The sequence below is a fragment of the Myxocyprinus asiaticus genome, chromosome 17, assembly GCF_019703515.2.
Source record: "Myxocyprinus asiaticus isolate MX2 ecotype Aquarium Trade chromosome 17, UBuf_Myxa_2, whole genome shotgun sequence".
NCBI lineage: Eukaryota > Metazoa > Chordata > Actinopteri > Cypriniformes > Catostomidae > Myxocyprinus > Myxocyprinus asiaticus.
In genome coordinates this window covers 5,165,515-5,453,872 of record NC_059360.1, presented here as the reverse complement: position 1 = coordinate 5,453,872, position 288,358 = coordinate 5,165,515, and the positions used below count along the sequence as shown (strand labels likewise).

At 39.6% G+C, this 288,358-nt stretch overlaps 4 protein-coding genes across 5 annotated transcripts; all 4 read right to left on the bottom strand.

Moving 5' to 3' along the window:
* Positions 1–47,273: 47,273 nt before the first annotated feature.
* On the bottom strand, positions 47,274–188,524 carry LOC127454894 (collagen alpha-1(XII) chain-like). Its single transcript, XM_051722398.1, has 66 exons — positions 188,414–188,524; positions 187,642–187,745; positions 180,778–180,894; positions 180,547–180,687; positions 179,569–179,622; positions 177,862–178,125; positions 177,268–177,432; positions 177,002–177,175; positions 176,586–176,876; positions 175,117–175,719; positions 173,921–174,199; positions 173,553–173,825; positions 173,168–173,437; positions 151,075–151,344; positions 145,192–145,458; positions 144,892–145,084; positions 143,409–143,533; positions 135,477–135,626; positions 133,897–134,016; positions 133,637–133,801; positions 133,334–133,480; positions 125,953–126,095; positions 124,137–124,266; positions 122,779–122,924; positions 118,569–118,698; positions 118,316–118,452; positions 117,188–117,317; positions 116,868–117,007; positions 115,428–115,560; positions 115,310–115,330; positions 115,069–115,208; positions 108,650–108,779; positions 105,419–105,558; positions 103,903–104,032; positions 100,023–100,165; positions 97,950–98,079; positions 97,718–97,860; positions 97,417–97,546; positions 95,355–95,474; positions 93,464–93,610; positions 93,250–93,366; positions 90,413–90,565; positions 90,252–90,326; positions 87,050–87,189; positions 86,814–86,937; positions 86,414–86,557; positions 82,572–82,736; positions 82,423–82,461; positions 82,189–82,327; positions 76,202–76,344; positions 74,965–75,074; positions 67,333–67,491; positions 66,984–67,061; positions 64,368–64,454; positions 63,847–63,900; positions 62,582–62,677; positions 62,195–62,248; positions 61,010–61,063; positions 60,744–60,797; positions 59,087–59,158; positions 58,847–58,882; positions 58,481–58,547; positions 58,184–58,366; positions 56,565–56,642; positions 53,125–53,295; positions 47,274–48,090 (listed from the first exon to the last, which is right to left on the bottom strand). The coding sequence occupies exons 2-66, from the start codon at positions 187,709–187,711 to the stop codon at positions 47,945–47,947; spliced, it is 9,339 nt and encodes a 3,112-aa protein (XP_051578358.1). The 5' UTR covers positions 187,712–187,745; positions 188,414–188,524; the 3' UTR covers positions 47,274–47,944.
* An 8,108-nt stretch (positions 188,525–196,632) lies between these two features.
* LOC127454893 (cytochrome c oxidase subunit 7A2, mitochondrial) lies at positions 196,633–205,711 on the bottom strand. The gene is made up of 4 exons (XM_051722396.1): positions 205,579–205,711; positions 203,740–203,829; positions 199,523–199,607; positions 196,633–196,837 (listed from the first exon to the last, which is right to left on the bottom strand). The coding sequence occupies exons 1-4, from the start codon at positions 205,594–205,596 to the stop codon at positions 196,779–196,781; spliced, it is 252 nt and encodes an 83-aa protein (XP_051578356.1). The 5' UTR covers positions 205,597–205,711; the 3' UTR covers positions 196,633–196,778.
* A 7,542-nt stretch (positions 205,712–213,253) lies between these two features.
* Positions 213,254–224,724, bottom strand: tmem30aa (transmembrane protein 30Aa). The gene is made up of 7 exons (XM_051722751.1): positions 224,266–224,724; positions 222,163–222,282; positions 219,674–219,781; positions 219,238–219,325; positions 218,960–219,106; positions 218,456–218,668; positions 213,254–214,095 (listed from the first exon to the last, which is right to left on the bottom strand). The coding sequence occupies exons 1-7, from the start codon at positions 224,512–224,514 to the stop codon at positions 213,902–213,904; spliced, it is 1,119 nt and encodes a 372-aa protein (XP_051578711.1). The 5' UTR covers positions 224,515–224,724; the 3' UTR covers positions 213,254–213,901.
* A 13,573-nt stretch (positions 224,725–238,297) lies between these two features.
* Positions 238,298–280,416, bottom strand: LOC127455058 (filamin-A-interacting protein 1-like). 2 transcript variants are annotated; one of them, XM_051722619.1, is made up of 7 exons: positions 280,285–280,416; positions 274,939–275,016; positions 265,394–265,652; positions 262,111–262,287; positions 261,376–261,554; positions 246,600–249,468; positions 238,298–238,808 (listed from the first exon to the last, which is right to left on the bottom strand). In XM_051722619.1, coding segments are annotated over exons 2-7 (3,696 nt in total). In that variant the 5' UTR covers positions 274,941–275,016; positions 280,285–280,416; the 3' UTR covers positions 238,298–238,598. The 2 variants fall into 2 exon arrangements, with proteins under 2 accessions (XP_051578579.1, XP_051578580.1); XM_051722620.1 differs by having other exon boundaries at positions 238,298–238,805.
* Positions 280,417–288,358: the final 7,942 nt, after the last annotated feature.

Below are 288,358 nucleotides of genomic sequence, written 5' to 3'. Positions count from 1 at the left end.
ACTCGGCTACGCGATTCAGTTCGCCAGGCGCCCGCCCAGGTTCAGCGGTATTCACTTCACCTTGGTCAAGGGTGAAAATGCTGTTACCCTGCGTGCGGAGATCGCTACCCTCCTACGGAAGGGCGCGATAGAACCTGTCCCTCCAGCCGAGATGAAGAAAGGGTTTTACAGCCCCTACTTCATCGTACCGAAAAAAGGCGGTGGGTTGCGGCCAATTTTTGACCTGCGAATACTGAACCGGGCTTTACACAGACTCCCGTTCAAGATGCTGACGCAAAGACGCATTCTAGTGAGCGTCCGGCATCAAGATTGGTTTGTGGCTTAGACCTGAAGGATGCATACTTTCACGTCTCGATCCTTCCTCGATCCTTCCTCGCGTTCGAGGGTCAGGCATATCAGTACAAAGTCCTCCCTTTCGGCCTGTCCCTGTCTCCTCACATCTTTACGAAGATTGCAGAGGCTGCCCTTGCCCCGTTAAGGGAGGTTGGCATTTGCATTCTCAACTATCTCGACGACTGGCTAATCTTAGCTCACTCTTGATACGTGTTATGCGCACACAGGGACCTGGTGCTCTCACACCTCAGCCGACTAGGGCTTCTGGTCAACTGGGAAAAGAGCAAGCTCCTCCCGGTTCAGAGCATCTCTTTTCTTGGTTTGGAGTTGGACTCAGTCTCCCTGACGGTGCGCCTTACGAACGAGCGCGCCCAGTCGGTGCTGGCCTGTTTGAATGCGTTCAAACAGAAAACAGCGGTTCCACTGAAACTTTTTCAGAGGCTCCTAGGGCATATGGCATCCTCGGCGGTGGCCACCCTGCTCGGGTTGATGCATATGAGGCCGCTTCAGCACTGGTTCCAGACTCGAGTTCCGAGATGGGCATGGTGCCACGGGACACACAACGTGGCCATTACGTCGGTCTGTCACCGTCTTTTCAGCCCTTGGACCGACCTCTCATTTCTACGAGCAGGTGTTCCCCTAGAACTGGTCTCCAGGTGCGTCGTGGTCACGACAGACGCCTCCAAAACAGGCTGGGGTGCTGTTTGCAACGGGCACGCAGCCACCGGCCTCTGGACGGGTCCGCGGCTGCGTTGGCACATCAACTGCCTCGAGTTACTGGCAATTCTGCTCACCCTGCGGAGGTTCTGGCCGTTGATCCAGGGCAAGCACATGCTAGTTCGGATGGACAGCACGGCAGCGGTAGCATATGTCAACCGCCAAGGCGGTCTGCGCTCCCGCTGTATGTCACAACTCGCCCGCCGTCTCCTCCTCCGGAGTCAGCAGCACCTCAAGTCGCTGCGAGCCACTCACATCCCGGGCAACCTTAACACTACAGCGGACGTGCTGTCACAGCAGGTTTCCCTCAGGGGAGAGTGGAGACTCCACCCTCAGGTGATCCAGCTGATCTGGAATCGATTCATTCGGGCACAGGTGGACCTGTTCGCCTCCCAAGAATCCTCCCACTGCCCGCTCTGGTACGCCCTCACTGAGGCTCCCCTCGGCATAGATGCGCTGGCACACAGCTGGCCCCCTGGCATTCGTAAATATGCGTTTCCCCCAGTGAGCCTACTTGCACAGACCCTGTGCAAGGTCAGGGAGGACGAGGAGCAGGTCATCCTGGTAGCACCCTACTGGCCCACCCAGACATGGTTCTCGGACCTCAAGCTCCTTGCGACAGCCCCCCCCCTGGCAAATTACCCTGAGAAAGGACCTTCTTTCTCAGGGACGGGGCACCCTCTGGCACCTACGCCCAGACCTCTGGAATCTCCATGTCTGGTCCCTGGATGGGACACGGAAGACCTAAGTGGCCTACCACCCGCGGTGGTAGACACAATCACTCAGGCTAGGGCCCCCTCTACGAGGCGCCTGTATGCCTTTAAGTGGCGTCTATTCGCTAAGTGGTGTTCTTCTCGACACGAAGACCCCCAGAGATGCGCAGTCGGATTAGTGCTTTCCTTCCTGCAGGAGAGGTTGAAGGGGAGGCTGTCCCCTTCCACCTTGAAGGTGTACATTGCTGCCATAGCAGCACACCACGACGCAGTTGACGATAAGTCCTTAGGGAAGCACGACCTGATCATCAGGTTCCTAAGAGGCACCAGGAGGCTGAATCCCTCCAGACCGCCCCTCGTTCCCTCATGGGATCTCTCCGTAGTTCTTCAGGGTCTACAGAGAGCCCCCTTTGAGCCTTTGCAGTCAGCCGAGCTTAAGGCACTCTCCCTGAAGACTGCCCTCCTGACTGCGCTCACTTCCATCAAGAGGGTAGGTGACCTGCAAGCGTTCTCTGTCAGCGAAACGTGCCTGGAGTTCGGTCCGGGCTATTCTCACATGATCCTGAGACCCCGACCGGGCTATGTGCCCAAGGTTCCCACCACTCCTTTTAGGGACCAGGTGGTGAACCTGCAAGTGCTGCCCCAGGAGGAGGCAGACCCAGACCTGTCATTTCTGTGTCCGGTGCACGCTTTACGCATCTATTTGGATCACACGCAGAGCTTTAGAGTCTCTGAGCAGCTCTTTGTCTGCTTTGGTGCACAGCGGAAAGGAACCTCTCCAAGCAGAGGATCGCCCACTGGCTTGTTGACGCCATAACTATGGCATATCTCGGCCAAAACATGCCGCCCCTGGTAGGGCTATGAGCCCATTCTACCCGTGGTGTAGCGGCTTCTTGGGCCCTGGCCAGAGGTGCCTCTCTAACAGACATTTGCAGAGCAGCGGGCTAGGCAACACCCAACACCTTTGCAAGGTTCTACAACCTCCGGGTAGAACCAGTTTCGTCCCAGGTAGTGGCACGCAACACAAGCGGATAAGCCCGGGATAGCCGGCCGGGTGTACCGCTTGCACATAGTGCCTTCCACCTCCATTTGAGCTGAAGACGTGCGCCATTAATTCCCAGTAGTGTTCACAAAATGTATTCCCTGGTTGACTTCCTCCAAGCCCTGTGGCAGTCGAGTTTTCGGAGAGACTCGCTGCCGGCCCAGTACACGCGCTAACTAAGAGCCCGGTTCTGGGGTAGGTGCTCCGCATGTGGCGGTTCCCTGTAAGGCTAACCTCATGCGATCTATATCTTCCGCTAATTCATTTCCCTGCTGGCAAACTGCGTCTTCCTTGGGCAGAGCCCCTCTGCCCCAGTCTCCATGTTGTAGTAACTCCTCCACCATTGGGCAGGATCTACCTTGAAGGCTCTTTACATGGTTGGAAAGACCATGTGATGTATTCTTCCACTTAAATATCCCCCCCTCTCATGGGGCGAGGTGTGGTCTCCGCGGTGTCCTCCCCTTGGGAGGAACACCCCCCGACTAGACCTGGTGGCCCAGTCAGATAATCCCCCTTCTTTTTTAGGGAGTGGAAAAAGAGAAGGGGAAAAGAGGCCATGACTGGGTTAAGCCTGTCTCTACCTTTGGGTAGTCGACTTGTCCCCAGAAAGGGCCATTCGACACTCATAACTCTGTTGGGGGAGGTTACGTGTCGACCTGGCGTGCTGGCTATGAGGCACACAGCAAGTCTGCCCACCGCACACCGCCAGTTCACGTAACACCGTTCAGCCTTGTGGCGTTTTGTATAGGGACCCCTAGTGTCACTACATCGACACCAATGTCGAGTGAGTGACAGATAGGGAATGTCATGGTTACTGGTGTAACCTCCGTTTCCTGATGGAGGGAACAAGACGTTGGTCCCTCCTGCCACAATGCTGAACTACCCGCTGAAATGGCCGGACCTTATATCGGCTCCTCAGCATAAAACCTGAATGAGTGGTTGCATACCAGCTCCTTTTATACCCGTATGTTCGGGGGAGTGGCATGCAAATACCACTCGCCAATTTTCATTGGCCTTTTATCAAAGACCAGAGGTGTCTCGGGCTCCCAAGAGTGACCCCTAGTGTCACTACATCGACACCAACGTCTCATTCCCTCCATCAGGAAACGGAGGTTACACCAGTAACCATGACGTTTTTAGCCATCTCAAGTCACTCTGTGAGAATTATTTCAAATTGGGTGACTTGTTTTAATAGTAATGCTGTGCTGTAAGTAACAATGTGCTATTTCTCACATTTTGTTTATGTTTCATGAAGTAATACTCAAAAAAGATTGCCCCCAAGTAAGATACTGACATTTTTTTTGCCACATTTTCATTTATTGCCTCAGGAAACAAACAGAATATGGGAAACGGCATGTCGTTACTTACAGCTGATGACTAAAACCAACCCAAAAACAAAGTAACAATGTGCAGAAATGTTGAAATAATCCTCACTGAGTGACATGAGCTTGGCTCTCACCTGCTCACCTGCACAGACACCCTGTGTGCACTGTCGCTTATGGTTGCCAAAGTCCCCTGATGGTTACGGGAGGAATGTGTCACAACACACAGTGCATCGCACCCTGCTGTTTATGGGGCTCCGTAGTCACAGACCCATAAAGCCACAGAGTGCCTACAATGACCCCTGTCCACCATCAAAAGTGCCTACAATGGGCACGCGAGCGTCGGAACTGGACCTTGGAGCAGTGAAAGAAGGTTGCCTGGTCCTATGAGTCCCATTTTATTTTACATCACATGTATGGGCGTGTATGTGTGCCATTTACATTGGGATATGATGGCACCAGGATGCACTGTGGGAAGACGACAAGCCGGTGGAGGGAGTGTGATGCTCTGGGCAATGTTCTGCTGGGAAACCCTGGGTCTGGCCATTCATGTGGACATCAGTTTGCCACCTACCTTAACATCGTCGCAAACCAGGTACACCCCTTCATGGCAATGGTATTCCCTGATGGCAGTGGCCTCTTTCAGCAGGATAATGCGACATTGTTCGGGAATGGTTTGAGGAACATGATTAAGAGTTCAAGGTGTTGCCCTGGCTTCCAAATTCCCCATATCTCAATTCGATTGAGCATCTATGGGATGTGCTGGACCAACAAGTCCGATCCATGGCTTCACCTCGCAAATGACAGGACTTGAAGGTTCTGCTGCTAATGTCTTGTTGCCAGAGACCACAGGACACATTCAGGGGTCTTGTAGAGGCTATGCTTCTGTGGGCTGGCGCCGTTTTGGCGGCATGCGGATGACTAACATCATATTAGGCAGGCAGATTGTCATAAAGTTTTAGCTCATCCATGTGTGTTCCATTTATAGTTCCATTTATGTTATTCCATAGTTTTGATGACTTTACTATTATTCTAAAATGTGAAGGAAAAAAAAGCGTTTGAGTAAGTGTTTCAAAACTTTTGACCAGTAGTGTATATATACAGGTGCATCTCAATAAATTAGAATGTCGTGGAAAAGTTCATTTATTTCAGTAATTCAACTCAAATTGTGAAACTCGTGTATTAAATAAATTCAATGCACACAGACTGAAGTAGTTTAAGTCTTTGGTTCTTTTAATTGTGATGATTTTGGCTCACATTTAACAAAAACCCACCAATTCACTATCTCAAAAAATTAGAATATGGTGACATGCCAATCAGCTAATCAACTCAAAACACCTGCAAAGGTTTCCTGAGCCTTCAAAATGGTCTCTCAGTTTGGTTCACTAGGGTACACAATCATGGGGAAGACTGCTGATCTGACAGTTGTCCAGAAGACAATCATTGACACCCTTCACAAGGAGGGTAAGCCACAAACATTCATTGCCAAAGAAGCTGGCTGTTCACAGAGTGCTGTATCCAAGCATGTTAACAGAAAGTTGAGTGGAAGGAAAAAGTGTGGAAGAAAAAGATGCACAACCAACCGAGAGAACCGCAGCCTTACGATTGTCAAGCAAAATCGATTCAAGAATTTGGGTGAACTTCACAAGGAATGGACTGAGGCTGGGGTCAAGGCATCAAGAGCCACCACACACAGACGTGTCAAGGAATTTGGCTACAGTTGTCGTATTCCTCTTGTTAAGCCACTCCTGAACCACAGACAACGTCAGAGGCATCTTACCTGGGCTAAGGAGAAGAAGAACTGGACTGTTGCCCAGTGTTCCAAAGTCCTCTTTTCAGATGAGAGCAAGTTTTGTATTTCATTTGGAAACCAAGGTCCTAGAGTCTGGAGGAAGGGTGGAGAAGCTCATAGCCCAAGTTGCTTGAAGTCCAGTGTTAAGTTTCCACAGTCTGTGATGATTTGGGGTGCAGTGTCATCTGCTGGTGTTGGTCCATTGTGTTTTTTGAAAACCAAAGTCACTGCACCCGTTTACCAAGAACTTTTGGAGCACTTCATGCTTCCTTCTGCTGACCAGCTTTTTAAAGATGCTGATTTCATTTTCCAGCAGGATTTGGCACCTGCCCACACTGCCAAAAGCACCAAAAGTTGGTTAAATGACCATGGTGTTGGTGTGCTTGACTGGCCAGCAAACTCACCAGACCTGAACCCCATAGAGAATCTATGGGGTATTGTCAAGAGGAAAATGAGAAACAAGAGACCAAAAAATGCAGATGAGCTGAAGGCCACTGTCAAAGAAACCTGGGCTTCCATACCACCTCAGCAGTGCCACAAACTGATCACCTCCGTGCCACACCGAATTGAGGCAGTAATTAAAGCAAAAGGAGCCCCTACCAAGTATTGAGTACATATACAGTAAATGAACATACTTTCCAGAAGGCCAACAATTCACTAAAAATGTTTTTTTTTTATTGGTTTTATGATGTATTATAATTTTTTGAGATAGTGAATTGGTGGGTTTTTGTTAAATGTGAGCCAAAATCATCACAATTAAAAGAACCAAAGACTTAAACTACTTCAGTCTGTGTGCATTGAATTTATTTAATACACGAGTTTCACAATTTGAGTTGAATTACTGAAATAAATTAACTTTTCCATGACATTCTAATTTATTGAGATGCACCTGTATATATATATAAGACTGCCAGAGAACTTTAATACAACTTTTCTCTATACCAAAATATTTACAGGTTTCTCAAATGAGTATCAACATCCTAGAATTTAAAAATCAAGACATACAATCCAAGGAGTTTGATTATGTGATATTTAGTATAAGTGGTGGTGAAAAGCTTCTTGCTCATATGCAACATGGGTATTTTCACAGTATAAATGGATGGAGAATTGCCACTAAGATCTGTCAGCAGGGCATGGGTGAAAATCTGCCTGGACCGCATCAACCAAAGGAAGATTCCAGATTAGCACTCTTGCCAATGATATAAGTCAGACCACATGTGCTGGACAGGAGCGAAAGGAAGCTTGTGAGGGAGAGGGACAACAATAAGACAGACAGCTACTGCATTCATTGCTAGTAAGATTATAAAAAGGCTACATAACTCATCAACTTTTCACACATTTGGTGGCTGTACTGTGACATTCTCGCTCTGTGAATGCAATCAATATTCACCCAATCAAGTGTTAAATGCTAAGAAATGAAGATCATCTCACTGATATTGTGTAGGTAAGAGATTTTCCTGTGTGTTTGGAAAATGAATCAGTAATGACATTAATGTAATAACTGGAATGTTCTGGTTACGGATGCACGAGTCAATAAAACCACACCATCAGAAAATATGCCTTGGTTGTGGTTGGAGTGGATTAAAGAAGTTTTAGTTATAGCATTGGCAGATCTCATGGTAATCGTGGGAATATCTTCTTGAGGGTGGCCTTGTCTCTCTCAGTTTTTTCTTTTATTTTCTGAAGTCAATCAAGTCATTTTTATTGTATAACGCTCTTCACAACACACATTGTTTCAAAGCAGCTTTACAGAAAATCATGCATTAACAAAAAATGAAACTGAAATATCTATAATGTCTTAGAATGACCATTGTGTAGTTTGAATTAAATATGATTGTAAATTGTGTATAAAACTTAAATAATTACATGATAATTGTATTTAGAACCCCTGTGAGCAAGCTGAAGGCGACTGTGGCAAGGAACACGAAACTCCATAAGACGTTGGTTAATGGAGAAAAATAACCTTGGGAGAAACCAGGCTCAATGTGGGGGCCAGTTCCCCTCTGGCTAAACATGAATATAATGCCAATATTAGTTATTTGTGTGCAGTGCAAGTCATGGTTTAACATTTCCATTGCACAGGGGCCTGGGTAGCTCAGCGAGTAAAGACGCTGACTACCACCCCTGGAGTTTGTGAGTTCGAATCCAGGGCGTGCTGAGTGACTCCAGCCAGGTCTCCTAAGCAACCAAATTGGCCTGGTTGCTAGGGAGGGTAAAGTCACATGGGGTAACCTCCTTGTGGTCGCTATAATGTGGTTCGCTCTCGGTGGGGCGCACGGTGAGTTGTGCGTGGATGCCGTGGTGGATGGTGTGAAGCCTCCACATGCACTATGTCTCCGCGGTAACGCGCTCAACAAGCCACGTGATAAGATGTGCGAGTTGATGGTCTCAGATGTGGAGGCAACTGAGAGTCCTCCGCCACCCGGATTGAGGCAAGTCACCACGAGGACTTAGGATTGGTAAGTAGGCATTCCAAATTGGGGAGAAAAAGGGGAGTAAAAAACAACAAAGGGTATTGCACAACAACATGGCCCTTATCGTAGGGCCTCACATTACATTGTTCATCATTTGGCAAAGATACAGCACTACGGCCACCCATGTCGGAGGGCTCATGTTTAAAAGTTATTTATGTTTCAACAAAGGTATTGCACAACAGTGTCGCCCTTACCGTAGGGCCCTCACATTATGTTGTTATCCTTTGGCAAAGATATTGCATACACAACGCCACCCTTAACTTAGGGTTCAAACACATATGTTGTTTTCTTTTAGCAGAGCATATTGCACAACAACGTTACCTTCATCATAGGGCTTTGCTATGTTGTTCATCTTCTTACAAAGATATTGCATAATTAATGTTCATATGCAAGCATGGCAATCTTCCAGCAAGGATATCACTCAAACCAAGCCCCCTTTATCATAAGGGTCATCAGTAAACGCAAGCACAGCTTATCCTATTGCAAAGGTATTGCACAAACCATGCCAGGGATATTGTATAATTCATGCACAGTGTCAAATTCTAGGTTTTTCACATCTCTTTTATCTTTTCTAGATTTGAAACTCCGGACCCGAAACCTGGTTCCTGCCCGGAACACCTTTCTTTTTGGGGGTGCTATTTTGGTTCTCCTTTTGGGGTAGGCTCCTTGCCCTTGCCTCCTACCACTGGCAGGATCTGATGGTTCGAGTAGCTGTATCTTTGGACTGCCAGATGGGGCTTATTCCAAAAAGATACATTACATTCCTGTTTCATATTATTCATCAGATAAATGTCATGTCAACTTTACTTAAGTCTGTGAGTCTTTCTGATAGAAATGTAAGCATAGCATAGTTCTAGCAGGAAGACTCGCAGCTGTACATTATCATGCCATTATCTAGGTAGCTCCTAGCCAATCATGTATCAGCCATGGCTTTATATATCTGCTTACAATCTGTCACATTGCTGTTTCAGTGTGCCAACACGGCATCCTCCACCTCCCCACCACCACCAGATGAGTCCTGTCCTGCATGGGGGTAGGCACCTCGCCCCTGCCTCCTGTCTCTGGCAGGACCTGACGGTTCAAGTAGCAATTTCATCGGACAACCAGACGGGGCTTATTCCAAAAACAGACAATACATTCCTGTTTCATATTATTCATCAACTAATATGTCATGTCAACTTTACTTAAGTCTGCAAATCTTTTCGATAGAACTGGTTGCTATTCAGAACCGACTCCTCTTTTTAAAAATTACAGTAAACAAATGATTTCCATAACTTTATTTTCATGAACAGTTTTCAAACATGAATTGTTCCACCAGTGCAGACACAACACCCTGCCAACATACTCAGACAGTGTTTCCTGCATTGCCATTCAGTGGCACTGCAAGATTGCTATTGAATCAGCAGCACAAAACAAGTGACAAGTGTACGATTCCCAAACAAGTTACACTTACAGTATGAGTCAGTTGTTTTGAATTTGCAGCGTGAAACATATAGCATGACCAATGTAACCCAATTCCCGGACTAATGACTCTTATGAGTCAGTTCTTTTTAATCTACACCGCAAAATATACAACCGGTTCACTTAAGTGAATTAAAAAAACTTACACATAAAGATACACATTATAAGTTTTATTGCAATGAATGGTATTTCATAAAAATCAATAATACTTAATAAAATGTCTTAATATAATATAAAAAAAATGTCTGTGAAAACACCATTTTAATCTGTTCTGTTAAAATATAAAAGGATCTCATGGTCTCCAGTAAGAACTGCATCTTTTACACATGACTAGTAATGACAGCTTGGGCTGTTTCTAACAAGTTATTGGAGAAACAAGGATGTGTGTATGAGAGAGAGAGAGAGAGAGAGAGAGAGAGAGAGAGAGACTGTGATTACCTGTGTCTGTCAGTGATGAATAGTAATGCTGCAGCTGTTTAACTCTATTCCTAAAATGTAGTGTGGTAGTAATCTGCTCTGATCATGGAGTGATGCTGCCATACGTGCTTTCGGAAATATCCTAAGAGTATTTCACTCCCATTTAAGTCTTTTGTTGGAGGAGAGCAAACACATTCTTGAAATCTTATTTTGACACCAACACAGGAAACATTTGCTCCTCCACCATGTTAAAAGATTATGTCTTCTCCCAACTAATTTCTTTATTTTATTTTTTTCCGATTTCTCCAGTTAACATTTTTTATTGATTTAAAAATACACAACAGAGAAAAACACAACACATACACATCGAATCAACATTTAACATTTAAACCCCACTAATATCCCTCCTCAATCACCAACCCCACTCTGACCCCCAACGAACACCCCTGTGGTCACATATAATAATACACACACGCACACACACACACACACACACACACACACACACACACACACACACACAAAGAAAATATAATAAACATGCATATTAAACTAAAATTCTCTCTCCCAATCCCCTCCCTGAGAGTCCCCGAAAAATGCTAAATAATTACCCCATTTCCTAACAAACAAGTCCCCAAACCCCAGCCTCCTACTTGCCACCTCCTCGAAAGCTGCCACCCTCCCCATCTCTGCACACCACTCCGGAAATGATGGCTCTCCATCCGACTTCCAACCCCTTAAAATAATTTGTCTGCCAATCATGTTACTGGTCAGAACCCAATTTTTTATATGTTTATCCCCCAAATTTATGACCGCCCAAAATACAGAGGCTGGGGCAAAGGAAAATTTGAATGCCCAAAATGTCACACATACAACTCTGAACCTTCAACCAAAATTCTTGGATTTTAACACCCCCCCAAAAGACATGGGTTGTGTCTCCACCTTCTGATTGGCATCCCCAGCAGGTGGGTGTATAGGCTTGGTCTTAAAGACACAATCTAGAGGGGGTCCCATAGAATCTATGTAAAATCTTGAATTGCATAAGGTGAACCCTTGCATCTCTAGATGCAGACTTGACATTTTTTAGAATCCTATCCCACACTCCCTCCTCTAATACCAGATTTAAATCTTTCTCTCATAATCTCTTGAGAGAAGTTGAAGCTCCGTCCCCCAGACTCAGAATTAGCAGGAAGTAATACACTGATGCCTCATTACCTTTACCAAAAGTGGTAATCACCTCTCCCAGAGTATCTGCCACTTTAGGGGGGTGTGTGCTACTCTCAAAAACAACACAGAGCAGGTGGCACAGCTGTGAATACCTATAGAACTGAGATCTGGGAATCCCAAAATGTTGAACCAAATTTACAAAAGATCTCAACACTCTACTCTCATACAGGTCACCGAGTGTAGTAAGCCCCTCACAATCCACTCTGACCAGCAGAAAGGGGACTTATTAATACATAATTTAGGGTTCGGCCATATGCTTGAGGCAACATTTAAATAAATGTCTGGACACTTTTGTGTATACCGAGTGCAAATGCGAGATAATGGGTGTAACTTAACTTCTCCAATTAGTTTGATAGGAAGGCTTTGCAATGGCAAAATAGGGGCAAGAACTTCCTGTTCAGTACAAAACCAGGGAGGGCTCTTTCAGGTGGAAGTGACCAATGAGCCAAATGTCTGAGACCGAATGCATAATAATAAAAACAAAATCTTGGGTAGGCCTAGCCCACCTTTGTCAATCGGCCTGTGTAACTTATTAAAATGCAATCTAGGACACTTACCATTCCAAATGAAGGACTTCGCTATGTTATCAAATTGCTTGAAATAAGAGAGGGGGACATCTACAGGGAGAGCTTGTAATAGGTAGTTACATTTTGGAATACAATTCATTTTAATAATATTAACCTTCCCAATCATAGATAAATGTAATGAAGCCCACCTGCCCACATCGCTCGAAAACCTTTTTATTAAGGGGTCAAAATTAACTCAAACTAAATCAGACAAATTTGCTAGGAATAAAATGCCCAAATACTTAATGCCCTGTTTGGGCCACTGGAAGGTGCCCGGCAGGAAGCCATTACTGGGCAGTACACTGACAGAGCCAAAGCTTCGGATTTAGACCAATTAACTTTGTATCCTGAGAACTTAGAAAAGGAATTAATAATTCTATGGAGGCGTGTCACGTGACACCATGCGAGGAGCGGACGTGTGAACGGTGAGCTCTGTGCACTTTGCTAGCTTTTAATTATTTTTGTATCATAAACCAGTGAGATTTTCACAACTATATGATTTCTTTTTCTCCATTTGTGGCAACACCTCTAAACTAACCAGGGTGTGATCTGAGACTAAAATGTTTCCAATTGAGAAATCAACAACAGATGAAATGAGGGACTTTATACTATATATATATATATATATAAAAAATCTATTCTAGAATAAATCTTATGGACTGATGAAAAAAATTTATAGTCCCTACAAGATTCGTTCCAAAGTCTCCAAATATCTGTAAGACCAAGATTTTTACACATCTTGTGAAGAATCAATGTTGCTCTAGGGGGCTTACACACTTTTGCTTCACTATGATCAAGGACTGAGTCCATCAAAAGTCTCCTCCCAATATTATATCATGAGGGGTGCCAGCAGCTTGCAACATCCCTTAAAGATATAAAAAAGCCCTGATCATCAACGTTAGGTGTGTAAATATTAGCCAAAATCAACCTTTGCCCCTGAATTTCAACTAAGGGCTCAGAGGAAGTCAACCAGGGAACATAGTTTGTGAACACTACTGGGAATTAATGGTGCACATCTTCAGCTCAGAGGAGATGAAAGGCGCTATGTGCAAACGATACACCCGGCCGGCTATCCCAGTCTTATCCGCTTGTATTGCGTGCCACTACCCGGGACGAAACTGGTTCCAACCAGAGGTTGTAGAACCTTGCAAGGTGTTGGGTGTTGCCCAGCCCGCTGCTCTGTAAATGTCTGTTAGAGAGGCACCCCTGGCCAGGGCCCAGGAAGCTGCTACACCCCTGGTAGAATGGGCTCGTAGCCCTACCGGGGGCGGCACGTCCTGGGCGTGATATGCCATAGCTATGGCGTCAATAAGCCAGTGGGCGATCCTCTGCTTGGAGACAGCGCTTCCTTTCCGCTGTGCACCAAAGCAGACAAAGAGCTGCTCAGAGATTCTAAAGCTCTGCGTGCGATCCAAATAGATGCGTAAAGCATCTATCATACAGTGATGACGGGGCTGGGTCTGCCTCCTCCTGGGGCAGCACTTGCAAGTTCACCACCTGGTCCCTAAAGGGGTGGTGGGAACCTTGGGCACATAGCCCGGTCAGGGTCTCAGGATCATGTGAGAGTAACCTGGACCGAACTCCAGGCACGTTTTGCTGACAGAGGACGCTTGCAGTTCACCTACCCTCTTGATGGAAGTGAGCGCAGTCAGGAGGGCAGTCTTCAAGGAGAGTGCCTTCAGCTCAGCTGACTGCAAAGGCTCAAAGGGGGCTCGTTGTAGACCCTGAAGAACTACAGAGAGGCCCCATAAGGGGTCTGGAGGGGTTCAGCCTCCTGGCGCCTCTCAGGAACCTGATGATCAGGTCGTGCTTCCCTAAGGACTTACCATCCACTGTGTCATGGTGTGCTGCTATAGCAGCAATGTACACCTTCAAGGTGGAAGGGAACAGCTGCCTTTCCAACATCTCCTGCAGGAAGAAAAGCACCAATCTGACTGCGCATCTCTGGGGGTACAGATGCCACTTAAAGGCATACAGACGCCTTGTAGAGGGGGCCCTAGCCTGAGTGATCATGTCTACCACCGCAAGTGGTAGACCGCTTAGGTCTTCTGCGTCCCATCTAGGGGCCAGACATGGAGATTCCAGAGGTCTGGTCGCGGGTGCCAGATGGTGCCCCGTCCCTGAGAAAGAAGGTCCTTCCTCAGGGGAATTTGCCAGGGAGAGGCTGTCCCTGGAGCGTGAGGTCCGAGAACCATGTCTGGGTGGGCCAGTAGGGTGCTACCAGGATGACCTGCTCCTCATCCTCCCTGACCTTGCGCACAGTCTGTGCAAGTAGGCTCACTGGGGGAAATGCATATTTGTGCAGGCCAGGGGGCCAGCTGTGTGCCAGCGCATCTATGCCGAGATATGCCTCGGTCAGGGCGTACCAGAGCGGGCAGTGGGAGGATTCTTGGGAGGCCAGATCAGCTGGACCACCTGAAGGTGGAGTCTCCACTCTCCCCTGAGGGTAACCTGCCGTGACAGTACGTCCGCTGCAGTGTTAAGGTCGCCCAGGATGTGAGTGGCTCGCAGTGACTTGAGATGCTGCTGACTCCAGAGGAGGAGACGGCGGGTGAATTGTGACATACAACGAGAGCGCAGCCGCCTTGGCAGTTGACATATGCTACCGTTGCCATGTTGTCTGTCCGAACTAACATGTGCTTCCACTAGATCAACGGCCGGAACCTCCGCAGGGTGAGCAGAAATGCCAGCAACTCGAGGCAGTTGATGTGCCAACTCAGCTGCGGGCCCGCCCATAAGCCGGCGGCTGCGTGCCCGTTGCAAACAGTGCCCCAGCCCGTTTTGGAGGCGTCTGTCGTGACCACGACGTGCCTGGAGACCTGCTCTAGGGGAACACCTGCCCGTAGAAACGTGAGGTCGGTCCAAGGGCTAAAGAGGTGGTGACACACCGGCGTGATGACCACGCAATGTGTCCCGCAGCGCCATGCCCATCTCGGGACTCAAGTCTGAAGCCAGTGCTGAAGCAGTCTCATATGCATCAACCCGAGCGGGGTGGCCACCACTGAGGATGCCATATGCCCCAGGAGCCTCTGAAAAAATTTCAGTGGAAACGCTGCTTTCTGTTTGAACGCCTTCAAACAGGTCAGCACCGACTGTGCACGCTCGTGAGGTGCGCCATCAATGAGACTGAGTCCAACTCCAAACCGAGAAAGAGATGCTCTGAACTGGGAGGAGCTTGCTCTTTTCCCAGTTGACCCGAAGCCCTAGTTGGCTGAGGTGTGAGAGCACCAGGTCCCTGTGTGCACACAACACATCCCAAGAGCGAGCTAAGATTAGCCAACCATTGGGATAATTGAGGATGCGAAAGCCCACTTCCCTTAGCGGGGCAAGGGCTGCCTCTGCGACCTTCATGAAGACACGAGGGAACAAGGACTGACCGAAAGGGAAGACCTTGTACTGATACGCCCAACCCTCGAATGCAAACCGCAGGAAGGGTGTGTGTCAAGGTAGAATGGAGACGTGGAAGTACGCGTCCTTCAGTTCTACCGCCACGAACCAACCTTGATGCCGGACGCTCACTAGAGATCGTCTTTGCGTCAGCATCTAGGACGGGAGTCTGTGTAAAGCCCGGTTCAGTACTCGCAGGTCCAAGATTGGCCGCAACCCACAGCCTTTTTTCGGTACAGTGAAGTAGGGGCTGTAAAACCCCTTCTTCATCTAGGCTGGAGGGACAATCTTGTCAGATGTACCGGCAGATGAGGCCTTGCGGCAGGGCGGAGCTCGAGGTGCCACACCATGTCATGGCCGTGCTGATTCTAGGGACATCGAAGCACTTACCTGGCTCCTTGTGACCAACCCCGGAACAGCCTAGGATGGGGGAGGAAGAGGCCTGTCCTCGTAACCCGTGGAGACTGTCACATCGGGGGTGGATTTGTGCCATAGCTGGGCAATCAGGGGCGGGGAGACCGCCGCTGGAGCGCCAAACCTGCCAAATAGAGTGGTGGACGGTGGTCGTGATGACGGCCGTGCACACTGGATACGTGACCCAGGGAACAAGGAAACCGCTCTTGCTGAACTCTTGAGTACTGCAGCCACTTGGGCATGCAGCGCAATTAAATGCAAAGGAAACAAAAGATTCTCCTCCTGGCCTTGACTGGGGGATGGAGTGGTCTGCTTACCAGCTCCAGAGCAGCGGGTTTCGTCGTCCCTGGGTCGCCCATCTCAGGGGCGCTTCGAAGCCTTTTGAGGGTTCTTGGCGGCCGCGAGACGGGTGGCATCTGCTTCCTGCGGTGGGCTCCACGCCGGGGCTGGGCCACAGGGGTGGGCTACGGCGTAGCCGGTGCAGTCACCGCAGGGGGACGCCCTTAGCGACGAGCAGACAGGGTGCGGGACCTTGAGCCGTGCTGGGGCAGGATGTGCCGCATAACCTCCATCTGCTGCTTCACCGCTGAGAACTGCTGGGCAAAGTCCTCGGTGTCACCAGACTGGCCAACTTGGGAAATGGGGGCAGCAAGGAACCGTGCCTTGTTGGCCTCTCCCATCTCGACCAGGTTGAGCCAAAGGTGGTGCTCCTTGACCACCAAGGTGGACATCGCCCGCCCAAGAGACCGTGCCGTGACCTTCGTCACCCGGAGAGCGAGGTCGGTCGCCGAGCACAGCTCCTGCATCAATCCTGGGACAGAACTACCCTTGTGCAGTTCCTTTAGTGCCTTGGCAGACTTGCAGGAGAGCCATGGTGTGCAGGGCTTGTCCAGCGGCACCGTAGGCCTTGGCCGTCAGGAACAACGCAAACCTACAGGCCTTGGACGGGAGCTTTGGGTGCCCGCACCAGGTGGCAGCGCTCTGCGGGCATAGGTATACTGTGAGCATCTTTATCCACCGGGAGGGCCGAATAGCCCTTGGCCACCCCACCATCGAGGGTAGTGAGGGCGGGGAAGCTGAAAGATTGGGACCGGGCAGTAAAAAGTGCCTCCCACGACCTTGTCAGCTCTTCATGCACTTCAGGGAAGAAAGGAACGGAGGCGGGGCATGGCTTTGCGTGAGCAGTGCCCAGACATGAAAGACAGTGATCGTGACCGTCAGAAGGCGAGAGATAACGAGCACAACCAGGAATAACACACAAAGGAAAGGCATCTTTAAAAAGACGCGTCTTTAAGAAGACGTTCCGTGTGTGCCGCTCTTTTAGAAATATTTACTCTTTTATAGAAATACACTCTTTTAGAGAAATATACACTTTTATTTCTGCCGAAGCGCCCAGGGGCATTCTCTGCAGTGCACCAATGCAGAGGAGGGAGAAGCCGCTGAAATGCACCGCCAGATCCAGCAGAGGTGAATGAACAGTCGTGGGAATTCAGCTCAGTGAGCATGACCGTTTGGCTCCGAAGAGAAAATCTGAATGAGTGGTTGCATACCAGCTCCTTTTATGGGGTGCCCCAACCCATTCACATTCCACGTGGAGAGAGACAATCCACTCATATTAACATTTGACATTTTGACATATTATAAAATATGTATTGTGTGCCAAAAATAATATTATAAAGACCACATTCTAACATTAGTGCAACAATCAAACCCCAAACTTCCCCCAGGAAAAAAAAAACATGCGCATTAACCCAGTGCTTGACAGCGCCAACTAGCGTCCATCAAACAGTCCATGCACGCCTATAAGAGTCCTTGCGACAACTTTGCCGCCGGATTGCTCAAGTCCAGTGTTTCTATACAAATTCTGTGAGACAGAATTACACAACAGAAAATAATCTATTAAACTCCAGCCAATATGAGGCATAAGCACAAAGAACATGTAGATTCATCCACATAACCGTCCCAAGTGTGTTCCTCCACAAAACAAACTCCAGACACTAGCGGAACCAGCATAAAAAAAAATAAAATACAAAATACAAAATAAACAATATAAGTTTGTTCAGTTTTCTCGGGCAGTCAAACGAATGTTCAGTGAGCTGGCCCATTCGGCCATTATATGAGTGGAACAGATGCCCTAATCATTCTAATGATTTGCCAGAAATATTCCACAAAACAAACTCCATCCAATAGGAGCACAAAGATACATCCACAAACTGTCCTCAAGGAGTGTTATTCCACAAAACAAAATCAGCCGCTAGGCGGAACCAACACAAAAACAAAAAAAAAACAAAGAAGGTGCCCAGTTTCCTCGGACAATCAAGTGAATGTTCAGTGAGTTAGGTCCACTCGGCTGTATCGAGAGCATCACACAATAACTTACTCATTCCATTGACTTTATAAAAGACATCGCTTGCTCTGGGCATGTAAATATTTTGCGGCCATCCTTAGTATCTATTTTCAATTTGGCCAGGAACATCAGTGCAAAAGTGACCTTCCATTAGTTTCTTGCATTCCTTGAATTGATCACGTTTCTCTCTTGTCGAATTCGCAAAGTCTGGGAACATAAAATGCTGTGGTTCTTTCAAGAAAACCTTCCTTTACTCCTTGTCTTGTGTAACACAAGATCTTTATCAGATGATCTCAGAAATGTGGCCAGAATTGATCGGGGCCTGTCTCCCTCAGCGGATCTCCGAGCCGGAACTCTGTGAGCTCATTCAATTTCCAGCTTATGGCCTGTTATGTCGAGCAGACTTGGGAAGAGCTTGTCTAGGAATTTCACCATATCTCGGCCTTCTTCGTTCTCAGGAATTCCAACAATTCAGACGTTGTTTCACCGGTTACGATTCTCAAGGTCTCCCAACTTTTCCCAAACACGTTCCAAGTCCACCTTGGTCGCTAGAGGATTAGCAGCTAATTCCCTCTCCGATGACTCCAGATAATCAATCCATTTCTTGACGTCCCCCACTCTTGTAACCAACTCAGAGAATTTCATCTCCATGGCAGTGATCGATCGATGTATTGCAGCAAGATCCTCCAAGTCAGTAATGACCTTCGCCAGCATTGCCAACATGCTCGACAGCTGATGCAGAATCTCTCCCACCGCACTGTCCAGCTTGAGCACGTGAGTGTTTTTTAATGTCTCTAAAGCCTGAAGATTTTGAATTCTTTGACATATTGTCTTCATAGAACAGTTATGGAACAGGGTGTATCGAATCTCACCGGTTATGACACAAAAAGTATAAAAAATTAGCAAAGTGCGCAGAGCTTGCCGTTCACACGTCTTTCTTAACTTATCAGGTAGGTGCCTGAGTGTGTTTGATTTCTCCATCCTTCATGACTCTCAGCTGTTATCGCAGTAATGCTGAAGTTATTAGCTTAACTCTATTTCTCAGCTATTGTGTAGTAGTAATCCGAGTGATCATGGAGTGAGAGACAAATCCAGATGACTTCAAAGGATCTTGAGCACTGACTGACAATGTATTTTGTCAACGTCAGCTCAGCTCGCACAATTCAAATTTATTTGTATAGCACTTTTTACAAAAAATATTGTTCCAAAGCTGTTTCATAGAAAGTATTACCTTACAGTGCCCAGTGACAATGCCAAGCTTAAATTAGGGTGTCAACTTCAAGTTTGATCTTTTGAAAATGTGATATTATCAAACCGGTTTCAAGGTGAAATGTTTCAGATACAAACTTATACCACAAAACATCACAGAATTAAAAAACAAAACAAAATATTGATAATACTTTTTTACTTCATTATATATTAATCATACTTTTCTTCAGTAAAAAAAACAACAAAAAAACAAAACAATAAAACTGCTAATATTAATTGTGAACATTGTCTTAAGATTCGGAAGAAGAAAATTAAGTCATATGTTGGTTATGCTATTATTTAGCACATTTTAAAGTATGCGTATCCCCTGATATATGTTGACAGATTGACGGGAAGAAAAGGGGTTAATCCACAATGTAAAACATACACATTTATTCCACTTATACATGTTATACATGCAACCTTAAAGCTAAACTTTTCTCAGTTTCATTACACACACACACACACACACACACACACACACACACACACACGCACACACACTCTCACACACACTCTCTCTCTCTTACACACACACACTCTCTCTCTCTCTCTCTCTCTCTCTCTCTCACACACACACACACACACACACACACATATAATATTTTTTTAAATAAAAGAGGAAGTCAGAAACTCTTTTGGCATCAAATAAAACACTTTTTTTGTACCTTAATAGGGCAATGTATCCTGGGATATACAACTCATAAAATCCTAAATACATTAAATATATAAAAGAATTCCTTTGGATATGTTTTACTTAAGTCCAAATGATATAAAAACCGACATAAAATGATTTTTTTGCTAATCATTTTCCACTCTTGCCTGTTTAAGGTTGAGTTAAGAATAAACTGTATAATATGGACATGAAAATGTACTGCATAGTAAAAAAAAAAAAAAAAATCGAACTGATTATGGGGTTTTGATAGATTGTACTTTCATGTGCAATACTTGCCATTTTTGTCATGAAAACAACATTTAATCTGTGACACTTCAAATGTATTGGACTGAATTTATTGAACAAAAAAAACTTTCCTTGTTTTTACTTCTGTCTTTGCCTTATGGGATGTAGAATCATCTTTACCACTGTTCCAATCATCTATCAGTTTTATTAATGTACCTAATTTCCACCACAATGTAGATCTTCAGGTAGCATACAGACCAAATAAAATAATATAAATACTGATGATTGAGAAATCTCTATCAGTTATTAAAAAAAAGAGAGGTTGACAGAATATCTCAGACACAATCTCATTTAGCTGAGCCTTATTATTCATGGACTTGGTAACAGATGAGAACAGGCATCCAAAAACTATTTTTTAATCCCTTTACTGATGACACATTTTAGAGAGGATCCCATTTCTCTATTGCACTCCAAAGGAAATATGTGTAAAACACATGAGTGAAGAAGTCACCACTCAAAAATGAGAGAAATCTTCTTTTAATGTCCTGTCATTACTTTATTTATATCTCAAATATTTTTCAGATGGCCTTCACAAATGTTAGGCCCTTGAACATATATACAGGACAAAATGTATATGTAGTATGATGCTAAATAGTGGAAGTGTTTGTAATTTTTATCTTTTGCCTACTTGTGTTCATATTGTAAAGACTGTTATATGTCCTACAGTACTACCAATTAAGATATCAGCATAGGCTTAGGTTAGGGTTAGGCATAATTATCAGGAAACAAATGTGAATAAAACCTACTGATACCTTTATTGGTTTTGATTAAGCCTCCCTGGAAAATTCACTCACGGACCACCACTGATCCAGTTTTAGCACAGAGCACATGAACAAATAAGGGCTAAAAAACCATTTTATAGTGCATATAGATTTACAGTACCATACTCAAATATACTCATAGCTGTAAGTTGGAAAGAAGATTATATTTCCCTTTCATGAGTAAAATTACTTACTTTACCGTATCAAGTGTTTCCATTTCTCTCCTCTTTTCTGATCTTTATTTTCCAGCTGTATGAAATACGTATGACTTTTATAAATTTGGCTAATTCATATGACTGCACTCGTTTGAATTCGTATGACTTTCACTACAGCCAATGACGCTGGACATCGTTTCCACCTAATACGTGACAATTACTTGCTTCTGTCACACACAACAGCTTCCTATCATGTTTACACATTCCACTGATCGGTTAGATTTAGATAAGGGGTAAGGGCATAATAGAAATAAGAATGTCCTTGACACCTTTCGCACAGAACTCACACTTACTTCCGCATTACACATCAGGGCATTTGCACGTGATGAAATTGTAGGAATTCATATGAACGAAATTGTATGAAATCATACGAAATAGCCAACTCGTAAAATATGTACCATATTTTATGAGATCGGGTTGGTCTGTTTGGAGAATATAAAATGCCATCTCATATATAGAGAGATAATTTATACTGTTTGTGCTGTTTCATATTTATTTTAAGAAAGACCAACCTGTTCTCATGAAAATTATGTGACTGTGGCAACATTTTTGAAAAACAAACTCAAGTGCTTTATAACACATTTCACTGCATTTTCCCAGTGAAATGTCCAGCAAGGTACACCAAAAGCAAGTGAAATTGTATCGTAATCAGACAAGGTTTTTAAGGTGAATGATAGATGGAGGTTTTAATGAGTAAAATGTACCTCCATAACCTAAACCTAACCAATAGTGTCCTAAAGGCAAATGAGAGGTACATAAAATAGACATCTTTACTTTAAATCAACACCTAAACCTAACCGATATTGTCCTAAAAGCAAATGTGACATGAAATTCGTGTCGCATTTATGACACTATCGACTCACATATCAGCTTGTGTGCTTTACTAGCCTCAAGCCTCTGTCTTCTGAATCTAAGTCTCTCTCTATCAGGTGAGCTACCACGCAAGCTAACCACATTGGAATGACTGTGTAAATATAAATGTGTCTGTAATACAATCGTTAAAATGTATTGTATAATTTTTCAAATTATGCATTAGAGTAAGTGTCACTGTGTAAGAGAGCGAAAAATAAGTGTTTATAAAGTCATAATTAGCAATTTAACTCATGATTTGAGTAATAGTGATTAAACGCACAGTTGTTGTAGTGCCTCTAGTGTGGAAACTGCGGGGAAATGTAGAAAGCGACACGCAAAACAAAAGTTTGCAGAAATGTACTTATAGTAACGTTCATTCTGTGAGACTAGTTTGGAAAGAACATTCAGTGTGAACAGTATGTATAAACAACACGGAGGAGAATATATAAAGCATTAAAAAAAAAAAAAAATCTATAAAGAAACCACATCCCAAATGCTCTCTAGTTCAGGGAATTGTCTGCAGAGGAAATGCTGTTGAATGCAGGCAATTTCACAAGATTTGAATGTAATTGTTTTTCCACAATTCAGTGCTGTGAAATAGCCCGTGGGCTGAGTTGAAATGGACATGGTCCAAGAAAAAGTAGAGCTGTTGTCAGACAAAAGACCTGGGGCCAGATTCACGAAACGTTTTTAAGAAGAAATTTCTTCTTAACTACCATTTTCTTAATTTCTAACTTAAGAAAAAAATTAAGAATATTTTGTATACCGAAAAAACTTAAGAAGCATTCAAATTCTCAGATTTTTTTTCTTAAAAATCATCGTAAATAATATCTTAAAGTTAGGATAAACTCACCGTTGTCTTAAATTCTAAAAGGTAACATGTTTAATGATTTTACTGGGTTTTTCATGTTGAGTCTCAAATCGCAATGGGCTGTTCACGTAAAAATTTGATTTTAGACCAAAAAAATAAAATGTTTTTGATTGTTTTGTGTTTAATTATATTTTTATTTTCAGCTTTGAAACCACGTTAATGTTATCACCAAAGTCGTTTTGAAGCTTCTTAATGTGGTGACCAATCATGCTTATTTAAAAGGATGTGCTGCATGAAGCGCTCTCTCCACGATCTTTAGAGTTTATAAAAACATAATAATTATAACATTAGAAAGCTGAGACTTTCTTTTTCACCCCACATCCACATCCTTATCGGAGTTGGGCACAGCAGACAGCCTCTGCCACCCTTTCCCATTTACCCGCCTCTTTCCAACATGATATTATTATCAAGCTTCCCAAGGAGAACTTTTTCCTAGCAGTAATTTCCTCAACAAGAATATCTAGCTCTTGTCTACTGATGTTTTTTTCTTTACTTTTCCTCCATATCAAATTAAAAGTTATCAGATGGTTAGCAGCAAGTAAATTCTCCTTTGACGGGTATTATCATTAAACTAACACATCTCACGCACTTTACATTTAAAAAAATAATCACGAGGTGCTTGCTACTTTAAAAAATAGGTTAATAGATACATTTATCATTACAATTTACTAGTGTTGAAGTATTGAATTTGTTGTAGGCTATTAGACAAAGCAACTCGAACAGACAATGTCAAAGCCTGTCTTTTTATTCTTAAGAAAAAATAAAGATGTTCTTAAGGAAATATTTGAGAACTTCGTAATAATTTTTCAAGAACTGCACTTAGGAACGTTCTTACGAACTTCTTATAATTTAGCCTAAGAACTTTCTTAATTTTTTTCTGAAGAACATTTTCGTGAATCCGACCCCAGGTTATTAATCACACACTCCACAGCAAAATCTTTAATCTAACTTGGCTAGCTCAACACCCAATAATGATGTTGCTTGAATGTCATTAATGTATTACATCCAAAGTAAGCTAAAATACTGCTGAAATAGCGGTAGAATCAGATGCATAATCAATACCTCCCACCACCACTTCCCACTTTTCAGAAACGTTTTGGTGTTCTCCCATGATGGTCTCTGGAAGATAAATCAACAACATGTTTGTGGCTTTCAGTTCCCAGCTTGTGTTTGCTGGAAATGTACCAGAGTCAGTTTGGCGACCACAGCACACTTCTAAATAAAAAATCACAATGTTTTAAAACAGAATAACTTGTGGCTCTGTCAGAAGTTTTATTAATATTGTTATTAGTGATTTGCATCAACTGCTACAAAATGTCAGTCAAACAAATCTAAAGATTTCATACCCTGGGATACTAGAAATTTGAGATTTATGAGGTACCTTTAAAGTTCAGAGACATTTGGTCTAAAATTGTTCTCATTTCTTGTCTGCAGAAGTTCAAAATAGATAAATCACAAAGATTTTTGTCATTAATTTTCTCCTTTCTGCCTCTGTCAAAGCTGTTTATGGGAATCGTTGCCAATGTCATGCTTTATATAAAACTTCTGAATGGAAATTAGATGATATTCTATCATAGATTTCCTGCAGTGCTATGTGCTCTCTTGTCTATGAGCCAAAGAGGTAGGAAAGGTCCTTGAAAAAGTATCCAAAAGCAACAAGAGCAGACGAGCTTTCCAGGTGATTCTGTGTTCAGCAGAAACAGCAGCGTTTAGGATCATGGCAACATGAGCAAATATGGTGCTTGGGAGCCAAAGTGTCTGGGGTCACCCATAACTCAAAGAACACTTTTCAAGTGGAAACCGATATATATATTTGTGTGAAAACAGAACAAAGAAAAACATCGCCTGGGCTGACGTTGTTTGCGCAGAAGCTGTCACTATAGATTTATCCTGGCATGATTACCCCTGCTTCCTCAGTACATGTATCACCATGTGCTGTTGTTATTGCGTTCATTACTGTTAATCATTTTAATAATAAACTGCTGTCTAATGGCTTATGATCATCTAAAAATGTTCTAATTACTCATTTATGTTACAAATTCTTCTGTTTTTAAATTTTAGACTTGCATTGAGGGTTTTTTTTCAAGATATTCCTGAGAGTAAATCTGAAACATTATGACTAACAGATTTGCGTCTGTATGTATGTATCTCAGCTGTTCTCGTAATAGCTCAACTGTTTTATATAACAGTGTACATCTTTCAATAAAAAGCTACGTTAAAATGCTACATGCTATTTTTAAGACACATTGTGTATTGCACGTGATTCTGATCAATTTGTCAGCTTATTGGTTTGGTCGGACAGTTCATTTAACTGGTTCAAAAACAATTTACTGATTCACTTGAGCCCCTGTGCAGAGAGTACCTCTGTGGTGAGAGCAAAATCTGTTCAGTCTGTTTAATGATGTCATTATAATCAAGATCTTCATTGTTTTGTGTCATAAAAGTTCCGCTAAATATATATATATATATATATATATATATATATATATATATATATATATATATATTTTTTTTTTTTAATTCATCAGTGATTGATGTCACTTAGAAGTGACACTTGAGTGAGTGAGGTTATGCACTGCTTTGATATAATTATTTGATTCTGCACTTGCATATCATCTTGCATTGCATAGCGATTGGCCAGATTCTCCAATGACAAAGATGACTTGCGTTTCATGGGCTGAAATAGTACGAGAAAAGTAGTATTTCAGTACCAAGGTGTTTATTCTCACTACTCCCAATAATCTATGTTTTTATAACAGTAAATTCTCTTTTCATGCAATCTTAATCTTTTACTTTATGTTTATTAATAAAAAACAATTAAAAATTATTCAAAATTACTTGCTCATTTATTGGTAATAAAATAATATAGGCTTATATCAGACTTAACCTATTCAAATGAATAGTGTTTCTGGTTATTATTTGTAAAATTAAAAAAGTGTCTGTAAATTTGAATTCTATCAAATCCACTTCATCTGCAATAAAGAAAGAAACCATGTGCGATCTGCCGTGACTGATGTAAGTTCAGCACACGACAGGAAGCGCAAAGTGTCCAGCTCGACTGCTTTTCTTTCAACTCCTCCCCCGACAGCAACCGGCAAATATAGCGTATCGGTAAGACAAGGCAATGCTGAAGTCGAACACACCTGTTGATTCAATTACTTAATATTCTATTATGCAGTAGTCATAGTTACATACATATTATGGCATAAAGTATGAATTAATGTTAAGTTGAATTATTTGACATAAACAGATAAAACAGTTTGTTTTAGAAAAAAAAAAAAAAAAAGCCCTCATAAAGGTAGAAAAAAGCCCTCATAAAAGTAGAAAAAAGCCCCTGAAAATCCAGGGGGCAAATGTTGCCTCATAATGTAAAAGTTAATTTCTGACACTGCTGCTACACTGCTACACTATTTTATTTAGTAACCCCAAGATTAAATATTAACAGACCATAAACAGCTATTCTTTTTAATTTGAGGTTTAATAATGGAAATAACATGACAGGAGCCTTCCTCATGAGAGTACAATCTAACTATTTGCTACAGTTCTCAGGCTACGTCCACATTAATCCGGATACACCTGAAAACTGTGTTTTCAAAGCGCTCTCATTCCACACTGCCATTTTCAAGCATTTTCCAAAAGTTTTTCATCCACACTAAAATGTAAACTTCCTGTCGTCTTTGAAAGTGTTCAAAGTAACATTTATCTTTAACAACGCTATCAAAATGAATAGCAGGCGCTACAACAGTCCCCATCTTGTTTCTTTTAGGTTAAATGGATCACATGGCTGCATCACATGACAACAAATAGGTCATAGTTTTCAGTTATCTCTGTTTCCCCTGTCCACATTACAATGCGAAGATGCCGTTTTCACATTTTGGCACTTGGGAGAGCATTTTCGAAAAGCTCAGTTTTTGCTGTCAAAAATGTAGTCCCAGTGAAAAGATGTGTTTTCAAATGAAAACATATTAGTGTGGACGTGGCCTCAGTTTGTGTCATATTAATGAAGTTCTTTATCACAATGCTCAGTTCATGTACAATCCCAATTCCAAAAAAGTTGGGACAGTATGGAAATGCTAATAAAAACAAAAAGGAGTGATTTGAAAATTATATTCACCCTTTGCTATATTGAAAGCACTACAACTAAACATTATATGAAATTTTTCATTGTGAATTTCATTGTTTTTTGAAAATGTATATAATTGCAGCACACTCCAAAAAAGTTGAGACAGGGGCAATTTAAGACTAATAACAATTTGATGCGTTGAAATAACAAGGTGATGTGAAACAGGAGATGTTAAACAGGTGAGGCAATCATGTCATAGTATATAAGGAGCCTCCAAAAACAGCCTAGACCTTCAAGAGCAAGAATCATTCGAGACTTGTCAATTTGCCAACAGATGCTTCAGTAAATAATCCAGCACTTTGAGAACAATGTTCCCCAAAACAAATTGGAAGGATTTTGGACATTTCACCCTCTACAGTGCACAATATAGTTAAAAGATTCAAGGAATATGGTCAAATCTCGGTGCGTGAAGGGCAAGACGAAAACCATTTCTGAATGCGCGTGATCTTTGATCCCTCAGATGACACTGTCTTAAAGTTCCTCATTCATCTGTATTGGTTATCATGAACATGGGCTTGGGATAACTTTAGTAAACCTTTTTTAGTCAACACCACTCACTGCTGCATCCACAGATGCAAGTTAAGACTTTACTATGCAAAGCAGAAACCCTACATCAACACTGTCCAGAAGCACTGCCGACTTCTCTGGGCTCAATCTCATCTTAGATGGATCTCATCTTACACCGTGTTTTTTGTTCTGAAGAGTCCATATTTAAAAAAAGTTTTTGAAAAACAAAGCTGTTGTGTTATCCAGGTCAAATAGGAAAAGAGCTATCCAAGCTGTTATTAGCGTCAGGTCCAAAAGCCAGTGTCTGTATGGGTCAGGGGTGTGTCAGTGCCCATGACATGGGTAACTCGCACATCTGTGAGAACACCATGAATGCAGACAGATATGTAAACATTTTGGAACAACGTATACTGCCATCCAGCACCGTCTTTTCCTGGGACGTCCCTGCATTTTCCAGCAGGACAACTTCAAACCACATACTGCCCGGGTATCAAGTGCATGGCTGTGTAAGCAGAGAGTGTGGGTGCTAGATTGTCCTGCCTGCAGTCCTCACTTGTCTCCAGTTGAATGATAGAATGTGTAGCGCATTATGAAGCACACCATACGACAATGAAGACCCCATACAATTGTGCAGCTAAAGACGTACATAATGGATTATTGGGGGAAATTCCACTTTCTCAACAAACTTGTGTCTTCAGTGCCCAAATGCTTAATAAGTGTTCTTAGAACAAATGGTGATGTTTCACAGTGGTAAACACTCAACTGTCCCAACCATTTTGGAGCATGTTGCAATCATCTGATTTGAAATTACAGTACATTTTCAAAAACAATAAATTCACAAGGTAAAACATCATATAATGTTTAGTTGTAGTGCTTTCAATACGGCAAAGGGTGAATATAATTTACAAATCACTCCTTTTTTTTTATTATTAGCATTTTTCATACTGTCGCAACTTTTTCAGAATTGGGGTTGTATTTATTCTCATTGTTATTCACAAAATTATTTCCTAAGCGACAAATTTAAACATTCAATCTTTTCACATTGTTGAGATACGCCAAATTGTAACCTAAACCTGTATTTTACTAATAAAATAAGTATAATAAATGAATTAAATATTTTTTTCATGGTTTGTAAAATATTCTTAAAATGTAATAGTAAAATAATATTATTTTATCTAAACTAAACATAGAACAACTGGGACTGCAGGTATGATCATATGATTCTGTTACATGCAAACGCATGCAATCCAGGGTGAGGACTTTCATTTGACCTAACTGAAATCTGCAACCAGTAATATTCCAGTCTTAAACCACACACCACTAAATTCATTAATATAATGGATGTGCTGGCAATTTAAAAGTAGTGCAGCAAACATAATCAAAGATCCTATAGAACAGCTAACTCAAGATAAAGACCTTCATTTCAAAAGACATTCTAATACCACACCTCCAAAAAGTCACTATGGTGCCTCATTTTAAACATTTAAAATATCAGTAATCCAATGTTCTTATATGTAAGACTAGAATACATTGCTCTCTAGAAGACAACACTGATGAGTGGAATGGATGTACTCTGACAACATGCAGTGGCGGATCTTGGCATAAGCAATACAGTCAGTCGCCTAGAGCTTCAGCTGGAAATAACTGACTAAACATTATACAATATAGCGTGACATTAGTTAAACTATTTTCACAATAGTGTAGCTTTTCCAGGAGCAAGCTACATTTTCCAACGAGTAATGGTCTAATATGACAAAGCGCTACATTACTTTTTGTCACATTGTATTGACAAATAAACCGAGACAGAACTCAAATACATGCTTACCTAAACTATCTTCTCTCTCTCTATTTCATGGGAAGTCCAAAACATTTAAGTGAATCAGTTCGTTTGGATGGTTCATGTACTGTAAGTGAACCAATTAATAATAAATTATTCACCAATCCACTCATATGTTGTTTTTGGAAGCCCAGTTTATTTATCAATTCTGTAGAACAGGTGTCTTCAACCTTTTTCAGGCCAAGGACCCATTACCCCCTGTTACATATTGTCTAAAATGTAATGTTGTATATTAAGCCTGTCCTACATTATCATGTGAATAGTACCATTTTAATCTACTTATTGGTACTTACTTTGGTATGATGCTTACATCGCAAAGCTATAATAATCATTATTGATTTATAGAGTCATATACTTGTACAGTGTATTTTGAATTTACTTTTTATTTAGCCAAACTTTAACTTCTTAACTTCTTAGCTTTTTTTCCCCCACAATAATTAATTTGGCTGTACTGTGGCAGTACCATGGAACAGTTATCATATCAGAACCAACACATTCCATGTTGGAGATGGTACAACCATGTTTTTTTTTTTTTTCTTTTTTTTGGATATATACCATGATACTGTCACAGTTGTTTCTGGTATTGTACTTTAGATCAAACAATAATTGGCAAACCCCCTGCAGTAGCACAGAGAACGAGTAGCCCTGTTAAAGAAACCTTCGGTAGAATCTGAAGTAGATTTATAGTAGAATTAAATATTACAATTTAAAGTTATATTATTAAAAACATTTTCTTCCTTTAAAGGGATAGTTCAACCAAAAATTGTGAACTACCGTGTTCCAATCAGGCCTAAAGTTAAGATTTATAGTGAATAAGAACTTAAGTTTGGGTCCATTTTGCACCCAAAGTGATCATGTCGCTTCAGAAAATATGAATTAAACCACTCGAGTCATGTGAATTACTTTTATGTTGCCTTTATATCTTTTTTGGAGCTTTACATTTTTGGACCCCATTGACTTGGACGAAACACTTGATACATCCTTCAAAACATCTTTGTTTTCTGCAGAAGAAAGTAAAACGAGTTTGAGATGGTGTAAGGGTGAGTAAATGATGAAAGAATTAAAAAAAAAAAACAATTTGAAAAATCCCTTTAATAGCTTCAATTGTAGTGTTTTGTTTGTCCCAAAGAGAAGATTGAATGTACTTTAAATACATTAAATTATAAATAGCTTGTAGCTTGGGCAGCATTAAAAAAAATTCCCTTTTACCTGCTAGAAGCTAGAACAGGCCTACCACTTTATTAGGTACACCTGTACATCTGCTTATTCATGTGATTATCTAATCAGCCAATCGTGTGGCAGCAGTGCAATGCATAAAATCATGCAGATACAGGACAGGATCTTCAATTAATGTTCACATCAACCATCAGAATGGGGGAAAAAATGTGATCTCAGTGATTTCGACCGTGGCATGATTTTTGGTGCCAGACGAGCTGGTTTGAGTATTTCTGTAATTGGTGATCTCCTGGGATTTTCACGCACAACAGTCTCAGTTTAATCAAAATAGTGACAAAAACAAAAAGCATCCAGTAAGCGGCACTTCTGCAGATGGAAACGCCTTATTGATGAGAGAGATCAACGGAGAATGGCCAGACTGGTTCGAGCCGACATAAAGGCTACGATAGCTCAGATAACTGCTCTGTACAATTGTAGTGAGCAGAATAGCATCTCAGAATGCACAACATGTTGAACCTTGAGGCAGATGGGCTACAACAGCAGAAGACTACGTCGGGTTCCACTTCTGTCAGCCAAGAACAGAAAGCTGAGACTGCAGTGGGCCTATAATCTATGTACCTCAGCAGAAATCGAGATTCATCAGACCAGGCTATGTTCACTTTGGCTGATGATCGCATGAATAAGAAGTGTACAGGTGTTCCTAATAAAGTGGTTGGTGAATGTATACAGTTCATATGTTATTTTTTATGGCTGAGTGAGGGGGGTAGGCTCATTTCTGATCTCACCTAGGGTACCATGTGAGTCAATACCGTCACTGATGACATGGATCGCTGTGTGTGAGTAAAGATTTTGTGTGTATGTGTGTAACACCAATCATATTCCCTTCAGGGCACAAGGCATGTGAACTTTTGTTTGCAAGTGAGACGTTTCAATCAAAAGTTTCAAAGCTGATTTGTCTATACTACTGACCTCCTGTCTTGTGTATACATGTGTTGTATCAGTGCTTATTATTAAGGAGTCCCTCCTTCAATTCAAGCCTGATCATTAATGCCTTTTGACTTTGTGGTGCAACTCGCTACCCCTTGTTTCTATGTTTGGCATACCTAAGGGTCACTACCAAATGACTTTCCCATAAGCTAGAAAGTTTGCTGGTAAAATATCTGTTCTGAAATGCATATCATCTCAGTCACAAGTAAGGCAACCCTCTTCAATGTGAGTAAATCACTTACATACAACTAAAAAAATTATTTCATTAGCCACTGGCTGGTAAATATTCACATTTCACTTGCCAGTGATTGAGCTGTGTAGTGGCAAAAAAATAAGTTTAGAACTGAGATCCTTTCACTACATGTTGTCGCATGACCGCTCAGGAACTATACCTTATGGATTAGCTGCAGTCAGGCTCGAGTTGTTGCGGATGCAGGAAACATTTAGCAGGGGGCACTACGTTTTTATAAGGGGGGCTGACACATGTATAATAAAGATAATGTCCTGGTTACTTTCATAACCTCCGTTCCCTGATGGAGGGAACGAGACGTTGTGTCGATGTAGTGACACTAGGGGTCACTCTTGGGAGCCCCAAACAAAGGCCAATGAGAATTGGCAAGTGGAATTTGCATGCCACTCCCCCGGACATACGGGTATAAATGGAGCTGGTATGCAACCACTCTTTCAGGTTTTGTGCTGAGGAGCCGAGACCAGGTCCCGGCCATTTCAGTGGGTAGTTCAGTGTTGCGGCAAGAGGGACACAACGTCTTGTTCCCTCCATCAGGGGACGGAGGTTACAAAAGTAACCAGGATGTTCCCTATCTGTCACTCACTCGACGTTGTGTCAATGTAGTGACACTAGGGGTCCCTATACAAAATGCCACAACTATCTGAACTGTGTTGCATGAACAGGAGGTGTGTGATGGGCAGACTGCTGTGTGCCTCATAGCCAGCGCACCAGGCCATCACGTAACCTCCCCCAACGCTCTTATGAGTGTTGAACGGTCCATCAGGAACAAGTCGACTGCCCAACTATAGGGACAGGCTAGCCCAGCCAAGGCCTCTTTTCCCTCTCTTTTCTCCCCAAAAAGAGTGGAATTTGTTAACTGACTGGGAGCCATAAGTGTGTGCATTGGGGGTGTCGCTCCCAAGGGGAAGACACTGCGGACCACACCCCGCCCAAAAAGGGGGGGGGGTATTTTGAGTGGAATACATCACATGGTCTTACCGAGTCTTGTCGGAAGTATGTCATGTGGCGAGGTCCCATGGTAGGTCCTACCCGAAGGGGGAGGAGTTTCTACAGAGCATGGCGAACGGGGGCAGAGGGGCCTCTGCCCAAGGAAGACGCAGTTTGCTGACAGGGAAACAATTTTGCGGAAGATATCACATGGGGTTGCCTTCAGGGAACCAGCACATGTGGGTCACCTACTTCAGTACAGGGGTTCATTAGCACACGTGCTGGGCCGGTCAGCGAGTTTCTCTGCAAACTCAGCTGCCAGAGGGCTAAGGAGGAAATTCATCCAGGGATCACAGTCTGTGAACATGACTGGGAGTCAAGAGCGCACGTCTTCACCTCAAGGGAGGGGAAAGGCACTATGCGCAAGCGGTACACCCGGCCAGTTGTCCCGGAACTTACCTGCTCGTGCCTGCCACTACACGGGACAAGAGCAGCTCAACCCGGAGATTGTAGAACCTTGCAAAGGTGTTGGGTGTTGCCCAGCCCGCTGCTCTGCAGATGTCTGCCAAAGAGGCGCCACTGGCCAGGGCCCAGGAGGCCGCTACACTCCTGGTGGAGTGGGCTCGTAACCCCTCAGGGGGTGGCACGTCCTGAGCCTGATATGCCATTGTGATGGCGTCAATGACCCAGTGGGCGATCCTCTGTTTGGAGACAGTGCTTCCTTTCCGCTGTCCACCAAAGCAAACAAAGAGCCGCTTGGAGCTTCTAAGGCTCTGCGTGCGATCCAAATAGATACGTAAGCTCGCACCGGACACAGCAACGCCAAGGATGGGTCTGCCTCCTCCTGGGGCAGTGCTTGCAGGTTCACCACCTGATCCCTAAAAGGAGTCGTGGGAACCTTGGGCACACCTTGGGTCTCAGGATCACGTGAGAGTAATCCGGACCGAACTCCAGGGACGATTGCCTGCAGGTCCCCTACACTTTTGATGGAAGTGAGCGCAGTCAGGAGGGCGGTCTTCAAAGAGAGTTCCTTAAGCTCAGCTGACTCCAAGGGCTAAAAGGGAGCTCCCTGTAGACCCCGAAGGACTACGGAGAGGTCCCATGATGGGACGAGGTGCAGTCTGGAGGGATTCAACCTCCTAGTGCCTCTCAGGAACCTGATGATCAAGTCGTGCTTCCCCAAATACTTACCATCTACTGCATCGTGATGCGCAGAAATAGCGGCTACATACACCTTCAGCAGCCGCCCCTCCAGCCTCTCCTGCAGGAAGGAAAGCACTGATCCGACTGCACATCTCTGGGGGTCTTCACCTCAGGAAGAATACCACTTAGCGAACAGACACCACTTCAAGGCATACAGGCGCTTCGTAGAGGGAGCCCTAGCCTGAGTGATCGTGTCTACCACCGCGGATGGTAGGCCACTTAGGTCTTCCGCGTCCCATCCAGGGGCCGGACATGGAGATTCCAGAGGTCTGGTCGCGGGTGCCAGATGGTGCCCCATCCCTGACAAAGAAGGTCCTTCCTCAGGGGAATTCGCCAGGGGGTGGCTGTTGTGAGGAGCGTGAGATCCGAGAACCACGTCTGGGTGTGTCAGTAGATTTCTACTAGGATGATCTGCTCCTTGTCCTCCCTGACCTTGCACAGGGTCTGTGCATGTAGGCTCACTGGGGGAAACGTGTATTTGCGTAGTCCAGGGGGCCAGCTGTATGCCAGCGCATCTATACCGGGGGTGCCTCGGTCGGGGCGTACCAAAGCGGGCAGTGGGAGGATTCCTGGGAAGCAAACAGGTCTACCTAGACGCGAGGGGACAGGGACAGGCCGAGGGGGAGGACCTTGTACTGGTACACCTGGCCTTCGAAGACAAATAGCAGGAAGGGTCTGTGAAAAGTACACGTCCTTCAGGTCTACCGCCGCCAACCAATCTTGATGCCAGATGCTCACTAGAATGCTTTTTTCATCAGCATCTTAAACATGAGTCTGTGCAAAGCCTGTTTCAGTCCTTGCAGGTCCAGGATTGGTTGCAACCCACTGCCTTTCTTCGGTACGATGAAGTAAGGGCTGTAGAACCCTTTCTTCATCTCAGCTGGAGGGACAGGCTCTATTGCGCCCTTGCGCAGAAGGGTTAGCGATCTCCGCATGTAAAGTAGTGGCATTCTCGCCCTTCACCGAGGTGAAGCGGACGCCGCTGAACCTGGGCGGGTGCCTGGCAAACTGAATCGTGTAGCCGAGTCGGACGGTCCGGGTCAGCCATCGCGACGGGTTGGAAAGTGCGAGCTACGCGCCCAAACTCCGGGCGAAGGGGACCAAGGGAATGATTACGTCGGATGTACCGGTGGGTGGGGCCTCATGGCGGGGCAGAGCTCGAGGTGCCATGTCAAGGGGACTCAAGCCCCGTGGCCGTACTGAGTCCAGGGACATCGAAGCACTTACCTGGCTCCTGCCGCCCACCATAAGATTGGCCGAGGAGGGGGGAGGAGGAATCTCGTCCCCATAGTCCACTGGAACCAATCCTGTGTGGGCATGTTTGTGCCACAGCTGGGTGCACAGGGGCGGGGGGTCCGACTTATCCACCTGGGGGATCACCGAATACCCCCTGGCCGCTCCACCATCGAGGGTAGTGAGAGCAGGGGAGCTGAAAGACTGGGACAGGGCAGTAAAAGGTGCCTCCCACGATCATGTCAGCTCCTCATTCACTTCCGGGAAAAAAGGGACGGGAGCAGGGCGTGGCCGTGGGCGGTGCCCCGTGCCCAGGAACCGATCGCCGAGCCGCAATGGTTCAGGGGAGAGTGGAGGGTTCCACTCTAGCCTGATGCTTGCGGCCGCCCGGGAAAGCATGTCTGTCATTTCTGCGTCGGCGTGAGACTGGGCGACCTTTCCCGAAGGAGGAATCCCAGCCGAAGCCTCTGCGTCAGACTGGACGATCCCACTCTCTGATTCTGCGCTCAATAACTCATCGACTCTGGTGCTCTGAACGAGAAGTCAAACTCGCACTGAGACGAGCCGGTGGTCTCGTGCGAGAGCCCGATCGGGGCAAGCGAGCATGCTGGGGAATGGGAGGTCCATGGGGGGATACCAGGTGGAGGTGGTCCCATTGATGTTCCCAAATCGGCCCCAGTGCTAACCGACGCGGCCTCAAACCCGTAGGTAGAAGGAGAGCCGCTGGAGTGGCATGCTTTCTTACGAAAGCAAGCCGCAACCGCAACGTTGGCATGGTCATGTTCTCGCAATGAGGACATGACTCATCCATGAACGATGTCTCCATGTGGGCAGTGCCCAGACACGTAAGACAGTGATTGTGGCTGTCAGAAGCGGAGCGATATTGACCGCAACCAGGAATAACACACAAACGGAAAGCCATCTTTAAAAAGACACTCCATGTGTGCCGCTCTTTTAGAAAGAAAATATACTCTTTTTAGAATATACTCTTTTAGTTGTTCTGCCGAAGCGCTCAGGGGCGTTCTCTGCACTCCACGGGTGCAGAGGGGGAGAAGCCACTGAAATGCACTGTAGAATCCAGAAGATGAGGTGATGAACTTTGCGGATGAATTCAGCTTCAATGAATAGAACCACTTGGCTCCGAAGAGAAAATCTGAATGAGTGGTTGCATACCAGCTCCTTTTATACCCATATGTCCAGGGGAGTGGCATGCAAATTCCACTCGCCAATTCTCATTAGCCTTTTTTCAAAAAAGCAGAGGTGTTTGGGGCTCCCAAGAGTGACCCCTAGTGTCATTACATCGACACAACATCGAGTGAGTGACAGATAGGGAAGCAATTTCATCAAAAACTTAATTGACCTGTGTTACATTATGTGAATATGTGATGCGTAACATTCAGACATCTTACCATAAAAGGTAATGAAGATGAAACCCTGATCTGACCCATAAAAATTACACTTAAGAGGTTGATCCAGTCATATTAAATGACATTTTTGAATGGAATAAAACAGTTAAATTCATTGGTATCACATGAAAAACATTCTAGGCTACCTGTCAAAAAATGTCACTTTGTAACATCTTGCATCATGCATGTAAATCTCGTAAACAAAATCGCCAAATGGCTTCCAGTATGCTATGGAAGGCTACATCCAAAACGTGAAATGACTTGACTTTTTCTTGATGGAGAGTTTTGCTTCAGAATACATTAATATAATTTACAATAATAATGTAATTGTACAAAACTGGTCCTGCCTTTTCTACAATACAGGCTATATGCTACTATGAACTTCTTAAGCCTCATTCCCACCACCAGTGACATGCAGCCACATAGAGCCATGATCTCATTCTTTTTCGATAAGAGCAGAGCGATTTCTGGCAACACAAGTGACAGTGACCGCTGGTGACAAGATGTGGGCATGGTGAGCAACACGACAGAGTTGAGAAAAGTTTAACTTAATGCAAATGAAGAACGACATTTTTAATGCGTGACTACCGTGGGAGTGAAGTCAGTAGAGCTTCATCCCTCTCCTGGGAGATGCTGAAGCTGAGGTCAGGCAAGACAGAGTTACAAAAACCGAGAGTTCATAGCAAAATTGCTGCAAATTTGCCACTGATTATTTTCACATGCAAATGAGCTTTGTGGCAAATTGTCCATTGTTGCCAAAGTTTTGCCAGATGTTTACCACTACCGGTCGAAGAGCTGCAAACTTCTGGCAAATATTTGCGGTGAATCAAAAGCAAATTTGCATGTGAAAATAATGTGCGGCAAATTTGCAGCATGTTTGCGGCTAGTTTAGATTTTTTTGTAAAGGCTGTGAGTGATTTCACTGTTTTACATGATTTGTCTGTAACCATATCCACATTTAAAATTTTATAAAAAGCGTGAAAATGACATTGTCTGCATTCTGAGAGAGTTTGATTCATGCACTGATAGATCCCCTGCTAGCACATGTCACCCAGACGTCTATTTGATGAATGTGTTTACATCTGGAAGACGTATTTTTAATGTTGTTTTCTCATCTGCAATACGTCTATAAAATGTATGTCAATAAGTATGTCTCATGTCCATAAGATTTTCATTGCGCATTTTAATAAAACCCAGCTGCTGCTTTAAGATGTGAGCTGTCACAACTGTCATGCTGTTCCAGACTCTCCGCCAACCCAAACTCAGCGTGCATTTCTCTTTATATATTATTTCTGAGAGCAGTAACTTCATATACCGTTTGTGATTTAACACTTGAAACCATGACTAGTTCTCTGCTGTTAAAGGGGTCACCCTTATTTTTAATATCCTGCTGTTTAACTTGGACAAATTCATATCTACACCAAGAAATTGCCCTTCAACCACCGTATAACACCGTTCACCGGCAGTGATTGAGCCTTTACCACCGCAGTGGTAAATATTGCCACCGCAACAGCCCTACTGATATATCGGCGCCAATAGTTACTTTTTGGAACCATCCATGATCAACTATTGATGAATGAGGATCTACTGTTGAACTGCTCATACAGTTTTTATTAGCCTAGCCTATATGACAGTGTTTACTTTATTGTGTTTCTATTGTAATACAATGTAGATGACTGTATGAGTGCATGTTTTGTTTCATTTATGTGTTTGTGTGAGCTGGGAGCACAGACTTTTTAAAATAAGAGTTCTGTATAAATAAGTATTTCAGGCTTGTTCATTGTTTAAAGTCATGCACTATGAACCAAATCTTTTTCTGGTAATTATTGGGATTTTGGTTCCACAATAAACTGCATCTGGTATTGCATAATTTTTGACTCTTCCCTTACAAAAATCAAGAGTTCTGGCAAACCTGCTGCAAATCTGCCTCTCATTATTTTCACATGCAGATGACACTACCGGTGAAGAGCTGAAAGGAGGGTTCGCTTACAAAAAATCTAAACTTGCCACAAATTTGCTGCTCATTATTTTCACATGCAAATTAGCTTTTGATTCACCGCAAATGTTTGCCAGAAGTTTGCAGCTCTTCGCCGGTAGTGGTGAACCTCTACCTTTGGCAACAATGGACAATTTGCCGCAAGTTTGCTGCAAAGCTCATTTGCATGTAAAATTATCAGTGGCAAATTTGTGGCAAGGTTGTGGCAAATTTGCCATGAATTCTTTATTTTCATAAGGGTTGTTGCCGCTATGTCTGTGCCTGATACAGTTGGAAAATACATTTTAAAAAATTCAATAAATAGATTTTAAATATGCAGTTCTGTATTCTGGACTTCCTAACCAATAGACCTCAGCCTGTTACGTTGGGCGATCACATGTCCTCTACCCTCATCACATATACTGGACACTGAACTGTATCTCCTCAAGACCATCCCCTTTCACTCATTCTGACATGTACTCAGATGTCCTTCTGAAAGGCCAGCTGTACCAGCTGGGACTTTCGAGTGAGGAGCATGACATACTTGGTCTGCAAAAATTTTCTTCAATATTGAAAACTAATTTTCACAGCTTGCAGATGATGTACCAAATGTTACGCCATGTTTTAGTGCCACTCAGTGTGGTCTCCAGGGTCTTAAAAGCAGTCTTTGCACAGTCAACTTTTCCTCTGCTCTATGGTCCAGCTGTGTTTGTATGAACTGCTTTGCAACAATGAACTTTGGCTCAACAATGGTCAGATTGGTTAAGTCCATTATGGACTTTATGGCCTTTGTGTCATCCTTTGACTCAAGAGCATGCAGCACCTTTAACAGCACTGTGTTCTGATCACTGAAACACATGTTCATCTCTCCTAACACAGACTCCACATTTTTCAAACCGACTATACCCTCAACAATATAGCACACCGGCATCCTGTTGTCTGCTCTTTTCTGTATAAGAGTTGAGGTCCTCAGTGCATCTGTGGCAACGTCTAATAACTTTTTCAACATTTTCTTCCTCACAGCACAGTTTCCATACACATTCTGCTGCACCTGATACAAGTTTCAAAAGCAATGGATCTCTCGTGCCATCCACTTTAATTGTGAACCAAGATTCCCCTCTGACAATTGTGTTGGTGATAATGCTGCTCATAGTTCCAATCACCTTGTTTTGTAAAAGGTGATTGTAAAATGTTTTTGGTATTGTCTGAACAATTTTGGCCAACTCGGGAAACTTTTTGTGTAATCCAACAATGACATAAAAGGTCCATAACCTCCCTTTGTCAGAGAGCTAGACAAAGGGACCCAAAAGCAGAGGAACAGTTCAGAGGATTTATTTACAATAAATAATGTTAACTGTGCTGGCAAAGACTGGAGATCCTGGCACCAGCTGCAGTAGAGGGAAGGAGTCTTGTGAATGAGTGTTCGCCGCAATCACACAATGGGCAGATCTGTGAAGAGTGTGTTCGTAGATGAGTATGTGCATTGTGGAAGTCAGGAGTAGAGCCGTAAGAATCCTCCGTAGAAGCATAGTGAGGTGCAGAGAATAACACCTAGCAGATTTGAAGGTAATCACATTCCCGACACACAGGCAGAGACAAGGAATCCTCCGTTGAAGATTTGTGAGAGCAAAGAACAAGTGTACAGCAAGCTGGAAGGTAACCACACTCCCGATACGTGGGCAGAGACAGGCAACCAAACAGATACACGAGACAGGACCAACTAGGCAGAGAGAGAGGTAAGTTACTTCACAACAAACAATTATCTACTCTAGCCATGATACTGAGAACACGAATGGTTTAAGTAGGGAGTGAATTAGAGGAGAACCAGGTGTTGCTAGCATGCTAATTAGTGGCATGATCAGCGTTCCCCTGGGAACAATCAATGTTCCCATGGAAACACTGATCATGCGTGCCGGCTTCGCCTGCGAAATGTGAGGGAGAGAAAATAACAAAACACACAGAATAAATCGACAAACTCACCGGAGCCGTGACACCCTTAGACATGTCATTGAATGCCTCAAGTTTTTCACTTTCATATGCAACTGACTGAATGCAAGAAATTCAATAAGATCAGTAACAGTTGAAATGTAATACCTATTTCTTTTAATTGGTCTGCATTCACAAGCATGGATATTTATTCATCCATTTCACTGCATGTCTCCCATTCTTTCCAAATAGCATAACAAAGTGACATGTAGGACCGGATAACCAAATCCAGGATCCGCTTATGCAAAAAGAGCGGAAAGTCTGAAGACCAGATGTCCCTGGCAAACAACTGCTATCATTCTTCATACTTCAGACTATGAGGCAAATTCCTGTTATTCCTACTGGTTGTACAATAAAATGGAATCGTAATCACACAGCTTCAAATCAAAGAACAATATGGATCTGTTTCAAAACCTACTTAGCTGCATTGCTGTGTACTGTCTACATAGGCATCCTAACTGAAATAGAATGTCAAAAGAGACCAATTTGGAATGCTTTACATAGGTAGCAATTCTGTGCATACAAATAGCACTCAAAGCAAATGGGAGACTTGACTCACAATTTATTTAAATGGAGTTTGGTGTTAGCATGTTGTTAAGCTAACAACGCTATCCTCTATGTTTAGAAATGTACAGCACATATGAAAATACTTACTTCCCATTATACGTGAAGGGCTGTTCTGGTGATGTCCCCTTGTTCTTTTCTGGTGACATATCCAATCCACCTCCATCATCTTCTGGTGATGATGTTGTCCATGCACTCTTGATTGCATCGAGTAAGGAGGATCTTTGTATGACACGTTGACAGCCTGGATAGGTCTCTTTTTTGTCATTCTCCAGCATTCTAAGAAATGGCTCATATTTAAATAACTTCATTAATTTTTCCATATTGAATGAAATACAAGTATATTTATAATAAACATTTCTTCCAAAAAGTAAAATTTTATGTTTTATGATTAGCAAATCTTGGATGGATTTGTTTTTTTTTTAACCTAGCTTGTTGCAATGCAAAATGGGCTTGCATTCTCCTCAAAGTCTACACATAATGCAGCATAGATTTTGGACAAAGGAGGTATCTTAGATGGCAGCACAATCATCCAGCCTTCATATCAGGAGTGTGCCTATGATGAGACTTGCTAAGTTTTAAAACAGATATCACCAAAACAGCATTCTTTCACTTTCTTTTTTGCAAATGTAGTTTCTCACTAGCTGGAGATCAAGCAACATGATCTCATTGTGATCAAGTTGACATGTTGCTATGGAATATTACAGTATACTGACATCAATCCCATTCTGGGGAGTATCTGACAAGCCCCATCTTCCATCAGACATCTTCCATTTTTGCATCAATTCATCAATATGTTTACACTTCTGTGGCACGACTGCGTTGCATCAGCAGCATCAGAGACCTGGGTTCTCGTCCTGCGTTAAAACCAGGATGTAATTGTGTTTACATAATTAATGACAGATGCAGTTCAGAGGTTCCATTTTCCCGTTAAGATTACACTTTTACACACTGTATTACATCAATTGCAACTAAAAGCAACTCACTATACAACTCGCTTTTATGTTCAACAATACTTCCAGATTTGGCCACTGGGGGCAGTGGTTTGAATTTCGTTAAGCACAGATCGATTTCAGCTGAAGAACTTTTGACCTTCTGTTGCACTTGTCCTGAATTCGGTGCATCAAAATCGATTAAGGTGGAATCAAAAATTTAAAGTAACACTAAATGAAGTTTTCTCCTATATAATACCTAACATGATCACACAGTAAATCAGAGTGCTGTGTGTGAAAATATTGGTTTTACAGTATGAGCTCGGAAAATTATTGGGACCGTTACTTCACAATTGACTCACAGCATTTACATCTCTGACTTGTGGTCAAAGCAGTGGCTAATTCTCAGGGCATTCTCTGTCTGCGTAACATGCCTAATAAATAAATAAATAAATAAATATTTATCTCTCTTTCCGTCTCATTTACCTTTTTGCATATTTTTCAATCACTTTGCACTCCAAATTCTGTCCATTTGCAGACTTCGTTCATCTTTAAATGAAAAGGGGCAAAAATTGTATCCAATCAGAATTTATTCCTTGACTCTTACGAGCAAAACGTGAGTCTGAGCTCCACCCCCTAAGGCCTTCAGAATTTAAACTGAATCCCTCAACAGTGCAAATGAATATGCATCTAATGTCAGACTGCCAGATACATCAGCCAATCAGATAGTTTTATTTGTACTTGGTGGGTGTAGTCTTTTAGATTTTGTCCAACAGTTTGAAATACTATGTGGAAAGCAAATCTGTCACTGAATTTACATTTATGTCTTCATTTGCCTGAATCTGTAAAGATTTGGGGACCTTTGTAGGCATATTGGGAATATATTTTTGAGACATTTAATGCTGTATGTAAACCCATGCGTTAACTAATGAAAGAGAAATGATTTGAGTGTTTCAATAAAGCTATTACATGTAAAAATGTAGTACAGTGTTTGTCTTGTTATTGCTATATATATTTTTTATATGTATCAATATATAGCCATACATGGTTCATGCATATATTGCAGAATACTGAGAAATATAAGCACTAGATTCCCATATATGAAAATGTATTATTTAATATATCACATTATATTTTCCAATATATTCACATAGATTTTTGTTTCGTAAGGGTAGTTTACACTTCAGTGTCGTGTCAAGTTTTTGTTGGTGGCTTTTATTGATACTATTAATTGGCTGCGACGAAATTTATGAGCTCCACCTCTTAAGGCCTTCAGAATTTCTACTGAATCCCTCAACAGTGCAAATGAATATGCATCTAATATCAGATTGCCAGATTCATCAATCAATCAGATTGTTTTATTTGTACTTGGTGGGTGTAGTAATTTAGATACATTTGCCAAAGTCTTCAAACGGATCTTGAGTGACGCAATCACACATTAAGTGATGTAAATAATTAGAAAGCGTAGAGCGTGAGCAAGCCGACAAAGTCGGCTGTCATCTATGGTCTCTACTGACACTGAGAAAGAGATCCTTATAGATTTAAAGACCCGATATGCTCTGCATGGCTGTGTGATTGTTGAATTTATTAAACAGGAAAGTACCTTTTGCAGTGTTACAGCAACATCAGGAGTTTTCTAATTTGTCGATCGCTTACAATGGGTTCATTGAAGTGTAAACTAGGCTGGCTTGAGCATTCAGTATGGTGATGGGAAGTCCGATTCATTTCCACAAACCTGTACTTTTGGACAGTTCATTTCAATTAACTGGTTCAAAAACAGATTCAGCAGTTCTTTTACGTCATCATGTAATGATGTCTCTAGCACGTGATTCTAACATCCCGGAGTCATGGTTTTCACGCTCAAACATTTAAATAAAGTCATATTTGAATGCGCATTGCTGATTATAACCTTTTATTCAATTAAGTTATAATAATAATGGTGTTTATTGTGATCATTGTTTCATTCTGTGATCCTGCATGTCGAATACGACTGATATTGATTACATCAATATACATACAAAGTTTTGCACCTAAAGCACCCAATACAGATACTGTGCACAAATGCGGATATGTGTCTTAAATTTTATTTAATAAAACTAGTCATAAGAACATTTCCAGTATGTTTTGGTTGTTATTAAAGAAACTTACAGTTCGCTCCATGCTCGTTCATGTCCTCAGTACATGCATGGTCATAGGATCAGCAGCTCACTCATCAGATTCCTTGGTAATCCTCGGAAAACTTTGACAGTTCGTGGACCGGCACTTTCGGTTCTTTTTGAGTCGGACATGTCCGAAAAGCTGACTTTCGATTCTGTCTGCAAGTTTGATTCCTTCATTTTGAATGGGTTCTTTGGTTCAATAACTGGTCTAGTAACTCGTAAGAGCCACCTGCCTGTATTAGTAACTTCACTGAGTAAAAATGCCTACTTAAGTCTCAAGACCATCATTTGCAAATATTTGTAAATAATTCAAAAATAACACAGAAACAAACATCTGTAGGTTTCTAAATGTTTTATTCGGCTATTGACATTACCATCTCAGCACATAGCAAGTCCTCTGTAATCTTCTGCAAACTTTGACAGTCAGTGGGACCAGCTCATTCGGTTCTTTTTGAGTTGGACAGTTCGACGTGCTGCGTAGCCAGTACGCTGATTGTGTGTTTTGCATCATCAACCTGGAACTAAAGTTCGATTCAGTTCAATGTTGTGAACCGGCTTGACTGGTTACTTGCTGACATCACTAATTCAGTGTCATGTCAAATTTGTGTTGGTGGCTTTTGTTGGTACTATTATTTGGCTGCAACAAAATGTATGATGTGCATAGGGTGTCTTTTTCATTGCGAAAAGCATGGGCCGCTACTAGGTTAGGGTTTGTTTTTACTGGAATGTGACGAAAAAATTGTGGGACCACAAATATGCAGTGACATATTGAGGACACATGGCTTTTGAAAAGTTCACAATATGACAAATTGAGAGATTGAAATTTGCTGCAACATGGCAAGTTGAAATATGACAAAACTCCCATGGTGACAGCACAAACCATATGTGTATTTCACAGCTACTTTCTCAAAATGGGTATAAATACTGTTTCTGTAAGTATCCTCAGTATCAGTTTTTAAGGAAAAATTAAAAACATAAAAATAAAAACAGCAACATAAGCTATAGAATTTATATGGCCTGTTAATATGTATAAATGTTGAAATCAGTAGCTGCCATGACAATTAAAGTTTTGTGTTTCTAACATTTTCTGTGTCCTCTATAGTCCGGATGTTTGTAATTGATCTCTCAACATACAAACTGTGAGTTTTTTTTTTTTCTGTAGAATGGAACTACAGTGTGGAACAAGACTCTGGAGCAGGTCCAACACAAATGTATCTGAGTCCAGACCCTAAACTCTCTCTCAAAAATCAGTTTTAAAAATAACACTGCAGCTAAATGTAAGGTGCTTAATGTATTTCTTTCAACAGAGTTTTGGCAATAGAAATAAGTCATTCTCCATTTTTAGGAGAGGACATGGTGCATCTGGGAGGACTGGACAGCTTAAACCTAACAACACCCTTCTAGTCTTTAGAGTCAGTCCATAAGGAAATGAATGCATAAAACCAATGCCTTCAATTGAGGGTCAGAATTATTAGATGTCAGCTTTATATAAGACATCATGTCAGCACAAGAAAAAAATTCATAAGCTTATTCTATGCTGCCTTGTTTATTTTGTTCTACATAAACATGCATTCAAATCTGCATTCATATACTTTACAGTGGATTTCTTGAAGCTACACCCACAAATTCCATTGCTTCAAGTTACTGAGAAGTAAGATTGTATTTTCACATAATTTACATGACTTCATGATGTCACAAAGTCGGTGGTTCAGTGGGTAACACTGTCACCTCACAGCAAGAAGGTCCCTGGTTAGAGTCCAGGCTCACCCAGGGTGTGGAAACCCCCATATTCCAAAAACATGCAGGTTAAGTTAATTGGAAACTCTAAATTGCCTGTAGGTGAGAGTGTGAGTGTGAGTGTGAATGTGTATGTCTATGTCTGTGTGTGTGTTAGCCCTGTGATGAACTGGCCACTTGTCCAGGGTGTTTCCCTGCCTTTGGCCCAAGACAGCTGGAATAGGCTCCAGCACTACCTGTGACCCTACATAGAACAAGTGGCTATAGAAGATAAATGATGTCATAATGAAATTTAAGTCTGCGTGATATCTGAGCACATTCAAATATGATTACTGAAATGACAGATAATGCATTTTCAGTGTGTAAGCAAGTATCGGAAAAAGAGGGTTATATAATCAGACATTTGACCTGTAATCTATTGCTCCCTTTTTTCAGTGATTCAGTCCTCCTCAAAGTTATTTTGAACTAAATATTTCCACAGAAGTGGATGAACAAATCTGATGAAAAAACAGGCATGTTTGTGGGGAGCCAGCCTTTAACCTCCTCTTCTATATCAGATATCAAATAATGACTGCATGTGTTTAATGTGTAAAATCAATCTGAGAGCACAATTAAGGATTTCTGCCAATGATTACCTGCACTTCTAATGTAGTGGAACAAAACCTTATAGGAATACTATTCAAAGTAGTTGAAAACGTTTTTCAGTGAAACATGAAAGGAGAAAGTTTTGAAGAATCTTCACACAGCGTATAAAAGCATCAAAGACTACTCTGTATATTCCATGTTTTGTTTTTGTTTTTTTTAAGTCAAATGATAGGTTTGTGACATGGGGGTAAAATGTGTAAATAATGACAGAATTTAAATTTGTGGCTAAACTATTCCTTTAATAAATGTTATGGCATTTACATGAACATTGCATTGGAAGCCCTTTCCTTTTAATGTTTTCCTTATAAATACAAGATCCACTGCTTTACAGAGGTCATGTGAAGTGTGTTTATTCCCTAGTTATCCCTAGTTACAGCACCATGAACTTTGTTACATAACAGAACATTTATTCTGATCCTAGACAAGAAAATATTTCATGATAAATTACCCAAACCTTGTGATGTTATTCTTAAATTTTCACCAAAGAGAGATCACAAGAGCAATTAAACATTTTCAGTAGTTTTATTGAAAAATGCCTCTTCTGATTCAGAAATAAATAAGAAAACAAGGCTGTGGAATTCACAATGTGCAATTCAGACATGAAAGAAGCTATTCTTTTTCCATAGTCTTGCAACAAATTCCAAATGCATTTGAAACTGATAGCATTGGAAAAACAACTATATTCTGAATGTAAACGTCCTTACTAAATATACAACACAGGCATGCAATTCATCCTTTGGTCTGAGTTTGTATACAACAGATAAATATTCAGTTTAGGATAACAAAACAAAAGTCAGGTTTAACAAGATTTAAAGGAAGTGGAACCATTTGCCATTTTCCATGAGAGAGAAGACATAGCACATAAAATTGCAGTGCAACAAACATGTTTACACTTTAAAACTTTCTAATGTGTGAGGATTCCATTCTTAGTTATTAATAGGTCTTTATTTCCATTGCATATTCTGTGATTGGGATACTGAACTTGAGTTTCTTACAAATACAAAATGCAGTTATGTTACAAGCAAAGACACAATTTGGAACCATTAATAAGCACACAGGTTTCTTAAAAGGAAACTAGGATTGAATATCAGCCTTATTTCCACATTTGCATATGAATGTGGATTGAGGCTAGGTTTTGTAAACTAAAGATACAACTGAACGATTCCTCCACTTCACTTTATGTTTCTATTCTTTCAGCTTCCTGTGTTGATAGCGATCTTTTTCCACGCTGGTTTCTTAAACTTGGTGACTGTGTCTCAATGTCTTCTGATGGCTCGGCTGGTATGGGCACTACGTAGGTTTCAGGTCCAGGTTGGTAGGGGCCTGCTTGGAAATATTATTTGGCCAGCTGAGCATGTGCTTTTTGGTTCCGACATGTCATAACTTCATTTATACATAGTGTCAATGTAATCTTGATTAAATCGTAAAAAAGTAATACAAAAATGTCAATGTTAACCCCATTCTGTAGCTGTCCTCAACTATCGCTAATCTAACATAAGTGTATAAAAAGAATTTATTTGGGGACATTTGAAGGTAACACACTTGCACTAATCTCTCTGAGGTATCACACAATTATATAAATCACAATACAAAATAATAAAGTAAAGTTTGTAACACAGCACTCTGCAAACATACCAAAAACTTTATGGTGCATATACAAATGGCACATGCTATATTTTTGACCTGAGCATTGGCTGCATACAACAATAAAGGTGTTTCAAAAAAATAAAACAGGTTATGTCAGCCGTCAGCAAGAAGCAAGTTATCAGGCACAAGCTTGGTGACTGCTGTTAACCTATTTTAGCCGATCAACATTTACAGGGCACAATTAGTTTAGTTACAGTCATCTAACCCTCATACAAAGCTACCACTGTTGAACAAAAAAAAAAAGGTCATTATGTTAGTAGTTTCACATGCGTTGTCGGCAAACAGAAGTTCTCTCTTGCTGTTCTGCAGTTTAAGTTCTAGATGCAAACAGGCCACAGGTATGTGTCTCCAGTATGATATAGTAGCGCTCAGCTGGTGTTAGTGGCAGTCCAGTCCTTTCTTTGGTTTGATTGATTTTAAGAGTTGGCCAGCAAATATTCAGCAATCATATCCATGGTGGTTATCCTTATTAGCTCATGAGCGTGTGTGCTAATCTCTCTGACAAAGGATGTGTAAGGAATCAGGCAGTCTACATAGCATACTATGCAAAACCTGAAATGGGTTAAAGATTGTGTTAGCTCTTCTCAGTGGCAAAATTATTAACTACTTCCTGTAGCGTAAAAGAAATTATAACATGCAGTTCTTTACCAATTAGCTGTTAAACACTTTTTTTTCCTTTTTTTTTTTTAAATAGCAAACGAGCTAAAGATCTGTTCCAAAACCTAGTGAGCTGCCTGCCAAGACCACATTATAAGACACTATGCTGCATTCTAAGGTACCTTGTTTTGGCCAAATTCTAAGGCAGCATTGTATGGTTGACAAGTTGAGAGAAATATTAAATATAAATACATTTGATAAAAATACTATTCAACCCAATAATTGTGTGTGCTATTTATTTTTATGCTTCTGAGCGTATCATGTTATTAGCTTAGCAGCATGCTAATGACAAACTCTTTTGGAATCGGATGTTTGTCAAGTCTCTGCACTTTGTATGAGGAGAACTATTTATCAGCGGTGGGTAGAGTAGCCAAAAACTGTACTTAAGTAAAAGTACAATTACTTAAAAAATTACTTGAGTAAGAGTAAGAAAGTATCCAATTAAAAGAGTACTCAAGTAGTGAGTAACTCATTACTTTCACAAATGACATAATGGATGTTAACTCCCCTATATTCCATTACATAATAGACATTAAACATGTATTACAGAATTATTATTATTATTAGTGGAAATTCTGTCGTTCACCATCATGTTGTTCCAAACCCATATGACTTTCTTTCTTCCATGCAACACAATAAGGAGATATTAGACAGAATGTTAGCTTTTGTCACCATTTATTTTCAGTGAATGTGTTTTTTTCTCCATATTTTGAAAGTGAATGGTGACCGAGACTGTCAGTCCCTAACATTCTGTCTAACATATTTTGTGTTCCACATAATACAAAAGGTCACATGGGTTTGGAACAACATGAGGGTAGGTAAATGATGATAGAATATTAAATTATGGCTGAGCTATCACTTTAAAGGGATAGTTCACCCAAAAATGTAAATTCTCTCATCATTTACTCATCCTCATGCCATCCCAGATATGTATGACTTCCTTTCTTCTGCAGAACACAAATTAAGATTTTTAGAAGAATATTTCAGCTCTGTAGGCCAAAATTTTTATGCTACAAAAAGCACAAAAAGGCAGCATAAAAGTAATCCATAAGACTCCAGTAATTAAATCCATATCTTCAGAAGTGATATGATAGGTGTGGGTGAGGTCAATATTTGTCATTTTCTGCTAGACATTCTTCTCCCTGCCCAGCAGGGGGCGATATGCAGAGAAGTAATTCAGAAGTAATGAATGTGAATCACCAAAAACACAAGAAGAATGTGAAGGTGATCTATATCTCTGTTTCTCATCCATACCTATCACATCGCTTCTGAAGATACTGATTTAACCATTGGAGTCTTATGGATTACTTTTATGCTGACTTTTTTTTAAATTTTGTTTAGCTTTAAAATGTTGCCATCCATTCACTTGCAATTTATGGAACTACAGAGCTGAGAAATACTCCTAAAAATCTGCATCTGAGTTCAGCAGATGAAAGAAAGTCATACACATCTGGGGTGGCATGAGGGTGAGTAAATAATGAGAATTGTAATTTTTGGGTAAACCATCCATTTAAGGGCTCTTGTCAGATCTGGATGAATTTGTCAATAAGAAGAGAGGTTTGGAAAAATTTCTAGTAATTATTACAGTGAAAATGTGAAAATGTCCCACAAGGACATTATATATAATGCTGAAATATAAACCAAAGCAAGATCATGCTTTATTAATGCCTACTTTCACTATTTCATAGCTTTTAAAGTCCTGCGTGGATTCTTATTTCAGTGTAGTTACAGTTTTCTGTGTCGAAAGAATTTAGATCATTAGTTCTGTACAGCAATACCGCCGCTTTCTAAATGCAGAGTGTGCAGCCTAGTGAGTAGGGCACCAACCCTGGTCGTGTAACACTCACTGTGTCTGAAACCGCCCCCTATCCATTATACAGTACACTATTTCGGGTGTCCGCCATTTTGTAGAAGTGTCTGAATTCTGAGTGAGCCACTCGTTCCCTTCTTTTGTTCACTCATTCTTACACACAATGCACTCTAATTTCGAGTGTACATTTAATGTGCACTCGACGATGGTTAATTGCCCACAATCCACCAAGGGGAAGACGTATGAGCTGGGAGTTTACTGCTTCCTTCACTCTTGCAATATTTTATTTCATGCTGAATGTATTAAATTACTTTTTGACAAATCATTACTTGATTAAAATAACATAACATATAGAGAGGCAAAACATACAGATACATTTTAAAATGTACTCTTTATTTGATAAAATGTGTTTACTCTTATATTAACATACAGTATATATTAAAAATGACAGAATGAAGATTTAATGTATTATTATATTATTTAATAAGAATAACATGTAAGGCTCAAGTATTTTAAAGTTCATATGTGACTTTGTTTCTGCGACAGCCTCAGAGCTCTGACACTCTGTGTATACGTCAGCATCCCAATTCACTCACTCATTTCGTTCACTCACTGCTGAGATATAGTGCACTCACTGCCATTCACTACATAGGACATAGTGAATGAGTGAACAACACAGCCACTCTCTTCACCATACGATCGCCTCATGCCCGTGCACACGCAGAAATGCTGTCTGTTCGTGCTCCAGTTGTCAATCACGCGAACGGCAGAGCAAAAGGCATTTACACTTTACTTGGATGTTTACATGGATTTATACAGTTAATCCACCAAAATTAGCTGCAAAATGTTTTTTACTTTCTTGACCCATGACTTATTAAAAAAATTATTTATTTTAAATTCTTCAATTTGTGTTGGTTTATATGTATTTTTATTTATATTTTTGGGATTTAATTTATTTTTTTCTTTCACCTGTACTTCTTGTCTTTATGACTCAGTGGTTGTATTCGTACATTGTTCAATCTGTGTAATTTTGTACATCTTATTGGACATTTATGTATATTGAACATTCTGTTTTTCAATAAAAAAAATCTTTTCAGATGGTCCCTTACCACACCCTCCACAGTATTAGCATGTTTTAGTACAATGTGTGAACTTTTCAGATGGTCCCTTACCACAGCTACCCTCCACACTATTAGCACATTTTCAGCAAAATGTTTGGACATTTCAGACAACCCCTTACACACTATAGGCAAAATTTCCAACTTATATCAATGTCAAATCAATGATCTGGAACAATTTCGCCTTGACGCCATCTGACTAGCTTAAATACGGGACAAATTGCGTATTTTATGGGACGGGTGGCAACCCTATATAGACCCAAAGTCATTAATTTCAAAGGGAGAGTCTCATAGAGTTCTGAAAATCAGCAGATGCAGAATTCTCCAATCCGTTTTGAGTTTTGGATGCATTGAAATATTTAAACTTGTGCGACTAGACAGTATACGACCGCCTGAGCAAGACTATGAGTGCAGTGACATCAACGGTTTTGTCTTTCACTTCATTCTTAATTCCTGCTAGCTCAGCAGATTAAATGCTTATGAATGAGGAAGTCAGAAATGTTCATTTACATTGCAAATATGTCACAAAAGGCATTTGTAATAAAATGTAAATATTAATAAAAATTTTTTTTTTTTTCCAGGTGCAATACAAGTTAAGCTCAATCAACAGCAATAGTGGCATAATGTTGATAACCCCCCCCCCCCCCCCAAAAAAAAAGGAAAAGAATTGACCCCTCTTTTTCTTAAAAAAATAAATAAAATAAAAAAAAAGCAAAATCAAGTTTACAGTGAGGCACTTGCAAAGGAAGTCAATGGGGCCGATTTTTAGAGGGTTTAAAGGCAGAAATGTAAAGCTTATAATTTTATAAAAAGCACACATTATTCACTTTGATAAAAGCACTCACATATTTGAGCTGTAAAGTTGTTTAAATGGTCATTTTTAATGTCATTTTAAGGTTAACCGCGTTACATTGTCAGTGCAAAGTTGTAAAATTGGATATAACATTACACAGAAAAGGTACCGCTAGGGGTGAAATGTTTCAGTTGTATCTGGAGATCGAAGATAGTGAAAAAGTGTCTTTAAGATTATGTTTTAGAAGGCAACTGCCTTTGTAGACAGCAGGGTGGCTCAATAGGTTTTGGAACAGTGCTTTTAAGACCTTATGCTAAACCTTATGTGCATACCTGGGTATCCTTGTCCATTGTAGGGAATGCCTACACACTGAGAGGAATCACAATATCCAGGAGGTCCAGGTGGTCCTCGGATTCCAGGGGAACCCTGCCGCCCTGGTGGGCCATTGGGCCCAGATGAGCCTGTGGGACCAGGGGGCCCTATTTGGGACTGCCCTGGTGGCCCTAGAAAAAGAAAGCGAAGAAAAAAAAAATCTTGACATCCCTTCAAAGTTTCAGTGTGATATATAGGGGGAAAACTGATCTTAACACAGTAATTTAAATATTTTGACTGCTTAATTAAAAGGAAGAAGGGGAAACTCCTTTGCCCCCTCCCCCCCAAACCCCTTTCTGTCTAGACAGTACAAACCAAACTGGAATGTTGTCCCTCAACTCTCACTCTTGTACACTACGATGTCAGTACATGTGTTGGCAATGAAGCCTCTGCAGAAAGCACTCCCCCAAACTCCAAACAGTGAGTCACCACAAACTTCCTCCTACTGTACAAATACAACCTTAGTCTGATTCATTCACAAAGTGGTCTTGGCATCGTTCATATGAAGGAGACATTCCACTTCTTTCTAGTTTTCAACGATAGCCTGGCTCCTGGGACTGTGGGTTTGCACTAGCACATTGTATAGCAATTAAATATGTTGACTACGTAGGCTAAGCAACATAAAAGCCAAAATGTCCCCTGGAGAAAATGCTGAATTGTGTTTAACAGATTGTTGTTCTAGTTACCATGACACCAATAATTCATTAACCTTTATGTGTTGTGCACTTGGATGACTGAATCAAGGTGCTGTACTCAAAACCCTAAACATGTCTGAACAAATTTCCCCTAATAACTAGATCATTTATTTCTACATGAACTGTGTTATCGACATTCCCTTTGCTCCCATATATGCGTCACGTTCAGTAAGTAACTTCCTCATAGCAACGTAATTTACCACAACGCTTGTGTAAATAACAAACATGGCATCCGAGGAAGACTTCGCTATTTTATTTTCAGAGTTGTTGCTGTGTTTGTTTACTTAACTTTCCATCACGACCTGCAGTGGAATTGCACTACAATAATGGGTTTTTCCTCTTACATAAAACTCTGGGATTCCCCCAGTGTACTTGAGTGTATATACGTGAACAAGGGACAGTAGTCGATGTTCTAAATTGTTGTATATAAATGGATATAGTTTATAGTGTACTAGTGCCCGACCGATATATTGGTCGGCTGATATTAGCCTTTCACCGATATATCAGTATCGGTGTATATTTTACAGATTTCAGAATATATAATGCAGAAAACAATGCTTTAGAATTGGTGTCATAGTGTAGTTTGTCCAGCAGAGCACGCTCTGACTCCATTGTTTACAGAGTTGAGCTGACGGTGGCTCTGCAGACAGGGCGGAGTTGAGTGGTGTCTCAGTAAGTTAACTAGTTTGTGAAATACATACTGGAAACTTAATAAACAATGACCCCATCATTTTCCCTTTTCAATATAACTAATATAACATTAACCTTGTCCCTGACAACCATGTCACTCATGTCTGTTTGCTCTTAGCCAGCTATAGTTTATCAGTGCAGTCAGTAATGTAGCATATTGAAAGGTAAACATCAGAGCATCTTTTTGCAGCTCAGCAGACAACGGTGCGGTGGTGGACTGTGTCTGATGAGTGTTGATTTCATGCTATGTTGTTACCTATTTGGTGAGACACAATGCTGGAAAGTAAAATAAACAATGTCCGTCTTTTACTCTCCGTGACAACGAGCTTATAGCTAACTAGCTAAGCACGTAGGTACTTTCATTGTTGTCAGCTGAGTGGAAGCTAATGAGTAAACATGTATTCACCAAACTGTTTTGTTCAGGATTTACAGTTTGGTACCCCCTTCAACCGAACAATTACAGTCGTTGCATTTATAAAATGTAATATTTAAAAGTCTGGTTTTCCACCGTTGAAAGTTTCCCCTGTGTAACACCGCTGCTTATCTGTTTATCTTGACTGGGCAGTATTAATATAGTCAGCATTTGACTGATACTAAACAGTACTGATGTTTATTTAGCTATTTATTTTATTTGTATTTATTCTTTATTTTAATGGTCAGCATTTGACTGATACTAAACAGTACTGATGTTTATTTAGCTATTTATTTTATTTGTGTTTATTCTTTATTTTAATGGTCAGCATTTGACTGATACTAAACAGTACTGATGTTTATTTAGCTATTTATTTTATTTTTATTTATTCTTTATTTTAATGGTCAGCATTTGACTGAGACTAAACAGTACTGAAGTTTATTTAGCTATTTGTTTTATTTTTATTTATTCTTTATTTAAATGGTCAGCAATTGACTTATACTAAACATACAGTACTGATGTTTATTAAGCTATTTATTGTATTTTTATTTATTTATTTTCTCAGTGTTCATTTCTAGAATTTGTTGACAATGTATTATAATAATAATGTAAAATATTCTTTGATAAAAATATTTAAGAAAGCAGCCTTCTGAGTACCTTTGCATAGTCATATCGGTGCAAAATCAGTGAAAAATCTACATAGAAAAGGTCTGTTTTCATTCCAGCTCAAAAATTAAATACATCGGCAACCATATCTGTAATCGGTGAATTTTCCCTCTCTAAAATCGGTATTGGTCTCAAAAATCCCATATCGGTCGGGCTCTATAGTGTACAGTATGTGTTTTTCCATTTTCTCGCTGTAGTCCCAGAAATGTTGAATTCTTTCTGCTGTGTTGACTTGTTGATATGATGTAGGGCTCCATCCTATGACATTATTTATGCCATCTATTCCCCACACATGGGTACTCTTCAAAAACCTGTAAGAATGCTGTTAATGCATTTAGGGCGCTACAAAGAACCACTGAAGAACCATTATTTGTATAGTTGTTGGATTCTGATTTATCACAGAAAAAGCCCTGCTTACCTTTATATCTTACACATCAATAAATGTTTCAACTAAGTATATAACCCGTCATAGGCCTTTTGAGGCAAAACCTTCAGCTAAATTGTAATACTTTTGAGGTTCTCTTAATCCCAACTGTCACAACTCGGTTTGATGAGAGGTTGGCACTTCTTTGAACCAACTTGTCCAACCAAACTAGAGGAAACAGTCATACCCGATACTTTGGAAAAACTAATGCCAACAGTTGCATAAAAGACCATTCATTTCATGATTATTCATCATTTTGGTGTTTATGTTCATCTATCAAGCTTAAATACTTGAGTGTTCCTCTCAGAATGAGGAACATTGTGATATGGAAATGACTACTTTTTGTTGATAAATAGATGTTAACGATCAGCAGAAATGGTGTTCATTTATCAAGAGATTTGGGATAGGCTACGTCTGAAACTCGATCGGTGTGTGCACACTAACTCTGGATATAATTAGCACTGAAATTAGCCCAGTTAAGCTTAGATGGAGTAAGGTTGCATAATGACATACCAGGTGGTCCAGGTAATCCTCTCTGTCCCCGAGTGCCAATGCCTGGACTTCCTCTCTCACCCTTCTCTCCGGGCAATCCTAAAATACAAAGGGGAATATAAATACTTTAAACTGGCAACCATCTACCTGAGTGGTGGAAATGCTGAACACAAAGTATACAGATGTGGATGGACAGTCCAATACAACTGGTCAGATCTGAGATCAATTCAACAATAACATCTGTGTGTTTTGGTAGGCAAAAATCATTCAAATATCATTTTTTTGCTGTAATATTTTAAAAATTCCAATAGAATTCAAATAAAAAAGTTTGAACTACCAACCCTACTAACACTCACTGAGCACTTTATTAGAAAAACCTGTACACTTACTTATTCGTGCGATTATCTAATCAGCAATCGTGTGGCAGAGATGCAGTGCATAAAATCATGCAGATAAGGGTCAGGAGCTTCAATTAATGTTCACATCAACTATCAGAATGGGGAAAAAAGTGACGGGCTGGTTTGAGTATTTCTGTAACTACTGATCTCCTGGGATTTTCACGCACAACAGTCTCTAGAGTTTACTCAGAATGGTGCCAAAAACAAAAAACATTCAGCGAGCGGCAGTTCTACAGATGGAAGCGCCTTGTTGAAGTCAATGGAGAATGGCCAGACTGGTTTGAGCTGACAGAAAGGCTACAGTAACTCAGATAACCACTCTGTACAATTGCAGTGAGCAGATAGCATCACAGAATGCACATGCCGAACCTTGAGGCGGTTGGGCTACAATAGCATAAGACCACGTTGGGCACTTTATTAGGACCATAGTGTTCCTAATAAAGTTCTCAGTGAGTGTAAAACATGGTATGTTTATATAGCATGTGGTTGTTTTGTTCATATTTGATGTTTTGGGAGAAAATAAAAGTGCCTTTTACCCCACAGGGGTATTAGCTCCATTGTACCCAACATGTCTTTCTTTCCTTCCTCCTCACAAAATCATCCACTAGCTCATCAAAATGTAGCTGTCTGACAAGCTCTAATTCTGTAGACATGTTGCGGGGCCTGGTGACCCTGGTGTCAACAATATACGCTAAGGGGCCCAGGGATCCTAGTGATCAGCATGCGTTGTATGCGCAAAAGTGCCCAGAGTCCAAAGTGAGCAGCTTGCACTTTATTTGCTCTGAGGCCCGGGGACACTAGCGTTCAGCTTGGTTTGAAAGTCAGGTCGCATGACTTTTGCACTGGCCATACTGGCCCTCCGTCCCTGAAGGTGTCTGTAAATCACAACATTTTTTATTTAAATTAAGAATTTACTATATTTTAAATCCATTTAAATCCCAAAAAAATTTTGGAGGCAAAATACAGTGAAACTTGAAAAGAATTATGATTTAGCCTATGAGATCAACAAGAATGTAACTCAAAAGTCCAAACCATTGCCCAGTTTACAAGTTTTCAGAGAGTCACATAGCTCTAACTGACACTCCCACATCATCCCTACACTGCAATCTCAGCAGAGCATATTTCTGTCATTAGATACTCTGCTCAGCATGGTGTCAACCTAATATAAGGATAAATTTTAAGCCATCATTTTTAATAAACCTTAATAACAAAGATTTCTTCCTAAATGTGGAAATCACATACCTCTTTCTCCTGGAGGTCCTTGCGAACCTGGGTTTCCTGGGAAACCGTTGGGTCCAGTCTGACCTGGCTCTCCACGGGGTCCCTGGTTGCCAGGAGGGCCTGGAGGTCCAGCAGGACCAGGACTGTTGCTCCTGTAGTTACTGGGGATCTGGTTCATCATCATATCAATTCTGCTCATTTGTCCTACAAGCAAATTAGGCATTTTCTGTATTAGCATAATGAGAAAATTGTGGGTTTATGCAAAAACATGTTAAAGCCATCACTAGCATATTCACAAAGAATGTTGAGGCTGCTTACTGTTGACTAGTTGTTCACAGACTTGTCTTGCTACGGAGCGCATCATATTCTGTGACGCAGTATCTCCCTGGAGATCAGAGAGACAAGAGAATAAACTAAAATTTTACATTTTCTGAATCCAACAAACAAATAAAGTAAAACCTTTGCACATCTTGGTGGTCATGGGCAGATGCGTAGAACACACTTGATACAGATTTTGTTTGCATCGTTTATATTTTAAACGTGAGTGACAAGTTACACCCTGAAGTTTTTCTAATCCCTAATCCTAAATATAAGCAATAGTAATGCTTGCCTTTGCAAACACCATTAATAAATTACAAATATCAGAGTTATTCCTGTGATAAAGTTTATGAAAGTGACACCTACCCTTTCACCCTTCTCTCCTTTCATGCCAACAGCTCCCTGTGATTGACAGGAGAGAAAGATAAGACAGAAAACAGACAAAAGCAATAGCAGGTCTGTAGCTTGTAAGTAGATATGCTATAGTTCAATGGCAGATATCTATAATTCATCATCAACTTTGCTATTTTTTACATATACTATATATACATTTATATGAAAAAAAAGTCCAATGATTTAATTTTAATCACTTAAACATATACATACTGGGAAGCCAGTGTCTCCAGGTTTTCCTGGTTTTCCTGCGATTCCTGGCATCCCAGGTGATCCTGGGGGTCCCTAAAAATGTAAACATGGTAATCATTACTCTAATAGGCTTAATTAACTATTCAGTTCCTGACAGTTTGAACTCACAACATTACTGTTTATACATATTTACTTGGTCTTAAAAAACATAGGGCCTTATTCATGAAACTAGAACAACAAATTTGTGTGTAAATTCTTTCTTGCGTAAATTGTCCCATTGATTTGAATGGGGCAATTTACTTAAGAATCGTTTTTCTAACAATTTACAGACAAATTTGATCTGCTAATGTTTCATGAATAAGGTTCCAAAGTGTACATAAGTCAAACCTACTAGACATGAGAGATGGTAAAGTCAATTTCCAACAAAGCTTTTTCTCACAGAATAAAACTCCTTTAAATATTTCATGACCATTCATTTATTTATTCGGTAAGTAGTCATTTAATAAGCCGGATAATGTACAATCAGCCAGAAATTATGTCAAAATAATCCACTACAGTGAGTGGAGTTGTTTATTTTGCAATAATGACCAGATGACTGTGCATTATCCCTTCCTAATTGTATAATATATATGATATATGGTGGTACTGTATACATATACACCGATCAGCCACAACATTAAAATCACCTACCTAATATTGTGTAGGTCCTCCTCATGCCGCCAAAACAGCGCCAACCCGCATCTCAGAATAGCATTCTGACATGATATTCTTCTTACCACAATTGTCCAGAGTGGTTACCTGAGTTACTGTAGACTTTGTCAGTTCGAACCAGTCTGGCCATTCTCTGTTGACCTCTCTCATCAACAAGGCATTTCCATCCACAGAACTGCTGCTCACTGGATGTTTTTTGTTTTTGGCACCATTCGGAGTAATTATAGAGACTCTTATGCGTGAAAATCTCAGGAGATCAGCAGTTACAGAAATACTCAAACCAGCCCGTCAGGCACCAACAATCATGCCACGGTCCAAATCACTGAGAACACATTTTTTCCCCATTCTGATGGTTGATGTGAACATCAGCTGAAGCTTTTGACCCGTATCTGCATGATTTTATGCACTGCTCTGCTGCCACATGATTGGCTGATTAGATAATCGTATTGATGATTGTTGGTACCAGATGGGCTGGTTTAAGTATTTCTGTAACTGCTGATCTCCTGGGATTTTCATGCACAACAGTCTCTAGAATTTACTCCGAATGGTACCAAAAACAAAAACAAAAACAAAAACAAAAAAACATCCAGTGAGCGGCAGTTCTGCGGAAGGAAATGCCTTGTTGATGAGAGAGGTCAACAGAGTGGTTCGAACTGACAAAGTCTACGGTAACTCAGATAACCACTCTGTACAATTGTGGTGAGAAGAATATCATGTCAGAATGCTATTCTGAGATGCAGGCTATTTTGGCAGCACGAGGGGGACCTAAACAATATTTGGCAGGTGGTTTTAATGTTGTGGCTGATCGTTGTATATGTGAGTGTTGGCAAGGTTGAGTTAACTAAAGGAAGAATAGGACATTTGATGAATGCTTCATTTATATAACATTTGATATGTAATCTGATCTTAATGCTGACTTTTCTGGCTAAATGATAATTGCTTTACATTTAAAAGATAAATTACACACCATTGGTCCCGATGGACCTCTTGGTCCAGATGGGCCTTCATTTCCTGGTGGACCCTGAACAAAAACATATGCTGACATGAAATGTAGAAGATGGACAAACTAATAGTATCGGGGGAATGTCTAAACATGCCCTTGTAATGGGCTTATTGCAACAGACTAAATTGGTCTGGCCAGACAAGACACAACCTAGATAACAACTACAGCTGAAAAAATGCACTTGATGTTAAAACTATGACTGTTCATTCAGATTGCAAAACTTGTCTTACCCTCGCTCCAGTAGGTCCAATGGGGCCGAGAGGACCTGGAGCACCAACTTGGCCCTTTTAAGAAAAATCAATAATATAGTAGTAGTTTCAAAATACTGAACAGTGTTTTATATGTATCAAACAATGATTTAGCTGTTTGTGGATCAAAGCTGAATAATTCCATATACTGTCAGGATATGACTAAGTTTAACCTTTCCATGGAGAAGAAGAAAGGTTTTACTAATTAAGATACATAAATTCATGTGGAAATAAACCTCCTACAAAGAAATGTAGTCAGTGATGCATCTTCATCTTAAGGCATTAAGTACAAACATGTTTTTGGCGGTGTATGTTTCTGAAAGTTTCAAAAATAAAATGATGTCATGGGAAGGTATTAGGCACTTTCCATGAAAAGGGTACAAACTGAATAACTACATAAACAGTTATCTATCATACAACAGTGCCATCAATTTGGCATAATCTGTACAATTGATATTCAATATAAAAATATTATGGAAAATACATGTTTATCAATAATTAAAAAAACAACATTTGGTGCCAATGTCTAATAAAATGTATATCTGGCAATGTTACCCATTCTGGCATTTGTATTATTATTATTATTATTATTATTATTATTATTATTAATAATAATAATTCCAAAATCAAATGAAAAGTCAAACATTTTGGTAACAAAGTTGTAAACCTTATATAAAATAAATAGAAAATAAAACATCATATTGCATTTAATGTGACCTTATGATAAAAAACATTTTCTGAAGTTTAAGCATCTCCTTTCACTGATACTTTGTTTAACTTCTTAAGAGTTTCAAGCCATTTTTTGTAACATATTCGAGGAAAGTGCCATTAACAATCATTCCACGCTGCTTTAATCTAAACAAACATTTGAACTGCTATGTACTTTGCAACCCTACTGTAAAACTCCACATTTTGAGAGGACATCAGATCTATCTGCCAACTGTAAATTTTTTAAATATAAAAAAGTTAAGTGTGGAACTATTTAATTAGGATTAATTCAAACTGAAAGCCATTTATCTGATAAACATATTACATTTTCTGAATTCTGTTGAACCCAAAAAGCAAAAACATTGCCTTATGGACAGCCTCCAAAACCTAAAATGGCATCTGTACACCGCCTTGGATTTCATGAACTCAAAAAACAGCTCAAACACAAAAACCACTTACTCTCTGTCCAGGTAGACCTGGGTCACCAGGGTCTCCCTTAGGTCCGGGCCGCCCCTGAAAATGGAAGAAATGAAGAAAGCTTTCACACTGCAGCTATAAACCTGCCCCATTCATTCCTCTGTAACATCAAACATGAAATTTACATCTCGGCTGTATGTGGATTACAGGGAGAGGGGCAGAGTGAGTGCTGGCTCTAATAAATAAATGGGTCTGAAGCTTTCATCATAATTCATATCCACACATTACAGTACTATAGCCAGCCTTGTCTCATAATCCCTGCAGCATGTAACGGCCCAAGAAAGAAAAATAGAAATGCTAAAAAAGATATTCGAGGAACAAGAGAGCAGTGCACAAACAGCACTGGACAGAATTTTGTCCTTTACTTACCGGTTCACCAGGAATAGACAGTCCATTGGGACCCTGTGGGCCAGGTGGTCCCATTTGCCCTGGCGGACCCTGCTCGCCACGTTGGCCCATTGGACCCTGGAGAGAAAGACACAATTAGTTAGAATCTGTTATTCGGTTAACATGCTAATCTTCTTTCCTTATTGCTGTAGGGCAGGGTTTCGCAAAGCGTGGGATGCGGCCCATTGCAGGGGGATGCGAGTTCATTGAAACATAGACATTTCGTACTAAACGGACACCACGCAATAAAGTGACAATTAGGGCTACAACTAAAGATTATTTTGAAAATAATTTATTCTTCGATTATTTCTTCGATTAATCGATTATTCGGATAAAAGAAACATTTTATTTCCAGTATTTTATTAGAAAGTATTTATTAAAAAAAAAATATGATTAAAGGCATAATGATTCTGTTGATAATCAATTAATCTTCGATTATTTCTTCGATTAATCGATTATTCTGATAAAAAGCTAAATTTTGTGTCCAGTATTTTTTAAATGTATTTATTAAAAAAAATGATTAAGGGCATAACGATTCATTCATCTCATGATTTGGTTTAATTCATGATACTGAATTAACGATTTGATACTCAGATTGCTTGTTGCTGAAATTTTATCTGATCAGGATACAATGTAAGTGTTTTTTCTATCTGATGAAAAAAAAAAAGTTTAAACCAAATTTTTGACAAAAATGTGCACGTTTCCAAGGCAACCTTTTAACACTACAAGTATGCTGGCATGTGCAGTGAAAACAGTTTAGTTGATTATAATGGAATTAATTTGATGTGTTGCTACTCCCCTCATAGCTTGTGTAAATTGAGTGTTAAAAACCGAGGATAAAATGGACCCAATAAAAATGTGTAAATCTTTTAAAGATTTTTTTCTTTTCTCATGTTTTAAATGCATATGCATTGTTAATGTCACTGCAAAGCAATATTGCAAATGGAAGGCTGTTTCTTTTTATAAATAAACATTATTTTGTGAAATTGATCACAAAAGAGTAGCCTTATTCTAATATATCTTGGGGGCTGTGGGATTCTTAAATTTGGGAACCTCTTCTCTAGGGAATACTGACAGAAATGTTTTCACCTATTAACATATAGCTAGAGAACACAAATGAAATGCACATGTACTGATGGCTTGTAGCAGGGGCCTGTTCAATATCTACTTCAATATCTGATCATTTGGTATCGATCTGCAGGTCATTTGCTAATAGAAATGGAGGAGGAGGAGGAGGATGAGCTTACCTTTGGGCCAGAATCTCCTCTCTCACCTCGTTGGCCTTTTGTACCAGGGCTGCCCTGGAAAAAAAAAAAAAAGAAAAAAAACAAGAAGAGTATGTATAGACATTGCATTTCATAGGATTTCATAAGATTAATCATTTTATAAACCAAACTGTCAAAACAGCCCTAGAGGGAATAATGTTTCAATGTTGCCACATTTAAGTCCACCCAATGGACTTTAAGTGTATCCCTTAAAGTCCATGAGTAAGTCACTAGTCATGAGCTCATGCTGTGCTGTTAACCATAGGTAATCCCAGATGATCAATCCATGCATAGTAGCGTAGAGAGAAGAGGCCCCATCATCCTATTTCTGTATTTAATGTAAAGAGCAGGGCTGCAATTACAGCCCTGGGGCTTGGGGGGAAAACAGCCCGCCATCCCTGAACTCTGGGCCTTTTCGTCTTTATCATAAGAGGAAAGATTTGCAGTGGTAGTATGATGACTTCACAGATGGAGGAAATGTCATGGGACTCTAATGGTCTTACCTGAGGGCCAGCCGGGCCTGGAGGACCAACACTGTCCTGAGCGCATGTGCAGGAGTGAGGAAGAGCAGGACATTTGGCTTCATCTCGCTACAGAACAACAACAGGGAGAAAACTGAAGATGCTGAATTTGTTAAACACAGGTTTTCGGTTGCCTTTGTTTGTATATAAATTAAGAAAAAATCAATAATGGGGGGGCCTGGGTAGCTCAGCAAGTATTGATGCTGACTACCACCCCTGGAGTCGCGAGTTCAAATCCAGGGTGTGCTGAGTGACTCCAGCCAGGTCTCCTAAGCAACCAAATTGGCTCGGTTGCTAGGGAAGGTAGAGTCACATGGGGTAACCTCCTCATGGTCGCGATTAGTGGTTCTCGCTCTCAATGGGGTGCGTGGTAAGTTGTGTGTGGATCGCGGAGAGTAGCATGAGCCTCCACATGCTGGGAGTCTCTGCAGTGTCATGCACAATGAGCCACATGATAAAATGTGTGGATTGACTGTCTCAGAAGCGGAGGCAACTGAGACTTGTACTCCGCCACCCGGATTGAGGTGAGTAAACGCACCACCACGAGGACCTACTAAGTAGTGGGAATTGAGCATTCCAAATTGGGGAGAAAAAAAATCTATAACTTTAATAATGTAATAATAAAGAAATGTAAAATGTAATAAAATACAATATAATTAACATTAAATTAAATACAAATCAAATAAATTAACCCTCTATTGCACACATTATGAAATTATTGTATAAAAATTGTTGTTTAATTTATTTACTTTATTTTTTTATTTTTTATTTATTTTTTTCATTTTTCTTGCAAAAAATGGACCTCATTACTAAGTCAAAAACAAAATTAAAAAAATAATATTTTTTTAATATAACAATTTTAGGTATGCTGCTAGGAGGTAACATTGTGTGACAATAGAAAGAAATGTATTTAAATATTTGAAGTGAAAATGAGTGACTATACTTTTTGTGGATGTCACAATACTTAATATATACACTACCAGTCAAAAGTTTTGAAACACTTGACTGAAATGTTTCTCATGATCTTAAAAATCTTTTGATCTGAAGGCGTATTCTTAAATGTTTGAAATTAGTTTTGTAGACAAAAATATAATTGTGCCACCATATTAATTTATTTCATTATAAAACTAAAATTTTATTAAAAAAAAAAAATGTTTTTGAAATTGATGACTTGGACCAAATAATAAAGAAAAGCAGCCAATAAGTGCCCAACACAGATGGGAACTCCTTCAATACTGTTTAAAAAGCATCCCAGGGTGATACCTCAAGAAGTTGGTTGAGAAAATGTCAAGAGTACATGTCTGCAAATTCTAGACAAAGGGTGACTACTTTGAAGATGCTAAAATATAACACAGTTTTGATTTATTTTGGATTTTGTTTAGTCACAACATAATTCCCATAGTTCCATTTCTGTTATTCCATAGTTTTAATGACTTTACTATTATTCAAAAATGTGAAAAATAAAAATTATAATAAAGAATGAGTAAGTGTTTCAAAACTTTTGACCAGTAGTGTATGTATGAATATATATATATATATATATATATATATATATATATATATATATATATATATATATATATATATATATATAAACTGTTAAACAATTGTATTACACATTTTCTGCTATATGCTAAAGAATTATCTGGTAATTAACTTTTTACCTAAGTTTAATTTAAATGTTAAGTAAATACTGTACTAAAAAAGTTTGAAACAAATGAATTAATAAAAGTTAGTACAAAAACAAAACAAAACAAAAAACAATCTAAATAAAAAGCATAACATATGACAACTGCAATATTCTCTATAATGGCAGTGTGACATCACTGCACAGGTGAACTATATCCATTTCACTGAAGCACCATGTTGCTTTTAGGCAACAAACACATTTGAACAAAATATGATTCTAAATGTTTTGAAATGAAATCTTCTTACTAACATATATTACTATATATTTTTTTTCAATTTCGACCACCAGGACGTATTTTAACAAACAAAAAGCATGTTGTTGCTTAATTCAAAGTCATCCTTTTATTTTTAACCATATCATTTCCATCTTACCTATATCATGTTATTGCAAATTAAAGAAAATTGGTTTGTTCCCTGGCATTGTGCAATAGAAGGTTAAAAAAATGCACGTTACTTATTTAAAAAGTAACTCAGGCACTATGCTTGTATTTTCCCCAACACACAATGTGATTGTGGTCACATTGTGATGAGTGTCATGAAATACAAATAGCCTCTAGGCTTGATTTAAAGTTAACTTTTTGAACTCTGAGCCCTTTCAGCGCTTTAGAGCAAGACACTTAATGACATATTGCTCCAGGGGGACTGTCCAAAGATACAGTAAGGGGAAGGGCAATCACAGAGAAAGGGAAATTGTATTGAAACACGACTACTTGGATCTTGACAGCTGTGTTTAGGGGAAGGAAGCTGCCCCTGCTCTAATTACAAACATCTTTTTATCAGCTTGGGTTATACAACATAAGTGTGCTTTTACTGAAAGCCTTCAGCGGTCTGACTAGACAGCAAACAAAATCTCAGAGAAGCAGAACGCCCACCCCCTAAGATGACAGTCCATATACAATCCCTCCTTACCATTGCTGGAATATCACAACATTTGTCTCGACTTGTCCAGCCCAAACTGCAGACAATATCAAACATCTGGAGCTGGAACTGAAAGAGGGGGAAAAGTGAACACAAACGGATGTTACAGATGGCTTCCATTGAGCGGTGGGCCTTGAAAAGGCATGACTACATGCACCCAACAGTGTGTTTGAAAGGAATACAGACAGAATCGAATCAGTTCAAGCATGAATGGGTGGGAGGATGTGAAAGATCTTAAATGAATATGAGTGGACAAAGGAAATGGCAGGGTTGGCTCATAATAGTTTAGCTGTGTTTAGATCTTTTGTTTTAGGAAAGAGAATGAGCAATTTGTACTTACTGTGGTCGACTGCTTCTTTGAACCGCCAGACTTTGCCATTTTGCCAAGGACTTCATAGCCATCTGTGGAGATGTTGTTGGCCGCTTTGATCTCTTTTTCAGCCACTTCTTGGCAGTCAATGTTCAGTTTGACATTTTCCGGTGAAATTGAGATGTGAAGCTGCAAAAATAAAAATCATTAGTGAAAATACCACAGTAATGCAATCCAACCATCAGTTAAATCATTACTCACTCAGTAATCTGGACATCTTGGCTTGGTTCATACATCTCTTTGAAAGGGAATCACAAAACTGATTGACAAAAGTATGTGAAACTCATTCGACCCAAATCCATCCTCCCATTATCCCTAAGAACACTGACTCTACAGCCTGTAATGGTCTAAAATGTATATCTAGATTTTTTAATTTTCGAAAGAAAATATTATTGGTGCTTGTCGCGCAAAATTCGGCACCACAATGCTAGGGTGTTGTGGATGATTGCATACTGGAAGGGCATACTGGTTGCATACTCAAATTTTTTAGCCTATCCAACTTAAATTCTTTTTGGTTTTTGTTGTCTGAACAGGACAAAAACGTATGAAATCAGCTTTTTTACAAACCTGATCCAAATCACATTTACATTTGATAAAGGGATAGTTTACCTAAAAATTAAAATTCTTTCATCATTTACTCACCCCCATGCCATCCTAGATGTGTATGACTTTCTTTCTCCAGCAGAACACATTTGAAGAAAAATAGAAAAATATCTTAGCTCAGTAGACCCTTAAAATACAAGTGGATGGTGATCTAATTTTTGAAGCTCAAAAGATCACATCGGTCTCTTGTGTGAGGTATTCGCATCGGCATGCTATGAACGTAATCTCACATTTTTCTCTCAGTTGAGACAAAGCTTCTGTACAGCATTCCTCCTACTCAGTTGTAAACAGCACTGCTCATCTGGGTGTGTCGCAAGTGCATCTGTTCTCACATGCCAATGCAATTCCGTCACAAGCGCATATTGCTGCTGACCGGAAGCGATGATTTATAGTTAAAAAGTACTTAAATATTGATCTTTTTCACAGAAAAATCAATCGTTTTTCTTTAGAAGACATTCATTTAACCAGCGGAGTCATCTGGATGACATTTATGCTGTTATTCTTTTTGGAGCTTCAAAGGTCGGATCACCATCCACTTGCATTTTAAGGACCTACCGAGCTAAGATATTTTTCTATTTTTCGTTAAATGTGTTCTGCTGAGGAAAGAAAGTCAAACACACCTGGGATGGCATGAGGGTGATAAAATGATAAGAACATGCATGTAAATGCACTCAACACACCTCTCTTTAACAAGCTGCACGATATGAGGTACTATTCATGTATGTAGCACAAATAATGTGGGATGAGTTATGTGCCAAAGGTTAATACTTTGAGTTAGGGGTTTAAAAAAATAATGAGCATTAGTGAGGAATTAGAAATTAGTTCATCATGTTAAGCCATGCCAGCAGTAGAACACAAATAAGAAAATTCATATCAGCAGAATCACCTTTAATGATAATATTAGATGGTTTACCAACCTTAATTTCAACTTTGAATATACTAAGTGAATCTAAATGTGGATACAACCACCAAAATGACTTTTCCATCCTATTTGGGGGGATACGTTTTCTTTAGATGTAGCGTCACCACATCTTGCTATTATATCATTCTGTGGCTAACCATCAAATGTGCTCATGTTCCCCTGTCTGACAAGCTGTAATACATCTGATATTCTTCCTCTGTTGATCGGCATTCCACAGACAATGTCATATTTCTTGGCAAATGCTCACCACAATACCGTCAACATCTTTGGCAACCAAATCCAGTATTTGGCTGCCCACAAGAGAAAGGGTCTGAACTTCTGGCTTGGATGTAGCTACTCATATGGAAATCTTTGGAAGCTTGTCCAAATAGTACGTTAAATAGCTCATGGGGAGATGAAAATACAATAGACATTACTTAAGAATCTGAATCCTGAGAGTACATTTTTGCTAGAGGGAAAATTGAATTTCATTGGAATGGGCCAAAGAACATTGCTATTTCATTCGGTTGTGCTGTATACGGTGCCTTCATGCCTGCTTCGTTCAACCCCCTCTGGCTACCGTGGGTGTCTTCATATGCCCACCATGTGGTTTCATTTAGTTGCTCTGCTCTAGTCTTCCCCCTCTCTTGTCAGGCTTTCATTATATCTATCTGCCTCCATTTCATAGTTGCATGATTGGCTGACCAACTTCTCCCTCCATTTTCTCTAACTTCAGTCAATGAATTCAGTGTGTAAAAAAATCACATTTCCGAAAGTAAGCAGTGTCAAGCAGCTATAATTTTCAAATTTTTCCATTTGGCTCTTCCAAACTTTATTGAGCTGCCTTGCTGTCTACTGTCTACATAGGCAGCAAATTTTCAAGGCACATCCTAACCTAAATTTAACCTCATACATTTTTATGTAATACGCATACACACACTACAACTGCTTTGTGATTTTCTTTAATACAGTCAGCTTCAAGCACATGCGCAGACAATGCGTACAGATGATGGGATGCGCATGGACTGTGCTAACGATTAAATTTACATCACCCGAATGGGTGATTCTCATGAAACCTGTCAAGAAAATGTCCTGGTCATATTTAAAGGTGCTCTAAGTGATATTAGCCATTCTGGAATTTCCACAAGCTGAGCCGTTGGATTATCCGTGCCCCCTCTTTCCAAAACCCTGTACTCCGAACATACCAAATGAGCTTTATTGAGACCGACATCGAGCAGATGCGCGATGACGTGATAAGATGCGTGGATTGATGGTCTCAGACGCAGTGGCAACTGAGATTTGTCCTCTGCCACACAGATTGAGGCAAGTCACTATGCCACCACGAGGACTTAGAGCGCATTGGGAATTGGGCATTCCAAATTGGGGAGGAAAGTGGATAAAATAATAATAAATAAGTAAATAATTTAAACACTCACAGTGGCTACAATTTCTTTGGAAGTGACGATTTCATCCTTTTAAACACCCTTAGATGGAAACGCAGCTTTATTCGCACATTGTTTTTGCGATATGCTTTTCACATAAATTAAATTTGCAACTTGGATGGAAACATAGCTACTGATACTATTGCAAAGATGAGTGTATAAAAGTGTTAATGTGCAGAATAAAGACAAAAAAATGATGATAGGCTTACTTTGGGCAGATATGTGACTGGCTTTTTCGGCAGATTGCACATGAGTGAATGGGCACTTGAGAGAATTTTAGAAGATTTAATTCCTTTTGTAGACTAATAAAAAAAAATTGCATGACATGGTCTTGGAAAATGTCTCTACGTGAACGATCGTACAGATGTAGATACATTTGCACCAGCTCACTAATAACTCTGCACGCCAGTGTGTTCGTGTTGACTGATTTTGACTAACTGAACAAGATAAACAGAATTATATGTCAACCTCAAGGTAGAGTTCCAGGTCACACCTACTGATCACGTGGACCAATGGCAGAAAGAAGGTGTTTAGCAGCCAGTAAGAAGTTTTCCTAAAAGTTTGCCCAGGCGAGCTGTTACGAAACAACGAAACGTATGCAAAAACACCATCTTTTTGGCCAAATTTTGTTCTAAATGACGTCACACCCATTCGTTCTTTGATGTCGTATGAAGCATATCAGGGCCTTAAAAATGCTGTCTAGGTACTGTAGGAAGCTCACTATAATTTGGAACATAGCTTCTGTGTTCCTAGCAGAATCCATTAAGCAGGGTAAGAATGCTATGCCTCAAGACATGGCCTCCAAATCTACAGTAAATAGGAAAGCTTTCATTAAATTTAGCTTCTATAAAAGGAGTGATATACAATGAATAAAGGGCCACTTTTCTTTATGGTATTATGCGGTTGACCAAAGAAGACCTTTAATAGCTTTTTTATTTCCTATGGCTCACTAACTGTTCTTGTTAAACAGTATACTGGCACAGCATACAGACTTTTGTCAACATTGAGTTCTTACTGCTGATAATAATGGGTTTTTGGTAGAGTTCGTTTCTGAAAACATCAAGCAAAGAAATCAACTACTAGTAATCCATAATTCCATACACCCAATCTGAATTTGCCGTAGCACAATGGTCAATACCATTATAGTACACAGTACACTGATGAGCCAAATCATTAGCAACACCTGCCTAATATACTGTTGGTCCTCCACGTGCCACCAAAACAGTAACGACCCACCAAGGCATGGATTCTGCAAGACCCCTGAAAATGTCCTGTGGTATGTGGCACCAAGACATTAGCAGCAGATTCTTCAAGTCCTGTAAGTTGCGAGGTGGAGCCTTGTAATTGTTGCTCAATTGGATTGAGATCTGGGGAATTTGGAGGCCAGGGCAACACCTTGAACTCTTCATCATGTTCCTCAAACCATTCCCGAACAATGTGTGCAGTGTGGCAGGGTGCATTATCCTGTTGAAAGAGGCTACTCTCATCAGGGAATACCATTGCCATGAAGGGGTGTACCTGGTCTGCAATGATGTTTAAGTAGGTGGCACGTGTCTTCCACATGAATGGCCGGACCCAGGGTTTCCCAGCAGAACATAGCTCAGAGCATCACAGTCCCTCCACTGGCTTGTCGTCTTCCCACAGTGCATCCTGGTGCCGTCACTTTTCCAGGTAACCGGCACACACGTGCATGGCCATCCACGTGATGTAAAAGAAAACGGGACTCATCGGACCAGGCAACCTTCTTCCACTGCTCCAAGGTCCAGTTCGGTGCCCATTGTAGGCACTTTCGACGGTGGACATTGTCATCACGGGCACTCTGACTGGTCTATGGCTACGCAGCAGGGTGCAATGCACTGTGTTGTTGTGACACATTCCTCCCATAACCATCATTAACAATTTCTGTGACTTGTGCCACAGTAGACCTTCTGTCGGTTCGGACCAGACGGGATAGTCTTCGTTGCCCTCACGCATTGATGAGCCTTGGGCACTCAACACCCTGTCGACGGTTTGTGGATTGTCCCTCCTCCGACCACTGTCATTAGATACTCACCACTGCTGACCGGGAGCAGTCCACAAGCCTTGCCATTTCAGAGATGCTCTGACCCAGTCATCTGGCCACAACAATTTGCCATCAGGTCTTTACTCCTGCCAATTTCTCCTGCATTCAACACGCTGACTATGAGAACTGATTGTTCGCTTACCATAAATCTACCCAGACCTTGACATGTGGCCTTGTTTGGAGATGATCAACGTTATTCGCTTCACCTGTGAGTGGTCATAATGTTTTGGCTCATCTGTGTATATTATTATATACCAATATAATCCATATTATGTTGAAAGGCAGTATGGATTATGGTGCAAGGTGTCTTCTAGAAATATACCTGCTTTTGTGAAACACAACAGGCTGGTATATTACATTAACGAGGTTCAGAACACACCAGCTAAAATCAAATCATATAAAATATAACTTTCCTATAGATCAAACTCACTCACTCAAAGAAGTCCAACATTACTGGTCAAAGAGCAGATAAGACAAGATGGTCTGAAAGTCATACTGTAGACCTTATAACATTATTACTAAAGGTATATAGCAATTTTATTGCTTTAAAAATAAATAAATTGTCATACAATAAGAGTATAGAGCTGTAAAATTAATATGAACATAAATTTCAACAAACATTGATATATTAAAGAGACACATTACATTAATGTTCCCTTTATTAAGGGTTTATAAAGGGTACATTAATGACTAACAAGTGACTAACAAATCATTCACAAATGCATTATAAATCATTGATACACAGTTATGACAACATGAATAAAAAAGTGTAACTTTCATTAATACTTGCCAAATAGTTACTCTAGCATTTTAACGGACATGTTATAAATGCTTAATAAATACACTTGTTCATGTTTATTATATTCATAAACATAAAATGCCCTAATTCATGTCACAATGCAGCAAAAATAGACCATTATAGAGAGATTAAAAGTAGGCATTATGTACTTTTGCTTTTCGTACCATAGGTGTCCTCCTTAAATTAAGCTACATTTGAATAGGTTACTAATGCTGAATATGTGTTAAGTATTTATAAAATGTGAGGTACAATGGCTCACTATATGTCAGGTATAGCATGAAAGTCCCCCTTTTTTATTCATGTTGTTATAACCATATATCAATGATTTATAACGCATTTGTAAATTATTTATTAGTCATTAATAAATTCCTTTATAATTATTTAACAAAGTGAACATTAATGTGAAGTTTTACCAGGAGATCCAATTTATGTTTTTGGACACCACAAGTGGCATGTTATTGTTTCTATGTAGATAAATAGGATTACATGTTTCTGGCTTTGTTGAACATACAGAGAAAGAGGGAGAAGGAAGGAAGTGTTTTAATCAACATTGCAGAAGTATTATAGGTTGCTAAAACCAAAATGTTTTCTTTCCATGTAACCAGTCTGTAATCTCCTGACCAGGTTGGTCATCTAAATACCACCTTGGCTGAGAACTGTTATCCCCAGCAATGCCAATGTTGCTGAACATTGCCACTATATCAAACCAATGGCTTTCTGCTCTAAACCTGGACCAAAAATAGATGCTCAGAGATAAGTCACAATTCAGAATGCACAACTACATCAGTATGACAATGAAATATTAGTAATTATGTCCATTGCTCAAGCTGTGCTTTTCGATTTCTCAAATATACAGCTCTCTCACTTGTGGTCTTAAAATTAGTAATCCTTTAAATATGATTTTCCAGCATGCACTTACTATACCAAAACATCTAAATCCCAGCTAGTATAAATTACAGTCTCCTGATTGTCAGACTTGTTTTAAGTTTTCCATTAAACTATGTAAGCAGTCATGTTTTACTTTAAAGAGACTCTCGCTTGTTTTAGGCTAGAATAACCTTAAAACCCTTTATATAAAAACAACACCATTAACGTCCTCTTTTAAAACATTATAATAAATGATTGATGTTTCCAATTCTCATGAGCTATTTCACCATGTGCAGTGTTCGACTGCTCTTGGACAAATCTACAAATCTGATCTTACTTAAGAATAATGACTGCTGAGTCTAAAGCTATATGTGCACCATATGGGCCATTAAAACATTGCAATTCAAATCGAAAGGCAAAATCAACAGCAACACATCTTTAATTGAGCTCCAAGGAGTAAAACTGTATCCTTAGTTGGACACTTGTTCTGAATCTATTGGCCGAGAAATATCACAATCCTTAAACACTTAAATTCATTTTTAATATCAGACTTTACTACTTTTCGGGTACTTATATTCATTCATAGAAATCCATCGGCTTTCTTAATGTGCTGTAACTGGCGGTAGTATAGAAGGCCACTCCCAGATCAAATTTAACAGCCGATTAAAATACACAAGACATCCAATTAAAACAAAAGACATCCAATGACTGATATCAGCCATTCCATCTATGGAACAAAGACTGCATTTGAATCCAAATTAGAGGTCATCATGACTCAATTTTATCATTTTATTGTGAGTCAATGCTGGCCAAGTTTTCAAGACACTCAAATGTAAATGTCTGACTATGTTGTCTATCACAAATAATACGTTTACTAAAGCTTTTTGAATGGCCAAGTACGCATCCAATGTAAGTAAAATCATTCTACCTTGTGGAAACTGCCGTGGAAGATTTTCTTCACGTGGACACTGTCAAAGGAGATTTTCTGAATTTCACCTCTGGTGTCCTTATTGTAGAATGAAATGACTCGACTGGAGGCTGAGAGCATATAAAACACACTATCAGATCTCTCTTACTGACTGCCAGGCTTAATATGGCAAAAAGAAAAACACAATGGGGTAGGCAGTATGACCAAAATCTTATATCACAGCATACGTAATTTAATATCACGGTAATGGTATACAGTGGCACCAAAAAGTATTTGGACACTTAAGAAACATTAAATAAAATGTTTTAATGATCTCTTTGTAGTATATAACTAAATATCAAACCAAGTCTCATTTATCTTGAAGACATATAGCACAAATGCACTATTCAAGCAAAACATTTCACAAAAATAATTTAGGTTTCAAATGATAAAACCATAGATATTTTGTTAAAAAATTAGGACGAATAGTATTTGGACACTTTCTGGTTGTCAAACTTAGTGCAACGTTCATAGTGAATGTGATGAAATACACCTGTGGTTACTCTACAGGCACACTGGTGTAAACTTGAGGGAAACTGAAAACCACCTTGGCACCAATTGATTAAAAGTAATTGAACAAAAACAAAAAAAGATTCAAAGTAAAGGTAATTTTGAGAAAAGGTCTAGCATCATTTTTTGTTTGCACAAGCCATTTGGTTTTATTTATTTATTTTTATCTGATGCATTTGTGCAAGTGTGTAATAATGTGCCTTAAGTATCCAAATACTTCTAGGGCCAATTTAATTATTTTTGCTGGAAGTTCAACTAAAATATAATATTTTAATAACCATGTGGTTATGCATATTTTTGGAAAAACCAGTAAATTAAATACTCTACAAATGAAAGGTTCTTAATATCATTTGATTATTTCCTATTTTTTTTTCGTCATTGCTCTGCAATTTTAAACATAACTATTGCAGTAAAAGCAGTGTATCAAAATCTCAATCAGTTGACACATTTCTACTTTTGCACAGTGTATACCATCATACCACCCACCCCTAAAACACAACAAGAAATTTCCATGTTAATTTTGGAGTTTTCAATATGCATTTCTGAGCAACTACTGTAGTAAATCACTATAACCCTGAAATCTGGGATCCATTAACAATGTCTACATTTCTAAATGAGTTTTAACAGACTCCACAGTGTCTGCATGCTAACTGCAAACACACAACACTTAAGAAAAAACGGTCCTTACGGTCAATGGTAAGTCCGACCTCTGGGTTGTTATTCTTATCTGCAATCTGCCATATATCAAACGCATCCTTGGTAGTGTCAGGGAGGAGACGGAAGAGAAGGATGATGGTGTAGGAGGGAGGAAGACCATCTGGATGGATTTCCCTTTAAAGAAAAATAGATCTTTTCAATACAGCTTAGTTATCAATGCTAAGACATTTATTAGAATTTCAGGGGTAGTCCTATTACATAGCTTTTGTCCAATGAAGAGTGTACAATCTAGAAATGAAAGGATTCTGATGGTACCATTTGGGGTTTCTCAGATGCCACACTGGTGGAACCCTCTGTGGAAGTTTTTGGCACCCTTTAACCCTTAAATGCATAACTTGAGTCTTTAGTGACCCCGGAATTCATTCCACCAAATTTACCTAATTCATTTTTTGGAGTTATACCCCCACCTCTTCAGTATTCCTCTTATTAAATGCTAACGGCTTGATTACCAAAAGTGTATAGGGTCGTTAGATATGAGGTATGTTATAGACCCGAGATATGTTATAGTGTCGCAATACATTTTGAAACAATTTCATATCTATATATTGTACGTTTATTATCATAGGATATTTATTTTGTTGTTTATTGCAAGACAAATGAGTAATGACTAAGTTCAGACATGAAAATCTAAATGGCACAAGCTGATGGGTTCGAACTTGTTATCTGTTAGCCAATCAGCTCGCTCACATGTGATATGTCAAGCCAATCAGCTCACACGGTGTAAGCTGATAGGTCAGTTGACGTGTAATCGGGTAGCCAATCAACCTGTGTTCTCTCTCTTTGCCAAACATTTAAATTTGCAAGAGTTTTCTCAAAAACTCCCCAGCTCCACTTGACTAGATCTGTTACATGGGGATTGTACTTAAGTCTAATTGTGTAGCAGCACATCATAAATGCTTGATTCAGTTATGTCTCTGTATTTTCTAGCAGTAGCAATCTCTGCAGCAGCAGCAGAGTAGCAGATCTAAATCTTTCAGAGAGTTGTCATGACTGAACTACATTCATACAAATGACTACTATATCATGTTGATTTTCTGCGCAACAGTGGTGAATTATCAGTATCTCATATGCGTGTACACACACGTTATACATGCTATTTTTGACTTAAGTGGTGATTTGACATTGCAATTTGATGATGAAACAACTTGGAAGTTGAACACATGTACAGTATGATATGACTATAGCCATTTACTGTAGGTAAACTACTGAAATTCTGAAGAGGTGCATCTGTTTAAACTCAAAAGTGCCTTTTAGAAATACATATGTGTAGCTTAATATGGGTTTACATAAGCCAGTTGCATCTCATAAAATTTCATTGTGGAAGTAATGAGGAAGTTCTATCATTTGTTGCATTATCATGCTTTTCTGTTATTTTCTAATTGTCTTGAAAATGCATTGAAAATGTTGCACTGTCTGGGCATTTTGTATATCCATTTGTTACAGATATATATGCCAGGTTTCTAAAGACCTGAGAAACTATAATCATGCTTGGTGAAACATCCATGCATTTAAGGGTTAAAGGCCATCTCAAATGTCCTATTTATATACTCCAAGAACTTCAACATTTATTTAATTTATGATGGGGATATCGAGTAACCATTATCTCAGAACTATTGACAATCTATAGAGCTTCTCTAAAATGGAACCCCAAATGGTGTCTTGAGAATTTTTTATTTTTTACTGTGATGGTTGGGAATATTGCATGTGTCTGATGACAGTTACCAGAAAGACTCCATACAGCTTAATTTGTTGTGGTGTCAAACCAGACAAAGATTCATGTACCATCTTCTGACAAAAACAAAAAGAGAGAAATGGCTCCCAGTCTCAAGGAATTGCAACATATTGAAAGAATTTTCCCTCATCTGGTGCTAGAAATGTTCCTATTTGTACAGCTGCTTACCAACGCACAAATACAAATCATTATAGACAAATTAATCAAGCATGCCTTGGCAAGAGACCTTTTTCTGAATTATTAAGCAGCTCTTCAATTGCCTCAGGACCATTTGAGGTACACTTCCTGATCTAAGGGTGTTTAAGTTTACAAGAAACCGCAGCTCATTTTACTTCCACAACATGACATTACATAGGATATTCAGCTAGGCCAGGACATGATTTTAACCGTCAGGAATTAATTGGATCATGAAAAGTGGCTGTTCACCAGAATGAAGCTGAATGTAAGTTCACTCTGAATTGTGGAGGACTATTTCCCTCCTGAAACAATAACTATTTGGTTACTGTTTAACATTAACCAATAGCATGCATGAGATGAAAAGTGGAAAGTGTTTCGAGGTGGAGCAAGTAATTATGTTTTGATGAAAGGCCTCAAAGACCATCTTTTTTTCCTTTGGAATAATGTGTACCAATGAATCATACATAATAAGTCCAGGAAAGTGTAATAAGAACATTATTAGGGTTAATTATTATTTAACCAGTTGAGGTGTTACCCACCTTTGAGGGGTCTCGGTTGTAAAGCTGAGCAAAAGTGAAGGGTCTGTCTGCGTTCTGCAAGACTACTACAATTTACGCCCACTTCAATGAACAAGTGAAATGCTGAGGTCTTGCAACCGTTGGATGTCATATTCATACACTGTGTTTGTTGTGTTTATTTGGAGTCCCTGCAGCAACCCTACCACTACACCTATCCTTACATCTAAACCTAATCATAACCCTATCCCTATACCTAACCCTAACCACAAATATTAAAACTAAACAGTTTGTAAAATTATTAAATATATTACAACTTAAAAGTTCTATAGAATACAATCATACTGCCATATTACTAGGTAGCGACATTGATGAGAAAACTGATGAAAATGAAGAGGAGAAGAAACTATGCTAAGGTAATAGGCTAACCAGTTAGCTTGTGAACTAACTGAAGAAAACAGAACAGAAATATTTAATTTAACCATTTATATCTTTGGTACCTATGTGGCTGTCACAAGTCAAATGAACAAGAGAGTCGTACCTGAAGACTTGGAAGGTGAACTAATCATTTCTGTTTCCTGTACAGAGCCTATGCGGCTGTCCCGCGTCAAATGAGTGAATCACTCTCTGAGACTAGTTTTTTCGAGTCATATAAACGATTAGTTCAATATATTAGTTCAATATAGTATCTATATATTCATGAATGATTTTCATGAACTGTGATTTTCATCTCATCACTAGCAGATACACTTGGAGCAAAATGCTCAAGGTGTCACAAGTTGTGGTAGTGAAGATGAAGAGGCGAGAGTGGCGATGTATCTATATGCAGGCTTTAATGAAGAAGATGAAGATATAAGATAACGTGGCATGCCATAAACAAAATCAACAAACTAACACAAGCTTTACATGGACAAGAACTGACAAAGAATGAACAACACAGGAGGGTATTTATACACAACAGAACAAATGAGGGGATGACAGACAGGTGAGGACGATTAGGAACAGCTAGTTGTGATAAGGGGAGTGCACTATGGGAAATGGTGTCCAGGGGGAAACTTCAAAATAGAAGGTGGAGGCATGAGAGGCTCGAGCGGCAGAGCCATGGAATAAAGAGCCAAGGAAGGCGGAGTCATGGAAGGTGAAGCCGTGAGAGGCTCGAGGGGCAGAACTGGGGATCCTAGTGCCCGGAGCCGAAGGCTCGAACGACCAGGGCGGAGCCGGAGGCTCGGAGGACCAAGGCAGCGCCGAAGGCTCGGAGGAATGAGGTGGAGCCAGTGGGGCTGAGGACCAAGGCGGAGCTGGGGGGAAGGAGGTCCCTGGTAGAGCCGAAGGTGGAGCCAGGTGACCAACTGACCAAGGCGGAGCTGGAGGGACGAAGGACTCCGGTGATGTCAGCGGCCCACGGTGGAGATGAGGGGACGTAGGGCCAAGGTGATGAAGAGGGATCGGAGGGCCAAGGGAGGGTGAAGGGTAGTCAGGGTGGGGATCAGCGTGGGAATAAAGTCCAACTTGGCGAGCGCTGGGTCTGGGACAGATGGGGCTACAGGCTCTGATTCTGGGACGGACGAGACTACAGGCTCTGGGACGGTCGAGGCTACAGGCTCTGGCTCGTTAACCGAGGCAGGCATGGGCACTGGCTCGTTAATCATGGCAGGCATGGGCACTGGCTCGTTAACTGTGGCAGTCAATGAGGGAGGAGCTGTGGAAGGTTGGAGGGCATCCATTATGGGAGGAGATTCAAGGTCCTCATCCTCCTTACCCACAGAGAATGGTGAGCCGCTAAGTTTCAGAGCCTCCTCAACGTAGTAGGTAAGGGTCCAGTGAGGACCCGTCGGAGGCATCAGCTTCTTCAGTGCACTACTCAGACCAGCCCAGAAGAAATTCACTAGAGCATGGCCATCATAGTGCACCAAATTCGCTAGATGGAGAAACTTACAAACATGATCCTCAACTGGACACTCCCCCTGTTCGAGGAGGATGATCTGTACAGCTGCTAAATACACCCTTGTTGGTCAGTTCTTCTGTCACAAGTTGTGGTAGTGAAGATGAAGAGGCGAGAGAGGCGATGTATCTATATGCAGGCTTTAATGAAGAAGATGAATATATAAGATAACGTGGCGTGGCATGGCATGCCATAAACAAAATCAACAAACTAACACAAGCTTTACATGGACAAGAACTGACAAAGAATGAACAACACAGGAGGGTATTTATACACAACAGAACTAATGAGGGGATGGCAGACAGGTGAGGATAATGAGGAACAGCTGGTAGTGATAAGGGCAGTGCACTATGGGAAATAGAGTCCAGGGGGAAACTTCAAAATTAGAGTCCATTGAAAACATGAGGGAGACAGAACGTGACACAAGGGGGTGACAGCTGATGGGATGTTTTGTGTTCAGGTCTGGTGACACTGTTTTCAGCGGTTTCAGAGTGGTTCACATACATTGTGAGGGCAAAGTGCTGCCTTCACCCATTCGAGCAATTCCAAACAGTTGAACCCGCTTAAAGTTATTATAAAATTAAAAAATACAACAGAAATGTAGGATGTTACAGCGTTTCACCAGATTTGTAATTAGGAACAATGGGCTCGTTTGAGATGAGCAAATTCTGCGCAGAACTGGTCACATGTGATCTTGAAGAACTGATGAAAGAAAATCCGCCGATGCACATCTGATTTGATATGTGTGCAATGAAAGCACTTCTCCAAGGCATGCACATGCATAGAGTTCTGGGCCTCGTTACCAAATAACTATTCATTTTAGCGTTTAAGAGCATTTTCTACTAGTGATATTACAAATGTTTATTATTTTTAATTTGCGCCCAGGGTGTGAAATAGCACCCGCCACCCTCCAAATGCAACGAGGCTCAGTTCAGTTCGCAAGCTCCTCGTCTAAATGCAGGTATTTCATGCGCAAGTAATTTTGGTCATACCCGCAACAGGCAGGTAACCTGTAAGACGTCTCGGAGTGACACATGACAAAAAATGCTGTTAGTCACGCGCTTGAAGAAACTTTATTATATTTGATCATATAAGAACAGAAAAGCCCTGAAAAAAAATCAAAATATATTTGTCGGTAAATATTGCTTTTTTATTTCTGTATTGGTGCATATAAATTATATTTATTATATTATAAATTAAATACTATTCTTCTTTGTGCTCATTTAGTGGAAAAATCTGTGGAAAACACGCCTTCATTACCTTTATCTAGATTTTTATTTCATTAAATATTTTGAATGTACTTAGCTACAATTTTATGTAATTTTCCCTGGTTGGATGGTTGCTTAGGGCCTTGGATATCGTAGCTCCACCCCTGTATTTAATGGTGGCATAAAGGAAAATTTGCAAAGTCTATAACCTTATTTTGACAAGTTGAAACAACAACCGAAGAGTGACGTTGCCTCCTAAAATGGGTTTTGAGGAGATCGTAGACTGCAAAACCCTTGCAGATCGTTAAAAATCATTGTGATCACTTGGGTACTTTTACAGTCTACAGGGGAGAGAACATTCAGAACACATGCACTTGAACCTACTTTGTGGGCTGGGAAATGAATGCATCCTTATGGAGTCTGTATGCGATGTAACTGTTGAAGGATCCAGGTTCCATGGATACTCCGTTCATGTTAGCAAATGTCCTATCAGTGATGTTAAAAGCTTCCAGCATCCTGAAGCCTGCAAGATTTCATCAAAACATCAGAAATCGTACAACAGAACATATGTTATGATTGATGTGTTTTTAAGTAGAGAGAGTCTACAGTAGTTCTGACCTGGTGTTGTGAATCCATCAAGGTAAATCAAAGGACATGCTGTAAAAGAGTACAGGAAACAGAGCCAGAAATGAGTTTCCTCCCAGCTTTCAAGTTAGAAATAAAGCCAACAATGCAAACATGTAGCAATGCAGAAAATGACTTCATACTGGATGTTGCTGTTTCACAGATGAACGTAATGAGGTTGTCTTGGATCTTAGAAAATGCATCATAGTCATTAACGACAAAGACATGTCTCTCGCTGGGCTTGCTTCCAATATTCTTTAGTTCTGTCATGTCTATATCAGCGACACCCACCACAAACACACTGTAGCCTGTGGAAGACAGAACACTGAGAATGTAGAGAGCATGTACAGTAATTAGCTCAAGGTAATTAAGGATTGATCGAAGCATATCAAAGTATTAAGGACACAAAAATGAAGCCTATTTTAAGACCATCTATATTTTTTGCATTGTGACATTACCTTCATGACAATTAAAGAAATATTCTGTTGGCTCATGCTATAATCAGTATTTACAGGCATGAAAGCCACCAAAGCACTAGAGCTCAAGGGTTTTGAAAGGAAAAGACATAAGTGAATGAAAAATAAGAGTCAGTGTATGGAGGTGAACGAGAACGATTCGTTCACTTAAAAGAGTCGTTTAAATGACTGATTAGTTCATGAACAAAATATCACAGTATTTACTTTCACTAGTTGGTACATAAAGAAAAAAAAAGAGATTAATCTGAGTTTCACTGACACATCTAATTATGTTGGGTTTACCCAATACAACTTGGTTCTTTCTACACAAATTGTTTGTGTTGAGATTGCATAGTAATTTTACGTTAAAGTCGGCATGAAATCAAAATCGACCATATCGATCTATTTTCTTAATGTATGTTACTGGTCTTGTTGTGAATGATTCATCCATGCATATGTTTTATTTATTTTTATTTTTGACCTCGTAATCTTTAATCAAAATATCATAACTTGCTCTTCTGGTGATACAACTGACTCCTCTCTGGTGACGTATGCAGGACTTTGCCAATCATTTAGTCCGCTTTAACCCCGCCCCATCAGCCTGTCATGTACACAAGCCTGGCTGGCATCAAAGCTGCTAAAATGTAGAGATGAAGAGGTGTTTCGGATGTTTCCCTCCCAAAACCCTGTTCCCTACGGCAAACTACCTTGGTTATGGTCCCACTGGTGTGAATTCACACTTTGAAAGAGGAAAAACTGCAAATTTGCAGTTCTGGTTGAAGCATTTCACGCATGAGTACTACAAGGTGTGATCGCTTCATATGGAACGCATGTTGGAGAAAGCACTTGGAGTTTATTCATATTTTTTTAATGCAGGCATCTTTTGGAGGTATCTTGGGATGTACAGCACAAGTAAGTGTTCTTTTTCCCTTTATATTTAGTGTATTGTGATTCAAAACATTGAAATATTGTGATCTTTTACTCAGCTACAGCCTTGTCATAAGCACAGATGTGCTGAGTGCATTTAATGTTGTCAGATACTAAATGTGTTGAGATCACTGCTATAGCACAAGCAGCACACTGGAGGGTGTGTATGTGTGTGCGTGTCGACTGCAAACACGCATTCAGATCTGACGGTATGCAACCCCCACTTTTCACAATCCAATCAACAACCGATGCATGAAATGTCCCCGCCAAAAAAATTTTTCTCGTTTGACAAGCCGTTTCACTTGGAAATACATCACAATACAGAAATAAAGTCGGTCATAACTTCTGATTCATTGTGACTTTGAACTCATTTCAAACACGTGGAACCACTGTTCATGACTGAATCAAGTTCAGTCAAACTTGACTGAAACTTTATTAAAACTTGACTTGACTTGAATCAAGTGACTAGTGTTTATATGTTAAGGTAGTATTTGTTGTACCTTTAATTCATGCTTATTTTAAGAAAAATATCAATTGTGTAGGGACAGGATAATTAACAAAACCTTTGTATATTATGGTATTATTTTCACAAAAAATAAATAAATAAAAAATAGCTTTTTGGCTAAACTTGATTCAATTGTGGACAGTGGTTCCACGTGTTTGAAATTAATTTTCTTAACTATGTAATCTCAACACAAATTATTTGTGTAGAAAGAACCTAGCTGAATTGGGTAAACCCAACAAAATTAGATAAGTCAACGTAACTCAAATAAATCTCTTTTATTTCTTTATGTATTAGTGAATGTGAATGTTAGCATGCTAAATACATGCTGGTTGAAAGCATTACAGAGTGTAGTCTAGTAACTATAGTTTGCACAGCAAATGCTCAACAAACGACCAATCAATTTTATGTACGATATGAAAAAAATTTGTATTACACTATTGAGAATATAATGACTGTTACCACTGAGAATAATGAGAATAACAAATTCAAGAAAAAGAATTACAAACTTAAAGGTGCACTCAGTATTTTCTCCTCATTAAAAAAGTTTAGCACCTAAAGACATGAATTTTAATTTTGCAATAAATATAGGAAATCATGAGCACTCACATTAACATTAAGACACCAGTAATATCAGTAACCTTATAAAAGCTGTTTTATTCTACATGGAGAGGGTCCACACATGGGGGCTGCCATGTCAGAATCACATGACCAGCCGAATACTACTCGCTTAATCTCAGTAACCGTCCTGTTATTGGACACTTTCACTCACTGATTAAAGTAATCATGGCTGACTGTGAATACTACATTTCTACAATGGCATCTGAAACTGAAAACTACTGATTTTAAATGATGCTGCATCCAAGTCGCTAGGTGTCAGTGTAAGTCCAAGATGACACAAAGACAAAAGTTACTGAGTGCACCTTTAACCAAAAGAAATGTGTAGTGTATTGCTTATTGTTCTTAGTCATGTTTCCATCCAAATTACGAATTTAATTTATGCGTAAAATTGGAATATCACAAAAACAATTTGCAAATAAAGCAGCGTTTCCATTCGATGTGTTTAATGCTGCCTTCACATGCTATCGGAATATCGTAAATATGAGTTTTCCACTCGGAAGTTGCACATGAACGACCTCTCAAGTCGCAATTACAACTGGGAAACTCTGAGATAATTTTTATATCCCTGAGTTTCTGAGATGGGAGGAGGCGTACATTTTTTAGCATACGGTTTCTGTAGTGAATGGTAGATTTTATTCATTTTTCTAAATACAGCTAATTGTTAGTGCTTGCCATTTCGGTCATATTCATTTATGTATATCAGCAACCATTTGATGCATGTTGTACATTTTTACACTATAAAAATAGCTTTTTTTGATCAAAATGCCATTATTGGTAGCAAGCTAACACATATTATTATGTATTATGGTGTCAAAATAAAAGTTCCTCATGAAATATGTATGGCTGAACATGGCGACGCTCGTGTTTTCTGTTCTTTCCGACAACAAAGCACTTGAACGCAACGTACTCGTAATTAGCACTTCAGAAGTGGGAAGTAGGATAATTCCAATAGCACATGAAGGCAGCATTAGAGAAAAAAAATCAAAACTTCTGGGGAAATTGCCACAACAAAATTTTTTTAATACAACTTGAAGTGGCTCTTTTATTAAATGTAAAAAATTACTCGTGGTTCATAGCGCAAAGACAAAACATTTTGACGAACATCATATTTGCTAGCAATTAGCGATAGCAGTCAGGATGCCTTATGTCTGAGAGCAAAACTGTGTCATACAGATCTGAGAGGTAATAGTAGCCAATCATTTTAATGAGAGAATTTGGCATTTCAGAATATCTAGAGCAACATTTGAAATGCTATAGGATGATATTAATGATATTCTCTGAACAAATTATGTAGGCAAAGTCACAACTTTATGAAATGGTAAATATTTATAATATTTTCATTGTTGTTTATCCGCATGCCTTTTTACTAAACACAAAAATGTATCCACCTTAACCGAGCATATACGTTTTTATGTGCATGTTGGAAACTTTAGTTGCATCCAGAATTTTATGCAATATTCCAAAATCCAGCTATAGTTACCTGAATGCTGTAATTTAGCAGCACTCTTCTTCACATCATCCTGAGCACGTCCATCTGTGACTACTACCAGAACCTTTGGAACGGTCCTCCTCATACCATTGTCTGAGGTAAACACCTTCTCTCCAACATGCTTCAATGCAGCACCTGCAACATTCATACACATTAAAACAGTGCAAAAAATTTGTTTTTAAGGAATGTCACATTGGATAGACACATATAAATAATGTATACATTTCCACAGGAATGACAATCGCAGGAAATCTTGATTTTGTGTGCATTCAACAGAAATCTGGCACAATCTGCATGAACTGTTTTACCGAAAACACTATTCTGCCTGGCAAGCACTGTTATTTTCTTTCAGGAAATGCAAATCTAGACATTCATATCAATGATTTTGAACCTGTTTTGGTGTTTCCTCCTCTGTAGTTGACCATATGAAGGGCAGACAGAACCATTCCCTTGTTATGGTAGGTGTTCAGCTTGAACTCAGTTTTAGCTTCATCACTGTACTGCACAAAAGACACCTGTTTCAACAAAATGAGAGAAAGGACCAAATGAGTCACAGCGCAGCCACGCCGTCGACATGCATGTCATTGAGCACGTTGTTCATCACATGACCACTGACAGGTCCACTACCTGCATGCCGTCATGGCTGATGACATCAAATGCTCCAATCATGCTGAAAACAAACTGGCGGACTTTAGCAAAGCTCTCATCTCCAATACTCCAAGAGCCGTCGATCAGGAACACCAGGTCAGCCTTGGCACCTTTGCACACTGCCGTGGACAGAACACACAATGGAATGATTAATGGGTCAATGACATTTTTTATTTTATTTTTTGGCATGGATGTATCAGAAATATACATCCCAAATGCATTTCATACTGTGAAGATGATGATAATGAACATGTTTTCAATTTCTGAACTATAGTTCATTTTGATATATTCTGTGGGCCTTAAAGTAAAAGATATTTAGCCATTTTCTTTCCATAGATCTTAACAAAGAAAAAGACTCATTAAATGGCAAAAATTCTTGGGAATTGGAATAATATTTGTTATTATTTATTTTAGATTAATATTAAATATATATATATATATATATATATATATATATATATATATATATATATATATATGCCCGAAGCGTCACTCGCAGATCCGCAAACATGCATCCACTGTGCGTCAATGCCAGGGAAAATTTTGGAAAGAAGGCTGAGATTGGAGCTGGCTAACCAAGAGGACCCATGTCTGTCTTGAACTACTGCAAAATCTATGGCTACTCACCATCAAACGTGAGCTACTATGAGCTGGGCGGACATGATGGAGGCCGAATCCCCGGACATGCCTCCGCTGTTTGATGGGCTACTCACACAGGAGGAGGAAGGGCTGGGTGACGAGGACACAGAGGGCGATGCTAACTCTGACCTCCTCGATTTAGACATTGAAAAGGGAGGAGGAGGAAGACAAATCCCCCTTCCCTGCCCAACAGTCTAGACCCCCTAGCACGGCCAACTCGGCCTCTCAGGTGGACAATGGCCTGCATGAGGTGTGTAAATGAGCTGCGGCGAAGTTGGGCTTAGCTTGGCCTGCAGTCCAGGATGCCGAAGGAGCAGAGAGAGACCTTTACGATGGGAAAATGTTGCCACCGCGAGTCAACTCCTGCCTGCCATGCCGGGTTGCATGAAGGAGATGCCTCGCCATTGGCCTAGCCCCTTTTAGAGAAAGTTCCCTGTCAAGGGATATTTTAAGTTGGAGATTCAGGGGATGGGAGAGCTGGGGTTGACAGGACCCCCATCATCTCCACCTGAACTGACGCTCTATTTCTGCTTCCTCTCAGATTTCATTGCCAAGTAAGATGGAACGGCTGACTGCACAGCTGGCACAGCTTATGAGTTTCAAACTATTCTGTTCGGACTTTCTTCAGCCCCAAGGGTTTTCAGCAAATGTGTGTATGAAACTGTCCCCGTTATGAAACAACAGGATAAGAATATTGTCCTACATAGAAGATTATCTGATATGCTCTTTGTCGAGAGAGCAAGCAATCAAAGATGCATACATGGTGTTAAATCATCTCAACAGCTTGGGTTTCAGAATTAACATGGAAAAGAGCCGATTAGAGCCCTCTCAACACACAGAATATCTGGGTCTCAGCATAAACTCTCTCTCTTATTGAATTACGCTGTCAGTAGGGAGGATTACTTCTTTCACACAATGTCTCGCCCGGTTTCAGACGGGAAGAGTGGTTCCGTACAGGCTATGCTTACGAATGCTGGGCCTAATGGCTTCAGTGATTTTGGTAGTACATTTGGGACTGTTCGTAATGAGGGACTTTCAGCGCTGGGTTGGCGTCTATGTCTGTGCTCTCAGCGGAATCTCAGCCGGCAGGTAAAAATAACTCATTCGTGCGTCAGAGCGCTCAGACATTGGAAAAGCCCCGCAACTCTCAGAATGGGGATTCCCTTGGGAGTGGTGTCATCAAGGGTTACTATGACAACTGATGCATCCTTAAAGGGCTGGGGAGCAACTCTGATGGGTAGGACTGTGAATGGTGTGTGGCCTCCTCATCTAATTCACAAGCATATAAATTACTTGGAGTTGCTGGCAGTGTTTTTAGCACTGAAACACTTTCTGTGCTTCATTAGGGGCCAGCATGTTTTAGTGAAAACAAACAATTCTATGGTGCTTGCTTATATTAGCAGACAGAGAGGCACATGCTCCCTTTAACTGCATCAATTGGCCATAAGACTGATTAAGTGGTACGGCATAAGACTCTTATCCCTCAGGGCAACTCATGTTCCACGGATTTTGAACAGGGGGTAAGATTTATTGTCCAGGAGAAATCGTCTGTATGGAGAGTGGAGACTCCAACCACAGGTGGTGGTTCAGATATGGCAGAGGTACGGTCAGGCTGCCGTAGATCTCTTCGCCTCGCAGGAAAATGCTCAATGTCCTCTGTATTTGTCTCTAGTGGATGGAAATGCACCACTGGGTGTGGATGCTCTTGCCCACCCATGGCCAAATGTCCTTTTTTATGCATTTCCTCTTCTGAGCTTAATCTCCCCCACTCTAGCCAGAGTGAGGGAGCAGGGCTTGTCATTAATTCTGATTCTGCCCCACGTTGGCCATCCAAACATTGAGTAGCAGAGATAGTTCAACTGCCGTGGCCCCTCCCTCTCCGGAGGGACCTCCTATCGCAGGTGGGGGGGAATTTACCATCCCCACACAGACAGGATAGCTCTCTGGGCCTGTCCCGTGAGAGGTGTAATTTGAGTGTGGCAGGTCTGCCTCCATCAGTCACAGACACTATTTTCATAGTATGTTGAGGGCTCTGATTAAGGGAGTTTCTGTTCAAGATATCTGTGTGGTGGCAAGTTGGGCTACGCCACACACTTTTGTGCGGTTCTACAGATTAGGTGTGTCTGAGCCATCCTTAGTGCATGCGGTGCTAGGAGCCAGTAGGTCAGAACCCATTTAGTTGTTAATTGTTATATAGTTGTAATATGTCGTGCAATCCGGGAGTGGTCTATATCTCCCATAGTGAAACACCGAGCGAAGTTAGAAAAAGAACGATGGGTTACGTAACATAATCCCGGGTTCTTTGATAACAGAGTGAGGTGTGAGGGAAGTAAATTCTCTATAATGACTGTAGGGGTCAACCTAGGAGATATGGGTGGGGCAGAGCCAGAGAGGGGCTTTTGAATTTTAAAAGTAAACTTCTGGCCACACCCGTGTACCTGTTGCCATGTCTGGGGATTGACGCAGAGCTGAAGAGGTTCATTGTGATTAATTATTTCAATTTCATGCCAGTTCTAGGTAAATTTTGATGCAAGGCCCTTACCTTCGAGTGCACCAGGGATAGTGGGTGGTGGCGGAGGTGTTGGGGGTGTTGTTGGGGGTTGGGTAGGTTTCACCACTAAAGAAAAGAAGAAACCAGACACCATGAGTAAAATGTGAAGGGGGCTGTGTACTTGATATCTTCAGAAGGCGTCACCGACTTACATGTGCGCTCTTTAACACTGACTCCTGGTCCCTCCTGGTTGGGGGTCTGGGTGTAGACAGTGGCATTGTACAGCGCGTCCGGTGTCAACCCATCAAAACAGTAATTGCTTTCAGCAGCAGTGATAGTGGCCTCCTGTGCCCCACGATTAGACGCTAATGATTGGAGAGAAGAGCAACATTATATAATCACAACAAGTAAAAACCATACACTCTATCCTTATCTTAATACAAAATATTTGTGGAGAACAATATGGTGCTTTTGGCTAGTAACGCAAAGGTTGTGTGATCGACCTGTAAATGCTGCTTGGAGTTCCAGTAGTTCAACTGGTAGAGCATTGATTCATGAGTACGCATACTCATAAAATATACAGTACATCATAATCCAAAATTTATTTACACATGTTTTCTGCATTGTTTTAGCACCAGATTCACAAACAAATAATGCCAAGCAGGTAATGGTACAAAGATGCCTGTGTTTATTGCAATATGCACACAACAATTAGTGCCAAGGCAAATGTATAAATTAATGCAAAGCTTTTTTGTGTGTGTGTGAATTTTTCAGAAAGTGAACTCAAATTGAATTTTAGAAATTTCAGGCCGTGAATTCCACACAACCTAATGCTTGACAACAATCGCCATGACCATTGTAATATCTACACAAACATCCCTTTCAATATTTGTTTAGTGTTTACCACCTCTTTTCCAACCTGGTCTCATAGAATCACATGACTATAACTCAGGTTTTATGTGGCTCGTTGTAAATCACAGCACTTTCCTGGTGAAATAAACACTACAACAACAATGGGCCTCATTCATGAAACACGAGCAGAACTAATTTTTGTGTAAATAGTTCGTAAAGCCTTGCTGATGTACATTTTTGGATTCATGAAAGTTTTTGTATTTTCAAAACGTTAGTTGGTACTAACTAATGCTCTGAACCATGTGTAAATCGTGCATAGACATCTGATCATGTTGTGTTCTTTCAGGCAAACTGCCATGACTACATTTGGATTAATTTAAATAAGTAATGAAAAATTAACTAATAATTAAATGAGTTAAAATAGCCTTAAAAATTAAAAATAAAAATTAGTAAAAATAGTATTTTTCCAAACTCTTAGAGTTTTTCCAGCAGAAATGCTTGACATGGGGTGAAAGGTTCATGGAAAGATGCAGTTTGCATTTGATTTTCTCAAAAAAAAAAAAAAAAAAATGTATGCCCTCTAATGTAACTAGTTGGATAACTTAGGCTTCATAATTTAGTATAGGCATCGGTAAATCGCATTTAGTTGATAACGTATGATCAATATTAATGCTGTTAAATCCATAAATAAACACATTAAAGGCAGGTGCGTACACAGTACAACAGGAAAAAATAGAAAAAGCATGTACACTGTTGTGTTACAGTGTTTCGATCAAAGATTTTCTTCAGGCATTCTAAAAAGTTCTCTGAAGATTCTTCCAGTTGCAAGTTTATCACTGTTACCATCATGATTTTCCCAAGAAGTTTCACAAATGATCCTGAGGATGTACTGCGAACTGAACCAGAGAAGGTTAATGGTGGTGGACATCCTCCTCCTGGTATGAACGGAAATTTTTTTACAATCATATCAAACCATTTTTATTGACTTCTTGCACTGTTTGATCTGTTTGATTCACAAAAGAGCTGTCCGATGTCAGCAAAAACATGCAATGACAGTAAATTCTCACGCTAAATAAAAATGTTACGATGTAAATGCACTAAAAACGATTTCATTACTGTTCCACATAAATGTTAACAACATTTACTAGCGAGTTTGGTGCCTTCCTTATATGGCATTTTCATGTGCATTGTTTATGATAATTGTGAATGAAAGTGCACATGCCCCCTATTTACGAATGTTTGGAATTCACCACACACGTTTTACTAATGAATCTGAGCAGTACGAAGCCTTTGTGAATCCGGCGGAAAGTTTTCGGGAATGTCAGTTTTACGTGGCAATTACTTCGAATTTACTCATATATTTACGAAAGTTTCACGAATGAGGCCCAACGACTTTTGTTCACTTTCACACAAATCACGAGTAAAAAGTCAGATTATTAGTTCATAAACATGTACTTTTCGCTCTGTTCCTTACACAATGCTATCTAATTACATCTAAACACTTTTATTATAGAGAATGACTTGTAAGGCGAAACATTTTAACTTTGGCATTACATAACCAACTACATTTACAAGCTTATTACTGTGAAATCAAGTTGCGATAGAGCGTTGTATTTGCAATGCCAGTTCTGAGTGCACAAGTCAACACATGAGCTGAAAGTGTCATAGAAGCAACCTAAAATAACATGGTAGCTTCGGCAATTATGTTTTTCACCTTTCATTAGCTTTTATGACACTAGCGGTTTAGGCTTAATGTTTAAGGTTATGGATGTACTACGGTAATCGACAAATTATCTAGTCGTCCAACAATGAAAATTGCTAGTTTTGCACATCGCTATTTAGGGTAGGGATAGTGCTTTTATTTGTTTAAAGCTTGATAGAGCATTAACCTTAAAAACCTAATCTGTTTGGGAGAACAAACTCTTTTTTAGTGCCACGCAGTAAACATTTTATCTGGAACTGCCACGATATCAGACTGACACTGTGGGTGTTAACTGAGCAAAGTAAATTGCGTCAGGCAAATAGCACTGACATATGTAAATGTGGCGCATTCTATAATTCAAATTTCCATAGAAAGGAGGCATGTTTTTTCTGAAAGTAAAGCCAGTGACGCAGGGCTTTGTACTGAAATACTGCACACTAGTAACACAACTTTTTAGTTAATTCACCCCTTTGTCTTTATATATCTTTAACTTACGGATGAAAGGATTGACTTTTAGTCTGTAAGAAGTAGCAGCCCGATGAGGAGTCCATCTGATGCAGAATGAGTCATAACCAACATTATATGTGGTGAGGTCAGTTACATTGAGATACACTGGAAAAGACAAACAGCATTTCACAGTTAATGCCATGTAAAAAGAATCTCGTAACATGTCTATACAGCTTCCCAGTCTAAGAAAACAAGCACATACACGTGGTTCCCTGTCCAACGAGTGCTCCGCTCACGCCTGCATCATACTGAGCATACACTTTCAGGTCATACGTGGTGCCAGGCTGAAGGTTGTGCAGGTTGTATGTAGTAACATCACCAACAAACACTTCCATAGTGTCAGTAGTGCCTGTGATGGCATACAAAACAGAAATTAATACAAAATGTTTAACACAGTGTTGGGGAGTAACTAAATGAAAGTAGTGATGCTACTAACCAGTGTTGGATAAGCCACTTAAAAAAAGATAATCCACTACAAATTCTGAGTACTTAATTGAAAAAGTAATCACATTACTAATGACTTTACTTTTAAGTTGTAAAATACATCATTTGTTTCATCTTAACTAACTTAATTACATTTTCAGTAGCGGGACAATAGTTCAGCTACTCTCAAGTGTAGCTTTTCCAGTAACAAGCTATTTTTTCCAACGAGTAACAATGTAGAGCCACAAAATGCTACAACGCTGTTTTTTTATTTATTTATTATATTTTGTACTGAGCACCTGCATAGAAGTGAAATATTTAGTTACTCAAATATAAATCTTATATCCTTATTTTATTAGTTATTTTTATCATAAATGTATCATAAATTGTTTACTGTCACACTAACTGAGAAAATATAATTGGCAATGTTTTGTGCCAGATAAATACTGATCTGACTGCAGTATTAAATAATATAATCTCATCGTTATTAGGAAATGATTTAGTAGTTATATATATACACTACCGGTCAAAAGTTTTGAAACACTTATTCTTTATTATAATTTTTTTTATTTTTTTTATACAATTTAGAATAATAGTAAAGTCATTAAAACTGTGGAATAACATAAATGGAACTATGGGAATTATGTTGTGACTAAACAAAATCCAAAATAAATCAAAACTGTGTTATATTTTAGCATCTTCAAAGTAGTCACCCTTTGTCTAGAATTTGCAGACATGTACTCTTGACATTTTCTCAACCAACTTCTTGAGGTATCACCCTGGGATGCTTTTTAAACAGTATTGAAGGAGTTCCCATCTATGTTGGGCACTTATTGGCTGCTTTTCTTTATTATTTGGTCCAAGTCATCAATTTCACAAACATTTTTTTTTTATTAAATTTGAGTTTTATAATGAAATAAATTAATATGGTGGCACAATTATATTTTTGTCTACAAAACTAATTTCAAACATTTAAGCATACGCCTCCAGATCAAAAGATTTTTAAGATCATGAGAAACATTTCAGTCAAGCGTTTCAAAACTTTTGACCGGTAGTGTATATATAAATAATATTTATAATAGTTTTCTTAGTAGCTTGTGTAGCTAACTAGTTTTTATTTTTTATTTTTCCCCTTTTCTCCCTAATTTGGAATGCCCAATTCCCAGTGTGCATTTAAGTCCTCGTGGTCGCGTAGTGATTCGTCTCAATCCGGGTGGCGGAGGACGAATCCCAGTTGCCTCTGCGTCTGAGTCCACCAACCCGCGCATCTTATCATGTGGCTTGTTGAGCGCGTTGCCATGGAGACATAGCGTGTGTGGAGGCTTCACGCCATCCACCGCGGCATCCATGCTCAACTCACCACGCGCCACACTGAGAACGAACCACATTATAGTGACCACGAGGAGGTTACCCCATGTGACTCTACCCTTCCTAGCAACCGGGCCAATTTGGTTGCTTAGGAAGCCTGGCTGGAGTCACTCAGCATGAGCTAACTAGTTTTTAAAAATGATAGCTTGACTCTAGTTTAGCTATTTTAAGTTATCAGTAGCTTGTAGTTTGGGAAGCTTATTTTTTGAAGTAATTTTCCCAACACTGGTATTATAATATAACCGGCAACATAGTTTCCTGATTATAAGAACATGGTTAAATAAACTACAGCTGTCTCTTACCCACTGGTGTATAGACCAGTTTATAACCGTTGACCCGTGCAGGTGCAGGATCCCAAGACACACGGAAACGAGTGTACCATTCATCTGAAACACGCAGGTTACGAGGCTCCAGGAGATCCACTGAGGGAGAGGGGACAAGCCAAAGAAACTTAACACATGAGCCAAGATACAGCCAATAGAGAATAGACAGAATTCCATTACATCCTGTGTGAAAGGATTTGATTAACAATTTTCTGAACACTTCTTTTTAACAAAGTTTTTTTTTTTTTTTTACTTTACAGAGAACATTAGCAAATAAATGGTCTAAAAGCAAACAGACTTGAACTAAAAGCCATAAAACAAAACATTTGATTTCATGGTAAACTGATAGAAGACAATTCATGACATAACAGGAATAATACATGACATTTCTGTCCATAAAGCCCTATTCGGATGGGATTTGTTTTATATGGAGAGGTTGGGTAATGTAATAATTACCAGAGCTTCTTGGTGATTTTAATCCCATCCAACTTTTTACAGACTGCACCAGGGCAGGTAAAGATTACAGTACTTTTAACTTTCTATAAAATCCCTTGGAAATATACCCCCAGGTAAAGGTAGTCCCTTGCAAATTGACATGCTGGTAAAAAGACAGTGAATCTGCACTGTCCAGCCATTGAGCCCTTTAACTATTGTTGTTTCTCCAAGTGTCTGAGGTGGATGTTTGTTAATGAGAAAACACAAGATATTTAAGATGCACTTTACAACTTCAGATAACGCTGGTTGTTGCGTATGGACTGATGCATGTTTTCTGAAGCCTTTTATGCCATCTAGGATCTATTTACTGTATTTAAAGGGAAAAATATTTTTGAATGAGAAATGTACACAAGCACGTAATTTTGTGACACGAGCAGAGATAGGGAAATTTGTATTAAGATTTGTATGTGTTGTTCGGACACTGCAGACCCGCATTTTGGAAAATATTTTCCTGAGGGACTAATAAAACTACATTACATGAATGGACTGTCCATCTTTTTTAATTCAAGACTGTAATATAGGATTGCAGGATCACTAAGTTTTCTTTTGTGACATGTATTTTACCAGATATTCCAATCAATTTCATGTAGTAACCTAAGACAGTATATGCTCATGTTTATTATTTTCTGAAAATCATTTGGCTGTGCTGATTAATTATTCAGATACAGTACATGTGACGGCAGTGTGTAAATGCCGTAAACAAACCATCTCTGCGATTTCTATAGACATCGCTTATCCCATGCAAATTGACGATAAACATAACAGACATCCGCAGTAACAATTACTTCACAAACAAATGTCCGGAAGACTAATCCCGTCTGAATATGTCATTTCTGCCCGTCTGAGAGGTAATTTTCTTTGCATGGTCAAAGAATGCTAGTTCACTTTAATGATTTTAAGTTAAGTCATGAAAATCTACATGGCCCAAGCTGACAGGTCATCGACATGCAATCCATTAACCCAATTGGCTCACATGAGGCTGATAGGTGATAGGTCCTTTAAAATGTAATGTGCTCGCCAATCAACTTTCGTACTCTCTTTTTTTCTAACATTTAAATTGCTCAGTTGTTAGCAGATAAGCTGGTTTCACTGTAGCACGCTACAAGAGCATTTTCTCTGAAAACCTCCTCCTCCCCAGCTCCTAGTCTAGATCTGCTTTAAGGGGATTGTATGCATTTCTAATTGTGTTACAGCAGCAGGTCCTACAAGCTTGATGCTGCATTATTTATGTATACATGTGCAACATCATGTCTTACATGCTCAACAAAGCATGTCTGTATATTTTCAAGCAGAAACAAGTCTTCGTATTTGCTCTGCAGTAGCAACAGCATAAGCAGATCTAGTCCGCCAAGACCAAACCTACCAACTTGTCATATCCATTATAACACTTTCTTTTATTTTAATTGTCATGGCTGAAATGTCTTGCATCTTTTATAAATATCTTTTAAGATAAGTATCTTTGGTAAATATGTTTGATATTGACCTAAAACTGATTAACTGATATGTTTAAGTGTCTGAAAAACAAGTGCTTGTGTGTCCATCTTACATGTATGTCCATCTCCAGAGAGTCGTCCTCCAGGGCCATCTTGATAAATGGCCTCAACGTTTATGTTGTAAGGAGTGTCTGGCTGCAGGTTTTGCAAGATGACAGAGTTTCTGTTGCCAGGGACACTTGTCTATGTGACAAATACAGAGCAGGACAAGGTTATCCTACTAGCACACATTCATTCAAATAATATCCAGGGAGACACAAAATCCCAACAATACATATCTGATGTCCACATATGCTGCTACATGCACCGGTCATGTCCATTTCAGTTATTATCATAAAATATTACAGCACTTACAAATTCCTCAATGGGATCTCCAGTGGTTGGTGCATAGCCAATTCGGTACTGCTGCACGGGCCCGTCTGCGTGCTCCCAGCTCACAGTCAACGTGCTTGTGGTTGGATCGTACACCCGCAGGTTTCTGGGGCCACTGCGGGGCGCTGCATTTAGAAAGAACACAGACCATCATTCTTTCATTGTCATGTTTCAGGAACGCAAGAAGATCAAAGTTTCCTGAATTTAGACCCACTTGTTTTTCCATGATCAGAAACAGAGGAGCCCTCTCCATCAGCATACAGGGCCACCACACTGACCGAGTACTCCGTGTCTGGATTTAGCTGCTGCAGCAAGGCAGTGTGGGTGTTCCCTTGAACAAGAACCTAATGAACAATAAAAAAGTAATCATTAACCGTGAGGTACACAGGGGATGTCTTTGTTACCTATTGACAGTTGTAAGGATGTCAGAGTAATAAGTGGCTTCAAATACTTTCACCCACATTAATGGGTGAATCTCACAAAGAACGTGTGACAGTAATATTCCAAAATCAAAAGAATATTAGGCCTATTTTTAGGAACAAGTCAATATGAAATGTCATTCTCACTTCCACAATGTGACATATTTCTGAGTGAAAAATTATATTCAATGCCAGGGATGCTGCACAGACTTTTTAATACCTTTTTTAAGTCTTGAACAAATAAAATTAGAACGGTATGTTTATACCAGATCATATTTAAATATGATAAAAGGTCGTGTGATATTTGATTTTGCTGGTACAATAATGTGTTGGAAGAAAGGCGATAACTGATAAATCTGCTGAAAGTTTGTAAAATTGATATATTGAATGTGTAAAATATGTTCTTTTTTTTATTTTTCCCCCAGTTTGGAATGCCCAATTCCCAATGTGCTTTTAAGTCCTTGTGGTGGCGTAGTGACTTGCCTCAATCCGGGTGGCGGAGGACGAATCTCAGTTGCCTCCATGTCTGAGACCGTCAACCCGCGCATCTTATCACGTGGCTTGTTGAGCACATTGCCACAGAGACATAGCACATGTGGAGGCTTCACGCTATCCACAGCGGCATCCACGCTCAACTCACCACATGCCCCACTGAGAACTAACCACATTATAGCAACTATGAGGAGGTTACCCCATGTGACTCTACCCTCCCTAGCAACCGGGCCAATTTGATTGCTTAGGAGACCTGGCTGGAGTCACTCAGCACGCCCTGGGATTGCAAACTAGTGAACTCCAGGGGTGGTTGCCAGCATCTTTTACCACTGAGCTACCCAGGCCCCGGTAAAATATGTTCTTAACATTTTCTTACTGTGATAAGCACAGACACAGAGGCCAAAAGAAACCAAGATTTCAAAGATTTGCTGCATAACACAGGAATTTTAACAATAAACAAACCGAAAATACACTGGGGACTCTTATTTTGAAATGTCTGTACTCCCAGTTGATTCCCAACCCAACCATTAGCGATAACTTACACAGTCAATGTAAAGTGAAAAGCAGTGGAATTATTCCTTTGATGTGCTAATAGTCTAGCAGTTGTAGCAATACAAGTTATTGATGTGCTGACAGTGATTTGCAATCGCCTCCTTTCACCAATGTTCACTATGCCAGGTCACGGGGTCACTGACTTCCCAACTAATTACAGAGGGAACTCCCAATTTCTTTTCCTTCTCTTTTCTGACAACTCTAAACTTTATTTTGAAGATCACCAGTTGAAAAATGCTTGTACTTCTGTGCAATGGGTTTTTTTAGTGTTCCAGTGGAAAAAGGGAAAAGCAATTCATAGTACATCAGAGGTTTAAATGAAAGTGCAGACAATTTATGGGCTAAATTTCTCAATGTTACGGGACACTTGCTTCATTGCAACTGATTTGGAAAACTGGTTCTAATATCGGAAAAAGTTCTGCGTCCTAAGCAATATTCCACAAAGAAATAAAATCTCAGTGGCTGCAGATAAGGAGCTAATTCTCTAAAAATAAGACAACATCACTCTGTTTCAACTCTATATTCCCAAGTGCTGAAATAAAACAGGTTTAGGCTCAAGATTTCCCATAGCTGTAGTTGTTCATGCAAGGGTCAGAGGACAATAAAGCCATTTATGGATCTCTAGGCTTTATGAAAATCCCTCTCTAGTAATGAAGTTCATGTGAGAATGAGGTTACACAACATTAAAAACATAAACATCTTTGTGGAGGGATAGATTGCAAACAGATTGTTACATTCAAATGGTTCAGCGACTGTTCTTTGACATTTGTTGTCACTTTATTTCCTCTATGACATCTCACGCGAGCCTAATGACAATTACTCACAGACTCAGAAGGACGGACTCCGGTGAGGGGGGTGTAGATGACGCGATACTGCAGTACTTCTCCAGTTGCTGGCTCCCAGCGCACGTTTAGTGTGTTTGTGGTGGGGTTGTAAACCTGGATGTTCCTGGCAGGGGTCCGCACCACTGTTGCAGAGATGAGTGGGAGCAGAATCATAAAATGAAAGAGAGTGAAAGGGGTGAGTGGTTAAAGAGGTGCATGAATGGACGTTGCTTACATACAGCGTGCGCTGCTCTAAACAAACTGGTAGAAACGTTGATTAGTAGTCATTTCAATAAACAATTTGGCCAAAGATTTAGAGGACATGACATAAACACATTTCAAAAGGGTGAAGAGAGACACTTCACGTGATTGGGGAAAACGGGCTTAAAACTAAAACAGATGGTAAGAGTGCTCTCATTAAATGTACATATAGATGATATAGGACATTGTTTTGGGCAAATCTCACGAAACATCTCAAGAACACATTCAACTCATAATTCACCCTAAAATCAAAAGAAAGAAATAAGCCTGAGGAAAAAAAAAAAAAACTATTTTTAGGACCATTAAGTTTTTTTGCATCACCTAATTGTCATGCATTTTTTGGCACTACCCCTACTTCCTTAACGCAGGTTTACATCGTCATTATAGGTCCTTATAAAAGCCTGTGGAATATATCTATCTCGGGCAGACTGACGAATTCAGCTGCAAAATGGATTGCTGTGGACTGTAGGCCATTGAAAGGCTTATGTTCAATAATGATATAAACTATATAATGCTTTCTAAAACAACTTTTTGCATTGTCTTATCAATGCTTTACTTGTTTTCCACAATAATGTTATGCATTCTAATTATCTGAAATATAATTTATAATTGATATTTATAACTATTTATAATTACGTAGTCATTATATATTTAATTGTTTTTATTTGAAGGGCTTTCTCAGCAAATGTTAATATATGCTATTAATTCCAATAAATTTGATTAATGAATCTCCATATCATGTAATTAATTAGATTACAAATTGTAATCGATTGACAGCCTATTTAACTGTATATATATATATATATATATATATATATATATATATATATATATATATATTATATATATATATATATATATATATGTATGTATATACATATATATATATACAGTTACATTGATTAGTATTTATATGGTAACACTTTATTTTGATGGTCCCCTACAGATATTCAACTGACTATAAGTGACTTATCAACTGACTTGCTATAGCTAGTAAACAGTGTTTCAACAAACATTCAGTAGACTTTCCATAGCTGGTATATAGATCTTTATTAATGATCTACTTACATTTCTTTGCTTACCTGTTTTCTTATTTCACCTTTAGTTACCCAAAGGTTTTCTGGAAATGTTCTACTGACTGTTTGTTGCATATGAATTTCCTATCAGCACAGAGTCACTTTACTTTAATGTAGTATCAACTGTTCAACTATAGTTACCTAGGGACCATCAAAATAAAGTGAACATCTAAGGAATACGGTTAGCTGACTTACTACATGTCTCCTTTTTTTTAAATTTACTATCAAAAGATGGTAAATACCAATACTGATCATAACACACAGGAATAGCAGCACCACACTGCAACCAGCACATAGACTGTATGTAAAAGAAATATAAATGTACAGAAGTCATTGTTTTGTCTAACAATTTTAATGAACTGATGTTCTCAACAATAATGTATGTAGGTCATCAGTAAAGATATATATACTGGCTATTGAAAGTCAACTGAATGTTTGTTGAAACACTGTTTACTAGCTATAGCAAGTCACTTATAGACAGTTCAATATCTGTAGGGGGATTATCAAAATAAAGTGTTACCATTTATATCATACTAGTATTTGTTGTACTGCATTTAATTTATGTTGATTAAAATAAAATAAAAATTGTTTTAAAAGGTATGTTTTACTGAAGTACAGTAAAAAATAAAAAAAAGTTAATAGAATCACCACTGAGTATGTACAAAAACTCTAAGTAAATGTCCTGTTGTAATTTGTGAGGAAATAAATTGACATGAACAATGGCAAAATTAAAAAAATAAAATAAAAATCTTATTAGTCCTAATAGAGCGCAATAGTGTCCGCCAACTTTTTCAGCCGTCTGGGTTCCGGATATATTTTCCTCATTAATTTCTTCCATAGACTTTTTGTTAAAATCCTTCATAAAAGAGTTTGAACCTTTTGATGCTCATTGACCCCACCCATGCGTCTGCTTTACTTTGCTTAAATTAGTTCACATTTACCATATAGTGTGCTGTTCAAAATTGTTCATAATGTTGACAAATTACACATCTTTATAATATGTCAACATTATTAACTCTTTTTTGACTAGACTATATAGTATATGTGAACTAATTTAAGCAAAGTGACATCAGTGCACTGCATGCACATCAACAGGTTAAGCCATGAACCAAATCAACCAGCTCTGAGGTGAATCACATCACAAACTTTGTTTTGAGGCAAAAAAAGTATTTGAAAACCAGAAGATAAAGATACAAGGCTGTGTACTTACCATCTTTCATGAGGGCACAAACTACAATCCCATTAAGTATTGCGAATGATAACATTGAATAAAAAACAATGGGAATATATAAAACTATTGATTTTAGGTTTTTGATTATAAGTATAGAAACAATATATTTACTTAAATGGCAAAATATTCCAATATGTACAAATATATAAGTAGTTTAAGGGTGAAGGGAGACCGACTCGATTACGTCATTCGCAGTGTGTAATGGGAGCGTGTGGTCGCTTCGAGGCACGTTTCGCGGGTTTCGTTGACCACGGTTCTCTGATTGGTGGATCTTTCTCTCTTCTGTACCATGGGTAATGTAGTTGTTTACCATGAATTATGCTACCAAACATAATTTTTAAACAATGAAATAACGCAGACGGATGGCTTTGATGGAAGCATATACCATCAATGAACAACCTCGTAGCTCACAACAGGTCTGTCTCTAAAGGTTTATAAGTTAACATTGAAAATCAATTAGTCTATGGGATAAATGAATAGGATTTTTACTTCCGGAACCAGACTGTTGCACTCTACAACAGGCTTCTGAAATATAATTAATATTTTATCCTTCGATTTGGGGGTAAAAATGTGACCTGGACATGCATATTTTTAGCTGCAGCAACCATTGAAAGCACATATGAAAACTGCATATCAAACTAACAGACATGTGTCATGAATCATACACATCAGAAACACAGAGCGTTTTGAACAGGTTTTGGATTTCCAACAACAAAAACCTGGATATAAAATTTTAAACAAAAGCAGTGGTCAGCAATTTAACATTGCATGTCTACACAAAGCAAACCAGAGAACAAAGTATCACAAATGATGAGAAGCAAACCACGTGTATTGAGTGGTGGAAAAACAATTACGGCAACAAAATCTGTTAGTGACACTCAAAATGAGAAGTATTGAGTTGAGGGCAGTAAATAAGCTTGCTTTTATGTCTTTGCACCTCCTTCGGTTTTCCACTTGGTAAAATAGATTGTTCATGCCCCTCGCAACAGCAACCCCAGTCATTACACCTCATAAAGGAGGCTCATTAAGCCCAGACTTGAGACACATTTATGGGGTTGCCAACACATCTGCATTCCTCCCCTGGTGATCAATCCAAGAAAGCTGACTCAATCTTTGGGCAAGTATCTGAGAGTGTATTTATAAGTACAAAGCTTGAACGAAAAAGCCACAAAACAGCACTTTGCACTTTCTGGATTTAACATTTTGGCAAAAGGTAGAATGTTATTTGGGAGTGTACTATGGATGAGTATAGGAATGCTTTGCCTTGAAACATCCATTGATGTAAAAGTAGGGAAACGCTTTAAAAACTCACAGGTTTTTCCATTCTCCGACATGCGCTGGCCCTCGCCAGGAGCATAAACTGGCACCACGGTTACTGTATACTCCGTATCTGACAGCAGGTTCTTTAGAACTGTACTGGTTGTGGTTCCAGGAACCTGGACCTTGGAGAACAACAAAAAACTAGATTACATTTTCTGAATCTCAAATCGAAAAAGAACCCACTCCCAAGTCTCTATGACATTCTATTCCCTAGCTATAACCAGTGTTGGGTGTAATCTGATTACAAAGTAATTTGTTACTATAATCTTATTACATTTTAGTCAAAGAAAGTAGTGTCACATTTTTTAAATTCTAGTATTCAAATTACAGTTAATTTAATTACTTTTAAATACATTACTTCATTAACACATCTCTAAAATACTATATTTATGTCGAATTTAAAATATGAATTATGTTCATATATACGTCTCTTTGCATTTCTGTGACAGCTGAAGGGCGTACACCCCCAATAAGTCATTGTAAGGGAGAAATGTGTGGTGCTGAGTGTATGACTTGTGTCATGTTTTAGAAAGTAACTTCAAAGTAAAGTAATTAGTAATGTGATTGCTCTTCTATGAAGTACCCATTAAAGTAATCTGATTACAATTTTATAGAAGTATTTAATAATTTGGGGTAACTTACCCAACACTGGCTAAGACTAGAGTCAATGAATGTCTATAGGATTTTTTCAACAGCTTTATAGTCTGCTGAGAGACAACTGGAAGTCTACTCGCTTGGGAAAAAAAATTGGAGGGATCATTCACATCCACAAATGGTAGGGGACGGGTTGCGCGCCAAAGTTGTACAAACTTTTCTTTTAACTTTTTTTCAATTCCCTAACCCTGAGTTTGAGAAATAGTTTGAGAAATAGTATTAGCAAATAGCTTGCCTTAGGCTATGTCCACATTAATCTGGATACATTTGAAAACTGCGTTTTCATTTTCGAAATGCTCTCTGTCCACACTTCCGTTTTCAAGAATGTATGAAAACTCTTAAATTCCCTTACTGCGCATGCCAAAATCACGTTCCATGTACGGTCTGAAACGCAATTGTCCTCGTTTTCCGTTGCCGGACAGCAATTCCGAGTAAACTTCCCGTCGCCTTTGAAGGAATGCAATGTGAAGGTTGTACAAAGTAACATTTATCTTTAACAACACTATCAAAGTGAATAGCAGGCATAAAAACGCTGCTACAACATGAGCTGCCATCTTGATTGACTAGGGTTGAATGGATCATACGACTGTATCACAAGACAAGAAATGCATAATCATTTTCAGATGTCTCCGTTTTCCCTGTCCACTCTACAGCGCGAAGACTGCGTTTTCAAATGTATCCACATTTCAAAAATCTCAGGTTTTGTTATCAAAAACACCATCTCTGTGTGGATGGAAGGGCAAAATGCAGAGAAAAAGATTAGTTTTGAACCGAAAACGGATTCGTGTGGACGTGGCCTTAGCATACACTACTAATTAGATGATACTCTTAAGACGAGGTGCTGTGAGACATACCATGTCCTCTGCGCCCCCTGTGATGGGCTGGTAGTAAATCCTGTACTGACGTACGCTTCCCTCGGCTGGCTCCCAGCGAACATTGAGAGTGCTGACGGTGGGGTCAGTGACCTGAAGGTTTCTTACACTTCCCAGCGGTACTATGGAAACACACATAACAACTCTATTCAACATGTAAACAATAGGGGCCTAATTTATGTAATTTGCATAGTCTTTGAAAAAAGGCAGTACTTTATCTCTTTGGGGAAATTGACAGCATTACAGCAGTATACATACAGTGCATCCGGAAAGTATTCACAGTGCTTCACTTTTTCCACATTTTGTTATGTTACAGCCTTATTCCAAAATGGATTAAATTCATTATTTTCCTCAAAATTCTACAAACAATACCCCATAATGACAATGTGAAAGAAATTTGTTTGAAATCTTTGCAAATTTATTAAAAATAAAAAAACGAAAAAACAATCACATGTACATAAGTATTCACAGCCTTTGCCATGACAATCATGCCATGACAATCAAAATTGAGCTCAGGTGCATCCTGTTTCCACTGATCATCCTTGAGATGTTTCTACAATTTGATTGGAGCCCACCTGTGGTAAATTCAGTTGATTGGACATGATTTGGAAAGGCACACACCTGTCTATATAAGGTCCCACAGTTAACAGTGCATGTCAGAGCACAAACCAAGCCATGAAGTCCAAATTGTCTGTAGACCTCGAGACAGGATTGTATCGAGACACAGATCTGAGGAAGGGTACAGAAAAATTTCTGCAGCATTGAAGGTCCCAATGAGCACAGTGGCATCCATCATCCTAGCCAAACTGAGAGATCGGGGGTGAAGGGCCTTAGTCAGGGAGGTGACCAAGAACCCGATGGTCACTCTGACAGAGCTCCAGCATTTCTCTGTGGAGAGAGGAGAACCTTCCAGAAGAACAACCATCTCTGCAGCACTCCACCAATCAGGCCTGTATGGTAGAGTGGCCAGACGAAAGCCACTCCTCAGTAAAAGGCACATGACAGCCTGCCTGGAGTTTGCCAAAAGGCACCTGAAGGACTCTCAGACCATGAAAAACAAAGATTGAACTCTTTGGCCTGAATGGCAAGCGTCATGTCTGGAGGAAACCAGGCACAGCTCATCACCTGGCCAATACCATCCCTACAGTGAAGCATGGTGGTGGCAGCATCATGCTGTGGGGATGTTTTTCAGTGGCAGGAACTGGGAGACTAGTCAGGATCGAGGGAAAGATGAATGCAGCAATGTACAGAGACATCCTTGATGAAAACCTGCTCCAGAGTGCTCTGGACCTCAGACTGGGGCGAAGGTTCATCTTCCAACAGGACAATGACCCTAAGCACACAGCCAAGATAACAAAGGAGTGGCTCCGGGACAACTCTGTGAATGTCCTTGAGTGGCCCAGCCAGAGCCCAGACTTGAACCCAGTTGAACATCTCTGGAGAGATCTGAAAATGGCTGTGCACCGACGCTCCCCATCCAACCTGTTGGAGCTTGAGAGGTCCTGCAAAGAAGAATGGGAGAAACTGCCCCAAAATAGGTGTGCCAAGCTTGTAGCATCATACTCAAAAAGACTTGAGGCTGTAATTGGTGCCAAAGGTGCTTCAACAAAGTATTGAGCAAAGGCTGTGAATACTTATGTACATGTGATTTTTTTTTTCGTTTTTTATTTTTAATAAATTTGCAAAGATTTCAAACAAACTTCTTTCACATTGTCATTATGGGGTATTGTTTGTAGAATTTTGAGGAAAATAATGAATTTAATCCATTTTGGAATAAGGCTGTAACATAACAAAATGTGGAAAAAGTGAAGTGCTGTGAATACTTTCCGGATGCACTGTAAATGACAGAATAAGAAATAACAATAAACAAAAACAACACTATAAATTACCAAATTTATTGAGACTAGTTAAATAAAAAATACACTATATAGTGTGCAATAATTTTGAGAAAAATACTAAATATTCTGAAAAATGTTAAAAGGTGCTTGTGCAAGGTCCATTTAATAATAGTTCTAATAGTGTATATGAGTGTTTCTTCAACTTCGGGTTCTTTTAGCACTGTGGATTTCTAGAAAGTAAAGTCTCGATAAAACGATATTTCACACTCTCAATGTTTTATTTTTATTTTTCTACTAACAGTGTTTAACAGTGTACTGTATGTACATGCCTCACATGAGATTTAAGTTATTTTTGTCATTTTTTCTGAAAGTCGTAAAAAATAATTCCCACCACAGTGTCATTTCCAGCACATCTCAAATACTGTATTGTGTTTAACAGAATTCTGTGGTGGAAATGATGCTGATGGAAATTACATTTGTAAAGTTTTTGAAATAAAATGGCAGACTCTTTTGTTTTGCTAAGGCTAATTTTATATCTAGCATTTGATGTATCCTAAATACAAACAATGAAATAATATGTTAAAAATTTTGCATAATTTGGCAACTAGGCCAATAAAAATAAACTGCTCACAGGTGATATTTACATGACATTTTCTTTGTTTACTTTAAAAAAATCACTTGTCTCATAATTTCTCTCAAGCAAGCTCTTCACTTTTGTTGACTTATAAAGCAAGTACACTAACTTCAGAAAAAATGTGTGTTTAGTGTGGTGAAAATGACACTACCGTAATTTGTTTTATGAAAAAAATCTTTTTTTTAAAATGTTATAAGTTTTGAAAAATGGATAGAAATCATATCTAAACAGTAAATATTGAAAAAAGAAGAAAAAATCACCGCACACCTGATAAAATATCAGCAGGTGCGTAGGAAAACAACTGAGATAAGTAAACAAGAAATAAAATCCCGCACGCTGCTGTTGCTTGCGAATAAACAATTTAATGAATGAATACAACGTTTTGGTCATGCGACCTTCATCAGGTATTTGAAAAAGAGTGTATCACATGCGTATTTAAAATATAGAGTAGCCAATCAAGATCAATTACAAAAACCGATGGCAATTAGTAAAAACGCACTGCCCAAATGGCTACGGCTCCGACATAGTATGTACATATGTTTAGGGTGAAATAAGTAGTGGATGGATAAATGAATATGCACATGAATAAAGGGACATTAATGGATGTATGAATGAGTATATTGCTGAGTGAATGTGTATGTGCTTAATAAGAAATGATAGAATTCAGAAAATGTATTAACTTCAAAGTAACTGGGTAACTGGCACCTGTGAATGCGGTTAAGTCACATGTTAGTCACTTACATGTCTTTCCTTGGCCAGAAATGTCTTTGGCATCTCCATTTGCATAGACTGCAGCAACAGTGATATAGTAGGGTGTATCTGGAGTCAGTTTCTGCAGGATAACTGTGTTCTTCTTCCCCCCAATCTGTGTCTGTAAGGAAAGAACTAATTGTTTAGTAAGTGTACTCAAAAGATTAGATTCACCATTAGTGTACTGTATGCTTACAGTATATTAAAGGAATAGCCTACACAAGGTTACAGTAAGGTACTTGCAATGGAAGTCGATGGGGCAAGCATACAGAAAGGTTAAAAAAATAATAATAATTTCAAGCTTGTATTTTTCTTAAAGTAGTTACATGAATTGTTCAGTAAAAAGTGTTTATTATTTCAGCTGTAAATGTTGCTAGATCATAATTTTCTAGAGTTAGGACTACCTTTCTAGACAAAAAAAATTCTGGTTACGCGCTCCTGACAATTTCTATGCTTTGAGTTTTCTTCGTGTAAAAAGTAATTTATGGAAAGTTACATCACATCCCTTCCTGGTAGGGCTGGGTAGTGATACAGATTTCCAGATTTCAATTCACAAGCTCTCGATTCCGATTTCAATTCTATTGATTCCATATCGATTCATATGGGTATATTTCGGTTACAATGTCCATTTTGCTTAATATGAAAGAAATTCTCTCTGCTAATGCTATTAATTATATAGGAGACCTTCTAACCTTCTGGGTAACCCTTCTAAGCATAATTAGAAAATATTAATTTGACAAATTATATTTTCATCAGTTTTTCATCATATTGTTCACATTTTAGCATTTGAAAAATGTTCAAATTCTGTGTATTCTATCAATAAATGTCTTTAAATTGCATTTTTTATATTGCATATATTTTTTGTTACATTTTTATTGTTTACATGCCTAATTTGTACTATTTACAAGTATTTACATATATGTAGAACTTGTGCTAAATTGGTACTGTGTCTTGAAGACTACCGGAACTGAGCGCATATTAACGAGAGAGGATGTGTTTCTTTAGTACATCCATGTTATGCATTAGAATAGAGTGTAGAATTAGAATTTTAAATTAGAAAATTAGATTTTTTCTCTCTCTCTTTTTTTTTTTTATTCAACAACTGACAGTAAAGAACAGGAGGGATATTAAAAGAGACATTATTCAGTGACAAATATATTGCGTGGATCATTTCTTAACGATGGAAGTCTATGAGGAAACTCTACAGCATTGCAAATTAACATTTACAATATGAAGAACCCGGACTCACAAGAAGTTGTTATAATAGTACGAGATGGCGAAATCGTAAACAATCGTACAAGTTAGCTCAAATAAAAACATACGACTTTTACTACCATTGAGAAAATAACAAACAAACCAACAAAAATGGGCCTCATTCATGACACACTAGCAGAACAAATTTTTGTGTAAATTGTTCGTAAAGCTGGTCTGACAAAGTTTTCGTATTTTCAAAACATTCGTTGGTATGAACAAAATTTACACCTGCTACCGACCATGTGTAAATCATGTGTAAGATATCCAGTTGTGTTGTGTTCTTTCAGACAAACTGCCATGACTATATTTTGATAGAAGTAAAATTAAATAAGTAATGAAAAAAATAATTAATAATTAAATGAGTGAAATTAACCTTAAAAAAATAACATAAATAATAAAAAAAAGCAAAAAGGTTTTATTTAAAAACATTTCTTTGCTGTTTGCATTTATTTTTTCAAAGTATAGTTTTTCCAAGCTCCACAGAGTCCATCAGAAGTTCTTGACATGGTTTTGCATTTCTCAAGAAAAATAAAATAAAATAATGCCCTCTAACGTGACTGGCTGGACATTGTTTTAATTTGATATAAGCTCTATTATTTAGATTTCATAATTTAGTATAGGCATCGGTAAATCGCGTTCAGCTGACGTATGGTCAGTGGTAAAAACCATAAATAAAAACATTGCGGCCATGTGTGTAAACAATACAACGGGAAAAAAAAGAAAAAGCTTGCACACTGTCGTATAGTTTTTAAATCTGTAACATCTTACAGCGTTTCGGTCAAAGACCTTCTTCAGGCATTCTATCAATTTCTTTGAAGATTGTTCATGTTGCAAGGGAAGTATGTCACTGTACAGTCTTGGATTTACTCAAGAAGTTTCTTCAATGATGCAGTCGATGCGCTCAACTGAACCAGAGAAGGTGGTGGGCATCCTCCTGTTGGCATGAACTGAATATTTTTTACACCAAAGCTTCATGTCAAATCATTTTTATTGACCTCTACTGTTTAATTCACAAAAGAACTTCTGATGACAGCAAATATGCCTGTAAATTCCTCACTTTCTTTTTAGATGCGAGTGTTTGCTAAATCAATATTTACAATGTGAATCCACTAAAAAAAACTTTTATTACTGTTCAAGTATGTTAAAAGCTTCCTATTGTCATTTACTACCGAGTCTGAAGCCTTCCTTATATGGCGTTTTCATGGGCGTGGATTATGATCATTGTGAATGAACGTGCACGCGCACTCTATTTACGAATTTTTGGAATTCACTAACATACACAAGTTGTACTAACAAATCTGGGGAATACAAAGCGTTCGTGAATCCAGTGGAAAGTTTTTGGGAAGCTCCATTTTACACAGAAATTACTCCTAATTGTTTTGTATATGTATGAACTTTTCATGAACGAGGCCCATTGTTAGCATGACTTTTCCTAAGTTTAATCTCTAACCCAAAACAAAACTTAATCATTAAAGGGGTCATGTCATGAGGAATACAGTTTTCCTTTATATTTTGACATATAACAGGTCATTCTACTATAAAAACATACTGTAAATTTCAGAACTCAAAACTTAATCCCCAATGCAATAAAAACATTTATAGAAACCAAGATGCAAACTTCCCTACGTCATTTGAGGGCTCATTAATTCATGACAGCCCCTACAGCTCAAAAACATTAACGCTACTTAAAATCATCGCACCCTTGGCCCCGCCCACTGGTGGACAAACAAGGCCTAATGTAGCCTAACTATTACTGGACACCAAAGCGGACCCATCTTTTCTATTTTAAACTATTTTTGTATTTAAACATGCACAGACAGACATCTTTGACCGCTTGATACATATCTAGGGCCGCTTTTAAAAGATGCGGTGTCAAGTTACAACTCTGAAGAGGAGAAGCTATTCTCTGTCATTCAGCTGCTGCTTCTTGCTGAATTGAGCACAAATGTTTCATGGACACATTCTTTCACCCACCTGCACTTTTTTTTAATTGTTGGTGTATGAAAACATGCACTGGATGGATGTCTTTGACCATTTAGATGTGTTTCCGGTGATGTGCATTTCAGTGCAGGATGATACTGAAAACTGGATGTGGATGTGTTTTCAGCATATTTCAGCGTGGATTGCATGTTTTTCGGCTCATATCAATGTGGATTGCTTGTGAGCCAGTCATAAAATGATTCAAGCTTAGCAAAGGAACTGTTACTGAAGGATGGGGCAGTAAAAAACCTTGGACCCAATGCAAAACAGTAAGTAAACAGTTCCATTCATGAATATTTCAAATGTCATGACTGTTTGATAGTTTATGGTGCTGAGATCCTGTTTACACTGGGCGAATCTGTTGATGTGACGCGACGCGATGCAACAGCTTGAGGTTGTCTACACCGGGTGTGTGACATCTGTTTACTGTTGCCACAATGTGATGCGCCGCAACGGACGTTTCCACGGTAGACAGCATCATTGATTATAATGGGTTCAATTGCTTTTGACGCAACGTGTCCGGTGTAGACAGGGTGGGAGTGTTAAAAGTTTTGCTTGAGATGAGCAGTTTAATATATTCGGATGCAATGTGTTGGATGTGCGTTATGTGTAACCCCTGAAATGTAGTTTTATAATGTTGTGGAGCTTGTTCATTCTCTTCAGATTTAGTTTAAAAAGTGGCTGAATTTGAGGGGCTCCACGATGTTAGCCAATCAGAACAGTGGGCATTTACGTTGAAGTTTTAAGGAGGTGCTTATGCCAAAACCGAGCGTTTCAGACAGAGGGCCAGAGACAGGGTGGGAAATGATCATATATTACTAAATTATGAATGTTTTAATGCCAAAAAAAGTTTCTAACATTATATGTGGAACTCAGGGAAGATAATAAAACTATTTAAAAAAAGAGCATTTCATGAACCCTTTAAGTCTAACCTCTTACCTAAACCCTGAACATGATTTTAATAGGAAAATCACTGCTGTGTCCCACAGAACAAAAAGAGAAACATCAGGGGGTTTTGAATGAGTGCTGTCACAATTTTTTGTATGTTTAACCCTTAACACAAATCTAAAACTACCCACACACACACCCACCCACCCCCAATGAAAAAAATTGGGCAGGACGAGGGAAGTGTATTACAGGTTATTGACATACATCAGTCATTTTTGTTGCATATAACAATATGTATTGAGCAACGAAATTTGTTCACAGATGTTTCCTTTGTTAAAAATAAAGTGTTGGATAGGTGGCTAGCTACAAATTGATACTTGAATTCAATTTGAAATTCAGATTGTTGGTCTAAAAGCCGTACCTTTTCGTACTAGCCTAGTCGTACGATATCTTATGATTTGCCATCTCTTATGAATTATTACAAGTTGTCATGAGACTGTGTTGAACATATAACTGTTAACTTGGTAACTTTTGCTCTTGGCATTTTTTACATGGTGCAAACTCCACTTGCAGGAATTCGGAACTTCGGTAACTAGAAAACTTCAAATTTCAATTTTTTAATCATCCGGTGCACTCCTACCCATTTAATTCCATTGTCAGTGTATTACAGTAAATGCATTTTCCAGTTTTTACTTATTAAAGGACGAGTAAATCATTATTTTTTTTGGTAATCAACAGTATGTCACAAATGCGGTTGAATGAGCTTAAGTTGTTTTTAAAGCTGAAGTATGTAATTTCTGCGACACTAGCTCCACCGAACGGAATTGCAAAAATAAACAATCAGTACGTTTACATGCACGTTCTTACACCGATTATGCTTAATAAGCATACAATGTGTGCGGTCATGTAAATGCAATAAACTGTGTTCCTTTATTGCTGTAAAGGCCATAAACGGCTTATGAATACCCCGATCAACGCAGGTAGATTTTTGCCTATTACACATATTTCGCATGCCATGTAAACACCTTTCCCGGTGTTCTTATCCAATGTGCACACGTGTTGAGCACATGCCTCTTCACGGTTTGATGTAAAAGTAGAGAATAACGCGATTATTTCAAATGTCATGTAAACTTGGATTTCTTGCCTTGTCAGAGTTTTTAAATAAGCTGATTTTAGAGCGTAATCGGCGTATTTGTGTGAATGTAAATAGGCTCAATGTTTTCAAAACAGCTTTCTAAATACGCCCCTCACCTACAGTCAGATAGTCCCACCCCGACTCACGGCACCGTTTGAGTAACGTTGTTAAGGCGGGTCTAAGCCGGTCTCTCAAATCAAACAAACAATTTTTATAGTGCCACATGGACAGTGTTTACAGTTTTTGAGAAAATGAACCTATGAATGGCTTACTTACGGGTTGTCTCTGCTTATTAAGCTGGGATAGAAGAAAGTATTTTAACACTGAAAAAGTTACATACTTCAGCTTTAAGCAGGAAATTCCATTAAATAAACTTAAGCAATCCTCAGCTCACTTAATTGGGCAGTGCTGTCTGAATTCATTAATATTAATGGACAGTACATCTAAAAAAAACGATTGGTGATATGACTACTTTTCAGTGACGTAAAGCACTGAGCAGTTTTATGCTGTTATTCCTGTGACTGCCACTAGTGTAAATCTTTCCACTTGATGAACAAAACAGAGGTTAGAAAAGTTACTGCAAAGGCTTTAGTATAAAAACAACACTCCTACACTCACTCAAATATCCCAAAAAACATGACAAATGACAAGAGGATGATGGGCTTAAAGTAGTCATGGAAATATAGGTAGTGGTTTTGTTCTACAACTAAAAACGCAACAAGCCAACAGTCCAGTTAAAAGTAGGGAATCCCAAATCATATATTGGGTGAGCTGTCAGATCATCGAAACAATGATTATTTTTAGGAAACACATTCTGGTTCTTTAAAATGATAAGACATTAATCTAGAGATCTTATGCAAAGTCAACAGCATGTGCATTAACAGTATATCCTAATCACTCAACAATGTATAAAAGTTTTACACCTTAAAGATCTACTTTAAACTCTAAGAGAAAGTCATTAGAAATGGTAAAGTCATATGTAAAATCTCCTTTAAGATTAAGATTTAAACATTTGAGAAATAATGAATCTTTGACTAAGGATAAAAAGGATTTCAAACAAAGTTTCCATGCACTGTTTGTTTTGCATTAAATTAGTAGATTAATGCAGTCATCAGTCAGATAATATGAACTAAAAAATGTTGAGGAAATTTACAGATTGTGATCTTCCTCCTGCAACTGGTACATAGGTAATCCTGTAGTTTTGGACTCGGCCTGGGGCATGATCCCATTTGGTGGTGAGGGAGGTTGTGGTTGCATTGAACACCTGGAGGTTTTGAGGGGGTCCACTAGGAGCTATAAGGAAAGCAGACTTTACAATCTTGCATTCTCATTATGGATCCATATGAAATCTATATGTCAGATGTCATATATCTATATAAAAACAACAAACTCACCAGGTGTAATGACTTTGGACACTAAAGTCGGGTGGGCACAAAGAGAGAGAGCAAAAATGTGTCAAATTTTCTTGAATGTGGTGCTAAAATGTGCTGTCTCGATTCTGTCATTTCTTACATGTGCGCTGGCTGCCCAGTAGATCTTCACTTTCAGACTCATCGGGGTAAATGGCAGTGACAGACACATCATACAGAGTGTCTGGTTCAAGGTTCTCCAAGAGAAAGGTGGTGTCATCACTGTTCAAGATATCCTGAGAAAGACAGGAATCTGGTATATTAGCTACTGATAAAGTATAAATAATTTCTTTGTATCCTCATTACATTAAAATCTATGGAAAAAATACACATCAGTAGTAAAACACGCTTAAAACAAAGTTCACAAACTTAACTACTAACTTAAAAAACAATCTCAACCATACATTTAGTAAGTCTAAATGGATAAACAGCAACGTTTATTGTGTACATGACAGAATTTGAAGAAACTACCATATACAATTACCATTTGTGAATATGTTCCATTCATGAGGTTTTTATAGGGCTACAGGCATAAAAAAATAAAGAGGAAAAATGTGTTTGTGAATTTTTAAAGACCCAATATGATTTGATAAATGCCATTTTCTTTTCTGTGTTTATGTGTTACCCACTGAAACGGAAAGTTGGGCTGGGACATATCGAAGGACTTGTCCATTTTTTTACATAGCCAATAGCCTCAAGTTTATGTCACAGCCATGAACTAGAGATGTGCACGTACAGTCGCTGCTCAGTTAACCGTTCGACGTACCTTTATTTGAATACCATAATCATCATTCAGTTATTCTACATGTGCAACAAAGCTCTGCAACCTGACAGTAAGCCAATGTTTTTTCGCTTTTGCTCTAGTGTGCATACGTACAATAATTCGACAAGTTTAATGCTAAATAATTAAAAAATCAAAGCATCCCAAAGAGGCTAATAAACCGCAGCAGTGTAACTCATATGCAGTCATAGCGATTGCTGCCTCACAGAAATGTGAACCTGCCTGGGTAGAACAAATATCAGGTTTGTAACTTAAATTGCATATTTTACACTATTTAAGAATACTATGTTAAAGACAGTGATAGTTTGATCATTTTGGTTTGACTTTAAAGTGAGTGATTATATCATTTGAAGATCTATGTATTGTGCTATTTAGGCTTATAGCTCACTCTGGATTTCATTCCTTGCTATTCTGACTAGTGTTTGACGCAAATCCATTGCAATAAATGTTTTTTTATTTCCAAGTATAGCAGAATAACCATTCGTGAACCCATGCGGTTATCCGAATGTTACAAACGGTTACCATGCACATCCCTACCATGAACCATGATTTGCTATTGCAAGTGCCTAGTGTTGTTACCTTATTATTCTAAATAGCAAGAGCAAGATGAAGTGATATTTACAATTCAGGGAGAAGATACATTCTCATTCTAGAGAACATTTTAATGGGTGGGGGTAGTACACTACAAACCACCATACTCCAATTTTAGAACTTTTGTTCAATTTTCTCCCCCCAAAAATGCTGTTTTGTCTGATTTCTTACATATTGGAAGTTGTTCTCTCCACTCTTTGTCCAACCAATGCGATAGAGGGCAACATCAGGAGCACCGTGCTCCCAGTGAGCCCTGAAACTGGTCTGGGTCACCTGAGAGAACCTCAAATTCTTTGGTGCTGGGACAACATCTGAAATGAAGAGAAAGAGATATTGAGTTATACCATAAGTAACTCAATGGTGTTGTTTGGTTTAATGGTGTAATGAACTGGTTAACTGAGTTTGTATTCTTAATGTTGGAACACATAAACCATGTAGAATTCAGGTATTATGCCAGTGAAAAGAAATGTATGGAATCCCTGGTCCGTTACCTGTAATGGCTTGGTTAAGCATTGGGTTTCCCATTCCCGAATCATAGACTGGAGTGACAGCCACATCATATTCCGTTTGGGAAATGAGATTATCAAGTCCTCTAGTTGTCACATCTCTGTCAACTTCAAGCTTAATAGAAACATGGATAATGCAGTTAAAAGTTTTTGAAATGACTGACCAAATAGAAGCATAGCCTACTTTATGTACGTCATGTAAAAACAATCCCAGGAGACTTGGCAGCATTCACAATATTTTTAATAGGACACTCTAATAAGTCTAATGCATTTCAAAATTTGGGGTTGTTGAGAGAGGTGTTAGAGAAATGGAGAGAAGTAAATCCAACACTGGAGCCTCAATGGATGTAAAAGCACTTTAAGTTCCTGCAGAATTTATCCAACTGTGCATCATCATCTGTCAGGTAACAGGAGCTGCCACCATTTGTGCTTCCTCAAAAGGTTTCTTAGGCCTCGATCCACCTGGGCCTCCGTTTGTGTGCGTGTTTGTTTCATCTTTTCATCCCAGAATGAAGAGTTATGAGCAGTATTGAGTCATGATTAATGCCCCAGGATGTGGAGCACCACTGAGGCCAAAACTGCCACTGCCAGTTTTTTAAAAAACGGGGGTAAAAACACTCATAAAATGTACTTCCAAAAGCACTGGATTGCTGCATGCCATTCAAAACTCTTGCAGCCTCCATCTTTTTGGTGGGCATCTGTTCTCACAATCTTCTAACGGAAGATAATCTCAAAAGAGCAGCTGCTCTCTCCCGGCAGCTGCCATCTCCACTGACTTGTGTAATGCAACTGCTGCAGTGTTAGGTCCCAAATCCATCAACAAGTGTCTCTTTCTTGGTTGTCTGCCTGGACTTATTGTGTAAACAGACAGGAATCTTTCCACAGGAAGTTCAGATACAGCCTTATTTCTGCAGTGAATTGGGAAGACGTCTTAATACATCCAAACATAAGAGTGTTTGTCAACAGTTCAGCTCCCCAGAGGTTGATAAACTGTCCACATAATTATTCCCAAATTACTTTAAAGCAACTTCCTTGGGGTGCTTTAACTTAACACGCTAGCAGACCTCTGAAGTCCTCATGCCCTTTCTACTCTCGCTTTAACAGTGATCTTACCTCCTTGGACTCGCCATCCTCTGGCTTGTAAGTGATGATGTATTTGCGAACGGCGCCAGGTGCAGCATCCCAGTCCAGCAGCATGGTGCTGTGGGTAACATCTGTGATCCTCAACTCACCGGATGAAGGAAGAGGCACTATGGTGAGCAGAGGAGCAAACAAACGAAACAAAAAACAGACAAACAAACAATGAGAATCTAATTGCTATGCTAAACGTCCCTGCTGAGGGAAAGAAAGCCCTAGCGCCACCTACGGGTCACCCCCTGATCAGCAAGAGGTTCACTGGCGGTATCGCCGTGCATGGCGGAGATGAAAATTTCGTAGGCTGTGTTGGGGTGAAGGTTCTTCAGCTGGACATCAGTGACCGTTCCTTTCACACGCATCTGTGGAGGTTAACCACATCACAAATGAAAGGGATGGTGGATGCGTTCAAAGGGAAAATTATCCTGCTGAAAAGACCAGGTTAGACCAGCATGCATTTCCAGGCTTGTTTATGTTGGATGAGAGTTAATTTGCTGATCTAGCTGTTGGACCAGTATAGTCTTTTTGGTGAAGCTGGTTGCAGATGGAGGTCTTGCTGGCTAAAGTCAACATAAAATAGCATTCGCAACCTATTTTACTTCCATAAAGTGACATTTCTTTTCGAGTGAAAAGATATTCTGAAGAAATTGGAAAAAATTTCTGGAAGAAAATGTAGGGCAGGATTTTATTTATTGGGAATTTCGGAAAAATCTGAATAGTGGACATTCCATACCAGAATGGAGCCATTTTGAATGTGAGTTTGCAGTGAAATGTGGAGGACAGCTCACAATTTACAAATGTAAATTTCACCATTGAGAGCATCATGATGCAACCGAATGGTAACATTATTATTACTTTTATTTAGGGCTGTCAATTTAACACAATTTAGTATGATTAATTATATGAAAAATAACATTAAAGGATTAGTTCGCCCAAAAAAGAAAATTCAGTCATTGTTTACTTTGTCAAATACTTTAAAAAAAAAATAAGGCTGGGCATAGAAATGCATACATTTTTCAACTACGAACTTTTCAGACATGTTTAGTAAGTTCTGTTCTCTGTTTTGTGTGCAGCTGTGTTGTGTTCTGTTGTCGCTATCGCTGTGGTGGACCTGTTTTTAATAGATAAACAAGTTTTCACCCCAATGTCGTGAGGGGGCTGCGTGAACTGTTGCTCTCATGCCCTATCATAAATGCGCGAAGGAGATCAACGGCCAGTGAACATTTTCACTAATTATATTTCTGTTTGTTTCAAACGAAACCTCATTGGATTTTTTCATAACAATCATGAGTCTCATGGAATAATTTATTAGACTTCTGAATTATACTTTTTTTTAAGTTTGAAGAGGTTGTCACCATAAACTGCCATTGTATGACATCACTGAGCACAACATTTTTCACAATTTCTCCCTATGTCTTAAGAAAAAGAAAGAAAATCATATAGGGTTGTAACAACACAGGGGTGTGAGTAAACAATGACTGAATTTTATTTTTGGGTGAACTATCCCTTTTACATCATTTATCATGCCTCATGACCAGTACTTAAATTTCGTAATAATGCATTTTCTTACAGTCTGAGCAATTCGAGCTTCAAATAACATGTTTTTACGAGTTGCGTCAGCAGGGAACAGTCAGCGCTCCTCAAAAAAACTCACAAGTAGCATAGCCACATAATGAGAGTTGGTCACTTAGTACATATTCTTTACAGCTGGATGAAGAGCAACAGAATGCAGTGGTCTCAAGACATGATTTTCATAGTTTCGACTATTTTTAACTTGACACAGCATCCGAAAAATATGGAGTTTCAAAAACATTGCACGCAAGATGGCCATTGCAGCAGTGCGTGTGAGAGGAAACAATGCTGGGGGTTGTCCACAGGTAAAGTAACTTGTTTTTGCAATGTATTGCTTGAATTAATACATTTTATTAAACGTAACTTAAACTTAACATTACTTCACATTAATCAGGTCAAAGTGGCTTGGATGGGTGCCTGTTGGAAATATGATGGTTTAATTTAATTCCCTGTTGGCTGTGTTTATTAGTCTTGTAAAGTTGCCATTCAGGTAGATGCTCATGTTCCAACAGAATGACTGGCCGTATGCCAGAATGGCCACGGTATACCAGCGCAGTTTTTAACAGGATCCACTTGTTTAAAATCCCTAAATTACATGAACATTTCCTATTAAACTTAATTTCGCTATGAATCATCATTTACATGATTACAGCTCTGTGTAAATTAATTATCTCCGTGACACCGTTCGAGTAAATGTTTCATGTAAACGCAAAGACACTCATGGGACAAAGTACTCGTGTCACAATGAACGTGTCTAAAATAGCTTTGTGTCGGGTGACATGAGCATTGACGAGATTTGCATGTCATTTGCTGCAAGATAAGCTGCAGATGTGCTGCTCTCTGTAAAACAAAAAATTTCAGCTCTGTCAGCAGGTGTTTCGTGAGGCAGCTGCTATAATCTAGAGACTGACAAAACATCATTAATAATTCTGATTCCATTCGAGATGGACTCTGTAATCGCAATCATTTTCCTGAGAATGTATACTTATTCCAGTGAGCTATTTGCCTTTAGCCTATTAAACAACACCTAAACCTTTAAACTGTAGGTCTAGTTTAAAATGGAAGATTACATTCATGCAGTGACTCCCTTGTCATTTATTTATGTTCTCCGTTTGATATCAGAGGATGTCAAATTATTTTGCCAATTATTATTGTTGTTGTTGTAATTATTATATTAAAAACATGGAATGTGATTATTATTGTAATTTAACATTTTTGCTAATTTTTTCTCTGTTTAATATTTTCTCTGTAAAATAATGATAAAATAAAAAAAATTGTATTTAAATAAATCGGTTCTGCATATCAGTTAAATAATCATTATCGTATCGGTTGAAAGAAAAAATGTGTTTACATGCACGGTCTTACACGATTAACAAGCCGACAATGTGTGTGGTCATGTAAACGCATTAAACGGCTTTGCTTTATCGATGTAAGATCATACACAGCTTAAAAATAAACCGATTGATTTTTGCCCAATACCTTGATTTCGCGTTTCACAGAAACACCTTTACCACCGTTCTTACCGGCTTATCCAATGTGCGCAAGTGTGTGCATGACACGGTTTCAAAGCAGAGAATAACTAGATAACTAGAAGTCTCATGTAAAAGTAGTTTTCTTGCATTGTAGAATTTTTTAAATAAGCTGATTTTTGGGAGTTATCAGCGTATTGGTGTGCATGTAAACATGCTCATTGTTTTACTCATCTCCCATAATAATCTGAACATCTAACATCGGAACATCTTTTTAGCAAATATTTTGATATATGCAATTAATTTGATAAATGCAATTAATTAATCAGGATGTAATTAATTGTAATCGATTGATAACCCTCCTTTTATTACATTAACCGCCAACAAATATAGGCAAAATTTTAAAAAGGCTACATTACCTACAACAGTAGCCTACAACAATGCCCAATAGCAGTTTGGCTGTTGATTGACATTAACCAACAAAAAAGGAAAGTCATCTCAGAAGCGGAGCAAGTTGTTACATTTTAATGAAAGATTACGAAGAGAAAAGTTTTTTTCTTTCTTTGGAATTGCGTACAATAAGACCAGAAAAACTTATTAGGAAAATAAATAGGCTCAATATTGATTTCATGTTGAGTTTAACCTGTTTAATAAGCCTGGTGGGGAAACCAGCACACCAGCATCCCATGCTGGGGATCAGCATCAAAAACAACATATTCTGGTCTTTTCAGCAGTATAGTTTTAGCACAAATAGACTAACAAACAAATTCCTACTGTGTGATACCCCATATTCTATACTGTATTGTACCCTGTATTTAACTATGAATTCCAAGACATTATGCCTTGGTCTACCACTACAATTATGTCTAAACTAGTGCCATAAAAACTCCAAGTAGCCTTATTTCTAACAGGCATCATGTGCTGAACATATTCTTTCTCTCTAATGAGGAAATGGAGGAGCTTTGAAACATCTGCTCTCTCAGAACATTTAGGCAAAGCCCCGTGGACATTAGATTGTAGCCAGAACTGACGCTGATATCCTCTGAATCTATGTGAAAAGCTTAAAGGAGAAACTTTGTTAACAAGCCCAAATGAGCTAATGAGCTGAGCACATTTGGAATTTTCCAAAAGCTGCAATTCAAAGAACGTTTTTGAATTTATTAAGTGCAGTTGGTATCTAGAATATCTCCAAAAATGCTTTCCATTTCCCATTTCTACCATGTCATAGCCGTTGACAGACTTGAGTGGCACAACACCCTAATATTTCCATTAGCACATTTAGTTTCTTCCAGTTATTGCCATTAAGTAAGGCCAAAAAACACTATTTCTTGACATGGTTTCCCCTTAATTTTAGCTGCAGGTGGGACAGTGGTTGTAATATTGAGTGAGACGTCACCGTACCTCCTTTTTCACAGAGGGTTCAGTGGCATTAAGGGCGCTGTAAACAACCATGTAGCCCGTGGCCCCTTCAGCCGCATCCCATCTCACATTCATGGTGGTGGAGCGCACTTTGTAGATGTTCATGCTCCTCACAGCACCGAAAGGCACTACAGAGGGGAACATAGCTTTTCTCTTTTGCTCTAAATAATTTCTATCCCTGGCTATCCATGTAAGCGGAATGAAGTGAATGGAAAAATGGAAGCAATCCAGGGTGGAATGATGGAAGCTTAACAAGGTGGAATGGAACACCATGGAAGACAATGGTTGGATGAGAGGAGTAATGGGATGCTCACACGATGGAAATGACAAGGACAAACAAATATGCCAACATCATGACATTACACATAAAGACAATGGTGATTACACATAGAGTAAATGCAAATGTACATGAAATAATACTGTGACGCTTTGCAGTGCAAAGCAGCATCATGTTGTATGTAACATGAAAACATTGACAGCTCTGTGAAAGGAATGATTGCCTTAGGGTTAAGTCATAAATTGTTAATTTCAAAACAAACATGACAAACACAGATTTAGCAATGTAAGCACACACACATTCCATAGCATTTCATTTTCACTTTCTCAGTTACTGGCTAAACATCAGCAAATCCTTGTAATTTTATAAAAACAGAAAAGAAAATACTGAAGAATTTCACATTATTTTTAAAATTGTCCTGGTGGATAATTACATATGCATACTGCATGACAGTTCACATTTAAAAGGGTAAATCTCACAAGGAAATATCCAGGTTTTTAATCAAAGTTTTTATTTGGGTGACTGTAATGCGAAAAAATCTCACTCATTACTGTAATACAGTAATGAAAATCATCTTGTCAGGACATGTTTTTTTTGTGTGTGTTTTTTTTATCATCGTAAATTAAATTCAGTACAATACATACTACTAAGTTGTAAAACTGTACTGGAGAATTTGAAAAATGACATCTTACATTTTGTTTTCTTTTTTTTTTCACATTGCAGAATCCCCTTTTCTTGACAGGCTTTGTGAGATTCTCCCAAATTATTTTTCTACTCTTACAAAAATGTACTGTGCAGGTACCATAGTACTTTGATAAATACCATGGTTTCAACATTCATACACCATGCTTTTTCCATGGTAAATGTCCAAAAATAATGGTAATACCATTGCACTTTTTGTTACAATATAGAGAAATGCGGAATAAAATCCTCATTAATTACAATACACTACTTGTAATTTGTCAATTGCCCAAATTAGAAATTTGATGATAGACATTTTGCTGTGCTGATTCATATTGTTAAGGAATTGCCTCTGGTTGTTCTGGTCATGAATGCTACTTACATGTTGTCTCCATGCCTTTGAGGGGCTCACTGCTCTCCTCTCCCACTACTGAGTAAACCTTCATTATGTACTCCGTCAGTGGAGTAAGACTCTCCAAAACCACAGTCGTAACCGTCCCATCAACAAACAACTGCAACAGAGGGATAGATTATAGATAACCTCATACCGAAACTTCAGTTGATCTAAGATAAGAGTAGGATGCAATTCCAGGAAAAACACAAAGAAAACAGTCCTGGTAACAAATTAAATGATCAAGTTTCAGCTAACAATGGTAGACTTGTTTCCATTGAAAATATTCAGGCAAACGTTCAGTCATACAAACTGTTTTGCATAAAATAAAGATATAACGGACAAATTGTAAAGGAAGAAGTTACTGAAAATGTACCAAGCCCTCACTTGGTCCTGCTTTCTTTGTCTTTCTTTATCTCCACTGTGTCTACCTGCTCTAGCTATATATATATATATATATATATATATACACATACATACAGTAGCAAGAAAAAGTATGTGAACCATTTGGAATTACCTGCATTTATGTATAAATTTGTCTTAAAATCTGGTTTGATCTTCATCTAAGTTACAATAATGAACAAACGTAATCTGTTTTAACTAATAACTAAATTATAAATTATTGTATTGTTCCTGTACATATTGAATACATCATTCAAAAAATAGCTTGTAAAAAGTATGTGAACCCCTGGCTAATGACATCGACAAATGCTAATTACAGTCAAAAATGGCAAACCTGGCATCCAATTAATGTAATGATATTGGAGGTATGGGTTGAAGCTACTTTGACTTATAAAAAGCACTCAACCATCAGAATGGGGAAAAAATTTGATCTCAGTGATTTTGACTGTGGCATGATTGTTGGGGCCAGGCAGGCTGGTTTGAGCTCTGGAATGTGATTAAGAGGAAGATGAATGGCCACAAGCCATCAAACAAAGCCGAGCTGCTTGAATTTTTGATTTGAGTGGCATAAAGTCAACCAACAGCAATGTGAAAGACTGGTAGAGAAAATCGGGGTTATTCCACCAAATATTGATTTCTGAACTCTTCCTAAGTTAAAACATTAGTATTGTGTTGTTTAAAAATGAATATGAACTTGTTTTCTTTGCATTATTCGAGGTCTGAAAACACTGCATCTTTTTTGTTATTTTGACCAGTTGCCATTTTTTGCAAATAAATCCTCTAAATGACAATATTTTTATTTGGAATTTGGGAGAAATGTTGTCAGTACTTTATAGAATAAAACAAAAATGTTCATTTTACTCAAACACATCCCTATAGATAGTAAATCCAGAGAAACTGATAATTTTGCAGTGGTCTCTTATTTTTTACCAGAGCTATATATGAATATATATATATATATATATAGAGAGAGAGAGAGAGAGAGAGAGAGAGAGAGAGAGAGAGAGAGAGAGAGAGATACGAAGACAGGTCACAGTGCAATGTATTGGAGCTTGTTGCTGTGATGATTCATACTGCTTTCCATTCGGAGTGTCAGAATATCCAGTTTTCTACTTGGATAAGTGCAATGGATCACCACTTTATTTCAGACTTCCAACTTGTAAAGTGAAGCAAAGGGTCGAATTGTATTGTAATGGCACTAAACCTAACCCTTAACCTAACCCTAACAAAATGTGCTGGAACTGAAGACACATGCAATCACAATGTAATCAATCTCAAAATTAAATATAAGGCCCCTCTTTTACACCTTTGTGTATAGTTGTCATTGAATTTCGAATTTAGGGAAAAGTCATGTCACGCGTGATCATTATCGACCATAGTGATGCTGGCCTTGAAATGTTCATACCTGTTTAAGTTCTCCTTCTCCAATGCTCACATACTCTATTCTGTACTTCTCTACAGGTCTGTCAGGTCCGACCCAGGTGGCACGGAAGGAGTAATGGGTCACATCTGAGGTCACTAGATCAGTGGGTGGTTCAGGGACTCCTCCTGTGAGGGCAGTAATGACTGTAATTAGACTTTAACCTTTGACCCCATTACACAATGGACAAAAGTCATAGAAAAGGAGTATGTTCACTGTCACAAACTGAAGAAAAGGACTTCAGGTCAAACTTTTCAGCGATTAGCATTGTCTCATTTAAGAATTTTCTTTCTTTTGGAGCACTGATAGAAGGACAGTTCCAGTTAAGTAAATTCCTTTCTTCTTCCTTTAGCCAAAGGCATTTGAGTGAAGCAGGGTTAAATAGGAGATATGAGAAACATGAGATAAAAGCTCAGCACCCATAAAGGCAGTGTTAATTTTCACATTTTTTAATTTTAGTCATAATTTTTGTCTTTTGATGACAAAATGCTTTAAATTTAGTAAATATTTCATGATGGATTCATTCATTTTAGTCCAATTAATCATAATGTGGAAAATAATAGAACGTATCAAACTTGTATCAACTTTAACCAAATATTCTACTCACAATTATTTAAACATGTATCAAACATATTAAAGATACAGTACAGTCATATGTTTAATATGTCATGAAAACCTCACATTTAGACAGTTTAGGATATTGCGTTATAGAAAAGGCATATTTATAATGTAAGTTGCGCATTCTGACTAGCACGCAACTTAGTCCATTTTACCTGTTCATTCACTTCATTGTCTGTCCAGATGCAAGTTCTACTATTATGTTTATGCTGTAGATATATCTGATTAATCTCACATATAAAGGATGCGTTTGTGTGAGGCAATTAACCTGTTAGTAAAGTTAATATTAATTCATAAATAGTATTGTATGTGTTTATAATCTTATGATAAACAGAAAGTTTTTATGAAAAAAACATATATACATATATATTTTCTTTCCCCTAAATTTTTAAACATGTAATTCTGGTTCCGTTCCCTCTGCCTCCCTTTGAAACATCTCATTTTATTCAACTAGATGGCAGGAAGCACTATAAAAAATATTTTTTTCTCTATCACATTCCATTACAATATATAGATCTGAAATGTATGTGGCACTGTAACGCATTTTAGCCCTCACAGATGTGCTCGTCCATAGACATTAAGTCTAATTTTTTGTTCAAGCACCACCCTTGTTGTTTTGAAACATATTTTTCTGATTTGTTTTCCATGCATTTCCTTCTGGAAGGCATATTTTGTTCTGGACATTTAAGATATAACATTGGATCATTCAGTCAAACAAGCTCACAGACAAGTAAAAAAATGGCTAATGTTTTAGAGAACTCCCTAAGGTTAAAGCTGATATAAAGTTTTTGGCTACTTGGGCCTTACAGCAGCAGTTATCGGAGCATAAATGAGACAGTTGTATTTGATGACTTATAGAAAACTTTCAAACTGTGGTATTAGGGCAACAAAACGAATTGTACAGTCAGATTCCTGAGCTTTCATTTGATATATGACATGTTCATTTAGGTGCTATGTGAAGGACATATAAATATGATTTATTTTCATTTAAATTTTTACACCCCATTACCTCTAGGGGGCGCTAATTTTCAACGCAACTGTTTTTAGGCCTTATTTTGTTATTTTAAGTAACATAAATGCTAAATTGATGGTTCCCTATCTGTCACTCACTCGACGTTGTGTCGATGTAGTGACACTAGGGGTCACTCTTGGGAGCCCGAGACACCTCTGGTCTTTGATAAAAGGCCAATGAAAATTGGCGAGTGGTATTTGCATGCCACTCCCCTGGACATATGGGTATAAAAGGAGCTGGTATGCAACCACTCATTCAGATTTTCTCTTCGGAGCCGATAAGGTCACACTCACTGAGCTGAATACTAGTGTTCATTCACCTCTGCTGGATCTGACGGCGCATTTCAGTGGCTTCTCCCCCCTCTGCACTGGTGCACTGCAGAGAATGCCCCTGGGTGCTTCAGCAGAAATAAAAGAGTATATTTCTCTAAAAGAGCGCCACACACGGAACGTCTTTTTAAAGATGCTTTTCCAATTGTGTGTTATTCCTGGTTGCGCTCGTTATCTCTCGCCTTCTGACGGTCACGATCACTGTCTTTCGTGTCTGGGCACTGCTCACGCGGAGACAGCATTCATGGATGGTCATGTTCTCATTGCGAGGATATGTCCATGGCAACGTTGCGGTCGCGGCTCGCCTTCGTAAGAAAGCAAGCCACCCCAGAGGCTCCCCACCTCGGTCCTTTTACCCACGGGTATGAGGCCAGCGCGGCTAGCACTGGGGGCGATTTGGGGACCCCAATGGGACTGCCTCCGCCGGGTATCCCCCCGCGGTCCTCCCATTCCCCAGCACGCTCGTCTGCCCCAATCAGGCTTCCGGATGAGTCCGCCAGTTCGACCTCTTATTCGGAGCCCGCTCATATCTCCCTTTGGGGATGATTGCCCAGTCACAGGCTGACGCGGAGATGACAACATGCTTTCCCGGGCAGCCACGAGCGTCGGCTAGAGCGGAACTCACCGCTCTTCCCTGAACTCTCGCGGCTCGGTGATTGGTTCCTGGAATCGCGGCGCCGCTCAAAGCCACGCCCCGCCCCTGTTCCTTTCTTCCCGGAAGTGCATGAAGAGCTGACAAGGTCGTGGGAGGCACTTTTTACTGCCCGGTCCCGATCCCGAGAACCCGTGAGGCTTCAAAGCGCCCTTGAGACGGGCGACCCAGGGACAACAAAACCCGCTGCTCTGGAGCTGGTAAGCAGATCTCCATCTTGTTGTTACCTTTGCATTTAATTGCGCTGCATGCCCAAGTGGCTGCAGTACTCAAGAGCTCAGCAAGAATGGTTTCCATGTCCCGGGGTCACGTATCCGGTGTGCACGGCCGTCATCACGACCACCGTTCACCACTCTATTTGGCAGGTTTGGCGCTCCAGCAGCGGTCTCCCGCCCCTGAGCGCCCAGCTGTGGCACAAATCTGCCCCCGATGTGACAGTCTCCATGGGTCACGAAGACAGGCCACCCCTCAGCGAGGCCCCACCTGCCAGTACATCTGATGATGTTGTCCCTTTGGTCCCCCTTGCGCGGAACTTGGACGCATGGCTTGCACTTTCCAATCCGTCGCGAGAGCTGGTCCGGACCATCCGACTTGGCTGCGCGATTCATTTCGCCGGACGACCGCCCAGGTTCAGCGGTGTCCACTTCACCTTGTTGAAGGACGAAAATGCTGCTACCTTGCACGGAGATCACTACCCTCCTACGGAAGGGCGCGATAGAACCTGTCCCTCCAGCCGAGATGAAGAAGGGGTTTTTCATCGTACCGAAAAAAGGCAGTGGGTTGCGGCCAATCTTGGACCTGTGAGTTCTGAACTAGGCTTTACACAGACTCCCGTTCAAGGTGCTGATGCAAAAACGCATTCTGGCGAGCATCCGGCATCAAGATTGGTTCGTGGCGGTAGACCTGAAGGATGCGTACTTCCACGTCTCGATCCTTCCTCGACACAGACCCTTCCTGCGGTTTGCGTCTGAGAGTCAGGCATATCAGTACAAAGTCCTCCCTTTTGGCCTGTCCCTGTCTCCTCGCGTCTTTACGAAGGTCGCAGAGGCTGCCCTTGCCCCGTTAAGGGAGGTGGGCATTCGCATTCTCAACTATCTCGATGACTGGCTAATCCTAGCTCATTCTCGAGACATGTTGTGCGCACACAGGGACCTGGTGCTCTCGCACCTCAGCCAACTAGGGCTTCGGGTCAACTGAGAAAAGAGCAAGCTCCTCCCGGTTCAGAGCATCTCTTTTCTCGGTTTGGAGTTGGACTCAGTGTCCTTGACGGCACGCCTTACGAACGAGCGCGCCCAATCGGTGCTGGCCTGTTTGAAGGTGTTCAAACAGAAAACAGCGGTTCCACTGAAACTTTTTCAGAGGCTCCTGGGGCATATGGCATCCTCAGTGGTGGCCACCCCACTTGGGTTGATGCATATGAGGCCGCTTCAGCACTGGCTCCAGACTCATGTCCCGAGATGGGCATGGCGCCACGGGACACGTCGTGTGGTCATCACGCCGGTCTGTCACCATCTTTTCAGCCCTTGGACCAACCTCTCGTTTTTACAGGCAGGTGTTCCTCTAAAACTGGTCTCCAGGCATGTTGTGGTCACAACAGACACCTCCAAAACGGGCTGGGGCACTGTTTGCAATGGGCAAAACGGGAGGTTTCGGCCGTTGATCCAGGGCAAGCATGTGTTAGTTCAGACAGACAACATGACAATGGTAGCATATGTCAACCGCCAAGGCAGTCTCCTCCTCTGGAGTCAGCAGCACTTCAAGTCACTGCAAGCCACTCACATCCCGGACAACCTCAACACTACAGTGGACGCGCTGTCACAACAGGTTACCCTCAGGGGAGAGTGGAGACTCCACCCTCAGGTGGTCCAGCTGATTTGGAGTCGATTCGACAGGTACAGGTGCACCTGTTCGCCTCCTAAGAATCCTCCTCACTGCCCGCTCTGGTACGCCCTGACCAAGGCACCCCTCGGCATAGACGCACTGGCACACAGCTGGCCCCCTGGCATGCACAAATATGCATTCTCCCCAGTGAGCCTGCTTGCACAGACCCTGTGCAAAGTCAGGGAGGATGAGGAGCAGGTCGTCCTGGTAGCACCCTACTGGCCCACCCAGACGTGGTGCTCGGACCTCACGCTCCTCGCGACAGATCCCCTCTGGCGAATTCCCCTGAGGAAGGACCTTCTTTCTCAGGGAGGGGGCACCATCTGGCATCCGCGCCCAGACCTCTGGAATCTCCATGTCTGGCCCCTGGACAGGACACGGAAGACCAAAGCGGTCTACCACCCGCGGTGGTAGACATGATCACTCAGGCTAGGGCCCCCTCTACCAAGCGCATGTATGCCTTTAAGTGGTGTCTGTTCCCTAAGTGGTGTTCTTCCCGACGTGAAGACCCCCAGAGATGTGCAGTCGGATCAGTGCTTTCCTTCCTGCAGGAGAGGCTGGAAGGGAGGCTGTCCCCTTCCACCTTGAAGGTGTACGTTATCGCCATAGCAGCACACCACGATGCAGTCGTCGGTAAGTCCTTAGGGAAGCACGACCTGATCATCAGGTTCCTAAGAGGCACCAGGACGCTGAATCCCTCCAGACCGTGCCTCGTTCCCTCATCGGACCTCTCTGTAGTTCTTCAGGGTCTACAGAGAGCCCCCCTTTGAGCCTTTGCAGTCAGCCGAGCTTAAGGCACTCTCCTTGAAGACTGCTCTCACTTCCATCAAGAGGGTAGGTGACCTACAAGCATTCTCTGTCAGCAAAACATGCCTGGAGTTCGGTCCGGCTAACTCTCACGTGATTCTGAGACCCTGACCGGGCTATGTGCCCAAGGTTCCCACCACCCCTTTAGGGACCAGGTGGTGAACCTGCAAGAGCTGCCACAGGAGGAGGCAGACCCAGCCCTGTTGTCGCTGTGTCCAGTGCGTGCTTTACGCATTTATTTGGATCACACGCAGAGCTTTAGAATCTCTGAGCAGCTCTTTGTCTGCTTTGATGCACAGCGGAAAGGAAGCGCTGTCTCCAAGCAGAGGATCACCCACTGGCTCATTGACGTCATAACTATGGCATATGTCGCCTAGGACATGCCGCCCCCGGTAGGGCTACAAGCCCATTCTACCAGGGGTGTAGCAGCTCCCTGGGCCCTGGCCAGGGGTGCCTCTCTAACACACATTTTCAGAGCAGCGGGCTGGGCAACACCCAACACCTGTGCAAGGTTCTACAACCTCCAGGTGGAACCGGTTTCGTCCCAGGTAGTGGCACGCAACACAAGCGGATAAGCCCGGGATAGCTGGCCGGGTGTATCGCTTGCACATAGTGCTTTCCACGTCCCTTGGAGCTGAAGACGTGCGCCATTAATTCCCAGTAGTGTTCACAAACTTTGTTCCCTGGTTGACTTCCTCCGAGCCCTGTGGCAGTCAAGTTTTCGGAGAGACTCGCTGCCGGCCCAGTACACACGCTAACTAAGAGCCCTGTTCTGGGGTAGGTGCTCCACATGTGGCGGTTCCCTGTAAGGCTAACCCCATGCGATTTATATATCTTCTGCTAATTTGTTTCCCTGTTGGCAAACTGAATTCTTCCTTGGGCAGAGCCCCTTTGCCCCAGTCTCCATGTTTGTAGTAACTCCTCCCCCATTGGGCAGGATCTACCTTGAAGACTCCCCACATGGTTGGAAAGACCATGTGATATATTTTTCCACTTAAATATCCCCCCCTCTCTTTGGGCGAGGTATGGTCTCCGCGGTGTCTTCCACTTGGGAGGGACACCCCCCGACTAGACCTGGCTGCCCAGTTGGATAATCCCCCTTCTTTTTTTAGGGAGTGGAAAAAAAGAAGGGGAAAAGAAGCCATGACTGAGTTAAGCCTGTCTCTATCTTTTGGGTAGTCGATTTGTCCCCAAAAAGGGCCATTCGACACTCATAAATATGTTGGGGAGGTTACGTGTCGACCTGGTGTGCTGGCTATGAGGCACACAGTAGTCTGCCCACCACACACCGCCAGTTCATGTAACACAGTTCAGCCAATTGTGGCGTTTCGTATAGGGACCCCTAGTGTCACTACATCCACACAATGTCGAGTGAGTGACAGATAGGGAACGTCATGGTTACTTGTGTAACCTCCGTTCCCTGATGGAGGGAACGAGACGTTGTGTCCCTCCTGCCAAAATGCTGAACTACCCGCTGAAATGGCCGGACCTTATATCGGCTCCTCAGCATAAAACCTGAATGAGTGGTTGCATACCAGCTCCTTTTATACCCGTATGTCCGGGGGAGTGGCATGCAAATACCACTCGCCAATTTTCATTGGCCTTTTATCAAAGACCAGAGGTGTCTCGGGCTCCCAAGAGTGACCCCTAGTGTCACTACATCCACATAACGTCTCGTTCCCTCCATCAGGGAATGGAAGTTACACAAGTAACCATGACGTTATCTCTGCAAAGTTCAGATTCTAAGATTTCAAATGATACCCCATATGCCTGACTTATGTATACTGAGACTTTAATATTTTAAGCATAAACTTTTTTTGTGATATAGTGCCCCCCCCTCCCCCCCCCTTATAGATTTGAAGGGGTTTTAAGGAAAATCTATATCCTTAATATTTTTATTATGTAGTAACTGCTTTATAAAAGCAATAAGGCTATATTGTGTTATATTGTGCCTAATAATGCCCTTTAGCTGTGACTATTTTAACAATATAGAGTTTATTCAAAATATAATATATTAAACATACATCTCCATGACCTCAAACATACAACACATGACCTCAATGTTACCTGGACCCTTGACACTGTTACACAAGTTGTTTGCCAGGTCATCCACGATATTTAACAGGTAGGAGAAGTCTGCCACGTTGTACATGTGGATATCATCAGGATCAGAAGCAATGGTTCTCAGCTCGCCCTCATCTGCGTTCTTCACACCTGGAGATCACAGAACCCCAAAAAGACAAATTAAACCATATCCGACATTAAACTTCAACTGATTATCCAATGCGGTTAACTGTGCATTCATAAACTGCAGGACTGTGATGAATTATCCTGTCTTCATCATGACAGAGAAAGGAAAAGAGTTCTTACCAATGGCATACAGCTCAATATCCTGGTCCCGCAGTTTCTGAGAGTTGAGTGCGATGTCATCCTGTGACTTGCCATCAGTAACCAGGACACCAATCTTCCGGGAGTTTGGACGCATTCCAACGTTAGCTTTGAAATTGTTCTGAAGGATGTAATTTAAAGCGAGGCCTGTGGAATATTAGAATACAGGTCATTGAAGTCTGAATATAATTGGGGCTACAAGCAAACAACTCTCACATGTGGATCAGAATACAATGGCATACCAGTCAGAGTGTTCCCTCCTTTGTAGGGCAGATTGGCCACGGCCTCTAGAAGTTCTGCTCTGGTTCTGTGAGCATTTAGGTGCCACTCTGTCTTTGGGTCTCCACTGTACTGCGCCAAACCTATAAATAGGGACAAATGCAATGTTTATACAGTATGTATAACCAGACATTGTATGTATGTACTGTAATGTTGTTGTTTCTGCTTAGAGGCTTCTCTTTCACAGCTCAGGAGACTTAGTTCTTAGTTATGATTAACTGAAGTATCAACGTGTTTCATATGTTACTCCTAAAATTCCTGAGGAGAACAAAAAGACACAAATGAGGCAATTGCTGACATTCTGTACAGTAAAAGGGCTGCACTGAGCTATTAAATTAATGTGGATATCATAGCTCACATTCTTTGGGACAAATTTGATGAGAAATGTTTATATATATATATATATATATATATATATATATCTGAGTTTTGATTAAAAACGTTGGTATCTTGGCAAATCTGAGCAAAGTTTGAACTTTGCTTCAAACGTCTCATCAGAAACTCCAGAGGAGAATACTATGGCCTTTTTCTCAGGAGAAAAATCAGGAGCAGGAGAACTAAAAGGCATAGTCCACTATATTTACCTCTAAAGTATCTGCATTGAATAACATCTAGGGCTGTTGATTTAACACGTTAATTCAGTGCGATTAATTATACAAATTAACACGTAAAAAAAATGTATGCAATTAATCATGTCCCCGGACCATAATAAGGAATATTCCTTCCATCTGAGCAATTCATGCTTGAAGTACGACCTGTTTTCTCCAGGGGGCAGTAAGCGAAACTCTCTGTATGGGCAACAAGCAGATAATACAGACAGAGACGACCTAAAAACGTCCTAACAACCGATACACTCCAAAAGTGGCCTTCTGACGCAGGTGTATAATTGACGCACCCTTAGACAAGCGCTTATAATAAATCTTGGTCTGAATGACGAATACACTTGCAAAATGGATTGCTGTGAACTGTAGGCCAATGATAGGCTTATGTTCATATATTGCATTCTAAACCACTTTTTGTATTGTCTTTTATAATGCTTCACTTGTGTGCCAAAAATAATGTAATGCATTTTAAATATCTGTATTATTATTTTTTATGATATATATATATATTATTTATAATTATTTAAATATAACTGTTTATAATTATTTATTCATTATATATTGAATTATTGTTATTTGATGGGCTTTCTCAGCAAATATTTATGTATGTGATTAATTGCAATTAATTTGATTAATTAATCGGCATTCCAATTATTTAATTAAAAAATGTAATAGATTGACAGCCCTAATAACATCTGTAGTTACACTCTTAACCTTACCTCTAACCCTAAACCTAACCCTACCCCAACCCATGCCATAAACCCTTTACCCTACTCCTAAACCTACCTGTAACCCAACCTCAGTAGCAGAAAATGTGAATCTTGTGAGAATTTTGCAAAACAACATGTAGTTACATAATAAATACATTGTATTGTATGTATTTTAATGTTGGTACATAGTAGTTAAAGACACTAATATAAAGTGAAACAAAATTCTCTTACCAATCTGGACACGATCCGGGCCGATGTCAAAGACACCCACCATGCGAGCGATGAAAGACCTTATGGTCTTGAAGTTCAGACGGCCGATACTCCAAGATCCATCAACAAGCAGGACAATATCGGCCTGAGCTGTGGTTTTGCACATTACATCTGTATGGCCAGAGGACAATTAAAGAACAATTATCACAAATCTAATATTAGCAGCCATAAAGATTGAAATGATGCCAAAGATCAAGATTTGAGAAATAAAAACACACACAAAACATTCACAGACACGCAAGCCACAACGCAGTTTATTTTGGGCAGATACATTTTATAATCTCTTTACAAGTTATGTTACATAACATCTTTTTAAACTATGAACTCTTTTGTTTGTGAAGAAACATTCTTTTAAGCGATGTGTTGATCTGTGTCCCATCTTGTTTTCTTTCCAGACACCTGAATGTGGCAAATGGGAAAATTGCCGACCATCTGTCCCTGCTCAAAGAGAATGGATTGCATAATTGTCTGATTTATAAAAAATAAAAAATAAAAAATAAATAAAAGATAAGAAAAAAAGTCAGACCCAATTGATACATTTTAAAATGCTGTGGTTACTGTGTTTATGAAATGTGCTTTTTACATAAAAAAAACATACCTGTGTGGAAGTTTCTTAGTAGCAATAAAATGAATTATCTAAGGCCTTAAAAGAGATCTATTACCTAAACAGAAATATGTTAACACAGGAAAGAAAGCTGCACTCATCAAGCCATTTGATGGGGTCTTTAACAAGCTACTAATCAGTAAGCTTATGTTTTTGCTTTATTAGTAAAGAAAACAAGTGAAGCCATTGCCAAATACTCTCTCTAATGGAAGATGAATAATAAAATGAACTGAATGAATAACAGGATGGATATAGCATGGCTTAGTATAGACACAGATGGGCTTCCTTAAGTATGTCCAGATTGTTCAGGAGAACGAACACATGGTGTGCTTTCATCTCCGTCTGAAAGCACATAACTTAAATGCCATGTCATGTGTTGGACAGTACAGTCCGCAGGAGGCGCTCATCTCATGTTCTCTGTCTGCTGATACCAACAGTATCACTTCCTGTTAGAAGGCAAGATCCATCTAGTCCATTATCAGCAGGGATATTCCATGTCAAAACAACCACATTTCAGAAACTTTCCCTTTAAATTTTTATTTTGTTAATACTTTTCTGAAGAAAGATAAACATAAATGACGATGAAAGCCAAAATATTAAATGCCATGCACTCAAAAAAATTGCTCTTTGGCTGAACTTGATTCAGTCGTGGACAGTGGTTCCACATGTTTAAAGTGAGTTTTCTTATGGGTAAACCCAACAAAATTAGATGTGCCAATTTAACTCAAATAAATCTCTTTTATTTCTTTATGTATGAACTAGTGGAAGTAAATGTTAGCATGCTAAATACATGCTGGATGGTCGCACTACAGAGTGTAGTTTAGTAAAGGCCCAAATATACTTCAAACAAAATCGAAGAACCACAACGGTCATTTAGAACAAAATCTGGCCAAAAAGATGGTGTTTTTGTGTTCGTTTCGGTGGTTCGTAACAGCTCGTCTAGGCAAACTTTTAGGAAAACTTCTAATCAGCTGCTAAACACCTTCTTGTATCATTGGTCCATGTCATCTGTAGGTGTGACCTGGAGCTCCATCTACCTTGATGGCGACAGCTCATTCTGTTTATGTTGTTCAGTCAGTCAAAATCAGTCAACATGAACACACCAGTTTGTAGCAGAGGTGGGTAGTAACACACTACATTTACTCTGTTACATTTACTTGGTAACTTTTTTGAAAAAATTGACTGTAATGATTTATGGTGGGTACATTTCACTCTTACTCATGAGAAAAATTTACTTTTACTTTGTAAAATGGGTAGCATTCCTGTCATTAAATTACTGGTTTTAATTTAATAAGTGTTAATAAATGTGTAATTTATTGAGATTTTTGTCTTACGACAGCGGAACTTCACAGCTGCACACTGTCACTCAGGTTGCGTTCAACACTACAGAAGCAAGTGTGCAAAACAAACATTTCTTCACTCCACACAATGCCTTAATTTTACACCAAGACATTGCAGCTCCAACGAAAGAAAACATGGTGAGGTAAGTTTTAGAGATTGTGACAATGTGGGCTTGTGTGTCATGGTGATACTCATTCATTTTCAGCATGAATCTGTAACTGTAGGCTCTTATGACCTAAGTTTCTAAGTTTGCAATTTTATATCAGCGCTGCAACATATCAGTGCCTACTGTATAAATTAAGGGTGTAACAGATCATAGTTGATCCGTGATCCATACGTACCCCGCCCCACAGTTCGGCACGCATGCAGAGTTGCAGTGAAAAGATCCAGACAAAGCAGTCATGTGTTCACATGAATGGGGCATGTTAAGCAGTTGATAATAACAGTCATCATGGCTATCGGAGGAGCAGAAGAACTTGAAAAGCCTCCCGCATCATTCATGTCACATGTATGGGAGCATTTTGGCTTCCCTGTAAAATATAATGATGACGGAAGGGTGGTGGACAAAACTGTTAGGGTATGTAGGCATTGTGGCACGAGAAAGCTGTATGAAAGTGGCAATACATCGAGCATGGCCACACATCTGAAGCGACATCACCCTGGTGTGCCAGTGATGGGAGCCAAGACACAACAACAGCTTATCACCGCGGCATTTAAGCAGCACTTTGCAGCAGAATCAGACCGGGTTAAAGCGATTACAGATCTATCAGAATGTTTATCGCTGCAGACATGAGGTCATACTCCTTTGTGGAAAACAAAGGGATTAAAAATATGGTGAAATTGCTTGAGCCACGCTACAAAATCCCCTCACGTACCCACTTCGGTATGAAGATCGTGACAGAACATCAAAAATCTAAATTGTCGCAGAATTATCCAAGGCATCCTGTATTGCAATCACCGCAGATGGGTGGACCTCCAGGGCCATGGAAAGCTACGTGACTGTGACTGCTCACTACATCACAGCAGATTGGGAGATGCGAAGTCCGTTGCTACAGACACGCCCCCTCTATGAGAGTCACACAGGCACAAATCTAGCGCAGGTACTGATAGGAGCAATAGCAGAGTGGAAGTTAGAGAGGCACAATAGCAATATCCCAGTCAGCACAGATAACAACAAGATCCAAGTAAATGCAGTGATAGAAGCTGGACTAGGGCCACGGATAGCTTGCTTTCCACATGTGATCAATTTAGCATCCCAAAAGGGAATCTCAGTGAACCAGATGAAACCTTGGGAGGATCAGGAAGGTGGTTTCCTTTTTCCACAGAAGCACAACAGCAGCTCATGTGCTTAAGACCAAGAAATAAATGCTGCAGCTACCAGCCCACAAGCTCATACACGATGTCATAACTAGATGGAACTCCACTTATGACATGTTGGAGCGCTATCTTGAGCAGCAGGCAGCTGTATACTCTCTACTGACAGAAAAGACTTTGAAAAAAAATATCAGAGACATTGTCACCTTGTCTGATGATGATGTGAAAGTGCCAGAAGAGGTCCTCCAGGTGCTCAAACCCCTCAAAATTGCTACAACCCTCTTGAGCACTGAAACTGCACCGTCTGTGTCCATGATCCTACCTCTGAAAACAAGGATTCTACAATCCATGGCTCAAAGTGAGGAAGACAGCACCATCGCTAGAGATGTCAAGGCAGCTATTAGAGGGGACCTGAACCCCAGATACACCGACCCCCCTAATATACAAGACTATCTTCATAGATCTACTGCAATTGATCCAAGGTTCAAGTCCCTGACTCACCTAGACCCTGCCCTACGTGAGAGGACATATAGTGATCTCACCATTGAGATTGTGGCTACTGAAGAGGTAAAAATATAAATAAATAAGAGTGCATTACTTATAATAAATACTGCAGTCTAGTCTTCTATGCTATTGTTATGAGAATCATCCATTTTTATTTTGAATAAAATGGCAAATGTTATTGATTGCCACAATTATCGTTCTATGAAATACGTATGATAAGAAATATAGTTATTTTAATAGATCAGGGTCATTTTTTCTGCAGGGTCAAGTCACAGAGCCAACACCCACAGGAGCAGACACAGAGGCATCTCCTCCACAAAAGAAGTCGGCCATGGAGGAGCTTTTTGGGGAGACCTTTGCGAATAAGGACACAGACAAGATTTTACCAACACCATCAGAGGAGGTGGCATCCTACAGGGCAGCAAGCGGTATGCCAGTGGATGGTGGTGATCCACTTGCATGGTGAAAAAGCAGTGAGTGTAAATACCCTCACATTTCCATGATGGCAAGACGCTACCTTGCTGTGCCTGCCACTTCAGGTCCTAGTGAGAGGGTGTTTTCCACGGCAGGAGACATAGTGACTGCAAAGAGGTCTACACTCTCCCCAGACAATGTAGACATCCTCATCTTTTTGAAAAAGAATTTGACATTATAAGCTCATGTCCACTTTGTTTTCTTTCTTTTTTTTACTTTTTTAATGATGTGGACATAATTTTTTCATTCACTATTGTTTTAAAGGAAGAATGTATCATCATGTCTCATATTGCACTTTAACTTTTATTTTAAGATTTTATTTAAACACTGGGCATTTTGAATGTTGTTTTTGTTAAAACCATAGGCAAAAGTTCTTGCTGTAAGTGTTCTTTAAGTAATAAATGGAAAGCAAAGTTATATTTGATATATCACTGAAATCAGATGACTTAAGCAGCCTTGTTGCATTGCCAATGCAGTCCAAAAATAAGTTTTTAAAAATATATACTTTTTTGTGTTTTGTTTTCCCAAAGCTGAAGAGCCTTTAACTTCAGAAGTATTAAAGATATCTTTATACCCTTTTACAAACTTTCCTTTTAGTATCTTCATTTTTAAGGCCATATATGGTTAATTCCCAGAGATATAGGGCTCTCAATAACTACGTTTCCACCCAAGGATTTTTTTGAGAGAAAAGGTTTAGCGCATCAAAATTATGGAAACGCATATTATCTATGAAATTTCACAAGTGTCAAAATATTTTGTCCATTTAACTTTAGCACATAAATCCTATGTTGACATGTCAAATGTCATGAAAAACTAGTTTGGAAATTTTTTTGTGCCACATGAAAGAATATCCACACTTGTCCTCAGAAAAAACAGCATAATGGAGATGAACGCTTGGACTGATGAGGAGACTCAAGTTTTCCTCAATTTCATTAAAGACAATGATATTACCTTTATTCTTGATGGAAGTTTTTCCAGACTATTTATGGACTGCGCGTTTCCGAGCCAGTAAAGATTATGGCGTCTTTCACCAAAATGCCTGGTACCCATTTTATATATAGTATAATCCTGTGCGATTGAATTTGTGTTTGAAAGAAACACCAACAAAACTACATCTGGTAAGAAACCTAATTAGAGTCTCTAGTTTCATATAATATGCCATTTTTTTTTTTATTTGAGCGCTTTATTGCAAAACGGCACCCCATTAAACACAATGACCACATTCGTGGACTGTATGCTCGGTTTCAGTTAAAATATCCTATATTCACTGTGCATTATCACATTGAGAATTAATGGATGCATCCAAAAACTGGAAAATTATGCTTTCAGAGGATTTATATGGAGTTAGGATGAAAATAAGGTGCATTTCGAACTGTTCTGAGACAAGTGCAGACAGACATCTCACTGGAGGTTAAGTCATTCATTAAATAGGGTGCAAGGGAGTATCCTATAGCTCTCTATGCAGCTAAGTGCATTCAATCTAGTCTTCCTATTTAAAGTTTCTGGCTGCAGATGATGTTTGGATCACTCAACATGTTTGACAGACATAAGACAATGGTAATCAGTTCATAGATTCTGAATTTATAATGTATAATTTAATTTTAACATGGTTGGCAGTGATTGGATGATGCTGGCCAATATTTTAAATTAGAATGATTTATGCCTATTTCTGATGTAATGTCAGTAACGTCTCAAAAACATAAATAATCAACAGTCCTGGAAACATAATAAACAATTTTATTAAAAATTTTTAATAAACTTTTTATATCTTGATATTATTTAAAACGTCACAACTTATTCCCACTGTCCACATATGAGGACATCAATTTTTAGGAAAACTATTTGGTCTAAAAATGTTTCTTAGGGACTACTAGTTACAAATAATAATAATAAAAAAAGAATGGAAAAAGCCCTCAGCTGTCACGCAGGGGTCTCAGGAGGATAAAGACACAGAAATTCACATAATTCTAGGTTTTGATGTTTTTTTTGTTTTTTTATGGAAGAGGTGGACAAAGTTTTAATGTAAATTCCAACATATCTTTGAAAATGGACTAATGCATGTTTGTCTGAAGCATTTCAGGCTATCGAGTGTTTATTTACACATGTACAAGAAAGAGAAATGATCACATTTTCCTGTGGTTGGAAAAATTAGAAAAGAACACAAAAACATAATTGTGTGACTTGAGCAGAGTGAAGAGGAATGTTGAAGTTTTTTGTGTTTTTCGGACAACACAGCCCCACGTTTCACAACATATTTTCTGCATGTGAACGGACTGTCCGTATGTTTAATTCAAGAGTGTTATATAAGATCACAGGCTCACTAATGCCACCAGTTCTGTTGTATTTTGCCAGGTATTCCAACCAATTTCTTTCAATAATCTCAGATGCAGACGAGCTCCATTTCAACGTCATCTTCTGATATTTCCTACTATTGCAATTATGTGAAATTAAACAGTAAGCTGGCCAATTTTTTCCCCAACAAAACAAAGGTCTGAACTACAAATACTGATGAAATTAGAAATGTACCTTTATTCACACAAAAACAAAAATGTAATTTTTTTTTACTTGTAGTTTTGCTCCAAAATCATAGATGGAAATTGTCATTTTGACTCCCCTGTTAATCAATGGATTAATAATTTGGCTTTCATCATCATTTATGTTTATCTTTCACCGGTGAAAAAAAAAAAAAAAGAATGAGCCAAAGAGTTGACGTGGAATGACGCAATTGGGTTTTACTGTAACAGTGAAAGCAAAGTCTTTTAAAGAAGATAGATTTAAAGATTTTAACTAGTCAACTAGTTGAAGGCCAGCTTGTTTCCCAGCCTGATTAGCTTACAAGTGCAAAACACCCTTCTAAAAACCAGTAAACAGATGACCAGCCTGGGAGACCAGCTAACTAGCAAACCAGTTTAGGCTTCTTTAAGCTGTTTTTTTTTTTTTTCCCAGCAGGGTACCTACCATGGTACAATTCCAAAAAAGCATGATATTTTCATGTTACCATGTTTTTGGACATGGTACCTTAGCAATATCACAGTTTTGTATGCAAACTTCACCCCTTGTCTTAGTATATTTTCCTTCTTCTCTCCTGCTGGTGTCAACTAGCAGACCCTCACCACCAGATGTGTTTCCAATTAGGAGCAACATTCCAGACCAGGGTCAGCAGAGCATGTGCAAAGCCTTAATTCTGTATGTCATTTTTTCCTGACCAAGTTGTAAAGCATTGGTAATTGTAAGCAGATCATCTTTTTTGCTCTTGAAACTCAAGTGTCACTTCGTGTGAATGCAGAGACAGCGGCTACCATGTGGCGTAGTCACCCTGTCTGCTTTTTGACAACACAATTAGCTGTGCTGAAAGGTATTTGGCATTACTCATAACACTATCTGAGACTATAGCCTACTTTTCTGACTCAAAATTGAAAAAGAACTGTAAAAGGATATTCTTTATTATAGACATGTTTTTTTTAATTATTATTATTAACTATATGCACAGCAGACATAACAAAAGGTAATATTTTTGTAACTTAAGTTGCTTTTACATAAAGAGCTGAATGCTCTCCGGTAACATGAGATCTGATTGGTTGATCTGCGAGGGGTGCAGTACCTGGGGTCAGAAAGGATGAAGGGGTATCATAGCTAGTTAAGTGTTTTTTTATTACCTGTGGTTTGAAAAGGTGGAGGTTCGGGGGCGTCAGAGAGGGTTGTCTTTTCCTCTCCAGCCAGTGGCATACTCTCCCCTCCTTCAAACATGCCAAACACACTCACTGTGTACTTAGTGCCAGCCCTGAGATGAGAGCAATAAAAATCAGTCCTCATTCCAACCTACAAATCTCATCAATGAAAGATTAAGTTAAAGAAAAGATGTTTTCTTACTTTAAGGTTTTACTTTAGCAATGGATCTTTAAAGGAATAGTTCAGCCAAAATGAATGAAAATTCCTAATTACTCGTCATACCCATGTCGTTCCAAACCCATATGTGACCTGCTTCACCATTTAAGTTGCATCAACTCATTTTGATGGAGCATGTCACATATGACTTTCTTTCTTCCGTGGAAGTCTAACAGAGATATTTTAGAGAATGTCCATGGTCTTCACAATGGAGACTATGGCTGTCAAGCTCCAAAAATGAAAAAAAAAAACACCATAAAGGTACCATAGTACGAATAAGCAGAAGTACAATGAAAATCTTCCCCCTTCTCCATAGCTCTCCAATCACATTTAATTCAGATATGGCACATCCAGATGTGTTGTGCTGGGTTATACATCAATAACGAGACGAGTAAGAACCTATGGCAATTAAACTGACATTTGAAACCTGTGGTGGAGGTAAGATTATTGGTGATTTAAATTCCTACCTGTTCCTCACACAAACCCATCATTTGGCATCAAAAGACTTGGAATATAGAGCACATATGGACTAATTTTATCATGCTTTCTTGTCATTTTTGGAGCTCGACATCCTCAGTCCCCATTATGAAAAATAATACTGTGGGCATTCAGCAAAATATATTTTTTTAATCCACAAAAGAAAGACAGTCATACAGGTTTGGAACATGAAGGTGAGTAAATCATGACAGAATGTATTTATTTTTGGATGCACTATCCTTTTAAAAAATGCAATAGCACTCAAGGGAACAGAAACACAGATGAAGTGTCACAGAGGTTTGTCAAAGTTTATCCTTGTTGTGGCATTATGATTACCATTATGACTGTTTATAGAAGAGCACAGCTAAATAAGAGTAGTGTAATTGCTTGAATATCATCTTGCGGTAAAATGTGTAAAATGAGACAGCAAATTGTTACTCTATGAATAGAGATAACCACATGCAATTTAAAATATGTGACCTCAAAACAGTACCACAAAGTACTACGGTACTAACATGTTTTGGTAATGGTAATACAACGTTTATGGACATGTACCATTTCAATTCTTTGAAGTACCTAAGAATATCTAAATAACATGGTACGTGAATATGCCACTGTACAGGTACATTATGGACCATGGAAAGTACCATGGTATTATCACAGTACATTTGTGTAAGGCTAACACATTACATGTCTTATGAATCCATGGATTGCGATTGTAATACATGACAATATGGATTAATATACAGTATATTTTACTGCATTGGCATCTCATACCTTAGCTCTTCCAGAACCACTGTGTTGTCATAGGGTCCAACTAGCAGCTGTCCAAGGTCCACTTCCTCCCCAGTGGGATGGAAAGTGACCTTATAGCCCTTCACATCTCCAGGAGCAGGGTCCCATGTTACCCTGAAACTGGTCTTAGTGGGCTCTGAAGTTTGCAGGTTCCTGGGAGCTTTGTATAGAGACACTGAAGAGAGAACATAGTGTTGAATTAGAGAATGAATTTCTGCTTCGCTTCAACTTATCAAATCATCAACTACTATTAATCCTGTTGGTGATCAAAGATAAACTTACAAGTGGTTCCTTCTCCTTGCCTTGCTTTCCCATCACCAAACTTGTAGACTGGAACCACAGTGATATCGTACGTGGTCAAGGCTTGCAGCCGTCTCAAGATGATGGTGTTGGTTCCACCTGGTGCTTTGGAGACCAACTGACGCCCATCCCCCTGAGGTTTATACGACACCCTATAATTGACAACATTGCCAGGCGCTGTTTGCCACGTCACCCGCATGGTTCTTTCGGTTTCTTCTGATACAGTAAGAACTCTCGCAGCTGCAGATACTGGGGGAGATAAATGAAAGGGAATAACCATTAAAGGTGAAGTGTGTAATTTTGTATTGTAAAATAAACATTTTCTTAATATGCAGACCTAACTATAAGTAAGTAATTTGTTGGCTAATTCCCCCAAAATGTGTAAACACTGTACTGTAGTTCTGTTTTTTTGAGCATCCTGACCAGCCTGACAGAGCAATATTGGGTCAACCAATGGTGTGAGTTTAGGGTGGGGCTATATGTTTGGCCGACCAATGGTAGATGGGGGGAGTTTTGGGGAAACCTGTTTGAAAGCAGTCATTATGTTTGCTTGACAAAGCCAACATACTGTTATTCTACAGACATGGTTTAGGATTTTTCCAAAATTCCTAAACCAAGATCAAAATGATCAATTGTAACTCCTATAGCTTTCAAGCTACATCCACCAAATTTGGTACAGACATTCAGACTACTTAGTGTGCTATGTCTTTTCTAACTGATCGGACTTGATGTTTTCCCATAGCGGGCAATCAAAAATCCCATTGACTTATATTGACAGAATGTTGAGATGGCCAAGACTATTCAAACTCCAACTGTAAAAAAAAAAGAAAGAAAGAAAGAAAAAGAAAAAAAAACAGCTTCTCTCTTGCTTTTCTTTCTTTCTTTCTTTCTTTATATCTATATGTAATGTCTGTATAACCATCAAACTTAAAACTAGTTTATAGGGGGTCACACACCGGAGACGTCTGGCGGACAACATGGCACATTCTAAAATTTGAAACAATTGTTTTCTATGAATCTACGCACACCACCACCACCGCGCGCCGTCTGTTGGTGGCACCCAGCTACGACTCCGGATGCTGCTCAAATTTCTACTGTGCCATGGAGCGCAACTTGCAAAGTTTTTCATTAAATTGGACCCAAATTATTTTCAAAGGACATAGATTATTTACTTTAGCCATCACTAGATGATATATTGTGTATATTTATCTTTAATATAGCCTGCACAATGTATTTTCAGTTACAAGTCTTTTTGTGGTTTGACAACTTGAATAAAACATTGAAATAATAAACTTTGCCATTTCATTCACTTTGCGCAGTTACACCAGTTTTCTACATTAACCTGCAAATTCATTAACGTCACTTTGCTCATTTTTGAAGAAGTACAAAGACCTTCGTAACTTCTGTGTGTATGGTGACAAGATTCACAACTTTGGACTGCCAGCTGTACCGCATCAATGTGTCCTGTCCTACTCGCAACGCGAAGCAGCGTGACGCTTCTCGTCCAGTGTACGATCGCCTTAAGTCTTTGTCAAGCCAACAAAAAAGTTATTTTTCTTATTCTATTTGGTGACGTTAGTGGCACCTTTCAAATGTTGAGCATTCCCAAACTGATTTATCCATAATGCCTGGGATCAAAAGAAAACCAAACTACCCAAATCAGGTAAGTTCATTGGCCAATATAATCTTGATCCAAGATTGTCTCAGAATCTCCAAACCGGGTGAAACCAGACATGCTGAAATGGTTGTTCATCATGCATAACACAGACATTCTAAGACCGGCTATAATGTTCTCTTTCCATGCTGTGACCAGAGAGGATTTACGCAAGAGGGAAAAGGAATGAATTGTCAGGCTTTAAATGATCTACAGAACACTTTCAGATGGAGAGACCTTTTACAAAGCTGAATGGATGGAAAACAACTTCCAAGTTTTCTAAAAATAAAAACAAATCCCAAATCCAAGAGGACACAGTGTGTTGTCAGTCCAGAAGGAGTGATGGCATACATAAAATGCAGATGGCAGTGCCAAAAGACTCCACTGCTAGACTTCTTAGATGACAGAATATAAATAAGCAGCCAGACAGCAAGATAACCTGATCGCAAATTTACGAAATGCTTAATCATGCTCAGACACCATGTGGTGCACAAGTCTGAGACCACTAGTATAACTTTTCTATTTTTTATTCTTTTCTAATTTAATACATATATATATTCAATCTGATAAATTGCTTCAATGGAAACAAAGAAATATTACCTTTTTTTTTAAAAGTGTTCATATGGTCAAATGTCACAAACTGGCTTAGATTTGAAATGGTTACTTAGATACAGCACAGAATCTTAAATATTTCTTCCTCATTTTATGTCATAACTTTATTTATTTCCAAGTAAAATAGTTAAAAAATCCCAGATTTTCAATATGGTCTTAGACTTTTGATACTTAGAGTACATGAAAAAAATTCCTCTAAACTGGAGTGAGTCCTCCCATTGATTTATATGTAAGAGTCTTGTAGAGTGTGTCGAACTCCTGTGTCCCCTGATAGCAGAGAGCATGTGTAAATCATTAAATCAGCAACTACACACACACTCCTACACTTCCATACACTCCAGCATATGTTACCATAGCCCAAAGCGGTGGCATTTCAAAAGAAACAGTGGCAATGATGCAAACCTATGGCAATGATGCTATGCCCGTGCTAACGAAAGGAACTGTAAGTCAGTTCACTTCAGTTCAACTTTCACTTTTTCCAGAGTAAAACGTTTCTAAATTAGAGCCTTTGTTCTCAGCATACTTCAGAGCCTCATGTCATTATACTGCTTAAGGAGAGGGGTTGAGTGCATTTAAAAGAGCTATTAAACTCCAAATGAAGATACAAGGATAAAATAACACTAGATTTTCTGAAGAAAATGAGAGTGGCCATGCTTGCCTGTGCAAAAATTACCACCACGATGCTAGGATGTTCTGTAAGGTTGCCAGGGTTTTACTCGGCAGTTGCAAAGATTTTTTCTGAGTAGTTTTTAGCGTGTTCCTATGGGGTATGCTAGTGTGCTGTGGGTGGTTGTTAGGGCATTGTTAGGGTGTTTTAGGGTGTTCACTTGGGACTCTAGACTAAAAAAATTACTACTGACTCATTGTGTCCTAAACTGAAATATTCAGGAGCCAAATGGCTGTTTTTAGTTGCCAAATTACAGAATTGCTCGATTCTGATGGTTGTTCAGAAGCAAGATGGAAAGCCAAAGAAGAAAAGACTTCTAATAACAGATTAATCGGTTGATAATTTTGTATAAACTCAGAAAAAAAAAAACGTCCTCTCACTTTCAACTGCTTTTATTTTCAGCAAACTTAACATGTGTAAATATTTGTATTAACATACAAAGATTCAACAACTAAGACATAAACTGAACAAGTTTCACAGACATGTGACTAACAGAGATGGAATAATGTGTCCCTGAACAAAGGGGGGGGTCAAAATCAAAAGTAACAGTCAGTGGCCACCAGCTGCATTAAGTACTGCAGTGCATCTCCTCCTCATGGACTGCACCAGAGTTGCCAGTTCTTGCTGTGAGATGTTACCCCACTCTTCCACCAAGGCACTTGCAAGTTCCCGGACATTTTTGGGGGGGAATGGCCCTAGCCCTCACCCTCTGATCCAACAGGTCCCAGACGTGCTCAATGGGATTGAGATCCGGGCACTTTGCTGGTCATGGCAGAACACTGACATTCCTGTCTTGCAGGAAATCATGCACAGAACGAGCAGTATGGCTGGTGGCATTGTCATGCTGGAGGGTCATGTCAGGATGAGGCTGCAGGAAAGGTACCACATGAGGGAGGAGGATGTCTTCCCTGTCATGCACAGCGTTGAGATTGCCTACAATGACAACAAGCTCAATCTGATGATGCTGTGACACACCACCCCAGGCCATGACGGATCCGCCACCTCCAAATCGATCCTGCTCCAGAATACAGGCCTCAGTGTAACGCTCATTCCTCCGATGATAAATGCGAGTCCGACCATCACCCCTGGTGAGACAAAACTGCAACTCGTCAGTGAAGAGCACTTTTTACCAGTCCTGTCTGGTCCAGCGAAGGTGGATTTGTGCCCATAGGCGACGTTGTTGCCGGTGATGTCTGGTAAGGACCTGCCTTACAACAGGCCTACAAGCTCTCAGTCCAGCCTCTCTCAGCCTATTGCGGACAGTCTGAGCACTAATGAAGGGATTGTGCATTCCTGGTGTAACTCAGGTAGTTGTTGTTGCCATCCTGTACCTGTCCTGCAGGTGTGATATTCAGATGTACCGATCTTGTGCAGGTGTTATTACAAGTGGTCTGCCACTGCGAGGACGATCAGCTGTCCTTCCTGTCTCCCTGTAGTGCTGTCTTAGGTGTCTCACAGTATGGACATTGCAATTTATTGCCCTGGCCACATCTGCAGTCCTCAGGCCTCCCTGCAGCATGCCTAAGGCACATTCACGCAGATGAGCAGGGACCCTGGGCATCTTTCTTTTGGTGTTTTCCAGAGTCAGTAGAAAGGTCTCTTTAGTGTCCTAAGTTTTTATAACTGTGACCTTAATTGCCTACCGTCTGTAAGCTGTCATTGTTTTAACGACCATTCCACAGGTGCATGTTCATTAATTGTTTATGGTTCATTGAACAAGCATGGAAAACATTGTTTAAACCCTTTACAATAAAGATCTGTAAAGTTATTTGGATTTTTACAACATTATCTTTAAAATACAGTGTCTTGAAAAAGGGACGTTTCTATGGGCTGGAAAACAACGTGTTATTTTCTGCGATTAATAGTTGACTGTTTAATAAGTAAAAAAAAAAATGAATGCAATGAATGCAGTGTACGTTTTTTTCACTTCATGAAATTCACTAATGTCTTTCCCCATATCCTGTGGCTAAAATTGGCATCTATACATTTCCTGGAGGGACACACTCGACTTGACTGCACATCCTAGCACAACTGATTGTGTGGAGCAGTGCATGCTTATTCATCACGTGCAACACATGTCAAGCACATAATAAACACGTCATTTACAAAGTAATATACAATATAAAAGCTACAAATATAAAATTATTTTCATGTAACAAAAAGAGCAGTCATCAACAGTAGATCATCAGCGATCACATGTTATAAATGTATTCCGGTAATCCGGTAGTCATTTGTGAACTCAATGACTGCTGATTCACTATATGATTCTCTTAGAAAGTGACTCTGATTCATACTGCTAACCTGAGCTCTTGAGTTCAAACCCATTTTGTGAATATTTTTGGCTGATTCATAAAACAGACCAGGTTCAAAAATATATATTTGTCCGCGAATCAGACAATTCGGGTTGCAGTGTGCTTGCTATGTACAGTGAGCTCATCTCAACAGAAAGGGTGAAAAGAGGCATAAGGTGTAATTCAATACCTAATAATTCAGTAAGATGATATCTGACGAAACCGCATATACTGTACACACACAAATTGTTTTCGACTGTCACCAATTTCAAGGTAATGTCGCAATAATATTTATTTTATTTTTCATTTGTGAACATTTTAGTTGTAGTCTGGAGCCCTGCCACTAATCATTTTAAATTTGCTGGGAGTTGTTTTTTTGTTTAATTTGATTTTAATATCTTTGTTCAGACATTAATTGTCCAGTGATCTATTCCATATCCTTCAGTGCTTGTGTTCACATGCAAAATGATAGGGCAGCTGGTCTATGGTGCATGTCAATGGAATATTCTCACATTATATACAGTATTTCAAGGATTTTTGTCCTCTCAGGGGTAGGTTACTTCGGGACGAGAGGCCCACCTCAGATGGAGAGAGGCAAAGAGAGTATGCTGGATGAATTAAGTGGGTGGGAATGGACTTACCATCTGTGGTCTCCTCTCCATGAAGCGGTTCTCCCTCCTCCCGGCTGTAGGCAGCGTACACAGAAACCTTGTAGCGGGTCTCCGGTGTCAGGCCATCCAGAACAGTGGTGGTAATGTCCCCGGGGACCGTTTTCTCACCAGCTTCCTCCGAAAAGAGGGATTTCCATTTGACCCGATAAAGATGGACATTGCCAGGGGCGGCAGTCCAGGATGCAACAAAACTGCTCTCCGTCACATCCGAAGTAACCAGGTTCGAAGGAGAACTGAGTTCTGAAAACAGAAATTGAAAAGACACAAAAGTCTAATAGCAGAGAACCTATACAAACATGTGTGTAATGATTTACTTCTAACAGCAATCACACCTAAAAAAAAAAAAAAAAAAGGCCTGTCATACTTTATAAATCACACAATTAATTTATTTACATAAAGAGAAGCAAAACTATCTCACAGACTGTGATGCAGTATAATAATAAAAAATACACTTTTGTCAAAACTGGAAAATACAGTATGTTGCATGTTTATTTGTGTGTAAAGTAAAAACACAAGGATTAGTTCTCCTAAGGAATGGTTCCCAAAAATGTACCATATACTCATGTTGTTTCTTTCTTCCTTTCTTCTACCTTTCTTCCAAGGAGTGAAAGCATTTGTTCATAAAACAATAGCATATGGTGACCATGGGCTGTCAAGTTCCAAAAATGCCAAAAATACACCAAGAACACCATAAAAGTACTCTCTCAAACTGAAGATCAAACTGATGTGTTGCTCGAGCAATCAATAGTCAAGGCTCCTATTAGCCTAAAATAGCCATGAACTCTCACAAAACTCGCTTCTTAAAACTTCAAAACCTTCACAAATCAATAGTTTCAAACCAATATTTCAGACCAAGAATCATTTTAGCCAAGTCACGTTTCATCAGCAGGTGTCACCAATGTGTGGAAATTCAAGCACTTAGATACAGTGAATGGTTTTATTGGTCATTTTATTCAATTCTCTGAAAAGTTTCATTTTAACCCCAACTACCTCTAACAATATCACATTTAACTCAAAGGAACACTAATCTCACTCAGGGTAACTAAAAAAATAAACACGTCATAACAAAAAATGACATAATTAACATTAAACAAAATTTAAAACATAACTATGACCAATGATTACTTTTAAATGTTAATTAATAACACTCCCCAAATCCTGCATAGAGGTACCTCATTAATTATGCAATGGCAACAGCCAATAGTAAGTTCTCAAGCATAAACAACAACAGACGTTACAGTATATTCCTGGTAAGGACAATAAATCCATGTCGTTTTAGCATCTGATTTTCATTTAAATGTGTAAACGTGCCATTTTGCACTTTGCACTTAGAAAAGTAAAATATGCTGCCGTTTAATCGGTCCATAACCACTGATCTACAAACGCTCTGGAACCTGAATAAAACAAGCAAGAAATGAATGAAAGTTCAGAATGAAGAATGAAGAATGAAGGCTGTCACTGCCATTTTATGTTGTTTGTAGACGCGTGTTGAACCATAAGGAGATGTTCTGTTATACACAAGTCCAGATGTTTATGTAAGTAGGTATGATAACTTGCATGATATGACTTATGTGATAGTCGTAGAATGACCATATACTGTTTGCACATTGTTATCAAGCTAATCAGTTTGTTTGCACAATGTTAAAGGTGCAGTAAGCAATTTCAGCCATTCTACTTCCACGAGACTGAGCCTTTGGATTAGCCAAGCTCCCTCTTTCCAAAACCCTGAACTCCAAAGATACCAAAATGAGCTTTATTGAGAGCAGAAACGGTTGTAATAAACAACAGCTGCAAAAAAGAGCCATCAACTGACAACTGTTATCTGCCACTACAGTTCAATGAAAACACGCAAAATGATTGACAGGCAGAAAGCGTCACTGTCCACACATTTCTGTTCACTGTTTACAAAGTCTAGAGCTGTCACAGAGACTGGTGAGGTATCTCACAACACTTATTTCATTAATATCTTTCAGAGAGTAAGACATTTTTGCATAACTTTCCATGAATTAAAAATTGCTTACAGCACCTTTAAGAAGCTTATCAAGTAAAATAAAGGTGTTTTAAAACCTATGTGGGTTTCGTCTTTGTTCAAGAGGGAAATTTTTCTTAATTTACAGTAAAACAAGATTGATATCAAAGATCAGTCATAATGTCAGCCGCATTAGACAAAGTAGGGTAATGAACAAATATTGGGGATGAGGAAATAACTTTAACCCTTACCTCTTTAAGTCACACAATGTCGAATGTAATATGCTGCTTTAAAAACAATGCAAAACACAGGGCATATTGTGCTTATAGAACGCTGTTGAATGCAGACACAAACATTAAAAGACTGTCAAATTATTTAATAGACATAAAAAAAGAGGGGCCAATACACAAGAACACGCAGTTGAACCAATACAGTGTTCCAGTAATATCCGAAACTGAAGAAAGCTGCCTCATCAAAGGTATGTGTGAACTGTGAACATAATGACAAGTGTATAGCTATATCTCTCTCTGTGCCGGCGCGAAAGAAGATTTGCATAATTTAGTTAGATTACGTCAACATTTGAACTGTGTATGTAGATAAATAACTAGTCAGTCACCGTGATTTTGACAATCTTGGAAGCTGGTCTGGTACAAATTGGCCAAATAATTTTTTTATTTTATTTTATAAATTGGCTATATTGACTGTGGAATGTTGTGATGATGTCACAACCAGCCCAGTTTGAAATTTCCATTCTGGGCTGGAATTTCTGTTTATGTTTTGGCCTGTGTGATCCTGCCCACTGCCCACTCACCAATAGTATTTCGACACCGCCGGGTTGCGAGATTTGAAAAAGTTTGCAGTCAAAGGCGTCTCCATTGTGATTGGATAGAGAACCAATCAAAATGACCGATCAAAACGCTACTTACATATTACATTGCCTGTGGTAACTGAAAATTCTCAGTCTTTTAGCGAATTGTAAAAACACTGATTGATAATTCAAATTTCTACCACTTTGGGTCACGTGACGCCATGCAAGAAGCAGACGTGTGAGCGACGAGCTCTGCACGCTTTGCTAAATTTTTTATTATTTTCATGTTATAATCTGGTGAAATTTGATACACCCAGTTACACATTTGCTCTTTGAGGCAAAAAATGGCAAAGAAGTCAAAATCCTCGGGCTCTGGTGACATTAAAAGACACTTACGTGTTCAGGATGAAAGCCCCGACAAGCCTACAGACCGGGGACTCGATTTGGATGGCACGGTGGGAGAGGTGATCCAGAGTCAGTTGTCCAACATGTCGGTGATGATGACGAAGGTTCTTGCTGACTTGGAGGATCTCGCTGTAATACGTCGATCGATTATAACTGAGTTAGTTACAAGAGTGACTCATGCTCAGAGACGAATCGATTGTCTGGAATCTTCGGAGAGGGAATTAACCGCTAATCCGCCCGCGACCAAAATTGATTTGGAACATCTCCTTGAAAAGCTTGAAGATCTTGAGAATAGAAGCCACAGGAATAACATTCAAATTGTTGGAATTCCTGAGCATGAGGAGGGCAGAGATATGGTGAAATTCCTAGACGAGCTTTTCCCAAGTCTGCTTGGAATAACAGGCCACAAGCTGGAAATCGAGCAAGCTCACAGAGTCCCAGCTCACAGATTTGCTGAGGGAGATAGGCCCCGATCGATTCTGGCCAGATTTCTGAGATCATCCGATAAAGCTCCAGGCGAGGAGCAAAGGCAAGCTTTCTTGGAAGAACCATAATATTTTCTTGTTCCCGGACTTTGCGAGATCAACAAGAGAGAAACGCGATTGGTTCAAGGAATGTAAGAAACTCTTACATCAGCAAAAGATCACATTTGCTCTGAGGTTTCCAGCCAAACTGAGAATAGAATCGAAGGACAGTCACAAAGTATTTAAATGTCCCAATCAGGCAATGTCTTTTATTGAATCAATGGGTGATTAAAACCTCATGTTTCTCATGTGAGTGGGTCGGCTTGCTGTACTTACTCTGGCTTTTGAGGAAGCTGGGCATCATTTTGGTTTCTTTTTTCTTTTTGCTCCGCCGGGCGGCTGGAGTTTGTTTTGTGAATAACACTTTTCCTTAAAGAAACTTCTGCATTGACAAAAGATTACTTTTGCATTGAAGTTCCCGGCCAGTTTGAGAGTGGACACTATGGATGACCGCAAAATATCTACATGTTCACACAAAGGATGTCTTTTATAAAGTTGACGGATTGTGTAAGTCATGGTATATATTTTTATGTGGCCTCGGAGTGAATTGACTTGACCATCCGGGGAACCGGGATGCCGGTTTTGTTTCTTTTTGTATTGGTTCCGCCAAGCGGCTGGAGCTTGTTCTATTGAATGCACACCTTTGGAACAGCTGTGGATTAATCTGTTCATTCTTCATGCTTATTCCTCCTGCTGGCTGGAGTTTGTTTTGTTGAGTATTTTTACGGGACATTGGAATGATTATGTCATCCGCTGAACTCATAACAGCTGGCTCACTGAACATTTATTTGTCTGTCCGAGAAATCTGACCGGTTTTATATCAGCTGGAATTTGTTTTGTGGAAGATCACACCTTTAAGACAGTTCTGTGAATTTATCTACATGTTCTTTGTGTTCAATCTAACTATTGGCTGGGGTTTATTTTACAAAGTATTTTCTGTTATGTAATTTTGCCTCACAAAATTGAGCAATCCGATGGTAAAGTTGTCATGGGGGCTCGTGGGCGTTCATGGACCTTTTGAGTTTAGAGGGATTGTTGGCACTTTCATGCACGGGGTTAATGTGCACGTTTTTCTTTTTTCTGTTTGTTTTGCTCGGGGGGGAAGTTCCGGGTTTGATTGTTTCACTAATGGGGAATGTGGTCTGTATAATTTTGTTTTTGACACACAATTTATTTTTTCTACTATATCAAAATGTCAAATGTTAATATGAGTGTACTATCTCTCTCCACATGGAATGTAAATGGGTTGGGGCACCCCATAAAAAGAAGGAAGGTTATTACTTTTCTTAAACATAAGAAATGTGATATTGTGTTTCTTCAAGAAACACATCTCCCCGCAGGAAGCTGAAAAATTTGGGAAGATATGAGGTGGACAGGTTTTTTTTAGTGCTGGCTCAAGTAAAAGCAAGGGAGTCATTATATTGATTAATAAACATCTACAATTCAAATGTCTCAAACAGACTAAAGATAAATTAGGAAGAGTCAATATAATTTTAGCTGAAATTCAAGGGCAAAGGTTGATTTTGGCTAATATTTAAGCACCTAACGCTGATAATCAGGGCTTTTTTATAGATCTTGAAGGGATGCTGCAAACCGCTGGCACTCCTCATGATATAATATTGGGAGGAGACTTTAATCTTTTGATGGACTCAGTCCTTGATCACAGTGAAGCAAATGTGTATAAACCCCCTAGAGCAACATTGACGTTTCACAGGATCTGTAAAAATCTTGGTCTTACGGATATTTGGAAACTTTTGAACCCATCTGGTAGGGACTTTACATATTATTTTTCATCAGTCCATAAGATTTATTCTAGAATAGATTTTTTTTTTTTTTTTTTATATCCAAATCCCTAATATCATCTGTTGTTGATTGCTCAACTGGAAACATTTTAGTCTCTGATCACACCCTGGTGAATTTAGAGGTGTTGCCATATACAGAGAAAAAGAAATCATATAGTTGGCGCCTTAATGTGTCCCTTTTGCAAAATCCTGATTTCCAACAAATGTTAAAGACTGAAATCAGTGTTTATATGGAGACCAACTGGTCCTCAGTATCCTCTGTGGGTGTGGCTTGGGAGGCACTTAAGGCGGTTCTTAGGGGTCAGATCATACAGTATGCCTCATTCATCAAAAAATCCAAAGCACGAGAACTCGTGGAGTTGGAAGAGAATATTAAAAGTGCAGAGGCAGAGCTGAAGTGCCGTATGTCAGCTGATGGCCTTAGAGAATTGACCTGATTGAAATATAGATATAATACTATTTTGTCGCGGAAAGTGGAGTTTTGGTTATTCAGGGCAAGACAGTCATACTTTGAGTTGGGTGACAAAGCAGGGAAGCTTTTGGCTAGATATATAAAGCAGAAAGAGTCTCTTTCTATCATTCCCTCAGTGAAATCTGCTGGTGGTGAAATTTTTACCTCTGCAATTGATATTAATAATGCCTTTAAAGAGTTCTATCTTGATCTTTATAGTTCCACATCTTCATCTACTGATGAAGATATTAGAAATTTTGTGGAACCATTAGATCTTCCTAAACTGACAATTGAGCAAAAAAAAAAACTCTCTTGATTCTGAGATAACCTTGGAGGAGCTTGATGAGGTAATAATATCCCTACCTACTGGCAAGGCTCTGGGGACAGATGGTTTTGCCACATAATTTTTTAAATCCTATGCTACAGAACTGGCTCCACTTTTGTTAGAAGTTTATACTGAATCATTAAAGAATGGAAAGCTTCCTCCAACCATGACACAAGCCCGGATCAGTCTGATTCTTAAAAAGGACAAAGATCCAAGCGAGTGTAAAAATTACCATCCAATCTCCCTGATCCAAATAGATGTAAAAATATTGTAAAAAATTCTGGCTAACTGTTTAAGTAAGGTTATGACATCTCTTATACATATAGATCAGGTGGGGTTTATTCAGGGCCGTAGCTCTTCTGATAACATCAGGCGTCTCATCAATATCATGTGGTCAGTAGCGAATGATCAGTCTCCGGTCACTGCCATCTCACTTGACACCGAAAAGGCGTATGATATGGTAGAATGGGATTATCTTTTTAAGATTCTGGAAATGTATGGGTTCGGGAGTACATTTATTTGTTGGATTAAGTTACTTTATAGACACCCTGTAGCAGCGGTACAAACAAATGGATTAATTTCAGATTATTTTACTCTGGATAGGGGCACTAGGCAGGGTTGCCCTCTTTCCCCTTTATTGTTCTGTCTTGCCTTGGAACCATTAGCAGCCGCGATAAAAAAGGAGGATGATTTTCCAGGGGTGGTTGCGGGAGGTGTGGCGCATAAGCTTCTGCTTTACGCAGATGATATTTTATTATTTGTCTCTGAACCTACTAGATCTATGCCTTGCCTCCACAGATTTATTAATTCCTTTTCCAAGTTCACAGGATACAAAGTCAGTTGGTCTAAATCCGAAGCTTTGGCTCTGACAGCCTAATGTCCAGTAATGGCTTTCCAGCCGGGTGCCTTCCAGTGGCCCAAACAGGGCATTAAGTATTTGAGGATTTTATTCCCCGCAAATTTGTCTGATTTAGTTAGTGTTAATTTTGACCCTTTAATGAAAAGGTTTTCAAGTGATGTGGGCAGGTGGGCTTCAGTACATTTATCAATGATTGGGAAGGTTAATGTTATTAAAATGAATTGTATTCCAAAATTTAACTACCTGCTATAGTCTCTCCCTGTAGATGTCCCCCTTTCTTATTTCAAGCAATTTGATAGCATAGCAAAGTCCTTCATTTGGAATGGTAAACGTCCTAGATTGCATTTTAATAAGTTATTTAATAAGTTATAGGCCGATAGACAAAGGTGGGCTAGGCCTACCCAAGATTTTGTTTTATTATTATGCATTTGGCCTCAGGCATTTGACTCATTGGTCGCTTCCACCTGAAAGAGCCCCTCCCTGGTTTTCTATTGATCAGGAAGTCCTTGCCCCTATTTTGCCACTGCAAAGCCTTTCCATCAAAGTAACCGGAGAAGTTAAATCACACCCCGTTATTTCACATTTGCACGTGATTTGGACAAGAGTGGCCAGAGTATTTAATTCAGACATTTATTTAAATGTTGCCTCATGCATATGGCTGAACCCCAAATTATGTATCAACAAGTCCCCTTTCTGCTGGTCAGAGTGGATTGTGAGGGGGGTTACTACACTCGGCGACCTGTATGAGAGTGGAGTGTTGAGATCTTTTGAGAATTTGGTTCATCATTTTGGGATTCCCAGATCTCAATTATATAAGTATTTACAGCTGTGCCATATGCTCTGTACTGTTTTTGGGAGTAGCACACGCCCCCCTAAAGCGGCAGGTGCTTTGGGAGAGGTGATTGCTGCTTTTTTTGCCAAATTGGACTGGTTGCAAGGGAGGGTAGAGTCACATGGGTTAACCTCCTCTTGGTCGCTATAATGTGGTTCTCGCTCTCGGTGGGGCACGTGGTGAGTTGTGCATGGATACCGCGGAGAATAGCATGAAGCCTCCACATGCACTACGTCTCCGCAGTAACACGCTCAACAAACCACGTGATAAGATGCACAGATTGACAGTCTCAGATGCGGAGGCAACTGAGTTTCATCCTCCACCACCTGGATTGAGGCGAGTCACTACGCCACCACAAGGACTTAGAGCGCATTGGGAATTGGGCATTCCAAATTGGGGAGAAAAGGGGAGAAAATGTTTCTAGGAGTGTTGGTTATTCAGGTTTTTGAGACGTTACAGACATTAAATCAGAAATTAGCATAAATAAATCTGATTCAAAGTATTGGCCAGCATCATCCAATCACTGCCAACCATGTTAAAATAAAATTATACATTATAAATTCTGAATCTATGTACTGATTACAATTGTCCTATGTCAGCCCAAACTTCACCTGCAGCGTGAAACTTAACTTTAAATTGGAAGTTTGGTTTGAATGCACTTAGAACAATAGAGACTGCATAGAGAGCTATAGGATACTCCATTGCTCCCTATTTAGTGAATGACTTCAACTCTAGTGTGCTGTTTGTCTGCACTGGTCTCAGAACAGTTTGAAATGTACCTTGTTTTCAGCAAAATTTTGGGTCACTGAAGCAAATCGTCATGGTTACTTGTGTAACCTCCATTCCCTGATGGAGGGAACAAGATGTTGTGTCGATGTAGTGACACTAGAGGTCACTCTTGGGAGCCCGCGACACCTCTGGTCTTTGATAAAAGGCCAATGAAAATTGGCGAGTGGTATTTGCATTCCATGTCCCCCGGACATACAGGTATAAAAGGAGCTGGTATGCAATCACTCATTCAGGTTTTATGCTTAGGAGCCGAGACAAAGTCCGGCCATTTCAGCGGGTAGTTCAGTATTGTGGCAGGAGGGACACAATGTCTCGTTCCCTCCATCAGGGAACGGAGGTTACACAAGTAATCATGATGTTCCCTATCTGTCACTCACTCGACGTTGTGTTGATGTAGTGACACTAGGGGTCCCTATACGAAACGCCACAACTGGCTGAACTGTGCTACGTTATCTGGCGGTGTGTGGTGGGCAGACCACTGTGTGCTTCATAGCCAGCACACCAGGTCAACACGTAACCTCCCCAAACAGAGTTATGAGTGTCGAACGGCCCTTTGGGGACAAGTCGACTACCCAAAAGATAGAGACAGGCTAACCCTGTTGTGGCCTCTTTTCCCCTTCTTTTTTTCCACTCCCTAAAAAAGAAGGGGATTATCCGACTGGGCCGCCAGGTCTAGTCGGGGGGTGTCCCTCCCAAGGGGAAGACACCACAGAGACCACACCTCGCCCAAAGAGGGGGGGATATTTAAGTGGAAAAATACATCACATGGTCTTTCCAACCATGTGGAGAGTCTTCAAGGTAAATCCTACCCAATGGGGGAGGAGTTACTACAAACATGGAGACTGGGGCAGAGGGGCTCTGCCCAAGGAAGATGCAATTTGCCAACAGGGAAACGAATTAACGGAAGATATACATCGCATGGGGTTAGCCTTACAGGAAACCGCCACATGCGGAGCACCTACCCCAGAACAGGATTCTTAGTTAGCACGTATACTGGGCCGGCAGCGAGTCTCTCTGAAAACTCGACTGCCACAGGGCTCGGAGGAAGTCAACCAGGGAACAAAGTTTGTGAACACTACTGTGAATTAATTGCGCACATCTTCAGCTCAAAGGAGGTGGAAGATGCTATGTGCAAGTGATACACCCGGCCGGATATCCCGGGCTTATCCGCTTGTATTGCGTGCCACTACCTGGGATGAAACCGGTTCCACCCAGAGGTTGTAGAACCTTGCAAAGGTGTTGGGTGTTGCCCAGCCTGCTGCTCTGCAGATGTCTGTTAGAGAGGCACCACTGGCCAGGGCCCAGGAGGCCGCTACACCCCTGGTGGAACAGGACAGGTCTGGGTCTGCCTCCTTCTGGGGCAGCGCTTGCAGGTTCACCACCTGGTCCCTAAAAGGGGTCGTGGGAACCTTGGGCACATAGACCAGTCGGGGTCTCAGGATCACGTGAGAGTAACCCGTACCGAACTCCAGGCACATTTCGCTGACAGAGAACACTTGCAGGTCTCCTACCCTCTTGATGGAAGTGAGCGCAGTCAGGAGGGCAGTCTTCAAGGAGAGTGCCTTAAGCTCGGCTGACTGTAAAGGCTCAAAGGCTGTAAAGGGTCTCTGTAGACCCTGAAGAACTACAGAGAGGTCCCATGAGAGAACGAGGCGTGGTCTGGAGGGATTCAGCCTCCTGGCGCCTCTTAGGAACCTGATGATCAAGTCGTGCTTCCCTAAGGACTTACTGTCGACTGCATCATGGTGTGCTGCTATGGCGGCAACATACACTTTCAAGGTGGAAGGGGACAGCCTCCTTTCCAACCTCTCCTGCAGGAAGGAAAGCACTGATCCGACTGTGCATCTCTGGGGGTCTTCCCGTCGGGAAGAACACCACTTAGCGAACAGACACCACTTAAAGGCATACAGGCACCTCGTAGAGGGGGCCCTAGCCTGATTGATCGTGTCTACCACCGCAGGTGGTTTAGGTCTTCCGCATCCCATCCAGGGGCCAGACATGGAGATTCCAGAGGTCTGGTCGCGGGTGCCAGATGGTGCCCCGTCCCTGAGAAAGAAGCTCCTTCCTCAGGGGAATTCGCCGGGGGGGGGCTGTCACGAGGAGTGTGAGGTCCGAGAACCACGTCTGGGTGGGCCAGTAGGGTGCTACCAGGACGACCTGCTCCTCGTCCTCCCTGACCTTTTGCGCATGCCAGGGGGCCAGCTGTGTGCCAGTGCGTTTATGCTGAGTGGGGCCTCGGTCAGGGCGTACCAGAGCAGGCAGTGGGGAGGATTCTTGGGAGGCGAACAGGTGCACCTGTGTCTGTCCGAATCGACTCCAAATCAGCTGGACCGCCTGAGGGTGGAGCCTCAACTCTCCCCTGAGGGTAACCTGTCGTGACAGCCCATCCGCTGTTGTGTTGAGGTTGCCCGGGATGTGAGCGACTTGAAGTGCTGCTGACTCCAGAGGAGGAGACGGTGGGTGAATTGTGACATACAATGACAGTGCAGACCGCCTTGGCGGTTGACATATGCTACCATTGCCATGTTGTCTGTCTGAACTAACACGTGCTTGCCCTGGATCAACGGCCAAAACCTCCGCAGGACGAGCAGAATTGCCAACAACTCGAGGCAGTTGATGTGCCAATGCAGTCGCGGGCCCATCCACAAGCCGGCGGCTGCGTGCCCATTGCAAAAAGCGCCCCAGCCCATTTTGGAGGCATCCGTCATGACCACTACATGCCTGGAGACCAGTTCTAGGGGAACACCTGCCCGTAGAAATGAGAGGTCGGTCCAAGGGCTGAAAAGATGGTGACAGACCGGCGTGAGGACCACGCGATGTGTCCCGCGGCACCATGCCCATCTCGGGACTCGAGTCTGAAGCCAGTGCTGAAGCGGTCTCATATGCATCAACTCGAGCGGGGTGGCCACCACTGAGGATGCCATATGCTCCAGGTGCCTCTGAAAAAGTTTCAGTGGAACAGCTGTTTTCTGTTTGAACGCCTTCAAACAGGCCAACACCGACTGGGCACGCTCGCTATTAAAGAGTCCAACTCCAAACCGAGAAAAGAGATGCTCTGAACTGGGAGGAGCTTGCCCTTTTCCCAGTTGACCTGAAGCCCTAGTCGGCTGAGGTGTGAGAGCACCAAGTCCTTGTGTGCGCACAACATGTCCCGAGAGTGAGCTAAGTTTAGCCAGTCGTCCAGATAGTTGAGAATGTGAATGCCCAACTCCCTTAGTGGGGCAAGGGCTGCCTCTGCGACCTTGGTGAAAATGCGAGGAGACAGGGACAGGCCGAAAGGGAGGATCTTGTACTGATATGCCTGACCATTGAATACAAACCGAAGGAAGGGTCTGTGTCGAGGAAGGATCGAGACGTGGAAGTACGCGTCCTTCAGGTCTACCGCCGCAAACCAATCTTGATGCTGGATGCTCGCCAGAATGCATTTTTGCGTCAGCATCTTGAACGGGAGTCTGTGTAAAGCCCGGTTCACTACTCGCAGGTCCAAGATTGGCCGCAACCCACCGCGTTTTTTCGGTACGATGAAGTAGGGGCTGTAAAATCCCTTCTTCATCTCGGCCAGAGGGACAGTTTCTATCGTGCCCTTCCATAGGAGGGTGGCGATCTCCGTGCGCAAGGTAGCAGCATTTTCATCCTTCACCAAGGTTAAGTGGATACCGCTAAACCTGGGCGGACACCTGGCGAACTGTATCGAGTAGCGGACGGTCCAGACCAGCCATCGCGACGGATTGGAAAGCGCAAGCCATGCATACAAGTTCCACACAAGGGGGACCAAAGGGACAACGTCGTCGGACGTACCGGCAGGTGGGGCCTCGGGGCAGAGCTCGAGGTGCCACACCATGTCGTGGCCGTGCTGAGTCTAGGGACATCGAAGCACTTACCTGGCTCCTTGTGACCACCCCCGGAACAGCCTGAGACGGGGAGGAAGAGGCCTGTCCTCGTGACCCGTGGAGACTGTCACATCAGGGGCGGATTTGTGCCACAGCTGGGCGCTCAGGGGCAGGAGACTGCCGCTGGAGTGCCAAACCTGCCAAATAGAGTGGTGGATGGTGGTCGTGATAACGGCCGTGCACACCGGATATGTGACCCAGGGAACAAGGAAACCGCTCTTGCTGAACTCTTGAGTACTGCAGCCACTTGGGCATGCATCACAATTAAATGCAAAGGTAACAAAAAGATTCTCCTCCCGGCCTTCGACCGGGGGATGGAGAGGTCTGCTTACCAGCTCCAGAGCAGCGGGTTTCGTTGTCCCTGGGTTGCCCGTCTCAAGGGCGCTTTGAAGCCTTTCACAGGTTCTTGGCGGCCGTGAGACAGGTGGCGTCTGCTTCCTGCAGTGGGCTCCATGCCAGGGCCGGGCCATAGGGACGGGCTGCGGCAGAACCGGTGCAGTCACCACAGGGGGACGCCCTTGGCGACGAGCAGACGGGATGTGGGATCTTGAGCCGCGTCGGGGCAGGATATGCCGGATAGCCTCTGTCTACTGCTCCACCGTCGAGAACTGCTGGGCAAAGTCCTTGACGGTGTCGCCGAATAGGCCAGCCTGGGAAATGGGGGCAGCAAGGAACCATGTCCTGTCGGCCTCACCCATCTCGACCAGGTTGAGCCAAAGGTGGAGCTTCTGGACCACTAATGTGGACATCGTCCGCCCGAGAGACCGCGCCTTGACCTCCGTCGCTCGGAGAGTGAGGTCGGTTGCCAAGCGCAGTTCCTGCATCAATCCCGGGGCGGAACTACCCTTGTGCAGTTCCTTTAGAGCCTTGGCGGACTTGCAGGAGAGCCATGGCGTGCAGGGCGGAGGCGGCTTGTCCAGCGGCACCATATGCCTTTGCCGTCAGACACGACGTAATCCTACAGGTCTTGGACGGGGTCTTTGGGCACCCGTGCCAGGTGGCGGCACTCTGCGGGCATAGGTGCACCGCGAGCGCCTTTATCCACCGGGGGATTGCCGAATATCCCTTGGCTATCGAGGGTCACCATTGAGGGTAGTGAGTTTGGGGAAGCTGAAAAGATCGGGACCGGGCAGTAAAAAAGTGCCTCCCACGACCTTGTCAGCTCATCATTCACTTCCGGGAAGAAAGGAACGGGGGTGGGGCGTGACTTTGAGCGGCGCCGCAAGCCCAGGAACTAGCTTGTGGCTGCCCGGGAAAGCATGTTGTCATCTCCGTGTCAGCCTGTGACTGGGCCCAGCTGAGGCTTCCGCATCCGACTGGACGAGCCCGCTCTCCGATGCTGCACTCAAGAGCTCATCACTTTCGCGGGCTCCGAATAAGAGGTCGAACTCGCCATGAGACGAGCCGGCGGACTCATCCGGAAGCCCGATCGGGGTAGACGAGCGTGCTGGGGAATGGGAGGTCTGCGGGGGGATACCCGGTGGAGGCGGTCCCATTGGGGTCCCCAAATCGCCCCCAGTGCTAGCCGTGCTGGCCTCATACCCGTGGGTAAAAGGACCGAGGCGGGGAGCCTCTGGGGTGGCTTGCTTTCTTACAAAGGCGAGCCGCAACCGCATCATTGCCATGGACATGTCCTCGCAATGAGTACATGACCATCCACGAACGCTGTCTCCACGTTAGCAGTGCGCAGACATGAAAGACAGTGATCGTGACCGTCAGAAGGCAAGAGACAACGAGCGCAACCAGGAATAACACACAATCGGAAAGGCATCTTTAAAAAGACGCGGCTTTAAAAAGACGTTCCGTGTGTGCCGCTCTTTCAGGGAAATATACTCTTTTAGAGAAATATACTCTTATTTCTGCCGAAGCACCCATGGGCATTCTCTGCAGTGCACCAGTGCAGAGGGGGGAGAAGCCACTGAAATGCGCCATCAGATCCAGCAGAGGTGAATGAACAGTCATGGGAATTCAGCTCATTGAGCATGACCATTCGGCTCTGAAGAGAAAATCTGAATGAGTGATTGCATACCAGCTCCTTTTATACCCGTATGTCCGGGGGAGTGGCATGCAAATACCACTCGCCAATTTTCATTGGCCTTTTATCGAAGACCTGAGGTGTCTCGGGCTCCAAAGAGTGACCCCTAGTGTCACTACATCGACACAACATCGAGCAAGTGACAGATAGAGAACTAATGATATTCATCTCACTTTTGGCTTTTTGTATATGCTTCTCATCTAAAATGTGTGACTGAAGACTATTTTCATGTGTGACGCGTATGATTAGAAAACAGGAGAGAGACGGAGTAGGATTTGAGGAGAGAGATGTAATATTCCAAGTGTATTCCAATGGAATAATTAATGGGATTTTGTTAATTGTGATAAGATTGCAAGATGGTAATGTCTGTTGTGCTCTTCACATTGTGATGGCTGAATTAACAGAAACAAGGCAAGAACATAAAACACAGCGCTTTAACAACGGACGACTGTAGCGTAACCTCATCACATAATTGATTATGTAGTTGTATCCAGATAACGAAAATGCATTTGCATTTACACCTTCTTTGAATGTTGTCAGTCCGTTCCTGACCACCTCCAAATGTCATTTAAAGTGGTCAAATGCAATCCGATAACAATCCGATAACCAAAAGCACGTTAATGCAAGGTGTTTTTGGGGCCATGGTGTAAGCTGATAGGTTCTTTGTTGTGTAATCAGGTAGCCAATCAACTTGTATACTCTCTCTTTACCTAACATTTAAATTTACTTAGTAAGCTGGTTTCACTGAAACCCTCCACCACTCTAGCTCCAGCTGTTTAGCTTTGCAACATGTCTTGAGTTTTGTCTAACTGTGCAGCAGTAGAAGCATGTCCACATGCTTAACTCAGTGTCTGTGTATCCTCTAGCAGTAGCAATTCTTCATTCTTGGTCTGCAGCAGCAGCGGAGCAGATCTAGTCAGCCAAAACCAATATCCTTTCAATATGCCATACCCACATTAACATGCTAAATCTTTCAGAGAGTTTTCATGACTGAAATGTAGTTAAGTTAGTCATGTCAATACTTTTATTTAACTACTCCCCAACACTGGTTGCTAGGGGATTGCTTACAGGGCCAAATCAAAAGAGCCCACTCCCTCTATGATATTCTGGTCCCCAGATATGGCTCGGATCACATTAAAAAGTATTAACGCACCTTTCCGCAACAAGCTGCACAATGAGGTATCATTCATCACTGTACGTAGCACAAATGGTGCAGGACTTGTCACATGCTTAAGTTCATATGAGCAGTAGTAATGATGTATTGAACTAAGTCAAGATGAAACAGACGGAGAAGTCTAGACTTTCCTGTGTGTTCTGAGGCAGGACACCATGCCAGCGTGCCTGGATCTGAAGTTGCTAATTTTTCTGACAGAGCGCAGATGGGAACAGATCGCATGTTGATGTCTTCTGCAGGCTGCTTTCATTACTAATATGCAGACAAACGGCCAGTGCCAGGCAGTGTAATGCATGACTGCTCAGTTTACACATGCTATTGAAGAATCATTTGTTTAGTAACATTCTGCATTGACAGAAGACATAGCCACTTAACAGAGATGCGGAAACGCAGTGCTGTTCATGAGCTTATTAATGCTGTCCTGCAGATATTGTTATGTGTTCAAGCAGGATTAAAAGCAGGCTTTCGACCTTCTTTGATCCTTGTTTTTGCATTTCTTCCAAACTGTTAACTGGGAACAGAAATTGTAGCACAAATATGGTCATCGTGTGAATGATTCCACTTTGGAAAAGTTTGGAGCACCTGGAAGCAACACAAATGCTCCACTGCTCTTTCCTTCAGCCCAGCACATTCTCTTGACAGCAGGACTGAAAGCCTTATGTGCATTCTGGATGGAGAGACTCTAGTGGTTGTTGGTCTCTACAAGTAAAGTCTCCAGATCTTCCTGCTACAAAAAGAGGTCTATTGAATCTAAGTTTCCACTATAACATCACACCATATTTAGAGGCTGGACAAAACTGCTCAGCAGACATGTACACTACCCGCCAAAAGCATTCTTTACTATTATTCTAGTATGTGGAAAGTAGTAACAATAATTTCATCAAACTATGAAATAACTAAAGCTGTCAATCGATGTCTATCATTGACCTATAGTCCACGGCAATCAATTTTGCAATTGAATCTGTCCAAGGTAGACTTATTATAAAGGCTTCTCTAATAATGCGTCTATATGTACATGTGTCAGACAGATACTTTTGGAGCATCTCACTTTTGTTGCATCATGCCATTAATGCATTGTTTTTAGGATGCTTTGTCAAGTTAAATGTAGTTTGAAACTTGTTTGAGGCCCCGCATTAGGTCTTGTGCTCCATTTTGTAGTGTTTGAACGCAAGAATATGTCCTCATCTTGTGCTGTCTGTAATTGTGGTTTGCTGCCTATAGAGCTGCACGTTGTGCTGACTGCCCCCTGCTGACCTGGGACTTTTTTAATTAAAATTTTGGTTTTGTAAAGGAAGTCATGTGCATTGACAATTGATATTTGTCTGAAAAACTAATTGAAAGAATTTAAGCACAAACCTTTAGATCAAACAACCTTAGGTTGTTAATTGATGGTATATGCTCCTGTTGAAGCCATCAGTCCATGTTACTTCAACGTTTTTTAAATAAAATCATGTTTAATAGCAGAATTTCTTGTGAAGAACTATTTGTGAATCCTGATGAGAAAGATTCACCAATCATAGTTGGAGCAAATCAAAATGGAATTACTGTAATTAGGGGAGAGAGTAACAACTTGGAGATTCTACTCTGAGTTGTTCACTTCCTCATACTCTGAAATAATTTCTATGGCAATGCTCGTTACCCAAAACGGATCTATGTGTGGATTTGTTATTGATGACAACAAAATATTTAATCAAAACATTCATTCATTAATTCATTTCTACATGTTCATGCAAAATGTTTAAGATAAAAAGCGCACCAGGTAAGACTGACTATAATAAAGCGGCATTAATGACTGTAAAGTCAGAGCTTTCATAGAATTACGAGTTCTACAATGACGTGAGATTTTTACAAGTCAGAATCCCATAATTGCTGTGATTCCAACATGGCATGAATGCACCAAAAAACTCTGCAGTAACTGTCCACTCATTTGACACACTGTTTATGATGCAACCAAACAAGATGGTCTATTTACACTCTAAAACCATTTGTATCTCTGAATATTTTTCATTAAAATTAAAATACTGTATATTGTTTCTATACCGATAATCAACAGCCTAAAATCAATAGTTTTATATTTTCCAATGTTTTTAATGCGATTACATCATTCACAATGCTTCATGGGATTGTAGTTTATTCCCTCATTTGACGTTAAGTAGAAAGTCTTGCATCTTTGACCGTTTTTCAAATGCATTTTTACTTAAATCAAAGTTTATAATGTTGTGATTCACTTCGGAGCTGGTTGGTTTGGTTCATGGCTTATAAAGATTTTATGAAGAATTTTATGAAATCCCTGTGGAAAAAAAGAATTAGAAAAACACTTCTGGAACCAAGACACCTGAAAAAGTGGGTGGGCACTGTTGCGCTCTATATAATTTTGAAATTATTTTCCACAAAAAAACAAACAAAAAAAAAGCTAATAAATAAATATGGCATGAACAGTTTGGGCCAATATGGACCATTTTCCATCAATTTCCTATTTGCAGTTATTAGATATTCTTTATCCAATTTCTGGAGCTTGAACCTAACCCAGGCTTCCTCACTTGCACCCTCATACTGAAAATGCAGGCTCCACAACTGATTCACTGGAAGGAAGTTTGACATGTCTGAGAAATTAAATGTATCAAACATCTTGAACATGTGCATGTGAACAACTGCCTGTGATGAAAATACAGTGATCTCGTACAATCCAACATGACTTACACTAAGGCATTACAAATCCTAATAGCTCACTGATTAATACTGGAATCATAGGTGTCAGATTTGCAAAAAATGTTCTTGGTCTATTCGGACAGTTATTGAGGTGTGGATGTGTTCTGTCCTCTCTCTACCCTCTGTTTCTTCACAGAATCCAGCTTATATTCACTAAAATAAGGCAGCTGTCTGGAACAGAAACACAATCTGGCACTGGCAAATATCTCCCGAGCCCAGTTTCCACACAAACAATCATGAGACAAAACTCATGCTGACCACAACCACATTCACCAGGTGTTAAAACACACCAAAGGCTCCCTGCTACATCTGCTGCGAACTGTCTGATTTAGAAAACCCCAGAGCCAGTACAACTTACAGTCATTCTTTCACACTAAGGGCATTATCAGGAATAAAATAATACAAAATAAATATGAAAGCTGCTTTTTGTTAGTAGTTTATAGTTAAACTAAATACTTTTTTTAAAAGGCTATCTTGACTGTAGTTTATCTAGTTATGTGTAGCTTGTAGCTTGGTGAACTATAGTTTCAAACACTGCAGGGAACCTTGACTGAGTGGAGTTAAGTAGTTAAAATTACTAATCAAATTACTATTTATGTACACTGAACAAAAATATAAACGCAACATTGTGAAGTGTTGGTCCCATGTTTCATGAGCTGAAATAAAGGATCCCAAAAATTTTCCATATGCATTTATTAGATTAGATTAGGGCCTAATGAATTTATTTCAATTGACTGATTTCCTTAAATGAACTGTAACTCAGTAAAATCTTTGAAATTGTTGCATGTTGCGTTTATATTTTTGTTCAGTACAGTTATATGAGTCCTTCAATATATATATATTTATATATATATATATATATATATATATATATATATATATATATATATATATATATATATATATATATAATTTTCTTATTTTATATTATTTTCTGGTAAAAATATTTAAACTTCCTTAAAACAAGAAAAAATACTTGATAATCAGAACGACATAATCTTGTTTTTAAAGAAAATTAACACAATTTAGTGATGTATGCTTAAAACAAGAATGAAATTAAACAAATAAAATAAAATATTAGCCAATGGGGTAAGAAAAATATTTATTTCTTATCCCATTGGCAAATACTTTTCACTTGTTAAAAGCATAAACATTATTAAATTATGTTAGATTTCTCAAAAGATTCACAAAATTATCTTATGTTATTTTGCGTTGTGTCTTATAATTCCAAACCTGTATGACTTTATTAAGAGATTAAGTAGAATTTTAGCATTTACTTTGAAGTTTAAAGGAGGCGCTTAGGCCAAGCGTTTCAGACAGAGGGCCAAAAACAGGGTAGAAAATGATCACATATTACTAAACTGTTTAGTGTTTGTTTTGGTGCAAACTTTTATTACATTATCATTGGACCTCGGGGAAGATAATAAAATGATTAAAAAAAAATAGCACTTCATGACCCCTTTAATGGTGAACATAAAGCCTAATAATTCCTTTTGTGTTCCACAAAAGAAAGAAAATCATTCCGATTTGGAACAAAATGAGGGTAAGTAAATTATGAAAGAATTTTCATTTTGGGGTGAACTAACCTTTTTAAGACAATAAAAGTATCCCCTGTCATTTCTGTTTTCCTGTTAGACATTACAAGTCAAAAATTGCTATGAGATTTTAAACAATTCACAAGAAGTTCAGTAGGCTGAATTGCGTCTGATTTCCACAGGAGATCAAGAGTGATTCACACACCCTCAGCCCTTGTCTAAGGTCACTTTCTAACTGCTCTGACAGGGTTTGGCCTCAAAGTGCACTTTTCTTGAAGCTGAGGCAAACTCAAACAAAGAGAACTGTGTTGTCCACCAGTACATGGAGTTTAATGAAGCTCAGTTCAGAGATGCCTTGTCATCAGCCAGAAATTTGTCACATGTTTCCTTCAACCCTGTGTGGAAAGTTGGCCTGAGTCAGCATATATAATGATCGACCTCTGAAATATCTGCTCTTGTAAAATAACCAGAGGATAGTCATTAGTGGTTCAGGTTAGAAGTTGAAATCAGTTGTTTTAGGATGATGGTTTCTGTAATTCATGCAAGGAAAGAAGGTAGGTCTTGTGGCATTTATGGCCAATACTTCTAAGATAAAAATTCTAGGATGGAAAAGTTAATTCTAGCACTGATAAGCTCTTTATCAAAAGACAAGTCAGAATATTAAGAGAAAGCAAGAACCATGTACATTAATGTGGATGCAATTTTCTCTTGGTTTGGGTGTCTCTAAGCTGGACAGTAACAGGATACTGGCATTGGTCAAGAGATAACTAGCAATCACTGAAAATCTTTTGGCTTCAAAATAATATTTACATACTATGTAATCTATATATTGACATGATGTGGTATTATGATGGAAAGTGGGAAAGAAATAGCCTACACACTGGATAATTTAGGAACATTTATACTGAAACCTAAAATCTCGATCGCTAAGACCAGGGTTTTAGACACTTGAGAAGCATAGTTCTACAAAGTAACACCTATGACGTTCTCATTTCCATTCAACGTTCAAGTAATTCCCAAGCATGAATGTGGAAATTTGTACAAGCTCAGCTAATTCATCAACTGCCCACACACCAAATGTAATAATCCTGAGCGTAGGGGAATTCACATGGGTCGTCCAGAGTGATTCAACCACCCTCTCATTATCTGATACAAACATGACTAATGAGACAACTGCTGCTTCATTGTGGGATGAGATACAAAACTGTGGTCACTAAATGTCTGGAAATGGGTCCCATTTGACCCCAGCCATAACACCAAAGGGCCTGGTCATTGGGTGTAAATGCCCCTTGGTAGTTTTTAATCTATTCTAAAGGTCATCCATTTGCTACTTCCCACAATGAAAAAAAGCTGAATGCAGTTTACACTGGCAGGCAATTTCAAAGTTCTGTTCCAAAACCTAGTGAGCTGCCTAGTAGGACAGCATTTTTAAGGCATCATAGGCATGCTGGTAGTAAGCATAAAGGTATGCAGCAACATTATTCTTCCTTTATAAAATACCTAGATTTGACAGCATCCTTCACAGATAAGGCAATTCTAGTATGCATTGCACAAGCTCATTGAACAAAAATCAAGTAGTTCAAGTAGCTGAATTGCTGTCACGCTACTGAAAAATGTAGTTAAGTTGAGAGTTCCAAATCAGTCACTTATGAGGTCCATCATGCTTATTTTATAAGGCATTTGGTTGTGTTGGCAGTACAAAGCAAGGCAGCTCATTATGTTTTAAAAAGAGATCAAATTTCTTACAAGTATGTCTGCCTTCAAAGAAGAACAAATTGATGTTGTGTCAGTAACATTGCAGAGTGATGTGATTGTGGACCCTACTTCACCTAGACAACTTAAACCATCCATTTAATCAGTTTTAATCTTAATCATACAGTGTATAGAAGACAAATTAATTACACTGAAGAACCCACAAGCATCATGTGTGATTTTTCAAGTCATTCCATTTCTTACCTTCCAGAGTGGTGCCTGTTCCCAAAAGTGGATCTCCAAAACCAGAGGAGTAGCGGGCGCTAACAAACAGCTCATACTTTGTATCGGACAGCAGATTTTTCAGTACAGCGTTAGTTGTGTCTCCTTTTACAAATATCTCTTTCCTCTCGCCACCATCAGGTTTGTAGGCCACATGATACTGAAGCACATTTCCTGGAGCAGCCCGCCACGAGAGCCTCATGCTGGATACCGTCTCGTTGAAGACCCTCAGGTCACGTGGAGAGCCCCGAACTGAGAGAAAATCACACAAATAGGATTAATCGACTTGTTTTGAAATATTATTTTTTTCCTGCTGCGCTTTAAAGAGTTTAAGGAAAATGACTACAGAATGAAAGCAACAACTGACCTTCATTGGTGGTGCCTGTAGTGTCCATGGAAGGCCCCATCCCTGTTGCATACTCAGCACGCACTGTGACGCGGTAGGTGGTGATGGGTAGCAGCTCTTTGAGAACAATGGTGACCTGACTTCCATCAGTTTCTGCTTCCAGTTTATTTCCTCCAGCCACAGGCTCATAGAACAGTCTGTACCTCAATACCGCTCCAGGAGCAGCTTTCCATGACACAAGGAAGCTGTCCACGGTCTCCTCACTCACCATGAGGTTACGGACAACACCTGTTTCTGAATTAGAAAAGTAGTGTGTGTCATCGCTTATACTGTATGTGGTTCAAGAAGCTGTATTCTGTATGTCAGTGACTTTGACAATGATCAAATACCTTCTAAAGTTGTCTCCTCTCCTGTCAAGGGATAACTGTCTCCTTTGTCATACTGGGCGATAACGTTAACCTCATAGGTGGTCAGGGGGATGAGATTTGGCAAAATGGTAGTCATGGAGTCATGAGGAACCACCAAAGAGATGTAGTCTCCCATTATATCAGCCGCCGGCCTGAAACGCACCAGAAAAGACAGGACATCTTCTGCCTCAGAAGTCCATGAGGCCCTGAAGCTCCTGGAAGTCACCTCAGAGAAGCTCAGTGACTTTGGAGGAATCAAACCTGTATGGTAAAACACATCCCAAATGCATTCAGGATTGTTCAGTGTACAATTTCTCAAAAGTTTATTATCTCAAAGTTAAAAATTTGGGTTTGGTCTTGCTTGCTAATACATTTGTCCCAGAATCTATAGTGGAATTTGGGTTGCTGCAGAGTATCTACTGAGAAAAAAAGTTTAAAATCTGCAACTGAGAATAAAGCATATAGTGCTGTAGTATTAAGAGGTGTCCTTATATAAGAGATGGCAAGCAGAGATTTGTTAATATAAACTGGACATAAGATGGATATTAGACTGAGCAACTGAGCTATAAGAGAAGTAGAAGTTCACCTCACTAGCTAAGAAATTTTTAAAGCATTTTATTATAAAAAAGATAATAAGAATAACACTGACATTGAAACTTGTCAATATGTGGTGAATAAAACTACTTTAGTATTGATTGTGATGGTGCTGAGATATAATCAGTGTTAATTATTTCTAAGCTGCATGAAACAGATGGTTTCAGCTCTTAGTATTTCCAAAACTATTTGTGTTATAAAACAATACTGGTCACCATGATTTGAAGTTTTCCTGGATCAACGTCTTTTGTTTGTCCGAGGACAACATTCCTGTCAAACAAGTATAGTCCAAATCGAATTCTTAACCCCACCCTAATCATCAACTACCCAGAGTAAACTGCCTATCAGCTGGAAAGAATCGGCTAATGAGAATGTTGTTCAAGCCCTGAACTCAAGACATAAGCCTAAACCTTACCTATTCCTAAAATATGATTGGTTGATATGAATGTTGTTAGGACCAAGAAGGACGTTGGGTCATGGTATGGTACCCATCCGAATTTCTGATATGAAACTAAATATCAGCAAAAACTACATTTTTAAGGAGAAAGCAACTGTATAGTTAAAAAAGGAAAGTCGCCACCTACTTCTTTTCTTGATGTTATGGAGCTCCTGCTCAATTCTTAGGCAGATAGAAGTGGTCAGTTCCTTGGAGATCCGCTCAAAGGCATCAAAGTCTTCCACCTCAAAAACATGGTTAACAGCAGGAGCGTTAGCAATGGCCTCCAACTCAGAGCGCACAGCATCCTTAACTCCCACAGCAAAGATCTCCACGTCTGCCTCCCTGAGCTTTTTGGCAGGATCTTTGAAGGAGTCTGAGGACTTGCCGTCTGTGATGAGCACCATGACCCGTGGCACATTATCACGAGCACCACGGCCGGAAACAAAGATCTTGTCCCTCACGTAGGTCATGGCTTTCCCAGTGTTGGTGGAGCCTCCACGATATGGGAAGTTGCGGACTGCCTTGACTACGGTTGCAATGTCATCGTGCTTGTTTAGGAAAAACTCGGTGTAAGGATCCCTGCTGTACTGAACCAAGCTGATCTGCACCTTGTTAGGTCCGATATCAAAGGAATTGACGAGCACTTCTAGAAAGGCTCTAACTTTAGCAAAGTTAGCCAGTCCTATACTGTATGAGCCATCTACCAGGAGGACAATATCAGCTTGGATATCGACCTCAAGAGAACACTCTATAGGGAAAAAAACAAAAGATTTGTGACTTCTCTGCATTGGAATTTATAAATCTTATTAAAACTAGAGAGATTTTTAGGGAAAGGCTGTTAAGAAAATGGCTAAGAATACTGATGGTCTGAAGGGAGGGTTTAGGGGTTGTAGGGAGGTGTAGTGTAGTTGTTAAACATCAGGGCCAGTAACTGAAACATTGTAAGTCCAAGCCCTGCAAGGGGTGAGCCATGAACTATTACCATTGCGCCCTTGATCAAGACAATGAAAGGAATAGTTTGTAGCTCTCAAATCTCATTCGCACTTCCGTGTATTAAAACTTGGTTCATTGCAAAAATTTGTAAGACACATGAAAACCAATGGCATTTGGCATCACTGACATCAAATTTGCCATTATGCATCTTAGTTTATATATGCAAATGCATGAATGAGTTTTTATAGTTACAGCAGAGGGCTAGGTTTTAAGCATGAATCATATGGATTGAAATTGAATAGCAATGTTGGCGCCCCCCTCACCGGACTTGGAAACCCCTTTAACATTTTGCTGTCTGAACAGAAGAGGGTGTGGAAGAAGGGGTCCTCCTTGAATAGTCTACCATATGACCAGGGGGATGGAGGGGTAGGGGGCTGAGTCTCCTTGAACAGTTTGCCAACTAACTGGGGGGGGGGTTCCCTTTGAACATTTTGCCATCCAAGCACCCCATTGGGGTTAATTTAGTGCCCCCCTTTGTATACGCTGAATACATACAGTTTTTGGGCCTCTGTATGTGGGTTAATAGTGAGTTGGTGGGGAGCTTTCCCTGTTTTAAGGGTACTGCAAGTTGTTTTGGATAAAAGCATCTGTTAGATGACAAATTAGCATTTAGGATCTAACCTGTGGAGATTCTTACAGGCTGTGTCTTCTCCTTGGCTATTTCTGGCTTGCTGGGAGTCAAACCTTTGAGGGCAAACAGACTGATCTCATATTCTGTCTCAGGAGACAGGTCTCTGACGTTGGCCATGATGATTGTGGGTCCTGTGTACAACTCCTGCCTCTTGGCGCCTGCAATCATGGGGATGAACTGAAGCTTATACCCTGTGATGTCTCCTGGAGATGCATCCCACGTGACCCTCATGGACTTGGATGAGATATCCGTTACTCTGAGGGCTGAAGCTGGTTCAACAACTGCGAAAACATGCATTTATATTATCAGAGGCTTAAAATGACACCTTCCAAAAGACATCTTCCAATCTTCTTGATAAGTTTTAGTGAGTTTTTGCAACATTATGAGTGTATGTGTTAGGTTGTACCTTCCTCTCCGCTTACAAGGGAATTCAGCTGCTGCTCCACGCCAGAGCACACCTCAGTGATGAGCTTCTTCTGCACCTGATTGATCATGTCAAAGTTTGGAACATTGTAGACATGCTCGTTGTGAGGAGAGGAGGCAATCTCCTTCAATTCATCCTCATCTGCACCTTTGATACCTGAATAATACATGAAACACTGCTTGAAATAAAGTTTCATCAACTTAAAAAAATTGATTTGATCAGGTATATGCTTAAAAGAAAACACAAACCCAGGACAAAGATCTCTACTCCAATGTTCCTCAGCCGTTTGGCATACTCCTCCACTGGGTCCTGAGACTTTCCATCCGTGATGATCATGGCCACTTTTGGGAAGCTTTTCCTGGCTCCAGCCGCCTCCGTAAAAGTGTTTTTCACCAAATAGTCCATTGCATCACCTGGTTGAACATGATACAAATCCATCTTCATGAATCCCTTTTAAGTGATACCAACTACTTAGTAAGGATTTGGTGTTGAAAGGTATCATAAACATGTATCTGATTTAGCCAGGGTGGCATGTTTTATGTGTCAGGATGAAAGACAAAGTCAGGTTAGAAGAGGTTTGTTGACCATGATTTTGCTAAGTAGGATGTGTTCCTGGATCAACATAACTGGTTTGGTTTTGGAACAACATTCCTGTCAACTACCCTTAATGGTGCAAATGATGGATTGATAAGAATGTTGTTTAGGCCTTAACCCCACTCTCACCCAAACCCTACTCTTTTCCTAAATTGCTAAAATCTGATTAGTTGATAGTAAGATTGTTCCAGGACCAACAAGGATGTTGATCAATGTGTCCTGCATGATAACCAAAGTGGTTAACACACCTGTCATGGTATTACCACCCTTATAGGGCAGATTTTTGATGGCTCGGAGGAGGTCTGCCCGTCTGTAATGCTGGTTCAGGTTGAACTCTGTCCTGGTGTCTGTGCTGTATTGTACCACAGCCACTCTAGTCTTATCCTCCCCAATGTCAAAAGCTCCAGCCAAGGCCCCAATGAAACTCCGGATAAATTTAAAGTTTTCTCTTCCCACACTCCAAGAGCCATCCACCAGGAAAACTAGATCCACAATAGCACTTACTGAACACTCTGCATGACAAGGGAAAAGAGAAACTTGAGTCAAAGACAAAACAGTGAGACCATGCTATCAACTACAATCTTCTACAATCTAAATGAAAAATGAATTTAGCTAAAGGCAAGCAACATACCTCACGTGAGCTAATGGTTTATTTTTTGTTTTGACACATTCATGGAAAATAGATTTTGTCTTTTATACAAAAGAAGCATGTTTATTTAGCATAACTAGTCTGTTATTTTTGCAACTACTCTCAACTGATAATTAATGACTCCTAATAATTGTCCTGCATTAAGTCCTCTGGCTCTGTTTCATTCAACATTTCACAACACGAAAATGCTTTTCAAAGCAATGGAAACTTTCAGTAAATGTACAGTACTGTGCAAAAGTTTTAGGCACTTGTGAAAAATGTTGCATAGTGAGGATGTCTTCAAAAATAATGACATAAATAGTTTTCATTTATCACTTAATGTCATACAAAGTCCAGTAAACATAAAAAAGCTAAATCAATATTCGGTGTGACCACCTTTGCCTTTAAAACAGCACCAATTCTCCTAAGTACACCTGGACACCGTTTTTCTTGGTTGCTGGCAGATAAGATGTTCCAAGCTTCTTGGAAAATTCACCAAAGTTCTTCTAACTATTTAGGCTGTCTCAATTGCTTCTGTCTCTTTATGTAATCTCAGATTGACACGATGTTCAATGGGGGGCTTTGTGGGGGCCATGACATCTGTTGCAGGGCTCCCTGTTCTTCTATTCTAATCTTTTCTATTTGCAAAAGTAATGTTTGAGAGTCTAACATTTATATTTCCTATTGACACACTAAAGCTGAAGATATAAATAAACATCTTAAGACAAAAGCTTTTGTGAAACATCTTATGTTGCACAGTACTGTATTTCTGTTTTAGTTTTTTTTTAGACATGACTTTAAAAGTCTAAGTATGAAAGCTTAATCTTAAGAACAGTGTCTATAAAAAAAATGGTTTACTAGAATTTCAATGGGATTTTTATGGCTCCATGATGATTTGGACCCACAAGAAAGAAGAAAAGTGGTGGAATTGGGTCAGAACAGTAATCTTTTCCATTAGTTGAAAACATGATGTGTGAGTGTTTGAGGATCAATGAATGAGGCTGGAAGTGACTTCACCCCTCCACCATATTTTATCAGCCACTTTATCCAACAGCACAAAGCAAAGATTTCATGAGCTCTGATTCTATTTCAATGTTTTTAATTAAAGGCTATTTTTACATTTCCAACCACAAACTAGGGCAAAGATTCTATGCAAGCAGTAACAAATTTACAAAGACCACAGTGGTTGGAGCAAAAAAGTCCAGAGGAAAAATATTTGGTATTGTACGTAAAGTGCCATTCGATGGCTGACAAGAACCAAGAATATCCAAAAATCTGAACTATTAAGGAATGGTGATGATTAAATCTGATGAATAGATGTACTTACTGGTTGCATCTGACTGTGGTTTCCTAGCTGTTCCACTGGTGTTACTGGATTGAACTGGAATAGGAGGCAAATTAATTTATCAACAATGCTTGACATTTTGTAAAAAAAAAATGAAAGAATTTTCCATTGAAAAAAGACAAAGTGGACATTTTAGTGGCAAAGTCGAAAAGCCCACTCCCAAGTTTCTATGATATTCTTGTCCCTACGGCTGAGGTTCCTCCTTCAGTGTAAGTGTATGGGATTTTTTTCCCATTTTTCTGCCAAGTTAAAAGTATGTTTTAAATCCCTAACCTACATATGAGCAATAATCAATGTTGGGAGTAATGTGATTACAAAGCAATAAGTTACTATAATTCAATAACATTTTAGTCAAAACTAATAAAACAGATTACATTTTTTATTTTGTTACTGACAGTTACTGACTATCAATTGCATTACAATTAAATTACCTATGTTACACATATTACTAAAGCAATAATATTTAAATCATAAAATAGGAGTGTGCACTCCATAATGACTCGTTGCAAGGACAAAAAGCTTGGTGTGGAGAGTATAACTTGCATATGTCAATGGATGAGAAGTAAAAGTAGACATTATTTTGAATTCACTAAGCAGAAAAACAAAAAATTTGACTTCAAGGCCCCGCGTTCTCCAAGACAATATTCAACACACACCCAGTAGATCCATTCTCATCTCTGGTTGAGAACCAATGTTTTAGAGAGTAATTTAAAATAAAGTAATGAGCAATGTGGTTAGTCTTCCACTAAGCAATCCGTAAAATAATCTGATTACAATTTTAAAGAAGTAATTTGTAATCTGTAAGGGATTATTTTTTGAGTAACTTGGGAAAAATTGCCAGAGCAACACTGGCAATAACAGTGAGGCTTATCTTAGCAAATACGATTAATAAAAAGAGGAGGAGAAAATGAAAAAGAAAGAATGACTGGTTAGTTAGAATCAGAAAATATTGCCACTTACTAGTTATTTGACCAAGGATAGGAATACTTTCTTCCATGCTATCATATGAATTGATTGACACTGAATAGTCTATATCTGGAGTCAGATCTGTGATAGATGTGTTTGTAGCCGAGGCAGGAAGAGTGAAATCTTTAGAATCATCTGGAACAGATAACAAGATAGCACGTCAGAAGTTGCTCAAAGCTTCTCACAGAACATGTAGATAATGTAATATGGATATCCATTACTCACCTATATCTGAAACTACTTGTATTCTGTAGCCATGTATCTGAGATGAAGGCCTCCTCCATGACATTTGCACTGTGTTTTCATTTAGGATTTTAAATTTCAAGTCTGAAGGGGGCTCCACTGCAAACAAGAAGTTTGTTGATTCATTATCAAGAAAAATTGAAATGTCTGAATAAATAATACAAATATTGAAAGAAACAATACTGTAGATGATTTTAGAAATCCCAACGACAAACACTTCAGGACTGAAGTCGGGTTGTTTATTGTTGGGCAGGACAAAGAGAATCAAGAGTAAAGATGACGGAACACAACGTAAGAGGGTGACGGAAGCCATTTAGGATCAAATGGCCTTTTCTTGAGTTGCATAACCTGGAATCACATGGCCTGCAGCTCAAGCACAGAAGGACTAAACACATTTCAAGACCTATAACTAATGAAACTTCCTCCGCCAATCCATATGCAGACAACCATCCAATACATGCTGAATGCAATCAATACAAGGCATGCCCGTTCACCGGAAACAAAAGTCTGATAATAAAAGCAAATCAACAGACATATCAAGACAATACTTTTTCATTCCCAAGATATTGATTATACAATGGAATCAAGTTTTTAACGTGTCAAAGGTATCAAGATGGCTCTGTCAGAGATCAAAACCATATGTTATATATATATACGCTTTGTATATATAAATATATTCCAACAAGGCTCGAGTACTAACAAGTTTATTGAAGGCACACATCCATTGCAAATCTCAAAAAAAGAATACACAATTTGTCATTACAGACCTTTGTGTAGTTCCTTTTCATTCAGAGGGTGTACATGAAAAGACATACAAATTTTGACACACTAATAAAGAGGTATAGAGGAAAATGTACGACAAAACAACAAAAAATGTCAACAAACAAACAAATATTTTTACTCATATAGGGGGAAAACTCACATCCACAGTGTCATCAAAGTGTCATGCACATGTACATGAGAAAGTTGCCATATGAACAACTTGATAATCTGTTTCCATGTACACAAGGGACCACACATAGAGATGCTACAAATATATTCCAAAATGATATTCTTTCATAGATATTATTGACATGCAATCTACACAATACTTCATAAAGTGGAACTCATTTCATTGAGTGGCGCTCTAAGAAAAGAATTCCACTTGAATACTCAACATTCATGTTACATCTACATGAATACTGATGATTGAGGAAGATCTCTATTTCAGAATAATGTCTTAAATGCAATGAATGCACAGGAAAAGAAGAGGTGATCTGAAATGCAAACAAAAGAGGAAAAACTTCATATCAAAAAAATGAATTAGTATATTTTACCAAAAGGTTGCAGCATGCAATATTTTAGTATTGTGGCAAAACTCTTACAAATAAAGGTTCTTAAATGGTTCTTCACAGAACATTGGGATCAGCAAATAGTATTTTGTCTACAAATATCTAAACATCCTTAAAACAAGAAAAAAATTACTTGAGAAGCAGAATGGCATAAGATATTATGTCTTGTTTTCAGAGAAATCTTATAAAATGTGGTGGGGGTTTATGCTTAAATTAAGAAAACATATTTGCTAATGGGGTTAGAAAAATAAACTTGTTTTCACTTTGAATCAAGTTTTTTTTTTCTTAACCCATTGGCAAACAGTTCTTTTCTTGTTATAATTATAAACATAACCTAATTTTGATCGATTTCTTTGCAAACAAGACAAATATCCTACTACATTTTCTAGTAAATGCATCTTGTTTTAAAAACATTCAGGTATTTAGAGTTCTTCTTAAGAACCATTTTCCGCTGTATTCTTGAGTTGGCTATATGGTTCTTTCAAGATCTGTAATCTTACATTGTAGGTTCTTCAGATCAGTGTATTCGTTTCATGGTTCTTTGAAGCACCAGAGAATGGTTTACAAAAATATTTGACCAGATATTATAAAGTTAACTTTGTTAAACTAAAAAAGTTTCAATGACATTTGGCTGTTTTTGGTTGTAATTGGAGCCTTGATTTTTAAGAGTCGATTTCAGAGATTAGAAAACTAAAACATTAACATGCTACTAAAACATCAACAACATGGTGATTTATCATCATCTACACTGAAAACCCTATTAAGATGACTTTATTAAATTAATTGAGTAAACTCGTTCACCTCATATCAGTTGAGTAATTGTTTCATCAAAACTTGTGTAATTAAGTTCACTTAACTTGGTGAGCATATAGAATGAACTTAACTATTTAGATGCAAGTAGACTTAACTCAAATTTTCTATTTAAATGTTGTCAATTGTACTCTATAATTTTAAATGAATGGACTCAAATTTAGATCATACAATAACACAATAACAATAACAATAATAAAGAAGATTACAACTAATCATCAAGTCCATCATTAAATTAACTTATTTCTCCACAGAAATGCATAGACACCTGTTCTTCCACATAGCCTTCATTTTGTACTCAATAGTTTGAGCTATTAACACTTAAAATCTTAAGTCTATGGATTTTTAAGAAAAGTAAGTTTAAGGACCATACATATTTGAGTTAAAATTTGACATTTCAGCTAATTAAAACAATTAGATTTTTCCAGTAATGACAACATTAGGGTTTACAGTGTAGAACAGCAGATCTTCCCTGTAGAAATCTGGATCATGTTTTGTTCATGCACTTCTGTTCAAAGGTTGCTCAATTATTAACTCTGGCATAATAGCCAGCTGGCTAATGTGGATATGGCTAAATGTCACATGCAGAAACAAAGGAAAGAAAGTTTTGGGTGGAAAGAAAAGTAGATGGAAGGAGGCCAGAGCACCAGAATATCATTTTAAAATAAACGATGGAGGAAACACACCAGTTGCACAGGCAAACAACAAATAACACGACCTGAACACAGATTTGAGAGTCTGCTTCAGAAAGAATGCTCACCAACCTGACGCATCAAACTCATACGGCCTGGGCAGATTCCATTCATGTGTCCAAACAGGCCCCTGGCCGTCTCCAAACCCATGAGTCTTCATTGATTCTCAGAAGTCAAGCTGAGGCATCTTACGGGAGGTGTCACGGCACCAGCACACAAAAATAATCTATAAAATACTACCTACCATTCACTTTCAGGCTGTCTAAGATTTGACAAAGTACAAGCATAAATGCCAGCTTACTAGTGAACTATGAACTAATGGAATGTGACGGCTTTGTTGACTTTGTTGACAGTTTAATAACGAAAGTGACAAAAATGTCTGCTCGTGTTGAGTTTGTGGAAACTTCAGGATGAAGAGGCCCATCGGGAGAAGTCCTTTTGCATTCCCTGGAGAGAGTCTGCCCCACGTCAATAACCTCCAGCCAGTCAGGCATTCTTTTTGGCTTGCGCCATTGCCAGGCTGCTCGGAAAAGAGGTTGGAGTCTCCCAGAGAAGCCAAACAGATGCCAAAGTAATTCCGAAACATGTGCTGACATTAAACATTACTGCATTTTAACTTTCCATATGGATTGCAACTCAGCATTTTCAAAAGCGACAGCAGGAAGCCTAAAAAGGCTCTTTGTCTTTGTGCTGTCTGAGGACTAATTTGGCCCTCTCATATTACATCTTTCCATTCTGTTACAACACACAAAAAAACAAATGAATTACAAGTTTCCATTCGGTGTTCCAGTTGAATCAAGCTCCATCCTCAGATGTTTTTACATCACATCATTTTCGCCCGAGACAACTGTCAGTGGACTAAACTGATGGTGTGTGGTGACTTATTTGAACTATTTATTCATCTTAAACTAAAACAACTTAAATTCATGTGGCACAAAAACCTTATCCATTTTACTACTTTAACTTATTGCACTTAATAAAATAGGTTTTTATTTAACAGATTAATAACATTTTTCCCAGGTTCTTTTCCCTGCATTTCCAGCCATACATTGTGCTGTGAACAAGTTTTAAACTACCACATCTATCAACTCTATCAACTTCAAACAGGCTTTTAACTTTGTGTTCTTATGGCAGAAAGTCAAAATAATTGTCTAACAAAGATAACCTATTTATTTCTGCCCTAACAACACGAAATCTCTTACATAATAAATATACTACGTAAATACACTAAGGAGTAAGTAAGACTCATATGCGTGATAACTTCTTATTAATTAAATATGATTAACTTCACTGAAATTGTTTAACACATTAATTTTTCTTCACAATTAACGTATTTACCAATATGACATTAGATTCTGACATTTTATTCAGCTTCGTGTGAGTTCTGAACACTGGTTGGAATAGGGCAGAACCTTTGTGATGTGTCAGGGGTCATTACACTGTTGTACACACCACAAAACACACACAACAGTGATTCCGTGTCAGTGATCAAGTGATGGAGAAAGTAACTTAAATGTAATCTTTTTTTTACAAAACAAACCCAGAAGGGACTTGTGAAAAGCTGCAATAACAAGTCCAGCTGGAGTGAAACATTAGCTTTTCCAAGGTGTCCCATTGCGCTTCCTTCTTACCAGACAATTTGGATGTAATTCATATCATTATGTGGACAGTGTCAGTGCTAAAAGCTAAAGAATATGTTCTCTGAAAGCGGTTTTCATGAGGAGTTCGAAGAGGCGCAAATCATGTAAATGCGGCTTCACAATTGTTGTAGCAAAGTGGATAGCCACGATTAATATTGTGGAGGACGAGGGTTTAAGAGATTTGTTGCACGGCTCGCTGGAATACTCGATTCTGATTGTTCAATGGCGCCATCTTGTGGTCTGATGTGTCTGAGTAACAACCGCACATCCGGGGATTAAGTCATATCAGACCGGGTATTGCGAGTCATCTTTCCTACTTCTCATATCACCCTGTGATCTCTATAAGTAGGCTAATAAAATCATTTAAACTCATTTCAATGTTTCATGCCCCTTTATTTAATTATTTGGCAAGTAGTCTTGTAATAAGCCGGATAATAAGCTGTAAGACTAAAATAAACACCACCAGAACTCAAACCAGACATGCAAATCAGCTGTTCAGCTATTTTTTTTCTCTCTCACATAAAAACATAATTTCAATGCAAATCAATATTTCATGTCCATTTATTTATTTATTTGTTAAGTAGCTGTGTAATAAGTGGGATAATGTACAGTCAGCCGGTTGTTATCGCAAATTAAACCCCTTCTGGGTGATACAGTGCTTTGTATTTTGATGCTTGCTTAGTAAAATGTTAATAAAACATTATTGTTACACATTGTTTTCTTTTCTAAAAGGGAACTAAAGGCATTTTCACAGGAAAAGTACAGTAAATGCATTAAATCGCAATTAACTATGAAAAATCATGCAATGAAATATTTGAATCGACTGACAGCACTAATACACACACACACACACACACACACACACACACACATATACACGGTTAGGGAGTAACGGAATACATGTATCAGGATTACGTATTTAAAATACAAAATATTAGTAACTGTATTCCACTACAGTTACAGTTTAAATAGTTGGTAATCGGAATACAGTTACATTCAAAAAGTATTTTGATTACTGAAGAGATTACTTTGCATTTTATTGTCATTTGTTTCATTTAATATTTAGTCCTTTCAGATGGAAAACATTTATACATATAAATGATGTGATCCAAAGTGCATTTGAAAAGTGGTGAAACACTTTCTTATGATGTGTTACATTCATACGAGCAGACAGAGAAGTCAGTCTAAAGTATGTTTGGAGCAGCAGAAATAACAATAAACATTGTGTAAATTGTCATGTGAATATTTAGCTTTATGCTAAGCAAAAATGCTATTTCTAGCCAGTTTACATAACATGTTACCAGACACTATCATATATTTTGATCAAGAAAATCCACATTAGAACATTAATTCTTTATTCTCTAGTAAGACCTTTGATATAAGGGCAAAAATGTTACTCTTGATCAGAATTTTTGTATTTTTTTCCTGTAAAAATATCAAAAAATCCTTAATTTTACAAATTTGTTTTATCTTGTTTTAGAAGCAACACTGGATAATATATTTACAATTTTTTAAAAGAATGTATTTTTAACATGTGTGTGTTTTTTATTTATTTATTTATTTTTTGTCCCACTGAACAGGCAGAATTTTTTAAGTCAAAACAGGATAGGATTCTGAGATGCTATTCTTCTCACCACAATTGTACAGAGTGGTTATCTGAGTTACCATAGACTTTGTCAGTTCGAACCAGTCTGGCCATTCTCGGTTTTAACGTTGTGGCTGATCGGTGTATATATACAGTATATATATACTTCAGTAATTGCTAATTTTCCCTTTCCTGATGTTTAATTGATTAATAATGAGTGTTTTAATTTCACAGACAGTAAAATTAATTAGACTAATTAGTCTAAGTAGTCAGCAGTAATTAATTATATAGTAATTAATTAGGTGATAACTGACTCATAAAGGAAATGATTACCATCCCAGACTCATGCTGCATTTCTTCTGAAATGCCGAAGCATGGCCCGCAACAAATTACAGATTACTTTCCAACATATTTTTCCTTAACATTTCAGTATACACACATTTTTACTTTTATTAAAAAAAAAAAAGAAAATATGAAAAAAGGTTGTGTATCTTTAGGAGCATGTGCATCTATGTACACTGAAATCATGTAACATTACGAGTAACACATTTTTTAAATATATTAATTTATACATTGCTCATTTATATAGACTATTAAATCTACTACTAGGTTTAGAAATAACAACACGATTTAGTGATCAAATTAGGACTAGACTTTGAATGTGGTCTAAGGACTTAACTTTAGGGATATTCAAGTGTTCTAAATGAATACATTTACACATATTTCAGTTAAATACTTAAACTGTTAAAAAGGTTAAAGAAGGAGAGAGACAGATGCATGGACTATACCTTGAGCCTCTACTGAATTCAGTAATAGAGTTAAGAGTGCAGCAGCGGCCAACGACAGCCTGATCTTCATGTTTACAGAGACTGTCAGCAGCTCATTAATTAATCTACAAAGAAAACATATATTTATATACATATAATTCATCATAATTTCTCTGTCTATTACACAGAAGAATCATTTTATTGCGTTCCTTTTTATTACATGAACAGTTGTCTCAAAATTTAGAAATGTAAATCATCTTTAGCAAGTATACAAGTCACAAGTCACAAATAAAGAGCTTCTCATACATGACTATTCTGCACTGATCATTTCAAAATGTGAGACCTTGATCTGAATTATAGATCATGAGCGCCTCCACATGGAAGTTCATAAAGATATATCTCAAATACAATCATCATTCATTCCATTAATACAAATGAGGCAAACCTAAATTAATAATTGTCCCGTTGTAATTATTTTTATAAACACTTAATAAATATCATTTTGTTTAATTTTTTTTTATTTATTTTTTATTTTATTTTTTTGCATTAGGTCAAACACAGTGTTATAAAGAACAGATGCCAAATGTCTAAAAAGAGTAACAATAACGACTCAGAAAGGGATTTAAGTTTCACTTAGAATTTTGACATATGCTCACTAAAACATTTAGAAACAAAACATTCATTAAAAATACTCATTTGATGCCTGAACCCATGCAAATCTAAAGTATTCTGCTGTGATGTGTGAATTAAATGAAGAAGAAAATAAAAAAGGAAAAAAACATCACATTCAGACCTGTTAAAAGTATCCGTCGATAACACAAATGGAAAGTATAAGCTGATGTCCCCCTCTCCAGACACAGTTACTGAGAGAAAGCCCTTCCTCTCGTTCCTCCAGCAGTGAGGGAATGCCTCGGTAAGAATGGGAGGTATCTGAGCTCAACCTGACACTAAATAGGGGGTTGTTCCCAAACTTTACTCCCTTACGAAATTCTTCAAGAATGGAGCCCCCACTTTTAAATCAGAGACACTGGACTGTTCTGTAATGGGATGGGCAGGGATCCACATCAGTCCGTGGGATGTAATTGTGGTGGGCGTTGATGTTACTTTGAAGGTCTGGAATTAGACGGTACATTCCTCAGACTCAGATTCTGCTCCAAAAAGTTGGACTAAGCATTTTAATTCATTCAGTGTGGGAAAAATAATTATAACAAATGAAAAAATGTGAGCGTCTGTCTTTCAGCGCCACATTTTAAGGGCTAAGGGCTAAAACTGCAAATTAGTTGTATTTGGCAGGATATTTGTGAAAGACACGTCCTGTAAGGACATACCGATAAAGATTCTTTTTGTGTGGGCTGTAAAGTTGCGCCATTCGAGCGCGCGGCGCCACTCGATAAACGATCATATTCACAGCAGCACCATCTGTATTTTTTGAAGGGAATGACAGCGAGGCTGTGAGGGATACTTATGGTCTGTTGAAGTGTTTTGGATCGTTCTTCTGACAAAACTTGGGGGGGAAACATCAATAGACCAAAAACTCCAGAAAGCACAAGTTGTGGAAAATTTGCTGTGATCTAGGAGCTTCATACTGTGTAAGCCACTGAAGAGACTGTGAGTCTATCCCTCACAGCCTCGTTTTCATTCCTGCCAAAAATAAAATATGGTGGTACAATAAAGCTACTGTAAAGCTGCTTTGAAACTATGTGTGTTGCGAAAACCACCGTACAAATAAAAATGGCTTGACTTAACTATAAGGTCTATTATAATAACCAAGCTGACTAAAGTTTAACCCTTGTGCGACCTTAGATACATTTTTGTCTTTTTCATTTTTTTATTTTTATTTTTTTTTTCAATCATTTTGGCTGTGTTAATGCCAACGGCTTAATTAAATTTAGGCAAAGGTGTGTATTTTGGGGGGAATTTTGATATTTCAACCTCAGTTACTATAATACACTGTGTACACAAAATAGTTACACTCAGGAACTTAAGGACAAAAATGTCCCCATTGAAACCCATTAAAACTGCAATATTTGATCCCAGTGCCATTAAAGCATAAAATCATGAATTCTATTATATTATGCTTTCATTCTGGAGCCCTGGCTTCAAAATGTTAATTTTTTTTATATTTTCCAGCAGATGGCGCCATTTTCCCTAGGTTTAGCCTATGGAGCAAATACATGCTTTTTTCCTATTTTCTGTTTGCTGTATTATAAAGCACTGCAGGCCAACTGAATAAATGATGCAGCTAAAATTGTGTGGGTGTGTTGGTGTGGATGTCAGAGTGTGTTTTGTATGTGTGTACTGAGAAATTTGTGTGTATGTGTAAAAAACAACAGTGGCATTATGTAAATAAACTGCCATTTAAAGGGTTAAAATCCTGAAAATGAATGAATATTTGGTAGTTTTGATCAGGACTGATGTTGGTTAAAAAAATCTAAGTCAGTGAAAGTGGAAAATAATATTAATATATGAAATTTTATGTCAGTTTTTTGACACTGACATTTTTGTCCTCTAAGGTCTAGAGTGTTTTTTTTGTTTGTTTGGTTTTTTTATCTGACACTGCACAAAATATAATAATGCATCAAAATCAGTGTTGTTGCTAATCATTGACTTATCCCAGACTGTGATAATCCCCCCCCCCCCCCCAAAAAATGTCCCCTTAGCATTTTGTATATGGAAAACATATATATATATATATATATATATATATATATATATATATATATATATATATATATATATATTATTTTTTTCATAAAAACAACAATGGTATTATATAAACAAACTGGCATTTAAAGGGTTAAAATCCTGAAAATGTATTAATATTTGGTAGTTATGATCAGGACTGAACTATTGGTTAAAAAAATGAAAATATTAATATATAATATTATTATGGCAGTTTTCGACGTGGATATTTTTGTCCTCTAAGGACCTCTGAGTAACTTCTTTTTATTGATGCACAAGGGTTAAGCATGCTCTTCATGAGATATATGCGAATATATGAGTCATGAGTGGATGTAAAATGTGCATAAATATGACTAGCTAGGATAGACGGGAGCGTTTTAGTTTGTCGCATCCCTAGCTGTGTTGACAGACTCTACTGAATCACGATTAACATACAGGCTACCACAACTGCGTACTAAAAGTACTTCATTACTCATGATAAAGTGTGTACTGTTAAGTGTGCAGTAATCCACTACGCCGGTACTGGGAGACTATAGCTTTTTTGTACCCCTTTATAACATACATACATTTTATCACTTACTTTAAGGTTATCCATTTAAACACTGTTAAGGCACTTTTTGTTAAAGAAAACATGAGGAGGGCTATCACAAACCCATCATTTTCTTCATACTGTGCTCTTAATCTGTCATACTATATAGCAGAGTTGGAGTCTTGATCTTGTGGTCTTGAGACCTCTTAAGACCACATAAATGTGGCCTCAGTCTGGATCTGGGTCTCATTACTCAAAGTCTTGGTCTAGGACTTTGTCCCATTACTTGGTGTCTTTGTCTGGATTTCGGTCTCAGACCACAGTCTAAAATATATGATTAAATATGAAAATTTTCCTTGACCTTTTGAGCTAAAAGAGTTCATCGTACTATGAAAACATACTGTAAATTTCAGAACTCAAAATGTCCTCCTCAGTCAAAAAAGAGCATTTATTGAAACTGAACTGCAAAAACAACTCGTTCTGAAATTCCGCAACTTTCTGACGTCAGGTGAACACATATCAAAATATGAACATATGACCGCCCACATGTACATATCAATGATGCCAATTTGCAATTCAGAAGCTTTGTCCACCCATTCATGGTGAGGTAATAAGGAGGAAGCTGGATACAGTACATAGTATTACACAGTATTACACACACAAAACTATAACACGGAAGAGACACCTTTTTTCGCTTATTGCCTCTGGTTAGGACATATCATTAGTCCTAAACACCATGCAGAAGAACTATTTCTGAATGAAAGGGCAATCAAAAAATATATTGGACTTGACATCAGAATTGTGATATTGCAGTTCATTATGCACTGAGAAATATTGGAGGAAAGTGGCTAAAGTTTTCCTGTTTTTATCTTAAAAAAAGGATCATTTTTTTCTCATAATTTTGAGCTAGTCTGCTAGTTCAACTGTGAGTTAAAGCAACAATATTTTATGTGTCACAGTGTTTTATCTTTTTATGTCTATTTGCAACCAATTCACGTGAAGACCCCTTTTGAGAAAGACTTTATTACTTTGGACAAACAATTGTCCTCAATTTTGTTTGAACTGATTAACTTTATAGGGAGTTAAAGTTAATTGTTGATATTCCTTGTATATGTTTGGTAATTTTGACTTTTGAGTAGACTTTAACCCTCCTATAGTATTGAAAAATAGCACCTTCCTTTGGTGTTCATGGTCATTTTTTTTTTTTTTTTTTTTTATGATGATAATGATACCATTTCTTCTTCCCTGAAGTAAGAACAATCAAATTATGCATTTCTTTTGGGATTTTATGCTATTTTGATGTTATTTACATGTCAAATTCTACATTTGACCATTCATTTGCATATACAAATAAGCAAATAAAAACAAAAATGTAAAAAAAAAAAATCAGAAACTACACTTCTACAATTTGATACATGAAGAAAAAAGAGAATGTGACATAAATTGGATGAAGGTTACTGCCATCTGGTGAACAAAACATAAATAACATGACTTGAAAACCATGTCATGCCAGTAACAGCCAGTAGATGACTGTAGACACATACTGTGTAGTTTGATGGTTTGTTGTAACCTAATTTTATATTTTATCACAAGATATGCATTCGGATATATATTTAGACATTATCAAACTATTATCTGTCAAAGTTTAGCATTTTAAAATTGATATGAAGTGTCAGTTTTTGTAGTTTGTCATTATGCTTATTAAACCTGACCATGATGCTGCTAAGATAAGACACAGAATAAGCATTTTTCTACCAATCATTTATTTCAAACATAAAAATGTAATAACTCAAAGTAAATGCATAATAATGTCAAGAAAATGAACATCAAAAAACAGAAATGCAAAATTCAGAAAAATTAATGAGTATAAATCAGAAGAATCAGAGTAAACATTTTATAATTTCAAACTTTCTATAGTAAAATTGTATTTTGCAAACGTGTGTGTGTGTGCGTGTGTGAGATTGCTGTCATCAGCTGGAAAACAACAGATGACTTGTAATGCCAACAATGACCAAAAGATGGATGTAGAGCTCCACTTATTGATGCCCTGGTTCGGTGTGTGTGTGTACGCGTGTGTGTTCTGCATTGTGAGTGTGCTGTCGTCTCACCCTTCATTTCTGAGTGTGTGTTTAGCATTGTGGCTGATTTATTGTTTTGTTCTTTTGACAAATGAAAAAAAAAAAAAAGCTCTGTGTTATAGTCTCACCAGTTTGTGTGTGTGTGTGTGTGTGTGTGTGAGTGGGTGTGTATATTTTGCACTAAGGATGTTTAAGAGTCTCACCCTGTAATTTCTGTCTGTTCTTTTCTGTATTGTATTTGACAGATAAAAAAAAAAAATGCCATGTTGGTCTTTCCATTCATTTTCAATGGTCAGTCAATTTTGACCGTGAATACCAAAAGTGTCATTTTTTGTTGTTTTTTTTACGACCTCTTAGACTCATTCGAATCAAGCCTAATTAAAAAAAAATAATAATAATAATATGTTCAGATTGCAAATGGAGAATAAGTCACTAAGTCTTGTACTGCTCAAATAAAGGAAAACATTTTTATCAAATGAGGAAAATGTATTATGGTAAAAAATGACTGAATACATTCAGAGGGTTAAAGGAATAGTTCAACCAAAAATATTGCTTCTATCATCATATAATCACCCCTTTGCCATCTTAAACTCGTATGACTTTCTTTTTTCTGTGGAACAAAAACAATGATTTTTGAAGGCTACATGATGTGTGTGTTTGTCCATACAATTTAAGTCAATGGGGTCAAAAATGGAGAGTTTGCATGTTCTTGCATCAGTTCTCACAAGAACATGCAAACACGCATGTGTCAAGCATGAGGACGCACGAACAAGCTTCTCTCATGAATGTGCACAGGAGAGCTGGGTGGAGGTGAAACTTTTTGGTGAATAAGGACTGAATATTTGCTTTGTTTCTCACCCAAAGCGATCGTATCAAAAGACATGGATTAAACCACTTGAGTCGTATGGACTAATTTTATGCTTCCTTTATGTCCTTTTCAGAGCTTTACAGTAGTGCCTGACCGATATATCGGCCGATATTAGCCTTTCACCGATATATCGGTATCCGCTTATATTTTATCGATATGCGCCGATATGAAAACTTTTTTTCAGAACATATAATGCATTAAACAATACTTTAGAATTGGTGTCATAGCGTAGTTTCCCAGCAGAGCACGCTCCGACTCCATTGTTTACAGAGCTGACTCTGAACTGACAGTGGCTCTGCAGACAGGGCGGAGTTAAATGGTGTGGATTTGAGCGGTCTCTTTTCCTTAAATTTCTAACTAGTTTGTGAAATACATACTGGAAAGATAATAAAAAATGACCCCATCTTTTATATAACTAATATAACGTTAACCCTGTCCCTGACAACCATGTCACTCATGTTTATCACATCTGTTTGCTGTTAGCCAGCTATAGTTTGTCAGTGCAGTCAGTAATGTAGCAGATTGAAAGGTAAACATCAGAGCATCTTTTTGCAGCTCAGCATACAACGGTGCGGTGGTGGACTGTGTCTGTTGAGTGTTGATTTCATGCTACGCTGTTACCTAGTTGGTGAGACACAATGCTGGAAAGTAAATAAATCCATCTTTTGCTCTCCGTGGCAACGAGCTTATAGCTAACTAGCTAATCACATAGCTACTTTCATTGTTGTCAGTGTAAACATGTATTCAACTGTTTTGTTCAGGATTTACAGTTTGGTATCCCCTTCAACCGAACAATTCCACTCGTTGCATTTACAAAATGTAATATTTAAAAGTCTGGTTTTCCAGACATTAAAATAGGATATGTAATAAAAGTAAATTTAATAAATAGTATATTTGCCCTGTGTAAATAATAATATATAGGAACTGTATCTAAAATAAATAAGGGGTGATAGATAAATAAATACTAATACACCAGGCTGGAAAAATAGACATTTATTCGTTTTAATATCCTATATATATATATATATATATTGAATGTGTTGAAACTTGACACCGGGCGACGCACCCTAAAAACGGCACCATTGGATCGGTTTCATACTGAAGAGCTGCTTAAAAGTACGTTTTCTCTCTCTCTCTCTCTCTCTCGCAAATGTAAATGAGTGTAAATGCCAAAAGAGTTTATTCTTTATTTTAATGGTCAGCATTTGACTGATATTACACATACAGTACTGATGTTTATTTAGCTACTTATTGTATTTTTATTTATTCTTTATTTAAATGGTCAGCAATTGACTGATACTAAACAGTACTTATGTTTATTTAGCTATTTATTGTATTTTTATTTATTCTTTATTTTCTCAGTGTTCATTTCTAGAATTTGTTGACAATGTATAATAATAATGTCAAATATTCTTTGATAAAAATATTTGTTTAAGAAAGCAGCCTTCTGAGTACCTTTGCATAGACATATCGGTGCAAAATCGGTGAAAAATCCACATAGAAAAGGTCTGTTTTCATTCCAGCTCAAAAATTAGATATATCGGTCACCATATCGGTAATCTGTGAATTTTCCCCCTCTAAAATCAGTCTCAAAAATCCCATATCGGTCGGACTCAACTTTACAATTTTGACTCCCAATGATGAACATTGTATGGAAAGACAAAATATATTCTTCAAAATATCTTTGTTTACGTTCAGCAGAAGAAAGTCATATGAGTTTGACACTGCATGAGGGTGGGTAAATGATAAGAGAATTATACTGTTTGGGTGAATTATTCCTTCAAATACTCAATGGAAAAAGAGAAATTCCGCAGTGCTTCAAACTGCAAATTTTACTCTAAAATATCAAGTTATATTTAAAAAAATGTTTTTAAGATTTTAGACAGCTTAATTCAAATGAGTTCCCTCCTTATTAGATTTACAGTATGGCACTGAAAATAAGGTGAAACTATGTCCGAAATCTGAAAGGAATTCTGCAATAAATTCAGCATTTTCTGTTTCAGTTCATTAAAATCAACAGCCTTGGTCAAGTCTTGGTCTCAAAGTTTCGGGTCTTGTTCTGGACCTTAAAAGGTCTGGTATTGGCCTGAGTCTCAGAAGGTCTGGTCTTGACCACAGCTCTGCTATATAGTACATGGTATACTGCCCCAATTTTATATATATATATATATATATATATATATATATATATATATATATATATATATATATATATATATATATATATATACACACAGTACTGTGCAAAAGTTTTAGGCACTTGTGAAAAATGTTGCATAGTGAGGATGTCTTCAAAAATAATGACATAAATAGTTTTCATTTATCACTTCATGTCATACAAAGACGAGTAAACATAAAAAAGCTAAATCAATATTCGGTGTGACCAACTTTGCCTTTAAAACAGCACCAATTCTCCTAAGATACACCTGAACACAGTTTTTCTTGGTTGTTGGCAGATAGGATGTTCCAAGCTTCTTGGAAAATTCACCAGTTCTTCTATTTAGTCTCAACTGCTTCTGTCTCTTTATGTAATCTCAGACTGACACGATGTTCAGTGGGGGCCATGACATCTGTTGCAAGGGCTCCCTGTTCTTCTATTCTAATCTTTTCTATTCTATATATATATATATATATATATATATATATATATATATATATATATATATAATATATATATAAATAATGCTCTTCCCATTTTATTTTATTTACATCTTTGACAAATTTTTTCACAAATGTAGTCCTAGTAAATATTAAATTCACTGAAATGCATGTATCTTTAATTCAAATTAAATATAGTTTTACAAATTATTGTGTTTGAGGAGAGGTGAAAATGTAAGAAAACATACAGACGTTGGTACAGTGGAACGTTTTATTACATGTGATTGCTATGTATAATGCTATCAATAAATATTAAACCAATGTATTCACAATAACTGTCAGGACATATAATTCTGAGGATTAATCATCTTTACGACTCAGACACATGAATAGAGGGGCATGTTCATTCCTTCTTCTTGGGCATAGCGGCATTAATCAATACATACACCACATAACCGCACCCTGTAGAGACAAGAAGGGTTGCACAATAAACAAATGCTGTATAGAGCATACAATTACATATTCAGTTCATTCTTTCAAAAATGCTGAATCACGGATCAGACCACACCTAAATTAAATTATTGGTAATCTCTGTAATATTTCTGAAATGTGTAACACCTACACCAGTTGAACAAATACTACACAGACAACATGAACATTTTATGAACAACATATTAAATTATTTAGGACTATTAAGCATCATGTTAGTGACAGTTTCATAGAAATTCCACTAGAGCAGGACATGTGACATTCATTTTTCAAATTATTCAAAAATACAATCAAAATTCAACTCATACAAATGAATTACTTGAACACACACTATGGTGAAAATTCGAAGTTATTTTTACATTTTTTCTTAAAGTCAAAAGTGACTACGTTTACACGCACTTAAGAAAACGGTTTATCCAAGGCTTTTTGTAAAAAGCAGCGTTCTGAAATGCCATGTAAACGAGAACACCGTTTTCCTTACATAGCTTAAAGGATTAAAAGAAAGAGGTTTAACACACCCACGTTTCTCCCGGAGAACGTGGTTTATGTGGCCATGTAAACACATTAGAAGCATTCTTACAGGTTTTTAGAAGAGTGCGCATGTGCTTGCGTGGAACAGACCAGATAAATAACGTAGGATGGAGCCATACATCATATCAACAAGTCAACAGAGCGGAAAGAATTCAACATTTCTGGGAGTACAGTGGGAAAAGCATATACACTGAGAAACATACCCATTTATACACACATATTTAAAATATCGACTACTGTCCCTCAAGTACAATGGGGGAATCCCTGAGTTTGGCGTAAGAGGGGAAACCTCACTATTGCAGCGCAATTCCGCTTTAGATTGCAATGGAAAGTTAATGAAACAAACACTGCAACTCTGGAATATTTGGAAATAAAGTGAAGCAACAGAGAATAAAATAGCTAAATCTTCTTTAGATCCCATGTTTGTTTTTTACACAAGCATTGCAGGGAAATTACATTGATGTGGAGAAAGCTGCTTACTGACCGAGACACATGTATACTAGAATAAAGAGAAAGCCATGAACACAGTGCATGTAAACGGAAACACTGCTTTCCAGCCTTCAGCAGCTTTCTTGCAATAAACGGCTTCCTGGTGTCCATGTAAACGAGGTCAATGTCATGTGGTGTAAACGTCAAATAAATAAATACACCAATGTCTCATTAAAAGCTGAAATTCTTGAAAAAAAATAAATAAATGTTGGCATGAAAAGTGCAGAACAATATTTTATTATTAACTTAAAAATAAGCAGTGAAACAATTGTTTTAATAAATTATTAATATTTGATAAACTGTTGTCCAACAAATCAAAGTCAAGTGGTGTGACCAATATGTTGTTGTCATGTGACAAAAAAAATAAAAATAAAAATAAAACAGAGGTCCCCTTTAGACCCTCAAGACTGTTTGTTGGGTTATACATTTTTATGAAAAGGCATTTTGTTCAGGTCATTTGGTTTAACTCTGAGAAAACTTCTTGATATTCTTGACTTGAATTCATATTTGTTGAAAGAACTTTTCACCTTGAAAAATATGTTTGAAAATCTTTTTTGAAATTAATAATTAAGTTGTGTGTACACACTCATGCATTCAAGGCCAAAGGAAAGACTTTAAAAATGTCATGTGGTGTAACCATCAAGTAAAGTATTAAATCCTTTTTTTTTTTTTTTTTTTTAAGAAAATGCTATGATGATTTTCAAAAATGTATGAAACTAACTTGGACACAAAGATTATTTCTACTTCTTATTTGTCAGTGACTACGTTTACATGGACACCAGAAAGCGGGTTATTACGAAAAAGCAGCGTTCCGTTTTAAATGCACTGTATATGCGGCGTACACTTTACTCCCGTATACATGCAGCTCGGTCAGTAAGCAGCTTTCTCCACAGCAATGTAATTTCCCAGCAACGCTTATGTAAATAACAAACATAGTATCCAAGAAAGACTTCAATATTTTATTCTCTGTTACTTCGCTTTCTTTCCAGATGTTCCAGAGTTGTTGCGGTGTTTGTTTCCTTATCTTTCTATTGCGACCTGCAGCGGAATTGCGCTTCAATAGTGGGGATTCCCTCTTACGTAAAACTCCGGGATTCCCTCTATGTATAAGCGCATATACGCAAACGTGAGGGACCATTAATATTTTACAGTGGTGTTTATAAATGGGTATAGTTTATAGTGTATGTTCTTTTCCCACTGTACTCCCAGAAATGTTTTGTTGACTTGTTGTTGGGCTCCATCCTATGACGTTTGTTATCCGGTCTGTTCACGCATGTGTGCACCTGTTAGAATGTGTGTTTACATGGGCACATAAGCAGCTTTCTCCGGGAGAAACTTAGGTGTGTTAAACCGCTTTCTCTTAATCCCTTAAAAGGCGTAAGGAAATGGGCACTCTCGTTTACATGACGTTTCAGAACGGCCGCTTTCTGCAAAAACCCTGAAATAACCCGCTTTCTTAAGTGCATGTAAATGTGGTCAATGAGCCAGAAACAGAAGTGGCTGTGACGGTGGCAAAGGAAATGGCTTTTTATCAAAGCAATATTCAAGCAATCTAAGAGTATTTAAGTTAAGCAAGAAATGCAGAGGGGAAAAAACTAAAAGACTGCCAAAGTGGCAATCCAAATGTCTAAAACTTACCAAAGACAGTAAGGGCCATTGTTGCCCTGTACAAGAGAGCATCTTTAGCGCCTCCCTTCAAATGAACTGGCATACCGTTGTCTTCCTGGAAAAAGAAATGGAACAGCATATCAGTGTTTGATACCTCAGCACTTGCTTTATGAGGACCACAAGTGTAAATTTCCACCAAGCACTTGTGTGTGTGAGTGTGTGTGTGTGAACATGAGTAAGAGATAGGGCCTCATTCTTGAAATACGAGCAGAATGAATGTGTAAATCATTCATAATTCCAGTGTTGCACTGAAATGAACACAAATTAGTTCTGCTCGTATTTCATGAATGAGGCCCAAGGAGGAAAAACATTTTCTGTATTTGCAACTTTAGAAAGTCAGAAAACCCCTAAACTGCCATAGATCTGATTCACTACTAGATTATACAACTAATTTGTAAACTATATGTTTTGGGAAATCATTACAGATTTTCTATGCAGTGCATGGTCAAATTATTTTAATTAAAAGTCTAATTGGTTTTATAGTCCATTACATAAGACTTGAATGTAAAGTCTGTAGTACTATGAGTAAAAAATAAATAAAATAAAAACTTTTATGATATTGTGATAATTAGGGATGTCCCAATACAGATACTGGTATTGGAATCGGGTCCGATACCGCCCTGATGTAATTGTACTCATAAAAATGCTCTGATACCAAAAACCGGAACTATCTTACGTAAAAACGTCATTCCATAAACATTTAGCGCACAAATTAAAATCACGTTATGTCCTTGTATGATTATTGAACTGCAAAGGCTGCAAATTAATGAGATAAATATATAGTTTCCATGTGCTGCGCTTCAAAGTGAATGATACCTTTAAGTAGAGATCGACCGATAATCGTTCAATATATTCAAGTATCGGATATCATTTTTGTAAAATCGGATCACTGATAAATGATGTCATCTGGTGGGTGTTTCAGAAATTGCACGCAAAACCGCCATTACAGCAGTGCGTGTGAAAGGAAACAATATGCTGACTGTTCAAAAGTAACTTGCTGTTGCAACGTGTTGCTTGAATTAATAAACTTTATTCAGCCTGAAGCCATTGATGCTCAATTGAGATGTATAACAAATAAATGATTGATGTGTAGTTTAAGGTTAACACTATAAGAAACGGAGACGGACTCACATAGTGGAAGACAAATCCTGCAAACTGCCAAAGACGTAACATTACATCAATCAAATCGAAGAGTCTTGGATGAGTTCATAATGGAAATAAAATGGTTTACTTTAACTCTTTGTTGCTGTGCTCATTAGTCTTGTAAATTTCCCATTCACCAGGTTGATTCTCATGTTCCAACAGAATGCCCACTGTATATATAGCCAGCTAGAATTTCCTTAATTATATACAATTTTACTATACAACTTTATTTCGCTATGGAAATTAATTATCTCCATGACACCGTTTGAGTACAAGTTTTGTGTGAACGCATAGAAATAATTGGGGCAAAATACTCGTGTCACAAAAAACGTGTCTAAAATTGCTTTGTATCTGGTGAAAATGAGCGTTGATGAGATGTGCATCACTTGCTTCCAGATCGGCTTCAGATGCTCTGCTCACTGTAAAACACTAAAATAGCGCACTTTTAGTAGGTATTTTGTTAGGCAGCTGTTATAATCTAGACCAAAAGAGACATTTTTAATAATTCTGATTTTAACCATGATTCTGACCATTCGGTACTCTAATCGCCGCGATGTATTTACCGTTTGTCACTTTCCTGAGAATGTATACTTATTCCAGCAAACCATTTGCCTTTAGCCACCTAAACCTTTTAAAACTGTAGTTTAAAATGGAAGATTACGCTTATGCAAAGTGGGTAGACTTAGATGTCGTTTATTTATGTTCTCCGTTTGTAAACATCAGACGTTTTCAGTTAAATTTGCCTATTATTATTATTGATGTTGCTGCTGTTGTATTATTTTATATATGTTCTCGGGTCCCGTCGGGCCCGGGTAGGGTTGTAGACCTCTACCTCAAAATAAAAACCTACATCTGGAAATAGAAAAAGTATGACAGAAATATATCACTACTGTATAGTAGGGCTGGGCGGTATGGCGATATATATTGTGGGGACGGAATAAAATGTTAACCGGTAGAGAATTTTCTATACCGTCTATATCGCGGTATGTAAATATCTGTGTGCGCAATGCTCCTTTTGGCTGCACGTGAGACTGATAGCGAGAAACAAACATGGAGAAAGATGAACACAGAAAGCGGGACGACTCCAAATCCACTCAAACCCAGGAGACTAAATTTATTTTTGGCTCTTAAAGGAGCCGTTTTCTCACATTCATGGATGAAAGCGGTTATTCTGATGGCCGTGCACAGCGTGCATGGGGCAAGAGAGAGCACGTTTCAGGTTCTAATCACTTTACATTCCGAGAAAAAATGAGGAAGAGCTTGTTTTTTTTTTTATATATAACATTTTATCCCCTTTTCTCCCCAATTTTTGGAATTCCCACTACTTACTAGGTTTTTGTGGTTGCGCGGTTACTCACTTCAGTCGGGTGGCGGAGGACAAGTCTCGGTTGCCTCCACTTCTAAGACTGTCAATCCACGCATCTTATCACGTGGCTTGCTGTGCATGACACCGCGGAGACTCACAGCATGTGGAGGCTCACGCTACTCTCCGTGATCCACGCACAACTTACCACACACCCCATTGAGAGCGAGAACCACTTAATCGCGACCACAAGGAGGTTACCCCATGTGACTCTACCCTCCCTAGCAACCAGGCCAATTTGGTTGCTTAGGAGACCTGGCTGGTGTCACTCAGCACACCCTGGATTCGAACTCGCGACTCCAGGGGTGGTAGTCAGTGTCAGTACCCCCTGAGCAAACCAGGCCCCGAAGAAGAGCTTGTTAATGTTGATTCTCCGCTAAAAGCCCCCATGCTTTTTATAGTGTTGCTGACGCTTTCAAGCTTTCCTACCCGCCTCTCCGCAAACACGGAGGGAAAGGCGATTAAGTAAAATCCATTAGGAATTATTAAATAAATTACACCTAAGTCAACCGTGCATTTATATCTAGCAGGCTACATAGTTGCCAAAAATGTCTGCGGTGTCCAGTGGAAGGCTAAATTAAAAACAAATACCTGATGGAGGAATTTGCTCCAGAATAAAAAAAAAAAAGAAATGCTGATGTTCAATTACAGAGAAGCCTCTTTTTTTTCCTTCACTGCAATGTACCATTAGGCTTCTTTGGACATCGTTTTAAATAAAAAAGAAACTTTATTTTTTAAAACAGTTTTCATCAAAATACTATGTAAATGTAGGCTATATGCCTATATCTTCATGTATATCTTTATCAACCAAAACTTTTAAGATATCGATATATATTTTTTTGCTTATTGCCCACCACTGTCACATGGATAAAACAATTTACTGATTTGTTAGCGTTTCAAACAGAGGCCCAGAGACAGTGTGAAAAAATTTCATTTAGTACTATATAATGATATAATGTTTTTGTGCAAACTCCTTAACTGACATTATAAGTGAACCTCAAGAAAAATAATTAAATTAAAAAAAGCATGACATGACTCCTTTAATTGTTCTATTTTTATTTAATTAAAGTTTTAATGAATTCATAAATAAAATGAATTCATCGAATTAGACAGCATTTTGATGAAAGAATTGAAATAAACTGTTGATATAGAATTCAGAAACAAAAACAAACAAAACAAACAAAAAACAGGTATCAGCGAGTATGAAAAATGGTATCGGGACATCCCTAATGATAATACAGAAAATTATCAAAACAGCCACCCTTAATTTGGCTCCAGGCTGCCTTAAGCAGAATATGCCAGCATCAAAGCCAGTGATATCGCAGTTACAAAATAAGTGAAGCTTTACACTACATGTTTATTTTGACGCTTTTTCTATTTGAGCATTACAACACATGCAATGATTAGTAATTTCAGCCTATTATTCAAGTGAACCCTAATAGCGAATCATTTCGTACTTATCTGCTCATCCACAATACCAGTCCAGAACCTGGGAACAAATTGCAATCTTTAACATTAACTGTACATTAGCAGTACCATTAGCAAGTGCCAAAAAGAACAAAATGATAGCAGAATACGGCAAAGTGAACTAATTCTAAGGCTTTAGGTCATTAATGACCAAAGAAATGAATCTGACTCAATATCTAATTGCATTAGATCAGAACTAGTCTAAAGGACTAACCTGAAACATCTTCTGCTTTGCAGGGACTTTATTCTCCAGCTGTCTGGGTGTACTACTGGTTATGGTCCGTCTGGTAACCTGATGTAGGGTCTACAAGAAAAAATGGTTACTGTTTTAATGATTTCATGATCACAAGCATAATTTTGGCTGTGTTAATTCCAACAGCATACATTTTGCCAAAGGTGTATATTTTGGGGGGAATTTTGATATTTCAACCTCAGTTCCTATAATACACTGTGTACACAATGTAGTTACACTCAGGACCTTCAGGACAAAAATGTCCCCATTGAAACTGCAATATTTGATCCCAGTGCCATTAAAGCATAAAATCATGAATTCTATTATATTATGCTTTCATTCCGGAGCCCTGGCTTCAAAATTTACATTTTTTATATTTTCCACCAGATGGTGCCATTTTTCTCATGTTTGGCCTATGGAGCAAATACATGCTTTTTCCTATTTTCTGTTTGCTGTATTATAGAGCACTGCAGGCCAACTGAATAAATGATGCAGCTAAAATTGTGTGGGTGTGTTGGTCTGGATGTCAGAGTGTGTTTTGTATGTGTGTATTTAGAAATTTGTGTGTGTGTGTGTGTGTGTGTGTGTGTGTGTGTGTGTAAAAAACAACAGTGGCATTATCAGAATCAGCTTTATTACCAAGTATGCTTACACATACAAGGAATTTGTCTTGGTGACAGGAGCTTCCAGTGTACAACAATACAAAACAATACAAAAACAGCAGCAAGACACAGATAATAATAAAAAATAACTATACACATACGTACATACACACAGACACACACATACATACACACACACATATGTAGTGCAAATCTAATACAAATCTGTTATCTGTTATGTACAGTGCAAAATACAATATGTTATGTACATTGCAAATGTTTTTATTTTTTTTTATTTTATTTTTTTTTCAGAGGAATTAAATGGCATAAGAGGTTGGATGTGTTGGATAAATATAAAAAAACACTAAACTGTGTATTGGACATAGTTATTGCTCAGTGGGGCAATTTAACTGTTCATGAGATGGATAGCCTGAGGGAAACAACTTCCTGTTGGTTCTGGTTTATATAAACAAACTGGCATTTAAAGGGTTAAAATCCTGAAATTGAATGAATATTTGGTAGTTATGATCAGGACTGATGTTGGTTAAAAAAATCTAAATCATTGAAAGTGGAAAATAATATTAATATGTAATATTATTATGGCAGTTTTTTGACGCTGACATTTTTGTCCTCTAAGGACCTCTGAGTAACTTTTATTATTGACGCACAAGGGTTAAATCTCCTATAAAAGCTTACAAATAACAAAAAACTCAATTTTAATCAATAATTTATGGATACATTTTTATTTCACTTTTGAGAATTGAGAAACAAATACATCCCAAAGAATGTTTATTGCTAGAACCTTTATCTGGGTCAGAATGACACCTGGCATAAAATACATTGTTATCTGACATAAGCATAAGCCCATTAGACCTTCATCTTTAATAATAACGACAATACAGTAACGATGGTAAACATTCACGCACTGTCGATCTCTCCAGTAAACCTACTTTAGTTTCACCAGTGCCTCTTTAGCTCAATAATTGCATCAACTCACATATCACTGCAATAAAAAATTATTTGTGTGTTTTAATAGTTAAACTAATAAACTGTTCTTCTGAGTTGAGCAGGAGGTCATCAGAGCAGCTGCTCATAGGCTAACTGTGTTTCTCTGCTTTGATCAAATCTTATCAGTCCGCACTATGAAAACATATTCGATCACATTCAACCTTCCTCTAATCAAATGTGATGAAAACACAAATAAATGCTGAAATCTCACCCTTAAGTGTCTAAACATGGTGATAATTTCTCCTTCAGATCGCAATGCTCAGGAAGTCGCACCAGCACAAGGACACTGGATAATGTCACTTCCTTCTTCTGCTCGGTTTGAGGCTGAGTAAGCATCGAGAGGCGCATTACTGCCACCTACTGGTCAACAGCGCGCAAACGTGTGGGCCAGGTGTCGTGATCTTTTTTATTTTATTTTTTTTTTTTTTTTGCATTTCCAGAGACCTTTTAGCAGATACCGTCCACATGTATTAAAATTAATGGAAGAAATTGGAAAACCCAACAGTCAATGAATGCAGAAAGGAAGTCCCGCCTAAAAGAGCTAATGACCTTTTAGATACAGACATCACCTGTCAATCAACTCAAGAACGCGCGTGCGCCTTAGCTAAAATTAGTTTTTTTTAGCGTAATCACAGGTAGAAAAAAAAAGCACAATTTATGATACTAGTGTTGTCAAATTTTACAGCTAATTTGAAATATGTTCTTTGATCGTAATCTTGACCAACCGTTTTGGAGATTTCGGTCTTTCCCCATTCAAGTAGATAGGAGCTGCACTTTCATGACTGGAAATAACTTCCCGCGAGCGTTCCAAAGATGGACGCCAGACTTGCTAGAAAGAGTTAGGCATGTTCCAATTGGCAACCTCCGCCCTTGCGGGCTTCCTCTCTGAATGCAGACTTTGAAGACGTAAGCGAGTGCAGACCGATGGGGCGCTAGTCAGCAAGTCCATGAGTGCATGAGAGTGCATGAGTGGTATTTGGGACAGACTTCAATCAGATGAAGCATTTTTTACATTAGGTTTTTATATACATAGAGTTTTACAAATTTTTATTTGAAAAAGTCATGACATTGATAGATGGTAGAGGCAGGGGCGCAAAAAGGTGGTATGCATCATATGCAATGCACAGGGGCACCACATATCATACTTTTTAACCTTTCTGTGACCTTCGGGACATTTTTGTCTTTTTCATTATTGTTTTTTCGATCATTTTGGCTGTGTTAATGCCAACGGCATAAATTTTGCCAAAGGTGTGTATTTTCTGTGGAATTTTGATATTTCAACCTCAGTTCCTATAATACATCTATAATACACTGTGTACACAAAATAGTTACACTCAGGACCTTAAGGACAAAAATGTTCCCATTGAAATCCATTAAAACGGCAATATTCGATCCCAGTTCCATTAAAGCATAAATCATGAATTCTATGATATTATGCTTTCATTCCGGAGCCCTGGCTTCAAAATGTACATTTTTAATATTTTCCACCAAATGGCACCATTTTTCACATGTTTGGCCTATGGAGCAAATACATGCTTTTTTCCTATTTTCTGTTTGCTGTATTATAGAGCACTGCAGGCCAACTGAATAAATGATGCAGCTAAAATTGTGTGGTTGTGTTGGTATGGATGTCAGAGTGTATTGAGGAATTTGTGTGTGTGTGTGCGTGTCTGTGTGTAAAAAATAACAGTGGCATTTTGTAAACAAACTGGCTTTTAAAGGGTTAAAATCCTGAAAATGAATGAATATTTGGTAGTTATGATCAGGACTGATGTTAACCAACATCAAATGAACGCAGACATTTTTGTCCTCTAAGGACCTCTAATGAACTTTTTTAAATTGACGCACAAGGGTTAAATCTCCTTTAAAAGCACAATTTTAATCAATAATGAAATGACACATTTTTATTTAACTTTTATTTTATTTTTTAACTTAAAATTTTCTTAGCATTTTAAATGGGTTCAAATATTCAAATATGCATATTTTTTTATCAAGAGGAAACTAAAATCGTCTCGGTTACGTATGTAACCTCGGTTCTCTGAGATGAAGGTTTCTTAACGCATATGGGGAGTGCCTTCTTACACAACCTAGTTGAAACCTCTCTACAATAACGCCAACATTCTAATATTGGCTATGGTATTTGAGCCATGGCTGTTTTGGCATGAAACTGTCCGCTATAAAAACAGGTGCACAAACACCATTTCCTCAGAATTTCTGACTGAGAACAAGGAGCACATCATTCGTGCCTCAAGATCTCCGAGTCTTGTAGTGCAGCTAGCATTCGCAATGTCTCGTTCCCTTCATCTCAGGGAACCGAGGTTACGTACGTAACCGAGATGTTCCCTTACGACTCAGTACACTTGACATTGCGTTTATTAATGCATATGAGGAACAGAATCCCATCACGCCGCACTACACAACATAACCTCCCAGAAAGGAAGCACACATTTTAGTGTGTAGAGGTGTCCTGTGAACAGTGCTCTGGCCTGTAAAATGGTTTTCATGACTGAACACGTCAGTTCTGGCAAATGTAGTGCGCCCCATTCAGGGGCCACACATGCAGGTTCCACAGCTGGGGCTGGGGATGCCAGATTGTGCCTTGCGCCTGAGAGAGGAGATTCCTCCTCAGTGGTATTTCCCATAGTGAGCTGTACAGCATCTCCATCATTTCCAGAAACCATGGCTGGTTGGGCCATTTCAGCGCAACTAATAGAACTGTTTCCTTGTCCTCTCGGACTTTGCATATGACAAAGTGAATCAGGCATACCGGGGGAAACGCATATTTGCGTTTCGCCAGCCATTTGTGTGCCATTGCGTTAGTTCCCAGCGGGGCTTGGGACTTCGAGTACCAGAGGGGACAGTGGGCATTCTCCTCTGAGGCAAATAGATTGATTTCTGCTTTGCCGAATATTTCCCAAATCCTCAATACAGTTTGAGGATGAAGTCTCCATTTGCCCGGTATCACCCCTTGGCATGACAGTAGGTCACGCTGTAATTCAGGCAGCCTGGGACATATGTCGCTCTCAGGGAGAGGAGACGATGCTCGCTCCATAGGAGGAGGCAATGCGTCAGTCTCAACAGTGGTGGTGAATGAATTCCGCCTTGGCGATTTATATATGCCACAACTGTCATGTTGTCTGGGCGAACCAGGACATGACAGCTCGCTATTTCTGACTGAAAAGCCATTAAGGCTAGAAATACAGCCGATAGCTCTAGGCGGTTGATGTGCCACGCCCTCCTCACATCTGTCCAGGTGCCGAAAGTCGGACGTCCATCGCACACCACCCCCCAACCTGTGTTGGAAGCTTCTGTAGTCACCACTTTCCACCTGACAACATGGTGCTAAAGCAGCTATACAGCGGCGGGATATAGTGATGCGCATGCACCCTTGGCGCCAAGCATATAGTGGCACGTGGTGCTTCAGCCAGCACTGAAGAGGTCTCATGTGTAAGAGACTTAATGGGATGACGGTGGATGCCGCCGCCATAAATCCCAATGCTTTCTGAAACAGTTTCTGTGGAAGTGTTCACCCCAGTTTAAACTAAGACAGACACTGTAGAATGGCCTGAACACGCATGCCCGCTCGTGGAGTCGAGGCGGACTCCCAAAAAGGAGATTCGTTGGCTGGGGGAGAACGTGCTCTTCGCTCAGTTTACATTGAGGCCCAAGCTGTTTGATGCTGAAGCAGTAAGTCTCTGTGCTGGCATAACAGAACCAATGATTGTGCCAGTAACAGCCAATCATCGAGGTAGATCAAGATGTGTATGCCACTCAGTCTCAGAGGGGGACCGCATCGATGCACTTGGTGAATGTGCGCGGAGCCAGAGACAGTCCGAAGGGCAAGACTTTGAATTGATACGCTGTTCCCTCGAACGCGAATCTCAAAAACATCCTGTGATATCATACAATTTGGATATGAATGTACGCATCCTTCAGATCTATCGACGCAAACCAATCATGTGGGCATACATGCAATAAGATCCATTTCTGAATAATCATTTTGAATGGGCGCTTTATAAGCGCGTGATTTAAATGTCTCAGATCCAGGATTGGCCGAAGTCCACCATCTTTCTTTGGATCAAGAAAATAACGGCTGTAAAACCCTTTTCTGCTTGACAATTTGACAATCTCCATCACATTTTTCCTGATGAGATTGTGTATTTTGGTTCGTAATACTGGCGCGTCATTGAGTGAAACCGTGGAAGACAGAATGCCTTTGAAATGGGGTGGCCGGCATGCAAATTGGATCGTGTAACCATGTTCGATCGTTTTTTGCACCCATTCTGAAATACCCCCTAGAGCTCGCCATGCGTCCGCGTAATGGGACAGAGGGCAATTTGGTTTGCTCACCATATGATATCACTATAGGTATCATATATAGCTCTTTTTTGAGAATGTATGAGCATCTTGTGCATTCGCAACGAGTGCTTTATTCTTTATTGCATTATGTATAGCATTTTTTATTTCATAGGACACAGAAACAACATTTTGCAAAACATTGATGAACAGCGGTGGGGAGATGGGGAACAGTGTTCTGTGTCTCTAATTGAGCCTTCTTCGGAGCACTGGAGGGAACCACGGGCTCCTTTTTCTGCTTCAAAGCATTGCACCCGTCAGGATCGCTTCTAGTTCCTCCCGTTGGCGCGAGGTGGGCGCTGGTGCGGCTGCGTCCGTCTGGGCCGCAGCTTGCGTGGCCTCACTGGTGGCTTGGCAGCGGCAGGTGCTGGCGCTGAGGTAGTGGGCATGGGTCTTTTAGTCGGGCACTGTCTTGAAACAAAGCGAGGGCGAGCCGTCTGTGCTATGCTCCATTTGGGCATAAAGTGTCTTATAGCTTGTGACTGCTGCTGAGTCGCGCCACCAAAGAGTACGGCTGGAAACACTGGAGCATTCAACAGAGATGTTTTCTCTCTGTCACTCATCTCTGTGAGGTTCAGCCATATATGTCGCTCCAGAAAAACCAGGTTGCCCATGGACTTGCCGATGGCCTGCGTCTTGACTTTTGTGGCACGCAGCGCTAAGTCAGTAGTGGCCCGTAGCTCTTTCAAAGTCTCCAGATCAAAGCCTTGCTCGTTCATTTGTCTGAGGAGCTTTGCTTGGAATAACTGGAGCACTGCCATTGCGTGGAGTGCTGATCCAGCTTGTCCTGCCGCTGAGTAGGCTTTTGCCACCAGTGTGGACATCCGTCTACACAGCTCAATCAAATCAAATCAAATCACTTTATTGTCACACAGCCATATACACAAGTGCAATGGTGTGTGAAATTCTTGGGTGCAGTTCCGATCAACATAGCAGTCGTGACAGTGATGAGACATATACCAATTTACAATAACATCAAATTAACACAACACAATTTAAACATCTGTTATACACATAATTACACTCAACAGTATACAAATAATAACATACACTGTACAGTATACAATACGCACTAGATAGATACACATTATTCAATAAAAATAAAAAATAAAAATATATAAAAAAGTATATATATATAGAATGTACAGTATTGTACTGTATTGACATTCAGGCTGTCGGTTGATAGTCAGTTGTTAAGAGAGAATATAATATAATAATAATATAATTTATGACAGTCCGGTGTGAGATATAAGAGTAAGGGTAATAAAGTGCAGTGCCGATGTATTTTGATCATGGGAGATCAAGAGTTCAAAAGTCTGATTGCTTGGGGGAAGAAGCTATCATGGAGTCGGCTGGTGCGGGTCCTGATGCTGCGATACCGCCTACCTGATGGTAGCAGTGAGAACAGCCCATGGCTCGGCTGGCTGGAGTCTCTGATGATCCTCCGAGCTTTTTTCACACACCGCCTTGTATATATTTCCTGGAGGGAGGGAAGCTCACCTCCGATGATGTGTCTGGCAGTTCGCACCACCCTTTGCAGTGCTTTGCGGTTGTGGGCGGTGCTATTGCCGTACCAGGCGGAGATACAGCCGGTCAGGATGCTCTCCACAGTGCAGGTGTAGAACCGTGTGAGGATGTGGTGGTTCATTCCAAACTTCCTCAGCCGTCTCAGGAAGAAGAGGCGCTGATGAGCCTTCTTCACAACGACTTCAGTGTGGATGGACCATGTGAGTTCCTCAGTGATGTGGACACCCAGGAACTTGAAGCTGCTGACTCTCTCCACTGGTGCTCCATTGATGGTGATGGGACTGTGTTCTCTGTCTTTTCTTCTGAAGTCCACCACAAGCTCCTTTGTCTTACTGACGTTGAGGGAGAGGTTGTGCTCCTGACACCAGTGTGTCAGAGTGTGTACCTCCTCTCTGTAGGCTGTTTCATCATTGTCAGTGATCAGACCTACCACCGTCGTGTCATCAGCAAACTTAATGATGGCATTGGAGCTATGTGTTGCCACACAGTCATGTGTGTACAAGGAATACAGTAGTGGGCTGAGAACACAGCCCTGTGGGGCTCCAGTGTTGAGGGTCAGTGATGAGGAGATGTTGCTGCCTATTCTAACCACCTGGCATCTGCTTGACAGGAAGTCCAGGATCCAGCTGCACAGTGAGCTGTTTAAGCCCAGAGCCCAGAGTTTCTCATCTAGCTTGGAGGGCACTATGGTGTTGAATGCTGAGCTGTAGTCTACAAACAGCATTCTCACATAAGTGTTCCTTTTTTCCAGGTGGGAGAGAGCAGTGTGTATTGTAGATGCAATGGCATCATCAGTGGAGCGGTTGTTGCAGTAGCAAACTGCAGCGGGTCAAGAGAGAGTGGCAATACAGAGCACATGTAATCTCTGATTAGTCTCTCAAAACATTTGCTGATGATGGGAGTCAGAGCAACAGGACGCCAGTCATTTAAACAAGTTATTTTTGATTGTTTTGGAACAGGCACAATGGTGGATGTTTTAAAGCATGTGGGGACTACAGACAAAGAGAGGGAAAGGTTGAAAATGTCCATAAAAACACCAGCCAGCTGGTTCGCGCACGCTCTGATGACGCGGCCCGGAATGCCGTCTGGGCCAGCGGCTTTGCGGATATTCACCCGTCGGAAGGATCGGGTTACATCCGCTACAGAGACGGAGAGTGAACTAACCCCTGTAGCTTAGAAGGATGTATGGGGCGTGATTTCCACACCGTGTTACTCGTAGGACAGAGATGTGCCGCTACTGCCTCCTCCACAGGAGGAAGTTGGGCATAGCTGTCCTTTTCCCCTTGGTCCATGTTCGTGAGAACGGTGTCATTGTGCGTGTGCACTGAGAGGGGCACGTGCAAGGACTTAGACAGTTCGAACTGCAGGGGAGCGGAGAGTCTTCTCGCTGCCATGAAGATTCCGCCCGCTGACTTGTGTATATCGACGGCGAAGGTAGAGGGCTTCTAGACAAGAGATGATCACTGTCTTGAAGGAAGAAATTCTGAGGAAATGGTGTCTGTGCACCTGTTTTTATAGCGGACAGTTTCGTGCCAAAACAGGCGGGGCTCAAACACCATAGCCAATATTAAAATATTGGCATTATTGTAGAGAGGTTTCAACTAGGTCATGTAAGAAGGCAATCCCCATATGCGTTGCTACGCAATGTCAAGTGTACTGAGTCGTAAGGGAAACTTATTTTTGGTCTGTTCTCACCCAAAACCGATTAGATTGCTTCAGAAGATGGATTAAACCACTGGAGATTTATAGATTACTTTTATGCTGCCTTTGTGCTTTTTGGAGCTTCAAAGTTTTAATCAACATTCACTTGCATTGTATGGACCTACAAAGCTTCTTTTGTGTTCTGCAGAAAAAAGAAAGTCATCACATCTGGGATGGCATAAGGGCGAGTAAATGATGAGAGAATTTTCATTTTTGGGTGAACTATCCCTTTAACAGGACATTTTTATCACCTCCTAACAAGACGAGTACGTTTTAAAAGCACCACAGCACAACCACAGGGCTCATGCTTTTTGTTGTTTATTCTCATGACTTTGGCCCAACAATGCACATGTACAGCATTAAGATGGATAGAGGATTTCTTACCAAATACTAAACACACACTTATCTTTTCTTTTTTTAAATACACATTAAGTATAAGATTTTCAAAAAACAAACTCAAAAATAAACACATTAGCTTTAATCTCCATACACAGATACTCACAGTTTAGCATTGCAAACAATACATTTAGACAACTGTTGCTGATTTATATGAGTCAAACTATATATCTTATCAGTAATATGTCATCCTTTTATTAAAAATCTCATGATTTATGATTGTACCATACCATCAGCAATAATACCCAAATACAGTTTCTCTGTATGACATCATCGTCAAGTTGCTCAATACTCTTCATACTGTCCTCACCACACTGCACTTCATGTAGAAAGAGCAACTGAGTTAAATATCAAGCTTTAGTGTGGAGGGATTAAATGCTTAAAACAGATCATTAAAATACCAGTGCATAAACAAGACATTTGCAAGTAGTCCCTCTGGCTACCTATCTTCCAGCATGACCTATGACAGATAATATATAAACTGTAACTGTGTGACTCATGCTTGTATATCTCACATCAGTGTATAGGTGTAGATTGCAGTGTGCTGATGTCTGTTAATTGGGGATGTCAGCATTGTTGTTGCGGTTGCCGTATTTATGGTGAATAATCAGCAGCACCACTCCCAGGAAGAAACACACAGAGCCCACCGTGATGTAGGCGATGCCCAGGAATGGGTTCTTCCCTCCCATCCAGGAAATCGTGCTGAGAATCATACGCTTGCGGCCATCAAAGCTGCGCACCGGGTAATCTGGGGTCACATAATTAAAGAAATCTTGAGATACAGTTTGATGTTGCTGTATTTCAACACACTACTGCTTCTACTGTAAAACATAAGCAGTGTGCCAAATGACGCACTATACACTCAGCCATGTAATGTATGAATTTTCAAAGTGTAGTATCATCCCAAATGGAACACTTAATGGTTTTTTACTACATGGAAGCATTCACCATTTAACAGATGCCAGAAGTGACATTTCAAACGCATGCAATGTGTTGCCGCTAGCTTTACCGCGTTAGCCAACCTCAGTTCAACACTTGGATCTCAAACAACGGAAATATTCACAGAGTGTGGGGTGATGGTAAAGCATTCAACTCATATTTGGTGCGCTCTTCACTGAAGTTTCGCTAGTTGCTACATTTTTAATAATTTACAATTGTTTTGTCAGACCAGCATTGCAGCCAGGTAACTCCGCCATTCCCGCTATGTACAGCAAGCCACGAGTGCTGAGTACATGAAGTGTCTAACATTCCACACTCCATTTTGACAGTTGAAGACGTGCATCATCCGGGTACTCAGAGTATACTTCTTTCTGTTGCATTTTCATTTTTAACATACTACTCACACTACTTTGTGGCGGATCACTACTTAATGACGCAGATTCAAAGTTTTCCTTTCAACGTCTGTTTATATAACAAATAAATCAAATTAAATTTGACACTTTCGAAACCAATTCAGCATCATAACTATCTTCATTAATTATCCAAAAGAAAAAACATAGATGGTGATGAAAAGAAGAGGTGTGTTGTGGGAACAACTTCGTGGCAGTTTTAATCTTCAATCCTTGTGGATATCGACCAGAACAATCTTGCTTTGGATTTACTGGATATTCTGCGCAAGAAGTTAAACGAATGAGTGGAACTCCAAAAAACCAGCGGTACGCCAAACGGGTTTGGGGAATCTCTTTACTCCCTTTTTAAACTTTATGGTGTGCATAATTCTCCCAACACTCTCTTTTGAAATCCGATAATTCTGTGTGAATATATCGCCCCATTTACCACGCTTTTCAAGCTTTCCTTTTCTCCAAACTGCCATTCATTCTTAAACCAGAAACGTATTGCATTTAAACACGAACAAAAACAAAACTACATATTCACATCAAGATAATTTTTTATCCCAAATTACTTACCCCTCTGAATATATCCTCCTTTTGTTTTGTTCGATTATTTCCTTTATTGGCTAATCTAAAGTTTATTGATCTGTTGTCGCAAGTGTGCAATCTCATTGTTGTTTGAAATGTTCTGTGTTTTCTTTAAGTGCAACGAGCACCCCAAATGAGTTCCTTTTGTTGTCATTCGTATATGAAAACGAACTGAATAATAATCCTTATTTTTGGTATATCATGGAGTGTGTATTATTTTGTTTATATGGTTAGCGGGGTTATACTTTCTGACTTAATTTGGCAGTTTATTTAAACTGTCTGGCACCCAAATTGAACTTTAAAATAATTGAGTAGACCACCGCTACAACTTACACTTCAAAATGACGTAGAATAGTGCAGAAGTTTGCAGTTTGGGACGCACCTATACTTTACTACGTACAGTATATACAATGTTCGTTTGAAAAGTCCACTTATGAAAATGCTTCTATTTTGCATTTTTCCCCCTATTGCTTGAAGGTATGCACTCAAGCTTGCATGGACTCCACAGACCTGCACGGACTGTGCAAAACCTAATGCACCAAGTTATCCCAGCATGATTTGCAAATTTTGATTTGAGCATTCTGTGTGCTTCAATGGACGCAAGGAAATCTGACCTTTAGTACAAGGGAGTTGTAATTAAGCACGTTTTACATGCACAATCTAACACCTATTATACTCAAGCTTACAACATATGTGGTCAAGTAAACACCTTAAACATTTTCCTTTATCAGGGTAAAGTCATAAACATTTTTTGCTAAATTCGATCGATGCAGGTAGATTTTTGCTCATTATCCCGATTTCAGGCAGCTTGGAAACACCTTTACTGGCATCCTTACCGGCTTTATGTTTTGACGTCAACAGCAGAGAATAATCCAATGATTTCAAGTCTCATGTAAACACGGGTTTCTTGCGTTGTCATATTTTTTGAATAAGCTGATTTATTGTAGTTGTCAGCGTATCGCTGTGCATGTAAACGCACTCATTTGCCCCTTTCACACATGCAACCTGGTAAATTGCAGTAAAACTGTAAGATTACTTTTACTGGTAAATGTACCACATTTGAAATTCACACATGCAATGAATTCGTTTTTTATAAGCTGACAAATTTCTTCATCCGCTCAGATCAAGAGAAGTGCTTTTAGGCTGGATTACACTACACCACTTCTTAAGTATGAAAAGAATCTAAAAATACTAGTTATCACACACTTATGACTACGTAAATGGCTATACTGTAGACAAAAACTGGGCATCACACACTAAAAGACTGAGGATCCCTCCGGCTTTCAGGTTGATCCGATCAAAAACTCATGTGGAAACACACAACCCCATTTTAGGAGGCGCATGACAGATGTAAACAAACATGGATGTATGGGAAAGCTGGCGTTTATGTTGCTGCTTCTCTGTTCTGAGCCTCAAAACAAACAGGCCGAGCTCATTTGGGTGCAGTCTTGTGTGGAAAGACAGAGATTGCGACGCGAGTTGGAGGTAAGTGCCGTTAAATGTTTACTCCATCTTGAGTGCTTATTTGCCATATCCATTTCTTCATGGTCCAGTGTTATGGCCGTGCACGGTCAATTTTCATTGGCTGCTCACCATATAACTTCAGATTTGAGTTGTGGAGCATCATACTCCATGAGATTTCCTCTATAGTCAGCTCTAAAATATCAAATATGTTTAATATCCTGCAACTAAATGGAATACCGTATTTTCCGGAAATAAAGTCACACCAGACTATAAGTCGCACCGGGTCAAAATCACGTTGTTGAGAGAAAAAGAATACACAGATAAGTCGCATCTCTGTATAAGATGCACAGACAGAAGTTGCATGGGGCAGGCACTAAGACCCGGAAGCAGTCACCCAACTTCCATTCAGACGTTCAAATGTCAAATGCGCTCCGTGAAGATTACAGAACCTCAGAATCTACACATCGTATCACAGTGTTTTTGGGCTTATTAAAAATGGGAGGATTTGCTAGAAGTAATCGTGTGTAACAGTTTCTCATATTCTGTTTATGTTTCATGAAAGAAACACGACAAGTCAGTCACATCTGTTTATAACATCAGAAACTCTATGCTGTGCACAAGTAAACAGCTTTTATTTCAGCGAGTAAAACAGTATGCCTGTTGTATTAGATTTATTCATTAACGTTAGCGACAGTCTGTGGATATTTCCAACCCTCTTTGCAATTAATTATCCTGTTCACTGACTGAATGTTTTTACTACAAGTGTGATGAAACGTCATTTTATGGCCATGTGAGGACGTGCGATTGTCAGCGGTCTAGAGTTTGTTAGAACAATAATGTAATGATGACAGAATATTTAAACTGGTTGCATAAAGTACTTTTTAAGGCAAAATATTCTTAATTGGCAACTTTAAAACGCTTCTACCATCACAAATCCGTTTTGGTGCACGTGTGTTTCACCGGCTGACATCAGTTACGTATAAATTATGTATGCAAGTCACTTCAGACCATAAATCCCAGGATCTTTCAGATGATGAAAAAGCTGCAACTTATATGTCGGAAAATATGGTAATTTCACTATCTGTCCAATTTGATGACATTTTTTACTCCAGAGTAACAGAATCATCTCCGTCTTACATTAGCGCATCCTGACCTCGTACACGGTCAAACCGTTAATCTTACGACTCTGTTCACACACAGCATCAAAACTGAACTTTTCAGGTAATGTTACAACCTCTTATTCAGTGAAATAGCCAGTGCTAAATTTATCGGTATTTTCGAAAGGGTCGTGTTCACACATGATCTCTAAACTGAAAATTCCAGTTAATTTTCCGGAAAAGGCTGTATGTGTGAAAACGACTATTGTCAATATCACAAATTTGCTTATTTCATTCATGAACTAGAAATAATGCAGAACATTAAAAAAAATGTATTAGTTTAACGTCATAACATTTCTTTGTTTCAACTTCCAGGTTTAAATAAAAAATTTTATCCCGTATTTTCGATGTGAATTCAAATTTTCGAAACTTAAATTAAGCTTTAAAAGGTGCAGTAAGTATTTTTTGTGTTAGTTTCACTATGATTTATTAATTTGCCTGCTAACTAGATTTCAAAGCAAGTTTAGTTAACCTGGTAAATATTCTATTTGACAAAGCCATCTTCCCTAACACGCAGAGATAAACCACCCAACTTATACATGGCTAAAAAAATTCTTCCCAAGGATACTGTAGGTCACTTCCAGGCTGTAGTTTCCTGGTGGTAATGTTGGGGTCATGTTGTCCTTCTTCTTCTGAATGATACGGTAGAGTTTTCTAAAGGTGGGTAGGGCAGCTGTTCTCATCCATACAATAAAATCCTCATTGATGAAGCCATTGTTCTCAGAATCAGTGGGGTCCAGCTCATATACGGTCTTGTGCCAGTTCACAGGTTTGCTTGTATCTGTGATGACAAATAACAGATGCTGGTAAGGTTTTTGTCAAATAGTCGTGGAAGCAGGCCTTTAAAAATGTATGTTTAATTCAGAAACATTATTTCAGTGCTAAACCTTGTATCACAAATCTCTCAGTATTAAAAATACATACATAAACTTCCAAAATTATAAACATTATCATACTATTCCGATCACTGTCCTGCTGTTGAGTATTGTTTTGTTCAATGTAATATAAATTAAATCACCCTTGGAGATCAATTAATGGTATCCATGGGTCTGACATCTGAAGTTTTAGTTACCTTGGAACACTACAGAAAGGTTGTTATTGTTTCCTCCAGGGTTTCTGAACTTCACATGCTTGTCAGTCCACCAAGCGATGCCCGTCTTAACGAGATGAATAGGTATTCTGCTTCCATTTGGATGGATATAAAAGAGCTCCAAAGTATCTAAAAATATTAAAAGAATTCATTATAAAACGAGTTAGACCTATTACTAAAAATGATCGTAAGTTTAAGGCATAGTCTATTTCCTATACAATCTTATGTTGGCAATGGTCACAGGTTCAATTGATTCTTACCATTGAAGAGACTGTTAGCAATAGCACCACAGGGAGCTATGGGCTTCTTGTCACTTATTCGATATGGCTCACACTCTTTACTTGGGTTCTGTGAAAAAAAAAAAAAAGAGTTGAATACTTGAAAACAAATGTCTTGAATTTAAAGTTGGCCTATATCATAATCAGCATTGTTTGAATTTATTGATATACTGTGCTTTCATGGTTGGCATATAGCCAGGCTCCTGCCTTATGATTTGCTTAATGAACAGGCCGCTAAAAGAGCACAGACAGCTCATGCAAATAAATGGGGCTTAGAGTGGGTACAATTCTCATTGAATTCCAGCCTATTTCTTTAGTGAAAATAAAATGAAATCAATCTAAATTCCAGGACCAATTTTAACCAAGCTTTTTTCAGTCATCAGAAAGATATTAAAAGGCATTATCTCAAATGACTTACCAGTAAAGAGCTTTTATCTCCATTCAACTGACTATCATCCCTTGATTTGACATAACGTCTATGGTTTTGATAGAAGTTGGAGAGTCCATAATACATGAAAACATTACTCTATAAAAGAAAAGACACAGGTCATAGCATAAAAACCATTCAGTGATGAAGTACAAAAAAATAACTTTTTCCTGGGGCTACTTTAGTGTGTCTATATAGATCTGCTAATGCTGTACTTTCAACCAATGCACACTCACAGGCCTTTATACATAATTTATGTGAAATCTGTTTTCTTATGTGTGGGGAAACAATTGTATTTCTACCTGTTAAGAGGCATGATCAATAAAATGCACTCTAAAATACTATTGCATAATACATGAGTACCAAGGTTATTTTAAGGAAAATGTATTTGATCGATACATTTCTAAAAAGAGATTTCAAAGGATGGATTCATTGGATGGATTAATGGAGTACAGAAACAATCTGAAAAGTATTAAAGTATGGGTATTATGTAATAAAAAATACATTTTAATAATAGGAAGCAAAATTTAACATCTTTTTTTTATTTACTTAATTTTTTTTTTTTATGCTTTTTTTTTTTTATCCTGAAATGATCCCCAAGAGATTGCACATTTAGGAATAGATTTTCTCTGTCACTCCTCAAGACTCAACTTTTTTTTTTTTTTTTTGCATGTAAATTAATGACCAGTCATTTTTTTTTTTTTTTTTTAAAAGACCCAAATTAGATAATAATAATATATTTAAAAACCATTTCTATCCACATTTTTCATTTTGTCTCTATATTTCACAGTACATAAAAAGGATGGTAACACCACAAGTAATTTCCACATTATCATGGGACATGGACATCAAGATTTAATATTAAAGTTTATTATTTGTTTATTAATGATAAACTTTCTATTATGCAAAGGTTTCACATCTCTGCACTGAATAAATAAATATGGAAGTAGTTTCACATAAACATAATTAATATAATTAAAAGTACTGTATTCATTAAAACTTAATCACTTATTCACTTCCCAGCTTGAAAAAAAAATGTTTTACTTCCTTTTGGGGTCTAAAAGATGGATCCCCAAGAGATTGCTCGTTTAAAAATGGATTTTGTGAGTCACTCCCCAAGAGTCAATAACTCAATAACCCCAAGACATTTTTTACATGTAAATTCATGACCAGGCATTTTTTGAAAATAGACCCCAATTAGATAATGCCAATATATGTATACACTGATGAGCCAAAACATTATGACCACTCACAGGTGAAGCGAATAACGTTGATCATCTCCTAACAAGGCCACATGTCAATGTCTGGGTAGATTAGATGGTAAGCGAACAATCAGTTCTCATAGTCAACGTGTTGAATGCAGGAGAAATGGGCAGGAGTAAAAACCTGAGCGATTTTGACAAGAGCCAAATTGTTATGGCCAGACAACTCTGTCACAGCATCTCTGAAATGGCAAGGCTTGAGGGGTGCTCCTGGCAGCAGTTATAAGTACCTACAGGCAGTGGTCCACGGAGGGACAAACCACAAACCGGCAACAGGGTGTTGGGCGCCCAAGGCTCATCGATGCGTGAGGGCAATGATGACTATCCGTCTGGTCTGAACCGACAGAGGGTCTACTGTGGCTCAAGTCACAGAAAATTTTAATGATGGTTACGAGAGGAATGTGTCACAACACACAGTGCATCGCACCCTGCCACCTTCGAAAGCACCTTCAATGGGCATGTGAGCGTCGGAACTGGACCTAGGAGCAGTGGAAGTTTGCCTGGTCCAATGAGACCCATTTGCTTTTACATCACGTGGACGGCCGTGTGCACCGTGTATGTGTGCACCATTTACCTGGGGAAGTGATGGCACCAGGATGCACTGTGTGAAGACGACAAGCAGGTGGAGGGAGTTGATGCTCTGGGCAATTTTCTGCAGGGAAACCCTGGGTCTGGCCATTCACGTGGACGTCAATTTGACACGTGCAACCTACATAAACGTTGTTGCAGACCATGTACACCCCTTCATGGTAATGGTATTCCCTGATGGCATGGCCTCTTTCAGCAGGATAATGTGCCCTGCTACACTGCACACATTGTTCGGGAATGGTTTGAGGAACATGATGAAGTGTTCAAGGTGTTGCTCTGGCCTCCAAATTCCCCAGATCTCAATCCGATTGAGCATCTGTGGGATGTGCTGGACCAACAAGTCCGATCCATGGTGGCTCCACCTAACAACTTACAGGACTTGAATGATCTGCTGCTAATGTCTTGGTGCCAGATACCACAGGACACCTTCAGAGTCCATGCCACGGTGGGTCGGCGCTGTTTTGGCGGCACGCGGAGGACCAACAGCATATTAGGCAGGTTCTCATAATGTTGTGGCTCATCAGTGTATGTCAACAACCAAGACATAGGTACTTAGTGGTTAGGATGGATTGATATGATTGCTTAAACAGCTAGTCGAATTTGTAAATGGATAGAAGAAAGCATATTTACCTCGAAAGGCTGGTCTAGATTGAAGGGCACAGAACAAGTACAGGCACTCGTACTGTTCCAGCTATAGTTCTGAGAGCAGTTGAAACAGGGACTGGACATGTCAACACCAGTATAGTCGATCTAGAACAGAACCAACATGTGCTAACATTACACAACACAACAAGGTAATGTAATTCAATGTAAAATAAATCAAACATAGCAACAAATATTGCTCATAGGATTTTTTTTTTATCAGCACATGACTTGAATTTTCAGGTCGCAGAAGCGAATTCAACACCGCAAAGCACATCAGCATGCTCCCAGAGACAAGAAACCCAGAAGCCGAATGTATAAAACTTGAAATGCTCTATAGAATACTTGTCAAAAAATTCTAAGCAAAAAGTAGGAGCTTTTTATAAAGATGCTGATTCTTAAGTGCTGACTGAGGTGACCCTTAAGTGTTGTGAAATAAAGATTACAGTGATGTCAACCCAAAATGGCTGCTCTCAAACACTGAATCAGCCAATAGTGAGCCTGCAAGAGAATTATGTCAGAGCGGCATGACACCATTCATTCATAATTAAATACTACAGATGTCATAAAATACTGATATATTGATATTGTTCGGCAAATTATTTTATTGATATATTTTTGAGGCATCGATTTATTAAAATCAGCCGACATTAAAATTAAAAGCCTAGTTTGCATGCTTTCCAATTCACTCAGTTGGCCTCCGTTTAACAGTCTGGCGTTATAGCGTTGGGAGACCACTACTGATCCGGGCACGATCACACACTCAAGACGAGCTGACGCAGTGCAGCAGACAGTAGTCCAAATTTATTAAGGTTTTTGTACTTTTTCAAGAATGAACAAAGTGACGTTGATGAGTTTCCAGGTTAGTGTATGAAACTGGTGTAACTGCACAAACTGATATAAATGGCGACGTTTATTAAACAATTTCTCTGTAGCCTTGAACAGGTCTTTCATTCAAGCTGTCAAACCACAAAACGACATACTTGTAACTGAAATAGATTGTGTAGCCTATATGAAAGACACAGTATACACAATATATCATCCAGCGATGGCTAGAGTAAATAATCTTTGTCCTTTGATAATGATTTGGGTTGAATTTAATGGAAAACTATGCGAGTTGCACTCCGTGGTACTTCAGAATTTTTACGCTGAACAATGGCTGTGTCTGCGTACCTTCATAGAAAATAATTGTTTCAAATTTTAGAATATGCCATGTCATCTGGCATACATGTCCGGTGCGTGACCCCAGGGGTGCGGGTTGGAGAAACCCTGATATATATCGATAATCATCGGGAAAATCTTCCAATTATTGATTCATGAAAAAGGCATCAATCCCAAACATATTAAAAACCACACATTATAAAACAATATTTTGATAATGGGTTATTTTCTGGTGATTAATTCTTTAAAACTAATTTTAAAACAGTATTCCACATCTTGCCAAATGTTGTCCTCAAACAATGTGCAAATTAAGGCTACAAAAAATCTAAATGTACACGTAGTGTACGATATGCATGTTGTGCAAAAAATAAATAAAGAAATATTGCAATATAAACTGCATTTGCTTCTCACATTATCAAAACAAAAAACAAACGTTTGTCCACAATTTTAATATATATTAAATGCATTTTCATGTATATATTTAATATGATTTCAATTAAAAAATTAAATTAAATGACAATAAAACAAAAATTCTTTGTTATAATCCCATTAAAGTTACATGTACGATTTCAGTTTAACAGTTCAATTTAAAGGTAAATTTGATGTTCAACATGTCAACAATATTTTATCAAAATCAATATTTTAGTCAAAATGATTGTGGTCCATTTCTCTGTCGTTGCACTCCGTTTTGTTGACACGTGCTCACTTGCTCTGTGAAGTAAGCCTATTTAAAGTAATAATGACTCTCTTGCTGTTTTGGACTAGTTGTTTTATATATGTATATATATATATATATATATATATATATATATATATATATATATATGAATGACACAATGCTTAAAATGAAATCAGCTATGAATCGCACAAGCTCACTTACTTTGATATATATGAGGAACATTTTGAATAAAAAAACAAAACTCTAAGTACCTCAAACTCTTTGATGTTGTTGGAGGTGACGAAGAGTCCGATGCCAATGGGGATGAAGATTAGTCCGATTATGAAGAAGGCTGGTAGGACGGTGCCGGCGGTCAGGATGGGTTGCCATGCGGGCAATCGCTGCTGTTTAAAGGCAGTGTTATCGGGCTTCTTGCTTTTGACAGCGCCCGGGCCGCCGGAGCCCACTGATCCGGGATGATGGCCATCCTCATCCTTCGCGTTATAGCTGGACGCCATCATCGCTCTTTAATGCTCTAAAGACGAGCGAACAGCGATCAGACACTTTAATGTACCTTCAAATATGTAGTAGGATTTGATATGAAAGGATGCTGTGTGTATTATCTCGCTGATATCATTGATATGTATGTGTTTTAACGCCTCGTGAATGCACTATTAACAGAAATGACGATTATTTCCGTAGCACGGACGCTCATGACAGGACGGTAAACAAGGAAGCGCAGCAGCCAATAGACTGAAAAGGGCGTCATGACGTCATGCCATTCGCTGTCGTCCTGAAATCTGATTGGTTGACAAGCTGTCAACATTAAAAATAACTAAATGTCATACATTTTTCACCAAAAAAAAAAAGAAAAAAGAAAAAAAATGACTTTAGCACGTTAATTTAGCACTTTTTTTTATTTATTTCTGTGTATATTCTTACATGAATTTATTCTTGCATAGTATTCTTTTGGTGAGGTGCTAGGTAAGTTTGAATTTAGTTGAGCCATCATTGGATTTTTGGTACCACAAAGGTGCGTCGGTTTTTACCAGGGTTCATTCCCATAGTAACATACAGTACACTTTGGGTATCCACAGTTCTCTTTCAAGTCAGTCACTTCGATGCTGCATCAGTAGCTGACACTATGGGAGCTCCTTGCAGGAGTGACGATCTCTGAAACCCTGTCACAGAAATTTTTATTGGCAAATGCCGCTTGAGGCTTTCCCTGTGTGCACATCATCGCAGGCATTTAAACCGGAGCATGGCACCATTTTGCCAACATTTTTCTCTTCAGGGATACGATTACATCTCTCACGCTCTGGAACCTGACTCAACGCTTAATCGTTTGTATTTTCACCCTTCAACAGCGATAGGATTATCGTCTTCACCCTGTGTGTGCTCATGTAACAGGAGCCAGCTGGTAGGTAGCTGTGCAGTGTGTAAACCTCACTCCCCTGGCCTCAAGAGGCGCACTAGCGACTGACGCTAGAGGCTGTTGCCTTTAGCCTCCTCATTAGCGCACCCACCTCCCATGCCAGAGACAGCAGTTCAAATCCCACTCAGAGCAGGTCGACCAGGAACAGTTACACTCAGACGAACAGTGTATCCTTTAACAGAGTGACTATTTGCACCCAGGTGTAAATAGTAGACATGTTCACAAGTCCCTGAGGTAAAGTCTCAAGTCTTTGAGGTGGAGTCCAAGTTAAGTCTCAAGTCTTTCAAGGCCAAGTCTAAGTTAAGTTTCAAGTATTTGGTCACAAGTCCAAGTCAAGTCTTTGTTCTTTTTTTCTTTTCTTTTGGCAATAGTTCTTTATCTGCAGCTGGTTAGTTTAATAAACCCTGTATAAGGCTAATTCAATTTAAAAATATTAAAACTGACTACTTAAAGGGATTGCCTTGTTTATTTATTTAAACTGGTCTAATAAATTACATAAGGTTTTACTTTAATCATGGGTTTTATTTGTATACAATAAACAATTTATAAACAATAATTTTTTGCATTAAAGAGCAGAGATTTTACAGAGAAGGAAAACTAGCTTTGTCCATAATTCTTTAGGGCTTTAAAGCCCTTTATTCTATTTATGTGTGTGTGTGTGTGTCTGTGTCTGTGTGTGTGTGTGTGTGTGTCTGTGTGTGTGTGTGTGTGTGTGTGTGTTTAAGGAGAGAAGGAGGGTACAAAATGGCAGATGTGGCTCTCGTGGAGAGTACGTCACACAAATGTGGGCAGAGAGACTGGTTAATGGCATCTGCCCGTTTAACGCGTGTCTCCACAGGTACGATAATTAGGGACAAAGTGGGCTCTATCGCCAAGTTATCTGCTCGCCAAATGTGTGTGCGGGTATGTTTGTGAGGGGTTGTGTGTGTGTGCAGTTAGTACGAGAGAGAGAGAACAGAGTGACGGGACCGAAGACAGTTTTAGCGATCATGGGAGAGAATAAACTCAGTGTGCCGGTCTCACCCGCGATGGCGGAAATGCACAAAAAGTCCAACGTGGTTGGACAACAACACAGCAAATCTCATTCGTGGTAACAGTAAGTTACAGTAATACCTTAAGTATTATTAGCAGCAATGAGCGGACTCGGCGGTCCGTAAACTGTACAAGCAATAGTCTTGATACACAAGAATAACACACTATAATAATCTATCTCTGCCCAGACATAAACCTCTTACTTGAGTCGCGTGAGGACGTGGGTAGAATGTGTGTTCATCCGTCGTTTGACTCCGACTTGGTTCCTCAAAGCTCGGGTGATGACGGGAGGCCGTTTCCTCACTCTGTCAGCAGGCGGTACGACGGCTGATTCTCGGGGGGCTGGCGGAGAAATCAGCGAAGTCATCTCAGTTGAAGAGGGAAGAGAAATCTTCTTTCTTCACTTCTGCAGGCAAATGGATGAGACGCTGATTGCTCAGTGGTCTCCTTCGGATCCGTTAGCGTGCTTGGTAGAACACAGAGAAATCTCGGCTAGTCCAGCGAGATGAGATTGTATGGCCAAAGTTCAAGTATGTATGTTACTTCCTTGGACAACGAGGCTATAACTGGGAGAAGCAGGACTGCAACTAGATGAGGCACATACTGTCACTGGAAGCAAATCATAGAAGGAATTTCTGAGATTTTATAATCCCGATGACGTCATGGCTGAGGGACGCTTTCTGTCATGCGTTTCAACCAGTAGGAGTTGAGAGTTCGATCCTTCAGAATTTCACACATAGGTGTAAAATGAGCAAGGCTTCATGGGATCTGTAGTCTGTTTTGGACACCCTTTGTTTGATTTTGGCACCATTGTTGTGGCTGTGAGTCTTCTAGTGTTCCTACAGGCCACAGTCAGACTTTATGACTGTGTGTAGGCCTGCCTTTGTCTCTTATCTGAGTACATGAGGCCCAACACAGCTTTACAGAAAATCATGCTTTAACAGAAAATGAAACTATAATATCTATAAAGTCTTAGAGTCAGCATTGTGTAATTGTAAATTGTGTATAAAAATAAATAATTAAATAGTTAAATAAAAATTGTATTTAGAACCCCAGTGAGCAAGCCGAAGGCGACTGTGGCAAGGAATACAAAACTCCATAAGATGTTGGTTAATGGAGAAAAATAACCTTGGGAGAAACCAGGCTCACTGTGGGGGCCAGTTCCCCTCTGACTAAACAGCATGAATATAATGCCAATATAAGTTATTTGTGTGCAGTGCAAGTCATGGTTTAAAATTTGTAAACTAAGTAAGTGTTAAGGGCCAGTGTTTAAACAAAGATTTTGTATGAACTGTAAGATTATTGACTAATGTCTTTGAAGTCCATCCTGGATTAACTGCAGAAGTTCACATAGATGCATTGTCCTTTGTTAGTTGGCTGATGAAGGCTTTTGTTGGCAATTAATTGATAGTCTATGTATTCAATTTCAAGAGTGTAGTCCATCAATGAACAAAAGTGATGCAGGCAGAGATCAATGAGGTGCATCACAGTTCAACCGGCAGATCCTTTCGGTGAGGTTTGGTGGGGTCCATCCTAAATCCAAGGTTCAAGAAGTGGCATATGAATTATCCGATGTCTTACAGTTTGAGTTGGCATCAGTTCATCCTTTGAAGTCCGTCGTAAAAGACTGAAGTGATGTCTGGCTAGCACCGGCTGTAGTTTGTCGTCATCACTCAGCGACACGTAGCAGTGGAGTCCGACACCAAGCAGAAACGGAGCTGGATCTGGCCGGCTCTGGTAGCCTCGGGAAATGAATCCCAAGGTTGAGACAGGGAAACAAATAGAATAATATTAGCATAGATGCGATTCAATTTATTGCAGAATTATAGATTATGAGAAATGTTTCTGGTTCTGGCAGACCAAACTAAAGCAGCCTAATTGTGAGTTGATGAATAAATTAGGTGTATGCCTGGCTAAATAGATGAGTCTTTAGTCTAGACTTAAACTGAGTGAGTGTGTCTGTGTCCCAAACAGTGTTAGTTCCATAGTTTAAGAGCCATACATGAAAAGGATCTACCTCCTTTTGTGGATTTTGATATTCTAGGAATTATTAACAGGCCAGAATCATAATGAACGTGATGGAATATTGCGTGGTAGAAGTACTGTGGAGCTAGACCTTTCAAAGCTTTGTATATAGTTAACAGAATTTTAAAATGAATACAAAATTTAACGGGTAGTTAATGTAATGAAGATAAAATTGGGCTAATATGATCATATTTCTTGGTTCTATTCAGCACTCTGGCAGCTGAATTTTGAACCAACTGAAGTTTATTTATTGAACTTGCAGTACATCCTCCGAGTAATGCATTACAATAATCTAGTCTTGAGGTCATGAACGCATGAATTAGTTTTTCGGCATCAGCAACAGAGAGCATGTGTCTTAACTTCTAAAGCAATATTTCTGAGGTGGAAGAATGCTGTTCTACAAACATTGGAAATTTGATTTTCAAACGACAGATTGGTATCAAATATAACACCTAAGTTCTATGCTGTAGAAGATGACGTAACAGTACATCCATCGAGAGTCAAATTATTTATTAGTGGCTTATTTTTAGAGATTTTTGGTCCAATAATTAGTACCTCTGTTTTGTTGGAATTGTGTAGAAAGAAATTTCTAGCCATCCAATCTTTGATTTCAAATATACACTAAGCTAATTTGGAGAATTGTGATCGTCGAGTTTAGAAGAAATATAAAGTTGGGTATCATCGGCATAACAGTGGATACTTATTCCACGATTCCTGATAATATCTCCCAGGGGAAGCATATATAAGGAGAAAAGCAGAGGCCCTAAAACTGATCCCTGTGGCACTCCATACTTAACTTTTGTTTGATTTGACAATCTTCGTTTGCACATACAAATTGGTAGTGGTCTGATAAATAGGGCCTGAACCATGCTAATGCAAGTCCACTAATGCCAACATAATTCTCCAGCCTGTTCAATAGAATGTCGTAATCTATGGTGCCGATGCAGTACTAAGATCTAAAAGCACTAGAAGAGAAATGCAGCCGTGATCAGATGACAAGAGCAAGTCATTTATAACTCTGATAAGTGCAGTCTCTGTACTGTGATGGGGCCTAAATTCTGACTGAAATTGCTCATATATACTGTACCATTTCTCTGTAGAAATGAACATAGTTGGGAGGACACTACCTTTTCTAGTATTTTTGACATAAATGGGAGATTTGAAATTGGCCCTAGCTAGTTCGCCTGTATCAAGCTGTGACTTCTTAATAAGTGGTCTGATAACTGCCATTTTAAAGTTTCTTGGGACATGTCCTAAGGATAGTGAGGAGTTAATAATATTAAGAAGAGGTTTTGAGATTACAGGGAATACCCTGGTATTGGATCTAACATACATGTTGTGGCTTTTGATTTTTTTGATAAGTTTTGTTAGCTCTTCATGACCTATGACAGCAAAGGATTGAAGTTGCTCGTGAGGAAAATTATGAGACATTGTTTTCTGAGGTGCTGTGATAGTTGATTGCATAATTTCAATTTTATTTCTGATGATTTCTATTTTATCAGTAAAAAAAATTCATGAATTCATTACTATTGCGCTGCGATGGAATATCTGGTTCAGTCAAGGCTTTATTCCTAAAGAATTTAGCCACAGTACTGAATAAACACCTAGGATTATTGTGGTTATTTTCAATGAGTTTGCTAAAATATGCTGACCTGGCAGCTTTTAGTGCCTGTCTGTAGCTGCAGGCACTATCCTTCCATGCACCGCGAAATACCTCCAATTTTGTATTCTTCCACTTGCGCTCCATCGAATTGAAGGGGGCAAGTACGTCTCGTGGAGAGTACGTCACGCGAATGTGGGCGGAGAGACTGGTTAATGGCATCTGCCCGTTTAACACATTTTTCCACAGGTACGATTACTTAGGGACAAAGTGGGCTCTATTGCCAAGTTATCTGCTCACCAAATGTGTGTGCGGGTATGTTTGTGAGGGGTTGTGTGTGTGTGCGGTTAGTACGAGAGGGAGAGAGAACAGAGTGACGGCACCAAAGCCAGTTTTAGCGATCACACTATCAAGAGTGCTAGAGAAGACTGTATTTATATTTTCTGTTATTACATCAAGTTCTTCTAGACTTTTTGGCTTACTGAGTATGTGAGACAATTCTGGAAGATTATTAGTGAAGCTATCTTTAGTGGTCGAAAGAATAGTTCTACCTGAACGATAGCATGGTGTAGCTTGAGTGTCATTAGCTGATCGCAGCAAACAAGAGACGAGGTAATGATCTGAGATGTCATCGCTCTGCGGTAGAATTTCTATAATATCAACATCAACTCCATATTACAGAATTAAATCTAGCATATGATTATGGCGATGAGTTGGTCTGACTGCAAGAGAGTTGAGAATATCGATAAATGCTAATCCCAATGTGTCATTTTCATTATCTATGTGAATGTTGAAGTCACCTACAATTAAAGCTCTATCTACAGGAACTACTAGATCTGATAGAAAAATTCTGAAGGAAATCAGAATATGGCCCGGGTGATCTATATACTGTAGCAAGGGCAAAAGACAACATAGATTTTTTGTTTATATCTGACGGTGTCACATTAAGAATTATTAGTTCAAAAGACTTAAACTGATATCCTGTCCTCTGAGTAACACTAAAAACTTCACTGTAAATTGTAGCAACACCTCCTCCTCGACCCTTCAGATGAGGCTTATGTTTATAACAATAACCTGCGGGAGCAGATTCATTTAAACTAATATATTCATCCGGTTTAAGCCAGGGTTCAGTCAAACAGAGCGCATCCAAACCATGATCTGTCAATAATGTTTAGTAGCCCTACCTTTATATGATGTTTATCTTAATTTATTTTTATTTACAAATTTTTTTTTTTTTTAAGTTTGACCTTAATAAAGAAAATTCTTAATGATTTAGTGAGGGGTTTGTGTTTGGTAGTTTGGGGAACAGATATGGCCCTCTATATGATATCTAGGTGATACAGTCTCTATGTGTTGTAGTTTATGTGACCTGTGTGATGTCTCAAGGCAGCTAGCACTACCAGTTTGTCTGCTTCCTGACCTGAGCCCCAGTTAGTCATATACTATCTCTACTAAGACTGAGCCAAATTACTAGAGAGGAGAAAATGGCTTGAAATATTAACAGTCTGTTTTCTCAAAAACAAAAACAATGATTATATCTCAGCAACGGTTTGGGATAGAAACATAAATTTTACTTTATTGCATAAAACTCACAATGTGATTCTGGGTTAATGCGACTCAAAATCAATCAATCAATCTATCTATTTATCTGTCTATCCATCCATCCATCCATCCATCCATCTATCATCTAAATACAGTACATACTGTTTGTGTCAGGAGACAAAGAGACCCAAGAGCAGAAGAACAGTTCAAAGATTTATTTACAATACATTATAACTTCAACTGGGCTGGTGAAATGTGGAGAACCCACCACTGGCTGCAGTATAAAGGTGATGGGAGTTTGTGTGTGTTCGTAGGCGAGTGTATGCGTCATAGAAGTCAGGAGAAGATCCGTGAGGAATCCTCCGTTGAAGAACAAGTGCACAGCAAACTAGAAGGTAACCACACTCCTGACACGCGGACACAAACAAGACCGAAAGAAGAGTACACGGCGGTAACTCACAACCGGACCCGTGCGCTCACACAAAGAATGCACAAGAAACACAAGACAGGCAGGGAATGATGATGTCATGGTCCCATCAGACAAAAACCCAACCTGACAGAATGACAGGGCCGTGACATTACCGGCGGTAACTCACAACTGGACATGTGCGCTAACGCAAAGACAGGACACAAAACACAAAACATGGGATGATGTCACAGTCCTGCCAGACAAAAACCCAACCTGACAGAGTGACAGGACTGTGACAGTTGTTTATACACATACATATACAGTATATATACTGTACACTGATGATCCAAAACATTATGACCACCTGCCTAATATACTTTTGGTCCTCCATGTGCCACCAAAACAGCACCGACCTGCTGAGGCATGGACTCAACAAGACCCCTGATGGTGTCCTGTGGTATCTGGCACCAAGACATTAGCAGCAGATCCTTCAAGTCCTGTAAGTTGCGAGGTGGAGCTGCTGTGGATCGGACTTGTTGGTCCAGCACATCCCACAGATGCTCAATCGGATTGAGATCTTGAGAATTTGGAGGCCAAGGCAACACCTTGAACTCTTCATCATGTTCCTCAAACCATTCCCAAACAATGTGTGCAGTGTGACAGGGTGCATTATCCTGCTGAAAAAGGCCACTGCCATCAGGGAATACCATTGCCATGAAGGGGTGTGCGTGGTCTGTAACGATGTTTAGGTAGGTGGCACGTGTCAAATTGACATCCACATGAATGGCCGGACACAGGGTCCCAGCAGAACATTTCCCAGAGCATCACACTCCGTCCACTGGCTTGTCGTCTTCCCACAGTGCATCCTGGTGCCATCACTTCCCCAGGTACACTGTGCACACATACATGGCCATCCACGTGATGTAAAAGAAAATGGGATGCATCAGACCAGGCAACCTTCTTCCACTGCTCCAAGGTCAAGTTCTGATGCTTGTGTGCCCATTGTAGGTGCTTTTGACGGTGGACACAGGTCATCATGGGCACTCTGACCGGTCTGTGGCTGGGTGCGATGCACTGTGTGTTGTGACACATTCCTCCCATAACCATTATTTAAAATTTTTGGTGACTTGTGCCACAGTAGACCTTCTGTCGGTTCAGACCAGGTGGGATAGCCTTCGTTGCTCTCACGCATCAATGAGCCTTGGGTGTACAACACCCTGTCGCTGGTTTGTCCCTCCTTTGACCACTGTCAGTAGGTATTCACCACTGCTGACCAGGAGCACCCCACAAGCCTTGCCATTTCAGAGATGCTCTGACCCAGTTGTCTGGCCATAACAATCTGGCCCTTCTCAAAGTTGCTCAGGTCTTTACTCCTGCACATTTCTCCCACAACACGTTGACCATGAGAACTGATTGTTCGTTTACCATCTAATCTAACCAGACCTTGACATGTTGCCTTGTTTGTCAAGTAATTTTTATTTGTATAGCGCTTTTCACAACACACATCATTTTAAAGCAGCTTTACAGAAAATTATGCTTTAACAGAAAAGGCTGTAATATAGTAATGTATTCGAGTCATAATAGTGCAGTTTAATATAAAAAAACATGATAGTAATTTGCGCCTTAAAATAAATAACAGAAAATAATTATATTTATATTTAGACTCCCAGTGAGCAAGCTTAAGGCGACTGTGGCAAGGAACACAAAACTCCATAAGATGCTGGATTATGGAGAAAAATAACCTTGGGAGAAACCAGGCTCACTGTGGGGGCCAGTTCCCCTTTGGCTAAACAGCATGAATATAATCCCAATATTAGTTATTTATGTGTAGTACAAGTCAAGATTTAAAATTAGTAAACAAAGTACTGTAAGTGTTAGGGGCCAATGTTTAAACAAAAAGCTTTTGTATTAACTGTAAGATTAATGACTATTGTCTTAGAATTTATTTTCTTATTTAACAGCAGAAGTGCAAGCAGATGATGAAGACTGCAATTATTTTATTATCTATGTATTCCATTTTAGGGTACATTTACATGACAACAATGTACTAAAAATGGAAAAGTTTTTCCTTTGCACTTTTTAAAAGTTTCGCGTACAGACGACAACATTGTCAAAATGATCCCCGTTCACGCGGATCCGCGAAAACGACTAAAAACGCTGTATTATGCATGCCAGGCCAGCAGTTGGCAATGTCACTTTGTAAAGAAACACTACGCGCCTGCGCACATAAGCAGTCTTCCACAGAGTGGTGAATACAAGCAATGAAGTTGGCGATCGCTGGTCGTAGTAGTGATGCAATAAATCTACACTTTGCTTGAGAAGTGTCAATAAACTCAATCTTGAGCAGCACAAACACAGTCCTGTAGTCCGCCAGTGTAGTTCTGAATGTCTCGCGCATTGTATTGAAGTACTTGCACGCATGCCTATAGACTGAACAGGTAATACGCGTGAGCATGACATCATCGCTTTCACAAATTCGTGTTTTTGTATGTTTACACGGAGACGATAACGGCATCGTTTTCAAAAACTTGCACTTTGAAACCCGTTTTCAAAAGTTTGCGTTTTCAGGCCCCAAAACGCCGTTGTTGTGTAAACGAACAGCCAAAACGTATAAAAAAATTTCCATTTTTAGTTAAAAACGTTGTTGTGTAAACGGCCCCTTAAGAGTGTAGTCCATCCTTTGATCAAGGTGATGCAGGCAGTGGTCAGTAAGGTGCACTGCAGTTCGACTGTAAACTTGTGGCAGATTAATTTCTTGTGGAGTCCACCTTAAGTCTAAGATTCAGGCAGTGTCCAGTGACATATCCCATGTCTGACGGTTGGTGACATCAGGCAGTACCAGACCTGGATCTGGCAGGCTCTGGTAATCTCAGGATATGTATCCCAAGGTTAAGACAGGGAAACAAATAGAATAATACTAGTGTAGATGCCATTCACTTTAAAACATGATTATAGAATATGAGAAATGTTTCCGGTTCTGGCAGACCTTATTAATGCAGCATAACTATGAGTTCATAGATAAATTAGGTGTATGCCTGTCTGAAAAGAGGAGTCTTTAGTCTAGACCAGTGGTTCCCAACCCTGTTTCTGGAGGCATCCCTGAACACTACACATTTTGGATATTTTCCTAATCAAACACACTTGATTCAACTCATCAGCTCGTTAGTGGAGACTCCAAGACCTGAACTGGGTGTGTCAGAAAAGGGAGATATATAAAATGTGCTGTGTTGGGGGGCCTCCAGGAAAAGGGTAGGGATCCACTGGTCTAGACTTAAACTGAGAGAGTGTGTCTGAGTCCCGAACCATTTTCGGAAGACTATTCCATAGTTTAGGAGCCAAATAGTTAAAGGATCTACCTCCGATTTTGATCTTCTAGGTATTATTAACGGGCCAGAATTTTGCGATCTTGGTGAACATGATGGACTATAGCTTGATAGAAGGTCACATAAGTACTGTGGAACTAGACCATTCAAAGCTTTTTAAGTAAGGAGATGATCAACGTTATTAGCTTCACCTGTGAGTGGTCATAATGTTTTGGCTCATTGGTGTATGTTTCTCATAAGAAAGTCATCCATGTTTGGAATGACCTGTTTGGTATAAGGGGTTAACAAATTATGACAGAATTTTTATTTGTGGATGAACTGTTCCTTTAAATAATCTTTCACTGCTAGTGAAAGGAATTTTTACTCAACTGTTGACATGAAGGGTTTTCACCCAGGGTCCAAAACATTTGGCCACACCTGCCAATGGCGGGTGAATTGAGAACATTTAAATAAAAATAGTATTTAAATATTTTAAAATGTAAAAGCCATGATGTTAATCAGTATATGAATTAAAAAATCCCCTACTGTTCTCTTCTGTTTCTGTTTTTTGTAAAACATTTATATAATTGATATAATTTTTATACAGCATTTTAATAATTGTATATATAATGATTGTGTATTATAAATCATTCATTCTCTTTCATGTAATGTTATTTTCTGTTCGTGCTTGTGTGTGCAGTGTTTTAAAGCAGAACTTGTGTTTAAATGTGCACATCAAAAGCTGATGAGCTGCTTTAAGAAATTAATGTTTCTTTTCTTATTGAAAGTGTTTCGTTTACATTTTTTGTATGTTGAACAAAAACAAGTCTAGTAAGTAAAACTTTTTAATTTTAGTATCTTGGAAAATTTTTTAATATAATATTCAAATGTCTTTCATTACAGGTCATGCTTGGCATCAGTAATCAGGTTAAAAAAGCACATAAGAACATACAAAATGTATCAGTGAGACTCTTATCAATGCATCTAAATTCACAACGGAATTTTACACAGAAATGCTCGCCTAATATGTAAATCCTAGGGATCTAATGCTTAAAATTATACACTATTACAATACTAATCTAAAAGACATCCATTGCATATCCATTGTAAATTAACTTTTATATGCAGTTTTTATATATATGCAGCTTTTTATTTTTGAGCCGATCAACAGAGCCATAAATTATATGTGACTAATCACTCTGGACCTGCAGGAAAATTAAGTGATGCCATCAGCCAATCAATGTGGTCAGAACAAGTATGCGCACAGTCCAAAGCCCTTCAGTAGTAGTGACAGTCCTGTAATGTCAATAGCAACAGACAGGGAGAAATAGAAGCCCACTTCATATTTTAAGGAGAGCTTTTTAAAAATTGACACTGGTTTGTTGCTCGCAAAAAACAAAACAAAAATAGTTAGAATACACAACTACTTTTAAATAGCTGTCAATGGAGAAGCAGGCTTTTTGCCAGCATAATCGTGTAGTTACACCATCTAAAAGCTAACTTCCCATGAAACCCTTCAAACCCTTAACTCTTGGTTGCCACTAACTGACATTTTCCTACTGAAGGGCAGGATTACCTGTGTCTTCGGCCTATTGATGAGTTGAACACATTTACTTGCAATTGTTATAATCAAAAGGTAATCAATGTGTTTTTAAACCATGTGCATTTATCCAGGTTATGTTATAATCATGAATGTTGTAGGTCATTTGTGTATTTGTCCTCTGAGGTGTGACTGGAGGTCTGATTTCTATAAGAAATGCAGTAACAGTGCTTACTCATTTAGCCCAGCTACCAGAGAACAGTTAACACGTGAGTTGTAATTATTCATTGATCATTGATCAAAGTAAGTAAGAGTTTTATTGTGTTTTAGGTCAAGAATGAACCTTCTGTACCCTTTTACCTAGAAATATTCAGGCCCTTAAAGTGTGTACATGCAAGCTGTGATTTATCTCAATGTTTTGTTCAAGAAGAAAAAGAAAACATTCAGCCTTGGTCTCGATGACATTCAGCATTTTAGAAGTTACAGTCTGTCATTTCTCTTAGGATGCAGTCTTTTCTTTCAATTTTTATCTTTCTATCTCTCCTTCTCTAAATCGATTACAGGAATTGTGGGAGTGATGGGAGCCAGGTGATTAGGTGAGATGGTCAGTCACCCTCTGGCCCCAGATCTAAAAGAATAAGAGTCCTGTCAGATTTATGATTACCTTTGACCCTTATCTGCTGACCAACTGAGACTTTGTGGTTCCAGCTAATCAACCTTATGTTTTTAAATAACATCTTTTGCATAGATCAAGAGTTTACCATGTTTGGATAGTTTCTGTAAATATCTGTATGGTTAACCTATCAGAAGCCTGTAAAGATGACGTCAACTCTAACTGGCCATTTGCATTTGCCTATAATTTTTAGCCATTTTTACTGTAAGTTAGTTTCGAGGTTAAATCCTCAGCTCATTTTCTATTTGTCTTCTGCCTTTGGAAATGTGGAGAACTTTGTCTTCATTAAACTCTCTCTCAACTGATTGAAACTCAACTTGACTCCTGGTCCTCATTGTTCATACTGGTCTCTCTCTAATGCAGGGGTGTCCAAACTTTTTCTACTGGGGACCAAATGCAGAAAGAAATAAGGTGTCGTGGACCGCATCATCGTAATAATGAAAAAAAAAAGGCTTAATGCAATTAGATTGCCACTTTTGCATCATCTTTATATTGTATGCTAAATATTATCCATAGATGTGTTAATAAAGGATATTTCTCTCACCAAAAAAGCATGTAATAGAACAGTGATGCATGGTCAGAAATTAAAGAAATTACAAAAATGCCCCGAAAAGTGTCAAAAATATCCTAAAGTTCAAAATGTGTGGCCAAAAAATGTCTGTGTTCTGATTTTTTTATTTATTTATTTTATTTTATTTTTTTATACCATCTGATATAGTTCTTAGAACTTTAAGAGTAGTATAACACATTATCACATAAAATATGTTTTAAATAAAATAATGACACAGTAAATTCTTTTATGTTTAGAAAAAAAAAGCCCTCAAACATAAAGAGGCCATAAATGCCCACTGGATTTAATTTTCAGTGGCATTTTAAAGCAAAATTAATGGAGAGTAATGTGTGTGATAGCGACATTAATTAACATTAATTTAAAAAAATCCTCTGCACCACCACATTATATAACATTTGCAGAAACTGGCAATCAAACATAATTTATTTTCTAAAAGTAGACTTTAATGTAAACTTGGTGTTATTTGCTCGGTCCTTTTATCCCTTCCCTCCACCCTGAAAAGCTCCATTGCAAAGAGTTGACTTTTTCAGCTCAATGTGCATGGCCTGGGTCTCTGCATTTGTTTCCATTTTAACACCTGTGGTGATGCCCAGAGCTCCCAGCACTGCTTTTCCAGTTTTCATCCCTCGAGACATGGGAATACGAGTGAACCCTGATTTCACCGATGGGACATCCAGTACAGGCTGCTGTTGGGTAACGGTGAGAAAAGAAACAAAGTTAAGAATATGAATGTAGCATTACCACAAACATAAGGAGGTGTGTTGAATCATGTTTCTTCATAGACTTTGAAGATTTTTATTTATATATAATGCAGATAATATGTGCTCCATTCTTAACATTGCCACAAGGGGTCAGTTTTCTCTTTCAGGTCAACCACTGTCATGGCAGAGCAAAAGTTTGAAGAGAACCTTGCTGAGCAAGTAGCTCTATTTATAGATCTTGTTTATAGCTAGCTACATGAATAATAACACATCCAGTTTTATGACACAGACATTTAAAGGTAAGTCTATCACCTCTTTGAGTACTAAGTTTTGTAACCACCACAGCAGCGCAAGGCACATGTTTTTATGCATCATGTTGAACACCCCTTTTCTGAAGATTCTATTAAAGGTATAGTTCACCCAAAAATGAAAATTCTCTCATCATTTACCCACTCTCATGCCATCCCAGATGTATATGACTTTCTTTCTTCAGCAGAACACATTTGAGGAAAAATAGAAAAAATATCTTAGCTCAGTAAGTCCATAAAATGCAAGTGGATGGTGATCCGACATATTAAAGCAGGGACTAAAAACGGATCAAGGAACTAAAAAGAAAACTGAAATCAAATGAAATTTTTAACAGAATGTAACTGAAAACTGGAACAAAGTGATTTTCAATTGTGAAAATGTTATTTTTAAATGCTGGAAACCGGTTTGGTTTTAACCGGTTAATTTGTTCAGATAATTTTTTCATGAAACGAAAGGCCAAAGGGTTTATCACAGTATATTTTTGGAACTACACCACTTCATGTTGCCCAAAAAAAAATGAACCATGTGCTTTGAACCTGAAGGAAACTGCTGCATCACACATTTCTTTGCATAATTGTACATTGTGGATGTCGTTTTCTGTGAATGAATTTTTTTTTTTTGGTTTTTTTTGTGATTAACATTTTTATTGATTTTTCAAAGCAAACAAAACAAACAAAACATATATACAATAAATCAACATTAACTCCCACTACTACCCCTCCCCAATCAAGAAACCCACCCGACCCCAAACGAACATCCCAGTGGTCTTACCTATGCACACACATATACAGAGAATAAAATAATAATAATACTGAATAAATAAAAAAATATATAATAATTATATATTTATATATATATATATATATATATATATATATATATATATATATATATATATATATATATATACAGGTGCATCTCAATAAATTAGAATGTCATGGAAAAGTTCATTTATTTCAGTAATTCAACTCAAATTGTGAAACTCGTGTATTAAATAATTTCAATGCACACAGACTGAAGTAGTTTAAGTCTTTGGTTCTTTTAATTGTGATGATTTTGGCTCACATTTAACAAAAACCCACCAATTCGCTACTCCCAAAAATAGTACAGAGCAGGTGGCGCAACTGTAAATACCTAAAAAACTGAGATCTGGGAATCCCAAAATGTTGAACCAAATTACCAAAGGATCTCAACACTCCACTCTCATATAGGTCACCAAGTGTATTAACCCCCCTTGCAGTCCACTCTGACCAGCAGAAGGGTGACTTATCAATACATAATTTTGGGTTCAGCCATATGCTCGAGGCAGCATTCAGGTAATGTCTGAATTCAACACTCTGGACACTTTTGTCCATACTGAATGCAAATGCGAAATAACGGGGTGCAACTTAGCTTCTCCGGTTAGTTTGATAGAAAGGCTTTGTAATGGCGAAATAGGGGCAAGGACTTCTTGTTCAATACGAAACCAGGGAGGGGCTCTCTCAGGTGGAAGCGACCAATGAGCCAAATGCCTGAGACCGAACGCATAATGATAAAACAAAATCTTGGGTAGGCCTAGCCCACCTTTGTCAATCTTTGCCTATGCAGTTTACTGAAATATAATCTGGGACGCTTAACATTCCAAATGAAGGACTTCGCTATGCTATCAAATTGCTTGAAATAAGAGAGGGGACATCTATAGGGAGTGACTGTAGCAGGTAGTTGAATTTTGGAATACAATTCATTTTAATAACATTAACCTTCCCAATCATCGATAAATGTAATGAAGCCCACCTGTCCACATCGCTCGAAAATCCTTTTATTATAGAGTCAAAATTAACTCTAACTAAATCAGACAAATTTGCTGGGAATAAAATACCCAAATACTTGATGCCCTGTTTGGGCCACTGGGAGGTGCCCGGCTGGAAGGCTGCTACTGGATAGTATGCTGTCAGAGCCAAAGCTTCAGATTTAGCCCAGTTGACTTTGTATCCTGAGAATTTGGAAAAGGAATGAATAATTCTGTGGAGGCAAGGCATAGATCTAGTAGGGTCAGAGACAAATAATAAAATATCATCTGTGTAAAGCAGAAGCTTATGTGCCATACCTCCTGCAATCACCCCTGGAAAATCATCTTCCTTTCTTATCATGGCTGCTAATGGTTCCAGGGCAAGACAGAACAATAATGGGGAAAGAGGGCAACCCTGCTGAGTGCCCCTATCCAGAGTAAAATAATCTGAAATTAATCAATTTGTTTGTACCGCTGCTACAGGGTGTCTATAAAGTAACTGTATCCAGCCAATAAACGTACTCCCGAACCCATATATTTCCAAAATCTTAAAAAGATAATCCCATTCTACCATATCAAATGCCTTTTTGGCGTCAAGTGAGATGGCAGTGACCGGAGACTGATCATTCGCTACTGACCACATGATATCAATGAAACGCCTAATGTTATCAGAAGAGCTATGACCCCAAATAAACCCCACTTGATCTATATGTATAAGAGATGTCATAACTTTACTTTATCGGATAGCCAAAATTTTTGCCAGAATTTTTACATCTAGCTGGATCAGGAAATTGAACGGTAACTTTTACACTTGCTTGGATATTTGTCTTTTTTAAGGATCAGACTGATCCGGGCTTGTGTCATGGTTGGAGGAAGCTTTCCATTCTTTAATGATTCTGTATATCCTTCTAACAAAAGTGGAGCCAATTCTGTAGCATAAGATCTAAAAAATTCAGAAGCAAAACCATCTGGCCTGTAGGTAAGGCCTTAATTACCTTGTCAAGCTCCTCCAAGGTTATCTTAGAATCCAGAGAATTTTCCAGAGAAGTCGTCAATTTAGGGAGTTCTAATGGTTCCACAAATTTTCTAATATCTTCATCAGTAGACGAAGACGTGGAACTATAAAGATCAAGATAGAATTCTTTAAAGACATTATTAAAATCAATGGCTGAGGTAAAAATTTCACCACCAGCAGATTTCACTGAGGGAATGGTAGAAAAAGACTCTCTCTGCCTCCCTGCTTTGTCCCCTGACTCAAAGTATGACTGTCTTGCCCTGAATAGCCAAAACTCCACTTTCTGCGATAAAATAGTATTATATCTGTATTTCAATCCGGTCAATTTTCTGAGGCCATCAGACGACATTCTGCGCTTCAGCTCTGCCTCTGCACTTTTAATATTCCCTTCCAACTCCACGAGAACTCATACTTTGGATTTTTTGGTGAATGAGGCATACTGTATGAACCGACCCCTATGAACTGCCTTAAGTGCCTCCCAAGCCACGCCCACAGAGGATACTGATGACCAGTTGGTCTCCATATAAACATTGATTTCAGTGTTTAACATTTGTTGGAAATCAGGATTTTGCAAAAGGGATACATTAAAGCGCCAACTACATGATTTATTTTTCTCCGTATGTGGCAACACCTCTAAACTCACCAGGGCATGATCTGAGACTAAAATGTTTCCAACTGAGCAATCAACAACAGATGAAATGAGGGATTTAGATATTTAAAAAAAAAAATCTATTCTAGAATAAATCTTATGGACTGATGAAAAAAAATATTGTCCCTCCCAGATGGGTTCAAAAGTCTCCAAATATCTGTAAGGCCAAGATTTTTACACATCCTGTGAAGCATCAGTGTTGCTCTTGGGATCTTGCATACTTTTGCTTCACTATGATCAAGGACTGAGTCCATCAAAAGATTAAAGTCTCCTCCCAATATATATCATGAGGGGTGCCAGTGGCTTGCAACATCCCTTCAAGATCTATAAAAAATCCCTGATCATCATCATTAGGTGTGTAAATATTAGCCAAAATCAACCTTTGCCCCTGAATTTCTCCTAAAACAATAATGACTCTTCCTAATTTATCTTTAGTTTGTTTGAGAAATTTGAATTGTAGATGTTTATTTATCACTATAATGACTCTCCTGCTCTTACTTGAGCCAGCAATAAAGAAAACATGTCCACCCCATATCTTCCCAAATTTTTTCGCTTCCTGCGAGGAGAGTTGTGTTTCTTGAAGAAACACTATATCATATTTCTTACACTTAAGAAAAGAAATAACCTTCCTTCTTTTTATGGGGTGCCCCAACCCATTCACATTCCATGTGGAGAGAGATAACCTACTCATATTAACATTTGACATTTTGATATAATAGAAAAAATAAATTGTGTGTCAAAAACAAGATTATACAGACCACATTCCCCATTAGTGCAATAATAAAACCCCGAACTTCCCCCCGAAAAAAAACATACAGAAAAAAAGAAAAACGTGCGCATTAAACCCGCGCACGACAGCACCAACCGGCGTCAATCCCTCTAAACTCAAAAGGTCCATGTACGTCTACGAGAGCCCCCGCGACAACTTTGCCATCGGATTTCTCAAGTCCGGTGCTTCTGCACAAATTTTGTGAGGCAAAATTACATAACAGAAAATACTTTGTAAAACAGACCCCAGCCAACAGGCAGAATAAATACAAAGAACATATAGATTCATTCACAGAACTGTCTCAAAGGTGTGTTCCCCCACAAAACAAATTCCAGCTGATATAAAGCCATTCAGTTTCCTCGGACAAACAATTGTTCAGTGAGCCGGCTGTTATGAGTGCAGCAGATGACATAATCATTCTAATGTCCCTTAAATTTATTTAACAAAAACAAACTCCAGCCAACAGGAGGCACAAGCACAAAGAACGATTAGATTCATCCACAGCTGTCCCGAAGCAGTGTTATTCCACAAAACAAACTCCAGCCGCTAGGCGGAACCAGCACAAAAAGAAACAAAATAGGCATCCCGGTTCCTCGGATGATCAAGAGACAAATTCACTCGGAGGCCGCGTAGAAAAAAAAAACACCATGACTTACTCAGTCTGTCAACTATATAAAGGACGTCCTTTATGTGAGCATGTAGATATTTTGTGGTCATCCATAGTGATCATTCTCAATCTGGCCGGGAACTTCAGAGTAAAAGTGATCTTCCGTCAAAGCAAAAGTTTCTTGAAGGAGTCATGCCACAAAACAAACTCCAGCCACTAGGCTTAGCCAACGCTAAAAGAAACAAAAATGGTGCCCAGCTTCCTTAGTCAAGTCACTGAACAGCAAGTCAGTCCACTCACATAAGAAACGCCCAATGGTTTTACTCACCCATAATTTCTATGTAGGCCAGTGCCTGCCTGGGGCATAAAAATACTTTGCTGCCATCCTTGGTGTCTATTCTCAGTCTTCCGTTGATGTAAGAGTTTCTTACATTCCTTGAACCGATCACGTTTCTCTCTTGTCGAATTCGCAAAGTCCGGGAAAAAGAAAATATTGTGATTCTTCCAAGAAAGCTTTCCTTTTCTCCTTGCCCGGTGCAACACAAGATCTTTATCGGATGATCTCAGAAATTTGACCAGAATTGATCGTGGCCTGTCTCCCTCAGCAGATGTGCGAGCCGGGACTCCAGCTTATGGCCTGTTATGTCGAGCAGACTCGGGAAGAGCTCATCTAGGAATTTCACCATATTTCTGCCTTCTTCATGCTCAGGAATTCCAACAATCCATATGTTATTCTTTTGGCTCATATTTTTGAGACATTCCAGTTTTTCCAAAATGTGTTGCAGGTCTATTTCGGACGCGGGCAGATTAGCGGATAATTCCCTTTCTGATGATTTCAGATAATCAATCCATTTCTCAACATCTGCCACTCTTGTGACCAACTCAGAGAACTTTGTTTCCATTGCTGTAATCGATCGACATATTACAGCGAGATCCTCCAAATCAGCAACAACCTTCGTCAGTATCACCGAGATGTTGGACAGCTGACGCTGAATTTCTTCTCCCGACGTGCTGTCCCAATCGAGTCCCTGGCTTGGAGGGCCGTCAGAGGTTTCAGCTAGAGCACGCAAGTGTCTTTTAATGTCTCCAGAATCTGAGGATTTTGACTTCTTTGCCATGTTTACCTCAAAGAGCAAATATGTAACTGGGTGTATCAAATCTCATCGGATTATAACATGAAAATAATTAAAAAACTAGCAAAGTGCGCAGAGCTTGTCGCTCACACGTCTGCCTCTCGCATGGTGTCACATGACCTCGAATGAAGACCTTTTTAACAACTATACAACATATACATGAACGGCTAATTCAGACGCAAGGAAACTTTATTACTGTGGATGTAAAAAGTACTTTTCTCAGTTGTTTCCAAGTCTTCACTGAATTATTGTTAGATATGATGTATTAATACAGATTTGATGATGCAGGGTTTTGACACAGAAGCAGATCTTTAATTCAAATTTTACTTAACTGTTAATTAACTGTATGCTTGTTATGATTTCCATTGTGATAAATTGCAAATTTTTTGTTTATTTTCAGGCAAGTGGCTTATTTTGAGCTTGTTTTTCCAGACCAGATTGCTTGCTTCTCTTGTGAGATCTGGCAATGCTGCAATTGGTATTTCACCCACCCCTAGCGCAAAGTACTGTCATTTTAAAAAGAATGTTAACTATTCTTTTATTTTGTTCTGACCAGTAACCATTTGGAAAGGAGGCTGCGGAACTTTTGAACCAGAATGAATAAAATAAAGTTTTTGCTCAGAACAAACTGAAATAAAAAACATTTTGTTTTTAGTCCCTGATTTGAAGCTCCAAAAAAAAAAGAACAGCAGTCAGCATAAACGTTATCCATACGACTCCACTGGTTAAATTAACGTCTTCTAAAGTGAAATGATCGCTTTTGGTGTGAAAAAGTACTTTTTAACTATAAATCATCGCTTCCGGTCAACAGCAGTATACGCATTCACGAGAGGGCGAAGTTCACAAGGTCTGTCATGTGATGTATTCGCGTTGGCATGTTCGGACGTAATCTCACATTTTTCTCTCTGTTGAGACATCCAGAATGAGCACAGAAACGCACCATTGTGAGTAAAGGTACAGATACAAATAAAGATCCAAACCATAAACAACAGAGCTTCTGTACCGCATTCCTCCAACTCAGTTGTAAACAGCACCACTCATTCAGGTGTGACGCACGTACATCTGTTCTTGCGTGAACGTGCTAACGTGATTATGTCACAAGCGCATACTGCTGCTGACTGGAAGCAATGATTTATAGTTAAAAAGTACTTAAATATTGATCTTTTTCACACCAAAAGCCATCGTTCTGCTTTAGAAGACATACATTTTTCCAGTGGAGTCATATGGATGATGTTTATGCTGACTGTCTGTTCTTTTTGGAGCTTCAAAAGGTCGTATAACCATCCACTTGCATTTTAAGGACCTACTGAGCTAAGACATTTGTTCTATTTTTCTTCAAATGTGTCCTGCTGATGAAAGAAAGTCATACTCACCTGGGATGGCATGAGGGTGAGTAAATGATGAGAGAATTTTCATTTTTGTATGAACTAACCCTTTAACTTGGTAAAATCATTGTAGCATATGGCCTTTTTTGGCTTGTTATTCAGTCATGTTCCTACATGATACGGTTTATATGAGACACTCACCACTGAGAGTGTAGGTCTGGCTGGTGCTTTAGTGACCTGTGTGATGATGATGCTGCTTGTCACTTTATTCGATGTTGATTTGGTGGCAGTAACATTGTGTGGTGAGCGTAGCACAGTTCCAGTAGAAACTTCCTTACTCTCAGCTGATGTGGGAGTAGATTTGATCCTGACAACTGAGCCATGATTTTCAGTGTGCTTCTTGAACTGTGAGCCTAAGTGAATGTGAATTTTATTGTCTTCTGTGGTGATGATACTAGCAGGTGAGTTGCATTTCTTAACTGGCATGGGAACCATTCGTTTCTCCGGAGTCACCTTAAAGACAGCTCTGCCTGTTATCATGTCCACAGTCTCTGGGGAGCTGTCTGGGGACAATGCAGAGATGCGGTTGGACACAATGGATACAGGTGATAAAGATCTATCCAAAGAAGGACACCTAACAATCTCTGGACTCTTTAGTCTTGAGATGGTGGCAATGGTCACTGGGGATAAAGCTCTCTCTAGTTTCTTTGGCTCTATGGTTCTTTCATTTGCAGGTATCATGGCAAGCTGAGGCTTCTGAATCTCTTTTGAGGGTGTGGCAGCATCTCTTTTCATCAAACCCTCAGAAGAGGATCTGCTGATCTGTATCTCATTTGAGGGTGTGGCAGCATCTCTTTTCATCAAGCCCTCAGAAGAGGATCTGCTGATCTGTATCTCATTTGAGGGTGTGGCAGCATCTCTTTTCATCAAGTCCTCAGAAGAGGATCTGCTGATCTGTAAGGTTGTTTCACTGTTCTGAAGATCTGAAATACTTTGAATGTGCATTGGCTGGCCATGTTTTGGGGACATGTTGACTTCAGTAGGTGCAGCATCTTCACTGGTGTCTAAAGATATTTCGGAAGCACTGCTATCTTTCTTCTTCATCCAAGGTATTGAGGACTTCTTCACAGTAAAGTCACTGACTGTTGGCGGATAGAGTTCACGCACTGTTGGTCTCTGCACGGACTTCTTTAAAGTCCTTGGATGAAGACTACTCATGATACGATTCTCCTCTTTAACAGATTTCTTGATGAATGCTGCAGGAGTGTCATTGTCAGCTGTCCTGTTTTCAATCAAATCAGTCTGAACTCCAGTTGATGTCATTGGAACATCCATAATTCGGGTTCCTTTTGTGCATGGATGTAGGGTGCGGCTGTATCGCTTGGTGACCTCAAGTTCTCTAGTGAGGTTTAGAACTTCATTGCTTATGTTCTTTTTCTTGTCCTCCTCTTCCTGGAACCTCTGTTGCAGCATAGTGTAATCCACCTGTAGCTGGGAAAGCTTGTCTTCTTTGTTCATGAGCTCATGAATCTTTTCCTTCAGGGCTTGCACATCTGCTTGAAGGTCTCTGGATTTGGCCTCCTCCAACAAGAAGCGATGCCGTAGTTTAGCCTCCTGACTACCTGCCTCACTTTGTTCTACTGCCTTACTCAATGCAGTTGGACTTCTTATTTCCTTCACTTGCTGTGAGAGAAAATTAGCCTTTTCTTGCTCAGTTGGAAACTTCTTTTCCAACATATCGAACTTGTCCTCTGATTTGATTAGGTCACTCTCAAGAACTTCAAGCTGTTGAAGACGATTCTTTAATCTTTCAATCTCCAAAGTCAGCTCCTTAACCTTAATTTCATCTTGTACATATGCATTTGAGACCTTGTTTTCTTTGTCTTCTTTTATTCCATCTGTACTGTGCTTTATCATGCCAACCATGGAACTCAGATCGTTATACTTGTCTTCTGAATTGGTAAGCTTTCCTTTCATCTCATCTTTCTCCTTGACAAGGGCAGCTATCTTCAACTCCATCTCTGATTTTAGTTTAATATGTTTCTTACTCTCCTCTATAAGCCTCTCAGTAACCTCCATAACTTTCTCCTGCTCTGCCTTATACAGTTTTTTCAGTTCCTCTTTCTTCTTTTCCTCAGACCTAATTCTGTCCACCATGTTCTTATGCTCATTAACCATTATTAAAGTGACTGATTTGAGTTTCATAAGATCCTCTTTTAAATCCAGTTCATCCTTTTCTAGTTTCAGCTCAGATGACTCGAGCTCTTTCATACGGATTTTAACCATCACTAGTTCATCAGTCAAGTCTTTTGACAGGCTTTTCTCTTTCTCCAAAGCTGCCTGCAACTGGGCATATTCTGTCCTGCCCATATTGAAGGTCACTTCTTGTTTTTCCAATTGTGTCATTCTCTGTTGCAGTTTTTCTACCTCCAGCCTCAGCTCCTTATTGTGAGTTTCCTCAGCATGAAGCTTCTTCTTCAGCTCACTGCAATTGTTCTCAGTTGTAGCAATCTCTTCATCCTTGCCTTCCATTAGCAGAATTCTCTTGCGTAATGTTTCAAGTTCTTCCATTAGGGTAGAGTTGCCAAACTCACCCTTTCTAATCTTGTCCCTCAACTTCTTGAGCTCCTCTGCTGATTTCTGAAGAACTTCATTGGTCTCATTTAGCTCCTTATGTTTGTGTGACAATTCCTCCTGTTCCTGGGACAGCTGTTTATGTTGAGATTCCTGACTGGACAGTTTTGCAGCCATGTCTTCTTGCTCTTTTGCAAACCTAGAAGTTATTACCTCCAACTCAACCTCAAGATCCAGGATCTTCTGGCTGTCCTCCTTAGCTTTTCTCTCTGACTTACAGAGTTTCTGCTCCTTTTCCTGGAGTTTTTGAAGAAGATCTTGTATTTTGTTGCTCTGTTTGTCAATCTTTTCCAAGTGGAGTTCTCGCTCATCAACCATCATAAGTGCAAATGACTTCAACTTAACTAGCTCTCCAGAGGTTCTTTGGATGCGCTTAGAAAATTCTTTTTCCTTCCGCATTTGGTATGCTTTCTCTTGTTTTAGCAATCGCTTTAACCTATTGAACAAGAAAGGTCAAACATGACTAAATGTTGGGTATCTTATAATCTCCACAAAAACATATTTCTGTCACTCACTGTCAGTTGGATGATTTACATTGTACCAAGTTATATTGAACAGACATTCATATTTAAGCACATCATAGCAGGTTGCTTATTAAAATGCAAGTCTCTTAATTTTATAAATGGCATGCAAGGGGTAGGAACAAAATTCACAAGCTGTATTATTAACAAGAGTTGAAGGCTTTTTTTAAAGTGCCAAACAAAATCAAATGAGTCTCAAGCTTCAAACTAGGGCTGCATTCCAATTAAAATTTGTATGTCCTTCCCTCACTAACTTCACTCAGTCTCATGGACTCTAATGTATGTCATTGCTTACATTGGACAAGTGCCCACTACTGTCGGACCTGTGCAATGGGCCTCATTCATGAAACACGAGCAGAACCAATTTTTGGGTAAATCGTTCGTAAAGCCGTTCTGAAGTAAATTCTCGAATTCATGAAAGTTTCCATATTTTTGAAACATTAATTTGGACGAACAAAATTTACACCTTCTCCCGACCACTTGTAAATCATTCATAAAGCCATTCTAATGTAAATTCACGGATTCATTAAAGTTTTGTATTTTCAAAACTTTGGTACGAACTAAATTTACACCTGCTCCGGACCTTGAGTAAATTGTGCGTAAGACATCCAAACGTGTTGTGTTCTTTCAGGCAAACTGTCATGACTATGTTTTGATAGAAGTGAAATTAAATAAGTAATGAAAAAATTAAACAATAATCAAATGAGTGAAATTAGCCTTCAAATGTTTTTACAAAAATACAAAAAAGAAAAAGAAAAAAAAAAGGAAAAAAATAGTAAACCATACTTTTGAATGTATTTTTTCAAAGTATCATTTTTCCCCAACTTTGCTTATCATTTTTCCAGCAGAAGTGCTTCATTTTTCTCAAAAAAAATGTATATTAATGCCAGTGACTGGTTGGACAGTTTTTGTTTTATTTGATACGAGCTTGATAATTTAGGTTTCATAATATAGTATAGGCAGCGGTAAATCAATGCTAATGCTGTTAAATCCATAAATAAACACATCGTGGGCATGTACATACATAATACAACGGGGAAAAAATACAAAAAGCACGCACATTGTTATAGAGCTTGCAAATCTGTGATATCTTATAGCATTTCTGTCAAAGATCTTCTTCAGTTATTCTATTAATTTCTCTGAAGTTTCTTCATGTTGCAAGTAGCCTAAATCACTGTTACCATCATGATTAACTTGACAAGTTTCACAAATGATGCTGGCAATGTAACAAACAGTCAGCTTAAGGTAGCTACAAGTGTCATGTGATTAAATCTCAATATAACTCTATAACTCAGTATAACTATAAACTGCTTAATTGACCCTTACTTAACTTACAGCTGTAAACAGCTTTTCCTTCCATCATTCACTAGAGTTATGTGGTGTAGGGGTAGTTTAAGTGTGATCTGCTGTGATGTCACAATCGAGTTGCATTTTGGGAGATGGAGCTGCCTGAAGTGGCAAGTGTACGCAAGTTTGCGGTTTGTTTTGTCTCTTGCCTGTCTGTTGTGAATTGAGCCCTACTACTAATTGCCCTGTGTGGGACTGATAAAGTTGTAAACTAAAGTAAACTAAACTAATTTGCTATGAACTCTCCATTTTTGCAAGGGTAGGAAAGTTAGCTAGTGTATGTTTAAAGTGAAGTGGCAGCAGCCTAGAGCTCATTGGCTTCAGAAGCGAGAGATTTCAGTGAATGAGAAATATCACTGTATAGAGTCAGTGTATGTAAGTGAACGAGAACAATTTGATTAGTTACACAAATCTGTTTAAAAAAGACTGATTCGTTAACAAAACCTCAATACTTTCTGCAACATTCATTGAAATATAGAAAACAGATACATGATCAGTTCTGTTGCCACTGTCAAAGACACTGTCAACTATGAAACACCACAAGTGTTCAACATCACACTCACCTGAGATATGTTCAAAATCAAGAGAGATCCAAAATAAACTCAAAAACAGCTTCAGTGACAAATATATACAGTATCTCCGTTGAGATATTTAAACAGGTTTGACACATATTGGCGTTGTGATGAGTGACTCAAGTGAGATTGAGAGCATGCATGTTTAAGTGACAGACCGTGTGTGTGCACCACATACTGTTTCTCTGAACATTCTACTCTCATGTAACATCCGCTATGCTCAGATATTCTTTGTTCTTTATTTCCTTCATTACATCCTTTTGCAGTTAATTTCCATCTCAAACTGTGATGTGATTCATCATTACAGAGAACTACCGTAAAGACAGAGAAAAATGGAGAACTCACAATTCATACACATTTGATAGGCAACTGATAAATATTTTTGATGATGAAATCATAACGCGGGCCACAAAAGATGGCTTGAGGGCCACATGTTGAGTAGCGCTGACCTAGTGTATAAGCAACTTTGCCCAACAAAAGCATTCACACTGGGCCTTATTCACTTTTTTAATGGATTTTGAATCAGAATTATTCTAAATGAAGGAACATGTGCACAAAGTTACCTTATAAGAGTTAGAACCGCTGCCAGTACTGTGACACCAATTGCGCACTTCAAACTCTGCCGTAAGGTAAGGAAACTCTCCGTGCCACTGCGATATTGTGCAGTATACATGCTAAAACTATAGAGTTAGAATAGTCTCAAATTAACCTACAAATTGAAAGAGATTCACACATTTAGAGTTGGTTCACAAATAAATAGAATGAGATCCACAAATATATGTTAAGAGTTTCACAAATATTAAGTGAATTCACAAAATTAGATTTGCAAATGTAAAAAATTATATACGTTTTTTTAACTCACAAACACAACCCTGTCCAGCATTTATTTGTGGATTGCTTCCTTTGCATTTGTGGACCGCAGCACACATTTGTGGATTTTGTAACATTTCTAACTGCAAGAGGTGCACAGATCCACCCACTGTTTACTCAGCCAGTCAGATAATGCCCATATTACTCTGTTCGAAGCTAGAACATGCAACGATTGGTCAATCACGTTTTGTTTTAGAATCAAGCTCTCTTTTCAACATGGTTTCTTCACAAGTTAAAGGAATAGTTCACCCAAAAATGAAAATTCTCTCATGATTCACACCTTTAAGCCATCCCATACGTTCCTTATCTTTCCGAAATGAAGATTTTTATAAGCAAATTTCAGCTCTGTATGTCCATACAATGCAAGTGAATGGGTGCCACAAGGCTGCTGGCTGTTTGACAGTCCAAAAGGTATATTTAGGCAACATAAAAGTAATCCACATGACTCCAGTCAATCAATTAATGTCTTCTGAAGCAAATCGATAGGTTTGTGTAAAAAATAAATCGATAATTAAAACTTAATTAACTTTTAAAAAATGCTTCCTTGTAGCAGTGGACACATCACGGAGCTGTCGTATGACGTAAGTGTGATGGCGTGTTCATGCGAGAAATTGGAAGCGTGCACTTTGTTTACAACAGAGGAATGAAAATTATTTTGATTTGTTCATTAAACTCTTCTGCATAATGGATTCTAACCCGACCTCCAGTCTGAGTTTGTTACAATGGACATACAGAGCAAAAATGTGCTCTCAAAAATCTTCATTTCGGCTCTGCTGAAGAAGGAAAGACATACACATTTTGGATGGCTTAAGGGTGAGTAAATCATGAGAGAATTTTCATTTTTGGGTGAAATAATCCTTTAAGGATACAACTGTGGCAGCAGGGTTGTGGTCGAGTGTCTGTCGAGAGAGAGAGAGAGAGCGGTAAGGGTGCATACACCTGAGCCAAATTATGACTAACACCTGTCTCTAATTGTAGTGAGATTGGGGAGAGCAGCATAAAAGGACCATGCCAGTGCCAGATCGGGAGAGAGAGACTGGGTTGAGAACTTTACTGTGAAGCTGGTCAAATAAAAGTTCCCTACCTGTGTTTGAAGAATCAAGTTCCCAGTGTCCTTCCTTGTTACAACAATTTACAACGTTTTTACAACGCATAACTTCGAGACACATGATACTGCTGCATTTAACTGTGCAAGAAACTAGGAAAATAGAAGATAAAATAGACTGAAGCCTAGATTTTGCATTTTAATAGAGGCTACTGCTAAAAAATAATTTCTTAATTTTTCTTGTTTAAATTTCTTGTTTTATTGAAAAAATTAAACAAGAGAAATTTACCTGAGAAAAAGAATTGTGTATTAAGACTTATAGAGAATACATCTTATGTCTAGAATATATCTTCTTATTAGCCTATTTTATTTAAGTGTCTTATTCTCACACCATTGGGAAATAATTTTTAAATGTGTTAGCATAAACTGAACCAAACTTATGCAATTTTGCTTCTCCGGTCATTTAAAAAAAAGATTTTATACGATATTTTTCTAGGTCTTTAAAAGTAAGTTGTTTTTTTTTTTTTTTTCTGGAAGCAAAACCAAGTTAGTGAAATGTTTTTGCAGTGTAAAACACTATCTGACAGTGAGATTGCAACCTTTTTTTAAATAAATAAAATGTGCAACGTGTAAGCATCTTTAGCTGTATATGGTATTTTTAAATGGTTTTTTTTTTTTTTTTGGTACCACGAACAGGGTTGGGCAGATGGCCTTTGGGAATCGAAAATATCACTAGCCAAGAAATATTCATTAAAAGTACGTTCCCTCCGTACAAGGGCACTAATTTGGCTTGAACATTAGGGGGGGTTGCAGTGTGAAGCATTTACCCATGTTTCCATTGATGTACTTCCACTGTACTTGCTTGTTTTGATTATTGGGGTGGTTTACGTCCCTGCCTCCATATGATCCAATGGGAAAGTCTTCCATAAGCAGTGCATCTATTACCAATATTTCCTTTTAACACAGGGTGACCAGATTCCTGCTTGTGGAAAACGGGACAGCTCCTCCCAGCAAAAATTAAATTTATGTATCCTTACCTAGATGCAGATCAATGTGAAGGAGAGGGTGAATCTAGATCTAACTGTTGTCACCTTGTACTTTTCTCTGGCAGCAATTTTTCTCAGTGTGCACTTGTCTTTCAAGAGATTATCATAAAATGCAGAGCAGTCCAGTCCAAAATTAAGACGTACGAAAAACATTGCCTTCATGACTGTTACACTAAGTCGAGATTTATCCAGTTTCCATGTTGTGTTCATTAATGAGAACACACGCTCCACAGATGCAGATGTCCCAGGCAGGCATAAAACAAACTCCACGAACTTGGCTAAGACTCCAAAGTTGATGGTCTTGCTCTCCAGCTCACGAAAAACATCTGTCTATCTCTCAGATACAGCCATCTTGTTCATCTTCCACTCAGTGATGTGACAATGTATTTCACGTAAGCCCGCTCATTAAAGATTGTGGTTTCATCAATCAAACTGAGAGTGGGGATTCTTGAGTAGAAGTGTTCAAGGCTGCTCTGAATGTCTTTCCACTCTGAGATGTCTCTCAGTAGGGCCCACTCAAGTTTTTCTGTGTTCTCCAATGAGCGGCTCCAATTTTGGAGGTAATCCACCGATGCCGAATAAAAGTTTCTCACTGCACAAAAGAAATCATCCTCGCGCATGCCACCAGCTTCAATCAGGGCATCTAGTTGCTTTTTCATGTCAGCGGGTATGAATTATTCCTCCAGACTGGCCTGCAAGACTTTTCTCAGGTCATGATTGTGCAAAGCTTTGGCTGTGCACAACAGAATAAGCAAAAAGTCCTTCACTCGCATGCACCTTGTCAGATTCTGAACTTTGCTTCACAAAAAAAAAAAAAAAATCGCTAACACTTGGTGTGGCACACTTTTAGCAGCATCCACATGCTTTTTTTGTATGAACATGCTGCACGATGTCGGTGCGGCCTCCATGGGCGATGGAAAAGCGAGCTCCACAAATCTCACACCTCACTTTACAAGGCTCTGTCTGTGATTCCTTTTTTTTAGAAATTTTAAATCTTTTTAAAGATATTCATTAAATGTACATGTACGCTTCTTTGACATTTTTCCAGCCGCAATTTCATTTGTGTGCTCTTTCAAACTGACTCTTCAATCAGTTCACTAACTGGACGTCTATTGATAGGGGATTGTGATTGGATAGTTTAATCCAATCATGTACTTCAAATTACATGGTATGATTTTATTGGTTTTACAAGCCGTATCCTTGGCTACCTTTGATCAGAATACTCACGTGACTGAGAAAGATGCTTGGGTGAGAAATTTTAAGAGAGGGGAAATATGGGACAAAGCACGATTTTTTAAGAATAAGTCGGGACACTAGAAAAAGTGCTTGAATACGGGACTGTCCTGGGAAAAACGGGACATCTGGCCACTTTATTTTAACAGCTTATATTGTAATGCATTTTCAATTAATTATGTAAAATTAATATAGCCTAATATTGTCTGAATAACAGTTATTTCTAATTTGAGTGCTGAACTCCATACTTTTTTATTTGAAATGTGGTTTATTAAAAGAAAAGTGCAGTTTAAAATCCCAATGCCAATTCATACACACCAGTAAAAGAGTGCATACACACAGTCAAGATTTTATGTAATTTTGAAACAATTTGAGTGCGAACGAATTGATGAATCATGATTTCTTCATGAAAATGCACAGTTAGTGAATGAGCCCATTGTTCTAATGCTTCGCTACTGTCACAGTTACCATGATGTAAATGTACATGAATGTTTAAATAAGAATCCCCACCTAGCTGCCTTCTGCCTACACTAAGTAACCACAATGTCTTTTCATGGGATTAATAATTTAAAGCAAGTTAATCTGAGTTAATCAGAGTTTTGTTCTGTATGTTTGCCACTAGAAACTCAGATTTTAATGTTATTGTTCTGAAGGTCTACAATATAATATAATATCACAGACATAACCTTTGTTACAAAGGCTGCATTTACACGGCAAGGCTAAATGCACAGATCCAATCTTTTGACCGTATCCAATATTTTTTTAAATTTTTTTTTTTGTCCTGCCTGTTTACATTCATTAAAGACACAACACGTATCTGATATTTGTGTCTCTGCCCAAACTTGAATGATTCCATTGCTGATCACATTCAATTATGAGCACCACTGTTCACCCTCGGGTTTTGAATGACCTTGTGCTATTTCATATTTTCAAAAGTAGGCAAAATTGCACGCGATTCCGCAGTAATAATTACTTTATGGACATGTGTCCAGAAAACTAATCCCGTCCAAACAGGGCTTTAGCCACACTCTGACCGATAGTGAAATCATTAAAGTGGTGCTTAACATAGCTGCAGTGAAAAGTCGATTTTGTTTTCACCTTTTTTGCCTAATTAATTGCAATCAATTAACTTCCACATCGTTTTACCTTGATACAGGCCCTTCCCGCGGTTTGCTTTTGAGGGCCGGGCGTACCAGTACGAGGTCCTCCCATTCAGTCTGTCCCTGTTGCCACGCATCTTCACGAAAGTCGCAGAGGCAGCCCTTGCACTGCTAAGGGAAGTGGGCATCCGCATCCTCAACTATCTTGACGACTGGCTAATCCTAGCTCACTCTCGGGATCTGTTATGTGCGCACAGGGACCTGGTGCTCAGGCACCTCAGCCGGCTGGGGCTTCGGGTCAACTGGGAAAAGAGCAAGCTCTCCCCGGTTCAGAGCATCTCTTTTCTCGGATCGGAGTTAGACTCAGTCTCGATGATGGCATGCCTCAGTCAGAGAGCGTTTGCAGTCGGTGCTGAACTGCCTGAAATTGTTCAGGCAGAGAACAGCGGTCCCACTGAAACAGTTTCAGAGGCTCCTGTGGCATATGGCATCCTCGGCCGCTGCCACACCGCTCAGGTTGATGCATATGAGACCGCTTCAGCACTGGCTTCAGACTCAAGTCCCAAGATAGGCACGGTGCCGCGGGACACATCACGTGGTCGTCACGCCGATCTGTCACCGCCTCTTCAGCCCTTGGTCGGACCTGGTGTTTCTACGGGCAGGAGTTCCCCTAGAGCAGGTCTCCAGGCATATCGTCGTCACGACAGATGCCTCCAAGACAGGCTGGGGTGCTGTATGCAATGGGCATGCAGCTGCCGGCTCTTGGACTGGCCCACGACTGCATTGACACATCAACTGCCTCGAGTTGCTGGCAGTATTGCTCGCCCTGCAGAGGCTTCAGCCATTGATCTAGGGCAAGCATGCGTTGGTCCGGATGGACAACATGGCAATGGTAGCGTACATCAACTGCCAAGGTGGCCTGCGCTCCCGTCACATGTCGCAACTCACCCGCCGTCTCCTCCTCTGGAGTCAGCAGCATCTTAAGTCGTTGCGAGCCACTTACATCCCGGGCAACCTCAACACCGCTGCGGACGCGCTGTCATGACAGGTCACGCTCAGGTGAGAGTGGAGACTCCACGCCCAGGTGGTCCAGCTGATTTGGAGTCGATTCGGGCAAGCACAGGTAGACCTGTTCGCTTCCCAGGAATCCTCCCTCTGCCCACTATGGTACGCCCTGACTGAGGCTCCCCTCGGTACAGATGCGCTGGCACACAGCTGCAAGTATGCATTCCCCCCAGTGAGCCTACTTGCACAGACCCTGTGCAAGGTCAGGGAGGACAAGGAGCAGGTCGTCCTAGTAGCACCCTACTGACCCACCCAGACTTGGTTCTCGGACCTCAATTTCCTCGCAACAGCAGGGGCGGCTGTCCCACTCCACCATGAAGGTGTATGTGGCTGCTATAGCGGCGCACCACGATGCAGTGAATGGTAAGTCTCTCAGGAAGTACGACCTGATCATCAGGTTCCTTAGAGCGTGAGGAAGCTGAACCCTCCCAGACCACGCCTCATCCCCTCGTGGGATCTCTCCGTGGTCCTGCGGGGAGCCCCCTTTGAGCCGCTGGAGTCAGTTGAGCTAAAGGCACTCTCCTTGAAGACTGCCCTCCTGACTGCGCTCACATCCATCAAGAGGGTAGGGGACCTGCAGGCGTTCTCTGTCAGCGACACGTGCCTGGATTTCGGTCCGGAATTCTCTCACATGATCCTGAGACCCTGGCCGGGCTATGTTCCCAAGGTACTCACAACCCCATTTAGGGATCAGGTGGTGAACCTACAAGTGCTGCCCCAGGAGAAGGCAGACCCAGCCTTGTCATTGCTGTGTCCTGTGCGTGCTTTACGAATCTATTTGGATCGCACGCAGAGCTTTAGGTGCTCTGAGCAGCTCTTTGTCTGCTTTGGAGGTCAGTGGAAAGGGAGCGCTGTCTCCAAACAGAGGATTTCCCACTGGGTCATTGATGCCATCGCTTTAGCATATCATGCCCAGGACGTGCCGCCCCCCTTGGGGCTACAAGCACACTCTACTAAGAGTGTGGGGGCCTCCTGGGCTCTGACCAATGGTGCCTCTTTAGCAGACATATGCAGAGCAGTGGGTTGGGCAACACCCAACAAGGTTTTACAATCTCCGGGTTTAGCCGGTCTCATCCCATGTGTTGTCAGGTACGAGGGCCATGGCTGGGGTAGCCTGCTCGTAGGAGCGTTGGGGGAGGTTACGTGATGGCCTGGAGTGCTGGCTACGAGGCACACAGCTGTCTGCCCATCTCACACCGCCAGTCCACGTAACACAGTTCAACTAGTTGTGGCGTTTTGTATAGGGACCCCTAGTGTCACTACATCGACACAACTTCGAGTGAGTGACAGATAGGGAACGTCTTGGTTACTTTTTTGGAGGGAACGAGACGTTGTGTCCCTCCGGCCACAACACTGAACTACCTGCTGAAATGGCCGGGACCTTGTCTCGGCTCCTCAGCATAAAACCTGAATGAGTGATTGCGAGCCAGCTCCTTTTATACCCGTATATCCAGGGGAGTGGCATACAAATTCCACTCGCCAATTCCCATTGGCCTTTTCTCAAAGATCAGAGGTGTTTGGGGCTTCCAAGAGTGACCCCTAGTGTCACTACATCGACACAACATGTCGTTCCCTCCATCAGGGAACAGAGGTTACGAAAGTAACCAAGATGTTTGTTTTTGTGTAATCTGTATATTATATGTCAATTGCACCTGTCCAGTGTATTTTTTAGTAGTGGTGCTTGCTATGGTAAGAATCACTATTATTATTGCTCACACTGTTGTGTAAGTAATAAATATTGGTGCACCATTTGTGCTATGGACATGAATGATACCTCAAATCATGTGGCTCATTGAGGAGAGGTGTACAGTTACTTTTCTAAAACATCACCCTACTAAAAATACCAGCTTAACCAGCATGTAATTCCCATGCTGTTACAGGTTAATTAGAGCTGGTTTGGTGCTGGTATAGCTGGTGGACCAGCCATGCTTTTCACCAGCAAAAACTAGCTGGTGAATCTGGTTGACCAGCATGGTCTTTATGATGAGGCTGGTTACACTAGTTCAAAAGCCTGGTGGAGACACCAGCACATCAGGGGCCTGTTGCACCAGCTATAAGTTACAACTTAGCCTAGTTGTGGTGTAAATGGGCACTAATTCACAATTTACGGACTACTAAATATTTGTGCATTGCACCATTAAACACCGGTGAAGCGTAACCCTATATATAAACTAAATATTTACAGCATTCTCTGACCAGGAGTAACGGTTGGAATAAAAAAGCAGACTGAGTAAATGACATCAATGAGCTCATGATTTGTGACAGACTTCAGTCCTTTAAACATTTATAATGATGTTGACATTTACACTCGTTTATATTTACAAGACAGAACATATTGTCAAAAACACACTTCTTAGCAGCTCTTCAGCATGAAACTGATCTAAAACGGTGCACTATCAGGGGTGCGTCACCCGGTGTCAAGTTTCAACACATACAAAATATATTGGATATTAAAATTAATAAATGTCAATTTGTCCAGCCTTAGTATTAGTATTTATTTATTGCCCCTTATTAATTTTAGATACAGTTCCTGAATAATATTATTACATAGGCTAAATATGCTACTTATTAAATCTACTTTTATTACACATCTTATTTTAATGGGAATATAGTTTATTACAGCTGACAGTTATGAGAGAAAGCAAGGTTTGAACATTAACTGTAACAAGATTAAACTGAAATGCATGGCATTTTAACACTTTTATGTTCAAATTTGAAGGCTGCTTATTGGATCAATACAGGTAAGCGTCATATTATGCAACTACGCATTACTTTATGGAGTGTTTACGACCTACTAGCTAAGTCTTGCCTTAAGAACCAGTGGTGCAACCAAATTAAGCACTGACTTAGTTACTAACTAACTAGTAGTTACTAAGCCCTTAGTGTGAACTTTACGTCCCAACTTAAGTGAGACCATACGCATAGCTGGTGCAACCCTACCCAGTACACCAGCATCCAAAACAAAACATAAGATGGTCTTTTCAGCAGGGTAGACATAAACTGTTTGTCTGGCAGATGATAAAGCAGGTGAAAAAAATCCTTGGGGTGGGCTATTTTTACTTGGGCCAGTAAGCAACCACCTAGAACATCCTAGCAACCGCATATTCACGCTAAAAACCATTAAGAATGCCTTAGCCACTGCATAACAACACTCTGGTAACCATCGAGAACACCCGAGCATCATGCTAGCAAGTTTCCCTTACTTTCCCTTTGCGACAAACTTGCGGCAAATTGTCCATTGTTGCCAAAGGTTTGCTGCAGGTTCACCACTACCGGTGAAGAGCTGGAAACTTCTGGCAAACATTTGTGGCGAATCACAAGCTCATTTGCATGTGAAAATAATGAGTGGCAAATTTGTGGCAAGTTAATGGCTAGTTTGCCAGAACTCTAGATTTTTTGTAAGGGTTAGCATGGACAAGCAACACGTGCATTTTCTTTAGATAATGTAAAATCTCATTTATTTACTTATCTATTGTACTGTATATTGCTTGGAATTGCATTTGAATAGTTTGTTTCTTCCCTGCCATAACTCTTTCTATCTCACCTCTCTCGTTCCTGCTCCAGTAGGTTGGTGAAGTCATCACTCTTGTTCATATAGTCCACGTGTTTGCGTTTCTCCGTGTCCAGCTCATGGACGGTGTGTCTGTGGCTTTTCTCTGCCAGTAACAGTTGTTCCAGCATGCGACGGTATGACTCCCTGTGCTTATCCTGCAGTCTGTCCAGCTGAGACACAAACAGAAAAAAACAACAAAATTGTAAATTTGACAGAGGAAAGGACCTGCACTATTTTAATGCACACACACTTACAAACAAACACACACACACACACACACTGAATAGAATAGAATAGAATAGAATAGAACAGAACAGAATAGAATAGAATTTATGTCTACAGTGGAACCAGAAGTATTGGGACACTTATTCAGCCTATAATAATTTATCTAATATATTGACTTTGACAAGAAAGGTTGCACAAGCACACTTTTCAAGCAAAACTTTCCACAGAGATATTTTTTTCAGTTTTAAATAATAAAACATACATATACTGTTCAAAATTAAAACAGAAATGTTCTTGGACACTTTCAGATGTGGAACATATCCATAGTTCATGTGGTGAACAAGTGCTATGTAACACGTGTAAACTTGAGGGGAACTGATACATCTACTAAAAATCATCTTATGGTTAAACATCATTGCAATATTGCCACTTGGAAAAGTTAAGTTAGTTTTGAGAAAAGCTCAGTCATCATTTGTTTGCAGGTGCCACTTGGTTTGATACCTCTGCCATAGGCTTCTCATACACATTGTCGTGGTGTGTGTGGTTCTTGTTGAGCATGCTGTCTCTCTTTAGGGCCTGCAAGGGTCTTGTGGGCCTTGCTGAGCCATAACGAGACTCTAGCTCCATCGGTCGACTCGTCAGTGCAGAGCTCAACAGACATATCACATCTTCTCGTGCCTGGGTGAAAACCATTAACAAACATAATAACTGATAACTGAGACTAACCTTTAAATTAAAGAATATTCTATACAGAAGAAATGCTATCTTAGTAATATGTTTGGAAAGCATAATCATTTTATTCTATGCTGATGAACCTTGGGGTGGTAGTGCATGTAAAACATAAACAAAAAAAAGTTATTATTTTCCATTTACACCAGATGGTGCCAGACAAACTAACATCAGGCAGGACAGATAAAACTCAAAACTACTTCAGTGTGGAACACTGAAAACTATTGACTTTTTGAAACCAGCAACATCACTATAAAACAAACAATATACTTCTCAAGCCACTTTTTATATAGTCTATCCAATGACTTCCCTGATAGCACACGTACATCACCCAGATGTCTATTTAATGTGTGTGTGTTTACATCTGGAAGATGTATTTTTTAGGTTGTTTGCTCATCTGCCATATGTCTATAATATGTTTCCTATCAGATGTCAATAAGACATTCTGCAGATGTCTTTTGAGACGTTAATGATTTAGAATGTTTGTAAATCTGATTTTTTTTTTAAATGTTTAGCAGATGTTAATTAAAATGCGATTCTTTCCAGATGAAAAGATCTAAAACAGACATCTCAGAGACATACACTACCGGTCAAAAGTTTTGAAACACTTACTCATTCTTTATTATAATTTATTTTAACTATTATTAGAATAATAGTAAAGTCATCAAAACTATGGAATAACATAAATGGAACTATGGGAATTATGTTGTGACTAAACAAAATCCAAAATAAATCAAAACGTCCTGGTTACTTGTGTAATCTCCGTTCCCTGATGGAAGGAATGAGACATTGTGTCGATGTAGTGACACTAGGGGTCACTCTTGGGAGCCCGAAACACCTCTGGTCTTTGATAAAAGGCCAATGAAAATTGGAGAGTGGTATTTGCATACCACTCCCCCGGACATACGGGTATAAAAGGAGCTGGCGTGCAACCACTCATTCAGGTTTTGTGCTGAGGAGCCGAGACAAGGTCCCGGCCATTTCAGCGGGTAGTTCAGCATTGTGGCAGGAGGGACACAACATCTCGTTCCCTCCATCAGGGAACGGAGGTTACACAAGTAACCAGGACGTTCCCTATCTGTCACTCACTCAATGTTGGGTCGATGTAGTGATACTAGGGGTCCCTATACGAAACGCCGCAACTGGCTGAACTGTGTCACGTGAACTGGCGGTGTGTGACGGGCAGACCACTGTGTGCCTCATAGCCAGCGCACCAGGCCAACATGTAACCTCCCCCAACGCTGTTATGAGTGTCGAATGGCCCTTCAGGGACAAGTCGACTACCCAAAACATAGAGAGAAGCTAGCCCAGTCGTAGCCTCTTATCCTTTTTTTTTTTTTTTTTTTTTTATATATATATATATATATATATATATATATATATATATATATATATATAAAAGGAATTAACCGACTGGGGCCACCAGGTCTACGTCGGGGGGGGTGTCCCTTCCAAGGGGAAGACACCGCGGAGACCACACCCCGCCCAGAAAGTGGTGGGCGGGGGGGGGGTATTTTGAGTGGAAATACGTCACATGGTCTTGCCGAACTGTGTCGGAAGTATGTCATGTGGAGAAGTCCCATGGTAGGTCCTACCCTAAGGGGGAGGAGTTTCTACAAACATGGTGACTGGGGCAGAGTGGGCTCTGCCCAAGGAAGATGCAGTTTACCAACAGGGAAACAAATTATCAGAAGATATACGTCGCATGGGGTTACCTATGGGGAATCACCACATGCGGAGCACCTACCCCAGTACAGGGCTTAGTTAGCACATGTACTGAGCCGGCAGCGAGTTTCTCCGCGAACTCATCAGCCACAGAGCTCGAAGGAAATCATCCAGGGCACACAGTTTGTGAACACTACTGGGAGTCAACAGAGCACATCTTCAGCTCAGGGGAGGTGAAAGGCGCTATGCGCAAGTGATACACCTGGCCAGCTGTCCCGGACTTACCTGCTTGTACGTGCCACTACACGGGACGAAACCGGTTCCACCCGGAGATTGTAAAACCTCGCAAAGGTGGTGGGTGTTGCCCAGCCTGCTGCTCTGCAAATGTCTGTTAGAGAGATGCCACTGATCAAGGCACAGGAGGCCGCCACACCCCTGGTAGCCCTGCCAGGGGCAGACACAAAAGACAGTGATCGTGGCCGTCAGAAGGCGAGAGATAACAACCGCAACCAGGAATAACACACAAACGGAAAGGCATCTTTAAAAAGACGTGTCTTTAAAAAGACGTTCCGTGTGTGCCGCTCTTTTAGAGAAATATACTCTTTTATTTCTGTCTAAGCGCCCAGGGGTGTTCTCTGCAGTGCACCAGTGCAGAGGAGGGAGAAGCCGCTGAAATGCGCCATCAGATCCAGCAGAGGTGAATGAACAGCCGTGGGAATTCAGCTCAGTGAGCATCGACGTTCGGCTCCGAAGAGAAAATCTGAATGAGTGGTTGCATACCAGCTCCTTTTATACCCGTATGTCCGGGGGAGTGGTAATTCACTCGCCAATTTTCATTGGCCTTTTATCAAAGACCAGAAGTGTTTTGAGCTCCCAAGAGTGACCCCTAGTGTCACTACATCGACACAACATCAAGTGAGTGACAGATAGGGAACTGTGTTATATTTTAGCATCTTCAAAGTAGTCACCCTTTGCCTAGAGTTTGCAGGCATGTACTCTTGACATTTTCTCAACCAACTTCTTGAGGTATCACCCTGGGATGATTTTTAAACAGTATTATAGGAGTTCCCATCTATGTTGGGCACTTATTGGCTGCTTTTCTTTATTATTTGGTCCAAGTCATCAATTTCAAAATGTTTTTTTTTTTTTTTTTTTTTTTTTTTAATTTTAGCTTTATAATGAAATAAATTAATATGGTGGCACAAATATATTTTTGTCTACAAAACTAATTTCAAACATTTAAGCATACGCCTTCAGATCAAAATATTTTTAAGATCACGAGAAACATTTCAGTCAAGTATTTCAAAACTTTTGACCGGTAGTGTACGTGTGCTGTCTGCGTTGCTGACTTCCTAATCTTTCATTTTCACATTTCATGAAAAATTTCAACCTGAATCTCTCCTTCCATGATTCCAAGCAGTTTCAGAAGGTCATTTTTGGACAGATCTTTCAGCTTAAACATTTGGTCTTCATTCTGTGTTGGTTTCTCATCATTATTTGGCCCAGTCTTCTCTTCGTCATTTGTTTGCTTAACCCTATCCAGTATTTTCCCCTCCTCTTCCTCTTTGATGTCATGTGAAGTTTGCGTGACAACCAGTATTTCATTAGCTGGGCTGTCCACTGTACTGCCTGGGGACCTCATTTTCCTCCTGTGATTGAAAGGTAAAAGAAAAAAGAATCAGATTTGTTTTGCATAATTTCTATGTGGTTGATCCAATATTTGGTGTTTTCTTTCAGCACTTTCATGTCTCAGGAGTTGATTTTTATTAAAAGTAACAATTTCAGCTTATTTCTTTTTGTTATATGAAGGTCACATTAAAACTGACTTAGAAAATTTTTTCATTTATTTTTAGTATTTTTTATTTATTTTTTATTGCCTTTTATGTATGTATAGATTTCATTTTTAATATAATCTAGAATCTGTTTTACATTTGTCCTAGACCCAGACTCTCAATATTTAATATGAAAATCCATTATTAAAATTATTATGTACATGCACAAGACTTCATGGAACATTTGTATATCTGACATTAACATGCAGTGACATCCAAAGTTAGCTAGGTTCAATTGTAAAAAAACAAGACAAAAAACATTGCAATATTCAATTAGGGTCTTTGAAATTAGATAATACACATCGCATGATATAATAAACCAACAATAGGTCAAAGTATCTATATTTCTTTCTGTGTTCAGTTTGCATACTAACCGATTAGTATATACAGAAACACATAATTAAAGGGAACTTTTGAGGCGGCATCACCATTAAAGCTAAAAAAGCATGGGAAAAAATATTTTTCCACATCAATGTGGCATTTGCTTTGATTTTGTGACGCATGAAGAGTGTGAGAAACAGTGGTACTCTTCAGTCTCAGTCAAGAGCAGAGATCGCAGACTTTAAGCGACAAACATCTGCCACAGGTAATTGGTTTATTTGTTCTGTGTAATTGTAATCATACACAGCAAATTTATATTTTTCACTATTGTTCAATATAGCCTACAGTGCATCCGGAAAGTATTCATAGCGCTTCACTTTTTCCACATTTTATGATGTTACAGCCTTATTCCAAAATGGATTAAATTCATTATTTCCCTCAAAATTCTACAAACAATACCCCATAATGACAATGTGAAAGAAGTTTGTTTGAAATCTTTGCAAATTAATTAAAAATAAAAATCGAAAAAAATCACATGTACATAAGTATTCACAGCCTTTGCTCAATACTGTTGAAGCACATTTGGCACCAATTACAGCCTCAAATCTTTTTGAGTATGATGCTACAAGCTTGGCACACCTATTTTTGGGCAGTTTCTCCCATTCTTCTTTGCAGGACCTCTCAAGCTCCATCAGGTTGGATGGGGAGCGCCGGTGCACAGCCATTTTCAGATCTCTCCAGAGATGTTCAATCGGGTTCAAATCTGGGCTCTGGCTGGGCCACTCAAGGACATTCACAGAGTTGTCCCGGAGCCACTCCTTTGTTATCTTGGCTGTGTGCTTAGGGTCATTGTCCTGTTGGAAGATGAACCTTCACTCCAGTCTGAGGTCCAGAGCGCTCTGGAGCAGGTTTTCATCAAGGATGTCTCTGTACATTGCTGCATTCATCTTTCCCTCGATCCTGACTAGTCTCCCAGTTCCTGCCGCTGAAAAACATCCCCACAGCATGATGCTGCCACCACCATGCTTCACTGTAGGAATGGTATTGGCCAGGTGATGAGCGGTGCCTGGTTTCCTCCAGACATGACGCTTGCCATTCAGGCCAAAGAGTTCAATCTTTGTTTCTCATGGTCTGAGAGTCCTTCAGGTGCCTTTTGGCAAACTCCAGGTGGGCTGTCATGTTCCTTTTACAGAGGAGTGGCTTCCGTCTGGCCACTCTACCATACAGGCCTGATTGGTGGAGTGCTGCAGAGATGGTTGTTCTTCTGGAAGGTTCTCCTCTCTCCACAGAGAAATTCTGGAGCTCTGTCAGAGTGACCATCGGGTTCTTGGTCACCTCCCTGACTAAGGCCCTTCTCCCCCGATCGCTCAGTTTGGCCAGGCGGCCAGCTCTAGGAAGAGTCCTGGTGGTTCCAAACTTCTTCCATTTACGGATGATGGAGGCCACTGTGCTCACTGGCACCTTCGATGCTACAGAAAAATTTCTGCACCCTTCCTCAGATCTGAGCCTCGATACAATCCTGTCTCGGAGGTCTACAGACAATTCCTTGGACTTCATGGCTTGGTTTGTTCTCTGACATGCACTGTTAACTGTGGGACCTTGTGGGACAGGTGTGTGCCTTTCCAAATCATGTCCAATAAACTGAATTTACCACAGGTGGACTCCAATCAAGTTGTAGAAACATCTCAAGGTTGATTAGTGGAAACAGGATGCACCTGAGCTCAATTTTGAGTGTCATGGCAAAGGCTGTGAATACTTACGTACATGTGATTTTTTTCGTGTTTTATTTTTAATAAATTTGCAAAGATTTCAAACAAACTTCTTTCACATTGTCATGATTGGGTATTGTCTGTAGAATTTTGAGGAAAATAATGAATTTAATCCATTTTGGAATAAGGCTGTAACATAACAAAATGTGGAAAAAGTGAAGCGCTGTGAATACTTTCCGGATGCACTGTATTTATACAAATGAATATAGATTTATCCCACATTGGCTACATAAACTTCATGATATTTCACCCCAAATAGTAGGCTAGATACTGATAAAATATAGCTCAGAACCTTAATCTCCCGTGTAATTGGATTGGTTTGGTTCGTGGAAGAGGTTATTGCATCCCTACCTAATTTAAAATTGAATGAAAACACCCTCGTGATTTTAAGGTCAATGTCATTATAATATTCTAATAAATTGACTTGATTTTAACGTGGATTGACGAGAGCAGCCATGCTTTGGATAGTTTGTGATTCACTCTTAGACATTTAGGAGTCCTTAGGACAACTTCTAAGTTGTCAAGGGTTTAGGAGCTACTTAAGCCTTAAGATTTTTGGTGAATACAGGCCCTGGCCATTAACTGCAGAATGCCACATAAATGTTGTGGGTAAAAACAGTGGTGTAATAGTGTCTGAAGAGGTGGGCATACTGTGAATTTATGAAGTATACTGTGAATAAAACATGCACCCAGTCTCTAAAATTCCTATATTTACATTTTTATACAGTACATATGTAAAATGTGTAAGAAATATATTTTTTCCATAATTTTTTTTAAATAAAATTAAAATACTGATGTAATTATAGTCCCACATGAACTTACAAAATGTATATCAGGGTAGGTTTCTTGTTGGCATGGTGTACAGTACACTACTAAGAACCATGGTGTTCAATATGTATTTAAATTAATAGGTGTCATTAATGTTCCTTTCATTAGGCTACTATGAAAATTGTTAATACTTTATAAGTACTCTAATTAATAAACTAATACATACATAATACACAATAAACTGTTAAGCATTGTATATAAGTGTAATAATGTTCACGTTAACTTAACACGTTGTCTTGTATTACCATAAACTGATCAGCCACAATGTTAAAACCACTGACAAGTGGAGTAAATAACATTTATTATCTCGTTACAATGGCACCTGTCAAGGGGTGGGATATATCAGCATCAGTCAAGAACAGTCAGTTCTTGAATTTCATGTGTTGGAAGCAGGAAAAATGGGCAAGCGTAAGGATCTGAGCAACTTTGACAGGGCCAAATTGTGATGGCTAGACAACTGGATCAGAGCATTTCTAAATTGGCAGGTCTTGTAGGGTGTTCCTGGTATGCGGTGGTTAGTACATACCAAAAGTGGTCCAAGGAAGGACAACCGGTGAACCAGCGACAGGGTCATGGGCGCCCAAGGCTCACTGATATGCATGGGGAGCGAAGGCTATCCCGTCTGGTCCGATTCCACAGAAGAGCAACTGTAGCACAAATTGCTGAAAAACTTAATGCTGGCCATGATAGAAAGGTGTCAGAACACACAGTGCATTGCAGCTTGCTGCGTATGGGGCTGCGTAGCCGCAGACCAGTCAGAGTGCACATGCTGACCCCTGTCCACCACTAAAAGCGCCTACAATGGGCACGTGAGTGTCAGAACTGTACCATGGAGCAATGGAAGAAGGTGGCCTGGTCTGATGATTCATGTTTTCTTTTAGATCATGTGGACGGCCGGGTGCATTGTTTACCTGGGGAAGAGATGGCATCAGGATGCACCATGGAAAGAAGGCAGGCCGGCGGAGGCAGTGTGATGCTCTGGGAAATGTTCTGCTGGGAAGCCTTGGGCTCTGGAATTCATGTGGATGTTACTTTGCCACGTACCACCTACCTAAAGATTGTTGCAGACCACGTACACCCCTTCATGGCAACAGTATTCCCTGATGGCAGTGGCCTCTTTCAGCAGGATAATGCACCCTGCCACACTGCAAAAATTGTTCAGGAATGGTTTGAGGAACATGACAAAGAGTTCAAGGTGTTGACATGGCCTCCAATTTCCCCAGATCTCAATATGATTGAGCATCTATGGGATGTGCTGGACCAAAAAGTTTTATCCATGGAGGCCCCACCTCGCAACTTACAGGACTTAAAGGATCTGCTGCTAACATCTTGGTGCCATGATAACACAGGACACCCTCAGAGGTCTTGTGGAGTCCATGCTTCGAGGGGTCAGAGCTGTTTTGGCGGCACGCAGTGGAACTACACGATATTAGGCAGGTGGTTTTAATGTTGTGGCTGTATATAGATTACATAAGAATTAATGGTTATTGTTTTATTTGTGTACTATAATGTGATTTTCTGTGTATAGTGAAATTGTTTTCCTACTTAGAAAAATAAATTTAAATGATTTGATATCACGTGAAAAAAACACCACCGACAGCAGATATCTAATTACGTCTGAAATTAACGTTCTGATTGGTGGATCAGATTAGTCGGACTGTCTGTCTTGTCTGTGCCATCAGTTACGATACCACCTCCTGCAGCTCCATGCATGTTTAGAGAGAATCTCTGTACAAAAACTTTGCTCAATGGTGCTGCATCGTGTTAGTAGATTGCAAAAGTTCCAGGTCAAAAGCTTACTAGTTGTTCTAGTGGCCATACGCATCATCATTTATTTTAGGTGGGCATACACAAAATCCGAAGAAAGTCAGGTGGGCATATGGCGTATGCCTGCGTATGCCCTAGACTACACTACTGGGTAAAAGTCATAATGACAAGAAATGCTACAGTATGTGTTGTAAGAAATGCTTCTTTGGATCCATTTACGCACATTATCCAAGGCGAACTTGCTGGACAGGCGTAGGAATACCTTTGGTGTTTATACAAAGCTACTGTATTAAATTGCTGGACCAACCTACAGGGTTATGACAACATGGGTGGACTTGCAATGGTTACTCAAACCTATGTTTATGGTTATCATTTATAGTGGGAAATGTATTCAAAGTTTAAAGTAAACTTTTCATGCTTATGTGCAAACAACAGTTTGTTTTTCACACTGGGCCAGTGTTTCATTAACAAAGCTGTCTCAAAAAGCCTAAACTAAAAAGAAACAATATCATCTGCATTTTTAGTGAAGAATATGAATCTTTTAAAGGTGCACTCCTGATTATAAAAAGTTTTACTGCTAAAGAAATTAATAGTAATTTTGAAACAAATGTATATAATTATGATGACTCACTTGAGATGAAGACTCTAGTCATATTAGTAACCTTATAAAAGCTGATTTATTCTACATGGAGCGGGTCCCCTCATGGGGGCTGCCATGTTAGAATCACATGGCCAGCTGAATACTACTCACTTAATCTCAGTAACTGCCCTGTTATTGGACACTTTCACTCGTGGATTCTGTTATTCATGACTTACTGCGAATGCTGATTTTCTACAATGGCATTTATAACGGAAAACTATTGTGTTTGAATGATGCTGCATCCCTGCCCCAGTGTAAGTGTCAGTGTAAGTGACCACATGAACAAAAACGTACTGAGTGCACCTTTAAGTGGATTGTTCTGCTAAGTTTTGGTAAGCACAAAACTTTTGATGCATTCCAAAAAACAACTTCACCAATAACCAATACAAGAGATTTTTCCTGTCTGATAGCAACATTATACACCGATCAGCCACAACATTAAAACCACCTGCCTAATATTGTGTAGGTCCCCTTCGTGCCACCAAAACAGCGCCAACCCACATCTCAGAATAGCATTCTGACATGATATTCTTCTCACCACAATTGTACAGAGCGGTTATCTGAGTTACCGTAGACTTTGTCAGTTCGAACCAGTCTGTCCATTCTCTGTTGACCTCTCTCATCAACAAGGCATTTCCATCCACAGAACTGCCTCTCACTGGATGTTTTTGGTTTTTGGCACCATTCGGAGTAAATTCTCGAGACTGTTGTGTGTGAAAATCCCAGGAGATCAGCAGTGACAGAAATACTCAAACCAGCCCATTTGGCACCAACACTCATACCATGGTCCAAATTACTGAGATAATTTTTTTCCCCCATTCTCATGGTTGATGTGAACATTAACTGAAGCTCCTGACCCGTATCTGAATGATTTTATGCACTGCACTGCTGCCACACGATTGGCTCATTAGATAATCGCATGGATGATTGTTGGTGCCAGACGGGCTGGTTTGAGTATTTCTGTTTTTCACACACAACAGTCCCTAGAATTTACTCAGAATGGTACCAAAAACAAAAAACATTCAGTGAGGGGCAGTTCTACAGATGGAAATGCCTTGTTGACGAGAGAGGTAAACAGAAAAAGGCAGACTAGTTCGAACTGACAAAGTCTACGGTAACTCAGATAACTGCTCTGTACAATTGTGGTGAGAAAAATAGCATCTCAGGTTGGTGCTGTTTTGGTGGCATGAGGGGGATCTACACAATATTAGGTAGGGGGTTTTAATGTTGTGGCTGATCGATTATTGATTGGTATTTGTAGATTTGTACTTCTTTTTTGAGTTCTTGTATTAAACATTTTAACACTTAAAGCCTGTGCAGCATTTCTGGCTAAAATTCAAACTCTATCAACCTGAGTTTAAAACCATTTTCATACTGCAATGGTGGCATAGAAGCCATATCATATGTAGAATATATCATGAAAAGATGCGTTTTCACTGATGTTTTAATGTTGCACAAAGATGACAAACATATTTACACAGGAATCATAGTTGTGAACAATAATAGCCGCTTTTCCACCATCAGGCTGAAAGGTTCTGAGCACAGTACAGAACGGTTATAGTAGCATTTTCCCCCCTGAGCACGTTCGGCATGGCACGATTATAAACCGTTCTTGGACTGGAATTCTTGGCACTGTTAGCTAACTGTACTCAACCGTTCTCAACTGTGCTGGTGGAACGGATTCAGTACGTGGTGACTCGTTTCTGCATGTTGGTGTCCGGTGGCAAACACAAGCCCTCAGCAAATGATGGTAAACCACTTTACTTTTTACTTTCGTTTTTGTGAAATGGTCTGTGTCTTTGTTGTTTGTTAGCAGAGTAAAAGCAGGGGGAAAAAAGCAGTCCTAACAACTGGAATATGCGATCATCCTACATAGTGCACTTGTTCCAATGTTTACCTCTCACTCCGTCTCCAACAGATGGATCTGTTACATGCATTCTCCTGATTTCAACACACCACAGTGGAAAAAGAAACCATAACCATGCCAGCTGGCCCGGATCGGAACGGAACGGTAAGGTTTTGCGATGAGAACTGTTCGGCCCAATGGTGGAAAAGCGGCTAATGTGCAGCTCAATGTTTATTTTTGATTCCTGTACATAATATTCCTCTGATACTAGAGGGTGACACTGGCTATAACCTGCATATTTTAATACATCTTTAAATGGACCATTACATCTTAACACAGAATTAGGAGGTGCCCTAGAGCCAGATCAGAGTCTGCTTAACTCTGCAGCTATTTTAACAGCTATTTTAATCAATTTACCTACTAATGTGCATAGAGGCGGCTGACAGCATAAAGGCTCTTCTCATTAGTAAACTGGCCAATCATAATGGATATTCAAATGACGCAACGTCATTTGCTTTTGTCCAAAAAAGATAAAATGGAGGCATAATAAAAATGTTCCTCCTTCCACATATATAAACTATCATTATCAGAGGTAACGTTTCAAACCTTTCAGTATCACGTTAGTGCATAATCAACCCCTATAAAAATCGAGAGTTCATAGCAAATTGCCACTGATAATTTTTACATACAAATGAGCCTTGCGGCAAATTGTTTGTTGCATGTTCACAAATACCGGTGAAGAGCTGCAAACTTCTGGCAAACATTTGTGGCGAATCAAAAGCTAATTTGTGGCAAGTTTGCTACTAGTTTGACAGAACTCAAACATTTTTGTAAGGGATGACTGCCTGTGCTTAACGCAACAGGTGCAGAAACGTTTAAACTTTGCCAAAATTGCAATGAAATACAAATTACTAAAGGATCTTAAAACAAGACAGAACGATTCGTATATAAATTCGACTTGGTGAAGGAGCGGAGGATGGGGTTTGCCTTCACACCTCCATTCATTTATAAATGTTTGTTTTGGTCATAGTATGTTGATGACACTGTGTGATTTGTTCTGTTTGTTAATTAAATTGAAACATTTTGGGTTGACTCTCAGAAAGATTAAAACACATCAGTAGGTATCAAGACTATTGTAAGTCACAGGGAGAGATCACCTGTGTACAGGAGCATAATTATCAGCAAAAAATATGATAAAACATGCTGCAATTTTTTATTAGTTTGATCAATCAGTATCGTTTTACTTACCAGCCTCCCCAGAAAATTCCCTAACGGACTGCCACTGCTATTTTCCATACAATGACAGTGAATGGTGTCTGAGGCTTTCATTCTATCTGACATCTGCTTTTGTGTTCCATGGAAGAGAGAAAGTCAATAGAACAATTTGAGGGTGAGTGAATGATGTCGTAATTTATCTTTTTGGGTGAACTACTGTATCACTTTTAGAGCCTGACCAATGACCGGGTCCAGCTGTCAGTCACATTATTAGAGTCTCCAGCCACACCTCTTGAGCTCTTCAGAGAATGCACTGAGCAGCACGTGAATCCAATACTTTGATTTCATGCTCTTGAGAGATGTCAGCACGCATAGTAAAGAGTTATTTATAAAGCATGTCCGACAGTTGCTTTGGCCATTTGTAGTAACTACGTTGGGTGTTTTCGCACATGCAGATCTGGGCAATCGAGGTTACTTGGCAAAAATTAAAACCAATGCACATTCCTATCATTTATTGCATTTCAAAGAGTGTTAGGCTTAGTGTTCAATGACTGCCAATTACAGATCTGTCCACTTTGACATTAACAAATGTCATGTCTTTCAGGAGAAAGGCAATTAAAGCAGTTTTAACAGTAAAATTTGTACATTCTAAAGTTACATTTGTGTTCATCAAAAGTCCCTGATTTTGCTGAGCTGGCAGTGTTATGTAGGACCTACATTGGTCTCTGATGTCAGCTCCTGAAGACAACCAGCTGGCATCAGCAGCTGTCCAACGTCCACATTCTTGTGCTGCCACTGAAGAAATGAAAGGTTTTAATGGTCCTATCACATGATGGGCCCAAGGTGTCTAAATAAGGGTTGGAAGAGTCATGGCATTTGGCAAGACATGGTGTCTGCAAGTACGAAATACGTGTGATAGGTCTACCTTGGTAGCACTACATACATTGAAGACACAGGGGAAAAGTACCTGAGCAATACAATCTTTGTCTTACAAAAATTTTATCAATTGAAAACATCCAGTCTTAAAAGAGTATTATTTACAACATTTGTGGCATAATGCTGATTACTGCAAAAATTTATTTTTCCTTAAGAAAAAAAGCAAATATCTGTGAAACTAATGAAAGTGAATGGGGCAAATCCGTAAACATTAAATAGTATTTCCACATGACGTAAACAAAATGTGTTAACATAAGTTTAGTTTGATATAATCGTTTACTAACCTTTTCTGATTTTACCCAAGGTAAAATAAAATATGTCCCAGACTGCATTAAATACTTGTAAAAACCACAATGTGTTTTGTGCAGTCAATTATTAGCTGCCGAGAGCATTAAACCATTGAAATTCAAAAGACATTTAGAAACAAAACACTCAAACTATAAAACAAAACTGTCGAGTTTTTCCGGAAGAAAGCAATGGAATCTGAACACATCACAACAAATCATCAAAAGTGAATCAGACTTTTGCTTGTGTAAATGCATTTACAAAAAAAAGCCTGTCATGTTAATAATTTTGTATATTGCTGAGCCCATGAAGTTCATGGTTATATTAATACATTTCAATGTTTGGTTTTAGGGATATTTTTTGTTGTCTTTTCTAGGATAACCTCAAGCAAAACCAGGTGAGAACCACTGGTCTAGAATATAGCAAAAAATGAAGGACTAGGGCTGGGTATTGATACAGATTTTCCAGTTTGATTCACTACCGATTAATTTCGGTATACACTCACCAAGCACTTTATTAGCAATACCAATACACATACTTATTCATGCGATTATCTAATCAGCCAATCATGTGTCAGCAGCGTATTGCATAAAATCATGCAGATATGGGTCAGGACTTTAAGTTAATGTTCACATCAACACGTCGAACCTTGAGGTGGATGGGCAACAACAGCAGAAGACCACATTGGGCACTTTATTAGGACCATAGTATTTCGATTATGAAGTCCAATTTGCTTGTATGTGAAAGAAATTCTCTTTCAGCTAATCCTTAAATCGATGTCAGGATTGTTCAAATGAAGAGTGTGATTCGTTGGAAAATCCACATTTTTTTTCCCACCCCAAGGAAAGAGAAGGAAAAATATTGCAACTTTTGATAGAGACTGCGCCTGGTCCAGAAGAGTGAAGAAGATCAAAGTCTATCAGCTGCTACTGCATTAAGAGGCAATATAACAATTAACTTTAACAATAAACATAAATTGCCAACACATCATGGCATGTACTTTTTATGGCTCTCTTTGATATAACTGTATGATCAGTTTCTATTACTGTGTGAGCGAACTGGATATTTTCCATTTCATCTTACTGTATACAGTCATCTGCTTCTATTTATATCGGACATCCATAACTCCTGTTCAGCTAGGGCAGTTATCTTACTGGGTTTCAGCATGTAGTATGCATCTTACAACTCATAAATACCTTGCCTGCATGCAAAGTATGTACAAATGCATAGCAGTTTTGGAGAGGCAATCTCATGCGCCTGACCTTAACCCATTCAAACTTTGAGTCCCTGCACATATCATTCATATAACTTTCTAAAAGTTAAAAGACAGACTTCAGTTTTAAAACTGACACCATCCCTGAGTAATTGCCTTACATTACTAAACATTTTTTTTTTTTAAGAAAGAAAAAAGTATACAGCTTTCACAAAATCAAATTTTTCCCATTTCAAGTCTCTAACCAACATAGCCTATACAAAATTCAGGTCAGTGGTCAATTAAAATGGGTATTTTCAGTGGCTGAATCGTAAGCTCTATAATAATAATAATAATAATAATAATAATAATAATATGAAGTCATCAATATAACTGATATTCAACGATACCCCTCTAACCTGTTATATGCTATGGTAACAGCTTTTCTGAACTCCTGAAGAAGCAGAATACAGTATACCATCAGTAAACCAAAACCAAGAGATGCAGGTCTCTCTGGTTACATGACATCATTGAATAGCAGTTTAAAAGGCCATTCCAACAGGGTGGAGTTTGAGTTTGAAGTTCAAGTAGAAGCCGTGGTATTAATAAGAGCTGTAAACAACACCTGGATGAGGCTGTGATAAAATACAGTACGTATCAACTCAGTGAACCATCCATCTATGAAATGTCCAGTGACAAACATTCTAGAACCCTCCAGAATCTCATCAATCCAGTTACCCAAGTTTATCAATTACCTACGACACAAAATCCTCAAAATAAATAAATGTACCAGGCTTCCTTTACAAACTTCCCTGTGTCATTTTCTAAAAAGGAGCCATATGGTTCCTCCATTGACCAATCAAACCTGTTATTACAGCAATAAGTGGCCAGACCACTGACCAAAAGCAACAGTCCAGGTGCTAAATACCACAATGACCTCTGAATACCAGCCTTATGATACTGTAACTCTGGTTTATTGTCAGTCAGCTGCCCTTATAGTAGTGAAAGACTAAAAAAAATACTGTACTGCAATATTATAGAAATTCATATAATTTCAGCTCCTTAAGGTATTTGATTTGGTGTGGATTTACAGATGGCCCACTGTTATATTAGACTGAATTGAACACTGTTCTTATAGGGGAATAAGCTGTTGAGCATTGCTTGAGCATTATCATTAATGTTGTCATCCACCCAACCAAAGCAAATCGACGATGTCATGTGCCAACTGTTCTTTATCATGTCATATTGAGAAGACTAGTTGAGTTCAGTAATGCAATATGATGACTTACAAGTGACAATACTTTTTCCTGAACAGCAATATCTGCATCTAGCAGTTTGATAGTTGTTCCAACATTATGGCTGCAATCCTAATTTTTTGGCATGAAAAGGCATTTATGAACAATTTGGAGGACATGCTTTCCAAATACAACCAAGAGAGTCTAAGGTTCAAATAATCTTTATGGCTTAATCTTAAATGAATCATTTCAGCAGAAAAATGTATTCTATGCAGTGAATGGTATGCAACCATCATCACGTCACGTTTTTAATGAATGGGGTAAAATGGCTAATTAAGTGGACTAAATGAATTGCGTGACACGAAATGCAGTATTTCATAATGAAATGCAATCACACTTAAATGCATTTCGTGCACAGAAAGACAAAAGCCAGTTGCATTTTTATTCTACAGAAATGTATAAAATTCAACATGCACACAGCATGTCACAAAATGCGTTTCATGGACAAAATGCTCATTCTGTGAATGTGATATAGTGCCCACAAAAGGGGTTGTCTGAATCAAGAAATGCATTTTATCCACAAAATAATTTTTGTACATTCATTTTGTTGCATCGAGTTTATAATGTTATCAATATTTCAGTCTGAAAGTACACACTACAAAGTATAGCCTAGTATGTATATCTCTCTCATGTAACATTATGTAGTACATCATTAAAAATTGGTGCCAGCAACTGGTGCATTCCCACAGAACAACAGAACACCACTTTCTACACAAAAACCTTTTGATAATGTTACTTTAGTTTACTAGGTCAGGGTAATGTTACCATTATAGTACTAGTAGACAGTGCTGGGCAGATTACATGTGAATTGTAATCAGGTACTGATTACAAATTATATGACAAAAAAATGCAATCATAATTTCTTATTACATTTTTGGGTAATCTAATCAGATTACTTTGCATTACTTTCAACCTAATTATATTTTATGTCACATGCATTTGTGTAGGATAATCATTTTATGGCCAAAGTTTATCATTCAAAACACTGAGACATCAAGTTCATTTTAAGTGCATAAAACAATAGCAGCATTATGAACATTAATGACCATAAAATCAACATAAAACGATCATAAAATGAACTAAATGTAATTACCATACAATTAACAGCAGCAACTAGGTCAAAGCACTGAAATCTAAAAACACTGAAACACTTTTAACCCTTACTGTTTTCTGATAGTCCATCACCTCTTCCAAAGCTGAGATGCAAGATATTATCTTTTAAACAGCAAGAATGTTCTAAATGAGCAAAATATTTTAAAACAGCAGAGTTCCAATGAGTCACACAAGGAACAATTGTGTCAAGTTTTGTCAAGTTTCATGCAGTTGACTCTACTGCATCAGAAACAACAGTAGAGCGAGGAGCTTTGTTCCATATTGCTGCACATTTTGCAGTAGAACTACTGTGTACCCTGTGGGCAGGACACTTAGAGATGGCATTTACTAGATCCTTTGAAGCAATTAAATTCAATGTGTGAGCCGCACACCATTGGTGAGGTAGTAAGAAATAATAAAACTTTTTTTTTAAATATCTAGTTTATTTTAAGTGTATAAAACAATAAAAGCATTACATGTTTTAACACTTACTACTTATTAATAGTCCATCACCCATTCCTTAGCTGAGGTGCTTATCTTATTGTTGTAATGTAAAAGGAGCACATACTCAAAATGTTCATCTGTGAGATTATTGCATTTCGGGGTAAGAATATGATGATATTGATATGAAAATGATCAATAAATTATAAACAATTTACTGCCGTTGCCTTGTTAATATGTAATCATGTAATCTATAAAAAGTAACTGCAGTCCGATTATGAGAATTTTAAAATGTAATTTAATCCAATTTCAAGTACTTGATTTTTGTAATCTGATTATGTAATCCAGATTACATGTAATCCATTACTACCCAGCACTGCTAGTAGAGTTAACTCACAAAAAAGTGCATGATATCCTATATTAAGAAATTAAAATCCTCTGCCCATACAAGTGAGTTTCAAAAAGCATATCCATGAACTTTTTCTCTTATACATATAAATGTTTGTCCTAAACTTGATGTAAATTAGTCATTGTTCATTGTTTCATCATTTTTAATCACCTTTTCTGCTTTTCTGCTTTTTAAAAGTGCAAATAGCCTTATGTAGACTTTCAACGACTATGAGGTCATAAAACTGCACGTATAATAATTATACAAGAATTTAAAAAAAGTTGTATAAAACAGTTTTAGACTGATCAAAGCATTTCGCACTGCAGGACAATGTTTGACATATCATATCAACTACCAAAGAGCAAGGAATTATCCAGCTGTATGTGAAGGTATATTTAATCTTTAAAAGAATAATGTGCTTAAGACACACTTACCCTCAATGGTCCCTAAGCCTCACAAATACTCCTTAAGTAGAGATATGCTCCTGGTTAGACAGTCTAAAGAAGTCTTCTTCTAAGTAGCACCCCTTTAAAGCAAGTCCATCATCCAAAAATGTAAGTGTTCCTTAGACCTTTTCTTTGTCATGTAGTTCTGAACTGAGAAACAGGTGTGTGCCCCCCACCTCTCACACTTTAAACCCTCAGCCAACAAGTGAAAGAAAGCATGACTGAAGCCATTAGAATGGCCTGTAAAAGAGTGGCTGTAAAAACAATGAGTCACGATTAGAGTGATAGAGACAGTGAAGAGGAGAAAGCTGTTATTCTATTGCAGGGGCTGAAGGTGCACTACACTACACATGCTTCCTCTATCAGTGATCCTGGACAGCTCCACTGCACTGCTGAGCTATATTTAACCTCTTTGCTTTTTCAGTTGTAGCTCTTAGGGACTAAGAGTCTATGTGAAGTGACAGCTGAGCTTTTCGGCTCTTACATTAGTGAACGTTAAACCCAGTCACTCCACCCACTTGCAGTCCAGGAACTCCAAAGCTGTGATAAAACAGGAGCTCTAAACAAATCAAGCAAACCGTCATGTTGCATTCCAGTATCCTTGCCACAGAATTAAAAAACAAAACTCACTAAAATAACTTGTGTTAGGCCTCTAACATTATCAATTAAACAAGAAAAGGAAAGTTGTATAAGACAAACTTTGAATGTTGACTTGACAAAGCCTATTCTGGAGGGTGGAAAGCAGTGCAGCACATACATTTCAAAATAAGATTCCTCCTTGTATTTTGGGATTGTTTATTGTTAAAAAGTCCTACATTATGCATTGTTAAAAAGTCCTACATTATCTCTCTCTCTCTCTCTCTCTCTCTCTCTCTCTCTCTCTCTCTCTCTCTCTCTCTCTCTCTCTCTCTCTCTCTCTCTCTCTCTCTCTCTCTCTCTCTCTCTCTCTCTCTCTGAATTTTGGTTGCACAATAATCTGATTCTGTGATTTAAATCAATTTGGACTCATGAAGCCTCTGTCTGGCCCACCCTGTCATTTGTTGTAAAGACTAGGAACTTTACAGGAACATTAAATATATTGATTTTAAAAACTATAGTCATAAGTCTTAAGACATTTTATTGCATAGATGCATATATATGTGGAAAACATGTCTTGAGTATTTTAAACTTGAAGATACACTGTTTTGCTTATAAGCAATGTTACAAGTTCTAAGGCCTTGTTGAATGTGCGCCCTAGCTGGTTTAGGAAAAATAATCTGAGATACATGATTTATTTTGAGATTGTGTGGGTTTGTTGTGTATGGACATACTTTAAACAAATAAAATTAATACTGTCTTAAATTTGATTTGAAAAACTCTGCAGAAACCTGTCATCCTTTCATCTCTGCTGCTTCCACTCTGACCTCATCACCCTTTTCCTAGAACTGACACTTTCTATATATACTTCCACTCAGGACAGGACTGGGACAAAAAAAAGAAAAAACAGTCAGCCCTGGAAATATTCAGCCCACCTGGCCCAGGCGTTCCCCCATGATTGTTTTGCTGTCTAGCTGATATTATTATATATAGTGATATTATTATTGAATCTTAAATGCAGTTAACAATATTTACTCTAAAAGCACATGTACAGTACATCACCCAGACATTTATTTGATGTGTGTGTTTACATGGAGTTTCATTTAACAAGGTTCGGGATCACACTGCCCAGAGTAAGCGTATATAAACAGCTGCTTACCTCTACGTGGCATCGAGTCTTCCGGCATCCCTCCACCACCCCTTCTCCTCCTATCTATTCATCAATAAATAATCTAAGTCGAGTCTTGAGCCTCAAGCCCCCTATGCCCAGGACCGCGAGCCACACATGTTTACACTATCCTCAACGCAGGATTACAACTTGCAAACTACTGAAATCTGGAAGACGTATTTTTTTGGTTGTTTGCTCATTTGCAATACGTCTATAAAACATTTCCTCTTGGATGTCAGTAAGACATTCATCAGATATCTTTGAGACATTTATGATTTAGAATGATCGTTTTATGATGTTTAGCAGATGTTAATTAGACTGTGAAGTGTTCCAGATGAAAATATCTAAAACAGACATTTCGGAGATGTACGTGTGCTATCTGGGTATACTGCATATTTTCTGTCACACAGAAGTTCACATTTGACAGTAAAGCATAACGTTGGGAGGCAGATGTGAATTTACTGATAATAACCACAATAAAATCTTTAAAAAAGTTTATTAACACCTAATTTATGTAGGGCTGTGTTCAAACATTCTAACAGAACATTTATTAGAACTGGACATATTTACAGAGGAGAAAAACGTCATGGTTACTTCCGTAACCTCCGTTCCCTGATGGAGGGAACGAGACGTTGCGTCGATGTAGTGAGACTAGGGGTCACTCTTGGGAGCCCCAAACACCTCTGATCCTTTTTTAAATGGCCAATGAGAATTGGCGAGTGGAATTTGCATGCCACTCCCCTGGACATACGGGTATAAAAGGAGCTGGTATGCGACTACTCATTCAGGTTTTGTGCTGAGGAGCCGAGATAAGGTCCCGGCCATTTCAGCAGGTAGTTCAGCGTTGTGGCAAGAGGGACACAACGTCTCGTTCCCTCCATCAGGGAACGGAGGTTACAAAAGTAACCATGACGTTCCCAATCTGTCACTCACTCAACGTTGTGTCGATGTAGTGACACTAGGGGTCCCTATACAAAACGCCACAACTAACTGAACTGTGTTACGTGAACTGGCGGTGTGTGACGGGCAGACTGCTGTGTGCCTCATAGCCAGTGCACCAGGCCATCATGTAACCTCCCCCAACATTCTTTATGAGCGAACAGTCCTTCAGGAACAAGTCGACTGCCCAATGAATAGGTGGACAGGCTAGTCCAGCCAAGGCCTCTTTTCCTTCTCTTTTCTCCCCAAAAAGAGTGGAATTTATTAACTGACTGGGAGCCCTAAGTGTCTACGTCGGGGGGGTGTCACTCCCAAGGGGAAGATACCGCAGAGACCACACCCCGCCCAAAAAAAGGGGGGGGGTATTTTGAGTGGAAATACGTCACATGGTCTTACCGAGCCTTGTCGGAAGTATGTCATGTGGAGAGGTCCCATGGTAGGTCCTACCTAAAGGGGGAGGAGTTTCTACAAAGTATGGTGACCAGGGGCAGAGGGGCCCCTGCCCAAGGAAGATGCAGTTTACAGACAGGTAAACAATTTTGCAGAAAGTATTACATAGGGTTGCCTTCGGGGGAACCAGCACATGCGGAGCACCTACCTCAGTACAGGGCCTCATTAGCGCACTTACTGAGCCGGCAGCGAGTTTCTCCACAAACTCAACTGCCAGAGGGCTAAATAGGAAAGTCATCCAGGGATCACAGTCTGTGAACACTACTGGGAGTCAAGAGCTCACGTCTTCACATCAAGGGAGGGGAAAGGCACTATGCGCAAGCGGTACACCCGGCCAGTTGTCCCGAAACTTACCTGCTCCTGAGTGCCACTACTCGGGATGAGACCGGCTCAACCCAGAGATTGTAGAACCTCACAAAGGTGTTGTGTGCTGCCCAGCCCGCTGCTCTGCAGATGTCTGCCAAAGAGGTGACACTGGCCAGGGCCCAGGAGGCCGCCACACTCCTGGTAGAGTGGGCTCGTAACCCTGCAGGGGGTGGCATGTCCTGAGCCTGATATGCCATCGTGATGGCATCAATGACCCAGTGGGAGATCCTCTGTTTGGAGACAGCGCTTCCTTTTCGCTGTCCACCAAAGCAGACAAAGAGCTGCTTGGAGCTTCTAAAGCTCTGTGTGCGATCCAAATAGATGTGTAAAGCTCACACCGGACACAGCAACGCCAAGGCTGGGTCTGCCTCCTCCTGGGGCAGTGCTTGCAGGTTCACCACCTGATCCCTAAAAGGGGTCGTGGGAACCTTGGGCACATAGCCCGGTCGCGGTCTCAGGATCACGTGAGAGTAACCCGGACCGAACTCCAGGCACGATTTGCTGACAGAGAACGCCTGCAGGTCCCCTACCCTCTTGATGGAAGTGAGCGCAGTCAGGAGGGCAGTCTTCAAAGAGAGTGCCTTAAGCTCAGCTGACTCCAAGGGCTCAAAGGGAGCTCCCTGTAGACCCTGAAGGACTACAGAGAGGTCCCACGGGGGGATGAGGCATGGTCTAGAGGGGTTCAACCTCCTAGCACCTCTCAGGAACCTGATGATCAAGTCGTGCTTCCCCAAGTACTTACCATCTACCGCATCGTGATGAGCCAAAATAGCAGCTACATACACCTTCAAGGTGGAGGGGGACCGCCCCTCCAACCTCTCTTGCAGGAAGGAAAGCACCGATCCGACTGCGCATCTCTGAGGGTCTTCGCGTCGGGAAAAACACCACTTAGGAAACAGACGCCATTTCAATTCATACAGGCGCCTCGTAGAGGGAGCCCTAGCCTGAGTGATCATGTCTACCACCGCTGGTGGTAGGCCACTTAAGTCCTCTGCATCCCGTCCAAGGGCCAGACGTCCTCGATCCGCGAGGGTTCAGGGGAGAGTGGAGGGTTCGACTCTAGCCCGACCAAAGCATGTCCGTCATTTCCACGTCAGCCTGGGACTGGGCGACCATTCTGGAAGGAGGAAGCCCAGTCGAAGCCTCTGCATCTGACTGGACGAGCCTGCTCGCCAATGCTGTGCTCGATAACTCGTCCTCTTCCTGGGCTCTGAACGAGAGGTTGAACTTGCCCTGAGACGAGCCGGCTATCTCGCCTGAGCGCGCAACTGGGGCAAGCGAGCGTGCTGGAGAGTGGGAGGTCCGTGGGGGGATACCCGGCGGAGGTGGTCCCATTGAGGTCCCAAATCGCCCCAGCGCTAACTGACGCGGCCTCAAACCCATAGGTAGAAGGACCGGCGTGGGGAGCCGCTGGGGTGGCTTGCTTTCTTACGAATGCAAACTGCAACTGCAACGTTGCCATGGTCATGTTTTCACAATGAGGACATGATCCATCAACAAACGATGTCTCTGCGTGAGCAGCGCCCAGACACGAAAGACAGTGATCATGGCCATCGCAAGCGGAGAGATAACAACCGCAACCAGGAATAACACACAAACAGAAAGGCATCTTTAAAAAGACGCGTCTTTAAAAAGACGTTCCGTGTGTGCAGCTCTTTCAGAAAGAAAATATACTCTATTAGAATATACTCTTTTTAAATGTTCTGTCGAAGGGTCGTTCCAAAGTGAGAAAATGATGCCATGTTCCTTTCAGAGTACCTACTTCAAAGGCTCTGCCCTTTGGAGTTAGTAGGGCATAGGGATGATCTCATGACTACATCTCATGTGTAAAATATTTTTGCCGCCTCTGTCCTCCAACGGAACTCTCAGAATGAATATGTTATAGCCTAATGTCACATTGAATACATGCTAAACATATTTAAATAAATCAAGCATATATTTGATTATATTAAAATCGTGCATGTTTTGCTTCTTCTGCAACCTCTTTCTTGTCAGTCATCTTCAAAAGTGAACAACAACATGCAAAGATGCAAGTTTGTTGGATCAATGTGAACACGACAGTTATGTTTCTCAACATTCTTCATATTACACTTATTCATTTAGCAGAGCTTTTATCCAAAGCGAATTATAAATTGTGAAAGGATACAACATAAGCGATTCATATTAAGGAGACAGTAACATGAAAAGTCCTGCATTACAAAGTTTCAACTGCATTAGAAAAGTACTAGCCAAGACAGATATTAGAGTACAAGAAGTTTATTTTTTATTTTTTTATTATTAATTTTTAATTTAAGTGTATGGTCAAATGCTCACAAAAAAGTTGTCTTTAGCTGTTTTTTGAAGACAGAGAAGTATGGTAGGTCATTCAACCATTGAGGTTCAGTGAAGCCGAAAGTCTGGGAAAGTGATGTGGTGCCTCTTTGTGTTGGTACCACAAAGCACCACTTACTTGCAGACCTCAGCTTTCTGGTGGGAATGTAGGTCTGCAGGACTGATTTTAGGTAAGCTAGAGCAGACACAGTGACTTTTCTTTATGACAGCATCAGAGCCTTGAACTTGATACATGCAGCAACCAGCAGACAGTGTGGAGAGACAAGGAGGGGTGTACCTGAGAGATAGAACTTGAACCAGCTAAGCAGAGTTCCTGTAATACCCAGAGTAGAGAGGGTAGACAGGAGGATCTGATGGTTGACTGTGTCAAAGGCTGCAGATAGATCCAGCAGAATAAGGACGGATGATCTGGAGCCAGCTCTCGCCTGTCTCAGCAATTCGGTGACAGACAGCAGGGCAGTCTAGGTGGAAGGTCCGCTTTTGAAGCCTGACTGATTGTCGTCAGCTTTTTCTGTGAGAGAAAGACAGAGGTCTGATTGAAAACTTCCCTCTCAAGTGATATTGCCATGAATGGGAGGGGAGAAAAAGATCTGTAATTTTCTACTTGTGTGGGGTTAAGCGCAGGTTATTTAGGCAGTGGAGTTACTCGAGGTACAGTTATGTGTAAAAATGTGATCCAGCTGGTTTCCCGATCTGTGCGTTGCAGTAGTGCATAGCTGTTTCAGGTCGATAAAAGGCCAGAGGAGCATGAAGTTCAGTGGCCTGTGGCTTGTCTTAGGTGTATGTTGAAATCACCAAGAAGTCGAGCCAAGTCATTTTTATTTGTATAGCATTTTTCACAACACACATCATTTCAAAGCAGCTTCACAGGAAATCATGCATTAACAAAAACAAAAACAAAATGAAACTAATATCTTTAATGTCTTACAGTGATCATTGTGTAGTTTGATTAAATATGATTGTAAAATGTGTATAGAAATTTAATAATTAAATAACAATTGTATTTAGAATCCCTGTGAGCAAGCTAAAGGCAACTGTGGCAAGGAACACAAAACTCCATAAGATGTTGGTTATTAGAGAAAAATAACCTTGGGAGAAAACAGGCTCACTGTGGGGACCAGTTCCCCTCTGGCTAAACAAAATGAATATAATGCCAATATTAGCACAGCTTCACAACAGAAGGGAAGGAGAACACAGGGAAGCAGGTTTTCCAGGCTCAGGTAAGACTTTTAATTGGCCACTTCAATGCTTTACAACTTCACAAACTCATCAGCTACACAGGCACATAGTCACTTAAACACATCAGCTTCACAAACATAACAGATTAAATGTAACAGCTACAGGAGCACCGTGGCCTTCCTTGTGCCAGACTCTCTCTCTCTCTCCTCTGCTGGTGGCGGCTGTTTATATGCTGGTTTCCCCATGCTCACTGGAATTAGAAACAGGAGTTAAACATAATCTAGCTCAGGTGCAAGTGCCCTTAATGCTTTCTCTCTCTCCGAAAGGACGCTTGACCATGCCCTGCTGCCACAAATAGTTATTTGTGTGCAGTGCAAGTCATGGTTTTAAATTGTAAATTAAGTAAGCATTAAGGTCCAGTGTTTTAAAAAATAAAATAAAATATTTTTTTATGAACTTTAAGATTAATCAGAATCAGAATCAGAATGAGCTATATTGCCAAGTATGCTTACACATTCAAGGAATTTGTCTTGGTGACAGGAGCTTCCAGTACACAACATTACAAAACAGCAAAAAGACTTTAAAAAAATCATAAAAAATTGAATAAAAAAATAAATAAATATTGAAAAGAAAAATAGACATATATATATATATATATATATATATATATATATATATATATATATATATATATATATATATATATATATATACACATACATATACATATATGGATAGAGATATTGGACTCAAGATGGCGCCAAGTATGGCTGCTGCGTTGTGAGCTCCGACACAACATTGTAGTTTTTTGTTTGTTTTGTTTACAATTCTTATGTTTTTTATGTTGGATGTTGTCTTCCTTATTGTCTATGACAGACAAACACTTTTGGACATTGGTTCTGCAATTACACACCGTAAATCAGACTTCAAATTCCTCAATGCTGACCCGCTATTTACAAACACACCAGCGGAGCCCTTTGTCTGGGCAGTCCGGCCACGGAAACACTAAAGGAAAAGGGGAAACAGAACTGGCATTCTCATCAGAGTAAGACG

Coding starts and splice junctions, on each gene's coding strand:
- LOC127454894 (XM_051722398.1), bottom strand. CDS start 187,711: ATGAAGATCAGGCTGTCGTTGGCCGCTGCTGCACTCTTAACTCTATTA. Junction 117,318..118,315: donor AGGATGGCGAGTCCAAGGAG/GTAAGATCACTG, acceptor GTTTCTATTAAG/CTTGAAGTTGACAGAGATGT. Junction 86,938..87,049: donor TCAGCCATGACGGCATGCAG/GTAGTGGACCTG, acceptor TTGTTGAAACAG/GTGTCTTTTGTGCAGTACAG.
- LOC127454893 (XM_051722396.1), bottom strand. Junction 199,608..203,739: donor CAAAGCAGAAGATGTTTCAG/GTTAGTCCTTTA, acceptor TTCTTTTTCCAG/GAAGACAACGGTATGCCAGT. Junction 196,838..199,522: donor AATGGCCCTTACTGTCTTTG/GTAAGTTTTAGA, acceptor TTGTCTCTACAG/GGTGCGGTTATGTGGTGTAT.
- tmem30aa (XM_051722751.1), bottom strand. CDS start 224,514: ATGATGGCGTCCAGCTATAACGCGAAGGATGAGGATGGCCATCATCCC. Junction 222,283..224,265: donor ACAACATCAAAGAGTTTGAG/GTACTTAGAGTT, acceptor GTTCTGTTCTAG/ATCGACTATACTGGTGTTGA. Junction 214,096..218,455: donor CAGCCTGGAAGTGACCTACA/GTATCCTTGGGA, acceptor ATGTGACCCCAG/ATTACCCGGTGCGCAGCTTT.
- LOC127455058 (XM_051722619.1), bottom strand. Junction 261,555..262,110: donor ATGAGAAGCCTATGGCAGAG/GTATCAAACCAA, acceptor TTTGTGTCTCAG/CTGGACAGACTGCAGGATAA. Junction 249,469..261,375: donor CTGGAGCAGGAACGAGAGAG/GTGAGATAGAAA, acceptor CTTGTTCAATAG/GTTAAAGCGATTGCTAAAAC.